The 288,358-nt window shown below is 45.1% G+C and overlaps 4 protein-coding genes across 5 annotated transcripts; 2 read left to right on the top strand and 2 right to left on the bottom strand.

Annotated features, from left to right (window-relative positions):
- Positions 1-144,671: 144,671 nt before the first annotated feature.
- On the bottom strand, positions 144,672-158,887 carry HIF1AN (hypoxia inducible factor 1 subunit alpha inhibitor). 2 transcript variants are annotated; one of them, XM_060125340.1, is made up of 8 exons: positions 158,683-158,887; positions 158,143-158,393; positions 155,385-155,533; positions 152,884-153,029; positions 151,983-152,089; positions 151,496-151,559; positions 151,158-151,268; positions 144,672-150,307 (listed from the first exon to the last, which is right to left on the bottom strand). In XM_060125340.1, the coding sequence occupies exons 1-8, from the start codon at positions 158,857-158,859 to the stop codon at positions 150,263-150,265; spliced, it is 1,050 nt and encodes a 349-aa protein (XP_059981323.1). In that variant the 5' UTR covers positions 158,860-158,887; the 3' UTR covers positions 144,672-150,262. The 2 variants fall into 2 exon arrangements, with proteins under 2 accessions (XP_059981323.1, XP_059981322.1); XM_060125339.1 differs by lacking the exon at positions 151,158-151,268 and having other exon boundaries at positions 158,683-158,872.
- Positions 158,888-160,524: 1,637 nt separating this feature from the next.
- NDUFB8 (NADH:ubiquinone oxidoreductase subunit B8) lies at positions 160,525-165,715 on the top strand. The gene is made up of 5 exons (XM_060126292.1): positions 160,525-160,670; positions 160,935-161,061; positions 162,546-162,645; positions 163,098-163,253; positions 165,532-165,715. Exons 1-5 carry the CDS (start codon positions 160,586-160,588, stop codon positions 165,622-165,624), a joined length of 561 nt encoding a protein of 186 aa, XP_059982275.1. The 5' UTR covers positions 160,525-160,585; the 3' UTR covers positions 165,625-165,715.
- Positions 165,716-171,769: 6,054 nt separating this feature from the next.
- On the top strand, positions 171,770-198,844 carry SEC31B (SEC31 homolog B, COPII coat complex component). Its single transcript, XM_060125768.1, is given in 24 exon segments — positions 171,770-171,833; positions 172,158-172,296; positions 178,218-178,413; positions 178,616-178,711; positions 179,677-179,820; positions 180,177-180,319; positions 181,176-181,275; positions 181,395-181,413; positions 181,416-181,540; positions 182,090-182,221; positions 185,149-185,382; positions 187,536-187,610; positions 187,861-187,964; positions 189,346-189,547; positions 190,261-190,434; positions 190,947-191,108; positions 195,000-195,153; positions 195,156-195,176; positions 195,599-195,907; positions 196,136-196,194; positions 196,485-196,642; positions 196,941-197,046; positions 197,494-197,565; positions 197,794-198,844. Coding segments are annotated over 24 exon segments (3,168 nt in total). The 3' UTR covers positions 197,974-198,844.
- A 4,005-nt stretch (positions 198,845-202,849) lies between these two features.
- On the bottom strand, positions 202,850-288,144 carry WNT8B (Wnt family member 8B). The gene is made up of 6 exons (XM_060125767.1): positions 287,882-288,144; positions 206,344-206,377; positions 205,446-205,584; positions 204,501-204,626; positions 203,606-203,748; positions 202,850-203,395 (listed from the first exon to the last, which is right to left on the bottom strand). Exons 1-6 carry the CDS (start codon positions 288,142-288,144, stop codon positions 202,850-202,852), a joined length of 1,251 nt encoding a protein of 416 aa, XP_059981750.1.
- Between the last annotated feature and the right edge of the window lie 214 nt (positions 288,145-288,358).

Raw genomic sequence — 288,358 nt, 5'->3', positions numbered from 1 at the left:
GAGCAAGGAGCCTCTGAGCATGCCTCCTCTTCCTGTTTGGACCACCAGTTCCCCACATGCAACAAGAAGGCCACCCATCCACACATGTGTGAATGTAAGAACCTGTGCTCCTAAGACAGGCCCATTCAAAAAAACTATAGAGAAGTAATTCCCCATGAAAGAGTAACAATAGCATTTCTTGGCTACCCGACACTATTTCCATACACCGTATCATGAGTCTTACCAGGGGTTCCTAAACACAGCTGCCTGTGGGGCAGAAATGGCTGGGAAGACAGCAGGGAGGGGGGTTCTGGGGCAACTGGAGAGGGCAAAGTTCTCTCTAAAGGATAGGATTGTCATGCAAAAGTGGGGGCCAGTGATGGCTAGTTGTTTGAGTTTTTAAGAGTAATGAGGAATCTTGTTTTTTCTTGGAAATTCATTGTAAACTATCTAAAATTTTTTTTAAAAAGCACGTGACCAGGCAGATGACCAAATGATGGATGTGTAAGGAGAGTCACTGCAGTTTTGTTTGCAGATTAGAAGTAATCTAAATGTCCACTATTAGGAGCCTGGTTAAATGACATATGGTACATCTGTTCAATGGAATACTATGCAGCCTTAACCAAGAATGAAGTGAGTCTTCATATATAGATAAGGAGAGATCTCCAAGGTGAACCAAATAAAAAAGTAAGGCATGGAACAAAGTATAAGTTACCATTTATTGAAAGAAAAAGAGGCACACATATATACATGCACACATTGTTCCTGTAGAGACTAGCTCTGGAGAGATATGCAAAAACTGGAAATAGTAGTTGCCTCAAGGAAGAGGGCAGGGGTGGAAGGAAGACTTATTTTTCCCCGTATACCCTTTGGCATGTTTTCACTTTTTCATTAACTGCATGAGCTATGTATTTACAGTGTAGGCCGAGCAAACCTAGCTAAAGGCCAGCTATGGCTTTTGGGCCACGTATTTATAAACTCTGATCCTCATGGGGTGTCCCTTTGAGGTAGATATTACTGACCCTATTATACAGATGAAGAAGCTGAGGCTTAAAGTTGCACAGCTGGTGAAGTTTATATAACTGGTTAGCAGTGGAGTTTCGATTCTAACCAGGTCCCTCTGGCTCACAGGCCACAACACCACACCACCTCCTCCAAGAAGAGGGGAGGAATGATGATGCCAATAACATCATCGCTGTCAACAACAGTGTTTATTGGGAACCTGTTATATGCCAGGCACTGTGATAAATATTTCATGTCTCATTTAATCCTCACAACAACCTTATGAATTAGACATCATTATTATTCCATTTTGTAGATGAGGAAGCTGAGGTAGCGAGGTTAACTAAGCTCTCAGAGTTACACTGGCCAGAAGTGGTGGAGCTGAGCTCCCTGCCTGGGTATTCTAACTCCAGAGTTCTGTGCTTAACCATCTCAGTGCACAAAGAGAACACTCCATCCTATTTTTGTACCCCGGGTGGGCTCATTCCCAGAAAGCTCTGTCACATCTCCTTGGGGCCTTCCATGAGTGTACACTGACCCCTACAGTGTGGACCTATGGACACATTTGTTTGCTTAAACACATCTGCACAGCCCTGAAGCAGGTGTCCTCGGGGGACAGACTTCCTGTTATCTTCTGTGGTGAGAAGAAATGGATATCTAACTGCTAGCAATGGTCCTTCAGATTCCTTGTGACTTGCCCTTCCCACTTATACCTTGGCACTGCCCCATGCCCAAGAGTGGCTGGAGTTGCCTCTTTTCTCCAGGAAAATGTGTGTCTGGCTCCAGGGCCCAGGCGCTGACAATACCAAGTGATTGTAGAGCACGTTCTCTTTCAAGTCTCTTAACATCCAGTGAGGAAGGCAGGAAAGGGTTACTATTCCCTTTGTGTGGATGAGGAAACTGAGGGTCACACATCACACATACACACACACGTGCACATACTTGTAAGAATGAAAAATATATTGCGGTACAAATTAATCCACTTATTCCATTATCTCATGGCAATGTCTCGAAAGTCCCTGTGCCCATCTGGGAACCATGGGAGGATCATTCCCCAGGGGCCCCAAGCTGGAGTTGGAGGAAGACAGCAAAAGAAGCAGAGAGCTAAGGGAAGAGCCATGTCCTTTGAGCAAGAACTCCCCCCATTGGTGGCTTGAGTTGTATGGCTAAAATTGTGGCCAAGTGTGACCAGCGATCTAGCGTAGCTCTCTGTGCACAAGACCGTGTATATACTCCACTGGCTCTTCAGGCACCGACTTCCCACACAAGTTTCCCTTCCCCCACAGCAACCCTGTCCTACCGAGATTGGTCCAAAGAGCAAGTGAATGGGAAGGTCTGAAGATTCTCAACCTGTCCCCTGAATCTCCTCAGCCACAGGCCTAAATGCATGTGCTAGCTCCACCCACAGTGCATGATAAAGGAAGAAGAAGCAGGCAGGTATTGAAGGAGCATTCCCTCCACCCACCAAGTTGTGTCCATGGTTATGATGGCAAAACACAAGGCTCTGGCAGGATCCAGAATCTTGGAGGGTCCAGGGTAGCCAGAGGCAGCCTTAGATGTGGGTGGCAAATCTGGCGACTGAGAAACTAGGCCTTACCTAGGGCCTCAAGCATTGCCTCCAAGGAATTTATTTAGCAAATACTTATAACATACATGCTACGTACTTAGCACTTTTGTACATACTTTTACAAGCGTGTTAGTTTCCTATTGCTGCTGTAACAAATTACCACAGATTTAGTGGCTTAACACAACACATTTATTAGCTTACATTTCTTGAGTTCAAAGTCTAAAATGGATCAGCAGGCTGTGTTCCTTCTGGAGGCTCTAGGGGAGAAATAGTTTCCCTACCTTTTCCAGTTTCTAGAAGTCACCCACATTCCTTAGCTCATGGCCACATCACTCTGATCTCGCCTTCTGTCCTCACATCTTCTTTGACTGATACTCCTGCTTCCCTCTTATAAGGAACCTTGTGATGACACTGGGCATACTCCTATAATCCAGGATCACCTTCTCATGTCAAGATCCTCAACATGGTCACATCTTCAAAATCTCTTTTGCCATGTAAGGTAACATAATCATAAATTTGGGGGATTAGAATTGGGGGGCAGCCATTATTCTGCCTACCACAGCAAGTATTAACTCATCTAATCCCAATAACAACTCTGTGAAGTAGGTGATATCACTATTACCATTTTGCAGATGGGGAAGCTAAGGCAACTGGAAGTTAAGTTTGCCCAAGGTCGTATACTTAGTACATGACAAAGCCATAATTCAATCCCAAACAGCCTGTCTTCAAAGCCTGTGTTCTTAACCACCACACTACAAGTATTTGGGTGCCGAATAGAAGCAGATGCTCTGTGACATCCACAGACACTTCACATACTCAGACATCTCACATAATGTCTATGTATTTTCATACACATGTAACATACACATGCACATGCCCTTCACATATATGTACTCTGCTCACATACATACACTCTATAGATACTTGAATATACAAAAAATACCTGGACACACACATTCACAGACATCCCCTCTGCTCACATGCACTCATACTGCACACATATACACATGCCCTAAACACATACATGCACATTTATGCATACTATCCCATACAGAGCCTACTTTCTATGCTATTTGCACACACAAACATCCTGTGTTCACAACCACATAATGCCCTGTGATAATATACCTTGCACATGCATGCCCACTGAACCAAGCAAACATATATCTTCTTTAAAACACATCTTGCAAAAAGACACATTATGTGCCTGTGATAGCATACATAACCCATACATGAATACACCATGCACTCACGTATACTCAGCAAATACCTATCCTATCTAGACACATATCTTACCTGCACATAGATTCTATGCATACAAACCCTACACGGAGTCTCACTAGGCATATACACGTATTATGAACACACACACTCTGAACCCCAAAGCTCTATGCTCTGCATACCCTACCTACATACACATTTACGTACCATGCATATATTATCTACAGAGGCCCTGGGTACACACATCCTGCACATGCACACATAGCCCACCCGGAATGTATACATTCACACACACGTACAATCCTTTCTTAATATATTTTATATGCACATCTTGCAGTTACAGAAATGTATGTCCTATTCAGCATGACTAAATCCACAGTGAACTGTCTGCTTTAATTAGCACTTCACACACAAAAATAACCTCACAAGTGTACAGCCCCATCAGACGTTTTGAGGTGCTTCCTTAGGCACTCCCCAACACTTGATGGGGGCTGTTACCCCCATTTTCCTGGGGAGGAGGCTGAGGTTGGGAAAGGGCGGGGCTATCCCAAGGCCGCCCCGCCCCGTCCCGCGGCTGCCGAGGTGTCATCAGCCCCCGGCTCGCATGCATCAGACCCCTGGCTCATACGCCTCAGCCCCCGGCTCGTACGCCTCAGCCCCCGGCTCGTACGCCTCAGCCCCCGGCTCGTACGCCTCAGCCCCAACAGAAAAGTAGTTCCAATACCATGTTTGTTAACTAGGTTATCTAGGCTGTGGAAGATTTTAATGTTGAATTTTATAGCTTTACCACGCTCTGCCGTCCTTGTGAATATTGTAATATTGCATTTTTTACAAGTTACTCTTCTGTTAATGTTCCAGCTAGTAACTTTTATAATCCTCCTCAATGAAATTTTTTTGTATTCTTCCGCACCGTTAACCCCAATGGCGGCGCCTCGGCCCCTGGCAGGAGGCAGATACGAGATGAATTCCTCTTTAATCAGAAATAATAATAATAAAAATACACATGCGGCTCGGCTGCCTCTCACTCCGGCTTCCCTCGCCGCCGCCTCTCAGGGCCGCCCGCCTGTGGGCCCTGCGGCCTAGGCCCGGGGCGGCTCCGACAGGCGGCGCCCGGCTAGGGCAGGACCGGGCTCGCGGCGGTTCGCCCCATCCCAGACCCTCGCCGTTTGGTGTCTCCCTCTCCGACGCTGCTGCTCCGGCTCCCGGAGAACGAGTCTCCACTCTTCAGGCCCCAGCGCACCCTCCCTCTTTTCTATCCCTCTTTCTGTCTGTCCGTCTGGGCCTCTTTGGCTGCTTCTGCCAATCACTGTTTCTGCCTCCTCTGTCTTTACGTCTGCCTCTGTTCTCTATTTCTAAGACGCTCTTCTTCCGTTCTCTGTGCCCTTCTCTGACCCTCTTCTTCCAGTGGTCTAGGTTTCCTCGCAGGCTTTTCTCTTTTCCCCCTCTTTATCCTCTGCATTTCCAGTCTCCACATCCTTCCCTTTTTCTCAGAAGACCAGAAACCATTTGGGTTGGAGAGTGGGGAGATTCGGTGATGGGATGGACCCTGTTTAGTGAAACGGGGCTTTGGACTAGGTTGGGGCTGTGTTGGGATTGGGGGTATGTTTGGAACCACTAGGGAACAGGAATATCAGAGAGGGTTACGGTGTCTGTGGTCATGCAGACAGAAGGGGTCAGCTGGGGGCAGGGAGAGGATGTCCAAGAGTCACGGGAAGGCAAAGTCAGAGGGTCCTAGCTTCTGGGGTCTGGGGAGAGAAGGCAGCTTGCCAAAGAAGCCCTAGCTTAGTGTCAGACATATCTTGCCCTGGGGTCCTCTTCTATCTAATGGGAAAGACACGCCATGGAGGTAGGGGGAAAAATGGGCTGTTTTCTAGAAAGACAAGGCCTGCAGTTTGGGAAGCGTCTCCATAGAGGGGGATTGTGTGTGCATGTTTAGGAGCATGGGGTGAAGGGCCTGTCTTCAGTGATAATAGCACAAGAAAATATTATCCAAGACTACAGCAGACCACATGAATGCCTTCATTCAGTCAGCAAATATTGAGCATCCACTGTGAGCACCTACTGAGGCCCAGTGCTAGACCGAGGGAACACAATAAGTAAAAACACAGTCCTTGGCCTCATGGAACTTACGGGCTACTGGAAGTCACAGATATTAATCAAATAATCGCACAACTTGCAAACTGGCATCACTGCTTCCTGTGGCTTTCGGTGATCCTTTAGAAGCTGGCGGGAGCGAATTGGCCTCAGGGCTTGATAAGAACTCCAGAGCTTCTCATCTTCCTCCTCCTGCTCAAGCTCCCAAGAAGCGGGAGAGACTCCTACTCCCATTTGACAGAGGGCACTACTCCCCTAACTGATATGAGGTGTTTTCAGCTGGTCTTCAAGAAGCCACCCCGTCAGATTTCCCTAGGGACTCCCAGATCGAACCACGAGGTACTCTCCTTCCTTATCATGCAGAGGGGAGCATGGTCCCACACGTGAAAACAGAGATGCCCAACATCTGGAAATAGCCCCAGCGCAGCCGAACATCTGGAGCGCTAATCGCAGGAGCCGCGAGCGGCCCCGGAGGTGGGGTCGGGGAATGGGACTGGAGGTGGGACAGCTCAGCCAGCAGGGCACTCGATGCCCCGCTCCTCGCGCCCCCAATTTGGACCTGGCGGGGAATTCGCCTCAATGCAATACTGAAGGCCGCCCCCTCCCCGCCAGTGCCCCTGCGTCACCAGCGGAGCCCCAGCTCCGCTAGCAAGGGTTAACGGCCTTGCACCCCGTTCCCAGCTCCACCTCGGACCAGGAGCATGCAGGTGAGGGGATATCTTTTAACCACGACCTGGGGGGTAGGGGGAGGGGAAGAGGGACCGGAGGGGGAGGGGTGTGAGCTGGCAAGGCGAAGAGGGGCGGGGGCGCCCCGCGCGCCTGTGCGGAGCGCGGAAGCTGAGAGCGCCGGCGACAGTAAAACATCTGTAATGTGCCATTCGCCGCTGCTCGCTGATTGCTCATGGATTAAAGATTAAAATCTCGGCTTTGGCAGATGGGGAGAGAGAGGAAACTCTTACGAGCACGTTTTGCATCTGCATTTCATTCTGCTCGGTTCCCTGCGCCACGCCTGGTGGCGCCCGCCCTACCCCGCCCACTCCGCTCCCGGGTCCCCAGGGGCGGACCGCCTGGGCCGGACCTCTCGGACCTTCGGTCGTCTTCCCACCCTTCCTGTCGCTCTGAACCCTGGGCAGCTGGCCCCCCTCGTCTCATTCTCATCTGGGATTCTCGCCTCTGATCCAGTGTTGGTTCCCCGGCTCCCACCCAGATTCTAGGCAGGGCAGAATGAACCTCCCTGAAAAGGGGTACGCTCCCTACCACGGGCTGGGGGCACCGCCCACACTCCCACCGTACCTGGCTGCCTACCCCTGGGAGGTAGGCAGGCCGAGGAGGACTGGGGCGTCGGAGGTGGATCCAGTGGTGGTACTCCTGGCCCTTGGAGACGGTGAAAAGTAATTATGAAGAGTAATTGCTCAGCTGGGTGGATGTGTCCTCTCTGTTGTTCACACTGAGCTGCTATGGAGGCTGGGAGTGAGACAGAAGAGACAGGGACGGGAAGACTCTTAGCAGCTCTTAGGGCCGGGAGGGCTACTTCTGGAACAGGATCTGCTTTGGCTTTTGGATAATCCCTGTAAATCAGCCTGGTCCTGGACCACCAAGGATTTGAAACGTGTGCTCATGTGCTGAGGCACCTGGGGCAGATCCACTGACTTCCTCATTTTCCTCTCTCTCCCAGCATGTGTCCCTGGCATTAAACTTTGTTGCGGAGGGAAATCCAGGCAGAGAGAACTAGAGACAAAGGGCTGTCAGAAAGACAGACAGGTATTAGAGAAATAGAAAAAGGAACAAAAGCTGCAGAGTAGGAGGGCAGATGTGAGCACCTGCATCTGGTGGTGGGGGGAGAAGGCTGGGGAGATGGTGGGAGGGGGCCCTGCCTGGGTTCTCAGGCCCCAGCTGGGAGGAGGAGGTTGGTTCAGGGTGAGCAGAAGAAAAGCTGAAGAAGGATGAACGAGAGGAGTGTCGGTGTGGCAGATGTAATTAATTACTGCATATTAAAATGTTTGTTTACAGAGATGAACAGCGGCCGGAGGTCTGATGGTAATTAATTCACAGCATTTTCCAGCCTTCTTTCAGCCCAAACCCCTCCGGGGGCCTGGGGGTGGACCAGGGTGGGTAAGATGCTGGCTGGTTCTTGCCCTCCTGTCCCCAGGGACTGGAGCCCAGATTGCGGATACTGCAGGGAACCTGAGACAGCACCTACACAAGCCCCATCCCACTGCACACAATCGGGGAAGCCCAAGCCAGAGTAAATTTGTGACTAGCGATTTGCTCAAGGCCACAAGCTAGTCAGTGATGGAACCAAGACTGTAGTCCTTGTTTTCTTGCTCCTGGAAATGTGTTCAAGGGACACTGAGGGGATGGTTATCTTGGGCAGAGATTATATAACAGAAAGGGCAGAAAGGGAAATTAGGACCGAAGAAAGGACTTGGGAAGAAGGAGGTAGACTTAGGGCCCATGGTGGAGAGGGGACCAGAGGCCCCCTCATTCTGGAGAGGTTGGGTGGGGCATCATGGATATCAGGAAGCAGCCTCACCCCCTGCCACTGCACTAGCCTGGGCCACGAGGAAGGAGGGAGACGCAGCCAGTATCCTTGGCCTTAGAGTCTGCCACTCCCAGCCTTGTGACCTTTCAGAAATAATGTAACCTCTCTGAGCCTCTGCTTCTTTATAAAATGGACACCTCCCAGGTAGGTTAGTTTGGAGGAGTGCAGTGGCTGTTCGTACTCAAGCAGAGGGATCAGGCAGTGGCACTTACCCCATGTAGCTGCCTCTGCTCCCACCTCCTCTTCATTCACACACGGTCATATTCAACACCAAGACAAGCCATGTTCACAAACATCCTTTAACTCATTCATTCGTTCATCAAGGAATACGGCTGAGGGACTGCTAGGCAGGTGTGTGGGGTAAGGGGAATGCAAGATGCAGTCAGGATCTGCCCTGTTTTGTAGGAGCTCACAGGATTCAAAACCATGAAGAGAGAATCAAAGGTGAAGGCGCAAAAGGACTGTCACCTGAGTGAGGGGTAAAGTCGGGGGATAGGAGTCCCAGGGGGAGCCAGTCTTCAGGAGGGGAGGCTTCCGGGGAATCTGGGCCCCAGGCTAGGTCACAAAGGATGGGTAGGAGTGAGGTGGGGGGAGTAGGAGTGGAGGAGGAGGAAGGCTCTGTGGTGGGGCTGGGCAGGTCATCATTTCATAGGTGGAAGGCAGGAGGGGCCTTGCAGCTCAGCACCAAGAAGTAAGAGCTTAGGGGAGAGGGAGAGGATAGCCTGATGGTGGGGAGAAGGTTGGGCTGAGGTAAGCAGCAAAACAGCTGGAGAAGGATGAATGAGGGCGTTTGAAGTGAAGGAGGCCTTCACTCCCTGAAGGGTCTGAGCTGGAGGAAGGATGTGAGCAGGAGGCCATGACTGGGTGGTGTTCGGCGGGGGCTGTGAGGGGCAGGCCGAGTGTGTGAGTACAGCAGGGCCACAGGTGCTCCTGTGAGCGCCTACCTGTGCGTGAGTGCATTCTTGGGTGTGCGGCCATGACTGCAAGGATATGTTTATACGTGTGTGAATGCATGTGTGAGTGTGTGGGGGTGCCAGCATGTCAGCGTACCCCTGAGTGTCCCTGAGTGTCCATGTGTGAGGAAATGCTGAGAGACTACTTTTGTACATCTGGGCCTGTCTCCCGCAGCCAGCGCCCCTCCCCACATACCCTCAGCCTCTGCAGGGAAAGTGGGAGGAGGGGCAGGATCCCCCAGTGAGGGGTCATTCACCCACAGCCCTTCCCGAGTGCACTAGCCTCCCTCCCTGTGGCTGAATCAGTGCCAGGGCCTGGGATCTGGGACAGAGCTTCCCTCCAACAACCCCTCTGCCCTGGTGTGGCTGTTATACCCCTGGGGGGAGAGTGTCACACATGATATATTTATTGCAAACACACACAGACAAAGACAAAGGAAACTCAGGAGATATAGATAAGGAAAATGAAAGGAAAACCCACCTGTCAATTTACACCCAGGGAGACCCCCCTCTACAAGTTGGTATATTTCTTTCCAGTCTTTATGTGAACATGGCGAAAGCAGAAGTGGGGTCGTACAATGCAAACTGTTCGGCTGCCTGTTTGGCCCCTGCCATGTGCTTCTCCCGGTCCCCCCTGGTCCCCATTCCCCTCACGCCGGGTCTGAGGCCGCATCGAGGGAGACGCTGCTCCTCCTCCCTTTTCCCCACCCCAGGACGCACGGGAGGGCTGGGTGACGACTTGTCTGGCTGGGGTGATGGGCCCGGGGGCACCTGCTGGGCTCCCCGCCGGACAGTGCTGGGCCCGCAGCGGGCGGGTGAGCGAGGCTCAGGGGGAGGAGCCGCGGGAGGGAAGGGAGCGGAGGGAGGCGGGGCCGGGCTGTCGCTTCCCATCAGGCGGAGGATTGTTCCCGACACGCGCAGGCCCCGAGGCGTTTCTGTGTCAGGGAGTTTTGCCGGCGCCGTGACCCATGCGAGGGGGGTCGGGCTGCGCGCGGGGAGCGGCCAAGAGTGACCAGCGCGGCCGGCCGCATCATCACCACCTGGCCGGGTCACTGCTTCCCTCCCCTGCCGGGAGCGCCGTAGAGCGGGGACGGGGCTGGAGGATGGGGAGGGGATGGGTTTCTCAAGTGTCACTGCCCCTCCCTCCCCCTTGGGGAAGGTCGAGTGGGGGAAGCATTTCCCACGTGGAGGGAGAAGCGAGAGAAGTCACCACCCAGGGCCTCGGTTTCTTCCCTTTGGAATGGAGGGAGGTCTTTCCTGGAGTTGAATTAAGGATGTCATATTCCCTGATAAGTGGATGAGGCCACTGGCTAGTGAATGCAGTGCCTGAGGGTGGGCGAGTCCCCCAGAGAGGATCGGGGAGGCTCAGCCAGGCCCAAGTTGGCCCCAGAGCCAGAGCTGCTCAAATAGGACTGGAACCTGGACTCTTAATGGAGTAATACCAGGGACCTGGAAGGCTGGGGGTGGGGTGTCTATGCAAATAAGATGATAATGGAGGTGTGGGTGGCTGAGTTTCCAAAGCAGGGATGGAGGGTGGAGGAGGGGCTGCAGGGAGGGAGGGGCAGGCTCCTGACCTCTTTCCCCCCACTCACTGGTCCCATCTGAAGTCTGGGGCTCCCATCTTCAGCACTTAATGATTTTGACGGGCCCCACCCGCGCACCATCGGGCCCTTTGTGTCTGCCAGACCAATGGCCCCTCTCCTGGGCCCAGCCATCAGTCACCCAGAGCTCCAGCTGTTCCCAGCCTTTGGAGCAACCTCGGCCGTCACCACTACAAATTGGCTCTCAACAGCGCTTGGAGACCCCTTCTCTGCCATTGTCTCAGGACAAATGGTCCTTCCCCTGCACACCGCCCCCCAGGCCCAGCCCAGTCTGCCTGCTGCTTCTGGGAAGGGGAGGGAGAGCCCACGGAGCTATTCCAGGAAGCCTTCCTCCTTCTCTAACCCCACCAATCTAGCCAGGCTGGGCCAGCAGACAGTCCCCATTGCCCAGTTCTGGCCTAGATGCCCTGTGGCCTTTCCTCAGTTGGATCTGGGCTTCATGAGGCCGGGGACTGAAACTCCTCCTTCTGTTTCTCTCACAGCCCCGAGAGCTGGAGAAGTCTGAGTAGGACTTGTTGACTGAGGCTGAAGGGAGGGGTGAAAGGGAAGGGAGGGAAGGACTGGCGGAGGAGGGCATGGGAACTGGGAGCCAGGGTTCCCAGGAGCTACCACAGCCAAACACAGAGCCAAGACAATTACATGCCTATTTTGCTGATTGCATTAAAATCATTAGAATGAGGGATCTGAAAATTGTACATTAAGGAGTAGAATTAGAAAGGGCTTTAGAGACTGGCGCAGGCATCCCCAAAGTGAATCTGCTACCATTAGCTCAAATTGTGTTACACAAACCACATACCATTTCAATGACCTTCTCATGACACCACCCCGAACTCCCTTCCCTTCTTCCTTTCTGTCCCACTTGCAGGATCTCTGCTCAAACTCTTTCTCCTCACTCCTCCCCTTTTGCTTTCTTCCTCTCTCATACGACACCTTGCTCCTCCAGCTGCCCAGGTTGTATTGCATTGTAATGAGTAGATGATACAGTGGGTGGGGTCTTTGGCTTTGGGGGTGAGAGACAGACAGACCAAGACATCCTCTATGGAGCTTGCCCTTAGTCAAAATGCCCATCCTAGCATCTGTCCCAGCGTCTGTGCCAGGGTAGCAGGACAGCTACAATGGCCTGGGGTGGGGCGGGGAGGGGGTGGGCTTGTCTGCTGGTGTCTGTGTGAGAAGTGGCCTGAGTGTCAGAGTCTGGATGAGATTGAGTCTATGGCTGCCTTTGTGAGGGTATCAGTGTGTGTGTGTGTGTGTGTGTGTGTCCTGGCTGTGCCTTAATCCGGTTGGTAGCTAGCCTTCCTCCAATGGAGGGGTGTCAGAGTTCTGGGGAAGGGAGCCAGAGTGCCTCTCTTCTGATCTCATGGAGCAGCCGGCTAGGGGCTGGGCTGCCACCGGCTGGGCTCAGGCCTGGCTAGACTAGGCTGCCATGGGGAGAGTCTGTTGTAGCACTGGTGAATGGGCCTATATGGCTAGGGGAATGGTGGAGAAAGGATGGGGCGTGAGTGGGGGTGGAAAATGGAGTTGCCAGCCTGGAATGAATGGATGGTGGAGTTTCTCTTTTGTAACCGGGAATAATTAAGATAGATGTGCGGATGGATTAGCTGTCCTGCAAGGTCAGGAGCGCATTGCCGGATCACTCTATTATTTCGCTACGCCACAGCTAGCCGACTAACGCCTTTTTCATGATATTTTGAACATCCGCACAGAAAAAAAACCAAGTGAGTGCACGAGAGATACAAATGGATCGTTTGGTGGAGAAATCCGTCTTCGTCACCGCAGCCAGGCTGGGATTAATGCGATTGAAGGCTCCTCCAGGCTCCGCCAGGGAGACGGGCTCGGAAAAGCAAGAGAAATTGGTTTGTACCCCTGGGAGCACGATTGATGGGCCAGGCCCACCCGGCTGGGCTGGGCCACCGCGTTCTCAGGCTGGGCTGGGGGCAGGGAATGGGTCTGGGCCCTTGCCTTGGCCTAGTTGGGGCCCTGCCCTGGAGGATAGGCCTAAACAGGCTGGATCCTACAGGAGTTTGTTCCTACAAGAGGCTGTGGATGTGCTGGTGGGGAAGAGCTCAGGCTCTGATGCCCTAGGTGGGTGGAGAGGCTTTAGGGGAAGGATGGCAATGGGGTAGCCTGATCCCCATTGACACCCCTCTTCCTGGAGTGGCCGGGAAGGCTGCTAAAGTCTTATCAGGACATAGGATCACGGCGGGGTGGGGGGGAGGGTCTCGACAAGGGCAATGTCCATTTACTCTCAGAGCAAATATTTACTGAGCCCGAACCATGCGGCAGGCACTGTGCTAGGTGTGATAAGCACAGCATGGTTCCTGTCCTCAGGGATCTTGTACTCTAACTGAGAAGGGAAACACCGAACAAGTCATGCTGACCAAGTGTGATGGGGTTTGTGACAATGTTTAATCTCCTTGACTAAGAGATTAGGGAGGTTTTCCTCTAGGAGTGATATGAAAGCTGAGTCTTGAAGGATGGGTAGGAGCTACCAAGACAGGGAAGGGAGCAGTATTTTATAGGCAGAAGGGACAGACTGTTTGAAAATCTGGAATTTAGGGGGCTGATGGAGAACACTTCACCTGGCTGATAGAGGAGACAGAACTTACCCTCGCAGAGGTCCAGTGACTTGTCCAAGGTTACACAGCTAGTGAATGGCAGAGCCAGGGCTAGAATGAAAGTCCTTGACCTTCAAGTGACTGCAGATTCCTGCTCTTCTGGTGGAAGAGACAAGGTCTTCCATCTCTGAAAATGGTCCATGTGGGAGCCTCATTTGGGAGGTCCCCATCAGAAGAGGGGAGCAGGGCATACCTGTGTCTCTAGGAGGTACACACGCACCTTCACATAATAGAGTGAAGATGGGCTCGGAGGATGATCAGAAAAAGTCTGGAAAATTTTGTTTTTGTTTTTTTACTTACTAAAGGCATGGGTATGGTAAAAAGATAAACATTATACATGGATATAAGGCGAAAATTATGTCCCTTCTTACCTTTCAATTCCTATATTCTCCTTTCCAGAAGTAACTACTGGTGTCGTTTTTGTGTGTGGAAATATTGTACATACACATTGTAGAAATATTTTCTACATTCACAAATGATAGCAAACTATACACATTGTTCCACATCTTAGTTTTTTTTTTTTTTTTTTTGTGGTACGCGGCCCTCTCACTGTTGTGGCCTCTCCCATGCGGAGCACAGGCTCCGGACGCGCAGGCTCAGCGGCCATGGCTCACGGGCCCAGCCGCTCCATGGCACGCGGGATCTTCCCGGACCGGGGCACGAACCCGTGTCCCCCACATCGGCAGGCGGACTCTCAACCACTGCGCCACCAGGGAAGCCCCACATCTTAGTTTTTTAATTTAACAAATTATTTTAGAGATTATTCCAGAGTAATACATGAAGATCTCCCCTGTTCTTCAGAACAACAGCATAGTGTCCCATTGTGAAGATGTCCTGTTACTTGTTAAACCAGTATTGATGTTCATTTAGTTTGTTACTGGTCTTCTACCACTGTACAAAGTGACTATCCTTCAAGTGGAATTGCTGGATTAAAGGGACAGTGTCAGAGGGAGTTTGGCTTTGGGTTTCAAGGGAGTAAGCTCTGATATAAGAGTAGGAGGAGATGGAGAGGGAGATGGGCTGGGAGGGATGGTGAGAGCACGGGGAGGCTGGAGGCTGGTCTCCGCATCTTGGTTCTGTTTTTACCATTTCTGTGGGATCTTGAGCAGGTTTTTGAACTTGTCTGAACGTTTTTTAAAAAATGAGATTGATTTGTGTGAGGTTTAAACATTTTCCATGATTATGTATGGGAAAAGAATGGACATACTCTATAATAAAAGCAGCAATGATCATGGGGAGTGGTATTTGAAATGTTTTTAGTTTTTTCTTTTATATTTTCTGCATTATCTACATTATCTAAAAGGTCTGCAATGTGCACACATTATTTTCACAATCAGAAAGAAGTCATACAAACTTAGACGCTTGTGGTGGGGCAGGAGGAGGAATGGAGGTGGAAGCCACTGCAGGCTCACATGTTGGGCAAGATTAGTTGGCAGAGTCTGCCAGGGGTGGGTTGAATTTATAGGAAACAGAGTTGGCAAGAAAGCATGTCAAGTGTAGTGACATGAGTGAGCAGAGGCGTGGAGACGAGAAAGCATCTGTGGGAAAAGCAATCCAGTTGAGCAGATTGTACTCGTTTCTTTCATTCATTCCTTTAACATGCATTTACTGAGGCCAGATTCTGGACTGGGCACTCTGCTCTGCTCTTTGGATATGATGGTGATTAGAAACAGAAACAGCCCGAGTCCTTCTGGCGTGGAAATAAGTACAGTGAAGAGCTATGTTACCTTTTTTTTTTTTTTTTAATGAAAAGGTCTGCAAAAGAGCAGACCTTTGCAGCTTCTACTAGAGAGGTTTGGATGCACCAGAGAGGTCAGGGAAGGCTTTGTAGAGGAAATTCCCACTGAATTGTGGATTGGAAGGACAAATAGGTGTCAACTAGGCAAAGAGGGAAGGGAAGAGTGTTCCAGGAAGAGGGAAGAGCAAGAGGTGGGTGGCCCAGGGTTAGCAGGAGGCTGATGAGTATGAGGGACAGGCACAGAGAGCAAGGGAAGGAGCCTGGAGATGCTGGCAGGCCAGGCTGTCCAGGGCCTTCCCAGTTGTGGGAAGAATTTTAGACTTTATGTTGAGGACAATGAGGAGCCATGGAAGGATTTAAACCTACAAGTGAAATGGTCAGGCTTGTGTCTTCAGCAGTCCCTGCTGACTGCAGAGAATGGAGGTCTGTGAATATGAGGAGACCACTCAGAATAGAAGGTGGTAATGTGATGGAGGGGAGTGGTGATGAAGATGGGGGGGAAAGGATGGGACTAACAGAAGAGGAGTGGGAGAAAAGGCTGGAGAGATTGTGTGTGTGTGTGTAGCCTATGGGGTGTGAATGTAAGGCCAAGATGAAAAGTTTAATCGGTTGGCCACCTGGAGTCTTTGATAGTCTTTGATTCATAGAGTGGAGTGCCTACCTTTGCTGGGCCATGCATAACTATTTTTCGCATGCATATCTCATTTAATCCTTGCAAACTACCCAGTGAGGATGGTGCCCTTACTCCCAAGTTATGGATGAAGTTAAGCAATTTGATCTGGGTTACCTGCTACTTAGAGGCAGAGCTGGGCTTTATACCCTGCATTCTGGTTTTCAGAGTGTAACCAACAAGCTACACTGTCGTGGAAGCTTTTTGAGCAAAGGAAGGATGTGATCAGGGTTGTGACTTTGGAATCCGGTGGCAGTGAGTTGGATGGATGGGTTGGGGAGAGAGGCCCAGAGATTAATATTTCAGTTGGGCAGCAGTGAGGTCAGAGAGTCTGAGCCATAGTGGGACCAAAGTAATGGGAAGGAAGGGACGACAACAAAGGCTGCCGTGAATAGAAGGGATTTAAGATAGGTATTAGTTCTCTATTGCTGCTGTAACAATTTATGGCAAACTTAGTGGCTTAAAAAGACAACCATTTTAAGATCTCATAGTTCTATTGGTCAAAGTCTGGGTGGGCTGGATTGGTTTCCTTTTTGGGCTCTGACCAGGCTAGTCAGCTAGTCTGGGTTCTTATCTGGAGGCTCTGGGAAAGAATCTGCTTCCATGCTCATTCATGTTGGCAGAATTCAGTTCCTTGTGGTTGTAGGATTTAGGTTCCTATTTTCTTACTGACTGTTAGCTGGGACTCACTCTTAGCTCCTAAAACACTCACCAGTCCTTGCATGTATCCCCTCCACCTTCAAAGGCAGCAATAGTGCATCGTTCTTGTGCTTTGAATAGCTCTGACTTCCTCTTCTGCCAGTAGCCAGAGAAAGTTCTCTGAGTTTAAAGAGCTCTGTGATTAGATTAGCATCCCCCACACACTTAATCTCCCTTTTGCCCTATAATGTAAACACAGGAGTAACACCAGTGGGTGAAAGTCTTGGGGGCATCTTAAAATTCTGTATAACCATGGGACCACTTGTGTTTATGCGTCTTGGAAAGCTGGGTGAGGCAGAATAGAAGAAGCGGGTGGTGTGGGGACGAGATGGCTCTGAGGTTTGGAAACTAAATAATTGGGAGCATAGTGCTGACAACACTAGGAATGGAAATCAGGAGGAGAGCTGATCTGGGAAGAGCATGAGGTGGACATCTAGGTGGACACACAAGGCAGTTAGAAATTAGGAATTCCCTCTCAGGAGAGTGGTGGTATTAACAATTTTTCACTTTTTATTGAGCTATACCACACATACAATAAAGAAATTAATCCTAGGCTTACAGCTCAGTGAGCTTTTATGTATGCAAATACATGTGCTACCACCACTCAGATCAAGATTTCTAGCCCCTACGAGTTCCCTTGTGTTCCTTCTCAGTCACTATCTCCCCACAGGCAACCACTGTTCTGACATTAATCACCATAGATTCACCCTGCCTGCTCTTGAGCTTCATATTAAGAGAATCGTACGATATATTCCCCCATCAAGTAATTTTCTGGGCGCCTTCTGGGTGCCAGGCACTGTGCCAAGCCCTGGGGATGCAACAGTGACAGGACAAAGTCCCAGCCCTCGTGCAACTTAAATTCTGCTCAGAAGGAAGAGATCGATACTGTGGGAGGCACAGGCTGACCAAGGGGGAGAGTGTGGACAAAGAAGAAAGAGGATGAAGATGAAACAGTGAGAAATGCTGAAAATGGGATGGTGGGAAGGTGGAGTGGTCAGAGGATTGAGAGAAGCCGGAGCATGCAGCAGCACAGAAGCCTGAGAACAAACACTTCAACGGGGAGGGAATGATCCACAGTGTCACATTGCAGCTGAGACGTTAATCAACACATATTTATGGAGCGCCTGCTTCGTACAAGGCTAGGCACGGAGTGGAATAGAGAGTGGCATAAAACTCCCTGTAATGATGATCTCTAACATGTCTATAGAGATAAGGGAAGGCCCTGGCAGGGGAAGAACAGCATAAAATTCAAATACCATGTGAATTTGATCATGTCACTGCTCTGCTTAAAATCTTCCTATGGCTTCCCATTGCCATTGGGATTAAGATCAAAACCTCACTGTGGCCTCTTGGGCCCTTATGGTCTGACCCTATGGACTCCTCTAGCCTCAGCTCTCTCTCCCTGTCACTCTTACTCTCCAGGCATCCTGGCCTTCTTTTCCCCCTTGTTCTGCTCCCTCTTGCCCCAGGGCCTTTGCACACACCGTTTCTTCAGCCTAAAACACTTTTCTCCTTTCTTCTACCCCTAGAAAGACCTTAGTTAACTCTACTCACCATTATTCACATCCCTGCTCGATGGTTGCCTCTTCAGAGAAGCTTTCCCTGGTTTTCCAGTTTAAAATAGTTCCCTGTATTTTGCCCTTCCACAGCTCACTTCATGGAACTTTCTTTCCTAGCACTTATCGTGGTGAGTGATTATATATCTGTGTGATTATTGCATAAATGTTTATCTCTCTCACAAATCGGAGGCCCCTGTGAGAGCAGAGACCTTATCTGCTTATGACTGTCAGTGATTCCCAGAACCTAGCTCAGTGCTGGGCCCATAATGAGGGCTTGATAAGTACTTGCTGAATGAATGAGCTTATGAATTTGAAGTCAGAAGACTGTCTTTAAGCCCTGGCTATGTGACTTCGGATAAGTGACTTTCTTCCCTTCCTCGGGTCTCAGTTTCATCATCCATAAAATGAAGGGATAGACTCTAAAGGCCTCTCCAGCCTTATGTCCTCAGACTAAATGACTCACACTCGTAAAAATGTCACCGGGCTGCTCGCCAACACATTAGCACTGATATTAGTGCTGAGTGAGAAGGTGCAAAACATCAAGTGCTATAGAGTTAGGACAGAGCAGTGTGATCCAGGATGGTCAGAGAAGACTTCCTGGAGGAAGTGGGTAAAAATGAATTAAATAGATGGGGAGAAAAGAGATATTCAAGAACGAGAAGAACAGAAGCATGAAACATGACAGGAGATCATAAGGAGACTTGTCTGGCTGGAGCCTATGGGAGGGATCCAGCTCCTTTAAAATAGGAGAGGCCCCCTGTACTAGTTTCCTATGCTACTTAGTGGCTTAAAACAACACATTTTATTATCTCACAGTTCTGGAGGTCAGAAGTCCAAAATGGGTCTCCCTGGGCTAATGTCAAGGTGTTGACAGAGCTGGTTCCTCCTGGATGCTCTAGGGGAGAGTCTCCTTCCGTGCCTTTTCCAGCTTCTAAAGGCTGTCCTCATTCCTTGGCTCACGCACTTGCCTCCCCTCCCCTTTCTCTCTGACTTTGACCCTGTTGCCTCCCTCTTATGAGGGTCCCTGTGATTACACTGGGCCCACCCAGATAATCCAGGATAATCTCCTGATCGCAAAGCCATTAACATAATCACATCTGTAAAGGCCCTTTTCCCCTGTAAGGTAACGTGTTCACAGGTTCCAGGGATTAGGATGAGGACTCCTTTGAGGGGCCCTTTTCCAGCTTATCACATCCTAGTGGTTATTTGTGTGGTCTGGAGCCAGAGCGCCTCATCTCAAGCCTTGGCTTTGTCACTCATTAGTGGCTTAAGCCCAGGTGATTTATTTAATCCCTCTCTGCCTCATTTTTCTCATTCGTAAAATAAGGAAACAGAAGTACACACCTTATTTGTTTCAGCTATCTATTGCTATATGACAAACCACCCCAGATCTTAGTGGCTATAAACAACAGTGATTTTAAAAAATATTTTTTTCCACGATGGGAGGTTCTTCTTCTCTCCATGGTGCTGGCTGTGTTCACTCTTGCAGCTGCATTCATCTGGAAACTCAGCTGGGATCACAGCATCTAAGTTGGCCTCGCTGACATGTCTGATGGTTGATGCTGGCGGTTGGCTGGAAAGCCTTAGTTCTCCTCCAGGCGGCCTCTCATCCAGCAGGGCCTCCCTCCCTTCACTGGCCTCTCTAGCGGGATAGTTCAGACTTCTTTACACGGTAGCTGACTTCCAAAGAGGTAATTATGGAAGCTGCAAGACTTCTTAAGGCCTAAGCCCAGAGGTCACAAGGTGTCACTTCTGTCAAAGTCTATTGGTCAGATAAATCACATGGCCAGCCCAGATTCAAAGGGAGAGGAAATAGACTCCACCTCTTGTGAAAGTCACATTGTATAAGTCTTGTGAGATGTACTATTGCCATGGTAATTGTGAGGATCCTATGAATTAAAACATGTGAAAGGACTTAAAACAGTGGCTGGTACCTAGTGAGTGCTCAGTATGTCAAAAAAAAGAAGGGCAGAATCTAGTGTTCAGCTGCCTAGATTCAAAACCCAATTCCACAGCTTATGGTTTTGTGACCTTTGGCAAATTATTTAAGCCAAAGGACCCAAGCCTCAGGGTCCTCATCTGTAAATGAGGTCAATGGTAAAACTTACTTTACAGGGCTGATGCAAGGATGAAATGCAGTAGTAAGTGCAAACTCTCAGCTCGGGGCCTAGTGTATAGTTAGTACTCAATAAGCATTCATTTTTGATATTACCAAAGTTCTGTCAAGTACAGTGCCAGGCATTTTCTCATCTTTAAAAAAGTTTAAGCCCATTGTCAACCCTGTGTGGTCCATGTATATACACATATGTATGAGGAAACAGAGGCCCAAAGTACTTCAGAAACTTGGGACTGGGACCTACGTCTTTGTGACTCTTTCCACTTTATTAATGATTTGAAACATTTCTTTTTAGTAGAGTACTTCCCCGCCCCTTTTTCAAACAAACCCAATAGATAAAACTGAGACAGTATTTTACTAGCACCTAATAAGAAGGCTCACATTTTATTTTATTTTTAAAATTTTTATTGATTTTATTTTTATTTATTTTTGGCTGCGTTGGGTCTTTGTTGCTGCACGTGGGCTTTCTCTAGTTGCGTTGAGCGTGGGCTACTCTTCAATGCGGTGCGCGGGCTTCTCATTATGGTGGCTTCTCTTGTTGTGGAGCATGGGCTCTAGAGCGCAAGCTCAGTAGTTGTAGCTCACGGGCTTAGTTGCTCCACGGCACGTGGGATCTTCCCAGACCAGGGCTTGAACCCATGCCCCCTGCATTGGCAGGCGGCTTCTTAACCACTGTGCCACCAGGGAAGCCCCATATTTTAGCCTTTTAATCATCGGGGGAAAACATGTCAATTAGCACACACGTTATCATGAAGGTAAACTCTAATGTGTTAAAATTCAGTTCATAACATTTCTGTGAACATGTGAACTTTTACTGAGGTTTCAAAGAGTATATCTTTGTACAAAACTCACATCAAAACTCTGTGGACCCTCTAAATACCTCAAAGGAATTTAGGGTTCCTTGGATCTCAGATTGGAAACCTCTCCATCAGATGACAGGCATCCTTCCACATGAGGGAGGGGTAGATGGAGCATCTGGGATCTGAGCAATGGGGGTCTCAAGAACCTGGCGAAGGAGCTTTGAGTCGTTTTGTAAGCAATGGTGTATCATTTAATGTCTCATAATCCATTATTTATTGGATTTTTGAGGATTGGTGATCAAGAAGAATAAAAGCAGGGAAAAACAATCACAGCCATTATTTATTAAATGCTTACTGTGTACCATGTACTACACTCTTTCCCTGTTTTATCTCATTGAGTTGTCTCAGGGCTGTACTGTTATCGTTTCTATTTGACAGATGATGAAACTGAAGCTCAGACTGAATAAGTAATTTATCAAGCTAGTAAATAATGGAGCTGGATTGCAAATCTATAAGTCATTGGAACTTTTTTTTATCAGGAGGTCAACAGTGTCCTGGTGAGTGGGAGCTGAGGGGTCAGGGAAGGAAGAAGTGGTGGAAGGCACCCTCCCAGGCCTCCTCTCCTCTTAGGAAGGCATCCTTGTTCACTCTCAGCATCTCCAGGTCTTCCTACTACCACTCCCCACCCACCCCGCAGTATTTAAGACTGACAGCTGAGGCCTAACTGGTCCATTCCTATTGCTCAATCCCTTTTTCAGGGAAAAGTTTGTTTTCTGATCCCTGATGCTGGTTTCCTCAATGGAGATAAACAGCAGGACACTGTTTTTCTCTGTCCTATTAATAAGTCAGATTAAAGAGTCCGTCATATAATCAGCACATCATTTCTTACTGGCCCTTGAATAAGCTCAGAGTCCCATCTGGGAGACGAAACTCTCCCTGACAGTAAGCCAGCTGAAAGACATCCCAAGGCAGCATGTGGGTGGAGAGCCAAATGAGGGGGAATCATAGGAATAATAAAATGTTTCCCCAGGATTTTCTACTTTATAGAACAATTGCAAACCCACTGCTCAGTCACCTCAGGTGACTCTCATAACACTCCTATGACATAGGCCTAATTACCCACATTTGACAGATGGGAAACTGAGGCTCGGAGAGGTGAAGTCACTTGACAAGATCAGATAGCCAATAAGTGACAAAACCAGAATGGAAGGAGTGGCTCATTTGGGAACCTTCCTCTGGTTGAGTCCTGTCTGTGAGCTGTGAACTCTACAGTTTGGAGATGTCCCCCCACCCCACCCCCGCAGGACAATCCTTCTACCCTACTGCCAAGGGTCTAGGCTGGGAGGACAAGGAAGACCCTCAGGCCCCAGGCCTCTTCCCGTGCTCCTCTGCCAAACTCCCAGGTTGATCTCTATGGCTGTTTGAGCCAAAGGTGCCTTCAGAATCCTGGGGCCTCCCTCCTGGTCCCAGGGGCCAGGCTGCACCCCTTGTCCATATCCTGAGATCCTGAGAAAAATCCTTCGCCATTCATCCAGGTCCCCTCCCCACAGGTCAGTGCTCCCCCCGCCGCGGACAGGCTCCTGTGATGATGGATCGCTGGCCCCAACGCACATATTATTATGAAATGGGTTTATTACACTCTAAATCTCTCACTAATGTGCCGCTGTTTAATCCCTTTATCCAATTCTGTCTCTCAGGCTCAGGCTGGCCACAGCTCTCTCCACCCAGGACTAGGTCTGAGTGGTTTATTGGATGATTTCTGACTTGGGGGGGACTAGGGTGGGGGCTGTTTAGAGGAGCGGGGAGGACAGGAATCCATACAGCCCTTGAGGGGAAGAAATCCAAGGGCTCAGTCTGGGGGCTTCTAACCTGGAGCCTTCCTGGCCCTGCTGTCAGTCTGTCTGCCACGTCTTCTCTTCTCCATCTTGGTCTCTCTGACTTGGGCCTCACTCCATCTCTGCCTCTGGGCTCTCATCACTTTCTCACTTCCTCTCTGACTGTCTCTGTCTCTCTGTCTTCTCTTGAAGCCAGACTATGGTTAGGATCATGGTGTCTAGTTCCCTCTGGGGTGAGGAGGGCAGTGATCCCCAGCCTTTCCCATCCCACCTCCAGCCCCCCTTTTCCGGAAGTTCCTTTAATTCTGCTGGGTTTCTGTCCTCTCAAGTCACTTCTTTACCCCAGCTCCACTGACCAGCCACCTTCCTCTTTTAGAATCTGCCCCTGATGTGCCCCTCTGGCTTTCCTCTCGTGACCCCAGCTCCTCCATGTGCCCTGCTCTCAGGCCCACGCCCAAGTCCCCGCTGACACCAGCAGCCTCTGCTTTCTGCTCAGCCACCTCTGCTTCCCCACGATGGTTGACACCTCAGCTCCCGAGGCCTTCCCTTCCCTCCTACTCTCTCTCTGGCCACCTCCTGGATGGCCTTCTCTCCTGCCCTCCATCGCTATCTCTGTCTCTCCCAGTGTCTCTCCCTGAGCAGTCCCTCCCCGCTCTGACACACCAGCCGGTACCGCAGCCAAGGCTTCCTGCTGTCAGCTGGGGAATAGATAAAGATAAATGATATTATGTTAAATTCCACTTAATGACAAATTTTTAATTTTCTGAACATGGTCATTTTCTGGCTAGTGAATCAAGTGGAGGTAGCTAATTACATGAAGATCTGAACAAAAATAACTCCTAATTTTCAAGGATAATGGAAGAGAAATGTTGGAGATTAATGGCACTATTTATCTTTTTTAAATTTCTATCTTTCTCTGTGATAGCCGTGCTCCCCAAGGAAAATATTCATAAAATGAAATTGAAGTCGTAACTTAATAGGTTATTAAAATTTTTGAGTGCATATCACTTTCCTTCCGCAGCACTGTAAATTTAAATTGAAGTTTGCGGCTCCCCGAGTCACCAGCGGAGTTTTTTTTATGACGGCACAATAGAGAGAAACATGCATCTTTGTCAGGAGGTATTTGCTAGTCTAATTTTATGGCAGGCCGGATTATCAGACGGGAATGGCAGCGCCGGGGGAAGCTGACAAGCCCGCAGCCGGCAGCCATGTGTTTCCATTAGCGCCCCGAGCCGTCCGGGGTTTCTCTGGACTCTCATTTTCCACTTCAGTCTTTTATCTTGATTTAAAGTGAGGGCGCCCAATATTCAGGGCCTGTCATTTTTCTCTCTCACACACTCTCACGGCTCTTCCTCACTTCTCCCCTCCCACTTCCTCTGCTCCAGGGCCTGCTCCCTTTCATGTCGGGGGCTCTGCCCCCACTCACCCAGCCTCACCCAACCCTCTGGGCTCCACCCCGGGAGGAAGAGAGAGGAGGCAGGAGAGGCCGCAGGGCAGCCACTGGAGTTAGTCATAAATTTGAGTGAAGCCTTCTCCCCACGGGCCCATCAGAGGAACCCTGGAATCGGGACTGTATGCGTAGGAGATGGGGAGGGGCTCCCTGGCTTGAGCCCATCAGGCCCTCTAATTGAGTGTTAATGGAGTTGCGAGGGGGAGGGGAGCAGCTGTTGGCTCTGGGGACCCGAGGGCAGTGAGGATTATGGCCAGTCTCTCGTCCAGTCCCTGTCTCTGTTCCCACGTCAGACTTTGTTCCGGCTTTGTCTGAGTCTCAGGACCACTGACACAGAGGGAAACTTAAAGAGGCCCAGACCAACCCCCACATCTTAGAGATGGACGAACTGAGGCCCAGACACGGGGAGTGTCTTGTCCAAGGTCTCATGGTTAATTAGTGGCCGAGACAGAACAAAATATTGGATATCACAGATACGTAGATGAACACACTTTCCACTGAACCACACTGCCTCGCCTCCACCTCTTTCTGCTCTGTCGGATGGAAGCCAACATCTTTGTGTCTGTCTCAGCCCCTACCCAACGTTGCCCACCTTGTTATTGGCACCAATGGTCTCCAAAGAGCTGGCCTTGACACCCCCATCGTTTATTCCTGTCCTATCCTCAGCTCCCTCACCATGTCAGTTACTAAGTCCTGCCATCTCTTTCCTATCTGTCTCTTTCTCTCCTCTTCACTGGGGTTCACCCGCCCTATGACATCAGCCCCTCCCTACTCACTCGTCTCCATGTTCTCCTCCCAATCCTGTCCCACAGTGACCTTCCCCAAATACCCCAGATCCCAAAACACTCTCCTGCCCTTGCTCAGAAACCCACCATGTGCCCTCCACCCTGTGCCTACAGGATTGAGTTCCAACTTCCCACTCAAACCTCAGAGCCCTGAGTGACAATGGCGCACCCCACCATTTCCCCTCTGTCACCCTCCTTCTTGCCCGCCATACATTCATGTAGGGTCTACCTGAGTGAGGGTGGCACCTCTGCATCTTTGTTCCTGGTGTCCCCACTAGGAGTGTCCTTTACCCTTCAGTTCTATCCATCATTCATGACCCCCCCTCATGCCACCCCTTTGCTAGGGCTCCCCAGGCCATACCAACCTGCCTTCTTCTCTGGCCTCCTTTAGCCCTCACCATCCAGGCATGCATTTATCTGCTCGCCCACTGCTTGAAAATCACTGTACTTGCTGATTTGGACCCTGCTGGGCCAGGGACCCTAAATTCAGTTCACGTACTTTATGGTCACAAATGCTCGCTGGGTCACACACCCTATCCCATGTGTCCCAAGCACAGCAGCAGAGACCCCCTAGGTAAAACCTCAGACAGGAAGTCCGCCTACATAGCATCATAGCATACTGGAGCTGGAAGGGATATGAGACTTCAGCTCTCTCATTTTATTGATAAGGAAACTGAGGCCCAGCCAGAGGGGTGATGCTCAGGGTTCTGCCAGGAATTAGGAAGGGAGTTGAGACTCACATTCAGATCTCTGGACTCAGGTTTCAGTGTTCTCTCCACCTCACCATTCCTCTTCTAGGGTTCAGGTCATCGCTGTCACTCAGGTGTAAAATGGCAATAGTTCTTTTAATCTCAGAGCCTTGGTTTCTCCACAACGGAGAAAAGCAGTCCTGGACCACGGTCTTCCTCAAAGTGGGGTCTGGGATCACTGGAGAGCCCTGTGGCGACAGCAGGACTTCTCAATGCAGTATCTACTTGCCCCTCCTGCCCTCCCCTGCAACCTAGACTGCTCAGCCCTGCCCCATTCTCCCTGGCCTGGCCACTTGCAAGGACTGTGACCCCTCCTCCCCCTCACTACCGGCCCTCCCCTGGGCTACCCACCATTGTGTCCCATGTCACAGGAATGTTGCGGGCATGTTGCACGCATGTTCGGGCATGTTTCAGGCATGGCCATTTCCACTTGGCTGCCTGTGCCACACAGGTCAGGTGGCGAGTGGCCTGGGCCAGCCCCACGCTGTGTTTAGCAGTGGAGCTGAGTGGACGCGGTGCCTGGTTCCCCAGCCACAGTCTCTCGTTAGAAAGAAATTAAAAGCCACTCAATTTTGGCTAATATCCCTCTGAAGGCCTTTAACTCCACCTGTGACTAACCCATTCATAATCGCTCCGTTTTAGTGGCTCAGGCTGATGTAGCCTCAATTAATTTGGGAGGAGAGATAAACGGCCATTCCTCTTTGTCTCCCATCCCTTCCTCCCTTCCTGCCCTCTCTGTCGTCTCCCCTGACAGCCTCTCTGTGTCTCTGTCTCTCTCTGCCTCTGGTTCAGTTTTTCTTTCTCCCTTTCTCTGTCTCACCTCTTTCTCATCCTGATTGTGTGGGTCTGTTTCTGTCTCTCCAACTCTTTCTGTGTCTCTTTCAAAGTCTGTCTTAGTTTTTGTTCTCTCCCTACTTCCTTCACTTTCACTCTCCCTGCCTCTTTCTCTTTCTTCCTGCATTTCTCTATCTGTCTGGACCTCTGCTCTTTTGTCTCTGTCTCTCCCTCCTGTTTCTTTTGGTCCCCTGCTTTTGGTCACTTTGACCGTGACTCCCTCATCTTTGGAGCTACTTTCTTTGCCCACTGGTGTGTTCATGTTTCTGGTGCTGTTTCTCTGGCTCTCTCTTCCCATCTCTGTCTCTGTTCTTTTTTGTCTCTTTGTCTCAGTCGCTGTGTCTCTGCATCTCCTGTCAACCGTTTTCTGCCCCAGCCCCTCCTGTTTGATCCTTTCTACAGCTTCCCTTCTTTCTCCCTTTCCTCCTTGCTTCCTCTCCTTCCGTTCCTTTTATTCTGCCTCTGTCTCTCCATTTGTCTGTTTTTGCTGTATCCCCCTGGGGTTTTCTCTCTTCCCTTCCTTTTTCTGTCACAGAGATGACTCTTCTCTCGCCCCTCCCCCATGGCTCAAGCACCTTCTCTCCTGGCGCCTCAAACCACCCCCCACCCCAAGCCCACGAGTCCTTTTGTCTTCTTCTCCCCTCTCGATTATTATTAATGATAAAAGCTCAAACATCACATCAGTAATTTCTGAGTGAGTTTTGCAATGAAACTGGGGCCTTCTCAACCCCTCCCGAGTCCCACAAATTTTACTTTTGTAATTTCACGCCTCTGGTTATCACCACACTGCTCCATCCCTCTCTGCCTCTCAGCTCCCCGTGCCCCCCCACCCCCGGAGAGAGCACTTAAACTTGTTTTCATTCCCTTATTCTTTATTTTTTTAATGTCCACTCTCTCCGGAGTCAGTAATGTTCTTCCTCTCTTTCCTCTCCCATTTTCTGTTAATTCTGCGCCATCTGCCTTAGCATCTGTTAAAAATAAAATTTCCCTCACACAATGAGAAGCCTCCCTGCTCCTCCCTCCCCCGTGCAGCCCCCCAGGTTTGGTGCTGGGGCCGTCAGATGCCACTTCCTCTCCTGGGATCTTTCCCCCCTCCCCCCAGTCCCTAGTCTGGTTTTCAGAGGAGAGACACAGCACTGGGCGAGCAGGCAGCAGGGAGGAGGGGGCTGCCCAGGGGGCCTGGAGCTGGAGGGGGCAGCTGCAGAGGGAACTAGAACTGGGGGTTGCAGAGGATGGAACCTGGCTCCACCCACTTGCCTTCAGGTCCTTGCCCAGGCTGGAGCTCTGAGCTGCTGAGGCAGAGCACCTGCACAGGTAGGTGACAACAGGTGGGGAAGAGGTTTGAGGAGTGAGCCTTTTTTCCCCAGGGAAGGAGGTCGCTGATGAATCCATTTGCTCTTTCCCAAAGCTAATGCTGGGGCATGAGGCTGGGATGGGGGTGGGAGTGAATTTAGGAGATGGAAGAACTGCCCCCAAGTCCCAGTGGTTGTCCCCAGCTTGGAATGGATATGGTGCTGGACAAGGTGTCTTCAAGACTGTCTGTCCAGGGGCCCCCTCCCCTTGTGTACTGGAGGACTTTGTCCCTGCTGCCCTGGGCTCTCAGCTGGGAGAAGGGAAAGAAAGGGAGTCAGTTGACCCCCATGCCCTGAAGACTTCAGGAGGCACGAAACTCTTGGGTTGAAGCCAGCTTCCCAGAGGGTTTGGGAAGAGACTCTGTGTGTGTGTTTGTGAGCATGTGTGTGTGTGTGTGCCTGTGAGATTATGGTTCCCTGTCACCACTGATCTGTGTAGGTGTGTCTGAGGAGTGTGTGTATATGAACTGGGTTTTGACTGATTTTCTTTCTGTGTTGTACTATGTCTGGCTACATCTCTCAAGTGTACTGTGTATGTTATAGTGGGTGTATAGCTATACCTCTCCATAGACGGTGTGACTGTGTGTGGTAGTGGGTGTGTTGTAACTCTGTATCTCTGTGTGTATTTGTGTAAATGGTGTCTTGCAAAAAACTATCTTCCTCTGTATGTGATGATGTGTGTAATTGTTCATGTCTTGCTACCTTGGTTTACTTGTATGTGAAAGTGTTACATACTTTGTTTATTGGTATATTTGTACATTACTTTATCTCTCCTGTGATGCTGGGTGTAACTATTTCTCTAGACAATAATCCCTTTTCTCTTGCAATGGGGTGCTCTGTATGTGACCAAAGCCAGGTAGGCACCTGTGTGAGGGTTGCTTTAATTCTGAGTGATGTGAGTGTGGGAGCATCTTTCTGGGGGAGGGTGATCATGTATGACTGTCTCTGGTGACATGTGCATGTGTGTGAGTGTGTGTGTGCGTGCTGTATGCTTCCTTTTACTCATCACCACACAAATGTGTGGACACCTGATGTGGGCTTGGTTGGGCCAGGCAGGTGTGGCAAGGCATGCACGGCTATATTGGTGGGTCCGATGAGATCAACTGAGATAAAAGGTCACAGGTGGGAGACTGAGGCAGCTCAGCAACAAGATGGTGAAAAAGTACAGGCTTTAATACCACAGTCCTGAGTTCTTCAATTCCTAGATCTGCCCCTGATCAGGTCAGTGACATAGCAAGTTACTTAAACACTGAGGCTCAGTTTCCGCATCTGTAAAATGAGGATAATCATATCTACGGCATACAGTTGTGGCCAGGATTAAGGACAAAGGGTGCCAAGCAACTAGCCTGGCACCTAATAGTAATAAAATGGTAGTAGTAGTTGTAGTAATAACAATCAGTTATTAAGTGCTCCTATTAACATATTTAATCCTTTACTCCTCACATCAATTCTAGAAGGGTTTTACTGTTTTAGAGATGAGTAAACTGAGGCACAGAGTATAAATAACAGATCAGACAGCTAGTAAAGGCAGAGTACCTGCTCAGCAAATGATAGCTTTATTTGGATAGTAGGGGTAGTAGGTAGGATGGTAGTAGTAGGATAGTTGCTTCCTGCAACTACTATTGATATTACTCATGTGAATATGGGGGGGGGGGTGCTGCATTAGACCGACAGCACTTCGTTCCTCCTTATAGGGGCCTCCTTCTCAAGTCATCCCCCGCCCCCACCCCCGTCACCCCACAACCCGGCGGAGCTGTTGTCTCCTGGGACTGTTCTGGGGGCTGGACAAAAGAGAGAGTCTGAGGAGGAGGAAATGCCCCACGCTCCTGGCCTCCTCTTCCCAGCCTTGATCGACACCAAAGACTCTGTAATCTCTCTCTGCCCCGAGGGGAGCAGCAGCGTTTGTGAAACAGATTTTTACAAAATGTTTTGACCCTGCTCTCCCCTCCCCTCCGCATCCCTGCCTGGCACCATGTCACCTAATTAAATCAGCCTTCGCGGGCGTCTCCGCTCCCTGCTAATTGTGCCCTGGGCCGGCTTCCGGAGGTCGCTGTCCCCATCCCAGCACAACCCCCCCACCCCGAACTCCCGAGGACGACGGGGGTTGGGGTGGGCGCCTGCTGGGGGCCGTGGGGGGGCAGAGATCTCCTAGGGGCCTCCCCTGGCGATTTCCGTGGTCCTCCCCCTGTGGCTATTCTGCAACCCGGGAGACGGAGTCGTCGGTTCTAGCCCTCACCCGGCCCTGCTTCCTGCTTAAGGACAGGGGCCCAGGTCTGAAATGACCCGGGGCCTCGGGGAGGCCAGCCCGAGCGTAGCCGGGTAATTGTCTCTGCCAGACGCGTTGCCGAAGCAGGCGGCTCGGAAAATCCCGGGGTTCTTTTCCCCTTCAGCGGCTGCGCGGGGCCGGCCGGAAGCCAGGCGGCTTTATTTACAGATCCTCTCGCAAGCGGTAGCAGAGCCTGGGCTGGAAGGGCGCCGGCCGCCGTCACCTCTGTCCAGGGTGCTGATCGCGCAGGGCTGGGTGGGTCTTCTGCGTTTGCCGGGATGATAACAATGACTAAAAATCATTACGAGCGACTTTTATTGAACGATTACCGTGAGCCAGGCACTGATCTAAGCGCTTCCAACTCTGTATAATTTTGATCTAAGCGCTTCCAACTCTGTATAATTTAATACTCACAGCAACCTTAAAAAGAGAGGTTTTCCCATTTCAACGAGGAGAAAACCGAGATTTCCACAGGTTAAAGAGTTGGAATTCGGGATGGTTAGGGGAGAATTTCGCTTTGTCTGCCGTGTCTGATTTCTTCTGTTTTCTTTTTTTCATAACCAAGAATATGTTCATGTAATACTTGTGCATTAAAAATAAGTTTTAAAAACTTGAAAATTTTTTCTTAACATGGGATGTTCTTCTGGACAAATGACTGAGGTTCTTCAAAGAGAAAGGAGAGAGAGAGGAGGGAGGGAGACACAAGAGGGAAGAGATATGGGAACATATGTATATGTATAATTGATTCACTTTGTTATAAAGCAGAAACTAACACACCATTGTAAAGCAATTATACCCCAGTAAAGAAAAAAACAACAAAACAAAACAAAAAAATACATTGTGGGTAGACCTTGTTTGGTTCCTTATATAAACAAAACAAATGTAAAAAAAGATGAAATATTTGAATATGAACTGGGTATTTGATGATTTAGAGAATTATTGCCAATTTTCTTTGATATGATAATGACATTGCAGTTTTTTGGGTTTTTTAAAAACTCTTTCTGGGGAGGGGAGAAAGGAAAAAAAACTCACTAACTTTTAAACTTTTTCTTAAAAAGAGCTGCTGAGTGACGTGTCCAAGGTTACTTAAGAGCCCCTTCTCTCAACCACTCTGACAGCTCACCACCAGCAGATCTGGGCATGTCTACAGCTTGGTGTGTTATATGGACCTGCCTGCAGGTCTGTGTGACCGTCCCTGCTTGGGTTGATATACGTGCTAGTATTGTATCTCTGTGTGTGAGATCTCTGTGTGGCAAATTTTGAGTGCCAACTGTATGCCAGATTTTCTATAATGATATCTTGTAGCACTTTAAACTCAGAACAATCCTGGGAGTGAGGAATTGCTATTCCAGTACTGCAGGTGCAAGAAACTGAGGTAGAGGAAGTAATTTTCCTGTGGTCTTACCGTTAGTAAGGGGTGGAACTGCAACCCAGGTATTTTCACTCCACTCCCTAATGTTCTCGGTAATTGCTTAAACCACAGTTGCCTTATTAGTGTATGTAAGACTTGTGCCTGAGTATGACTTCATCTAGTGGGTGGAAGTAAAGGATTGTGTATGTAGTCACAGCAGGGCTCCTCTTCCTGTGATGTCCTGGGGTGGGAGATACAGGGAATTACAGATCAGTGAGAAAAGAAGGCTGATTTGAAATGAACTAATCAATGGGAATGATCAGGTCCACTAAAGATGTACATGATTTGAAGAATTTACCTGGTGACAAACTAGATCTAAATTTGATTTGGAAGCTGGAATCTTTCTCTCCATAATGATAAAACCATCTTGAGCACCTGCCAAGCCCCAGTCTCCTTATCTATAAAGATATGTAGAAACTATGTATATATAGCACAGCATCTGGGACAGAATAAGAATTCAATAAAGAATGACCTTTGTTATCAAAGGAAGAAGTACAGTATAGTTAATGAAAACCAAACTTGACGTCAGAGCAGGGTATAATCTTGATCTCAAAACCCACTAGCTGGGACTTCCCTGGCGGTCTACTGGTTAAGACTCCCTGCTTCCAGTGCAGGGGGCACAGGTTCGATCCCTGGTTGGGGAACTAAGATCCTGCATGCCTCCTGGCACCCCCCCGCAAAAAACCCACTAGCTGAGTGACCTTGGGCAAGTAACTTAACCTCTCCAGGCCTCACTTCCCTTTTCTGTGATAGGGAGATAATCATACTTAACGAGATTGTAAAAATTAAGTGAGATAATGTATAAAGTGCTTGGCGTAGTGCCTAGCACATAGTAAGTGCCCAAAAAATGGTAGCAGTTATTCCTCTGTGCTAGGTGCTTTACATACATCCTCTCTGAACCCTGTCAGCACTCTGTAAGGTGTTTGATATTCCAATTCAGCCTTCTTTGTATTCCAGATTCATACAAGCTCCATTCACCTGGCTGCCTGCCTCTTCAAGAGCTGTCTGTTTTATTTGAATGTCTCTGAGAGTCAGTGTGGGGGATTGGCATAGGGGGTTGGAAGGGAGACTAACAGGGAGGGGCTTTGGCATAGGAGAAAGAGCACTAGGGTGGGAGTCATGAGATTGGAATTGACACCCTAGATTTGCCATTAACTAACGGTGTGACCTTAGTCAGGTTTTTATTCTCAGAGTCTTAGTTAACCCACCTGTAAAATAAGGTGGGTAGACTGGATGAGCTATGACATTATAAGACTGGTAACTATGTGTTCAGGAGACTTGAATAAGATTAAAAAGTATGACTGTGAATTCTGTGGGACTCTGAGAGTGTATGAAAGGGTAATGTTGGGTGGGGCTGTAGGGTATGGAGTTGTGGTTGCAATAATATAAATGACAATGACTAGGAGGGAATTGTGACTACACTTCCTTAGGACAAAGTATGACAGTGTGAGACTGTAGGAGTGAATATTGGGTGACTGGGTATGTATATGTAAGAGGGTGTGTATAAGCATCAAATTCTATGAATGTATTGTATGCAAGGATGTGTGTGTAATGGTATGAAAATTAATATAGTCAAATTTTGTGAGAATGTGAGCACGGTTGTGAGGGAAGTATATGGGTTGTGGATTATATGTGAATGTGTGAGTGCAGAGGTGATATATGTGAGGGGGGACTGACCATGGGCTGATAAGCAGAGAGGGGTGGAGGAGAGATCTGTGAAGTAGGCACCACGTGCAGGAAGAGGCTGAGCCGCGTCATCCTCCCCCTTTCCTACCCTATGGGGCCCTCTAGAGTGATCTACGGCCGACTCAGACTTACTGATCTGGGATGACCTGTTATTGTTTCCACCACACGGAGCTGGAGACCCACAGGCTTATGCTCCTCAGCTGTGGTGTCAGGGGCACCTTCTGAGGAGAGTCTGGATTAACACTTGAAGTCCCACCATTGGCAAACCCAGTCTAGCCTCCCTCCTACCCTCTCCCTAACAACCTTGGCCAGGAGACCTCAGAGACAATGGTAAGACTGACAATGGGTGAATATCCTTTGGGCCAGAGTGGCTGAAATAGACCTCATCCCTGCACTGAGGTGGCAGGGGAGGATGTGGTAGAGAATTTTCAGGTAGGCTATCAGCTTCTGAGGTAGTGATTATATACAGAACACATACAGGCATACAATCACACTTGTATAGAAGGTTTACCTAGACTTTCATAATCACACACACACACAGAGAAACTGGTCTGAAGAATTAGGGGTTTTGTTGTTGTTTTGCCTTTGAAGAAAGAGACCTTTCACTTAAGCAAATGGTAAAAGACTGATGATACCCTCTTCAGGTAAGAATACAGAGTGGTGGGCTTCCTTGGTGGTGCAGTGGTTGAGAGTCCGCCAGCCAATGCAGGGGACACGGGTTTGTGCCCCGGTCCGGGAGGATCCCACATGCCGCAGAGCGCCTGGGCCCGTGAGCCATGGCCGCTGGGCCTGCGCGTCCGGAGCCTGTGCTCCGCAACGGGAGAGGCCACAACAGTGAGAGGCCCGTGTACCGCAAAAAAAAAAAAAAAAAAAAAAAAATAGAGAGAGAGAGTGGTACAAACTTTTGAGAAGGTAGTTTGACAATGGGTACCCAAATGTAAAATGTGTATTTTTTTCGATCCAATACTTCCATTTCTAAGAACTTACCCTAAGGACTTCCCTGGTGGCGCAGTGGTTAAGAATCCACCAATGCCAATGCAGGGGACACGGGTTCGAGCCCTAGCCTGGGAAGATCTCACATGCCGTGGAGCAGCTAAGCCTGTGCACCACAACTACTGAGCCTGCGCTCCAGAGCCTGCGAGCCACAACTACTGAGCCTGTGTGCCACAACTACTGAGGCTGTGCTCTAGAGCCTGCAAGCCACAACTACTGAAGCCCGCACGCCTAGAGCTGGTGCTCTGCAACAAGAGAAGCCACCACAATGAGAAGCCAGTGCACCACAACGAAGAGTAGCCCCCACTTGCCGCAACTAGAGCAAGCCCGTGCACGGTGACAAAGACCCAACACAGCCAAAAATAAAAACAAATAAATTTATAAAAAAGAACAAAAAGGAAACAAAGACATTTTAAAAAAAAGAATGTACCCTAAGAAGTTAATTGTGCAAGTGTGAAAAGATTTGACCACAAATATATTCATCTCAGTGAGTTTAAAATAGTGCAAAACTAGAAATAACCTAAATGCTTATCAACAGAAGACTGGCTCAATACATTATACAGTGGAATATACTGCAACTATTAGAACAATCAAATAGCTCTATATTCATTGAAACAGAGTGGCATCTATGATATATTTTTATGCAAGAGAAGATTACAGACCAGAACATAGAGTTTGATCCTGTTTTATGTCATATTATGCACCTGTGTCTATATGTTTATTTAGAGGCAGAAAGAGTTGTCTGGTAGAATGGTCACTAAAATAGCAACAGTGGTTGTCTGGCTTATGTGGGCATTCTTTCTTCTCTATAATTTCTGTGTAGGAAGGAAGGGAGGAAGGAAAGGTGAAGAAAGGAAAAAAAGAAAACTGCTTCCACTCAGCACAGAGGGCACAGCAATGAGGGAGGTGCTGATCCCCTTAGGGACTGTCCAGGACTAAACCTCCACATCAAAGGTGTTGGGGCTGGGCTTCCCTGGTGGCGCAGTGGTTGAGAGTCCGCCTGCCAATGCAGGGGACACGGGTTCGTGCCCCGGTCCGGGAAGATCCCACATGCCACGGAGCGGCTAGGCCCGTGAGCCATGGCCACTGAGCCTGCGCATCTGGAGCCTGTGCTCCGCAACGGGAGAGGCCACAACAGTGAGAGGCCCGCGTACCGGGGGAAAAAAAAAAAAGGTGTTGGGGCTGACAGTGTACTTGATGGTGACATCCCAAATGTCCTATATCTACAAACTGTGTCATCTTCCTCCCTCTGCCTGCTCCTTGCTGAGTCTGTGTTCATCTTTTAGAAGCACAGTGAGAAGACGTGGGTCCCCTGGAGAGCACGTGGGCTTGGCAGTAGAGGAAAGGAGATTCTTGGGCAAGGCTGGAGCAGCTGTGGAGACACCCTTTGGGGAGGGGAACCTAGGGCAGCCTCTGTCCTCGGTGCCCCTCCCCATGATAAGGGATCCCTCAATCATTGTTTTTTACTTTCTCGGTCAAAATAATCCCCTTGAAAGTGCCTGAAATCATTCTCCTCTGGGGATGAACTTCTTAGGGCTTTGGGCCTATAAATGATTCTAGTGGCCAAGGATTTCACTGCTCCCATTTGGGGGATCTTTTGCTTGAATACCTGCAGGGCAAGAGACTTGCTCCCACCTAAGATAGGCTTTTTGGTGTCAGGCAGCTCTAATGATTAGAAAATTCTTTCTTAAAGAAATAACCCAAATCTGCCTCCTGGAAGGTGTCTGTCCTTCATCCCCACAAAGGAGCTGTTCTTCAAGGATGGTAAAAGGTAAAGTAGTGTCTGCTGAGAGTCCTGAGGTCAAAGGGAGATGTGAGCTGGGACAGTGCAAGGAAACAAGTGGGAACAAACTCAGCCACTGCCATTGTACCCCGCCCCCGCCAGCTGCCATCATGCCAACTTGTGGACCAACGTGTGGGCTCAGGGATTCTCACTGTGGGAAAAGAGCTAAACAAATGCTAGCAATGTCAGGGAGACAGACATCGTAACAGGGAAAGCAAATGCTGTGAAATTCCACTGAAATCACTTACGAATTAAGGTGACATTGAGCTGCTCACCCTTTGGGCTGGTGGTCACCTCTTGGGCTGATGGCCCATACCAAAAAAACACAGGAGAACTTTATAAGGTATTGAAAAATCCCTTTAAATTTGAGATCTTGTATGAGGGAAGGAGGAATCCCTTATTTGACCTGATTTTACTCCATGAAAATAATACACCAAGGATCAAGTACAAGCCCCTTTTCTGGGCATGTCCAATGGACATGATGCAACCTGACTCCTGGCAACCTTTTGGGCCTCCTCCCTTCCCCACCTCCCCACCTTCCTCAAATGCCACATACCAGAGGGTCATATTCTCCCTCATCTCTGCTCTTCTGAATCTGTGGTGACCTCTGCCTGGAATTCCATGTCCCACCCCCTTGGCTGGTAAACTCCTCTTTTTGCCCAGACCCAGTTCTTGCTGAGCCCTGCAATATCTGTGTTTGACCCCTTCCTGTTGGCCCAGGGCATCTTGGGCTGCTCGGACCTGCCTCTTGCACATTGCTTTGTGGTTGATTGACTTGTAGGTCTTCCTCCTTCACTAGAACTGTGACTTCCCCGAGAGCAGGGTCTACATCATATTTTTTGTACCGCCAGTGCCAACCCAATGCCTGACACCCAGTAGACATGCAGAAAACAGTTGAATGAATGAGGAGCTATTGAAAATGCGGTGCATGACCTTTATCAGAGGCAAATTCAGCCTCTTTTCAAAGTCGGTCTTGGAATGATGGGGTGAGGAGAGAGGCATTCTACCTCATCTAGTGTCAATACTAGAATGGTTGTGTGGCCTTGGGCAACTTACTGGGTCTCTTTGAGCCTTAGTTTCCTTATCAGTGAAGTGGGGATATATAATGGTATTTGCTCCCAAGAGTGTTATGACAAATCAAAGGTAGCAGTTCAGTGTGAGTGCCTGTTACAGCACCTGCCACAGATGAAATGTTATTATTATCGAAATTTTCGTTATTTGTGGTGGCCACAGGGATTATTATCATTATTATGTAGTAGCCCATTTCTCCCACCTGGAAAACTCTGCCCCATCCTTCAAGGCCCCAGATCAAATGCCACCTCCTTTAAGAAACCTTCCCAGATCCTCTCAGGAAGTCAGTCACCGGCTCCCCTCTTGCATGCGCAGCACTTTGTGTATACTTCCATTTGGGCATTCATGGGGCACTGGGATGTTTGTAGAGATCTGTCCCCCTGCTTGATGGTGAACTCCAGGCAGACTGAGGTAGTGTCAGTCCTCCTTTGCCCCCAGCAGGTCTGACACGTGGGAGAAGTTCAAAAATGCTGGGTGAGTTGGAGGAACTTCAGAGCTCCCGAAGACCTGAACATGTGTTGGAAATGAATGAATATGTGGTATTAATGACAACTCAAGGCACGGAGTTGCCACTGCACCACAGATTGGGTCGCAAGGCCTAAAATATATAGTGCAGATGATGCTACAATCTCAATATATTTACAGAATTTTCTTTTTTTAAGCAAGGAGGGAAGAAACTCTGCCTGAGATACCATTACCGTAAAGGAGGAAGGTGGTCCCCTCTGCTTTTTTCTCCCCCCTGCCCCACATGGTCCCCCTCGCCAGGACAGGGCTCTCAGTTTTGCTCCTGCCCTGGCCCAGGCATGCTGTAAGTATGCTTTTGCAGGGGCTAGCCTGAAGCACAACTTCCACTATCAAACTAGCCCACAGGTGTTTATTTACACCAAGTGAGCTTAACAGCTGCAAAATTCGGAGGGTTGGGAGAAATGTGTCCCAAACTCCGAGAGTTGTGATTGAGGTCTTATTTTCCATGCACCTGTGCATCCATTTGTGGCCTTGTGCACAGGTATTTCCTGTGGACACAGCAGGATGTTAATAACTAATGCAGAATAATAACAATACTCCTCACCTGTACTGCGTTTAATGGCCTCTCAGACCATGTTTACATGGCCTCATTGTTTCCACTAATTTTCAGGGAGTGAGGTATGTGGAGCAGATATTATTCCCATTTTACAAGTGGGGAAACTGAGGCCAAGAGGACTTGCAGAGGGCCACCCAGTTACTTAGAGGCAGATCTGAGAGGTGAACTCAGGGCCCAGTATAAACTTGAGCACCCGCACCTGTAGGCGTGTTGCCTGCGCACACCTGGGGGAGCTGTTCAGGACCCGCAGCAGCCGTAAAAGGGTGGAGGCCGAACTGTCTCAAGCCTTGAAATTAGTCCCTTTCTTGGGGGACCTCGTGCCTTAGGCTGGTTTGGCTGCGGGGCGGCTGCGAGAGAGCAGGGAGCTGGAAGGAGGGTCGCGCCGACACGGGGGCGCCTCGCTAGTGCGAGGAAGGCTTGCGCGGCACCATCCACCCACCCTCCCGGCGGGAAGACTGAGGCTCGGGCGGCGGGCGGCCGCCCCCTGGTGGCGGCGGGGCGGGCGGGCAGCGGGGCCCGGCCCAGCCGCAGCGCGTCCTGGCTCCCGGGCCTGGCGGAGGCGCGTCGGCTCTCGCGGCGCCCGCTCCCCCCGCCGCCTCCCCCGCTCCCTCCACTTTGGGGATAATTTAACATGTTTCACACTAACTTTCCCGTAATGGCCGAGGAGCCTTTAGAAATGCAGCCTCCTCGCTTTATCGGCGGCCGCGCTAATGGTTATCTCGCAGCCGTGCCCCCGGCGATCCTGTCAGGAGTAAATAGAAGCTGACACAGTCATTTGCTTAAATCTTCTCCACACTTTTGCCGCATTTCCCTCCAGAGGATACCCCTGAAACAACAATTATTTGAAATGTCACGCGTTTCTGCCCCTGGGCTACCAACAAATGAACATTAAATCTATTAACAGCAAAAAAAATTAAATGTTTACTTTTCCGCGAAGGTGTGAGGGGCCGGAGTCAGGGAGGGGCCGAGAGAGAGGCAGAGACAGGGACAGATACCCGGAGACAGAGACCGAGAAAGGGAGAAACCCAGGCGTGCGGGGGAGAAGAGAAAGCGGGAGGAGCCGGGCGAGGCGGACCAGAGAGGCAGACGGGGACCCAAGGAAGGGGGCGCGGGGGCGCGGGGGCGGGGAGGGAGGGCCAGAAATACAGAGAGCAAGACAAAACAGAGACTGAGACCAAAAAAGACACGTGGAAAGACAGACTCCAAGAGAGAATAAGGAGGGCCAAGGCCGACACCCACAGAATGAGAAATGAGAAAAAGCAGAAAGAAGCATCTCGCTCTCTTAACGCTGCCATCCTCCCAGTTTAAAAAGCAAAATTACAACAGAACCCGCGGGCCTTTCCCAGAGGTGTGCTGGGGTGAGCAGGGTGTGCTCTGGCAACAGCACTTACTCTCTTAGGCCTTACCCTGCAGCCCAGTTTCCTTTCAGCCTCAGCGGGGCTGGCCTGGGCTTGCCGCAGGGGTGGGGTGAAGGGGGTGGCGGTAGGGCTCTGCCATCTACGCCCCTCATCAGTGGTCCAGCAGCAGGGTGGGTGAAAGGTTTGGAGCACCTGCAGCAGGAGAGACTCTTGGGACAGCAGGTGTTGGGTGAAGCAGGTAGGCATCTGGGTCCACTGCTGGGGGCCCATGGCCGTCCTGGCTTACGCTGTGACTCAGTTTCCTGGTCTGTATAATGGGAAGCAGATCCCTGGGCCTCCACTCCACAGGTCACCTGAGTGCCAGATTGTCCTGAGTACAATGGCTCAGTTGACCTCCCATGGGCCTGTGTGACATTTGACAGATTTCATACCTGGTGGTGTAGAAGGAGTTGGGTATGTATGATCTTGTCCTTTGGTTCCCCAAGGTCAGTGTCTCACCATCGGTGAGGTGTCCACAGAGCACCCACCGTGGGGAACAACCCCAGGGAGGGCCAGGAATGTCCCTGATCATTGAGGACCACTTGTTTCTCCACACATTCAACCAGAATCAGGGCTCAGTGAGGGGCCAGTGAGAGGGTCAAGGGCCAAGCAGCTGGGAAGCCAGTGAGGAGGTCCTCAAACAGTTGGAGGCAGCAGTGGGGTTGGGGGGGATGAGGGAGGTGGCGGTGGGTGAAGGGCCAGTGTGAGCTATTTTCACTTCCCAGCTTCCCCTACCCTTGCATCTCCTGGTCCTCTGTGGACTGTGTTCCTGTGACATTTTCAGTTAAAACAAATGCGTCAGGTTTCATTTCAGTGCGAGGCGAGGGCTCTCCGTCCTGGGCCAACGCAGTATGGCCAGACGCCTTTGGATTCTGGTTTCACTGCTCTCCTGGGGACAAGTGTCCAAGCTGAGGCTGCACGCCAGGGCTCTTCGTTAGTGTGTAACTGGGTGTGAACACTAGCTCCATACACATACATCTGCCTGCACCAGTAACTCATATGCAAAGACAGAAGTGAGGCTATGAATTTGCTCTCACACTACTGCTTTAAATTTGCACACTTTTAGCCCATATGAACCCAACTTTGAAATATACATGAAGAGCACATTCATGTGGGTACATGACGCTCACCTTCCATATTCAAACGTAACCTTGCACACTAAGATATACATTCAAGGTGACTCCTTCCCCCTGCCCTTCACCCTGACGATGCCCACCTCCAGGTCACAGAGACTGTGTCCCTTGTCTGAATGTAAAGTCATGTATGTGTGCTTGTGTGTGAGTAGCAAAGAATACGTGCAAGTATTTTTGTGCTTTGAATGTGGACATGTTGCTGCATACAAGGAGACTGTGTGTTTGTCTCTTGGAGTGCTGTGTGCCCGTGTGGTTGTGTGTGACTGAAAGTGTGTGTGGGGAGGTGGGTGCTATTTAAATAAAAAAGAAAGGAAGTGAATCAGGGTCGTTTCCATTTTAATTGTAAAACAGATAAGCACTAAACACTTTGAAAAAGTAAATGACTTGAGAATAATTACTCTCTATTACCCAGCATCCCAGGGGGGCAGTTGGAGGAGCCCAGATGGCTACAAAAATGGGATTTAGCAGAAAATTGAAGACATTATTCACCGTAACACATTATCAATTACCTTCATATCAATTACAATAACCTTACATTAGCGAGGGGCCCCGAGACCCTCAAGCCCTGAGACTGTGGAATCACTGCAGCCCCGTGGGGGAGGGGTTGGGAGGAGGGGTAAGAGGATGGGAGGGAACTGGGAGGGTCTGGCTTCCTTCTCTCTCCTGGAGATGCTGCTGGCTTAGGCCCTCACACCCTGTTCCAGGTCTCCAGTCCCCAGATTTCCCCGGTCCCAGCACCCTGGGCTGGGGGTTGAGTGGAAGATGATGAGTGGGAGCAGGTAGTGAGCTGAGGGGGTGAAGGATTGAGAAGCTGACAGACGGAGATACAGAGGCCAAGAAGTGGAGGTAATGAGAGGCTGAGGGCTGAGGGAAATATAGGGATGGGGGTGTTCTAAATTGGCCCAAGAAATCCGAGAGGCTGAGGAGATAGAAAATCTGAAGGGATAAGGGGGCTAGGGGGCAGAAAAGCCCCTTCTAGAAATCTGCTTTTATTCTGTGGTCACTTCCTAGTCCATCCACCCCCCTCCATCCCCTTCCCACTCCTCCTAAGGACTTAGGGCTTTTCTAGGCTTTCCCTTCTCCCATCTCCCACTCCCTGCCTGCTGCAGTTTCTGCTGGTTCTTTCCTCCCACCCCAAAGTCTCTTAGATGGAGTAAGATGGGGGCTGGGGGTGGGGGCCCTCATGAGAATGAGTTGCACTGAAGGTAAGGAGCCTTAGTCCCTGCAGTAGGAAGCACAGGAGACTAAAGGAAGAACTTCCTAGAGTAGACTCTGAGGCTGAATCCATGCATCCCTCCGCTGTGACCTGGGAACCAGTCGGTGGGGAAAGGAGCCTGAAACCCCCACAAGGGCAGTGTCTAAGACAGAGTTACATTGAAGAGTGCACTGATTCCAGCCCTGACTTCTCCCTGCTCCCCCCACTGGCACACATACCACCCTTCACTGACTTGTGGGGAACCAGCCAAGCCGGTCCTGCCCAATAGGGCAGCCAAAAGCCACACGCGGCCCTTGAGCGCTTGAAATGTGGCTAATTCCACTGGAGATATGCCACAAACGAAAAATGCACACTGATTTTTAAAGAATTAGTATTGAAAAAGAACATAAAATGACTTATTAATACTTTAAAAATATTAGCTACATGTTAAGATGGCATTATTTTAGCTATATTTTAAGTATTTCCTTAAATTCTAACTACTTAAATATTAATTTAAAATTTAATAAAATAGTTACTTAATTTCACCTGTTTCCTTTTATGTTTTTTTAAAATGTAGCCACTAAGAAATTTTAAATTGCATATGCAGCCCACCCACATTTTATTTCTATTGGACAGTGTTGAACTAAAGCTCCTGGGAAGGAACAGGGTTTGGGATGGGGGCAAATTCCTGGTGTCCCTCCCTGGGATTCACTTCAATAGGGTCCTCTTTTTCCTAGAGGGAGGGGTCCCCTAAGGAACAGCCCTTCTGAGATAGAGCTGGGCAGGAATCTTTTCCTTTTCCTTTTTTCTTTTTCTTTTTCCTTTCCTGAAAGCCAGGCCCCTGTATCAACAATTTGGGCCAGGATTCCCAAGGAAACAGAAGCCCATGTAGTCACAGGTTCCCACGTCCACTTTATCCCCTCTCAGTGCCCGTCCTCAACATGCGCACGTATACTTTCTGTCCTCACGTGCTCATTCGTACATTAACACGTTCTCCCACAGGGCACGTATATATCCATCTCTCTCACAGGTGCACACTGCTCACATGCATACTCTCACATTCACACAGACTGTGCAACACGCCTCACACCGTCTGCCCCGTGACAGCCTCATGTGGATGCACATGCATTCACACACCTCGTCCACGTAGACACGTGCGTCCTGTTCCACACACACAGCAGGGCTAGGAGGGCAGGCCTGGGCAAAGTTGTCAGCTTGATTCATAGTGTGTGTGTGTGTGTGTGTGTGTGTGTGTGTCCAGGGGAGTGAGAGCTAATAGTGCCCCCCGCCCCTCAGGCTGGCCCAGAGGACTAATTGCCAGTAATGAGCTAAAAGGAGCTCAGAGCTGGCCTCAGGCACCGGATGAAGATGTTTCCAGAGACCAGCCAGAATCTGTCCTGCTGTTTTGTTGATAGAAAATCCTTCTCCCCCAGCATCCCCTCTCTGTCTCTGTCTCCCCTCCTGTGGCCTCCTTTGGTTCCCACAGCCTCTGAGAAGTCCAGCCATACCCCATCCCTGACTCTCCCATCAGCCTCTCTGACTCCTCCCGAAGGTCCTGCCCCATCAGAGCGTTTGCCCTCTCTCCTGCACTCTTCTCTCCTCCCTAATGGGGGCTTCCCAGGGTATCCACTGAGCAGGAGACAGATTTCCAGAGGCTCCAGAGGCCAGATCTAGGGGTAATGGGAAAGGTTGCAAGGAGGCTGACTGTAACGGAATCTGAGGAAAACCTTTCTGGTAATGAGATCTGCCCAATAGTGGAACAGGACCGTGCTGAGCTCCCCATCACTAAAGTATTCAACAGCACCCACTGAGGATGCCGTAGAGAAGACGGCCCCACTGGAAGGGAAGTTGCACAGAATGACTCATGAGGCCTCTTCCTGGAATTATTATTATAATTACTCATATATTATTAATACAATTATTCACTAGTATTAATTATTATAGCTACCATAGGTCACGCACCTATAAAATGCCAGGTACTTTACAATTTTAGCTATCTCTGTTCATCCTCACAAATGTCTACCTGCAATGTAGACATTATTATCCTCATTTTACAGATGAGTAAACTGAGACTCACAGAGGTCAAGGTAGGTGCCAAAGCCACATGGCCAGTCAGTTAAAGAGCTGGGATTTGAATCCAGTCTGTCTGACTTTCATGCTCATACAATTTCCACTAAAACTCATTCATTCATTCTCTCAACAAACATTCATTCGTCAAATAGAGAGCCTCTGATTTTGCAAGTAAAGAATGAAAGGGACTGAAAAAAAATGAATGAAAGGGACTGGAATCTTTAAACTTAAAGGAATTTGGGGGGTGGTGGGAACCAATGTCTCAGTTTAGAAACAGAAAAAGAAAAATCCTCACAAGAGACTCCCTCCACCATCCCCTAAGTGGCCGTATGTATCTGGTGTGGGCAGGCATATCTGTGTGTATATAAATCCACCCGGGAACACACAAAAAACCTGCAGCCAGAGGGGTCTCGGGGAGAACTGGAGGGCACGATAGCCCAGTGCCATGCTTTGCCAGTCAGAGGGAGGGATCTGGGTCCACAGAAACCCACCCTTCATATTGGCACATCGGTGTACCCCTCACATTGGCACATTGGTGTCATTCAGTGAGGGTTAGGCAGGATTCGAGAGCCCTCTAAGCACATTTCATTCCCTTTTCTCCACACTCACTCCGATATTTGGAACAGGGGGTGGGCAGAAGGGAGGGAAGGAAGGAGAAAAAGGAGGGACAGGCGCTAGGGTGGGACAGGGCAGGGGTGGCACCCAGAGATTTGGAAGCTGTTTAGGATGCAAATATGTGTAAAAGCTTTGCATTGCCTCCCCTGAGAAAGGAGCCTAAAATTGAAGTCTAATTATAATGAATGATTGTTAATGAGTTGTCTAAACATAATAGATGGAAAGAATTAAACACCCAGAAGAAACAGGGTTTCATTAACGCACAATAAACCACAAGTGGGGTGAACAGAGGCCCCCCCTTTGTGGAATACAGCCCCTTTTTCCCCTGTGGATGGGCCTGCCAGCTGGGAGCAAGGCCAGGAACCCACAACTGGGAAGCCTGGTGACCCTGAATGTTGAGGGCACATGTCTACAAGGGTGGGCATTGTCTGGGCCCACATCTGCTTGGGTATACATGGGTGCCTACGTTAGACAGGCACGTCTGCAGCCCTATAGGTGTTTAATCAAAGTAAGTGAGTATGTCTGTTTCTGTGAGTGGACTCTGGTGGTTGGTGGAATGTGAATTCTCAGAAAGGGGCACCCAGGTCAGGAACAGCCTCTGGGCTTTGGTGGTCCTGCTGCAGCCAGCCTCCTGCCCCCCACATCTCTTGGCTCCCAGAGAGGGAAAACATCTGGGAAAGGACACATGCACCCACGTACACATGTGAATAGCTCTGAAGGTCAAAAATCAGCCACACCCATTTGAACTCAGAAGGCCAGAAGGAGGAAGGACATCAGAGATCATCTAGTCCAAGTCAGATGACCTCATACAGATGATGTCCCTGAGGCCCCTGAGGCCCAGAGAGGGAAGGTGACAATTCCGAGGTCACACAGCCCAGAGCTAGATCTCCTCATACTAGTCTAGGGTGCTCTACTTTTCAGAGCAGCCATCTCTCATGAATGTGTGGCTTGGAGCAAGGCCACTCTCACAATAAGATAATGTTCTACATACACACATATCACACACAGGCAACACTGGGACCCAGACTCTTCTGGGTAAGGCATGAATGTTTAGGGGTTCCAAGGAAGGCAACAGGAGCCATGTTTGTGTAGGGAGAGGCTGGGCAATGCCAAGTGGTCCCAGGATGGCACGATGTACAGGAGCACACGTACATATGGGTTATTGGAGGGCAGAGCAGGAGAGCTGGAGAGTGGGCTTTGATTGACATGTTAATGAAGCGCTTTATACTGGTGGTATAACTGCAGAGGCAGGCTGTGAGCGGGCACACACACACACCCACACACAAACATACATACCCTGACACACAAGCAACACCCAGCAGGGCAGAAGCCAGGCTGGGCAACCTCCAGAGTGGTCTCCCTGAAATTAAAAGTATGCCCTTTCTGAACCTCCACCCCCGACTTTCCAGGGTTCTTGTGGGTTTGGTGCAGTCCTGCAGTCATGTTGATTTAGTCAAGGTCATGGGTGGATAGGGAGGTGTGGGAACCAACAGGACCTGGGATCCTTGGTTCTCTGTGCTCAGTGTTGAGGTGACCTTACCCACAGAGGGAGCAAGGACAAGGCTCAGACTGAGCCCAAACACCCAGGCAGACTCTTTGGTGGGGGTGGGGGTGGGGTGGACTTCGGAGTTAAATTCTAGATGGACATGCAGGTTGTCAGCCTATCCTCCACACCCATCCCAAACCGGACAACCTACCCTCCCGCTACCTTCGCCCTTCCTTTGACCCCGCCCCCCTTGGAGCCAACACTGATTGGCTGCCATGTAGGCAATGCCAGCCAACCAGCCCCCGCAGCGCCAAGAAAAGTTAATTTGGAGTTCTGGTCTCTTCCCAGGATGCATTTGGGCGGCCGCCCGTAATGAGATGCATAATTGCGGAGGCCTGCCAACAAAAGCAGGCTGGATTTAATTGAGTCAACGCATAGGCCATTAATAATCTGACGGCAGTCCTCCCCCACCCCCACTCCACTCCCACCCGCCATCATCCAATGCTCTGCAGCCCCCACTGAGCTCACTGGGCTCCCATCCGGGCTGGTCTCCTGTTCAGGGGGAAGCAGGGCTGACCATTCCCCAGCCTGCCCCAGTGCTGCCCCATTCCCCAGTGCTGGAGAGGCTGAAGGGAGAACCCACATTCCCCTAAAATATCTCATAATAAACCTGCCCACCCCTTCTGCATACCTTGGTTTGCACCTGCCTCCCACCAATCCCTTTCCCCAATTCAGTCATTACACAAATATATCCTGAACTCCCATCATGTGCCAGGCACTGGGCTTGGACCTGGGAACACAGCAGCCAACGCAGATATAATCAGCCTCCTGGAGCTTAGTGTCACCATTCTTCTGTCCTCTCACACCCTTTACAAGTTCCTGACCCTCATACTTGTCCCCAGATCCCCACACCCATGCTTGACTCCACACTCCGGCCCTCATACACGTTCCCCACTTGCCTGCCCCCTACACCTGTCCTCACAGCTTTTTCCCATACCTGTTCCTTTTACGTCTTATTCAGACACCTATCCACAATATACCCTTCCCCATAGACCTGTCCCCGGCATCTACCCCCCATACGTGTCCCCAAATCTCCTGCCTGTCCTCATACATGATTTCCGTAGAGAACCCTGTCCACACATACCCTCTCCCACACATCAGCTCCTTTCCTCTCACACCAGTAACTCTGTCATGACTGCTTCTCTGGTGCCCTCTCCTGCCATTTATCCCCCCCATCTCTCCCTTCATCAGTACACCTACGCCCCCAGACCTACAAACTTCATCCAAACTCTCCAAGTGGTCTCATCTCCTAGAGCTGTTCCTGTGTCAGTAAATTGGGGATAATATTAGTAAATGCCTTATGGGGTTGTTAAAATGATTATTTCATGAGATAATCCAGGCAAGGGGCACCCAGAAGCACTCTCCAGTGGTGGTTGTTGACTCTTGCTGGGCGGAGACAATCTGATAAACTCCCCCACAGTGAGCTATGGACTGCCCAAGCTCTTGAGTGACCTCCTAGGATAATCTACTTTTTATAAGATTAGCCTGGAGTGGGCCTGGCCTAACCCCAATCGCTGAAGCGCAAATGGTGGAAATCTAGGCAGTGACCAGCTTTTCATACCTCCCCAGGAAGGTGGGCTTATTGGCATCCTCACCTGTTCCACATACACCTGTTTATCCACAGTTCCCCCAAGGGGAGTGGAAAGACCTAGCATCCCCCAAAGTGGGCATGGGGCTTGTGGGAGGACGGAACGGGGCACTGCTATTCTACCCACTCTCCCCCTTTTAGTAAATCTCTTGTAGGGTGGGAGAGGTCAGTCTGAGGGTGTGGGCGGAGTCTTGGGGGCACTGGGAGGCAAAGTTCCTTATGAAAGGAGAAGAGGGCTCTCCTTCCCATTTATTCCTCAGTTTCCTCTGTAAGGCCAGAGGAGGCAAAAGAAGAAGGGAAAAGAGCCACTACTTGGGGAAGAGGAGGTGGCACAGGGAGAGCTGGATCTAGAACCCCCTATTCTCACCCCTACCCATCAGTTTCCCTGGTGGGGGCCTGCGTCTGGCTGTAGGTGATTAGCAAAGGAAGGTACCTTCTGCCCCCAGCCCCGGTCCTGAACCTCTCCTTTCAAACCAGTCTGTCTGCCCGCCGGCTTCCGGGAGGAGGTGTCTGGGCCGCGCTCTGCTGGGGCCGACTGGCGGGCGCGCGTGCGGGCACGCGACTCCTCGGAGAATCCCCGTCACCGCCGAAATCGCCGAAATTGGCTGCAACTAGTAAAGATGCCAGGAATTTGCACCTTGCTCTGTGACCTAAAGCAAAAATGACATGAACATTGACAAATTTGACAAGGAAATTTGTGCAAAAAACAACTTCTATTTGGCTAGCCAAGCAGCAAATATGCCGGATGATACGCTTTATTAAGCAATCCATTTCTCAGCAATAGCGGCGCCATCTGCAAAGGTTACCGCGCATCAGGCTCGGCACAGAATTTCATCTGCGTCTGCAGTCGGGGCCGCACGCGGACACATTTTTCATGTACATGCGATTCCGGATGCAAATAGAATCCGTGATGAAGGAGGTGACCTTCTGGGCCGAGCCGCGCGCACGCTAAAGTCACGCGCGGGCCCGCGGGGAGCTGGCGGAGCAGGAAAGCTGGAGGCTCGGGGGTGGGGGTGGGCTGAGGGTTGAACGCAGCGGGGGGTGTGGGAGGGGGTCAGGGGGCGGGGGTCCGTGGGGAAGGAATGATAGATTGTAGCGCTTTGGGTCTGGAAGGGATTTTGGAGAGCTTCGGCTCAGTCTTCTCACTTTACAGATGTGGAAACTGAGGCCGAGGACGGGAAGGGGCTTGGCCAAGGTCATACAGCACGGGGTGGTAGGCCTGGAGCTGGGCCCCGGTGCCTTGATTCCCAGTCCAGTGCTGGCACTGAGGGTTCTGGGCATAGTGAGTGAGAGTATGCTTGGGTTCAGTCGGTTTCACCACTGCTAACTGTGTAACCCTGAGCAAATTAATAAAGCTCTCTGTGCCTCAGAGTCCTGTTCTGTACAATGGAGATATGCTCTTATCCACCCCATAGCCTTGTTATGGAGGACTGAGTTAATATGCATAAAGTGCTTGCAACAGTGCCTTTCAGGAAGTAAGCTCTATAAAAATGTTTGGTACATAAATGTGTGTTTCTGCCCTTCCTGGGCGGATGGGAGATAAAGGACAGGCACAGAGGGAAAGCTCCTGTAGAGGCAGAATAGGTGTAGATGGGGAGAAATGGGTGAGCTAGCACTCTTCTCATAATGGGGCCGGGGCAGATACCTCAACCCTCTCAGAGGGAAGTCCCCTGCTCGCTTCTCCCATCCCTTCATCCCCTCTTTCTATCACCCCATTTTCCTGGTCTTCCTTCTCCCCATGCAAAGAAATAAAGTACACCTTCATTTCTCACCCACAGTCCTGTTCAGTTATCCATTTCTGCTTGTGGTCCATTGGGACCCCAGGGTCTCTCTGTCTTGTAGGACCTCCTTTCATACTTGTATCTTCAGTTATGCTCATTCCTCTGGGCTTTCTATTGGGTGAGGGGTCACTTAGGGAGGAGCTGTGCTTCTCACTGATGAAGCTGCTCTATTGAAGTCTGTCTCTCCCACCACGAGTGACCTCACCCCCACACCCTTGGTAACTTAATGCCTCGTCTCTGATTTGAGATAAAGCTCTACCTCCTTCTCTGGTCTACATTTTCACCCCCATTTGTCCTTTTCCTGAAATCCCCTCCTCTCCCCCAAGCCAGGACTAATGTACGATGGCACCTATAGAAAACATCGTGATAAGTTTATTCTCTGGTGCCCACAGCCAACACACATGCTGGACCCCTGGGGAAGGTTCAAGCACCAGGCCTACCCTTTGGAATAGACAAGGTTTACTGTTTACCAGGTCTGATTCTCCTGTGCTCCTGACACTATCTCTCCACCACCACTATGCAGTTTCTGAACACACTCCAGTCTCTCCCCAAGGCCCATGACTATGGGAGAGGTTTGGAGTATGACAGACACAGCCTCAAAGCTAGGCTTCCCAACCTAGCTACACTGTGAGCTTGAGTTAGGCACTTAACCTCTGGAACCTCAATTTTCTCATCTGTAAAATGGGGTATATTAATAACCTTCTCAGGTTGTTGGATGGGTCCTTTGAAATAAAACATTTAAAATCAATCACTAAGTAATAAATGACTTTCTTTCCTCCTCTATTTCCCTTTGGGTCCCCCCACTCTGAGGGGCTTCTCAATCTCTCCCTTTCCACGCCATCCCCCATTTGGGGGTATGTTTCTTCCAAAGGGCCAAGTATTCAACTGAAAGAAAATCCAGTCCTGCCCGAAGTCCTCACATGGGGCTCTGAACCCGGATTACCGGGCAGAAGTCAGAAGCTGTAATGTTTGTTGGTTTGTTTAACCTTTAAAGGACCTACGACGTCCTCAGCTCAGCTCCCTGAGGGCTGTCTGAAGCGGCTCTCATTTACCCCTGCCTCCTAAGTAGCTGCGGGTACAGGTTAGCCCGATGAGGTGGTGGTTTTAGAGCGCCCTGCGTCCCTCCACGTACCCCCAAACCTGGCAGCCAAGAACTGCCATGATAACTGATGGTGGGGCAGGGAACCACCCTAAAACATTCGCAAGGCCGGAGGGGCCCTATCCAGGGCCTTGACTCCCCTCGTCAACTCCTCTTCCCTTCCTCCAGACCCCTCCCCCCCCAACTCCCAGTCCTGGGGGCGCGTCCAGCTCCGGAGGGCCCATGACTGCCCGATTCAGGGGTTCCGAGGGTCGGAGGTCGGCGAGCCCACCTTGCAAGGTTGGCACAGAAGGCGGTGCCCCGTGGTGCAAAACAACCCCGCAGCAACGGGAAGTTTCTGGCCCAGTCTAGATGTCGACGGGGCGGGGCCTGGGGCGAGGGGCGGAGCCATTCCCGGCTCTGCCCGCCCCTCCCTCCACAGCTCCGCCCCGGTCTTCACGGCTCTCGCAGGCCGGCCCGCCCCTTCCCCGGCCCCGGCACGCTACAGTAATCCAGAATGTGTATTTCTGCAGATGATTAAATCAATACAATCCTGACAGGACTTGTTGGAACATGCTTCTTTATTTTGCGCAATTCCTTCCCCGCGTCGGCGGCATTTATCACCCGCTCGGCTGTCAGAGCCGAGATTGTGCGGGGCCAGGGCGGGGTAGGGTGGAGTGGGGTCGCGCTGGGGGGCCCGGCCCTTAGGCTTGCGGAGCAGACCCACGGCCACCCTACACTAACACAAACAAATAAACTTACGGGTCGGACTACGCCCCCACCCACACACTGCCAGCGCTTCTGGTTGGGTCAGTGGGGGCGGGGAACAGGGAGATTTGGGCTGGGGCCAGGAGGCACGAGAGGCCCCCCGAAACAGGGACCGAGGGCCTCAGGCCGCACACACACTCCCCTTTACACACTGAGCCCCTACTCGAGGTCACGGCCCCAACGGACGGTGCTCCCGCGAATCCTCTCACCCTCCTCTGACCTTGGTCCTGGCAGCTGGGGACCCTCGGTGGTGGGATGGGGGAGGGTGGGAATCAGGATCCTTGGCCCTACCTCAGGCCCGGGGAGGCGGGGAGAGAAGGCTGAGCAGGAGAGAAAGGAGGAGGAAGAAGAGGAGGAGAAGGTTGAAGAACCGGAGGATGATGAAAAGGAGGGAGAGGAGGAGGGGAGGGAAGAGGAAGGTTGGAGGGTGAGGAAGAGGAGCAGGGGAGGAGGATGAAGGGAGGAAGACGTGGAGGAGGAGGACAGGGAGGAAGGCTCGGAGGCGGCGGCGGCCGGTGACAGGTGCCTCGGCGGTGGCGGCCCTCGGCAGACGTGATTGCCGCCGTGGCTGCGCGCCGGAGCGTGACTTTACAACTAATCCTGTTTGTAAGTTATTATTTATCTTCAGGAAAGTTTGTCAAACTTGGGCTTTGATTTTTCGCCCTGATTTCCCTCTTGTGGCGCGCTCTCGCACGCGCTCCCATATAATTTATGACTGCCTCTGGTCCTGATGACAGATTATTAAAAGTAGAATTAGTTTTTCGCGCAGAATTTTTCCACTGGGAATTGGGAAGGCAGCGCTCTCCGCGGAAGGTCTCCGGCGAGGTCTCCATTACTAATAGAAGTTTTTTGATGGGGTGAGGAGACTAATGATTTGAATTTACTGTGGCAGCAGTCACGTGGGCGGGAAGGCATCAGCCGAAGAGACAAGAGGTTAACTTTCTCCCTGTGGAGAGGTTTATTGGATTGTTTAGCAGCAGAAGGATAATGTTTTTGTCATAGACTGCTGGTGCCGCGCTGCAGTGCGGTGGCCGCCAGCGCCGGGAGAGAGGAGAGAGGGGGAGAGGGGGAGCCGGGGAGACCGCGAGAGGCGGACAGGCCGACGGACAAACCCGGGAGAGCGAGGGAATTAGAAAGGGACACGCAGAGACACGGAGAAGCAGGGCGAGGCAGGGAAGGACTCGAGAGAGACGGAGACGCAGACTGACAGACAGAAAGACGAGAGCCCCAAGAATAACGACAGAGAGAAGGAGAGGCGGGATGGAGAGAGAGATCAGGGGCAGAAACACAGCGAGACAAGAAGGAAAGAGGGGCGGAGGGGCGCTGCCAGCTCCCGGGGCTGAGAGGGGAGACCCAGGGGAAGGACAGGGTCCCAGGGGGCGTGCGATCCGGACGCCCAGCTCTGCGGGGGTGCTGGGGTGGGGGATGATGGTGACCCGGGGCCAGGCTGCCCTTGCCCGGAGAATCTGTTTGGGTATCTGGAGACGCAGGCCGCGAGGGCGCCCGCAGCCGGGCGGGGGTGGCCCTGGCGGGCCCCGGGGGAGGGGGCGGAGAGGGGGTGGGAGCGCGCGCGGCGGCGGCGGCGGCGCGTTCACCTGGCCGTGCGCTCGGAACTTGTACTCCCAGCATGCCTCGACAACATGGGAACCGGAGGGGAGTCGCTGCGCAGCTGAGAGCCTCGGCTTAATCTTATGCACCATTAAGCACTCAGCAGCAAGCCCGTCCTGTTCATATACATCATCCACGCTTAATAAACATAATGATGACATAAGATGTAATTCTAGATGAATTTTCATTTTATAGGGAAATGGAGAATTCCTGTAGAAGGGAAAAAAAGTAAATTATCTGGGAAGTGCAAAATAAATGATGTTGCTCCCAGAGATGAATAGAGGTGTTAGAGGGAGAGAGGGAGAGAAGGAGAGAAGGAGGGAGGGGAGGGAGGGAGGGGGGAGAGAGAGAGGGAGAGAGAGCAGAGACAGAGAGATAGACTCCTACGGAGAGAGGCAGAGACCTGGACTAAGACAGCCATGCGGGTATGGGGGTGGGGCGGGCTGTTGGACGTGGGGGAGGAACCCGAAGGGATGAAGGCGGCTGAGGTCCGGGTGGGAGCTGTGGGAGGTCGGGGCCGGCGTTGGATGGAGGGGCCGGGGCTGGGGGCGGTAGCGGCCCGGGCCGTGGCGAGGGTGACGGTGACGGACGGGGCCCGGCCGGGCGGCTCATTCATCAAGAGAAGGATCAGGGGCCCGGGGAGTCACTTACGGGCGGAAATTGAATTCTGATGAAAGCGAGGAGAGGCGAGGGCGGGGGGAGCGAGGACCAAGCTCGGGTCCCGAGTTCCCAGACTTGCCAAGGGGAGGGGGAAGGGCCCACAGAGACCTTCCAGATTGAGGTCCACGCCTCCTTCCTGTCTGGAACTCACCAGACCCCCCAGCCCGTATCCCAGGCATCTGGCAGGGATGTCGGCTCTGCCTGGGAAGGTCTGCGGCCTGAGGGTGTATCTAGAAATGTAGCTGGAACTCTCTTCCTGAGGATTTTGACCACAAGGTGCCCCTGACAGGCCAGGGTATGGCTGTGGTGATGGGGGAGGAGGTGGGAGGGTAGCAGGTTCCGTGAGAAAATTAGAGGGAAAGGGGGGCCGGAAGGGTTAGTGGAGATTTGGTGGTGGCTCTTTGATGACAGCCAGGGAGGGGAGGGATGGGTTAAATGGGGGGGGCAGTTATAGAAAGATCAGGAGTGGCTTATGGGGGAAATCAGTGAGAGAGTCTTAGGGCCAAGGGGATACAGTGGAGGGTCTGGTGATAGGCTTGGGGAATCTCTGGTGGGAGGAATGGTGTAGCTAATATAGAAGGCAGGCCCAGGACAGGAGAAGTGGGACTGTCAGCACATTAACGGCAGAGTCTTCCTCTATTAAGAGGGAAAGACCTCACTAATGAAAGTAGCAGCCTGGATAACACTGACAGGGTTCCCAGGAGGCAGGATGCGACACCCCCCCCCCCAACGCCAGCCAGGGCAGCATGGAGGAGAGTCAGTTCCATCCAGAGTCTCCCCAATGGGGTCGGACCTCTCAGGTGGCAGAAAGCCCCTAGCCTCTCCTGCCAAGGGCATGGAGTGGACATTTCCTGCCGCCACAGAGAAAGAAACAGAATAAAGATGGGGACCCTGGAGAACTGGGGCTCGGGCTTAACTCTGCTGGATTGGAATGGAGAGAAGGGCTCCAGACATGAGGTTTACCCCTTGAAACATGTTCCTAAACCCACCCTAATTCTCCTCACCTCCTCTGCAGTCAACTGTTAGCTTATCCACAAAGCCTTTGTGAGGTGCTTCCTACCCTCACTCAGGGGTGTTCAAAGCCTGGCGCCCAAAGAGACTGGAGCCCAGCAGGTCTGATCCCCAGCAGGCAAGGAGAAGGGACAAGAGCTTCATATCACAGAGGGAGAGAAACCATGCTCCAGGAATCACTGGTGCTACGGATGGTAGGCACGGTGAGAACCAGTGTGAAAGTCTTCTCAGAGAAAGTGGCATCAAACCTGGTCTTGATTATCCTTAGGGCTCCACCAGGCAGAAATTGGAATGGGGGTGAGGCTAATGGTGTCATTTGAGGTAGAAAGAAGAAGAGAAGTGTGGAAAAGGGGAAACTGGAGGAGGTTGGGGAAACATCTAGTTTCCCTGTTTGCTTGTATGGGGCTTAGGAGGTGTATTGAGGGGGTGGGGGAGCATCCCTGGGAGGCAAGTCTAGAAGAGCAGGTAAAAGGGGAAGGGAGTGGCCTATCGTGAAGGGTTTGTTTGCCTGATAACAAAAGGAATATGGCTTTTTCTTTGGGCAGTAGGGAGCCATTGATAGTTTCTGAGCTGTAGAAGAAGTCAGAGCTGTGCTTTGGGACTGATTACATGGATAAGAGAATGGATAAGGGCAAAAGAGAAGGTGGGGAGGTCATGACCAGGGTGACACTTTGCCCCTGTGCCTGGATGTCTCACCTCCCCAAGGACATCAAAGAGGTGTGAGAAAAGCAGCCCTCTGCAAGGAGAGCCCCTCACTCTTAATTGATTGATTCCTCTCTCACCCCTCCTGAATTCCTTTCCTTCAGGATTTCACCTCTGAATGATTTTCTCTACCAGACCTTCAGCAAACAACCCGAGTCTCTTCCAGCTATCCCACCAGTGTCCTGCAGCGAGCAGTGTGTTGAGCAGAGGGTGGTGGTCTCAAGGTCTGTGCATAAGAGCATGGTGGTATCATGGTAGTTACTTGACTGATTGGTTCTGTCCCATCCAGGCTACAGGTAAGCTGGAAGAAAGTGGGCAGCAGAAGATGATTAGATTGTGAGTGTGTTATATCCACAAAGACCAAAGACACATAACCTCACACTGGGACATGATGCCACTCAGTCTTTTGCCTCCAGAGCTCAGGCTTTCAGAATTCTAAAGCTTCAAGAGTCCTTAGTGGGGATCCCGGATCCCAGGGGTCACTGGGAGGCCTTGGTGGATGGGACCATCATTTCCTGCCCTCTCCTCAACCCTACTTCACCCCATGCCCAACTCTTCTAGCTAATCCAAGTGAGGGTAATCTGCAATTCTGTCTTAGGCTCCCCACCAAAGTGACCCTCACGCAGGTGCCATTTGGCACTAGGAGGGGGTGGAGCCTTGAGGGGTCTCGTGCCAGCTTACTCAGGAATACCTTTTTTCAAGCCCCATATGGGGAGCTGGAGCTGAAGCTGGAGGAAGGTCAGTCCTGTCGCTGGTCTTCACAGGGCCAGAGGGCGCTGTTGGGTATGGAGCAGAAGGAGGTGATTCCTTTGATCCTGAGGCCCCAGTGCAATCAGCTGTTGAGTAGGTGAGGGGTTAACAACGTACCTCTCAGAAAGCAGTAGGTCCTAGCGATAGAGCTAAGTACACCACTGTGGACAATGGAGAAACTACACAAATACCCACAATCTCCCCCCTCCTCTCTCTCTTTATCCATATTGTCTATGTAACCATTCATCTTAGACACACCCAATATACCCAACACATAAAGCTAGACACGTACACAAATCCACATACATATATAGGCAGGGATGCATACCTAAACACACACATGCCCATGTGTGTGTATGTTGTTACACTGTGTGTTTGTGTGAATCATTGTGTTTCAGTTGTTACAGTGTATGACTGTATGTCATAATTTCACAATACACACGACTGGGTATATAAGTCATATAGGGGTGCATTTACATATGCATGAACAAATGCGTCATGCCCAGTTCCCATACCCTAGGGATTCATTTAAAGAAGGGGGGAGGCAAAGGGGAGCACGAACCTGATGGGGGCAAGTGGGGGTGGGGAACATGGCGGGGGCATCACTTGAAATTGCAAGAACTACAGGGAAGCAATGAGCTGAAAAACCCAGGCCTGGCTCCTCCGGCCCCCCACCTCTCCACAGGCCCTCCCAGAAGGGCCCAATGCTGCCGTCCCCTCACCTCCCTTGGAGCCCGAGTTTTAATTTGGGCGGTGTAATTTTGGTGCGAACGGTTGGGCGCCTTTCGTTGGGAAATTGGGAGGAATGCAAACAAGATTTCACTTCATTAAACAGGGGCAAACAGTAGAGAAATTGCACTTACTTATGGAAATGACTTTTAAACATGCACAGCATTTACTGGCACTGCCTGCGCTGAAATTCTGCGAGGATTATACATGTGAATAATTCACCGTGGGCCAATCACTCTGACCCTAATCCCCAGCAGCCCCCATCCCACCCCATCTAGATTATGGCGCATCCTCCTCCCTCCTCCAGCCCTCCCTCTTTCCCTCCCATTCCTAGTGTTTCCCTTTTGAACCCCTGCTGAGAAAGCGGTTGTCGCACACATTTTAAGAGACACCTCAAACATGGTGACACACAGGTATTGAAATACCTTGAACATGTTCAGATACACAAAGACACAAATGTGCAAACCCACAGGGTGAAACACTCTGATGCCTCAGCATGGCGACACACATACATTTTGACAACTCAAACACATTAATATAGTCAACAGTTGTGACAAACAGACTTTGTAACACCTTAAATATGGCAATACAAATCGTAACAATGTAAACATGATATTCACAGACACCTATTGTAACACTGTAACATAAATACTGATGCATAATTCATACATGGTGACATACAATCATACACTGTGACAACTGAAACACAATGATTCACACAGACACACATTGTAACAACATAAACATTTGATAACACATGCTCAAACATGATGGCATAGAGATTGTGCCAACTCAAACAGACAGATACACACCATGTTGTTAAAATGCAAATACATTGTCACATAAAGATAACCCATGACAACTCAAACTTGGAGTCATACACAGAGACACACTGTGAATATTCAAACCTGGTGAGACCCTCACAACCTGGGGACAGTTAAAAGAAAGGCAACACAATTACACACACCGTATCAACTCAAAACTGATTGCATGCAATGATACAGGGGATACAGTGATACCCCCGATAATCCAAACACATACAATGCAAATACAATGGTATAGTTGTGGTGACAATTTAAACATAACAACTGACACTTAGCCTGCTGAAACATGCTTGCTCACGAGGATACACACTGACAACACACTGGGCCATTCAAACACAGTGAGATAGATTTCGGCACTGATTATATCAGCTTAGACATCATGATGGCTCGGGTGTGATGGCACACACATTTTCACAACTCAAACATGGTAACACACAGAATACATTGTAAGAATTCCAACATGGTGATATTAAGTATTCATTTATTCACCTGTATGAAATAGAGCATAGGGAGACACAGAATGTCACATTCCCAGAATACCACACACATGGAGGCAATGTTGAAATAAAATATCTGGTGCATTGATACAGAAATGATAAACCGAAACAGCAAACACAAACATGTCCTAACCCATGGACATACAAATGAGCCAATGACACATGAATGACAAGGAGAAACACTTTGAGCCATAAGGATACTCATAATAGATACGTAGTAGCATTTATGCACAAGTACACTGCCACTGCCACACCCTCTTTGAAAGATACACCATGACTCCTGACCCGCCCCCCAGACCCACTAAACTCCTGGTCACTATCCAATTAACAGTACAGAGGAACAGACCTCTGGACTCCAAGTATGAGGGGAGGGCTGAAAAAGAGTGTAAACCCAAGACAGGACTTACATGGGAAAGGAAAATAATGAAGGTGTTTTTCCCATACTCTTCAAAAGTACCCTTGAGGATTCATAGTGACAGCTCAGGGGAGGGACACCATATTGTCCTACTCACACAGTCAAGGCCCTGGGCCAGTCTGTGGTGGCCTTAGTGGTAGGTGCAGGCTGTGGAGGAAGTGAGGGTTTGCAGGGAGCTGGCCCACACCTGGCAATGTAACCTCCTGAGACGTCTCTCCATGGTCCTAAACAGCATCCAGAGTTTGGGGAACAGTTTCATGGCCTGGGTGGCTTTTCCCCCTCACGTTGGCCCATCTTTTTATGCTGCAGAATCACATCTATTCAGAGTACCATGATCTTTGTCCTACTCCAGACAACATTGAGGGCAGGGCCAAATAAACATCCGCCAGAATCTGACCGGTAAAGAGGGGCACTGTTTCTGCTAGGAGCTTCCTGGATCACTGAGTTTGCTTCAAGAGTCAGTGAGGCCGTGTCAGCATCAGGGAATGTAACTTGTGTGTTCAGGTGTCAGTGTTAGTATGTGTTTGGCTTTGAGCATAGCATGTGTTGGGATGTGTATACTACTAGGAATCAATATCCCTTGAGCCCAGGTGTGTCCAGGTGACATTTTAAATGTTCTTGTATTGGAGTGCAAACCTGAGTGTTTGGTTTTTTTTTTTAAATTTTTATTGGAGTATAGTTGATTTACAATGTTGAGTTACTTTCTGCTGTACAGCAAAGTGAATCAGTTATCCATATACATATATCCACTCTTTTTTAGATTCTTTTCCCTTACAGGTCCTTGCAGAGTATTAAGTAGAGTTCCCTGTGCTATACAGTAGGTCCTTATTAGTTATCTATTTTGTATATAGTAGTGCGTATATGTCAATCCCAATCTCCCAATTTATCCCTCCCCCCACTTCCCCCCCACCCCGAGTGTTTGTATTTATGTTGTCTTTAGGCAGTTCCCTGGGAATAACTGGGTCCATGTTTAATTGTCACTGGGTATGTTTATATTGTTTTAACAGTATGTGTGTGACTTTGTCATCTCTGCTATAAATGCATGTGTCAATATGAGTGTATCATCATCACGCTAGCATTGTCACAATATGTGCCTGGGACTGATCGGGTCAGCAGGTTCTTATTGTCACATGGTGAATGGTGAAATTTCTTCTGCCAGGTCCTCAAGACCATTAAAAACAAAACAGGTGTCACAACAGGTCACCTTGCCATGGGGGCTGGAGTCCTGTCAGAGGACCACGCTGTATCAGGAGTCTTGGTCCCAAAAGTAGTTAGCACCTTTGGGTCACTCCCATTTCACATAAGGACACACTGAGGACATGTGACCAGCAAGGTCATGCTGAGTGTGGGCAGGGGAGAGGGACTCAAATCCGGAGCCGGAGAGAGGCACAAGGAGAAGGTGGAGGTACCAGACCAGAACAAACATCCCACCCACGATGGCAAGCACCTGGGCTGCAGCTGCTCCGCTGCCCTCTACCACTCTGCCTTCCTGTCTCCCAGTCCCAAGTCCCAGCCCACCCCCATCCTCCCCTCCCCTCAGTCCCAGTCCTAGCCTCCCTCTCCCTGACCCTCCCCACTTTCTCCCTTGCTCTCTCTCTCCAACGGGCACATGTCAGAGAACATTATGTGCACCGCGGATTTGCATAATTCAAGAAGCATCAAATTAAATTTGCATAATTCCTTTGATTACACTTGTTATTAAATGTAAGTGACATTGATTTACAAAATGGCCCAATATAAGGTTAATAGCAAATGTCACCTTCCAACAGGGTGAGTGTGTGTGTGTCTGTGTGTGTGTGTGTGTGTGGCAGGGGCAGGGGGATGGTGTGAGGATGGACCTGAATCCTAGCATCTCTTTTCTGCCAAGCTCAGCCCCTCTCTGCCCCGCAGCTGCCCTAGGCCCCCAGTCTCCCCTCCCCAGGTTCTGAGTCCCAGCATAAGGGGAACAACCGGCCACATAGTCCCCCTTTTCTTTCCCTTTCTTCCAGGACTGGATCCAGTGAAGTCAGGTTGAGGGGCAGATGCTGTAAGTCGAAGGAGAGAGTGTCAAACTTGTAGGTTTAATGGTTAAGGTGGTTAGGGACCAGAAGCTATGAAGTGTGAGGGTGCTTTGGAATTTGCCTCCAAAGACACAGGGTGAGTCCCTAAATGGATGTGGGGTGGCTTCTGGTCTGAGTGGGATGGGGAGACTCAGCAGAGGTTGGGCGGCAGAGCATGAATGGACTACATTCCCAAAGCTCCAGGCACAGGGCACCCCTGGGCAATGAGAAGACCCAGGTTCAAGACCATGAGGACCCAGGAGCCCAGCAGGGAGGGTCCTAGTGAGCAAAGACTGGAGGTGGGGTCAGGGATCCATAGCTTGGTGCCTGAGTCACCATGACATGCCTTTGAGGCTCAGAGAGAAGGGGAGGGATGGAAACTTCATTCAGCCCCTCCTCAGCAAGAGACAACTGACCGGCTTCTTCCTGTAACATCAGAAGTGGGTTTAGGATCCAGAGCAGGACAGGGAGAGAGCCTCCCTTGACAACTGTGAAGGGCAAGGACACAAAGTACACACAGCAGGATTCAGACACCCCACACATTTATATATGCACACCCACACATACAGACATTGCTGTTCCCCCAGGGATACATGTGTGGGTACACGCACAGTAGTGGGCATATGCAGCTACATATGAACGTGGACGGCCAGAAGGCCCAAATATGTTTATGGACTGTGTTACACATTCAGATACATGGATGGCCGGCCACCAAAGCACATGAAAATGGAAACTCACGAAGACACAAAACCATACAGACATATGCACATTCAAACACACGAAAATGAGAACGGGGACACCAAGCTCTCCCACTTCAAGAAGGGCTTCCCCTCACCAGGGCATCTTCCCACAGCCTCCCAGAACCTGGAGGAGGTGGAGAGGAGAGGACTTAGGGGAGCGGTGGGAGGAGGGGCCCCTCTGCCACCACCCTGTAGGGGCACCTGGAGAATCACAGGAGAAGGCCCTCCCAAGAGCCCTGCTGAGCTTCTCTGGAGCTGCCCTCCCCTAAACCCCCTTGCTGAAGGGTCTCTTCTCTCATCCTTAATCTGCCACAGAATGGGTGTGTGTGTCAGGGCGGGGTCAGTGCCTCACCATTCATCCTCTCCCTGGGTGAGAATATCGACAAGGCGGTAACTAATCATTAAACCCACTGGCCCCTTTAAACAAGGAAGGAGAATTATGGGCAGAACCGTGGGGGGCAGGGACCCCTCATGGGCCCTCTGAGGGGGAGGTGGGTTCAGGACTGAGCTCTGAACACACCTGAGAGCCAGACCCCACCATCACAGCCTCTAGCAGAAAGAAACTGGGCGCTCAAACCTGGGGGCAGGGTGTGGAGTAGCATCTGTGCCCAAACCCACAAGATTGCACAACTGAATACAGGCGTACCCTTCACTCAGGTGTGGATGCATGTGCGTGCACGCACATACACACGCACAAGTACCTACAAATGCATGCAGCTGTGGACACCCACAAATATATGCAGAACAGCTCAGAACACAGACGCAGGTCCCCTCCACCCTCGACTCATACCTTCTTGGAGAACAACAATCATAATGGTCAAGGGTGAGAATTCTAGGGGCACGCAGATCTGGGTTCAAATCCTGCTTCTACCATTTCCTACCTGAGTGGCCTTTGGAAACTTACTAAGTCATTCAGAACTCCTACTTCTTCATCTGTTAAGTGAGGATAATGATACTATCTAGCTGTGGAGCTGCCGTATTAAATGAGATAATAAAGTGCCTGGCATACAGTAAGTGCTTAGCTGATCTTAGTTGTTGGTGGTGATGCTGTCATTGTTATTTCCAATCATAATTATTGACTGAGCGCCTCCTATATGCCAGACACTGATTCACGCCTTGGGGATATGGTGATAAACAAGACTGACAGTAGTGGGGCCTCCATGTGGACTAAAGGACTGAGGACCAGGTCCCGTTCCCCTTCCCCCACCAAGGGGCAGGCACAACAGAAACCTCCACCAACAAGGGGTCTCTGGGATCTGAGGGCCTCACATCTGCCTGGGGCATTGTTGCCCACAACCCTCCACCAGCAAAGACGGTTCATCTGACACTAAGAATTACTCTGCCTTTTCCTGAGCCATCTCTTTTCCAGCCCCATGTCTAGTCATCTCCTCACCTGCAGACCCTGAGTCCTGACACGTGCACACCACCCCTTCCCCAGCATGTTTTTTGTTTTTGTTTTGTTTTGCTCTACCTCTCATAGACTGACCGACCAGGCCTACGCAGATGTGAAGAGGGCGAGTGTGTGCGCAGGTGCACCTGCGTAGGTATGCCCAGACCTCTTAAATTCTGCGCCCCGAGTAGGCTCCCCTCGCCTCCTCCCACCCTGACCAGCTGGGGACACTGCCGCTGGTCTCCTAATTAGCAAATCCACAGGCCTCTCAGTATCTCTTCTCTTCGACCTCTGCAGCATTTGGCAACAGCTCCTCCCCTCCTCCCTGAAACGGTCTCCTTTCTTGATTTCCTTGACATTGCACCTCCCTACTTCCCCTCTTCCATCCCTGAAGTTCCTTGGCTGGTCTCCTACCAGCAGATCTGCCACCTCCCATCCCCTAAATGTAATGTAACGGTGCCCCAGGATTCTGCCCTCAAACCTCTTCTCTCCCCTCCCTGCCTTTTCATTAGCTCTATCAATTCCAGCTTGACCTGTAATCTCTCTGGAAATGAGCACCCAGTTGAGATTTCTAACCCCAAACTCTTTCTACCAAATGACAGGTTTGAATTTCCACCTGCCTGTTTTCACATGTATGTCAAATTCACCATGTGCAAAACCGAACGCATTCATTTCTTTGGCAAATATTTCTCGAGGGCTTATGATGCCCAGATGCCGTACTGGGCACTGAGGGAGGACACCCGGTGAAGGACACAGTCCTTGTCCTCCAGGAGCTTAGAGTCTAATGTGCTCTCCTTCTTCTGCTCCCTCGCCTCATCCCTTCATTCTTCCCCTTATAAAGCCTCTGGACGCTCTCTTCTCCCCACTTCCTCTTCCCTCCTCATCCTAACAACTGTCAGGTTCTATAAAATCTTTATCCCCATTGCCACTGGTCCAAAAGATCCTTTCATTTCTTGCTTCCTGAGCAGTCTCCTTGCCACTTGTCTCTCTAGGATGTATTTTGTCCCACTCACCTCTACTAAATTAATCTATCAAAGCACAGCTCTGACCAGGTCTGTTATGGGTTGAACTGTGCTCCCCCCCAAATTGTCCAAATAAGTCCTAACCCCTGATACCTGTGAATATGACCTTATTTGGAAGTAGGGTCTTTGCAGGTGTAATTAAGATGTAAATTAAGATCAGGTCACACTGGAGAATTCCCTGGCAGTTCAGTGGTTAGCACGCGGTGCTTTCTCTGCCCTGGCCTGGGTTCAATCCCTGGTCGGGGAACTAAGATCCTGCAAGCCTCAGGGCAAGGCCAAAAAAAAAAAAGATCAGGTCACACTGGAGTAGAGCGGGCCCTTAATCCAATAGCACTGATGTCCTTATAAGAAGAGGAGAGGAGACTGCTGGGTGAAGACACAGACACAGAGGGAAGACAGCCATGTGAACATGGAGGCAGAGTGATGCTGCCACAAGTCAAGGAACGCCTGGGGCTACCAGAAGCTGGACGAGGCAATGAAGGATCTTCCTCTAGAGGCTTTGGAGCAAGGATAGCCCCGCTGACACCTTGATTTTGGTCTTTGAGCCCTCAGATCTGTAAGAGAATAAATTTCTGTTGTGTTAAGCCACCCGGCTTGTTCCATCTCTCAAGGAAATCGGTGTTACACATGTCAAGGGCATGGGCTTTGGAGTCAAATGGACCTGGCTTTGGATCCAGGCTCTAGGCTAACTAGTCTATGTTCTGAGTCTCAGTTTACTCACCTGTAAAATGGGGATAACATTTCTTACCTCACAGACCTGTGAAGATTAGAAGAACTGATTTATTGTAGTAGACAACTGGTATTGTTGGTTAAGCCCCACTGGGAGTGGTGGTCTCTTCTTTTGGAAACCAACATGAGGTCTCAGAGAGAGTCTCCTGACCCTATCCCACCTCTGGCCAGAGTCACCGGGTCCTAGACTGAACACCAGACCTGCGGGACAAATCTGGGTCCCTCTCTGGGAACCTTCACACTGGAACTGAGTAGAGAGTTGGTCCTTCCTTGCTAGTGGGAGCTGCAGGTGAAACGCCAGAGACAGAGCATCCTGTGTTCATCCAGGTCCCGTTCTGAATGTTCCTGAAGCTCTGTACCAACTCTGCCCTTCCTGCTCTTTGGTTATTTGAACTTTGCTTTGATGACCTAGATGTCCACATCTGTTCCAGTAGATTCCCCTTTGCCTAAACTGGTTCGAATTGGGTTCCCATCACTTGTGATTAAGTGAGCCCTGATTGACACAACATGTAAAGGGTCTGACACATAGTCGGGGCCCAGTAATTGCCAGTTCCCTCCCCCAGAGAAGACACTAGTATAATCCCAAGTCCCAGAGGGGAGCAGAATCTCCGCTTGATTTTCAGATGTTCATGCCTTCTAAGAGGAGAGCCTGGGTGGGCTTGGATGCTCAAAATGTTCCAGGCCTCATGTCACTGTGAAATTCTAAAAAGTTCCTTCATTCCTTTTGATTACTAGCAAAAATAATTTATGAGCAAAAACAAACAAGCTGAACTACAGTTTAAAGACAGAGAGAAACTTATAAAACTAAATATGGGGTTTAACATTAATAAAGAGAAATTTTTCTTAATACTTGAGAAATGGTAAAGGTGAGTAGAAACGGGACCTTTCCAGATGATTCACAGCCTGGGACCACAGGTGGAGGAGAACGGTGTGTGAGTCTCTACCGCCCCCCAGCCTGCACTCTGCAGTGCTGGGCTCCAGGGAAAGCCTGGCTTGACAACACCATGACCCGCAGCAGATCCAGCTTGGACTTAAAATAGAAAATGGCCTTTCCTGGAAACCAAGTATTAAAAATAATTGCTTCTGAAAAAGGGAGTTGCGGGGGGCAATATGGGGGAATTTTTATTTTTTACTCTGCATACTTCTGTATTGTTTACTCCTTTACTTTTGGCATGTATTATGGTGAAATTTAAAAATATTTGGAAAACGCAGAAAGTGACTTGAGTGTGCGTGTGTACACGTGAGGGCTGTGGGTGTGTTTCTGGTTCCACGCGCCCCGTGGAGTCCTCCGTGGGACACTTGCTGAACTGAGAGCCCCCCTCCTTCTGCTCCTTTTCCTGCCGCAGCAGCTCGGAGGGCTCAGGATGTGACATTTAGCTGACTGTGCTGCCTGCCGCCGCAGAGGCCCCGGGACCAAGGAGGGCGGGGCGGCTCCGTCTGCTTCCCATATGGGGACATTGTCTGTCCCTGCCTGAGGGCCACCCCCCTCCTGCCTCACATTGTCCCCTTGCTGTCTCCTGCTGGCCCAAGCCCTGGCCTGCCTCTTCCCTTTTCATTAGCCTCCTAGTGGCAGCCCCGGGCAGGACACAGTGGGCTGGGAAGGGGGCTGGGATTGGGCTTGCTCTTCTCCAGCCTTGGAGCCCCTGGCCAGCTCACCCTGGACTCTTCCCAGCCCAGTGTCTCAGCCTCACGTGCACACACGCGGTGCATGTGGAGGGAGCGCCATGCTGGGCAGGGCCGCTGGCTGCTCCAGTGACTCTGCTGGCCCTGGCTCAGGCCCCAGAGGAGAAGTGGGGAGGGGAAGGCCACAGTTGCCTCCCATCCCCCTTGCAAAATAGCCCCTCACTTTGTGAATCTGGGCCTGATGCGAATGAGGCTGGGGTCCCCTGCAGTTATTCAGGGCTGAGGGCTGCCACTTTAGGGACAAATCTAGGGAGTGGGGTGGTAGGAGGGCATCTGCCACTCTGGCAGTGTTCTGACCCTGCAGGAGGGGCCCACTGGGGCTAATCTAAAGGACAAATTCCCACAAAGCCTCTCTCCAGATATTCAAGGACAGATCATTTAACAGGATACGGTGTCCGGAAGAGACCAAAAGACACGCACCAAATGGCTTCAGCCTCAGCACACTCTCAACCCGAAACCCTCACTGCAACAGGCCAGACTCCTCAGCTACTCTCATCAGATGGTATTCATCCCGCCTCTTCACAGTTCTCTATTCTACTCCTTGTTCAAGGCCTGGGTCCAGCCTCTCCTCTTCCAGACGCTTCCCCCAGCCCACCTTGTTCTCCTGAACTTCCACAGTACTTACCGCTGAGTCCATGCCCACAGTTTCTGATTCAGCAGCTGAAGGGGGCCTGAGAATCTGCATTTCTAACAAGTTTCAAGATAATGCTGATGCTGCAGGCCAGGACCACACTTTGAGAACTACTGCTTTGACCGATTCCTAGGGGTGGGGACCCTTAAGGGGAGATGGGAGGGAGGAAGGAGGGTTGGGGAATCCAATCCAAAGGCAGAGGAAGCCTCCTTAGTTTACATACCTACACACGCACTCCGGGTGTATGTTGCTTAGTGAAAAGAACATGGAATTTCAAGCCAAGAGACCTGGCTTATCTGCCATTCACTGGCTCACTTGCTGCCAGGCTTTGTACAAATCATTGATCTCTTTTAGCCTAAGTTTCCTCATCTGTAAATGGGGTGATAATAATCCTGCCTTAGAGTTTATAGAGAAGATCTATAAGATTATACATGTGACAGTGCTTTGCAAACTCTAGGAGCTAGACGGGTATTAGCTTTTACAAGATTGTGAGATTTATTTCTGTTTATCAAACACACAGTGTTTTACAAATAGTAACTAATTTAACCTTCAGAATAATCCTATAAAGGAGGAACTGTTATTATTATTCCCATCTTATAGATGAGAAAAGCGAAGTTAAGTAACTTGCTCCAAATCATACAGCTAGTAAATGGCAGAGTTTGGATTTGAGCTGTCTGGCTCCTAGCGTACTCCCAGCCACTGCTCTATGCCACCTCCATGTTGGCCTATACTTCTGTCAGCCTGTGCATGTGTGCATTACTCAAGTTTAGAAGAGGTTCTGATTTACTTAAGTGTTGACAAGTGTGTGCAAAGTGTATATAATGTGATGGTATTAGTAATAGTAATTAGTTACTGAACATTTACTCCATGCCAGGCCCTGCACTGTGGCTATCATTGAATCCTCTCAGTCCCACAAGGTAGATCCTATTATTATTCTCATTTTCCTTTTGAAAAATGCTGAATGCTAACTTATCTGAGGTCACACAACTAGAGATGTAAGGAGCAGGTAGGTTTAAATGGATGCCTTCAGAACCTTTGCCCTTAACTCCTATGCAGTACTGAATATGACTGTATGATCAGTGTGCGTATATGTATGTTGGGGTGTGTTTAAATCTATCTCCCTATCTATCTATCTATCTATCCATTCATCCACCCATTCATCCATTCATTTATCCATCCATTCAGCCAGCCAGCCAGCCAGACAGACAGCTAGCCAGCCAATAATCTCTACCTATCTATCATTGGCAGCTGAGTTGTTGCCCTGGGTCAAGTTTTGTGGAAGCCAAGCTGTGGGAGACTGGAGGAGAGGTAAAAGAGGAAACCATGACCTCTTTCAGCTGGCTCAAAAAAGATCGAAGTTCCTGTCATGTGTTCCCTTTAGTTCGGAGTGCCTGTAAGGGACAAAGCCCTGTCCCAGTGTGCAGGGGGAGAGTTCTCAACCAAAAAGATGGATGCATCCTCTTCATCATTCCCACCGACCCAGGCCAGTGACCAGGCACCAGATGGGCACAGAGGGAACTCATCACACTCTTCAGAAGACAAATCGGGAGCTGACCATTTATCCATCAGTGTCAGTGCTCATCCAGAGGACTAGAATTTGTACACTGGAATCCAAACCAGTTCATATCTTCGAGAGTGATTTCCTTCATGATTCTCCTTAGCACTTATTAATTTTTGGGACAGGGTGCTAAATCTGGTTTTAAACAGATAGAAAGCTGATAGGAAGAACCGAGTTAATGCTTCAAGGAAAGTGGGACTGGTGGGCAAAAGAATAAAATGATTTGGGAGACAAGAAGGGAACTGACCAGTATGACTAATAAGTTACTTTGGGGACTGGGGGCCAAATCACCTGGGTGTGATGGGGTAAGTATTATTTTCTATCTTGAAGAAAAATGTGTGATGTTTATACTGTCTCAGAACAAATAGGCCTGTGACTGATGGATAGTTTACCATTCATGTAGCTGGTTTCATGTACTTTTGACAGCTCAATCAGGATTCCAACAGTTATAAAAAATGATTTTCTTCTTGGAAGTTGCAGGAGGGAAGTATGTACCCCTCGCCCCCGCCCTGTGCCCACTCGCACTATACTTCTGAGTGAGGAAAGATGGGATGTTCAGAGCAGCACGGGGAGTGGGAAGAGGCCGTGGGTGCCCCTGAGTCTTCCTGAGTTGGACAGGGGGTGTCTCACTTCTCAAGGGCTGCCTTGGGACTCTTTGGCTGAACTGAGGCCTGGAGGGCCATTCAGGAAGGTCCATGAGCCCTCACTGTCTCTAGGACTGGGATGGGGAGGGGACTGTAGACACGAGGAAGTGGAGATAAGCCCACGAGAAACCGAGGAGAGTCAGACCCAGACAAAGACTGGCCTTGAGGCCGTGTGGAAGATTTGGATTGCGTGTGGATCCACCTGGATCCAACCTATGACCAAGCCCCTGTCTCAGCTGACCTGCTTCCCGGCAAGAAGGGGACCATGACGATGGAGAGAAGGGCTCCATGAGGATGGGGAGAAGGGCTGTGGTCTCCCAGCCTTCAGGCTGTGGTCTCCTGGCTTTCAAGTGGTGGCAGCAAAAATGACAGTGGCCAAAGCAGGAAGATGGAAGGTAGGAGGTCGTATTTTGCCATGTGCCCATGCCCAGGGCCTTTGGGTTTGGGTTCATCCCCTTTAAAACTATTTCAAAATAGAGAAGTCTAGTTGGCACCAAAGATCAGTTAGAGGCTGATGAGATAGTGAAGCTGGAAGCACAGGATGGTCTCAGCCAGGTTTGGAGGTTTTGCCCACACTGGGGCAGGTGACAGGTCTGAGAGCCCCTCAGAGCTAGCACTGCCCACTTACTTGGCACAGACCTGCCACCAGACATGTCGTCAAGCCTCTAGCCTATGACTTTGGTAGGATTAGTGGGATATTCAAGGTGACTTTCACGGAGGCAGCCTCAATATGTGACTCAGCCCCAAGTACACATGGGTCCTCCTGAAGAGTAAGTCTCTTCCCATACTTTTTTCTGTATCACCCCCAACCTGAGCAGGTTCTGGAGTCAGGCCACCTGGGTTCAATCCTTTCCCTTCCACTTACCGGCTACGTGACCTTGGACAAGCTGCTTCTCCTCTCTGTGCCCACTTCCTTCATTTACAAAATGGACATGATTGGCCCGTTCCCAGAGGCTTGCTGAGAGGAGTCCATGAAATAACCTCCTGTACTTGTTTAGGACAGTGCTTGGCACATTGCAAACACCCACTAAGTCATCATTACTTCTCCACCTCCCTCTTTTTCTAATTGCTATCCTATTAATATCAACCATGAGCTAGGCATAATTTAACACGAAATTACCTTATTTATTTATTTATTATTAATTAATTAATTAATTTTTTAGCCATGCCACGTGGCTTGCAGGATCTTAGTTCCCCAACCAGGGATCGAACCTGGGCCATGGCAGTGAGAGTGCCGAGTCCTAACCACTGGACCTTCAGGGTATTCCACCTTTTTTTAAATTTAAATTTTTTTTTTACATAAATTTACTTTAAAATGTATGTCAAGCACTATAGTAGGTGTTGAGGATAAAGTAGTGGGTGCCTATCATGATATTATGCAGCATTTATTGAGCACCTACTCTATGCCGAAGCTCTACTAATTACTCAACATGCATGACCTCATTCACGAAGGTCCTTGCCTTCATGAAGCTAACAGTTTAAAAGCTTTTTTTGTATTATATCTCATGACGTCCTCACAAGAAATCCATGATGCAGATGTGGCCCCAGTTCTACAGAGGAGGAAATTGAGACTGAGAAAGTTCAAGCAGATTGGAGATAATGGGACTTAGATTCAAACCCAGCTCTGTAGCCCAAAGCCCATGCTATTTCCACCACACCACGCCTACATTGCCAAATACTGACAAATTAATTGCCATGCCTATAAAAGGATGGGTCTCATATCCAGGGTATATGCTCCTGTATGTCTGGACACCCGAGCCTGGATGTATCTCTTTGAATGGATACCTTATATTAATAAGTGTAGAGGATGTGTGTGTAGCTGTATTTCTGCATCTTATGCCTGAAGGGAGACTTTTTATGTAACTTTGTGGGGTTGTGCGGCTAAGTGCAGCTGTGGTCTGGTGAAGGGTCAGTGTAACTATGTGAGCAGGGGTGTAGGGGTGTCTGCTTAGATGCCTGTTGGTCTGTGTGGCTATGGTGTGCTCAGATTGTCAGTGGGTTGTATTGGGGTGAAGGGCTCTCCAGACTCTCCCCTTAAAGGAAGGGAGAGAGGTGCTGGGAGCCAGGAGGGGGTGGCCTTCTGGATAGACCCTCCTGGGTGGGGACATCCGCTGGGCCTGGGCCTTGCCTGCTGGCTCCAGTGCCTGGTGCTGGGCTTTAGGCTGAAAGCTGGCCATGCTCATTTCCCCTTAAACACTGCAGATGAAGGTCCCGCAGTGGGCATGGGCGGGAGGGCGCCGTGTCGCTCACGTTACAAATCAATTCATTACCGGCACTTGCAGTCGCCTCCGATCTTCAAGGATCGGGGGTTTGATGAAGAGGTTTCATTTCAAGAAATAAACCTTTTAAATTAACCAAGAGATGAGGGAAATTTCTTTATTTAAAAAATGCTCAGGCCCTGCTGGCTTTGTTTTCTCTCTCTTATTAGCATTGTTATTAATAATCCTACCCTTTCTCTCCTGGGGATGGTTCACCCTGTCGGGGAGGCAGAGCAAGTCACTCAGACTTGGGGGCAGACCCCTGGCCCCAGGCACCTCTGGCCAGGCCTGTCTGCTCCACCAGGTCTCGCAGGTCCAACAGTGGGGACCCACCCAGGCTCCTACGCTCCAGACAGACTCTCAGGCAGGTGGCCACGAACCTGCTGGGTGACCTTGGGCAAGTCACTTGACCTGTCTGTCCTCAACAGCAAGACGAACATAGAATCACCAGTTTCTACAACTGGACCTTAACGATAGGAGTTTAGCCTTTGCATGTTATCAATGAGAAACCAGGCTCAGAGAAGGCAAGTGAGTTATTTAAGGTCACACAGAATCTTCATAGCAGAGATGATTTTGACATCTACCTAATTTCTAGTCTAGTTTCTACTTGGAAACAAGCATTTGGATTTGTGGTCTATAAGTTACAAAGCACCTTGATACACATGATCTCACTGGATGTGTACTAAAAACTTAGCTGTATATTATCATCCCTCTTTTACAGTGAGGGAAATGAGGTGCTCTGGGAATGCACCAGCCAGAGTTTTGACAGGAAACTTATGACATACCCTATTGGGTTATTTGAGAAGAGTTTCATAAAACAACTATTTACAAAGGTATGGAAAAGGATTGGGAAAAGTACAGGTAATGGTGCAGTATCCTGGGGCTGGCAACAGTGGAAAGCCATGACTAACCCAGGTCTAAAAGGAACAAAGATGGAGATGGAGAAATGTGGCCAGAATCAGGAGAGAGAGCTGAGTGGATAGGTGGGGAGAGCTATGGTCTCAGGTGGGGAGATGCAGCCAGCCGCAGCAACCTGGGCGTGAGGGAGCCAAGGAAGGAAATACCCCAACTCCCCTCTCCTCTCCTTCTAGTCAAACCCAAGGGGGCCAGCGGATGCAGACTGTGCAGGCCAGGCTCCCGGGCGCAGAGCAGGGTGGAGGAGGGTGGCAAAGGATCTAGAGGGCAGACAGCCAGGGGGACAGCAACTTGCCAGTAAATGGCAGAGAGAGGATGTGACCTCAGAACTCCCGAGCCTAAGGGTCTCCTAAGTCCAAAGCCATAGTCTTTTCTGTCACCACACTCGGACCCAGTGATACCTGACCCTGCCTCATGGAGTTCTGCACAACTCAAATGCAATGCTGGGTCTGGAGGTGTAGCCTAGTATGAGGGACGGCTGTCCCTCCTGATGGCCACTCCAGGAGGGACCAAATGCTGGCATCGAGCAATGACAGCTAACAGTATCTCACTTCCCAGAGAGCAGGTTTGCATCAGAACAGGGACCTTCCGGAAACCCAAGGCTTTCACCCAGCCGAGTAGCCCGTGGGGTGTCCCTGGGCTCCTTTCACAGGCCCACCCTGCCGACAAAGGTCAGCCCTAAAAGTCTGCACACCACAGAGCTAGCACAGGGATCAGATTGAGCAGATGCCATCCCCCTTCACACAGACAGAGAAAAGTGGGGCCCATAGAGGACACCACCCACTGCTTCCTTTGGGGTTCACTCCCCACTTGATGTAGGATGGGTTGGAGGATCCCAGAGAAACCCAGATTAGAGCCTCTTTTTCCTTGCCATCCCCCCCCAAGGAAAACTAGGCTGACAGATTAAGGTCATGGGGAAACTTGAGAGACAGTGGCACCCAGAAGGGTGTAGAGCTCAGTTCTGGAGGATCCAGGGCCTGGGGACACCAGGGAATCTGAGGTTCTACAACCAGGAAGAAGGAGGGGATGGAAGTTATCAGAGGCGGGGCACAACCAGGCTGTTTAAACTCTATTTTCCAGGTCCCATCCCAACTGGTACTTACAGAGTCATTTCTTAGGGGGGCGGGGTCTGTCTTCCTGTTTAAAACAAGGCTGCCCAAGGCCAGGACTATGTTTTTCATCATCAGACTAGGGGTCTCCGGAAGTGGAGCTTAGCTCATCCTCTGTGTGGCCTCCTAAACTCAGTCCAGGGCTCTGATCTCAGGTGGGAGCATCAGCTCAGCAGACCTCCCCATCAAAGGACCGCAAACCCCAAGGCTCCCTCTCCCTTCCCAGGTGCCCTCCCAGTCTGCCCCCGCTGCAGACTGGGGGAAGGAGGGAGAGGAGGAGAAAAAGGCCTTCCCAGCCTAGGCATAGACCTGCCCAGGTGTGTGGGGGACCAGTTCACCATCTCATTAACGTGGAATTGTTTTTAGGTTAATAATCTTGCGTTAATTTCCCCTTAAAATATTGTCTTTGACCGTTAAATGCTCACACTGTTATAAAAAGAACGTAATAAATGATCTTGAAGCAAATTCTCCTGCCAAATGTCATAATTTATTTGCATAATTAGCTCTTAATTTTAATTCAATATGCAAATCCACGCTTCCTTTTCATTGCAGCCGCCTGTTTCCCAGCCGGGTGGCCATGAATTTACTGTGACACTCTCTCCACGGCTGTCAGAGGCCGGGGTGGGGAGGCAGGTGCCTTCTGGGGCTGGTGCCTGGAGGAGGGGTTCAGACACACAGACTCAGATGGACAGGCCCACAGGTCCCTGCTACTTGAATGCAGGCTCCCAGGATGGACCGGTGTGGACAGTGGGATACCAACATGCAGACTGGCAAGTGCAGAGACCCACCAACACTTTGCTCAGGCAGAGACCCAGAGGTGAAGGTGCAGGAACCCAGACTTATAAGCTGACACATTAAGAAACCCATGGACACCCTAGGCACACTACACAGGCAGAAACGTATGAACACTGACTCCCATGAAGTCCCACGGCCTCCTGGACCCAGACATATGTGCTGACACTCAGACGCATGGGCACATCCAGATATACCTACAGATGTGGATGAACTCACAGATCCAGCCTGCGAGCAGAGGTGCACGGGCACAGAGAGCACTGTTTGGATGGAGAGGTCCCTGGGCCTAGATACAGATGTGCAGAGCCACGCTTGCCAAGACACCCAGAGCTGGGAGACCACATCTATGCATGCATACATATAACAAGACACACCATCCCAGACAGGAACTGGAAAACCCTACAGAAAAGCCAGGATGCTACGTGGACCCCCTGACGCAGGTAGGACTTGGCCTTCAGGTCTCCATAGTAAGCATTCTGAGGCCTTGTAGGGCCTGTGGGAGGAGCAGTGAGCTTAGAGTCAAGGGACCAAGTTCTCGTACCAGCACCACCTCCCACTTGTTGGGAGACCTTGAGCAAGATATATCATCTTTTTTTAATTAAAAAACTTTTTTTCATCTTTTTTTAAAATAAGAGCTTTATCGAGATATAATTCATCTATTTAAATTGTACAAGTCATGGTTTTTAGTATATTCACAGGGTTGTGCAACTATCATCATAAGATGTTTTAGAACAGTTGAATTATACCCCCAAACCCTATACCCACTAGCAGTCAGTCCTCTTTTCCCCCCACACCCTCTCTTCCCCCAACACCCCTTCCCCACCCCCCAGCTCTAAACAACCCCTAATCTACTTTCTTTCTGTGTATAATTGCTTATTCTGGACATTTCCTATAAAGGGAATCATACAACGCATGGCTTTTGGGGACTGGTTTCTTTCACTTAACATAATGTTTTCAGTATTCATTCATGTCGTATCATGAATCCGTACTTCATTCCTTTTTATGGACAAATATTCCACTGTATGGATGTAGTACCACATTTATTTATGCATTCGTCTGTTGGAAATTTGGATCATTTCTACTTTTTGGCTGTTATGAATAATGCTTCTATGAACATTCTTGTATAAGTTTCTGTGTGGACCTATGTTTTCATCTCTCGAGTTTATTCCTAGGAGCGGCACTTCATTGTCTTAGAGTTTGATTTTTGCATCTGTAAAATGAGAGGGTTCACTCTAATGGAAACTCGAAGGCTTATCTTGTTGCATTTGTTTATGATTAACATGGCATTTTCCAGCTGAGGTTATGGTTTTCTCACACAGCCAGACACACACAGCAGCTCAGATACATACACACACACATGTGCGCGCGCGCGCGCACACACACACACACACACACACACACACACACACACACACTCACCAACACGGCCACCCAGACACTTAGCCACAAAGGCACAGGTGCACCCAAATTGACCTAGACCCCCGCAGGAACCTATCCCTGAGTTCAGGGCCTAGAGAATAAGATAGAAATGCAATTGGAGAGACTGTGAGAGCCACAGGGAGGGCCTTTCATGGTGAAAGGAGGGTAAGTCTGAAATTTGGGAGGAAGGAGGTCAGCCAACAAGATGGAGAAAAAAGGCAGAACGAGAGGGTGAAGTGTTAGAGATGGGGAGTTGGGGTCAGGATCTTGTCTAAACACCAGGACACTTGGGTCCCATTTCCCCAGCTGTTTCTGCCTTATCCCATTGACTAGGTTCCCCTTTGTTTCCCTGCTCCCTCACCCTAGAGGAAAACTGACCCCTCCCCACCCTCCAGCCATCCCCCCCCCCTTCTACAAGCTGAGGAGACAAAAGGGATCCTTTTCCAGGATAATTAAGCCTCAAAGACAGCAGCTCCTCCCAGGAAACTGATCGGGTTTGCCCTGAGACAGCCCTTTAGTGTGGGAGGGGAGGAGAATGGAGACAGGGAGAGACAGAGAGATGCCTAGGAGACAAGAAAGTGAACTCAGACACAGCTGACACTGATTCTTGTGGCCATGTACTGCCTGTCACAGAAGTTTGATCTTTAATTTTCCCTCTTAGGAGAGGGGTTTATGAGGTTAGGGGGCTGATTAGCTGTAGACCCTAATACATGGCCTCTCCATGATCACAGAAATCCTGGGTATAGATGAGTGGAAAGTGTCTGAGCGTGTGTGTGTGTACGCGCGCGTCCACGCGCACACACCGTTATTATGGACGTGTGTTGATGTTGTTGCTGTGTACCAGTGTGTGAATGTGTGTCTGTCTCCAGCCCTCATGGGCCCCAAACTCCCACCCATGCCCCCCTGCAGAAGATTCACTGTGCGGCCTCAGCGGAGTTTCTAACCTGGAGTGATCACTTTCCTGATTTGCCACTTTAGTACTCTTGTTAATGAATTTTTAATCTTCTTAATGACATTAAACACGGAAAGTAATTAAGGAAAACAAGTTTGAAACTGCTGACTTCAACCCTTTATTCACAACTATTTAATGTAGAATTAATTTGATTTTGCCCATTATTCAAATGAATGCGCTACCTTCTCCTCGGCCCCAGGCCTGTCCCCTTGCCCCGTCCCCGCATGCCCAGAGACACCCTGTGGCAATCACCCAGTTATCATCTGACCCGAGTGGGCGATGGTTTCTGTGTGACACATCCATGCCGGGAACCCGGGTGTGAGGACTGAGCCAAATTCCTGGAGGGTGAGGGGCAAAGAGTGACCTCTCTAGGTCAGGAGAACTGAAGACGCTCAGGAGGGCTCAAGGAAGACAGAGGGAGGCCTGAAGAGATGATGCTAGAATGGCGAGGACTCCCCTCCATCTCAGATTTCCAACCCTACATGCTCAATCATCAGCCCCCAGGAGCTCGGTGACCTATGCACACAAATGCTTGGATGATGGGGGACCTTCACATTCACATGTATTTGGTATTAGAATATTTAAATCTGTTGACCTCAAGAGAGTCAGGTGTTTGGAGGCTCAGATGCTGAGGTCCCATGAGTTCCAATTTCTGGCCATTTTTCAGATTTTCATTTTCAAAATTTTAGAAAAAGAAGCTCCTCCCCCTAAACCGTAGGCCTGAAGCCACTATTTGGATGGATAAGGCCAAAATGGGCAAGTAATAGCTGTTTGAAACTGGGCTTAAAACTGATCCAGGTCTTAGGAACAGAAACCATGCTCCAGGGCAGAGCCAGCCAGTCCCTGAGCCTGAATGGGTTTGGCCTCTATCTTCCAGAAGGGGTTCTTAACCGGCCTCTGAGCCCTGGGTGAGAAGGAAGAAAGGGTCCAAAGGAGCCCTGGGAGTGCCCCTGGGAGGATCTCAGTGTTCTCACAGTGGGGGGAAGCTGGGAAAAGAGAACAGCTGCAGCCCATCTCCCCCAGCCTCTCGACTCCTGCCCCAAAAGGCCCCCCGACTTCAGCCTTGGGTCCCAGATCTTGCTCTGTGTGAGTGTATATTGTACGTGTGTGAGGGCAAAGACAGGAGGGGTGGGGTAGATATGACCTTAGAAGGCAACAGAGGGGAGTGGGGAAACCTCAGCACATGGCCTCAGGTAGATGTGACCTAAATCCTGGCTCTGCACTTCCGCTTGACTTTGGGCAAGCCCTGACCTCTCCCTTCCTCCACTCTGAAGTGGGGAGACAGATCCCTACCTCGAGGAGTTGTTAGGAAGAATAAGTGGGAATCACAGGTGCAATCCCAGCACATCGCCCAGCCTACAGTGTGATTCTCCATCAATTCCTGGCCCATTCCCCGCCCCCACCGGCCCCACCTGTGGGGAAAAAGGAGACTCCAAGAATGTGCCAGAGAAGGAAAACAGAGGGCTTCTGGGGCTAGAGGCCAAAGAGGGTCTCAGGAAGCCATGGATTTGCCTAGATGTGCTGAGCGTGGCGAGGGAAGCCAGCATTGGAGAGCTTCCTCCCTCTAATCCCTTGAATATCCCCAGAAATATTCCTTGGAGTCATTCCCCTGAATTCTATTCCCAGGAGGGGTTTTCTCTCTTCTTCCCTCCCACTTACCCTTTCTTCTTGTCTCTTTTCTCCAAACAAGCCTCCCCCAAGTGACTTCACTCATCTCAGCTCCTGGAAGAAAACCAGCCCTAACCTTGTACACACCTCCCCGCCCAACTCTGCACTGAGCCATGACTGGGCCTGAGCTGATGCAGTCTCTCTCGCCTCTTCCTCCCATTCCAGGGACTTTATGGGCTGAGACGCTGCCGGCTTGCTCACTTCTCCCTCTCTCCTGCTCCTCTCTCCATCATCCTCGAGGTCTCTTGCCCCTCTTTCTTTCCTCCCCTGCCACGGCCGGCCTTGCTCTGCTCTGTGTCTGTCTCCCCCCACCATCTCACAGCCTCTCTCTTTCTTGAGAGACCATGGATTCTAGAACATTACACCTATCACTGTCCAGCACACACTCTCAGGAAAGGAGAACTGGCAGAGGGCACTGGAAGGACCCCACCTTGAGGGTGCCCCAGGATGGAGACAGTCCTTGAACCCAGCTGTTCAGCTCCAGGAAGCCCAGAGCTGGTGTGACCTGGGTCTCCTGTCTCCCAATTGCTCTGCCCACTTCCCCTCCTTGCTGACATCCTGGGAAGGGCCAGGCGGGTTCTGAAGAAGAGGACCTGATCCCTCCCACACGTACTCACCACCCCAACTCTCTCACTCATAAAACCCTCTCACAAAGACCCACGCTATCATACACACACACGTACTCACATACTGGACAAACTCGCATCTCACTTACACACAGACACAAGTATGCATGGGCACAGACACACACAGATGCAGGCGCACACTCACAGACACACGCAGCGGCCCCCCCCAACTCACACAGATGCATACACGCACATACATACACATGCAGAGATCCCACAGGCGCCCAAAAGCACAGGGCAATGATTAATGTCCCCTCAGAAAAAGAAATTATATCGAATAAATTAAACTACTGTGGCAGCAAATTGAAAAATAAGGATGTAAATGAGGTTTGAATACTTAATATCGAAGACAAGGCGGGAAGGAGAAGGGATGGCTGGGTCCCCTGAGAGGGGAGAGGAGGGTTCCTCCTGCCCCCCAGTTAGACTCTGGCTCCTGTCCAGAGACCTGAGAGCGGGGGACTGGGGTGGCATGGGGGCTTCAGTCGGCACAGGGGACCCTCTCCCTAGCGGTGGTTGCAGAGAAGGTCCCAGACCTCTAGAAAGACTCAGGGAGGGGGGATAGGGAGGAGGTGGGGTGACCACCTGGTAGCACCTCAGAACTCATCCATGACAGGGCCCAGCGTACAAATGGACACTTGCTTTCTGGTCCAACACATACTCCTTTGAAGGCCTGTCCTGCCTTACCTGAGCCCATTGCTCTCCTCCCCGAGACCCTCACCCACCCCAAGATACCCAGATGCATCTGATCACATATGCCTCGCTCAGCCCTCCACAACTGAGCCCCAAAGCTGCGTACGTTCTCAGAACTCACCTGCCTCCTCACCCCCCAAGGTGTCCTAACCCACCCCCCACCCTGCCCACACCACAGACATTCCGCCCACTCACCCACTGAGGCCCCTGTACTCGCCTGGCACAGTCCTACCCACTCCACATACCCCAAACACACACCTGCACACACTACGTGTGCACACACACAAATTCTTTCCTTGGAGCACATCATGACATACCGCTGTCACACACACACACTACCTACAAATCGTCACACACACACACACACACACACACACACACAGCAGGGGTAGCCCCTCACTGGGTCCCAGTTCCTTCAGAAATTATGGGGAGAAGGGGAGACAGGGTTGGAAGTGGCTTCACTTTCTCCCCAAGCTTTAAGCGAGTCCTCCCTACACACACACACACACAAACACACACACACACACACACACAGCAGGCAGGTTCCATCCAGCCCCCATCTCTGCTTCTCTCTGCCTCCATCTCTGGTGCTGTCTCAGTTTCCCTCACTCTTCCTGCCAACTTCTTTTTCCTGGTCGCCTTTGCCTCAGACACCCCAATATTTCCCTGCCCCACTCCTTCCCCTCGGTGGCCGGCCCTGGGCTGCTTCCCCCACCCCCACCCCTTCCTCTCCTCCGCTTCTCTGGCTGTCGTCTCTGTTCATATATATTTAGTATTTATTTACAAGGCTGGGTTTTTTCCCTGGGCGGGAAGCCAGCCGTGCACAGAAATCCTTAAGATGCTATAAAGCTGGTGAGGTATAAAATGGAAAGTGGTTAGTGCGCTGTTTGGAGATATCTCACCGGCGGCCGGGGACCCGCGCCGCCCAGCCGCCCGCTGTAAATCTCCCGGAGTTTAGCGCGCTTGTTTGTATCTGGCCGGGAGGGGAGGGACGCACGCCGGGAGGGGCGGGGGCCGGCGGGGTAGGAGCCCCCCAGCACGGGGACCCTTCTGGAGAGGCTGTCACTCCCTTCTCAAACGAAGGAGGGGTGAAGGGAGGGCTGGGAAGACCCCCCTTTTGGGAAACAGAGGCTCTTCAGCTGTGCCTCTTCTGAAATTAGCCTTGTCCGCAAGGGGGATCCAAAAAAGGAGTGAAAACCCACAGCCCAGAGGTCCCCTACCAGTGCCTGAGATGGGACAGGGACTTTACAATACTCCCCACCCATCTGTGAACCTCTTGCCCCAGAGTCGGCTTAACCTACCCCGCGCCCCAAAGGGCTGGACGGATGGAGAGGGAGTCGATGACCCTGGCACGGAGGTCACTCACGGAGGTGAAGAGTTTAGCGCAGGGAACCACGGTTCTGTCACTGACAAGCTGGGTGATCTCACACAAGTTATTTCAAGCCCTGAGCCCCAGTTTCCTCTTCCTCAATGGAATCATAATAGTTCCTGCTCTTAGGGCCCACGGGAAGACTGAATGAGTCAGTGCAGGTGAAGGATTTCGCACACTGCCTGGTACTTAGTAGGTGCTCAGTAAATGCTGAGAGTGTGTCCATCTGCCCCGCACTTTGTTCATCCACGCATCTAGTTAGTTGCTCATTTTCTCATTTCTTTCGTTGACTATTCACGACATCCATCCACCCATCTATTTAGCAGCTTTAATCTGTGGGGTTCTGGGCTCTGTATTGGAGAATTCTGCAGAAGGCAACAGACCTCCCAGGGGAGCTCCAGTCTGGATAGGGCAGTAAGATCTAAACCAAAAGGATAAAAGAGCCATCTCTGGGGTTTCCCTGGTGGCACGGTGGTTAAGAATCCGCCTGTCAATGCAGGGACACCGGTTCGAGCCCTGTCTGGGAAGATCCCACATGCTGCGGAGCAACACAGCCCGTGTGCCACAACTACTGACCCTGCACTCTAGAGCCTGCGAGTCACAACTGCTGAAGCCCGTGTGCCACAACTACTGAAGCCCGCGTGCCTAGAGCCCGTGCTCCACAACCAGAGAAGCCACTGCAATGAGAAGCCTGCACACCACAACGAAGAGTAGTCCCCACTCTCAGCAACTAGAGAAAACCCGTGTGTAGCAGTGAAGATGCAATGCAGCCAAAAATTAAATAAACGAATTTAAAAGAAAAAAAGAGCCATTTCTGGATTATGTAGCATTTCAGGGTCACTTGGAGAAAAGGGCTCGCCCCACACATCAGTGTGCCCATCCCTGTCCGCAGCCACCGATGGAGCCCTTTGAGTTCCTGTGGCATGAGAGTCACAGGAGGAGTGAAGGAGCAAGTGGACTGTGAACCCCCGGAGGGTAGCTCTCATCCCCCACTCATTCCCCCCCAACCCAGCAGAGCCCAGAGCCCAGCTCTCAGGAGCTGTCAGTAAGTGCCCTTTGATTGATGAGTTGGGAAGGCTGAACTCTGCCACACTCCCCTCTCGCTCTGGAGCAATGACACACCTGTCATACAGCCTGCACACGCATGTCCCAGCTCACCTGGACACATGTCAGGAGGGTTGGGAGTAATGACCGGGAACTCTTAGGTGGTCACCGTCCAGAACAGGAGGCTCAGAAGAGCCAAGTCTGTGTCACACAGCCACGTCCTAGCTTGTTTTGCTGTATTGGTTCATTTGTTCATTCATTCATTCATTTATTCAACAAGTGTTGACTGAGTCCCCTCACCTAGAGGTGAGGAGGACACATATGAATGTTTCTTAGTCCTGGCTCTCAAGAAGTTTATAGTCCAGGAGAGCTGTTGGGCAGACATACTAGTAATAATAGTATCAGGAAAGCTATGATAGGAGCCAGGATAGCCGTAGAGAGAACTAGAAGGTTCACAGGGAAGAGAAAGCACTTCTGGTCATCATGGGGAATAATCATTAAAAATGTAAAAAGAGCAATAATAACAGCTAGCAGGCACCTTGCTAAGCATTTCACAGGGACTATTCAAAATAGATTTACTTGAATCCAGTCTTGCAAAGGATTAGAATATTGATGGGCAGAGATGAGTTGGGGTGTTGGAGGGTGATGCCATTCCAGAAGGAGAGCATCACAGGCAGAGGAAGAGCATAAACCAGTGCACAGAGGTGGGAAATCACTAGGTGGGGGATGTGCAGGGGAACCACTTAGAGTCCAAATATGAGTGTGAAGGAAAGTAATGGGAAGGTTTGGAGAAGGAGTAGGTAGGGGCCAGATCACAAAGGGCCGTGAACATCAGAGTAAGGACTTTGTACTTTATTTAGTAGGCGATGGGGAGCCATTGAAGGTGTTTGAGTAGGGGAGTGACATGATCAGAGCTGGGCTTTAGAAAAGTTAATCTGGCAGTAGTGTATAGAACAATGAGATGCAGAACTTAAAGGCAGACAGCCCCACTCGGAGGAAGATGCCGCACCTGGTGCATGGTAGGTGCTCCGTAACAGTTTATTGGTTGAATTGAAGAGATCCAGGAGAGCTGTGATAAGGGTCTTCCTGGGGCCAGTGGTGATGGTGAGCCAGTATGGGTGCAAAAGATATCAGGAAGTATCTCTGAATTTGTAAGCTGATTGAAGATAGAGATGAGGATGGGGGAGGAGCTAGAGACTCCAAGGTTCCTGTGAGGGTCAATGGGGTGTGTGCGTGACTCCTAACAAAAAAGGGAGTCACAAGTTGTTGTTGACTTTAGGAGAGATGTATGAGTTTTAGGAGAGACATATGCTTTTCAACATATTAGCCCCACACTGCCTGGATTGTGGGCTTGGATCTCAAGAGAAGATTGGAATTAGAGGTCAATGTTTCCATTACTTGCAGGGGGTGGATGAGATCTCCTGAGACAGTGTAGGAGGGAGTGGAGGGCTGGAATTTGAGTTTTACACTGTAGCCATATTGGGGGGAGGATGTAGAAAGCAAAAGAGACAGAGAAGGTATGTTAGAGACATGGGAGAAGCAGGAGAATGCGATGGGCAAGGGGGCAGAGAGATGAGTGAGTTTCCCAGAGTGAGCAGTATTCCAGGGGTTCTCATGGGGCGGGGCCTGGGAATCAGCAGTGGGGTCTGTTGGCCAGGACATTGGACAAGAGTCCATGGGCAACCTTGTGGGGAGAAGCGTTGGTGGAGTGGAGGCTGGAGGATGTTCCTGGGTGCAGGGGATACTCCACGGCATGGCATTCAGGGACACTTTATCACCTATCCATTGGGCAGACCAACCCCCCAGACTTGAGGTTTCCCCAGAGGCTGTCTTTTGTCCTGCATGGAGCAACTGCCAATATGGCCTGGAGAGGAAAGTGGGGCTTGGACTGCTCCCTGACTCAGGATCCCCGAGACCCTCAGGTCTCAGCACACTCAGGGGTTGTTGGGTTCATGCTATTGATTTGGCTTCAAACCTACACCACTGTGCTCTTCTCTCTGATAAAGGTGACCCCCTTGTCCAGTCATCCCCTGGACAGCCTTGGCTATCCTCTTCCTTGCCATTGGAGGTTGCCCTGGTCCATGGCCTGCTACCTCTGTCCTGGGCCATACCCCAAGCACTTGAGCTGGTGATGCCCAGGTCCCCCCAGGAGCTCCAGGACTGTGGGGTACAGGAAGCAGCTGGGGCTCGGTAAAGCAGAGGGGCAGGACCCAGAACCCTGCTTTCCATTTAGGAAGAGCAAGGCATGGGAGGTGGTGTGGACCCCCACCCTCCCGGAGGGGACCTGCAGTCCTAAATGCCCCTGTGCCTTCTCCATATTGTGGGAAAAGCTGCCGCATCCATCACTGTCAGGCGCCGAGTTTGAATAAATTTGAATGCACTGAGCCGTGGGCTGCAGTTTCTATAATATCACTTTCCAGTTTGAATATTTCACTTACTTTTTTTTTTTTTTTGAATTTCTTTTCATCCAACAGTTTCTCCTTTTCATCTACCCCCGTTGCAGCCTGGCTCTGGATACAGAGAGAGGGCAGTGACTTGAGGGAGTCTGAGACAGGAAGAGGCCAGGTCTTTGCCAGCTTTGATACCTCTGTCCTCCCACCTTCCACCCCCCCACCCAGCACATGTGCTCCCTGGACCGGGAGCTCCAACTCCCCTCAAGTGTGATGGGGAAAGGGCAGCCAGAGAATGAGTCACCCTCATACTCCCACCCTTCTGCATCGGCAGACCGAGTGCACCAGGGCCCTGCTTCTTCCCTACAGGGGTCCCCCCAACCAGTCCCTCACCTACTGAACCTCCATCAGACACAACACACACGCGTGCACACACACCATCTGATATATTAATATATACCTAGATGTCAATGGCAGATTGCAATTTCTACCTAGGAAGCTTGCTCCTAAGTCCCTCCAGCCACTGTCCTGCCTTCCCCTATAAATAAGAACCTCCTAATTCTGGATCCCCTCCCCCCTCCCCCATCTCTCTGTATCGCTTCACTCCCCATTCATCAGTGTGGTGCCAACAGCCATGCCTTCTAGATGCAGGCTGCTGGGAGGGAGAAAGGACCAGAGTTCCGGCAATGCACTCCAGAGAACCACCCTCAGTTCCTGGCAACAGGCCCCTTGACTTGCTAGACTGTGGTTGGCGCCACCTCCACTCCTCATCAAGCGCTCAGGGACCAGGGAGAACTGAGGTGCAAGCAGAGAGAGACCATCCAGGAACAAAACGAGTCAGGGTTGCATGCAAAGTTAGGTCCAGATAGAGATGAGGGGTGAGCAGGTTGAGAGGGGTATTCAGGGAGCCCTGAGTCTGTATCTCTCCACAGGGGGTCTGGCCACACTGCCCCTTGGACCATCCATAAGGCGCCCTCACCACAAGGACAATCTCTAGAGGACAGTGACCATCCAGGAGGCTCATAGCGATGCTGCCCATCAGTGAGGACACTCTACCATATGGGGCACACTAACTGGCCGGAGGGAGCATTGAGTACCCCAGCCATCTAAAAAGGACTCACAATGACCATATGTGGATCCCTGACCCTCCAAGGGGTCACCAGCCATCCAGGCCGCATCCCACGGAGACATATTCATAGGGCAGCTTCTCCTCCTCGCTGCCAGAAACAGCACTTACTTTGGATATTAATCATCCCCCAGCAATGCCTACATCTACCACGCGGTAGGTATGTAGGTAGGTAGGTACTGGGGGGAGATAGGCGAGCGGAAGTAGGAGGCAGAAAGCCTCAGTGAATCTGTGACTTTTGAAGGCGACGTACAGCTCCCCACTGTGTGCCTGGTCCTGTGTATTCAAAGTTAGTGGAAAAAGCAGGAGACAGGGAAGAAATGGTCAGAGTTTGGGGAGCTCACGGTGTAGTTCAGGAGATGAAGGTGCCGTCAAGGGCAGTATTTATTTCTACTTTACATTTTGCCATGTTCAAAGAGGGGTTGAGTGGATTTAGGACACACACACACAAACACACACACACACACACGCACACACACACACATACCCCCCCCACACACAAAAACAGTTAAAAAGAGATAGGGAGCCATTTAAAGGCAGGAGAAAGATAAATGGACTGGAGATTCAGTTGGAGCGAGCGTCTGCAGTTCACAAGGCCATCACAGGATGGGGGCTCATGCGGTAACTGTCCACCTCTCAGAGAGCTCAGTCACTGTGGATCAGGTAGTCAGGGAAGGCTTTCTGGAGGAGGCAAAACCAGTCTGGGGACTTGACAGGTGGCTCAAGGTCTAAGCAGGAAGAACAAACAGGAGCAGCGTTCCAGGTGTGGGACTGGAGTAGGAAAATCAGAGAAATGGAGCTGAGCGTGTGGCAAATGCTGCAGTGGGAGTGGTGAATCCGAGGTACGGGTAGCAGGTGGGAGAGATACAGCATGTCCAGGGGACAGTGAAGAGATGAGAGTCCCTGTGGACCATTGATGGAGAGGTGTGGGCACTTAGGAGATACCCCAGACTAGCCTGGCCTCACCCTAGTATTTCCCAATTCTGATATAGGCCCTCAACACCCTCATCCTGCAAACCCCCCTTCTCCCTATGAGCTTAAACTCAGCATCCCAGCAAAGACAGACCTCACCGGGGGAGGAGGAGCCGTAGAAAATAGCCCCTTTCCCCACCCCCAGGAGGAGGCACCTGCCCCTGTGAGAGGGGGGGAGCCCAGCCTCCCCTCCCCCCAGTGTGCCCCGGCTGGGCCTGCAGTTGGAGGGAGCATGGTGTGAAGTGAGAGGCTCTCCTGCCGCACCATGACAGATGATTGACTCGAAACAATATCTAAGGCGATCAGGATAAAGTGCTGGCCATTTCAAGGCTCAGCAGAATTCAGATTCTAATTAGACTTCTCACCACATTCCAAATAAAAATGGTTCCCCTGGTATCCTCTTTGCCTATCAGGTGTCTCTCTCTGATCGCTGGAACAAAATGCATAAAGAAAGTGATTAAAGCCATAACAAAGGCATAAAATTGGAATTATCGCTGCCACCACATCTGGGAGCATGGAGTGTCACCACACCGCCCCCTCCTCCCCAAACCCTCTCACACAGAGAAGTGCTGTCCCACCTCAGCTCCTGGCTGGGCACCCTGCAATGACGGCCATCAGTTGGGTGAGGAGGTGGGGTGAATAGTGGAATTGGGTGGGGGGGTCCGAAGAGCCAGGGACTGGGGATTAGGAGACAAGTAAAGTGGGTGAATGAGGGGCCCAAGGCCTGGGGAAGAAGGGGGTGAGTTGACCAAGGAGTAAGGAGGGTTGGCCCAGACAATGGTTGCTGTCTCTAGTGTCTAGAGATTTACCTGTGGGAGGGGCCTTGGGACTCTTGCCTTGATGACCTCACCACCCTCAGGACTTACAGGGTCATGTGCAAACACAGGCACTCCTCATGTGTCCATCCCTGTTGGGAGACTGCCCCCGCCAACCCATCAACAGACCACAACTCCCCCAGCTGACCCACCACTGGCACCACTGAACCCAGTGTTGGTTTTTAGTCCCCTTTCCCAGCCTACCTCCAACAGGGGGCACCCGCCTACAGAGACTACTAAGGCCCCAGTGGTCCCCAGCATGTGTGTGCACAGCCAGCACGCAATCCAGGGACCTTAGTCCCCTACGCCGCACATTTGCACACAAGCACACACGCGCGCGCACACGCACCATGCCTATAATAATAGCCTCACACAGTGCACAGCATCCTGGGAATACAGCAAAGGCCGCCCATCTCAGTGGGGTGCCCTGGCCAGAGGGGTGTCTCAGGCCTCTCCAGCTGCTGCGCCACCGTCTGCCTCTCACAGCCAGCCCGCTAGCCAGGACTGGGCAGCCTTGCTCCCTGTGCGGCGCGGGTAGGCGGGCGGGAGGTCCGGAGGAGGGTGAAGGAGTGGGAGCGGGGCTCTGAGCAGGGACGATATAAAATTAAAAGGTAAAAAGCAGGAACGCAAATGGAGGGTGCTTTCAGCTTTCACATTATTAATGACTCTTCAAAAAATCGGCGAGTTTTCCAATCTTCTCTGAGAAGCGCTTGAAGGAGCTCACAGATGAAACTGACCTTCAAAATGTTCTTTGGTCTTTAGTTAAGAAATTCGCTCGCCATTATGGCATCATTAGGGAAACAAGGATAAAATTACTCCATGGTTAATGACCTATAGTATCTCCCCACCAAAATTTGTTTCAGATCTAATAAAACTGTGCTTAACACACTCGGATGAGTTATGAGGACTGTTCTGCAGGGTATTAAAATGTGGAAAATAGATTTTCCGAAGCTGGGGGGACTGGACTTTTTGAATCAGATAGCAGAATGGAATTTTCTGGGCAATAAATTCTTCCATGTCTCAATTTCATCTCGCACTCTCTCTCTCCTGCCTGCCTCTGCCCCTCTCTCTCTCCCTCACTCTCTCTCTCTCCCTCACTCTCTCTCTCCCTCTCTGTCTCTCATCTTTTCCTAAAATACTGAAGCAACATAGAAAGCTTTAGAATTTGAAGCCTACATAAACTTTGAGAAAAGCAGAGTGACAAAGGCCATCTGTGTATGACAGTGGGGACCTGTGTGTTTGTGCACACATATATCTGTAGGTCCTGGCTGCCTCACAAGAACGGAGGCAACTCCCTCCATCACCTCACCCAAGTGCTTCTGGACACACGCAAGGCAGGAGGGACACCCTCCATCTCTCTACTGCCAACGAAGCTGGCAGATCTCACCCTCTATGCCAAAATCACAGGACACCCCATGCCAATGACCCTTCCTAGGACCCCCACCCCGACTCAGGGCCTCGACACACACCAATGCCAGGTGTCAGCCTGTAAGAGAACATAGTTCACCCCAAACTTCACGGTGATGGGAGGGTGCGCTGAGCCGGCCTTGGGAAGGGTCAGAGCTGCCCTGTTTTGCACACGTGTGCACATCAGCACATGCTAGTGCTCTTCACGAGGCACACCCAGATGCCCTAGCCAGCCAGGCTGCCGGCAGAGGCCTGAGCCCGGGCCCCAGCACTGGCCGAAGGTTTTCGGGGGCTGGATACTGCCGTGGAGAGAGGTGGCTGGCGAGGTAATGGCATTTTGCTCTCTTTAAACTTTAATCTTTCCTATTAATTCCCTGCAACTGGAGAATGTGTGAGAGTTAATGTTCCGTGAACGTGTTTCGCACTCGGCAGTCTCTTCGAGCTAATTACCTTCAGGTGCTAAATGGAGGGAAATTGCAATCCATTTGGATGTGAAAAAATTTCGCCTTCCCGTCCCCTGTGAGACATCCTTTTTCCTGAGTGCTGCAGAAAGAATGCTCTCTGGGTGGGAGTTTTTTCCTAATGTTTTTTTTCTTCGGCCCTCTCCCCCGCCCCCTTTCTCCAAGAGTCTGAGATCTGCAGGATGACGATAGTTGGAGACAGGAGGAGGCCTGAGCCTCGGCACAAGGTCCAAGTCTGGGGTGGAGGCCAGGTGGGAAAGGACTTACATGCAGGGGAGACACCCGGGCTGAGAATCCGGCCCCCGCCCCTTGGAGGCCCTGGAGTGGAAGTGTATTTACACACTTAATAACATGCTTATTACCAGTGTTTCTCAGCTGCTAGGTTTTGAATACAGATATAATAGAATTTTACAAGCCACATAAAAGCTGTCCTTCTCTTGGACCCTGAACTGGGGTATCTGGTAGGGCAGAAGACAGAGAACGGAGATGAGGAGGGGGCTCGAGGAGGGGGCTCAAGGAGGGAGGGGATGAAAATGGGCCACAGAATTAGATGGGGAGGAAAGAAGAATGGGGTGGGAAAGAGATGGGCTTCCGGATGGGGCTCCATGAGGGTGAGAGTGGGGAGAGATGGGTCAGGACCTCTGGCTCCATCCCAGAGGGTAACTGGAGCGCTGAGGATGAAGGTATGAAGGCCAGGAGAGTCTGTTCTTGAAGCCCGTTAGGTCTCAGTGGAGCACACCCACCTTAGTGAAGCACCCATCCCTCCAGCCCCATCCTTAATCTCTGATCTTGAACCTGAACCTCAACAAAGCCTCACAAAAAGAGACATCTAATTCCACCACCTCCCTCTGCACTGGGTCCAACCCACTAGCCTTTTCAAACCCTATTTCTTAACCTGGGTTGAATCGGGGAGCTGCCCAGATATACTATTTTCTTCTCCCATCCAACAGGGAACAGTCTGGTTTGTTTGCTTGTTTATTTATTTATTTAGGCTGCATTGGGTCTTTGTTGCTGCGCACGGGCTTCTCATTGTGGGGGCTTCTCTTGTTGCAGACCAGGGGCTCTAGGTGCCCAGGCTTAAGTAATTGCAGCACGCGGGCTCAGTAGTTGCGGCACGCGGGCCCTAGAGCATGCGGGCTTCAGTAGTTGTGGCAGGCGGGCTCCGTAGTTGTGGCTCGCGGGCTCTAGAGTGTAGGCTCAGTAGTTGTGGTGCACGGGCTTAGTTGCTCCGCGGCATATGGGATCTTCCTGGACCAGTGCTCGAACCTGTGTCCCCTGCATTGGCAGGCGGATTCTTAAGCACTGTGCCACTAGGGAAGTCCCGGGAACAGTCTGGTTTAAAAACACAAGACAGAGGCTCCCACAGTAAGCAGCACTCCGTTTGAAAGAGGACTAGGGTCCCCATGATGGCCCTGGGTTTCACCCTCCCCTCTAAGTTCTTTCTCTGACCTCATCTGTGCCCTAATTGTGAGGGGACATTCATTCTTTCTGACACTGAAGAGCCTCCTTTGGGAGAATATATTAGGAAAATATTGAAGTGGCTTGGGTTTACTTATTTTTTAAAACTATATTTCAAATATATTTTTTAAAAATCCATGTACCTATCACATAGTTCTAACAACTATCAGCACGTGGCTGGTCTTATTTCTTCTATAACCACTACCCTTTCCCCCAGGATTATTTGAAAACAAATCACAGACATCAAATCAGTTCACCCATAAATATTTCAATATGCATTTCTAAGAGTTAAGGACTCTTTTAATATAACCACAATACTATTATCTCACCTAAATAAAAATTAACTATAATCCCTTACTCTTATCAAGTATCCATTCAGTGTTCAAATTTACCTGATTCAGGTTTTAATCAAGGTCCATGCACTGTGTGTGGTTGATATGGCTCTTAAGTTTCTTTTATTCCATAAGTTGCACTTTCTTTCCTTTTTTTTTCCTAGAAAGTTATTTATTGAAGAAACTGTGGGCCATTTATGCTATGAAATTTCCTTCATTCTGAATTATGCTGATAGCACCCTTATGATATCATTTAACATGTTTCTCTGTCCCTTAAATTGGTAGATTCTAGAGCTGCTTGAGTTCAGGTTTGATTTTTTGGCAAGAATATTTTACAGGTGGTGTGAACTTCCTATCACATCACATCAGGACCACATATTTCTCATCATTTTTCCTTTTATGACATTAAGATTAATCAATGGGTTCAGGAACTGTCAGCCAGATCTATCCATTATAAAGTTCCCCTTCAGCTTTTTCCCTTCTATCAGTTTTTCACTTAATGATTTTAACAGCCATTTACTATCATTGACTAGATCCATTATTTCATTAGGAATTGTATTTGTTTTAAAATTGTTTCTTTTCTTCAGCTTTTTATTTTGAAACATTTTAAACCTACAGAGAAGTTCACTGTTGCAATGAACACTCATATACCCTGACATAGATTAACAATTTGTACCTATTTCCCAGATTTGGTTTATCTCTCCCTTTCTCTTTCTGAAACACTTGTGTGTTCCTTGCTGACATAAATGACACTTCACCCCTAAATACTTCAGCATTCATCTCTTAAGAACAAGAACATTCATCTGTACTGCACAGTGGAATGATCACTTTCAGGAAATTTAATATTTGCTTAAAATACGAGTCCATATTCAAAACTCCTTGATTGTCCCAATAATGTCCCTCATAGCTGCCCTTCTCTCCATCCCAATCCAAGATCTTCTACTGCATTTAGTTATTTTGTCTTTTTAATCTCCTTTATACTGGAATAATTCTCCAACTTTTTTTGTCCTTCATGCATTTGGTAGTTTTGGAAAGTCTGGGCAGCAGAATGTATCTCAATTTGGATCTGATTGTTTCCTTATGATTAAATTCAGGCTAAACATTTTGGGGCAGGAATACCACACAGGTGATGTATCTTTCTCAGTGCATCATATCAGAAGCCACATAATATCAGTTTCTCCCATTATTGGTGATGATAAGTTTGATCATTTTAAAGGTTGCATTATCCAAATTTCTCCATTTTAAACGTACCCTTTGCCCTTCATGAATAATACATTATGGGGGAGCAGGATTTGAGATTGTGTGAATATCCTGTTCTTTAAGCATCTTTTATCCAGTGGCTTTAGCATACATTGATGATCTTCCCTGAATCAGTTATGACTACAGTGGTTACAAAATGGTGAATTTTGTAATTCTGTAATTCCTTCTACCTTTATTAGTTGGCACTTTTCCATAGTGGCATTTATTTTTAATGAGGGAGGCTATAGGAAGTCTTGGTAAGAATGGGGATGCTATGCTGGACAGGACCAGGCATGAGTGTAGTCTCTGGAGATGCCACACCCACAGAAGCAGTGCCACTAACCAAGCAGCCTGAGTACACCTGTGGCCCCAGGGACACCTTCCCACAGGGCCAGGTATCCCTATGGTCTATAGGGACCTCACCCCATACAACTAGATACAGCAAGGTTTCCTGGAAAACTGCCTGCAAGATCAGATATACTTATGATCTCTGAGAATATCACCCTCAGAAACAGGTGAAACCATAGTACATGGAGAATACAGGTAGAATTCAGGATATGTACACCAAAAGTCTACAAGTAACATCACTCCACAGGCTCAAGTATAGCCAGTATCTTCAGAGAACCCCACCCTCTACATGCAGCTCCAGAACGCACAATAACTCATTATGGCTTCTTGCCCTAATTCCCTGCTAGTTCTTTCAACACAGTTTAAATCCTGGAGCAGTTTAGTTGCCTGGGCCAATGTTATACACTTTGGTGTACCTATTGCCTTTGGTGTAATGGAAGACCAGGCTACCTGCTGGGCAGGGAAAACCCAGGTCAGAGCCTTCCAGATACCGCCCCTGGAATGAGACAAGACCTTCCTACTCAATGGATGACAGGCAGACTCAGTACTTGTTCTGGAGTGGGCTGACCTGCCACCATATTGGAGCTCTTAGGCCCATCTACCTTCTCCTTCATGCTGCCATCAATGTGACTTTGTTTGTAAGCATCCCAGTCTCTGGCCCCATCGGTTCAAATTCCCAACTCCCAAGAACAAAAATCTGATTGGCTCACTTTGAGTAAAGTATCTGACCTCGCCTCAATCAACCGTGGCCAAATGTGTCTCCTGGGAATCCACTCCCATGGGTGGGAAGAGTGGTTCCCAAAGATGCTGAGCAGACACTCCAAGAGATACATGTCACAGAAACAAACTCAAAATCTCACCAAAGGATGGGCAGATTAAAAACTCTTCAGAAGAACAACTCCATCATAAAGGTCAAGACCTTTGCCCTAGGGTGTATTGATTAGAGTTGAAAGATGGGACCAAAAAGGCCACATTGCCAAGTCCCATGGACCAATCATACTGTAAAATGTCTGGAGGGACATGATACATAAGCGGAGGTATGTCCAGAAAGTGCAGTTCTGTGTGTCTGTAGATGTCTGGTCAGGATGAGGTTGGAATATCAGATACTGACCCAGTTTCAGGATTCTAGGTCTTCCAGATGGTAAGCCTCACTCACTTTCCTGACTCCTTACTTTGCTGTTACCAGCTCCACAAAAGGACCTATATCAAACCCTCCACTTTGGCCTCAAATCCTAGAGCCCCTTAGGTCCTTTCTACTCACAGAAGTGCGTCTGAGAGAAACATCAAGGGCACATCAGTGGTATTTGATATTTTTGAGCCCCATGGAGGATTCAGTTCTTCCCCAGCCTGGATTGTTACCCTTGCCCACTTAAAAATTTTTTTTAAATATTTTATTTATTTATTTGGCTGTATTGGGTCTTAGTTGCGGCATGCAGGATCTTTCATTGCAGCATGCGGTCTCTTCATTGCAGTGCACGGGCTTTTCTCTAGTTGTGGCGTGCAGGTTTTCTCTTTCTAGTGGTGGCGTGTGGGCTCCCAGGCACGTGGGCTCTGTAGTTTGCGGCACGCGGCCTCTCTCGTTGAGGCGCGCAAGCTCAGTAGTTGTGGCGCACGGACTTAGTTGCCCTGTGGCATGTGGGATCTTAGTTCCCTGACCAGGGATAGAACCTGCGTCCCCTGTATTGGAAGGCAGATTCTTTTTTTTTTCTGATCCTTAGAACTTCTTTTTAAAACATCTTTATTGGAGTATAATTGCTTTACAATGGTGTGTTAGTTTCCGCTTTATAACAAAGTGAATCAGCTATATGTATATATATATCCCCATATCCCCTCCTCTTGTGCCTCCCTCTGACCCTCCCTATCCCACCTGTCTAGGTGGTCACAAAGCACTGAGCTGATCTCCCTGTGCTATGCAGCTGCTTCCCAGTAGCTATGTATTTTGCATTTGGTAGTGTATATGTCAGTGCTACTCTCTCACTTCGTCCCAGCTTACCCTTCCCCCTACCCATCTCCTCAAGTCCATTCTCTACGTCTGCGTCTTTATTCCTATCCTGCCCCTAGGTTCATCAGAACCATTTTTTTTTTAAGATTCCATATATATGTGTTAGCATATGGTATTTGTTTTTCTCTTTCTGACTTACTTCACTCTGTATGACAGACTCTAGGTTCATCTGCCTCACTACAAATAACTCAATTTTGTTTCTTTTTATGGCTGAGTAATATTCCATTGTATATATGTTGGAAGGCAGATTCTTTACCACTGGACCACCAGGGAAGTCCCACCCCTGCCCACTCTTGGGGAATTTTGGTTAGTGTTTTTTTCTCTCAACCTTAGACTTTGCAAAATCCAAATATTAAAAGTTTACAATAAACATATACCTACACCATGCAACAATTATAAGCTGTACCCAGGAAACACAGCATGTTTTTCCCCCGCAGTACCCTGTCATGGTGTACCTTTCCCAGCCCAGCAGGTGCAAGCAAACGCAAATGCAGTCAGAGCTGGAAGCTCCCCACAGACAATAGAGAAGCTTGCCTAGGCTGGACTCAAGCTGCCCAGCCTGCTGATAAGTAAATCTCCTTGTTGAATTGTTCCTTCTCTCAGTAATTAATGTCCCATTTTATCCCCATTAATGCTTTTGTTCTTAAATTTTTGTCTGTTATCAATATTGCTAGCCCAGCTTCCTTTTGGTTAGTATTTACCTAGCATATCTTGTTCCATATCTCCATTTTCAATCTTTCTGTAACTTTATGTTTTAGGCAAGTCTTTTGTGAAAACCTTACACCTGAATTTTTTAAAGAATCCACATTGAAAGTCTTTTTTAGTGGGCAAATTTGATATGTCTACCTTTATTGTGATTAATGTATTTGGACTTACTTCTATCATCTTACTTTGTGTTTTCTATTCTTTCTGCTTTTTCTTTGCTTTTCCTCTTTTGCCTCTTTGCTTTTCCCTCTTTCATGCCTCCTATAGCATGATAAAGTTTTCTTCATTCTGTTTTTTATTTTCTTTTCTACTGGTTTGGAAGTTAAAGGAAAGGAAATACAATTACTCTTAATTTTTAAACATTTTTATATTTTAACATTTTTTACTTAACAAAAGCTAATCTATTTTTCTGTTCTTTTAAACAATAGAAGGATATTAGAATGCAAACCAACCTCTTCCATTTTTTCATGTTATATACTGATTAGTATTTCAGTTCCATCATATTTTAAAAATATATTTCTAAATAGTTATTATTTAGAGTTACCTACATATTTACCAATTTCTTTGCTCACTACTGCTTCTATTAGCCCAATTCTTCCTTTTGGGTTCAATTTCCTTCTCAGTGAAGTCTTTTAAAAATTTCTTCAGTAAGGTCTGTAAATAGTAAACTCTCTTTCATTTGTATCTGAAATTATCTTTATTTCACCCTTTCTGTGTTGAATGATAATTATCTGGGTTATAGTATTCTAAGTTGACAGTTATTTTCCTTCAACTGTAATTATTTATCTTCTGGTTTCTGTTGCTCCTAATGAGAAACCTGAAGCCTATTTATTTATTTTTAATTTTGGCTGTGTTGGGTCTTCATTTCTGTGCAAGGGCTTTCTCTAGTTGTGGCAAGGGGGTCCACTCTTCATCGCGGTGCGCGGGCCTCTCACTATCGCGGCCTCTCTTGTTGTGGAGCACAGGCTCGACGCGCAGGCTCAGTAGTTGTGGCTCACAGGCCTAGTTAGTTGCTCCACGGCATGTGGGATCTTCCCAGACCAGGGCTCGAACCCATGTGTCCTGGATTAGCAGGCAGATTCTCAACCACTCCGCCACCAGGGAAGCCCCTGAAGCCTGTCTAATTGTCATTATTCTGTTAGCTTTTAAGACTTTTGTCTTTGATATTCTGCAGTATCACAACAATGTGTTTTGGGGTAGTTTTTATTTATTCTCCTCAGAAACTCAGTTGTGTTCCTACTCACTGGGAATTTTTACATTCAATACTGGTCAATTCTCCACCGTTGTATCTTCATATATTGCTTCTCTCTCTTTTCTCTTCTTCAGGAATTTCTAATATCTCTATTGGACCTTCTCATTTTATTCCTTATGTCTCAACTCCTTCATATTTTCCATGACTTTAAATGCAGCTCTGTGAGCTGCATTTTGGGTACTTTTGAATTTGTCTTCCAATTCACTAACTCTCTCTTGAGCAGTGTTATCAACTGTTTAAACCCTCCACTGAATTGATTTTATGTAAATATTATTTTATTTCTAGAAGCTCTCTTTGGTTCTTTTCCAACTCTACTTTTCTTTTCCATTATGTCTCATTGTTGCTTTTGAGATTTTGCTCTTCCCTTTTTTGAGGGGACATTTTAAAGTATTTTCCATATTGTTTTGTTACCTATACAGTTATTTAAATTCTTCAATGTATTGTGTTTGTTGATTCTCTTTTTTGCAGTGGTTTATTTCTTCTTGTGGTTTGTAGTTTTTGACTGTGATCTCATCTCCAGCAAAACGTGGGTTCTGTTAAGGAGGCTTACCTGCCCTTGGCCATGGAGGAGGAATCATGTCATGTCAAAGTTTTGTCTCTACTGGGATTCTATGGGTTTTACCATTTATGGACCAGTTTGTTATTTTCTTGAATTGAGTTTCCCACATCTTGTGAGTAGTACAAAATTTGCGTGGCAGATCCATGTTTGGCACAGGCTTGGAGTTCTAATATCTCACAGATGACTCTTATTCTACCCTCAGCCACAGAAAGATGACAAGCTTCTCTACTGAATCCTTATCAGTAAGTGGAGTTTTCTGGTTCCTGTTGCATAGATAAGTAACTCTTCATGGCTCCTAACTTTATGAAGGGAGCTCAGTTTCAGCTCCCCAAATGCAGAGGCTTTGGGCTTGCTCTTCTATCCTCATCACTGTTAAACTCTAGCTCTTATGACATATTACTGGCTCTAAGGACTCTGAAATCCCCCTGGCCACTTTGGCTCTGAGTTTTCTTTCCATTCCTGGCATTTAGGCTCTTCCATTTATTGCTTTACAATGTGGTTATATACTTTTAAGTTGTTTTATTTTATATTTTTAAAGTTTATCATATATATAATTATAAAGTTCCTATTTCTAGTGGGGGACATTTTCCTATATCAGTTCGGTCTGCCACATTGACCTGAAATCCACTTACATTCTTGTGTTTATGATCCAGTCCATCTCTTCCACTAGGTTATAATGTTATATAATATAATAGTATTTACTATTTATATTTTTATACTATTCAAGTAAGTAGCCCAATTCTCTTCACTGAGTAGGTCCTCAGCAAATGTTGTTATTTTTCCTATTGTTATTATTTTTACTATCTCCAACCTCACTGTTCAGGGGTGACAGAAAACCAGGTTCTGCATATGGTACGAGCATTTAAAGTATATAGCCAGTCTGTTCAGCCTTTGGCATTGCTCATCTGAATTTCATTATTCATGAACAACATCTTTCTCAATCACCTTCAAGGACAATTCATCATCTATTAGACCAATGTTTCTCAAAGTGCAGGTTGCAATCCATTAGTAGGTCATGAAATCAATTTAATGAAATAGAATAAAATAGAAAAAAACCCAAGGTGCATCACATATGCAAGTGTAGGAACTGCTTACTGAAACTTTATTTCAGGTGTGTGTGTGTGTGTGTGTGTCTGTGTGTCTGTGTGTCTGTGTGTGTGTGTGTCTGTGTGTCTGTGTGTGTGTGTTCACGCATACACACACCATGCAAAATGGGTATTTTGTGTGGGTAACCATGCAAAGTGTATTTCAGGCTGTAAGTCAGGGTAAAAATGTTTGAGAGTCACTGATTAGACTTTCTTCTGAGCCTCCACCCAACCTACTACCCATTTTTAGCAGGCCCATCTTCAAGAGAAAAGATTAATTGCAGAGCCAGGAAACTCAAGACCTATCTTTTCCATATGAAGTTCTTATGCCCCAGAGAGGAGAGCAGGTCCCACAAAGGCCCACACTGCCCTGAATTGGAAGCCCCACAAGTGGTCAAGAATACCCATTGTGTCCTGTGAATCACAGATATTCTCTGTGCTCCAGGCCCCCGTACTTCACCCTAGTACCCCTATCAAAAGCCTGGACAGGCCTTTCAGCTGATGTTTAGCAGGGCTTTGAGACCCTTAAATGCAGCTTCTCTAGGGTCTTGACCCGAGACAGCTCCTTGAATGTAGCTCTCAAGGCCACCATATAATATCCACCTGGGAGGACAACTGGGCAATTACTCCCCTGCACTCAGCTCCCAGGGAAATGATCAATTGCAGAACTCCCCTACACAGTCTAGAAGGTAGAAGTGTCAGCTGTAAAGACTTTGTTTTGAGCAACAGCATTATTGAGAAAGGCCTCAGCACTTGTTCCTCCTCTGTACCATCTTGAACATCTGCAAATCACAGAAGGATTCAACCCATTTCATATACAATGATCCCTGGCATGAAGGGATTTGAGCCTCATTTAACTTCCACATTCAGCATATCCCAAGGTTCCAAAATAAAAGAGCCAGTTATCGCTCTAAAAATCAGACTGGTATTTGTTGAGCTCCTACTATGTGTCAGACATTTTTACATGCATTATCTCATTTAATCTTTACATCAACCCTATGAGGTTAGTATGATTATCCTCATTTTATAAATGAGTGTAAGAGTTAGAGAGTTTAAGTAACTTGCTAGAGGTCACCTAGCTAGTAAGTGGTTGGTGAGCTGGGACTTGAACCTCAGTTTGGCAGGGTGTTGGCCTGAGCACTTAACCACTACTCAATACAGTGCTCAAATAAAGGGGCCTCCCTGCCAGTAAAGACATAGACTCCAGGACTGACTCATGCAAAGCCAGTGCTTTCTCTGCATGACTGGCCTAAGAAGTGAAATGATCAGAATGTGGATGCCTGCTCCCTGGCTAAGTCACTGTGTGTCCTTAGGTAAGCTACTTACCTCTCTGAGCCTCAGATTCCCCATCTATACTAATAGTTGAACTATCTGCTTCAGAGGGCTGCTGCAAGGAAGACTTAAGATAATGACATGAAGACTTCCCTGGTGGCGCAGTGGTTGGGAGTCCGCCTGCCAGTGTGGGGGACGTGGGTTCGTGCCCCGGTCCGGGAGGATCCCACATGCCGCGGAGCAGCTGGGCCTGCGAGCCATGGCCACTGAGCCTGCGCGTCCGGAGCCTATGCTCCGCAACGGGAGAGGCCACAACAGTGAGAGGCCCGCATACCGCAAAAAAAAAAAAAAAAAAAAGATAATGACATGAAAGTATTTTGTAAAGCATAAAGTGCTATGCCAGTGAAATATCATATTATAAAAAGCCATATAATTAATTAGCTGCATTTCTCCTGTTGGAGTAGGAGCCCCTTCATTGGCTCCAACTGCACTTCAAATAAAATTCAAAATGCCAACTTGACGTGTGAGGCCTGCATGATATGGCCCTTTGTTCACTGTTCCTTTCTCAGTATGTTCCAACTTTACTAGCCCCTCTGTTCCCACCTCAGGGCCTTTGCACATACTGTATTCCCTGTCTAGTACATTTCCCACCTCTAGCTGCAACCTCTACTCTCTACTCCCACTTTGCCTGACTAACGGCTCATCTTGTAAATACCAGATTAATTTCCTTGCCACAGTCTTAACATGACTAGGTAAGGTCACTCTGGAATATATTTACTTTGTATGATAGTGAGGATGGCTGTTGTGTTTTAATATGTGTCTTCTCCATTGGAAGGGATGCTTGATGGGAGCAAGGACCATATATATTTCAGCAAGTCCTGTATCCCCAGCATCTGGCAGAGCACTTGGCACAAAGTAAGGGCTTCACAGACATTTGTTGAACACATTTGAAAAATCAACAAATGTGAGCAGAGACTGCTTTACTCATATTTTATCACATATTAGACGTGCCACAAAGGTTTGTTATGCTCCAGCCCCTTTAGACTGGCATTTCTGAGCATGAGGCCCATAGGATATAAATAGTTGTTGCATAAGAAAAAGGGGTCTGTGGTCAAATAATTTGGGAAACAGAAGGTTAAACAAATATAAACAGGATTTTAACTGTTTTATTTTAACCACAAGACTTCTTAGAGATATGCTTGGGTTCCTCAGAGGCAACAGTGCAAAGCAGAGCCCCAGACGAACCAAGATGCACACATGATGTGAGTGAGAAATAAACTTTCCTTGCCTTAAACCACTGAGACTGGGGGTTGTTATAGCCACACATCCCAGTCTATACTGACTAATACATCTTCCATATACAGTATTTTTTATATTGGAAAATCCTCAGAAATAGAAACCAGAAGGTTTCTGAGAACCTAGGAAGATGAGTCAACTGAGTAGGTGAGTGGCTAGGTGACCTGCACTTGCTCATTCACTAGGGTTGGGACATGAGAGTCATTCTGCCCCACACATGATGAGGGAGACAGAAACATCCTTATACAGCAGATGAAAGTTGACGTGTAGTAGGTTAGACTTTCAAAGTATATGTTAAATAAACAATATTCATTGAGCACCTATTACATGACAAACACTTTTAGGTGCTGGTACCACACCAGTGAACAAGACATATGTTCTCAGGGCTCAGAGCCTAGAGCAAGAGACATATAAATAACAAGTCAATTTCAGAATGGTGTTTTAAGAGCTAAAAAGGCACCCAACACAGAGGAAAGGCACCCAACACAGAGGAAAGGCACCCCGCACAGATGTAGGATTGGAGAAGTTTCTTGGAAGAGGTGACATTTGAGCTGTCATCCATAGGATAATTAAAAGGTATCTAGGTAAGAAAGGAGGGAAGGGCATTCCAGGCAGAAGGAACAACTTTCAGGAGGTGAATAATCTGCTCCAGGCCATGGGAGGGATCCAGCAGGAGACAGTGAGCCACCAGGGAGCACACTGCCTTCAAGGCAGTTGGAGACACCAGACCCAAATATCAGCCAGGAACCTGAGCGAGGAAGAAAACTAGCTTAAACCTCAGCCAGTAGGTGTGCCTTAGGTAACGGGATTTAAGAAGGCAGGGAGAAATGGGCCTGAGGGTGAGAGCAGGGCCTCTTCTAAGGATAAGTCACCCAAGAAGCAGAAGAAATAAGAATGGTTGGGGAGGAGAAAGGCAGAAGGGACTGAAATACAAAGATGAGCCAAACCTTGACTGTTCTTCCTCACTAGGAGACTAGGACCCTGTGGGCCCAGTGGCTTTGAGGTGCAGAGGTATGCAGCTGGCCAAGGGGCAGATGCTCAGAGAGAGCAGCTAAGAAGGAGGCCTGGGGAAGAACTGAGCATCCCCTCCCTACAGCCCAGGTCAGACCATGGTGCCAGCCTGAATCCATCATGCTTGATCCACCCAGGGCTGAGGTGAGAAAATGAAATAAGAAGGTGTTTGGGGGACTTCCCTGGTGGTGCAGTGGCTAAGACCCTGTGCTCCCAATGCAGGAGTCCCAGGTTTGATCCCTGGTCAGGGAACTAGATCCCACGTGCATGCTGCAACTAAGAGTTCGCATGCCACAACTAAGGAGCCCATGAGCCGCAACTAAGGACCCCCTGCTGCAACTGAGGAGCCCTCCTGCTGCAACTAAGGAGCCCACATGCCACAACTAAGGAGTCCTGGAGCTGCAACTAAGCAGCCCGCCTACTGCAACTAAGACCTGGTACAAACAAACAAACAAATAAATAAATAAAAAAGAAGGTGTTTAGCCCATAAGCCAAGTTCAACTTCTAGTATGTTGGGATCATGAGTCCAGGCACTGAGAGTGTAGCTTTGCTGTTTTCCCTTTGTTTTGTAATTAAGATTTAAAAATTCTAGCCAGATTCAATTGAAATAAAAGAAGGCAGAATTGAACTAAAGAGAGGCCAATGGTGATGATGGTCAGAAGTCTAGACTAGATAAAAGAGAGGGGCCCCACATGTCCCAGCACCAGGTGTAGGCTTCCTCCAGCACTCTCAGTGGGCCTCCCCCAACTCCCAACTCCTCTAGGAACAGCCAACCCTCTCCTTGGGAACCCCTCTCACCTCAAGAAACTGCTAAGAATGAGCCAGTTGGTCTTTAAGGGACACTTTCCTGACTGTAAGAAAACGTCTCCCAATTTCCAGCCTTTCCCTGGCCTCTGTATACTTGCCTGCATTCATTCATTCATCCATAAGACAAATACTGGAAATAGGGTAAGTGTAGTGCATGTAGTGCATAAAAGTACAGATTTTGGAATTGGACAGAAACTCAGCTCTACCATCTAATAGCTATGAGAACTTGTGAGAGTTACTGGACTTTGCTGAGCTTTAGCTTCCTTATCTATAAAATGGGGATAATACTTTCTTCAGCTAGTGATTAATTGAGATATGTATAGAAGCACTTAGCATGATACCTGGCACAAAGTAAGCACTTGATAAGTGTTAGTTACTATTACTGATATCAGTAAAATGGAGCTTTAAACAACCGGCACTTACCTGGCTCACTGGCTTAAGTGACACCATCAATTCTTTTTGTAAAACATACTGACTTACACTCATGGTTCATCAAACCTTCATGGCTAGGATGCTGTACACTTGTGCTCCCCCATTTGGTTGAATTGCATACTTACCAAGAGTCATTTGTTTTTAACTCAGCCTGTTTATGCCAGCTGTGCATATTATTCTTATTATATAATTTAACTAGATATTACATAAACCAATAAAATATGAGTGCTAAACTAATGTTGCTGTTTGGAAAGATTCCATAACAGCAAGTTGCTAAAAAATGTTGTTATCAAATTTTGTATTGGTGACACAACTGAAAAAGAAGAGGAAAAATCATTTAAAATCTAAGGTGTTGAATCCAGATTATTTCTCAAATACTTTTAAAGTTTCCAATCCATGTTAAAGAAATCAAAACTGAAAATGGCGGTCAATGCATTCTGGGTGTAGCTCATGCAAGAAAGATGACAGGGGAATGCCAGCTGGCACACCCATACACAAAGAAAAGTCTTGGCCATGCATCTAAAAACTAGAGAGTAAATAGTCTTTTGTTTTAACTTAAAAATAAAACATTTAAGGTATGCAGAGGCAAAGTAAGAAACGGTCTCCGCCTTTAAGAAATGTACAGTCTGGAGTGGGAGACAGAAAAGAAAGTTATTAATCATAGTAGATTGTGATGCAGGTTAATGGAGCAGATGGAAGGGGATACCTAACTTGGGCAACTGTGCAGAGCATTCCTGGAGGGAGTGGCTCCTGAGCTGGCTCTGTCCGCCTTCACATCTGTCCCTCAACTCCTTTCATATCTTCCTCCAACATAAAAACCAGAGACTTGCCCTCCAGCTTTGCCCTATGGTTCCTTTAATTTCAGGTCTCATTATTGACAAAATCTCACTGAGTGTTACAGGGGACATGGCTGCCCTCCCTGGTATTAAGGAAGAGCCCCAAGGATCGTAGAATGACTTAGGGACCTATCATACATGCACTTATTTAGACTTTCTTTGATTCTGTATATGTTTTCAGCTGTGTCCCATATCCCAGGGTAAGGTTTATGAAGGGCTTGTGTAAAGCAGTTGCTGATTTTCTTTGATCATTTTTTAAAATTAAACTTTTTATTTTGAGATAATTCACACGCAGTTATAAGAAACAATACAATACTCTTTACCCAGTTTCACTCAGAGGTAATATCTTACAAAACTATAGCACAATATCCCACAATCAGGATATTGACATTGATAAAGGCAAGGTACAGAACACTTTCATCACCACAAAGATCTCTCATGTTGCTCTTTTTAGCCACACCCACTTTCCTCCAGCCCTCATTCCCTTCTTAACCCCTTGCAACCACTACTCTGTTCTCCTATTTGGTAATTTTGTTATTTCAAAAATATTATATAGGGCTACCCTGGTGGCGCAGTGGTTGAGAATCCGCCTGCTAATACAGGGGACAAGGGTTCCCCTGGTCTGGGAAGATCCCACATGCCGTGAAGCAACTAAGCCCATGCGCCACAACTACTGAGCCCGCGTGCTGCAACTACTGAAGCCCGCACGCCTAGAGCCCGTGCTCCACAACAAGAGAAGCCACCGCAGTGAGAAGCCCGCGCACTGCAACGAAGAGTAGCCCCTGCTCACCGCAACTAGAGAAAGCCTGCGCGCAGCAATGAAGACCCAACGCAGCCAAAAATAAATAAATTAAATAAATAAATTTATTTAAAAAAGAATATTATATAAATGAAATCACACACTATATAACCTTTGGAGATTGGCTTTTATTTTTTTAACTCAGCAAAATTCTCTGGAGAGTCATCCAGATTGTGTTATGTATCAATAGTTCATTCCTTTTTATATTGCTGAGTAGTATTCTATAGTGTGACTGTGCCACAATTTATTTCCCCACAGAAGAACATTCACCTATTGAAGGACATTTAGGTTGTTTCTGATTACTATGAATAAAGCTGCTATGGACAATTGTGTACAGGTTTTATGTAGACATAAATTATCGTTTCTCTAGGATAAATGCCTAGGATTAAAATTGCTGGGTCATATGATAGATAGGATAGATAGACAGATAATTTTAAGGAACTGCCAAACTGTTTTCCAGAGTGACTATACCATACATTCCCACCAGCAATGTATGAGTGACCATTTCTGTGCATCCTTGCCAGCATTTGGTAGTGTCATGTTTTTGTTTTTGTTTTTGAATTTTAAGCCATTTTGAATGGTGTATAATCTCTCACTATGGTTTTGTTTTGCTTTTGTTTTTGCATTACCCTGAATATTTTTCCATGTAATTATTTGCCACATATATATCCTCTTTGGTGAAATGTCTCTCTTCATGTCTTAAGCCCATTTCTATTAGATTGCTTGACTTTTTTTACTGTTGAGATTTTAAGAGTTTCTTATATAGTCTATATACTAATCATTTGTTGGATATATGATTTGCAAATATTTTATCCCCGGCCGTAGTTTGTCCTTTTATTCTCTTAACTGAGCTAAAGTTCTAAATTTTCACAGAGTCCAGTTTATCAATTTTTCCTTATATGGATCATACTTTTGGTGTCCAGTCTAAAAACTCTTTGCCTAGTTCTAGATCCTGACAGGTTTCTCTTATGTTTTTTTCTAAATATTTTTTAACATCTTTATTGGAGTATAATTGCTTTATATTTTACATTTGAATATGTGATTCACTTTGAGTTCACCTTTGTATAAGGTGTGAGACTTAGGTCAAGGTTCTTCTTCTTTTTTTAACCTATGGATATCCACTTGCTCTAGCACCACTTGTTAAAAAGACTATCTTTCCTCCACTGGATTGCTTTTGCACCTTTGTCAAAAATCAGTTGGACATATTTGTGGGGTTTATTTCTGGATTCTTTACTCAGTTTCATTGATCTGTGTCTATACCTCTAAAATACCTCACAATCTTTGTTACTGTAGCTATATAATAAGACTTGAAATTGTTTAGACAGATTCCTCCCACTTTATTCTTCTTTTTCAAAATGGTTTAACTATTCTAGATCCTCTGCCTTTACATACAAATTTTAGAATTTTGGTTATGTTTACCAAAAACATCTTGCTGGGATTTCCATTTATTTATTGGCTGTGTTGGGTCTTTGTTGCTGCGTGCAGGCTTTCTCTAGTTGTGGTGAGTGGGGGCTACTCTTCGTTGCAGTGCACGGGTTTCCCATTGAGGTGGCTTCTCTTGTTGCAGAGCATGGGCTCTAGGCACGGGGGCTTCAGTAGTTGCAGCATGTGGGCTCAGTAGTTGCAGAATGTGGGCCCTAGAGCACGTGGGTTTTGGTAGTTGCACTGTATGGGCTCAGTAGTTGTGGCTTGTGGGCTCTAGAGCACAGGCTCAGTACTTGTGGCGCACAGGCTTAGTTGCTCTGCGGTATGTGGGATCTTCCTGGACCAGGGCTCGAACTCGTGTCCCGTGCATTGGCAGGCGGATTCTTGCCACCAGCGAAGCCCCTGACAGGAGGATTCTTGACCACTGCACCACCAGGGAAGTCCTGGGATTTTCATAATAATTGTATTAAACTTTATATCAATTTGAGGAGAACTGACACCTTTAGTATATTAAGTCTTAGTCTTCCAACTTGTGAATATGACATGCCTCTCCATTTTTCAGAAAGATCTTCTTTGATTTCTTTCATTAGCATTTTGTAGTTTTCAGCATACAAGTTCTGCCCATGTTTTGTTAGATTTACACTTGAGTATTTCACTTTATTTCTGAGCAACTATGAATGATATTTTAAATTTGTGTCCATATGTTCATTGCTAGTATATAAAAATACAATTGAGTTTTGTATATTTATCTTGTATCCTGCAACCTTCCTAAATTCACTCATTAATTCTAGGAGATTAAAAAATGTTTTCTATATTCCTACTTAGGGATTTCTTAAGTAGACATAATGTCTTCCTTTGTCATCTATATAGCTTTTCTTTTCTTCTCTTGCCTTACCATCCTGGCTAGAACTTTAAGCACTATGTTGAATTGGAGTGGGGAGACTGGACATCCTTGCTTTGTTCCTGGTCTTAGGCGGAAAATATTCAGTCTTTCACCATTAAGTATAATGTTAGCTCTAGGACTTTTATGGATGCTCTTTATCAAATTGAGGAAGTTCCCCTCTATTCCTATTTTTCAGGGAGTTTTTATCATAAACAGGTATTGAATTTTGTCAAATGATTTTTCTGCATCAACTAATAGGTCCATGTGATTGTTCTTCTTTAGCCTGTAAATAGGGTAGAATACATTGACTGATTTTTTTTTTTTTTTTCGGTATGAGGGCCTCTCACTTTTGTGGCCTCTCCCGTTGCAGACCACAGGCTCCGGACGTGCAGGCTCTGTGGCCATGGCTCACAGGCCCAGCTGCTCCATGGCATGTGGGATCTTCCTGGACTGGGGCACGAATCCGTATCCCCTGCATTGGCAGGCGGACTCTCAACCACTGTGCCACCAGGGAAGCCCATTGACTGATTTTTAAATACTGAACCAGCCTTTCATGCCTGGAATAAACTCCAATTGGTTATGGCATATAATTCTTTTTATATATTGCTGGATTTGCTTTGCTAGTATTTTGTTGAGGATTTTTGCATATATTCATGAGGGATATTGGTTTGTAGTTTTCTCTTTTTTGGATACTGTCTTTGTCTGGTGATATCCAGGTAATATTAGCTTCATAAAATTAATTGGGAAGTCTTCCTTCCTCTTCTATTTTCTAGAAGAGATTGTGTGGCACTACTTTTCTTCTTTAAACATTTGGTAGAATTCTACAGTAAAACTGTCTGGGCCTGGAGATCTCCTTTATATAAATTTTAAAATTATTAATTCAATTTCCTTAATAGTTAGAATGCTATTAAAATGATCTATTTCATATTGGATGAGTTGTGGTAGTTTGTGTTTTTCAATGTGTGAGAATTGTTCATACTATTCCCTTATCCATTTGATGTCTCCAGGGTCTGTAGTGATATCTCCTGTTCATTCCTGATACTGGTAATTTGTGTCTTCTCTCGTTTTGTTTGTTGGTCTTGCTAAAGGCTTGTCAATTTTATTGACCTTTTCCAAGAACCAGATCTTTGTTTCACTGATTTTTCTCAATTTTACTGTTTTCAATTTCATTGATTTCTGCTCTTGTCTTTATTATTTCCTTCTCTTGCTTGTCTTATGTTTATTTTGCTTTTCTTTCTCTAGATTCTTGAAGTGGGAGCTTGTAATATTGATTTGAGATTTTTACTCTTTTCTAATGCATGACTTTAGTGTATAAATTTTCCTTTCAGCACTGCTTTAGCTGTGGCCGATAAATTTTTTTATATTGTATTTTCATGTTCATTCAGTTCAGTGTATTTTTAAAGTTTCCTTTGAGACTTCCTCTTTGACCAGTGGATTATATACAAGTGTGTTGCTTTGTTTCTAAGTGTTTGAAGAGCTTCTTGTTATCTTTATGTTATCATTCCATTCTTTAAAAATTTCACTTGTGGTCAGTGAACACATCATAAATGATTTCAATTCTTTTAAGTCTGTTGAGGTTTGTTTTATGGCCCAGGATATGGTTTATCTTCGTGTTAAGTCCCACATACATTTGAAAATAATGTGTATTCTGCTGTTGTTGGATAGAGTGTTCTGTAAATGTCAATCAGATTCTGTTGGTTGATGCTTGTGTTGAGTGCTGATTTTCTTCCTAGTTGTTCTATCAGTTATTGAGAGGGGATGTTTATGTTTTCAACCATAACTTTGTATTTGTCTGCTTCTCCTTTTGGTTCTATCAGTTTTTGCCTTAACACATCTTGCAGCTCTATTGCTTGGTGCATACACACTTAGGATTGTACATCTTCTTGATGGATTGACCCTTTTATCACTATATTACATCCCTGTCTCTGTTAATCTTATTTGCTCTGTAGTCTACTTTATCTGATATTAATATGGCATATGGACTGATATACATATGAACTCATGTTTTTTTGATTAATGTTTTTATGATATATCTTTTCCATCCTTCTGCTTTCAATCTGCCTCTATACATAGGAGATACATTTGAAGAGTGGTCCTTGTAGGCAGCATATAATTAGGTCATATTTTTAACCATTCTGCCAATCTGCCTTTTAATTTGTATATTTATACCATTTACATCTAATGCAATTATTGATATATTAGAGCCCAAGTCTGCCTTTTTATTTTCTGTTTTTTTTTTGTTCGTTCTCTCTGTTTTTCTTCTCTGTTTTCATTTCCCTGTCTTTCTGCGGTTCACTTGAGCATTTTTTAGAATTCTGCTCTTATTTTTCCATGACGTTTTTGAGGGTATCTCTTTCCATAGCTTTTTTAAAAAAAATTGTTTCTTTAGGTATTATGTTATAACTGCATAACTTATCACAGTCTACTGGTGTCATCATTTACCAGTTCAAATGAACTGTAGAAACTTTACCTCATTTTACATCCCTTTATCCTCTCATTTATAATATCATTGGCTTAAATATTTCCTTTATGTACATCAAACAGTGTTGTAATTTTTTTTTTTTTTTTTTTTTGTGGTACGCGGGCCTCTCACTGTTGTGGCCTCTTCTGTTGCAGAGCACAGGCTCTGGACGCGCAGGCTCAGTGGCCATGGCTCACGGGCCCAGCCGCTCCACGGCATGTGGGATCTTCCTGGACCGGGGCACGAACCCATGTCCCCTGCATCAGCAGGCGGACTCTCAACCACTGTGCCACCAGGGAAGCCCAGTGTTGTAATTTTGCTTCAACAAACATAATTTAGATAACTCAAGTGGAGAAGGAAAGTCTATTATATCTACCCATATTTTTGCTTAGCATGTTCTTTCTTCCTTCCTGATGTTCCAAAGTTCCGTCTTTTATCAATTCCTTTCTATTTTGAGAATTTTCTTTAGCCATTTTTTTTAGGATAAGTCTGCTAGTGACACATTCTCTTTGTTTTCCTTCATCTGAGAATATATTGATTTCCCCTTCATTTCTAAAGGATATTTTCTTTGGATGTTCTAGGTTGACAGTTATTTTCTTTCAGCACTTGAAAAAAATGTTGTGCCACTTCTTTCTCACCTGTATGGTTTCTGATGAGAAATCCACTGCATTTGAATTGGTTTTCATCTATAGATAAAGTGTCATTTCTCTCTCCTTTCAAGAGTTTTGTCTTTAGTGTTTAAAAGTTTGACTATGATGTGTCTTGGTGTGGGTTTCCTTAGTAGGTTTATCCTGTTTGGAATTCACTCAGCTTCTTGAAACTGTGGGTTTATATCTTTTGCCAAATTTCAGGGAGTTTCTGCCATTTTTGAGTACTTTTCCAGCCCTGTTCTCTTTCTTTTCTCCTTCCGAGACTCCAATGACAAATATGTTAGAACTTTTGTTATAGTCCTGCAGTCTGTTTTCAGTGTTTTTTCTCTGTGTTGTTCAGATTGGGTAATTTCTACTGTTCTATCTTCCAGTTCACTGATTCTTTCCTCTGTTCTCTCCATTCTGCTTTTGAGCCCATCCACTGAGGTCTTTGGTTCTGTTACTGTATTTTTGAGTTCTAAAATTTCCATTTAGTTCTTTATATTTTCTATTTCTTTGTTAAGACTTTCTATACTTTTGCCAAAACTTTCTATTTTTTCATTTGTTTCAAGTGTGTTCATAATTGTCCACTGAGGCATTTTTGTGATGGTTGCTTTAAAATTTTTGTCAAATAATTCAGACATTTTTATCATCTCAGTATTGGCATCTAATGTCTTTTTTTCATTCAGTTTGGGATCTTCCTTGTTCTTGGTATTATGAGTGATTTTTAAAAATTGAAACTTCAACATTTTGGGTATTATAAGACTTGATTTTAGTTAAATCTTCTGTTTTTGCTGGCTTCCTCTGATGGTCCTCTAGCTGAAGAAGGGGGAGAGAACTGCTTTGTAACTGCAAGGTAGAATAGAAGTTCAGGTTCCCCACTTGGCTTCTCTTCTTGTTACTACTGGATGGAGGTGAAAGTTCCAGCTCTCCACTAGGCCTCCTCTGATACCTTCCTGGCTGCAAGGGGGTAGAAGTACTTTGTTACTGTTACCCACATGGCTTTCATTGACACCATGGAGGCATGAAAGTCCTAACTCTACTAAGCCTCCTCTGATACCACCCCAATGTGGAGGGGAAGGGTTGCTTCATTGCTGCTGGGTGTGGATAAAAGTCCAGGCTCCTCATGTGGTCTTCACTGACACTGTGCAATGGGGGTGTGTTACCACTGGCAGGTATGAACATCCAGGCTTCCTTCTTAGCCTTCTCTGACACCATCCTACAGAGGGCTGGGATGCCTCCTTATGGACTGGTGAGAGTAGAAATCTAGGCTTAGCACTTGCCCTTGCTGGCATGGGTGGGAGTGGGGTCACAGGTTTTTCTGTGGCATTTGGCTAGAGTTGAGCAGTTGTCTAAAAGCTGTCTTGCTAGGCTGCCCCTTTCCCAGTTCTTTGACTAGAGAGCAGGCTTTCACTGGAACTTTTTTTTTGATCTGTACTTATTGGTGTTTCTGGGTTGCTAGCCTCTTTAGCTCTAGGTCTGAGATACATGAGGTGAGACAAAAAGAAAACAGGCAACTCACCACTATGTTGTTCCTTGGGTTTCAAGTTCCCTAGCTGCCTTCTTCGCTCCACTTTTCAGAGTTTTCTGATGTTTGCTTTATGTATTATGTCCAGGAGTTTTAGTTGTAATTAATGGAAGAAATTGGGAAAAGTATGTCTACTCTACCTTTCTAGGATAGGAACCTCTTTTTGATCATTTTGATACCCATCAGTTGGCTGAGCCTCTGACATATCAGGCACGGTGTAGTCACTGCAGCGTGGTAAAGATATATAAATTATGGCTCCTATATACCAGGACCTCACCACTTAGTGGAATAGACAGCCATGTCTTGTTTAGTCTGGCACATAGTTAGGAGCATGGTTTGAACTCAGATAGGACTGGGTCTCAATTCCAGCTCTGCCACTTGCAAGTTCTGTGACCCTGGATAGGTGAGTTAACCTCTCTGAACCTCAGTCTCCTCACTTGTAAAATATGGGATAGATTAGGACCAATCTCATAAGCTGTTGCTGGCTTAAGGTAAATGAAATAGTGCATGTAAATCACGTTGCATGGTGTCAGCACATAGTAAGTACTTAGTAAATATTAGTTGGTGTTGTTTTCATTGTTACAAGGCAGGCTGGGCCAAGTGTAATTATTCTCCCTCAGTCTATCCTCTCCAGACAGAGGAGATCTTTTGGCTTACTTTGTGTCCACTGCCTCTCTCTCCTCCTTGATCAACTGTGGGAACCTTTTCAACCTTGTGAAGGGATTGAGATGGATGTTGCACAGGATGAGGAGGGAACATAATGTTTAGTATCTGTTTTCACTCACTCATTCCTTTGTTTCTCTTTTTAAAATTTTGACTCAGCCTCAGTTTCTTAAATATTTATTTATTTATTTATTTGGCTGCACCGGGTCTTAGCTGCGGCATGCGGGCTCTTAGCTGCGGCATGCGGGCTCTTAGTTGCGGCATGTGGGATCTAGTTCCCTGACCATGGATTGAACCCGAGCCCCCTGCATTGGGAGTGTGGAGTCTTAACCACTGGACCACCAGGGAAGTCCCACTCATTCCTTTACTTATTCATGAATTCCTTCAGCAAATCTTTGTTGAACAATAACCCTGTGCTTGGCACCATGCAGGGAGCTTATAATCTAGCAGGATAGGCATCTAAGTAATGATAATATGGGGCAAACTCTAAGTGCCAAGAAGAATACAGTTAGAATACTCTTGAGAGTTCAGAAGAGAGAGAAATCACATTTGGATAGAAGAATCAGGGAGGGATTCATGGAGAAGGGCACATCTGAACTAGACTTCAATAGGTAGACATGGAGGAAGAGCATGAGATGAGCAAGGAAACAGAGAAAGTAAGGTATAAATTATCCTTAGGAAAAAGAAAATAGTATGGTTTGACTAGAACATGGTGTATTTGTAGGGGGTAGAATGAAAGGTGACTGGATAGTATGTTGGGGCTAATATTTGGAAAGATTTCAATATCAGGTGTATCAGTCAGGGTGAGGGTTGACTGCAAGCAGCCAAATTACAGTAGTTTAAACACAGAAGGGTTTATTTTTCTCTAAGTTAAATATAACCTCAGAGTTTGGTGATCTGAGATTGATATGGCAGCTCTACTGCCACCAGGGACCCAGGCTCCTTATATCCTATGCAAGTGCTTCCATCTTTAAAGTTGCCTCATGGTCCAAGACAGCTGCTGGAGCTCCAGCATTCCAGAAATGGAGGAAAAAGTAAGAGAAGACAGGGAATCTGTCCAGCTATCTGCCCTCTTTATGGAACCTTCCAGGAAGTGGCACCCAACAATTTGCATTCACATCTTATTGGTCAGAACTTAGTCACATGACCATTTATTTGCAAGGATATGAAGAAATATAAATTTTAAAACTCTGGGCATATTGCTCTCCTGGATAAGATATGATTTCTATTGCTAAAGGTAAAACGAGAATGAATACCAAGTAGGCAACTGGAAGTCTCTGCAACATCAGAATAAGTAGGGGTTAGACATAATTCATCTGGCAGTGGGAGTCCTGTGGGGGATTATTTAGCCAGAGACTGGCGCAGTTCAAGTTGCTGACTACAAAGATTAGTCTGGGAGTGTGGAGAAAAGACTGTAGTAGAAAGAGACTAGAGGCAGAGAGATCATTTAGGAGGTGATTTCACCAGTCAAGGAGGGAAGTGATGAAGATATGAAATGGAAAGTGAAGGGGACAGAGGGGAGACATACTTCAGGAGTATATCATTAGGGTGGCAGTTGATTGGATGTGAGGGTTAAAATAAGCCACAGATTGATTTCGCAATGGGAAGCTCAGACAATTGACCAATGGATATGGAATTGGATGTGGGGCCATTTCTGGAAAGAGGGAAATCAGAAGAAGAACTTAATTGGGGCCAGGTGATGAGCTTGGTTTGGAACAAGAAAGAGGTTCAGGCAGAACACTTATGTCAGTGGTTCTCAAAGTGTGGTCCCCAGACAAACAGCATCAGCATCATCTGGGAACTTGTTAGAAATGCAAATTCAGACCTAGTGAATCAGAAACTGTGGGGTTGAGGCCTAACAATCTGTTTTAACAAACACATACTGTATTTCTATAAACTAGCAATAAAACAATAGGAATAGAAAATTTTAAAACATACCATTTACAATAGCATCAAAAGTATTACTTAGGGATTAAGCTGACCAAAGATATGCAAGACCTATACTCTGAAAACTACAAAACATTGCTGAGAGATATTAAAGAAAACCCAAATAAATGGAGAAATATTATGTCCATGAATTGGGAGACTCAATATTGTTAAGACGTCAATACTCACTAAACTGATCTATAGACACAACGCAATCTCAAAAATCCCAGCAGGTTTTTTATTTGCAGATATTGACAAATGGATTCTGAAATGTGTATGGAAATACAACAGTCCTAGAATAGCCAAAACAACATGAAAAAGAACAAAGTTGGAAGGCTTACATTACCTGCTTTCAAGACTTATAAAGATACAGCAATACAGAGTGGTACTAGTATAAAGACAGACAAACAGATCAATGGAGCTGAAGAGTCCAGAAATAAACCCACACATAAATGCCTAATTGATTTTTGACAAAAGTACCAAGGCAAATCAATGGGGAAAGGAGAATCTTTTCAACAAATGATGCTGGAATAATTGGATAGCCATATGCCAAAAAAAAAAAAAAAAAAAAATTAACCTTGACCCTTACCTCACACCACATACAAAAATTAACCTGAAAAGGATCATAGACCTAATAAAAGAGCTAAAACCATAAACTTCTATAAGAAAATGTAGGCGAAAACCTTAGTGACTCTTGGTTTCGCAAGGATTTCTTAAATATGTCCAAAAAAGGGCAAATAATTTAAAAAATCAATAAATCAGACTTCATCAAATTAAAAATGTTTGCTCTTCAAAAGATATTGTTTAAAGAATTAAAATGTAAGACATATACTGAGAGAAATTATTTGCAAAATACATATCTAACAAAGCCCGTGTGTTCTAGAATATATAAAGAACACTTACGGCTCAATAGTAAGAAGACAACAATTCAATTTTTTAAATAAGCAAAAGATTTGAACAGACATTTAACCCAAGAAGATAAATGGATAGAAAATAAGCACCTGAATAGCTGCTCAACATCATTAGTTATTAAGGAAATGAACATTAAAACCACAATGGAAAAAAAAAAAAACCACAATGAGATACCACTACGTACCTACTGGAATGATTACGATTAAAAAGACTGATCACACCAGACAATGGTAAAGATGTGGAGCAAGCGGAATTCTCATACCCTGCTGATGTCTGTGTAATATGGTGCAACCAACTTGAAAAACAGTCTGGCAGTTCCTTAAAAAGTTAAACATACTCTTACCATCATGACCCAGCCATTTCACTTCCAAGAGAAATAAAAGTACAAAGTTTTTACACAAATGTTCTCAGCAGTTTTATTTGTAATTGCCCCAAACTGGAAAACCAAATGTCCATAAACTAGTGAATGGAGAAACAAACTGCTATATATTCATACAATGGACTACTACTCAGAAATAAAAAGGAATGTGCTCTTGATACATGCAGCAAAATAATTATGCTGAATGAAATAAGCCAGAAACAAGAAAGAGGTACATATTTTATGATTCTATTTACACAAAACTCTAGAAAATGCAAACTCATCTATAGTGACACAAATAGGTTAATGGTTACCTGGGAATGGGAGTGGAGGTTGAGGAGAGAAAAAAGAGGGATTATAACGAGAAACTAGAAGCTTTTTGGGGATACGGATATGTTCATTATCTCGATTGCAGTGCTGGTTTCATGAGTGTATTCATATGTCAAAACTTATCCAATTGTCCACTTTAGATATGTGCAGTTTATTGCATGTCAAGTATACCTTGTATAAGGCTGTAAAAAATATTTTCAGGCCCTCCCTAGGCCTACTGAATCCGAAACTGTGGGACTAAGCCCAGCAATCTGTGTTTTAACAAACACTCCAGGTGATCCAGATGCACAGCAAAGTCTGAGACCAATGAGTTAGGTGATAAACTTCCAGCAGGTGGTTGAAATAAGGCTCTGGACTGGAGTACAGATTTGAGAGTCACCTGCTTGGAGGTCATAGCTGAAGTTATAGGATGACAGGATTTAGAATGTAAAGAACAGAAAGCAAGAGGTGGGGACTAAAGAAAACCTACCCTCAGGAAATGGGAGGAACAGGTGACAGAAGCAAGGAAGAAGCCCCCTGAGGTTGGGGGAAGAACTAACAGATGCCAAGGAAGCGATATTAAGATAAGGGATGATCAATAATGAGGATACCAATGTGGTATCTTATATTTGCATAAGTGCTATCCAGTTTCCAAATCGTTTTCATGTATGTTAGTGCATTAACCATGCCAGGGATGGGCAGACAGACATCAATAATATTATACCCGGTAGGCAGCACAGTTTAGATTCTACCGAGGTCTGTCCAACTCCAAATCCTGGGCTCTTCTCTGGGCTCTTCCCAGGATTTGGAGTTGGACAGACCTCGGTAGAATCTAGCTCCTTCACTCACTCATGTGACAAGTTTCTTGAATTAAGTCTCCATTGCCCTGTTTTCAAAATGGAGATAATTCTACCCACTAACAGGGTAGAATATTTGTGCTCTGTAAAATACCTGCACCAAATGACTTGCAAAGTTGTTAGTTTCTTTATGGTATCCACCTACACCTCACGGTTCCTCATCTTACAGATAAAGAAATTGAAGTCCAGAGTGGGTGAGTGATGTACCCCAGGTCATAGGACTCCACATTCTTGACTTGAAACCCATGGGACCACTGGACAGGTCCACAGATGGGCCTCAGTGGGTATGGAACTCTTAAAATCATATGCAGACTGGATATGAGTGTGTGATGCGTGTTTTTCCTGGAGCAAGTGTTCATTATTTACATTGGTATCTCCAAGGGATCCAGGATCTAAAAAGGTTAAGAACTTCTGCTCAAAGGTCAGTTGTACTTATTTTTCCTGAAGTGCCTTGATTCATGCCTCCCCATATTCTTAGCCATCCATCTTCCCATCACACACCTTCTTCCAGGACATAGTTTCACTATTTCTCTGCTGACTAACCAGTCTGAAAACCAGGAAACTTGCTTCATGGTCTCACCTCAGATCATTCATTCACGCCACAAGCAACTGCCTATTACCTGCAGGTCCAGGCCACACCATATATCTGGTACAAGGAAGGACCCAAACATGGGAGAGGATCCCAGCTTGAAGGAGCTTATGGTCAGGTAAAGGAGTAGGCAGGAGCAGAGATAACTATGATAGATACAGTCTATGATGGGAAACATGAGAGAAGGGGCACAAGCAAAGGTCATCTGGAAAGACTACATTTGGACTGCCTCAGCGTGGACCTTGGTGAAATTTCTCCATCCATATGTCTGTTCATTCAGAGAAGTACAACCCTCAGCTTCATCTTTATTCTTCAAACCACCACAACTTGCCTTCCACCCACCACTTTGATGAAATGCTTTCCTCCAGGTAAACCACCAGGAACCCCTTGCCCTCTTTTACAGACTCTGCCATTTTTATCTTTGATGCTCTCTCTGTGACACTGAGCTGTGTTGGCTGGTACTCTGGGGGTCTCCTTCCTCCCTTGGCTTTCCTGACAGCAACATCTCCTTTCTCCTGCTTCTCTGGGGTCTCTTCTTTCTCACTCCCAAGCTCCTGTTTATGATGGTATTTGCCACAGTTCCATCCACAGCCCACAACTCTTCCCTTTCCACATACTAACCCCAATGACCTCATCCAGGCCCATGGCTCCCCTGACCAAATTCACACAGACAATCCCCATACCGTTTTTTTTCCATCCAGCCTTTCTCAGAGCTTAGCTCTGAACAACTGACCAGCATCTCCAGCTGGATTCCTTAAGAATCTCAATTTCAACTCATCTACAACAAACTTACCACCCTCCCCATGAATCCATTTGTGTTCCCAGAATCAGTCACCCAACCAGGAACCTGGGAGTCATTGTGAATGCCATCTTTTTTATCACCTCTTTTCATCCAAGCAATCACTAAGTCCTGTGAATTTTACCTTTCAGAAGCTTTTAAACTGGCTTCTCCTTTTCCATCTCTGCTGCCGTTGTCCTAGTTGTGCCCTTACCACATCTTTCTTGAATACCTGCAGTAGCCATCTCACTGCTCTTTCTACTGGTCTCTGCCCATCCCAATCCAGCCTATAATAGCTATAACAACAGTTAATCTTCACCAAGGATTGCTACATGACAATTCTACCCATACTATCTCACTGCATTCTTACAACAACTCCAAGAGGCAGGCACTATCATTAACCCCATTCTACAGATGAGGGAATTGAGGCACAGAGACGTTAGGTCACTTTTTAGTAACACAGCTAATAAGTGGCATGCCAAGATTATTCTAAAATGCAAATTTTAATTATGCTACACACTGTCCTAAAATCCTTAAAGGCTCCCCATCCCCTTAATACAAAAACTCAAATTCTTTAGCACAGTAGTGCAGACCTTCAGATCTGAGCCCTGCCTAACTCTCCTGTGTCAACTTTGCCTCTGGGTTTTAGTACATGCTGTTCCTTTTTTTTTTTTAAATTTATTTATTTTTTAATTTTTTTGATGTGGACCATTTCTAAAGTCTTTATTGAATTTGTTACAATATTGCTTCTGTTTTATGTTTTGTTTTTTTGGCCGTGAGGCATGTGGGATCCTAGCTCCCCGACCAGGTATTAAACCCACACCTCTTGCATTGAAAGGTGAAGTCGTAACCACTGGACTTCCAGGGAAGTCCCCATGCTGTTCTTTCAACCAGAAACTCCCCTTTCCCTACATGTTCCCCTTCCCGACTTTTTTTTTTTTTTTTTTTTTTTGCCTTGTAACCCCTACTCATTCTTCTCAAAGCTCAGGCATTGTCTCATACACAGAAGCCTTACTTCACTGTGAGTGCCCTGCCCTCCCCAGCTCAGGTAGGTGCCTTGGTGGACACTATAATGTGCTGTCCGATTCCCTTCAATGAAGGACTTACCCCAGTTGCTGGGAGTGCTAGCAGACAGTCTTCAGCTTTCAGCTCCCATGGGGGAATGGCCTCAGTTGAAGAGAGCTGCCCAGCCTAAGGTCACACCCATTTCTGGGGCTACTTGCATTCCATGACCCACCAACACAGGGGTATGAAACCTCTGGCCCCAACTTGGGGAAAAACTGAAGGGCCATTCTAGCCTCAGAGTGACCCAAAGGGCTGGGCTCTGCCCAATCCTGATTCCTTCCTCTCCTTCCACAGGTTTTGATCCCAAGAGCTTCCTGATGACACTCTGAGCACTAATCTCTATCTCAGAATCTGCTTCCTGGGGAAGCCCTCAGTACTTATGTCTCCCCAGCTAGGCTCCCTGAGGACTCAGTGATCCAGGGCTAGGGAACTACTGGAGAAAAGCAACAGTCTTGGGCTTCCCTGGTGGCGCAGTGGTTGAGGGTCCGCCTGCCAATGCAGGGGACACGGATTTGTGCCCCGGTCTGGGAAGATCCCACATACCATGGAGCAGCTGGGCCCGTGAGCCATGGCCACTGAGCTTGCACGTCCGGAGCCTGTGCTCCGCAACGGGAGAGGCCACAACAGTGAGAGGCCCGCATACCGCAAAAAAAAAAAAAAAGCAACAGTCTTCATGAGCCCCAGCCCGAGGGGTGCAGCTCTTTAAACGCAGGGCAATAAGTGACAAAACCCTCTCTCTCCATTGATCCACGTGGTCATGGCTTCTTAACCAGATAATTCATCTCCAGGTAGCCCTGGACTTCCTGACCCCAGGCAAGTCATTAATTTGGTGACTCTTACTGTCCTCCAGTACTCACCTGACCTTCATCCCCTGGAAACCCCCAAACCATAGTGTGAGGCCAGAGCATGGATTTCAGAAGGCAGAGGGTGGGGATGTATGGCAGTGAGGTTGCACTCCCCCGTCACACACTATAACCACTCTGAAAACAAGTTACTCATACTCCAACCGCTCTCAGTCAAGGTAATGTGGACCCCCAAAGTACCAGCACCCTGAGACCTCATATCCTTGAATTGCTAATTCCAAATCCTAAACTCTTGATCCTCAAATTAAAGAAACGGCCCAGTGTCTTGGAAAAGGCACAGCTTTGGAATCAACTAAATCTGAGTTCAACTCCTGAATCTTCCGTGTCTTGGTTGTGAGGCCTCTCGCAAGTCACTTCAGCTACCTAAACCCTCATTTCCTTGTTCGTTAAACACATGTGGTGACAATCCCATCTCACAAGGTTTTTTTGTTTGTTTTAATTGAGACACCGCATGTAAGACACTCAGCACACAGGGGCTGCTCAGTAGTTTACAGTTCTCCTCCTCTATACTTGAGAATTCTGAATCCCTAGAGTCAGAAGCAGAATAAAATGAGAAGCAGAACTCTCACTGTTATAGTACCATGTGTCAGGGACTGTTCTAAGCACCTACTCATACCAAATCAATCCTGTCAACAATCCTGTGAGGCAGGTACCATTATTAATCTCATCTTGCAGGTGAGGAAATGTGGAACAGAGAAGTTAAGTAATTTGCCTGAGGTCACACAGCTAGGAAGAGGTGGAGGCAGAATTACAACCCAGGCAGTCTGGCTCCAGATCTACACACCCTGGGGGTGTGGAATGAGCTCACATAGTAGGCTCTCAAGGAAGCTTGTTGACGTTGAGAAGGAAGAGGAGGAGGAAGGGCAGTGGAGGGGAGGAGGAAGGAAAGGTCACTGTCTGGGCAGATAATGAGGAAGGCTGAGGGAACAGGTCAAGGGCCATAACCCAAAAATCATATCAGGGCCTGTCTGGCAAGAGTGGGACCAAGAATATGAAAGGTCTTGGGGATGGGCCATCCATGAGCCTGGAGGAGCCTGGACTTTGACCAGAGCAGGGTAGAAAGCACAAGACATGGTGGTGAAACGTCTAGATGATGTTGTCAACATTTGTAGTTGGAGGTCAGTGTGCGTGTATACAAGGGTGTATTTGGTGCCTGTGGTCTGAGCTGGAGCCTCTTTCAGGGGGCGATCAGGGAAGGTTTCCTCAAATAGGTGACATCTGAGTGTGGCTTTAAAAGATGTGGAATGTGGTTGGTGGAGAAGCAGGAAACTGTGGGCCTGTCAAGGAAGGTGGCCAGTCCTGAAGGGCTTATGGGGGGTGGGAGTGAGGGTGTTGGAAGGGGTAGGTTGGGGCCCGTTGTGAAGAGCTCTGAATGCCATGCTGAATCGTCTTGGTCAATGGAGTACTTGCTCAGAGTAATGCTTCAGAAAAAATAATTAGGCAGCAGGAGATGAAGGACAAAGATGAGGAAAAGGAATACCCTGGGGACCACCCACCCCCTGCATCCCTGTGAAGTCATCTCTCCCCTCCCCGGTACTCTGACAGACTGGTTATCCTGGGAGAAAGGAGAAGCGGGCCGCCACAGAGTCATCAATCCCCTGTGTCTTCTGTTCTTGGAAAGTGCCTGCTCCACTTGCTGTAGCCAAAGTGGGCACTGGACCCCGAGAGTGCAGGTGGGTGTGGTGTGGAAAGAGGGCAGAGTTAGAGGAGAGAGAGATGGAATGCATGGCAGATAGTGGCTCCTTTATGATTATTTCTTGATCTACTGACTAAGAGAAACACAGAGACACCCAAAGAGAGATACACATAAGGGGAAGAAGAAAAACAGAAGATGCCTCCAATAGAGGGACTTACCTTCTTTCCCATTTGTCTCCCACAGCACCCGGTAGCACCTTGTACGCCACAGGAGCTCAAGAATTATTTGTTGAAATAAGAGACTCAAAGGATATTCAGAAAGTGGCCAATGACTGAGATGGACACAAAAGGTGGAGAGAACTGAGGTTTGGATTGAGGAGCTTGGTGGACCTCCCTTCCCTTGTTGTGTCTATATTTGCCACCGTTTCCTTGCCCCTTAACAAAAAAGCAAGTCCTGAGTCTGCTCCCTTCCCTCAAGCCTTCAAAGTGAACATATCTCAGAGGAAGACTTCAAAGGCCTAACCCCAGGTTCTTGGAATCTCTGGCAGGGAGCAGGGAGGAAGAGAGGAGTGGCGGTCAGGAAAAGAACCCTAGGCCAGGACTTAGCTGCTGCCTGGGGCTGCCGAGGGTCGGGTGGGAGTAAAGGGAGGTTCTCTGCCTTCCATGGTTCCCATGCTCCTTCACTGTCCCCAATCCAAGCCTTGCTCAGAGGCAGCCTCTGTCACACAGGTAACATGCCTTCTCATGAGAGGCAGAGAGTCAGCTGTGAGTATGGGGACACTTAAAGACAGAAGCAAGTAAGGCACAGGAAGAAAGCAGAGGGGGAGGACATGGGAAAAAGGGAAGAAGACAGGAAAAGAGGGAGAGAGGGAGAGAAAGAGAGACAGAGGGGAGAGGGAAGAGATGGGAGAGAAGGTCAGGGGAGAGGGAGGGAGGGAGGGGATGGAGAGACAGAGAGAATTTTTCCCCAAAATGAACATTACATAGTTAATAGAAGTAAGTAGTCATCTAACAGGTGATAAACATAAACACTGGGGTCAGAGTCTGATTGTCTTCCCAACTGTCTGCTGCCCAGTTTGTCTGTTTATCTCTCTGTCCATCTCTATCTATCCATCCATTCAGTTACCCATTTCTTTTTGCTTTTAAATTTGTCTAACTAGCCAGATATCTACATGTCCTAGGTTTGACTACCTGTCTGTCTTTGTCCATCTGCCTATTTGTTTTTCTACCTGTTTTTGATCTGTCTGCCAATTTGTCAGTTGATTTGGGTAGCATTAGGATGCTTTTGGCTGCAAGTGACAGATGATCCTACCAAAAGTGGCTTAGGTACAGAAATGGAACAAAAAATTTCACAATTTGTATGGAAACACAAAAGACCCCGAATAGCCAAAGCAACCTTGAGAACGAAAAATGGAGCTGGAGGAATCAAGCGCCCTGACTTTAGACTATACTACAAAGCTACAGTAATCAAGACAGTATGGTACTGGCACAAAAACAGAAATATAGATCAACGGAACAGGATAGAAAGCCCAGAGATAAACCCATGCACATATGGTCACCTTATCTTTGATAAAGGAGGCAAGAATATACAGTGGAGAAAAGACAGCCTCTTCAATAAGTGGTGCTGGGGAAACTGGACAGGTACATGTAAAAGTATGAGATTAGAACACTCCCTAATGCCATACACAAAAATAAGCTTAAAATGGATTAAAGACCTAAATGTAAGGCCAGAAACTATCAAACTGTTAGAGGAAAACATAGGCAGAATACTCTATGACATAAATCACAGCAGGATCCTTTTGGATCCACCTCCTAGAGAAATGGAAATAAAAACAAAAATAAACAAATGGGACCTAATGAAACTTCAAAGCTTTTGCACAGCAAAGGAAACCATAAAGAAGACCAAAAGACAACCCTCAGAATGGGAGAAAATATTTGCAGATGAAGCAAATGACAAAGGTTTAATCTCCAAAATTTACAAGCAGCTCATGCAGCTCAATATCAAAAAAACAAACAACCCAATCCAAAAATGGGCAGAAGACCTAAATAGACATTTCTCCAAAGAAGATATACAGATTGCCAACAAACGCATGAAAGGATGCTCAACATCACTAATCATTAGAGAAATGCAAATCAAAACTACAGTGAGGTGTCACCTCACACCGGTCAGAATGGCCATCATCAAAAAATCTACAGACAATAAATGCTGGAGAGGGTGTGGAGAAAAGGGAACCCTCTTGCACTGTTGGTGGGAATGTAAATTGATACAGCCACTATGGAGAACAGTATGGAGGTTCCTTAAAAAACTAAAAATAGAACTACCATATGACCCAGCAATCCCACTACTGAGCATATACCCCGAGAAAACCATAATTCGAAGAGTCATGTACAATGTTCACTGCAGCTCTATTTACAATAGCCAGGACATGGAAGAAATCTAAGTGTCCATCAACAGATGAATGGATAAAGATGTGGCACATATACACAATGGAATATTACTCAGCCATAAAAAGAAACGAAATTGAGTTATTTGTAGTAAGGTGGATGGACCTAGAGACTGTCATACAGAGTGAAGTCAGAAAGAGAAAAACAAATACCGTATGCTAACACATATATATGGAATCTAAGAAAAAAAAAGGTTCTGAAGAACAGAGGGGCAGGACAGGAATAATGACGCAGATGTAGAGAATGGACTTGAGGACACAGGGAGGGGGAAGGGTAAGCTGGGACGAACTAAGAGAGTGGCATGGACATATATACACTACCAAATGTAAAACAGATAGCTAGTGGGAGGCAGCCGCATAACAGGGAGATCAGCTCGGTGCTTTGTGTCTACCTAGAGGGGTGGGATAGGAAAGGTGGGAGGGAGACGCAAGAGGGAGGAGATATTGGGGATATATTTATACGTATAGCTGATTCACTTTGTTATATAGCAGAAACTAACACACCATTGTAAAGCAATTATACTCCAATAAAGATGTTAAAAAAAAAAGAATATTGGGACAAATCAAGGTCATGTGCCTCTTGATATAATGCACTGAGAGGAACACAGCATCATTCCTGCCAAAATATGCATAACATGAGGAAACATCAGATAAACCCCAATTGAGAGATACTCCTAAAAAAAACCCTATTCTGTATTCTTGAAGATTATGTAGGACATGAAAGACAAAGAAAGACTGAAGACCTGTTCCAGATGGAAGGCAACTACAGAAACATGACAATTAAATGCAATTGTGACTCTGGAGGGGATTCTGAACCAGAAGGGGAAAAAAGGTATCAAGGATATTATAGTACCAATGGGCGAGGTTTGAATGGATCTGTGGATTACATGGTAGAATTAGATCTATGTTAATTTTCTGATCTACATGATTGCATATGACTATGTAAGACAGCATCCTTATTTTTTTTAGGAAATACACATTGAAGTATTTAAACTGGAAAAAAAAAGTGGCTTAGGTGGTAAGAAAAATATTATCTCACATAACAAGAAGTTTGGGGACAGAGAGATTCCTAAATTGGTCAATGTGGCCCAGGGGCATCATTTGGCACCCAGATTTTCACAGCTGTCCTCTACCATCCCTGGCACGTCAGGTTTTAACTCAGAGGAACCTCAGGGTTTCAAAAAGGCTGCAGCAACTCAGCACATTACATCTTCACGTAGGAAAGTCCAAAATCCAGAAGGAGAGAAGAGGGCACATCTCTTCCATCGGTCCTTTTATAAGTTTGAGGTAAAATTTCCCCAAAGTCTCCTTAAGAGACTTCCTCCCACATTTCAGTGGTCAGAATTGTACCACATATCCACTTGTAAATCAATCTCCAGCGAGGGGAATGGAATTACCAGGATTTCCCTGGACCAACTAAGATTCACCTCTGGGGCAAGGGAGAGGTTCAACCTTCCCCAAAGCACTTGGTCTCCAAACACCAAACAAAAGAATGGGTTCCGCTAGCAAGAAGGGAGGACAGAATGTGGGGCATGGCTATTGGGTAGGCCTATTCTACATGCTGAGCTATACATCCATCTTCTCTGTGCAATCAGCTGTCCATCTAGCTGTCTATCAATTGGTCTGCCTGTCTGTTGGTCTGTCAGTCACTCCTGGAGACTGTCTGCCTACATGACTATCCATGTCAGTCTGTGTGTCTATCTGTACACCAATTTATTTGTGTCTCTATTTGTCTTTTGGTCTATCTATAAATAAATCTATTAATGAGTTTGTGTGTTTACTCAATATGTCTGTCTGTCCATCCATCTTGAACTTCTGTCCACTTCTGCCCGTCTCTTCCTCACCTATCCCATATTTTTTTAATGGATAGCTCATTTCTTTTTTTTTTTTTTTTTTTTTTTTTTTACCACAGGATAGTCTGAAATAACTCTTGAAACTCATCACTCTGGACAAAGCACTGACCAGAGGGCCCACATCTCCTAACAAGAGAGACAGCAGCAGGGAGAGACTGCCAGAGTTCCCACCCCACCATCTCATGCTGCACCATCTCCCCTCTTCCCAGGTCCTGCCCAGAGGCTGGGCTGCTCATGGTCTCTACCTGTGACGATCAGGCCCTCCGTAAGCTATCTGAGCTCCCAGAGTGACTTTGTTCATTCATTTGTTCTTGAACGAATATTTACTGAGTACCTACTATGTGCCAGGCCCTTTCTTAGGTGATGGAGATACAGAGAGGATACATGGTTCCTGCCCCTATGGGATTTACAGGCTATGCATAGACACAGCCACACATAGTCACACTTACACAGGCTTATACACCACAATGGATGCTCCCATGTGTGTGCACACACAGGTTCTCAAATATACATTTAAAGACCCACACAGCCACATCCGGGCCTTGCCAGTCTCTGCAAACATCTGTTGAGCCTAATATGTATGTGGCACTTAAGTTAGTCCTGTACAAAAGCACATCTTACACACACACACACACACACACACACACACACACACACATACACACAGTTATATATTTTACTGCCCTGGGACCCTGATAGTAGGGTGCAGGGAAGTGGCACAGGATTCTTACTTCTGTCCCCACATCTAGGCTTGACTCCCGTCATGACCTTGAGTAATTACTTTTTTTTTTTTTTTTTTTTTTGCGGTACGCGGGCCTCTCGCTGTTGTGGCCTCTCCCATTGCGCGCAGGCTCACCGGCCAAGGCTCACGGGCCCAGCCGCTCCGCGGCATGTGGGATCTTCCTGGACCAGGGCACGAACCCACGTCCGCTGCATCGGCAGACGGACTCTCAACCACTGCGCCACCAGGGAAGCCCGAGTAATTACTTCTCGACCATACAGTATCCCCTTGTACAAAAGGGGCAATGCCTGGCCCAGGGATGATCAACCCCCTCTCATTTCCTTGAACTACTCTACTCATGTTCCTTTATAGCATAAAAGTTGCTTCTGACCTGTCACTGGGAACATGTCTCTTTCTTTCCTCCCCTCTCTGCCTGTTTCTCTCCATGTCTCCGCAGGGTCTCCCCCAACAGTGCTCCTGCTTTTGTGTTTCCCATCAGAGTGTGATTGTGTCTGGGTCTCTGTCTTTGTGTGGTGTTTGAGTATTAGGACAGAGTGTTTGAATTCATGTCTATGTTTGAGCTGCTGTGTATTCCTATGTGTGTCTGCCGTGGGTCTCTGTGTGTTTTTATCGAAGAGTGTGTGTATGCATACACACACACAGGCGCGTGCGCGCAAGCACATGCTCGGCTCCCCTAATATGCTGAATGGGCCATTACGCCTCTTGTATGTGGGGCTGGGGGTGGATGGGGAGGGGGAACAGAGGGAGGCAGCAGGATTCTGTAAGAACATTAAATCCCAAATAAAGTAGAAAATATTTTTTAAAATCACCGACTTCCCGTTTTCTCCGAAATGGAGTGAAACGAGGCTGGTCCCGAGGCAGGGGCTCCGCGGGGCCAGCCACTGGAAAGGGGCAGCGCTTTATTTTTTATTTTTGTAATAAGAGGAACTGAATTAGAAAAAACGGGGAAGGAAGAGCAGAGTCAGATTGTTAAAGGATTCAATGAGCTGTGGCCAATGTATTCGAAAGGTGCTTAAGGCAGCAGAGCCGCTCACCAAACACACACTCACACGCACGCACGCATGCACACACAGTGTCATACACAGCTACACCAAGGCACCACATACTGCCATCACACTCACATGACCGAGACAAAGGCACATTCAACCACACTGGCATTGGGACACACACCCAGAGAAACACAGACACACAAACCCATCCCCACACATCCCCCACACGGCCAGTATACGCTCCAAGATGCACGCGTGCATCTCAGGTGCCAGGGCAACTAACTCAGATACACCCTGAGACACAAAATCATCTACTGCAAACAGATATACGCAATGACGCAGACACCCAAAGACAAAAACACACATTCACAGTCACACACAGACACTCCACTCCCTACACTTGGATCCACACAGATATTTTCGTATATTTTATGACAACTACCAAATTCACTTCCAACACCTGTATACTCACTCGCACAACAAACTTATTGCAAATAAAGTTCACACTTACTATGATGCTTGTTCTCCCACCGATGCACCCACTATGGCTGATACACAAAGACGCTCAGGCCTCCGGACACACCCACACCTTCACACACAGTCACCCAACACACCCCATGTGTAGTTATTAACGATACCAAACGTTTATAGGGAGATTTACAGTTGAAAATGTATTTTGGTCTACTTAAGCCCCATAATCATCCTGTGAAACAGATACCCTTATCCTTACTTTAGAGATGAAGCAACAGAGCTCAGGGAGGTTAAATGACCCGCCCAACACCACACACCAGCAACAGGCCAAGCCAGGACGAGAGCCCCCTGTTTAAAAATTTAAATTGCCAACTGCAGAGAGCTGAACAAACACATAGGGTCTTGGTCTTTCACACGTTCTCATGAACACAGCCCCACGCTCATTTACATAGGCAGGTTCAATTTCACACACACACCCCACCCTTGCCTGGCCTGACAGTAACCTGCATGTGCTGTGCCCACATTCTCACACACAGTCACCCCCTTCTACCTCCCTTTCTCGTTTTCTGTTTCTCCAGCTGCTTCCTAATCCTGCCACCCCTGGATAGCCTGAGCTAAGGTAAGTTTTCAGGGGACAGGGATGGGGCATGAGCCAGGCTCTTCCTCTCAGCTACACCTATGACCGCATTCCTCCCACCCCACCAAAAGCAACCCCACCTCGTGGCTGCCCCAGCCCCCTCCCCCAGGGCCTGGGAAAGGTGAGCTCCAGCTTCCCTCGCCCTACTCCTCCCACACACTCTAACCAAGGGGACATTAAAAAGTGCTGACAGGGCAGGGGAGAGGCCACCTGCCTGCTCGCCAGTCGGGCCACTTTCATCTCAGCTGCCTCCTGCTGCAGCCGCCACCGCCCTGGCCTTCCCTCCCCCGGGTCCCTCTTTATTAATCTGGCCCGTCTGGCCAGCCCAGACCCGCCTAGTCGCCCCCATCACCCCTTTCCCCTCCAGCGCCAGCGGGGGCGGCTCCAGCTCCCCAACATCCCAGGGCCGCGCCAGGTAGAGGCTCTATTCCCTGCATCGATCATCCCAGGGGCCACGGAGAGTGCCTCCAACAGTCCGGGGAAGCTCATTCTCCTCCAGATTTACAGCAGGAGATGGGGGTCTCCCGTGCCCCCCACTGACACACAGACACATCACACACCGAGCCTCACCTGTACAGGACATGCGTGCCACACACTGACAGTCCTATATTCACACTGCACAACAACACACCCACACCCACAACCTCAGGCACACCCACTGTTGTTACACTGAGTTACACATAACACCCACAATGACAGTCACACACAAGGACCCCAAGGGGAGACATACAACAACAGCCATATGATAACACAGCCACCCGTGGTAACCATCATTTAGAGCACACGGTCAACACAATCACACACAAGCACCCACACATGACACAACATCACACACTAGGACATGCTCTCACCCAGCTTGTTGTTGCCCATAATGATAATCAAATGGTACCTGGCTCTTAGTGGCACTCAATAACTTAACATTTATTGAATGAATAAATGATACAGTCGCAGTATATTCACACACTACACTGCACACATATACCTTAGAGCCAAAATGCATATGCCATAAAGAGTGGAAACAAGCCCTGCTAAGAACACCCCAAGCAGCATGTGATTGATGTCAGAAAAGCAGACAGAAGGTGATGGAATGAAAGCAACCCAGCTGGGACAGGGTTGGGGACAAGGCATTCAGTTACCTTTTGGAACTGGAGACATCTTTCTGAAACACAAATCTAATTCCAGAATAAAGCCCCAGCGCTCCTCAACAGTCTGCACAGCCCCATCTTGTACACACCTGCTGCATGCCTGCCCAGCCATGGTTCTACTCCCTATGCTCCAGCCATACTGGCCTCCTCTCATTCCTCATCCCACTCTGCTCCCTCCTGCCGCAGGGCTTTGCATATGCTGCTCCCTCCACCTGCAACACTTTTCTCTCCTCTGTTCTCCCAGTTTACCTTTAGCTCTTGGCTCCAGGTCACTTCCTAACTAGGTTAAATCCCTCATGCTATAGACCAAATGTTTGTGCCTGCCCCCATTCTTGTGTTGAAACCTAATCCCCAATGTGATAGTATTTGGAGGTGGGGCCTTTGGGAGGCGATTAGTGCCCTTATGAGAGGGACTCCAGTGAGCTCCCTTGTCTCTTCTGCCCTGTGAGGACCCAGTGAGAAGATGGTGATCTATGAACAAGGAAGCAGGTCCTCACCAGATACTAAATCTGCTGGTGCCTTGATCTTGGACTCACCAGCCTCTGAAACTATGAGAAATAAATTTCTGTTGTTTACAAGCTACTCAGTCTATGTGTTTTGTTCTAACAGCCCAAAAGGACTGACATCCCACTTATAAGCCCACCTTATCAAACCGTTGATCTCTCCTTTATGGCACTTTTCACAGATGCAGTTTTTCTGTCCCCACCACTAGACTGAAGGCCGTATGAGGGCAGTGTCTGCTTTTGCTTCCACCAACTCACAGGACTGCTACCTAACAGTCCTGAGGGCCTACTCTGTACATATCGCATAGTAGGTGCTCAATAAACATCTAAATGAATGAATGACAATGACGAGGTACACAAAAGAACACTAGAGGGACAGCTTGGCTAGAAGTTAACAAGTCCTAGAATGCCAGAACTGGGAGGGATATCGGGAAACCCTGAGTTTTTGCCCTTGCTGTGTGACTCTGGGCAAGTCTCTTCATATCTCTGGGCCTCATTTTCCTCACCTGTAAATGAAGGCATCAGAATGTATTCTGTGGAGCTCTAGGGGCTCAGGAGCATCCAAGCTGCTGTGGGCAAGGATGGGAGCAAAGGAGAGCAAGCTTCAGCCACAGCACTTCTGCTTTTATCTGTGTGTGTGTGTGTGTGTGTTCAGAATTGAAGGTTCTAAAGTTTAAAATATTCTTTGAAATCCCTGAACTAGGTGATCTCTACTTGTCTTCTGGAATATTACAATGCAACAGAAGCAGAATAGTTCCAAAACAGTAAGATGCCAGAGCACGTGCTACTTTTTATCTGCAAAGTTATCTAAGTGGGCCCTCAAAATCGACAGAGGAAAGGAGCAATAAGAATTGAATGAGCCCAATTGGAGGAGGATTCCTCGAGGAGAGGAGTTTTCAACATCCTCTGCTGATTCCTAACTCTGGTGACAGACTCAAAGAGACCAGGGAGCTGGTGGGGGAGGGATCAGGGAACCACTTCCCAGAAGGGACTGTGATCAAAGCAACAGACTAAAAAAGGTAAGTCCTGCCTGAATATGAGTAGGAGAAGACAATGGGTGGGTGGGGTAGTGGGGGAGAAGGGCACAGGGTCCACAAGCTTTCTGAAAAGCCCATATGCACTGAGGATGGCAAACAGGAAAAAACTCTATAGTCAAGTCACCTTACAGGAACTGAACTTTATCCTGGGAAAGGGAAGGCTGAGGGCACAGGAGTTGAGAATCACTGAGTATGGAGGGCAGGGTAGGAAAGCCAGATAAATCAGGATAGTTACAGGACACGGGCTATCTGTTTTTCTCTGTGTTCCTTGAGGGAGGCAGAGGAAACAACAGCCTAAACTGGGGGTTAAGAAGGCGGGTGGGGCAGAGAAAGGCCAGAGAATGAAGCCTGGAGAAATCTACTACTTTGTACCTAAGGTGGGGATGGTTCCTTGGGAACCTCTTACCTAAGTGAAGAACTTCTTCTCCTACTCCATCCCTTCCATCAGCCTCAATGTTTCCTCTCTCTCATATACACCCTTTTCAACCTGCTTTGGGAACCTCAATTGTCTCCCTCTTTCCTTGAACTCCCAAGTTTCTCCAACCCACAAGCCACCTTCACCCACTGCCTCCTTCCTGCAGTGGCTCCCCTGCCTGTCTCTGGCTTCCACCCTGCTGCTGTCCTGGAGTCACTTGTTCTGGAAGCAGCCAACCCCTAGGCCTATTCTCTGGGGTACCTGGCGCTGGTGATGCTCTTCTGGAAGCTCTCTGCCCTCTCCTAGTTCTCCAACCTCTCTGATTCTCTCCCAGCAACTCTTCTTATCTACAGAAGGGGCCCAGGCTCAGTCTGAAGGTTTTCAGTGCTTTCCCCTCCACACTCTCTCCCATGACCAACTTATCTACAAGCAAGACTTCAAATTCAACTAGCAACCCCATAGGAAAGACCCTCAAAGGGGCCCCCTTTTATATGTGTATTGAGTGTACTCAATAGATTTGGATTAATGACTCCCAAATCGGTACTTCAGTTCAACTTCCAACTGGCATCCCCAATTCCTCACCAGATATCTCCTCCCAGATTCCCCATCACTACATTAAATTCACTGTGATCACCTTGAGTTCCAAACCAGCCCACATCTCCCAGAATTTCCTCTCAGGTCATGTGCCTGCTAGATCAGGCCCAGCCCACTCTCAATTCATGAATCTTCACACTGGGAGTTTCCCTTCAAATGTCCCTTAGTATTGCCGCTTATCTGCACATTTTAACCCCAAACCCAGTCCAACTCATGTGCCTTTCCTCCAGGGTTTGGTCCAGATTGTCCCCCTCACCCAGTGTCTTCCCTGACTGCATGAGTGGTCTTCCTAAATATGCCATGCCCTCATCCAGAACCCCACAGGTCTCCATTTCTCTGCTCAGTGTCCAGAGCTCTCAGTTTGACCTTCTGGGATGTGCTCCCAGCCTCCTCTGCAGCCCTAAGCCTGCTCTTCCCTCCAGGAACACTTGCCTCCAACAGAGTCTAATTCTTCCCAGCCAGACAGGTCTTCAAGCTCCTCCCGACATTTGCTCAAGCTGCTCCAATCTCTGGGATTGCTACTCTTCTGAGGAGTTAAATCCCAAGCATCCTTTCTAGCTGAGTTTCTCCTGCACATTATCAACTGGGACATGACTGACCACTGTTACCACTCCTGGCTCCTGCCCACCAAAAACCAGTAGCTCCTGCCGGCCACATCAACAAAAATATCCCTGGTTGAGAACCACTGGTTGTATACTGTTCTCTCACCTTCCTCCCAACTACTTGATCGTCTCTAAATTACCAGTATGTTCCAAGACCTTCTTTCAACTTCCTCAAAGTCCTTAGCTTCTGGCTAGAGGCTATGAGGATCAATGAGAAATAATAATAATAATAAGGGCAGCATCCCCTAAGTAAAACTTTCTATGTACTAGACACTGTTTTAGGTCCTTTACATATATTTACTTAATCCTCACAAAAATCTATGAGCTAGCATTACTGTTATCCCCACTGTTCAGATGAGGAAAGTGAGGAAGAAATTAAGTAATTTTTTCAAGGTCACTTACCTAGTAAGTAGTGATAAAAAGGCATAGCAGAAAGCATACGCTTTGGAAACAGAAAAAACATTCAAATACTTAACTCTGACACCAACTGGCTGTGTGACCTCGGCTAAGTTACTTCCCCTCTCTGAACCTTGATCTCATATGTAAAATAATAATAGCAGCTACCTAATTCACGGACGGTCCTGTGAGGATCAAATCAGTTAATCTAAAACAGTGTTTGGCACAAAGCAATGCTCCCTTTCTGCATCTCCTTATGTTCTTTTCTCCACTCAAATCCTACCTCAGATACCTAAAAAGAGTAACAATGATAATCCTTCACAGTTAAACTCAGGCTCTTGGCCCCCCACTGCATGGCCCTGCACTGTTCAATCAAGCCTTCCCAGGCCTGCTCTGGCAGCTGTTCCTCTCTTCCCCAGCAAGGCCCCTCCCTGCCTTCGTAGTGTTCTGGCCTCTAGGCTCCTGAAACTGTTGTAACCTGGTCGCACCATGGCTTGCTTGCCCCATCCTGCTCCCAGAAGCAGAGCGTCAGACCTGACCCAAGAGAAACCCAAGCCCGGATCTTCTGCTTCCCAGGTCTGCTGGGCAAATGTCAGATGTCCAGACCACTCCTTTGATTCCACCGCTTCCTCTGTATCCCTCCAGCCCAGTCCCACCCTGGCCACCCTTACTTGAAGGAGCCTACTTTAGGAGGTCAAAGTCTGGGTCCAACCAGAGCTCTACGACTTCACCCCTTTCTTCTCATCTGCGGCTTTGACCTCTTCTAGACCCTGGCTCCCTTCCCTTACTTTCCTGTCTATAACTTGGCTCTTCCCAGTGTCTGCTCAATCTCTTCTTCTCCAACAGCTCCTTCTCCCCTGTCCTCTGTCCACAGATTTGCTCCTCTCCTCCAGGCTAACAAAGCTTTGCTGTGGCTTCTTTTTCAAACTATAACCCATCTCCAGCCCTCTGTGTATTTCTCAAAGGATAACCTACAATGGTCTACACTTGCTGCCTCATTTCTTCTCCACCAACTCACTCTTTAACCCCTACCATTCTGCTGACCTCTTAATCACCAACTCTAATGACCTTCACTGGGTCCTCACCCCCGCCTCCTATACCAAACAACTCTTCAGAATTCAAGCTGGTGACTGCCCCTCCTGTGTTCTCTCCATCTCAATGACCTCCACTCTCTGGGTTCCACTCCTGCTTACTTGGGAAGTGCTTCTCTGGATGTATGTTCACACTTGTCCCTGGAACCCTCTTCTCTCCTGTCTCCTGGGTGCTCTCATTTGCTCAAGCCTCAACCCTCACCGTCCCTACTGTGAGCCCAACCCTGAGCTTCTTTCCTCTGTCTTCCACCTCACCCCTCCCACCACAGCCACACCCCTCTCTCCTCACTTACTCTGCCCTGACAGTGGTCCCAGCCCTCTAATGAAGCTGGTCTCTCTACTGTCCTCCAAACCTCAGATGGATTCAGGCCTCTATAGCTTTGCTCCCCTGCAGACAGATGAAGATGCCTCACCCTCTCATTCCAGTGTTTTTTGTTTCCTTCATTTTCATAAAATCATAGTCAGAACAAAAGTAACTAAAAATAATTCTACCCATTTTAAGGTGCAGCTCCAGCTGCCCTGCTCTAGGGAGCCTTCCGTAGGTGCTCACCTAGCTCTGACCTCCTAGGTGTTTACTGGCAGAACCCACAAACCCCTACCTGACTCTACTGAGTCTCCCTTTTCCCTAGGTAATGTATGAGTCTTGTCATCCACACCAGTCTCTGGGATCCCCAAAGGCTTAGCAAAGCAGGGTGTCCTCACAAGGTCCTCCCCAGAACCAAACTGAGGGAGACTGCATCAGATGGCACCTAAATTCTCTTCCAATTCCAGTTTTCAAGGATTTGAAATTTGAGGATTCTTTCTAGAATGTTCCTCCGGGAAGATCTTCAGAGTTTCTGGAAGGTGTTTTCAGTTAGCAGACATCCACATGCTCATGCTCATGAGCTGACAAGAGTGCCAGCTTTTGGAGAGTTGAGCCCCAAGAGAAACCAGGCAGGTCAAACATTATTTTGTATGTGAAGGTAGGGGAGAGGAATCCTGGAAACTGACTCCCTCTCCTCAAGTCAGTGAGGAAATCCAGAAAAGGACTTTTTAAAATCTCAGTGCATAAGCTTGCCTTCCCCTCCCCATTCACACACACACACACTCTCTCTCTCTCTCTCTCTCACACACACACACACACACACACACACACACACACACACACACACACACACACACACACACACACACACACACACACACTCTTCACCTATACCCTCTGGGACCAGGAAAGTTCCCCCAGAAGCTTAAGGAGCATCCCCCTCCCCTCTTACACCAAAAAAGAGAATAGTCAGAAGCATGGGCTCAATGTCTCACCACAAAACACAAAGCATGGCTGCCCCCGTGGGGCTTCACTGAGCATCGCAGTCTCCACCACTTCATCTTCATGGCCCCATCATGATATAACAAACCTTCATCTCCAGCCCCTCAAGAAGATGCCAGTGTACTCCAACCCATCCTCTCAGCTCCTTCCCCTCCCAGTACACTCTGCCCCTATTTCCTTCAACAACACATTACACTCAGCACTCCAATGCACCAACATACCCCCATCACCCCACCAGTATCCCCATCCCTGGTGCCAGCATCCCAATTCCTTTATGGCCCTCAGTACATCCAACCTCCCCAAGTCTCAAAACATCCATCCTGGGCTTAAATATTGTGTCCCCATCTCCAGACCCATCGTCCTCCTCCAAACATCTTGGCTACAGTTATCTGGAGAACAAGCCTGTGTACTCTTGATCGCCACACTGTCCTTCATGTGTGCTCTGAGAAACAGAACTGATGCATACTAGGTAGTCTTGTATGTCCTAGGTCAGTTTCTCAAAATGTGGTCAGAGGGCCATGGACATCAGAATCACCTGGGGAGCTGGTTAAAAAAGATTCCTGAGCTCCATCCAGAACTACTGAATGACTGGTGGTGGAGCCACAAATCTGCACTTTCTACAAGCTCCTCTGGTGATTCCTGTTATCAGTTCAGAATCATTGCCCTAGATGACTCTTTCAATCCTAACAACTCTATGAACTTGGCAGTGTTATTCTACTTCAAACAGTTAAGGAACCCAAGACAAACAGAACTTAGTTTAGGTAAACTGGTGACAGTCATTCAGCCAGCCAGGGGCAGGGGATTCGGGTTGGTCCATGACCCCACAGAAATGGAGCTCTCGGTGCCAGGGAACCCTCCTGCCATAGGAGCAGCCCTCTGCACCCTGGGCTCCGTGCCAGGGCAGACAAGAGGCCACGTGCACAGTAGCTCAGGCAGGAATGCTTGGCTGTAATAGGAGACACACCTGAATTCCATGTGTGTTTGTGCTGTGAGTCTCCTTGCCACCCAGGAGTCCCAGGCCAGCCGCACCTAAGCCGAGTGGCCCCGTGGGCTCCCTGCAGTGGGGAGTGTGAGAAGTGCAGCCGCAGCCTAGCCGTCCACTGGGCTCCTGCTGTTGACTCAGGATCCCCACATGGAGTGAGGGCGCCACGCTCTGACCAAAGTGGGGACTACGTGTCCTGGGGGAGGGCGCTGGGGAGGTGGTGCTTGAGGTCCAAATTTGCAGATTCCTTCCTACCACACTGCCCCATTTTTCTACCCACTCCCACACTGATCCCCATCCTAGACCCCTTCTCGGTAACCCCTAATCGCCCGACTTCAGGAAATCCTGGGATGAAATTCACAGGTCAATGCCTCTGGGTACCCACAGGAAGTGAGAAGTAGGTCCCCCTATTTTCTCCCAAGTACCAGAAGAGTGCTCCAGATACAACTGTCTTTGCCTGGGGTCACTCCTGCCCTTCATCCCAGAACCTCAGCACCATAGAATTTCTGGAAAGTTTCTGGCAGTATTCCGGCCTAATGCCATGCTGGCTGCTTGTCCAAAATATTTTCTCATTTGTCACTGACCTCCTTAAAAAAAAACGGACCTCAGAATGGACCCAGTATTCCAGAGGTGGCCTGACCATCTCAGAAAGCAGTGGGGTTAGTACCTCCCTTGATCTGGCTGCTCCTTTTCGGTTAATGCAGTTTGTGATTGTATTAGAGGTTTTAGCAGTCGCATCACACAGGTGACTCATATTGAGCTTGCAGTCAACTAAACCCCCAGGTCTTTTCTTCATGAACCGCTGTCAAGCTTGGCCCACCCCGCCACCGGGTATTTATGTCATTGATTTTGTTTTAACCTAAGTGCAGGACTCTACATTTATCCCTGTTAAATTTAATCTTGTTGGTTCCAGCCCAGTGTTCTAGCCTGTTGAAATCGTTCTGAATCCTGACTCTTTCATGCAAAGTATTAGCTGCCCCTCCCACCTCGATCACCTGCAAACTTGATGAGCCTGCTGCCTCAGTCAGTTCTCAATAAAAATGTCAGACAAGACACAGGCCCAGACTGAGCCCTAAAACATACTACTGGAGACTTTCCTCTAGTATAGGCTGACATGGATCCATTAATCAACTCTCACTGGGCCTGGTTTTCACCAAGCTTCATGACCATTTGGTTCAGATGTTTCTACTGTGTCTACAGATACTGTGAGAGGCTGTTAGCTGCACTGCTGGAAATTTCTCCTGCCCCAGGCTGTGGCCCCAACACCATGGCCATGCACCTTTCTACTCTCCAAACCTCCAGCATCATTTACTTAACCCTCACTCTAGGGGATTACAGACTTCCAACAGTGCCCACTCCTACATCTCTTGAGGTGTTAAGATGTTTCTGAGCTTCAGAATCTCCCTGGGAGTCACCAACTATTGCTATTTCCTATCCTATCACCCTATGCCTCCTCTGAGGCCTTATTCTCACACTTGAATTCTCTCTCCGGCTGCCTTGTCCTCTGCCTACAACTATGCTCAGTTGCCTCCCTCACCTAAAAAGCCTTCTACTGGTTGCCTCCTTAAACTGTGATTGGCTTCTGCCTCCATGCTTCTCTTGAAAATGCAAACACTTCCAACCTCACCTCCCATGTCTCCTGAATCTTCAACAATCTTCCATCCCTCAGCTGAGTAACCACACTGCCCAGAGAGTGAGCAGTGATGGTGGAGATGGGGTTGGGATTTGGGAGTCTGAGTCAGAAGATTCAAAACCAAGCCTGACAGACCAGGTATAATCAGGTACAGGAGCTTCATAAAGCAGAGCCTGGGAGCCCTCACACACCAGAGTGAGGCTGTGGTCAAATTACGAAGGGAAGCAGGAAGTTCACAGGAACTGAGACATGAGGTCAGAGCCCAGGCAAACTGTCTGGGCAAGAGAATCTCTGGAACCAGTGTGGTTATAGACAAGAGCAGCAAACACAGAAGTCTGAGCCTGGGAATGTCTTGCATATTTCCTCTAGTGGCTGAAACCAGCCCTGGGGCCAGGTGGCTGGGAAAAGACAGCCTGGACAGAGGGGATGATGAGAATAGAGAGGAGGGCAGGGAGTTTTCCTGAGCCCTTCCCCTAGCTATCAATCTGCTGTTAGGAACCTCAGAAAACCTCTAGTTCAGGGGTCACGTGCAAAAATGTGGGCCAGACAGGTCACAGAGGTGAGATAAACCAGGTATTAGGTACCAAAATGAAGAGTGGTGACTGTGGCAAATGGGAAGGACATGCCCAAAGGGGTGGCAGCTACTCAGCTCTGGCCAACTGCTGTCCTATGGGAAATGGGATCTTACTGTTGCCAGATCTTCTAATTTTCCAGAGAAGCCAAAAGCTTTTGTTTTTATTTAGTTTTTATTTTTTTGGCTGCGTTGGGTCTTCGTTGCTGCATGCAGGCTTTCTCTAGTTGCGGCGAGCAGGGGCTACTCTTCGTTTCAGTGCGCGGGCTTCTCATTGCGGTGACTTCTCGTTACGGAGCACGGGCTCTAGGCACGCGGGCTCAGGAGCTGTGGCACACGGGCTCAGGAGTTGTGGCTCGCGGGCTCTAGAGCACAGGCTCAGTAGTTGTGGCGCATGGGCTTAGTTGCTCTGCAACATGTGGGATCTTCCCGGGCCAGGGCTTGAACCTGTGTCCCCTGCACTGGCAGGCCGATTCTTAACCACTGCACCACCAGGGAAGCCCCAAGCTTTTGTTTTTAAAGTTTATCATATATGTTGCCAACCAATTTTAAAAAGTTTCAAAAACCATGCCTGTACCTATGATTTGACCCATGGTGGCCATCTTTTTTTTTTTTTTTTGGCGGTACGCGGGCCTCTCACTGTTGTGGCCTCTCCCGTTGCGGAGCACAGGCTCTGGACGCGCAGGCTCAGCGGCCATGGCTCACGGGCCCAGATGCTCCGCAGCATGTGGGATCATCCCGGACTGGGGCACGAACCTGTGTCCCCTGCATCGGCAGGCGGACTCTCAACCACTGCGCCACCAGGGAAGCCCCATGGTGGCCATCTTAACTGCTGCCAGTGCCTGGAGAGCGACTGCTACCTAGAGAGGATGAGTGACTGGGTCTGTGGTAATACTATATGCAGAGTTTCCCCGGGAGGTGTTTGATATCCATGAGGGATACTTTTGTGTGTAGAAATAACTATCCAGAAATTACTTCGGCTTTAAGAATTATATTCAGTTTTCGAAGTTACATATTCAAAATCCTAGTTCTTGTCTAAGCTGTTAAGTTCAGCTTACAAACCTTATTATTTTGTTTATAAAACAAAGGAGTAATGTGTGGTTAATATATTTTATTTCTTAAGTACTTCATTTACCTGACTAAAACAAACTTTCCCAAGTAATTATTATATCGCCAATAGATTACGTTAATACAGCAAATCTCAAATCATTTTAAATGTTCCAAAACAATATAGAGACTTGGAGAGATTTTGACTTAAAATTCAAGTCTAAATAAATTATTCAACACTCTTTACTTGGTATTACAAGGTAAACCTATCAAACTAAAAGGCAAATTCTCCTCCGTATGTTAAGGATTTAAAAACAAACTGCATAGATTCCTTATAGCAAATATAGTAGTGCTGCAGGTTCCATGTTCTTAAACATGCCTATCCTTCATTCTAAGTTCTCCAGAGTTAAAAGATGCTTACCTATCAAGGAAACAATTGATGCTGCACATATATTTTGGAGGTTGCCTTCTCAGATGGTTGAGATGGTAAAACAACCAGAAACATTGATTGGGCTACTGACTGGATTCTAAGAAGGGACCCATAAATTCCTATTTGTTGTCTCTGAAAGCCCTATCATAGGGCCTCCATTACCTAAGACCTAAGAAGGTGGTCACCAGCTCATATCCCTGAGTTTGATGCGCTTCAATACCCAACTGCATTTTCTCAGACACCTTGAATCCCACCTAGGCTGTCAGATACCTTGATTAGGTTATGCATTTCCTTGGCTCTGAAAACACTTAAAAAGTCTTTCCATCTTGAAGATTTCTGCTTTCTTTTTACATTCTTCCTTTCTGGGAGGACCACAACTCTCAGAGGTGTTAAGATCACAGCTGGCTGAATGCAGGACTTCTCTCACAACTTTGGTTTGTAGTCACAATTCCTAAGGTTCCCCTGGCGGGACTCTGATCTCATCCATAGCTCATTGTCCTGTCCTCCACTCCACACAACCCCTAGACTGGCTTTTCCCTCTAGCACTCGGCACCCACCTTCTTTCTTCAAACTCACCTCTCAACATCACGTGTTCTTCACTCACCCCCACACCAACTAGATGACCAAAGGACCCCTACTCCAGCTCCAACATAGTCGAGTCCTGCCGCCTTCTCCCATGATTCTTCCTCACTCACATTCACACTCCTTAGGACAACGAATCTCACCCTAAACAAGAAGGGAATTCTGATATTACTTGTTCACACTAAGGCGTGGACAACTGAGTCCCTTTTAAACTGAGTAAACTAGCTGCTTCCTAAAGGGAAAAGAAATGAAAGAAAGGGGACTAATATTTATTGGGCACTTACTAGGGAGGCACTAGGCACTGAGATGTTTCACTTGAGCTGTCTCATTCATTCCCAATAGCCACTTGAAGGGGCCTGTTAAGAAAGCAAAGTTCAGAGACGATAAGTAATCTGACCATCTCAACGTTGGCAATGGTGAAAACAAGATTCAAACCTAATCCATGGGACTCCAAAACTTATGCCCTTTCTCAGCACACTACTTTTCCTTCTTAAACCAAAACAAAAACCTGACCAAATATTGGCACAGTGAAAGACAGCGTTTGGTGAGAAATGCTGCTTTACTGTTTCCTGCTGGAAATGTGGGAGGCTCTTATCTGTGAACTCCTGCAATTCTATGACCCACCCACTCCAGGAAAGCTCTCCTAAACCACCACCCAACAAGTATTATATAGCGCTCAATTTAGACAGCATTTTCACGTATGTTGTCCCTTCAGCCCTGTAAGGGAGGTGGTGATAGTACTGACCACTTTTAAAGATGAGGGGCCTGAAGCATAGAGACAAATGTGCCCAAAGTCACCCAGCCTGAAAAAAGGACATCTAAGATTCACATAGGGGTTCATGGCCCCTGAACCTTGTGTCCTTTCCACTTAGACACACCATGTCCCCCACAGACACCCTCCTGCCCTATTTCCTTCATTCTGGGGATCTGATGGTAAACCAGAGCCTATGTCTCTGCTTCTGCTCCTTAAGACACCATCCTAGCAAGACCACCTTTGTCCCCATATCTGCCTTTCACAGACTTTCAGTCTCTTCCACAACCTGGTGATCTCTTCCATTTTGCTTCCCCACCCCAAGTCATCTCTTCTGTGATTCCACTTCAAGTGTCATTATCTTGAGTCAGAGTAGGATCAAAAAAGCCCAGCTCTTCAAGCACTAACTAGACCCTCGGTCTTCATAATAAACCGTTTCCTGAGTGCCCATACTGAATTGAGTGTTTTTAAAACATCATTACAAACGCTCATAACAATATTGCAAGCCATGCGCTATTTTCCACCCCTCACAGCTGAAGTGGCGGAGGCACAGACTTAGCTTAAGAGGTTATAGTTAGGAAGTGGCCAATAGGGATTCAAACCCAGGAGTCACATCCGATGTCTCCATTCTTGTCAAAACATCACATAAACCCTTGTAAGAACAATGACTATACTGACTGTAAAATGGGTGGGGCTTTGTTCACAGTCAAAAGCTCACTATTCAAAAACTTGGAGGGAAACGTCACAAGCCTGGGGCCCTGCTGCCTCTAGACTATTGTGTGGCCTCTGTGCCCATCTCCTTGTCTCCTGTGTCCCTGCCTGCTGTGCCTCCTTCACACCTGTTGTGCCACCAGCTCACACACACTTCCAGTGCTTCTTATTCCTGTGGCGACAGCAGGTCTGATGTCTTCTATTTTCACTAACAGTGTTTCAGGTATTTTTAATATTATAAAAAAGAAAATTTAGATCATTCCTCAGCGATGGCAGCATAGTAGATTAGAGTCCTTGTGAGCTGGAGGTCACCGAGAAGGGGTAGGGGTAGGGAATGGTAACATGAGCAAGAAATTTATGCTCGTATCTCTGCTCATGACCTGACAACTAGACTTGCTCTGGGAGCAGACACAGGACCTTTGTCAGAAAGCTACATGGACGAGAAGTAAAGGCTTTAAAAGAGACAAGGCTGGGGCCATTAGAAGCCAATGACAATCAAGCTTCTGCTATGGAACAGTCACCCTGCTGTGCCTTTCTTTACATACCTTATTCCACATAACCCTGACAAGGTAGATAATGTTATCCTCATACATATGAAGTTGAATTTCAGGTAGTTTGTCATTTGCCCAAGGTCACACAGGATGACAGATCTAGGATTCAAAGCCAAATATGCAAAGTCCTCATTTTCAACCACTACCCTATATTGCACCATACACTATACATTCAAGAGCTTGGATATGGAGATAAGAAGCAGAGCTTCCCTGAAGGGCAGGATTGACCTCAATGACCAAGTAAGTCTTAAGCAAACTGAATAAAACACAGCAACATTTTCTGGGGCCAGAGGGAAGGCTTCCAAGGCCCAGAGCAAAAGAAACCTAGAAGTGGAGAGGTGACTGTAAAGTGACTACAGAATGGCCTGAAGCCCAGAGACGGCTTGGCACCAGCTAGAGATCTTCTACATCCATGGGGCTGGAGACCAGGGTCAGACCCAAGAGGGTATGAGTGGCTAGAGGGGCACTGCAGAGAGGCGTGGCTCATAGTGGGGAGGAGGGGAGTGGCTGAGAGTGGGGGAAGAATGTAAGAGATCAGCCGGATATCAGTGTGGAAGAGGCTGAGAATTCCAGGCAGCCAGAGTACATCTTGGGCTGATGTCTAAGTAACTGGATCCAGCGTCGCTTCCAAGTAGGGCGGCAGGGTGAAACTCCAGAGGCCAGAATGAAGTCTTTTGCAAAGCAGTCAGGGAAAGGGTTACAACTGAGCAAGTCCAATCCATCTGCACTCCAGGACAAACCTGGGCTGACAATCAAAATGATTTTCAAATGTTTCTGTAGCTAACCAAAGGGTTTTCTTCTTTTGGGGGTCCACTGTCTGGCTCATTCCTACAAGTGATTCTTAAAACCCTTAAACATGGAGGAATAGAGTGTTTGCTTTGGGACTGGGAGAAGCCAGAGAAGAAACATGCCTTTTACTCCTCCCCAATCCCTGGTTATCTTCCAGGTATCACCTTAGACTATGTGACTTCTTGCAAGAAGCCTATTGTGAACAAAGGAGCTTGTCAGGTGCTTCTCCTCTGCAGACCTGTAACTGCCTGCTTGACGCCCCCCGATGAACTGAGAGCACATGGGTAGAGACTAGAACTGGGCCTGAAACAAATGCTCCAGGGGCTCCACAGATGGTAGCTATTAAGACTCCAGTCTTATATTTTTCTGAATTCTCTTCGGACTGCCCCTCTGTGCTAAAATAACCTTAACACATACGTAACTTAAATACATGGAAGAGCATGCAATAAAATTGAAACAAGCGGGCCTGATCTGACTGCTGTGGTGTTTCATGGTATGAGGTTGGCAACAGCTTCTCCAGGTGTAATGGGAACTCACCCAGCTGCCCTCACCCCTCACACAGCGTAAGGAGACCGCACACCTGACAGCTTCTCATGCCGGCCCTGGGCCGATGAGAGCGGTAAAGTCTGGCTGACCAAGTAGAAGGCATCAGGCTCTTCCCTGTTTCGCTCCCTCTAGGGTGGATTTAGATACCAAGGCTCTTCTGTCTGTCCCCATCTCAATATGAGTTTCTCCAGCATAATTTCCTTATTCTTCCTTATGCTCTTCTTGAGAGGGAAGGAATCACTGAAATCAAGTTTCTGAATAAGTCACAAAATAAATGTAACAACCACTACCACAGCCATTTATTAAGTGCTTGCCAGGCACTGTGGTAAAGCTTTACAAACATTGTTTCAATCAGTCCATCAGCCCTGAGGTAGATATTTTCAACACCCACCTTCCCCTACACACATACCATTATAGTTGAGGAAACTTGAGGCTCAGAGAGGTCAAGTCAATCAACAAGGTCAAGCCCAGCTGATTAAGTAGCAAAGCTAGAAATCTGAACAAAATACATCTAACTCCCAAACCCATGTTTTTATACACTATACTAGATTGTTAGGTTGTTTCTCATTGGAAGTTAAAGGACACATGCTCCTTCCCAAAATATCACCTAAAGACTAGATTTCAGGTGGGGAAGAAGGCAAGGCCCAGTTGTTTTTAAACTTCTTTAATCAGCTATTGTACTAAACACCTGGAGAAGTGAAGTGACAGTCTGGGTATATAAGCTGACCACTGGGTCCCCGTCTCCTGCTACCCCAGCTTCCAGGGCGTTTCTCATCGAAGACCTCCACTCCTGACACGTGACTACTCAATATGCTATTTCCCTTCCAGCAAACACTGAAACTAAGAAGTCAGCCAAATTTGGTGACTAAGAGCATCACCAAAGACACCTGAGAGAAATCAGCAGACATTCCCAAAACACCCACTATCCCTGAACTGCTGGACCCTAAGGCACAGAGATGCATGTATGTGGAAACACAAACTTCAGTTCTTCCCTCCAGGCTTGCCAGGCCCAGTTCCACTCCTGGGGAGTCTCCTGCTCAATCTCCCCTCACTGGTTCTCCACTGTCCATGATTCTCTAGGTTCCCTCCTCTCACCCATCTCCGGAGGCCTCACTAACCACAGACCCCTGGTCCTAAAGGTTGCCAGTGTCCGAGGCTTTGTCCCCCAGAAATGCACCAAAAGTGCTCAGCAGGGCTCCGCTGAAGATTCTAAGTTCTATGAAGATTAAACAGAACTGGCTGAAGACTAGCAGAAAGGGCTCCCAGAGTGAGAAAAGCTAAACCAGGACGTACAGAAGTGACAAAGGAATGGCAAGAGAACAGAGCAGACACAGAACAAATGGACTAACCGTGTGTGAACAGAATTATTGCAGATCAGAAATGGAAGATCCTAGAGAAAGTCAATCCAAACACCTGCAGCCAGGGAGCTTCTGAGAAAGCAACTGTTTAGGAAAAAGGACCTTGGTGAGGGGCTGCTGAAGAGCCTAGGCAGGGAGAGTATAAGTAGGAGAAACTGGGGGGACAATGGAAAAGGAAGCTGGAACAGCTCTTTAGAGCAGGCAATTTGAGAGGATACCAGAGAAGTAGGCAGGGACTGGGGGGGGGGGCCAAGAACTGGAGGTTCCGGAAAAAGGGAAGATGACATGGGCAGAAAGGCCAGGGCCTCTGGAAGCCCATGAGTTCTTAGGAGCATCCCAGTATCCACCCTGTTTGGGTAAAACTGGTCCCTGAGGGCCACTCTCTGCAGCCCTACTAAACCCTGCATTGGAGTTTGAAGGGTAGACAAACCAGAGGTAGGAAAGTTACCAAGGAGAGAGACACAGCCCTACCCATGGGAAGCTCACATTCTGACAAGACAACCAACCACCACCATCACCCCTGCCTCCAATCCTTGATGAAGCCACTGATCTAAGGAACCCACCAACATATAAGCCACAAAACTGAGAAACAAATAACTGGTGCAAATCCTGTCCGTGGTGTTTAAAGAGACAAGAGAGAGATGAGGTGACACAGAGACCTGAGAAGATCCAAGTTGGGACTCTCCACACCTTAACACTCAGCCTGTTAGTTCATCTCATCACCTGCTCACACATCTGGGCAGGGATCTCAGTGCCTTCCACGTAACTACAGCTGCAATGACGTGCGAGGGGGGAGGAACAGAATCAACCTTGCTGGGAGCCTAGGATGAAGAGTCCTCCCTGGGGAGCCCAGGGGCTGGGAGGAGCCTGGAGGTTGAGGTTTGCTCTCTACTGATCTTCCTCCTCTCTCAACAGTCTCTAACCTTGTCCTCATAGGGTGTACCACACATGGCTTCATAACCTCTGGGTGTTTCATGCAGTTTCCTCTCCAACTAAGCAGAGGCTCCTGGAGGATAAAAGAGCAGGTTTTCTCCACACCCTGCAGTGCCGTAATGTAACAAATGCATGTCACAGGTGGGGTATCTAGAGTGTCGATTACAAAAACATTTTCCACAAACAGCATACACATGTCAAAACCATTCTATTTGCTATTCTTTGCCCTATCACTTGCATTTGACACTCTTTGTTGGCTCATGCCTCTAGATGTCTGTTCCTGTATCCACCTCAGCCTGGGGACTGGGCCCACCTAGACTTTGCTAAGAAAATAACAGCTCAGCTTATGGTGGGAACAATGAAAGGGTATGTGGCCCAAGAGTCTCTGGGGGGGCAGAGGGAGGGTCTCCTCATTTTGGGTTGGCCCACTAAGGATTCTTCCCGTCTCCTAACAGATTCAGATTAATGATCGCTCATTCCTAATTGTCAAATTTCTTTTCCTTCATCCTGTGTCTAATCACCAGTGACAGAAACCATTACGCAAATGAGAGCAGACGACTTCCCCCAACTGTTCGCATTGGTAAAAACCTTGTAATTTAGAGCTCTGATTTGTAGGGGAAGCTGGTCTCCCCCAGGCATCCTGGGCATCTGCTCAACTGATGCCCAGAACAGCCCCTCCTCCACCCCCCAAACTTCAACCCCCCAACAAATATTTGACTTTACAAAAGAGTAGTTTCCTCTGTACCTGCTGGTGTAAAAATAGGATCTTGCAACATGGCTGACCCTCATACAGGCCCAAACCCCCATCTTCCCCTCATGTATCTGCCTTCACACTGCCAGCCAGGATAAGAGTAAGCAACAGAGCAGAAACGTTCTACTCTGCTACGAGTAGAATTTGAGCCTGAACAGCCCTAACCTAGGTATGCGAAGGGAAGAGCCTCAATCTCTTCACTGGGGCAAACGGAGGCAGCAGAACATGAATCAAAGTTCTTAGTGAATATCTAGATCTTCAATTCTACAGATGCAGAAGCATGCTGGGAAAAGTTATGGGACCTATTCAAGGACACACAAGTAACCAAGGGGATCTAGAACTCAGTTTCCCTGTAACTTCTTCCAGAACTCTTAACTCATAATATGGCTTCCTGGCAGTTTTCCCAAGAAGTCTTTAGCTGGAGCCCAGAAGAGCTTTCACCCTGAGCTGTATCTTCTGTATCCTTTTGGGCTAAGCCTGTCTGTACCAGACACTGCCTGCTGCCTGTAGTCCAAAGGAGGTACAGTAGGAGAATCAATGCAGTTTGGTGGAAAAGAACAGCAGGGGGTTTGCAGCCAAACAGTACTAGGTTTGAATCCTGATTGCCACTAACTGCTTATTCTTGAACTGTAAAATGAGAATACCTACCTTGCACTAAAAGCACCAGGCACACATTAGGTGTCTAATAATCAGGGATCACTATTGGACATGAATCCAGAGACATTACCCAAGGATCAGGACCCAACCTGTGAAGGTCCCTCCCCCTCATGCAGACCTGGGTCGGCACAGCACCCAGAGAGGAGCAGCTGAGAGACCACACCTCCCTGCTGCACATCACCCACACCTTTAAGGAATGAGCCAGGGATGCAGCAGAGCTGCTGAGAAGGAAAATAATGTGCTGTACTTCAAAGTGTCTTTGTGGTCAATTTATCTTCTGTCTGCCTTGTTTTCTTTGCTGCGTTCCTCTTTCCCAAAAGAGATGGAGGGATGGAGATCACTGCAATCACATTTTCCAGCACTGGCTATATTTGAAAGAACTACACTTGAGAAGGTACCATGTTTGAACACCCACACTGCATCAGAGAACCCCAGAATGGGGTACTAAAAATAAACACCCCTCCCCAAAATACACACAAGTGCGCTCATGCACACACACACATATGCATCCTCTCAGTCCATCAGTGCACTGTAACTGTAAACTGAGCTCTGGGGGTGAGAGCCATAGCTCGGACACTGGAAGTAAACCTTTGGCAAAAAAAAAAAAAAAAAAAAGGAAAAAATGAACCTAGAGACTTCCAACTCCTTTTTCCTTCCAGAGAGAAGGGGCGTGGAGATGGGAGTGGAGGTGAGCAGACGCAGGGCCATCACACTGCCCAATCCCAGGGGCTCCACTTCCATTATACAGGTGTGAATGATGGCCCTTCGAGTTGTGCAGTGCACAGCTGCCCAGCTGTAAGCTGCAGCCCTGAGAGGGGTTCCCATGAAAAGCTATGAACAGAAAAGGAAATTCCTCTCCATGCTCCACCAGTTGCCCTAACTTCTGAGGGTGTTTGTGGAACATTACAGTGGGGGTCTGGCAGAGGCGCTGGCTTTAAGAGGCAAGGCTACATTTTTGCCCTTGCCATGAGGTGGATGACATGTGGTGAGTTAGCTGCCTAGGCTTGACCCCATTTTGTCTCCTGAGCCAAGAAGCTCTCCAGACACAGAGGACGGGGCCTGGGCAGGGAGGGTCGGTCATAGGACCTGGAGGCTCTAGCCAGTCGGCCTCAGGCAGGTTGCAGCGAGGCCTGACCAACATCCAATGGCTAAAAATGAGTTTAAAAGCTTTAGACCAGGTCAGGCAGCACTGCCTTGGGGCTCCCGCTGTATGTCCCACTGGACAAGGTTAAGCGGTAGAAACTTGGTAAGCAGAGAGGCAGGCCAGTGTGGACACACATGCACGCACACAGGCACAAACATCCACACACACATCCACACAGAGGCTTGCATCCCTAGAACCTAGAGAAGTCATTGCTAGGATGACTCCTCTGGCACCCAGGACAGAGAACAAGAGCTGGTGCTGAAAGAAAGAAGCTGTATGTGTCTGTAATTTGTAAGTTATGCACAATCCTTGGTTCCTGTGTCCCAAGGCTCTTTTCTGTGTATGGCTTGAGCTTGAAGGTTCAAGTTGGAACCCTGTCTAATTTACTCTCCTAGGAAGCTATTTAGGCTCTCAAAGGCAACCCTCCCCACTCTCCCTCTCCCCATTAGAGTCTCAGTAGCCATTCCCAACAGCCTAGAGCCTCTCTGTGAAAACTGGGAGGGGGCAGACTGACCTCACAGTTAGGATAGCTGTGGCCCTGTTGCCCAGATGCAATGGGCGTCCAAGAACATCTCCTCTCTCTCAGGCTGAGGCACTGAGATTGCAGGAGACAGAGCGGAGAGCCAGAGGTGGCATCCTGACCCAGAAGGAGGGAGCAAGGAACAAGTACATACACGCATGTGCAGGCATACACATGCACACACATCCCAAGGTTGACAGACTAACACACGACATGATGACAACCAGAAGCTGGGGACTCCACACACTGAATGCAGGACTTTAGGGGGCAGAGAGGGAAGGTGCTGGGGCACAGAGGCAAGGGTAAGAAGTCCCTCCGAATGGGAGTGGAGCGCCAACCACCCTGCCTTGCCCCAAACACCTGCCTCCAGGGCCATGGCAAGAGTCCAGTCCATTAAGTGCAGCGTGCAATACTAGCGTTTGGAGTCTCCTGTCCTCATCAATGAAGCGGTGTGGACGGGCTAGCAGTCACCTGGCAGGAGGCCTCGACTCCTGGCAGGCTAGTTGTATCGGCCCTTGATCATTGTGTTCAACAAGGGCCCCACCTGTGAAAAGACATGAGGAGCCAGTCAGAACTGCCTGTCCCCTAGCCCTGGAGCCAGATGAGGTGTGTCTGGAGACATCGATGTCCAGCCAAGGGCAAGGACAAGGCTTCCATTCAATCTTGTAAACCCTCTAACCAACTCTCTTCCTAGCGGTCAACCCAGTATCCTGGAGCATGGCCCTCTCCTCTGGGTCCATCTTGCATTACCTTCCCTCTCACAATACCCTACATTTGTAAGCAGAACCAAACTGACAGACAGAAGATCAGAGGAGCTAATAATCCCAGACACCCCGAGTGTTTACGTGCATGTTTTGTAAATGTGACTTAAGAATCTTAAGTGATTCTATATCCTGAAAAGATCATTTGTAATTGGGGCTAGTGCGATCTCCCAAGCCCACAGGTGCTCTGAATGCTGAGGCTATCCACAGGACAGAGGTAAGAACATTACAAATACAAACCTCCCCCATTTACCCAACGGGCCACTGGCACACCTGCATGGGAAGCAGGTCTCAACATTACCTAGAGCAGTCTTGGCACGGCTGGGAGCGTGAGTAGATGCTTTACCGCTCGCTTCCCATTCCAAAAGCATCCCCTCGGGGGTCCCCAGCTGGCACACAAGCCCCATGCGGAACATTACTACTAGCATGGAACAGATTATAATTGATCCGCCAGTCAAGCCCAGCTCTCATCAGAAAACAAGGATTTTCTGAACATACCCATAACCTCTATGAACAAACAGGACAACAGATACTGAAACAGAAGAGCTACAGAGACTGTGACATCTATCCTGACTTTCCCTGGTCACTCTGCCCACTGAGTCACAGGAGTGCCACCTTGGGGCAGCCACATACCTCTTGTGGGTTCCCCAAGGCCTCTCCAAGCATCTTCTCAATGTTTCTCATTATGGCCACTTTCTGATGGGCTTTGAGAGGATATTCAATTCTCTTAGGGGTGGGGGCCCCCTGCAAAGGAAGCAGCAGCTCAGGAAATGTCTTTAGCAGGCTTCAGTGTCACCCACTGTTCTTCGCACCATCCTCCCTTAAGAAACCCAGTTCAACCCCACCCTCTCCAGCTCCCCCAAAGATCTAGGAATCACTTCCAGAGATAGCCAACCTCCCCACCCTGCCCCTAAATAATTTATTACACCTACCTCACCCCACTCCCATCTAGGAAAAAAAACCATATTCACCTTATACCAGAAGTTCACAGTGATGGTAATCCCCCCATTTAGTAATGACTCTATGTGATGCCACCTGCAAGAAAATAAACAGGCTCCTGTTTGCCACCAATACTTCTCAGAAGGAGGGATCCTCTGAAACTACGTAGAGTCCTGCTAAGGGATATAATGAAGACAGTATCTTCACACTCATCCTATCAAACACACCCTGAGGCTAGAGGCAGTGGTGTTCACCCTTCAAATACCCAAGAGTCAAGAACAGTTTCTCTAGCCTCAAGCCTCTGGGATCTCTTTGGACTTGAGGAACTGTCATCTTGTCTAGAAACAGCATTGCCATTTCCCCCATGTTCAGTATGCTCATCATCTGGATATGCCAACCTTCCTGTATATCACGTAAGTCCAATCCTGCCACAACTCAAAAGAAGAGACATGGATAAGGCTTTCCAGGGAATGGCAAAGAACGCTCCCTAAAAGCCCCCAGTCCTAGCCCCATCCTCACCAGTACATTGGGATGTAAAGAACATCACCAGGGCCAACCACTGTTTCGTAACCAACCACGTTCTGGAAATTGGGGAACCTCTCGTAGTCAGGATTGTCAAAGTCCACCTGAGAGGTTCAAGAGAAAAAAAAAAATCAGTCAATCACCAAATTTTTATCAGTAACTTTGGTAGTCAAGAAAGATGCCTTAAAAAAGTCTTTAGAATTTATATCCAGCAGAAGACACAACACACATTAAACATACACAAACTCTCTCAGAGAATGACCTAAGAAGATGGGCATTGTTGAAGGTTAAATGATAAAGAATACTAGGCCTCAGTGCTCCTGAGGTCAGAAGCCAATCATCACAGTTTAAAGGTCAGAAAACCTACTCATGGCCTGCAGATCTGAGGAATTAGGACTCATCCTTCACCCAAACCTTCAGAAATTTTTCCCCAAATACATATTCTAACCAACAAAGATTTCTACACGAGGTAGCTAAGCGGTTTTCTCAAGAAAGGAGAGGCGCTCTCTGGTTGGCCACAAAGTCAACCACACACCTCACTGAGATCCAGAAGAGACATTAAGTGACATATCTCAATTCTATTCACCCCTTTTTTTTTAATCAAAAAGAAGTAGCATCCGTGACAAAAGTAAACAATTATTAAATCCAATGGAGACATATACATTTTGTTCCATGAACTTATAATTCAAACAGAATAACCAGAGTCCACCAGCATCAGTGATGGGGTCCGCCCTAAATATCTGGGGACCACCACAGGGACCTGGAATATATAAACTACATTGTGAAACTGTCCTCTGAGTTTGTCCAAACCTGGCATACCTCCACAGAGAAGGGGAAAGACATGGCAGCCTTGGATCTCAAAGGAGTTCTACACCCTCCTCAGACCACATGAGCTCACCTGGCTCTGTCTGTCACATGGATGATGAACAGGATATGGGTAGAGGCACTCAAACTGATCCGGAGGGAACAAAATGCATCGCTTGTAGCCTTTTATCTGAGCAAAGAAGTTCTGTTGCTCATCATAGTGAGCAGGTGTCACATTTCCTGTAGGAAGACAGACATTTTCTTATTCAGAGGAGTAACTCCACTGCACAGGGTGGAACACAGGCCCCAGTGCTGGAGAGAAACCCAGCCTGCCCTCTCAGCAAAGGGTTCCAAATCAAAATTTCAGGCAAGATCAGGGAGACTGTAATTACAACTCTCAGCCAATTAGGTGCTACACTTTTAATGGGTGATAAGTCTAGTAGCAAACATCACTGGCTAAGAGTTCACCATCAATTAACAAAGTAGACTTTCTTAAATGATGACTGCTGCCCTTATTGGAAGCAACTGCACATCAAAGTGATACAAGTATGGCAAAATAATATACTCTGCACAGGTACACCCCACTTTTCAAAAGTTAGCTTTACATCATTTTGCTTTTACGAAAGACCTACATTTGTACCTGTTTTTGCTAACCGAAAGAAATCCAAAGAGGATTTTCATTTTTATGAAAAAAAAAAAGCAAAAATATCATTCAGTGTTTGTTTTGCAGCGAGTCATCACAGAGGCAGCAAGCACAAGCAGTTAGAGTGGCACTGCCAATCTCCTCCCCTGGAAACTACACTCAGAATCTCAGCATCAAGCCAGCATCTCAGTATCAAGCCACCATAGCTCTGAACTGTGTCTGTGAGCATCTGTGCTTTATCTCGATTTACTTTGTGCATCCATTAGCAAGATGTGTCCTAAAGTAATTGCTTCTTTGTTTTACATCATCTTGGCTTATACAAGGTTTCACAGGAATGCTCTGCTTTTAGACAGCTGAGGGGAACCTGTACTTGTACTCTTCTTGACTATGGCACGAATTCGAGGGCAGCAAAAAAACGAGAGTTAGAACAACTGAACTGACTGGTATCAGCAATGCATGCATGATCTTCTTTGATGGAGTTAATCAGTCATTTTAAGTTGTACGAATATGTACTTGCTTTGGGTAGCTCTTTTGGAGCTCAAAGATTCTCAACCTCTGCTCCCACTTCATCACACCTGTGGGATTGCAAAACTTCTTTAGATCAACACTGGAGCTGCTGATTCTCATTAAGGGAAGCATATCAGATTCCTGAAGAGAGTTGTATACTTTGAATAAGGCAAATTATTTAAAATGCCATCCTGAATTAGTTCTGCCCTAGCGTATGTATGCTCCATCTACTCTTTGTAAGTGGGGCTGCATCTGATGTTTATCCTTTGCACAATCCTTGAGAGATCAAGGGACCTCTGTAGGGAATGGAGTTTAGAAAACATTCCCCAGGTCTGCCTGGGTGAGCCAAGACAGCTGCTTTCCTAAGTGCAGAGATCCATATGCACCCTCAGAGGAGACTTGCTCTTTCATCTCTACCTGAGGGATCTGTTTCCCTGCTCTCTACACCACAGGATAGGAAGGCAACATAAAAATTCAGTCAAGTAAACAAGAACTTGCTCCTGGCAGGTCAACCAAGAGTTGGTTTCAAAGGGTCAGGTTAAGGGTCAATTCATAAGTTGTACTGCTGGAAACTTTTATTAACACTGGCAGCAAAGGACCCAAATCTGAAGAAAGGACAATCAAAGGGGAAGAAGAGACTTCAGAGCCTAGTGGTGAATGACAATGAGTAATTACTCTCCTTCCTTGTTCAACCCAATTTATTCATCATTTACTAAGTACCTACTATGGGCCTGGCACTGAGCAAGTGACAGAAATAAAAATAAGAATAAAAAAGAAAAAAAATTTAAAAAAAAAACGAATAAGACAATGACCCTGGCTGGTAAGTAGCTCTCTTTCTCCTGATTGGAGTTTAAAGGTTCCTTTTTATTTAAAAAAAAAAAGTATTAATGTATTTGCTTATGTACATGTAAAATCCACTAGCAGGATACACAAGCAACTAATAACATATGGTGCCTCCAGGGAGGGAAGGATACTGAGAGGCTGAGAAATAGAAATGGAAGAGAGATTTATCACTACATACCTATTTACACCTTTTGAATTTAACCCCATTAATGTGTTATCTGTTCAAAAGATAAGGTTCAATTTACATTGGAAAAACGTTTCCCTCTTCTACTGGGACAAAAGTCTTCTGAATATAGACAGATCCAATAGAAAACAGCAGAATTTTAGAGATCCCTAATATCTAAACATATATACTCACACAGCAACTGAGGAAGGGAATAGGGAACTTTCTTTTTAGAGTACCTGACATAACGTACGTTATCTCATTTAATCTTCATAGTTAATTATAAGATATTACTGTGTTCATTTTACAAACGAGGAGACTGAGACTTAAGAAAGTTACGTGACTTGTTGAAAGTCATGGAGCAAACAAGTGGTGGGGAAAGGTTTAGAAATCACTTCATAAGACCCCAAGCCATGCTGCTTTCTGAAAGATTTCTTACCTTCCATGCCAATAAGCAGCAGGTTAGAGGTCAGCTGCCCCCAGCCACGCTTTCCCTGTTGCTTATTAATCCAGTTCCAGTTAAAACCCAAGAAGTCCATGACAATCTTCCTGCCCACAGTGTCATTGAGTGTTTGCTGCAGATACAACCTATGTTCCCCAAGAAGAAAATCCCATTAGTGCATGTACACACTGTCCCTGGCATGGCCTCTCATACCTGGAAATCCAAACCCAAGCCCATACCAACATCTCCCACAAAGAACAGCTGCAGTCATGGGACTCTCACAGAACTGAATCCTTACCTATCCTTCTCTGAGCTCTGTTCAACACCAAATTTTATATTTTAGAGAAGTGATTCTTAACTTTTTCTGGGTCACAGTATGACTCCTTTTAGAATCCAAGAAAAAAAAAGAATCCAGGCAAGGATCCCCATAAAAATGCACACACTGAACTTTAATATAATTTCATAGATTTCCTCGAAGCCTACCCACAGACCCTAGAATGATGACTCAGCCTTGTTCCAGAAACTCTCGGGGCGCGAGACATCCCCTTTGGCCCTTGATGGCCATTTCGGCAGCTCGTATTATTGTTCACCAAGAACTAGTTCCCTCCCTGTGAGAGAGATTCTTCCACACCTCCTTGAAGCAAGGCTTGCTTATATAACTTGCTTTGGCCAATGAGATGTCCACAGAAGTGACTGGTACTACTTCCAAACTGTAATTTTAAGAACCAGTACACACTACCACATCACTTTCCCTCTGCCACAGCAATTGCAAAGCTTCCAATGGCAACTGATGGAGCAATCTGTGTCCCAAAGTGCAAAAGATGATGTAAGTAGAGTATCCAGGTGACCTGAGATGGACATGTAGCATGAGTGAAAAATAAACCTTTGTTGCTTCAAGTCGCTGAGCCCTGGACTGAAGCCTAGTTTATTTTAACTGATTCAGACACCTATCTGTAGCAGCCATCTATAGCTGAAGAAAAATACCTCACTAAGCTTTCCACAGACCGAGGGCCCCTGACATGCCTGAGGAAGGTAAGAAGTTACTTAATAGATATGAAAAGCCAAACACACTCGATCAAGTCCCGAAAGAAACATTATTTAGGGGGCAAACGTGAAGAAAAAGAAGTAATGGTCCTGAGAGCATTACTTCAAAAGCTCAAAGGTATCCCAGTGCCTGGAATCACAATGTTTAAGGCAACATTAATTAAAAATCTTGATAAATTGGAAACAGCTACCTGTTTGGGGACATGGAAACCTCAAGACTCCAATGCAACCTTGGAATGTTCCCCAGAGATTATGATGTACACATGTTCATACAAATATTTCTCAAGTAACTCTGAAAGAGTCAGGAACACTCCCCAAACAGGAATCTAAGCAATTCCTGTGAAACCTTAACAGTAAATCCTCAAAAGAGCTCAAAGAGGATCCTAACACCCTTCACCCTAGAATCATAACAAGCTGTACAATTATACAATAGAGTTGGTTGGTGCTAAAGTCAGCTGATAGGGCAAATCTTGCAAATAGTAAAAAATTTTCCTTAAATCACCCATAAAGTACAGACTACACCCATAGTTCAGACTTAGGCAAAATGCTCTCACTACAGGAAGCAAGAAACTTAAAGTGACTGAGGAACCAGAGGACTCGTGTCTTATCTCACGCTCGTTCCATGCATATGTTCAATCAATAGCTTTACACTCCACAAGCATCATTTAAATCAATCTCTCTTCTCAACATTAGGTGTATGTGTGTGCACACGCGCGCATGCACTGTGGTAAATCTGAGGACATCATGCGTGAGATGATTCAACTGAACCAGTCTCTATAAGACATAAAGAACAAATCAACCATAGTTCAGATTCTGGAAACTCTTCCGGTCAAAGTTCCATCATTATGACAATAGCTAAGAGTCAAAAGCCAAAAAAAAAATTTAAAAGTATGTTTCAAATCCTTTCACTCTGCCACATACTACTAACAGAGTCAAGAAGAGAACTGAGGCTGGAGAGTGAAGAAAAGCCCAGGGTTGGGCACCAAATGTGAGACGGAGATAGTCATTCACCATCAAGTACTCAATGACAGCAATTCCCCAGAGGCAACGTTATTCTGTGGGACTGAATGTTGTCTGGAACCTATCTAAGAGGCTCTCTACCTAAGGTAGAGAGAAAGAGTCACTCCCGTGTGTGTGTATATCTTGTGTTTGCTATCATCAATTCAATGCAACACATCAATATTCTCCCCACCCTCACCTATACAACTTTTTAGCCTGCACTGCCCCCATTCAAATATTTTAGGACAAAGTCTGCAAACCCATAATCTTAGGAAATCTACTAACACATATTTTAAATTGGCCTCTTGCAGCATTTTAAAAAATATGAATTAGCTGCCAACATTTAAAACTCAAAAAGATTTTAAATAAAAATGCTGATTTCTGGTTTCTCTTGAAAAAAATCAGACTATCTGGCAACCCTGGGGCTGCACTCCAAAATGGAAACAAGAGTCAAGTAATGACTTCGCACCCTGGATAAGGAATATGCCTTCAGCTTCATCATAGCTTTCACCCAAACAACTTCACTCACTTCATTCACCTACCTGACTCTGCTAGGCAAGTGTGACTCTCACTTTATGAAGACAACAAACTTGAGAATCACAGTTCAAGTCTAGTCATTCCATCATCCCTCAAGCTAGAAAACTCATCCTCAGATAAGGAAAGGAAAATAGATGCCCTAGATCCAACGGAAAACCACGACCTGGGAATTTACCTCTCTTCACCTCCTCGCTCCTGTATATCCTGCAGTTTCTCAACAAACTCATGGAATTTCATTTCTTCCCTATTGGACCTCGGCTTAAAGTTCTGGAAATTAGCCATCTTCTTCTCATCATAGTACAAAAACTTGTGGGTGCTGGCACTATACACAGAGAAGTCTCCATTGCCAATATTTTCTTGCAGGTATTCAAGGTCCCATTTTAGGGCAGGATACACAAGATTTGTGTCGGTCAGCACCACAGGCTCCTAAGTGGAAAAAACAAATGAAGTCGTCCCAAGGAGCTAATGGGTTCTTGTCCCAAGATTCCAATACTTCCCAACTTCAAAATTACTTCTCCTGTTAACCAGCACGAACCTCGCAAGTCCCATTTTTCCTCGCTTCCCTCTCCATCTCCCCTTAGGCCCTAGTCCACACCACAGCCTAGTCCACAACCCCTCCCTTCCATCACCACTCGCCTTTGACCTCTCCTCCCAATCTGGTCCCTTCCCCCATCCCCCACCCCCACCCCCTCTTCGACGCGGCCCCGCCCCCCACCTCATTCTCGATGAGCTCCTCCGCCCGGGGGTCGCTCTGACTCAGACGCGGGATGGGCCGGGTCGGGAAGGTATAACTGCGCAGTTGGGACTCATCCCAGGCGGGGCCGGGGGCTTCAGCCTCTTCCCGGGGTTCTCCAGAGCCCGAGGCCGCAGCCTCAGCCGCAGTCGCCGCCATCTCCGCCGCTAGGGACGGCCCCACCGGAAGCGGAAGCTCTGCCTATTCCGGGGAAAACACAACGGAAACCATAGAGCTAGGCTGCGAGAGAGAGCGTTCCAGACACTAAGAACGCGGGGCCGAGCCCTGGGCGAGCGTCTCCTAATGGTAACCTATAGCTCTACACCCTACGCTCCGCCCCCGAAGACCCGGGACTAGACTTTAGTCCCACTGAATAGGGGTGATCATCGGGTTAACCAATTCACAAATTATTGCTGCCTCAGTGTACCCAGGCCTACACAACAGGCAAAGAAGGAGGTAAGTTTAGTGGGGCATTAAATTTTACACTGATGGATGGGGAGAGACGCAAACTTGACCCACCTAAGGAAGTCAGAAGGAAAAGCAACTGTCCGATAGATAGACGTTGGGTAAAGATTGCTCCGAAAGCCTCGGCAAAAGATATATGGCAACTTGAATTCTTTCGAAATCAAAGACGGTTTTCTTTTGCTTGGCACCATTTGATTTTTCTGCCTGTGTCACCATCTTACCTTCTTAAAGGCATTTTTGTCTATCTTGACCGAATTAGATCAGTGTTTGCTATTGATTGAACGCAGATGTCGTCCAACCATTCTGAACATCCATTCGATTTTCATTTACAAGAGGGCAAGTTGCTGTAAAGTAGTTCTCCCCAAATTCATATACTGAATAGTATATATCAGTTTTTATTGCTCTGATATATATTTGGTAATGTCTATAATAATGGATTCTACTCCAAAACAGTGATCACCCTAAAACTTCCTGGAAATATGTGTATATTTGTACTGTAAATTATTCAAATCATACTTGTGTAGATAAAATGAACACATATTCATATGCGAACAATAATGCCCCCCCCCAATTCTTTTGTTAGGCTAGTGTTCGCTAATTGTGGTTCGGCTTCAAATGTATTTATCCAAGTCCTAGTAAATCTGAGCGAATTCTAGCAAATCTGAGGTGGGTTCAGATGATAGGATTGGTTTTACATTTGTTGGGTTGAGGTGACTGGGACATTCGGATGTAAACACGAGACCGAAACTGAAGAACCAGTTTGGGGGAATTCCCTGGTGGTCCAGTGCTTGGGACTCAGCGCTTTCACCGCCAAGGGCGCGGATTCAATCCCTGGTCGAGGAACTGGGATCCCGCAAGCCGCGCGGCCAAAATAAAACAACAAAAAAAGAACCAGTTCGGGGCCAATTTGTGTGTTGCACCGTGCATCTAACTGAAGGAGATAACTAATTTGGAAAACAAAACAAGAACAAACAAGACCAAGGGCTGAATTTGAAGAATGTTCACGTTTGGGGATGGAAGGAGGAACTGCCAGTGAAGGAGAGGAAAAAGGCAAGCAGTCAGAAAAGAGATTGACAGGCTCCTTTTACTTGTACCGGTCCTGGGGTAGGTGGGTCAGCTGTCCACCTGAGATGCTCAGGTTCTGAGTGCCCGTTATCCCTGGATGCGTCAAGTCAGCTGAGGTAGAAAAGGGACATAACGATCTGAAATGTCAAAGCAGTGACCTGCTTGTTTTTCTCTCCTTCCCGCTTTCCCTCTCTGCCTCTATCCAACCGCTCATCGTCCCTCTGATTCCTAGCACCGTTTAAGCCCCGCCCTTATTGAACCTTTAAGACTTTTCTCCCTTGTCACGTTTGGCCCGGCTCGGCCGCCGTGACAAGGTCTTTGCGCATGTGCGGGGTGAAACGAGACGAAGGTGAAGATGGCGGCAGCCAGGGCGGGGGTCCTGGGAGTCCGATGGCTGCAAAGGGCATCCCGAAACATGGTGCCGATGGGTGCACGGACAGGTCCGCGAGAACGGGCGAGGCCTCAGTGTGGGAGAGGGGTGCCTGAGGTTTGGTATGTCGGACGGAGGGTGGGTATTGTGGATACCGCGGCGGGCGAGTCCGGGCAAGGGCAGAGGTGGAGTTGGTGTATTCAGAAAAACAGGTGGAGGGTCTGTTCGTCCCTCGAAGCCTCGGGCTCCGGTGTCTGCAGCCACCGCAGCTTGAAGCCTTCAGAGTGGAAAGAGGAATGGGGTCGCTTCTGACGTGCCCTCATCTGCTCTCCAGCCTCCCACATTACCAAGGACATGCTCCCGGGACCCTATCCCAGGACCCCAGAAGAACGGGCTGCCGCAGCCAAGAAGTATAATATGCGGGTGGAAGACTACGAGCCGTACCCAGATGATGGCATGGGGTGAGATAGGGTCTGCTCGCGCCTGGGTAGTGATGGGAGAAGTTCGGCTGGGTTGGGTAGCTCAACTCTGACCCTTTTCCCCGAACCTTTTCGTGACCCCTCAGAGTCAACGGTGTGGGCGCTTTTCTCCGTGGAGGGAGGTGGGAGGGGATGGGTGAGCAGCTGCAGCCGAGAGGACTTCAATTTTTTCCTTGGCTCAGGCTGTTTCCTCAAATGAAGAAGCTGAGGTTTTAATAGCTCCTTTGAGGACCCCTGAATAGCAAGAACCTTCTTTGGTTCCATCCAGAGCGCAAGGTTTCATTTAGATTGAGCATCTGCTGGGCTCAGGTGCGGTCATCCAGGCACGTGACCAGGCTGGAGCTGGATTCCTGTCAAGAGAACCGTACTTGTAGATGGAGTACTCTATATCATGTATATCTCTCTTTTAAGAAATGTTTTGCTGTTAGCACTGTGGAAGTCGTAGTAATCTTAAAGCAGATTAAATAGCCAACTCCCTTAACTCCAGTTGATGGTTTTGCCCCCGCACCCCCGTAACATCCCTGTGGTTAATTGTCTGAGTTGATTACCATCACCCTCATTTTCTGTCCTAGCATCACTCTTTCAGCCGTGGTTTCAGCAGCTCCTATTCGTCTTGTTGTTTTCCAATCACTTTCTGTGACACATGTCTAGGTGTCATCATTTCCTATGTCTTTTATTGTGTTGTGGACAAGAGCAGTCTCGGTAGCAGTCTGTATAAGTTGAACCTGGTTTTGTTGGGGAAAAATCCAGCTTATCATGAAGACCCATGAGGTGTTTGAGACTTGGAGTTGTATGTCAACTCTGTGGTTGAGAAACACAGTTGCTATGAAAAGTGCTTTTCTAATCTGTACCCTTTTGTTTTTATTCCAGTTAACTGGGCGATCTTAGGTTCAGACTCTAAACTTCAGTTTCTGTTTCTGTCTAATGGGGGAAACAGCGATTGATTGTTAAATTCCCTTCCAGCACTAACATTGTAACATTGCATGACTTTTCTTCTTTCTGTTGAAAGAAGATAAGAAAAGCTTACATATGTTAAAATGTTTCAGAGTTTGACATAAATTTTTAATGAAAATTTGTGGACTTCCTTGGTTATTCTGTGCTTAGTGAGTAAAAATTGAGATTTTTTTTCACTTATCAAATAACATTTCATTTTATTAATGATAAATTTGGTATTGGAAGGCATTCAGGAAAATGGATCTCTTTTATACCATTTGTAGGAATGTAAACTGGCACAGTCTTTTGGGGGGAAATTTGGGATATTTACCAGTGGCCCTTTAACTCAGCATTTCTCAATATGTACACCTCAGGGAAAAAAATTGAGATCTTGATTTGAAGGTCAGTTCCCCTGTCCTTAGGGGAGGCAGTTATCTCTGTCACTTGGTTTTTCATCTCTGAGATGAGGAGACTGTGAATTGTCTGAGTGAGGCTGCTCAGAGCCCTGTCCAGAAGTTCTTGCTGTCTCTCAGGTATGGTGACTATCCAAAGCTCCCTGACCGCTCACAGCAGGAGAGGGATCCATGGTATGACTGGGACCACCCAGAGCTGCGATTGAACTGGGGTGAACCGGTGAGAGAACCATATCCCATTTCACCTTCCTTCCTTTTCCCTATGTCTTCTGTAGCTCAAATGGCACTTTTCTGCCCAAGCAACACTAAAGTTTTTCTGCCCAAGGAAGCGAGGTCCAGCAATCTGAGATCTGATGTTCCCTGTGTGATGTGTGGAATGGGATGTCTGGGAGTAATCAAAGCTCTGTATTGTAAGAGTCAAAGCTCTGTATTGTAAGAGTTGTGAACTTCTATGATTGAGCTGTCTCTGGTCAGCAGAACCTAGACATAAGCCAGCATCCAGTCTTGTGGGCCACAGTATCTCAGATGTGGCTCTCAGAATATTGCCCAGGGCAGTAGAATGCCTTTGCAGTAGAATGCCTTTCAAGCCTTCTATAAGGCTCTAATCACTCTGGACTGCATGCCTTTTGCAGGAAGAGCAGTATGTGACAGTGATCTGCCTTTTTGTCTCAGATGCACTGGGACCTAGACATGTATATCAGGAACCGTGTGGACACGTCCCCCACTCCTGTTTCTTGGAATCTCATGTGTAAGCACCTCTTCGGCTTCGTGGCCTTCATGCTGTTCATGTTTTGGGTGGGGGAGACTTACCCCACCTACCAGCCTGTGGTGAGTATCTGAGAAGTGCTCCCTCAGCCACACTTACTTAGCCTTGTTTCCTGAGGGAATAAAGTCTCTGGAGTAGGGATCCAGCCAATACCAAGCTTGACTTCCTGGTAAGGCCTATAGAGGGTCTTACCCACTGGCCTGGTACAAGTACCAGAGCATTGCTCCTGCCTGCATCTTGGATCAGTCTGAGTGAGAAGAAACTGTAGGACTAGGTGAGGAATGAGAATGGAGAAGCCAGCTAGTCTTTAGAGTTGCCATTTTGGGAACTGTACTTAACAATAATATTTCAGCAAGTGATCTTTTAAGGTAGAGTCAAGGAATCTCGAGTTGAAAGCTTATCCTTTGTCGGTGTGAAGGGCACTTCCTGTAGGGTACTGGAAGCAATTAAATGTTTACTGCAAGCATGGACAGTTAGATTTTAGAGAATGTAAAGGACTTAGAAAATATACTATCTGTAGAGAACAGACTTGTGGTTGCTAAGGGGTGTAGGGGAGGTATGGATTGGGAGTTTGGGATTAGCAGATGCAAACTAGTATAAATAGAATGGATAAACAACAAGGTCCTACTGTACAGCACAGGGAACTATATTCAGTATCCTGTGATAAACCATAATTGAAAACAATATGAAAAAGAATGTATATATATGTATAACTGAATCACTTTGCTGTACAGCAGAAATTAACAAACAATGTAAATCAACTCTACGTAAATAAATTTAAAAAAAGAAAGAAAATATACTGTCTAGCTTTAAGGACATTTAATTTGCATAAGGAGAAAATTTAGATACATGACATGAGCAACATTGGAACATATATATAGGAATTTGGCACAGTTTTTGTGTATATGTGTGTGTAGTGAATGTGTATGCTGGGGGTATCAGGTGCTGTTAAGGAGAAGAATTATGCTAGATGCTAAAATATATATATTTTAGATGGTGGGGAGAAGTTGAAGAGAACATTTGGGGCAAGAGAAAATAGAATAAAGGAAGAGGACAGTGAGTTAGCTGGAGTGGAATAGGCTTATAAATAGTTCCTAGATAACCAGCTGCATTGGTTACCTGGAGAGCTACTAAAAATTCAGATTCCTGAGCTCTACTGCCTGGAGAGCCTAATTCAGTAATTCCAGAATGGGGTTCTAGAATCAATATTTAACAAGGTCCCAGGTAATCCTGATGTCCTGGGAAATCAGTTGTCGAAGCTATGTTAAAAAAAAATATGGTGAAGTGAGTTTGATCAGTTAGGTTGCATGGCTGAGGGATCTGGACTTGGTGGTATAGTAATGCACTAATTCAGTAAATATTTATGAAGCCCCTATCATGCACCAGGTACAGAAGGTGCTATGGGTTGGGGGTACAGGGATGACTTGGTCTGCCTCTAGGCAGCAGGGAGCCATGTTGGGTTTCTGAACAGAAGAATGCCATAATGAAGCCTAGGTTTTTAGGAAGATTAATTTGGGAGTAGTCTACAGGATAGATTGTGAGGAAAGGAACTGAAAGCAGGAGGCTGCCGTGTTTGCAGTTGGCTGCACAGTGCTACCTGTGCTGAGATAATCAATGTCCTAACGGTAGCGTGTGTGTCTGTGTGCACTGACACAAGCCTTCCTACCAAGCCCCCAGGGGCCCCAGGCTGGAGAGTGCACATAGGGCTGGTGTGAGCGCTAAATTCACTTCAGGAGAGCAAGAAACACAGTGTGGCTCTTCCATTTTTCAGTTCTGTAAGCACATCACCCTTTTCTCCTCCCCTTGAGCTGTGTTCTCTGACAGCTGTTTGTTGGTAAAGCCAGCAGCCCCTAAAGCACGTCCAAGCCGTGTCTCCTCTGTGCTTTCCCCCACTGTTGCTCCTGCACGCCTCATTTGCTAGGCCACTTTAGTGGTGGAACCATTAGAGGCTGAGTGACTTAAAGGAGATTGAGTCTGTCTCGACCCCGAGAGAGAGTGGGATGGATGGATGCATCGTCTCATTTAGAAAGCTCTCCCTCACACTCTCCCTTTCTCCCTCTCTTTCTCCTTTCTCCCTCTCCCTCCCTCTCTCTCTCACTCTCACTCACACACACACACAAACAGTGTAGGCACCACTTCTCTTACAATCTAGGCTTTCTCTCTGCCTTGGGCTGAGCGGGGAAGAGGAGTGCTGTCCCTGCTGTTCTAGCCCAGCTGGGTCTGACCAAAGGCTACCGTGTACCCATTTACTGTGTGTGATTCTTCACTCAGAGTGGGGTGTAGCCAGGTATTGGATACATAGATATATGTTGTTCTTGCTGACCTGTGTTTTCTTCTTAGGGACCAAAGCAGTATCCTTACAATAATCTGTACCTGGAACGAGGTGGCGATCCCAACAAAGAACCTGAGCCGGTGGTTCACTATGAGATCTGAGGAGGCTTCGTGGGCTTTGTGCCCCCTAACTGACTCCCTCAATCCTAGAGATTTTACCTTAATGAAATCGCTAATAAAACTTAGTACTGTGGTATCTGTGCCTCATTTCCCCAGGAATAGCCATTGCTTAAGCACAAGAAAATGTTGATTTGCTAATTTCACTGGGAAAAGTAGTTGAGGGTTCCAGTTGTACAGCAGGTGGTAAGGGTAGCTCCTTTCCCCATCTACAGGGTTGTGGAAGAAGGAAGATATGTTCCTGACTTCACAAGTTGGAACAAGGTTTATTTCCCATAAAAAACCTTTTTAATAATAAGTGGTTAGCTAAAAAACAATACTCTAACATGTGTCAAGTATATTATAGGATAAATAGGTGTTTTGGGACTGGCCTAGGGCTGTGATTGCCTCTAATCTTATATCTCTTATAAGAATATGTATTTGGGACTTCCTTGGTGGCGCAGTGGTTAAGAATCTGCCTGCCAATGCACGCACAGGACACGGGTTTGAGCCCTTGTCCGGGAAGATCCCACATACCACGGAGCAACTAAGCCTGTGCGCCACAACTACTGAGCCTGCACTCTAGAGCCTGTGAGCCACAACTACTGAGACCGTGTGTCACAACTACGGAAGCCCATGCACCTAGAGTCCGTGCTCTGCAACAAGAGAAGCCACCGTGATGAGAAGCCTGCACACCACAACGAAGAGTAGCCCCCGCTCGCCGCAACTAGAGAAAGCCCGCGTGCAGCAACGAAGACCCAGCGCAGCCAAAAATAATTAATTTTTTAAAAAGTATGTATTTATTAAAAACACAACATTGTAAATCAACTATACTTCAATTAAAAAAAAGAAAGAATATGTATTTATTCCAAAGCAACTTCTGAATCCTAGACTCTTATAAATTGATAAATTGACATTACTTATGTTTATTAATTAGAGGATAGTCATTGACTTATTACTGAACCTATACATGGCTTTCACTACCTTAATGATTCATCCAAGCTCCTATAATAGCCTTAGAAAGAGAAAAACCATGTTTCTGAGGGTCTGTTTCTTTTTTTTTTAAATGAAGTGTTTTTTTTTAATTAATTAATTTATTTTTGGCTTGTTGGGTCTTTGTTGCTGTGCGGACTTTCTCTAGTTCTGGTGAGTGGGGGCTACTCTTTGTTGCGGTGCGTGGGCTTCTCATTGTGGTGGCTTCTGTTGCTGAGCATGGGCTCTAGGCATGCAGGCTTCGGTAGTTGTGGCACGTGGGCTCAGTAGTTGTGGCTTGCGGGCTCTAGAGTGCAGGCTCAGTAGTTATGGCACACAGGCTTAGTTGCTCTGCAGCATGTGAGAGCTTCCTGGACCAGGGCTGAAACCTGTGTCCCTTGCATTGGCAGGCTGATTCTTAACCACTGGGCCACCAGGGAGGCCCTGAGGGTCTATTTCAATGTATCTGTTTAAAAGAGAACCAATTTATGTTCTTTTCTTCCCTTTAGGGACATTTTCTTAATTTACAATGATATTGCCTGAAAACCTGTCTCATAAAAAAGCATACATTCAACGTGATCTGTAGAAGCAAGTCCATTCATGCTAGATAAGGGGTCCTTTAGTGGTATTCAGGCAGTGAAAGACCTTTATGATATCAGGGAGTGGGTACTTCTACTGAAATGCCTCTCTTTGAAGGTCTCCACTGATTTTTTTTTTTTTTTTTTTTGCGGTACGCGTTCCTCTCACTGCTGCGGCCTCTCCTGTTGTGGAGCACAGGCTCCGGACGCGCAGGCCCAGCGGCCATGGCTCACGGGCCCAGCCGCTCCGCGGCACGTGGGATCCCCCTGGACCGGGGCACGAACCCGCGTCCCCTGCATCGACAGGCGGATTCCCAACCACTGCGCCACCAGGGAAGCCCCTCCACTGCTTTTTATGTTTTCATTCTCTGTCCTTTAGAGCATTTGATAATCATTTAACAAACGTCTGTCTGCCTAATATATATCAGACACTGATAGGTCCTGGGGATATAAAGTTGAACAAGAAAATAATTGCCTTCAAAAAGTTACCTAGAAGAGAAGACTGGCATTTGAAAAAGGAGGTGAAAAGAATTTCAAAGTGTCTGAGTTGAGAGAAGGGTGCACTTTTTTACTTTACTTTTTTGTTTGTTTGTTTTAATCATGTCCTACTTGAAACTGTGACCTTATGCCTTTGGTTCAGATTTCTTTCAGAGCACTCCAGTGACACCTCGGCCTCATTCCCTACTTCGAGGTGTTGCCTGAAGTTCAGTTTTCAACCCTGTTTCTCATCCACTGTTGTGCTAAGAAGTTCAAGAAATACTTAGTACGTAGAGTGGGCAGGCACCACCAATGCCCTAAATTCTTTTCTGTCCTGAGTTCAAAACTCCCATGTCCACGTGAAAAGGAAATCTAGAGCTGTGTCACAATGACTTGGGGCCATGTCATAAGTCATAAGATAACCAGCTCACCATCTTTGGGGGTATATCAGGCTGGAATATGGTGGTAGAATTCATGCATTAAATTAAAAATTTAAATCAAATAACTTAGGTCTAAGATCTTTAGCTGCCTACAGAACATTTTATTTGGAAATGCCATAATTCCCTCAATCAATATAAAAAATATATATGATCACTCCACCTCCAACTTTTTATCAGTCACAAGAGCCTGTCCAGCTTTCTTTTACAATCATTGCCACTATGTTAATCCAGGCTTTCATCACCTGGTACCTGGATTGTTCTCTTAGTCTAATTTGATTCCCTGCCTCCAGCTCTGTTCTCTCTGCATGGTGATCCATATTGCTAGTCTGATGTAATCTTATTGCATATCTGCCCATAATTTTCAGTAACCCCCAATTACCTGCAGAGTTGAATTGGTATTCCACAATCTGAATCCAGCCCACTCCCCCAGCTGTAGTCCCTTTCATTCATGGTATGGGAAACACCAGGGCGCTATTAGCCGGTTGGGCCCCTTCCTCCTCGCTGGGAGTCCACCTATCTTCTTGAAGCCCCAACGTATGACACCTGTCTCGTCCCTGAAACCTTCCAGAAAGCCCCTGGTACCTTGCCCCCCGCCCATCTATAGCTTTTAATTAGTTCAACCACCGGTTGGGGGCACCAGTTGTTGCTGGGCTGCAGAAAGTCACTCACCGCTCTTTATGGCCTAGATTGCTTTTTACCTTTTCAACTAAGTGGATTCCACTGCGAGCCCGTGGAGCTAGGTCCGGGTCTTCTCCGCTTCAATAAGTAAGTAATGAGTTATTTTCCCTTTTCAGAGGCTGCCCGCGGAGCCTGACTCAAATTGAATAGACCAGAACTTACTGGTCGCGGGATCTGACCCACTGCGCAATCACAGGACAGGTGAGGGAGGCCCGATTAAAAGCTATAATCCTATTAGGGAACGTTCTCCGTGGGTCAGCGGGGTGCTGGGCCCCGCGCCTGGCGGCGCGTGTGGGAGGTGGGGCCTGCGGGCCAGGACTACTTTTGGCCCTCCGCAGCCGCCTTCCACAGCGCCCCGCTGAGCTCCGAAGCCCTGAGAGAAGACCGGCTCCGGCTCCGGCTCCGGCTCCTGCTACGCCGCGCCAGACCCCTGGCCTGGGCTCTCCGCGCAGGTTGGTTTTCCCCGCCTGTACGGGGCCGCTGAGAGGGGAGGCTGTGCCGGGGACCCCGAGCGCCGCCCCTCTCTCGGGAGGGTGCCGGGGCGCGCTCGCCCTCCGCTGGCACTCCGGCCCGCCCCGCTCCCGGGGCTCCTGCCGGTGTGCCTCTCAGGGGACCCTACGACGCCTGCCCTGCTCCCGGCCGCACTCGGCTCGTTCTCCCTGCCGCGCCTGGGTGCCTCAGCCCGAAGACGGCCTCTCTCCAGCGCTGCCCTGGCGCCTCCCCCATAAGCCCTGGGCCCTGACCTGGCCTGGGCCCAGTGTCGGCAACGGGTCTCTGCGTCTGGCCTGGGCGGGAAGGCCTGTCAGTGCTGACGCCGGCGCGCCGCGGGGGAGGCCGACCATCCTCCGGAGGAACTGGACAGCCAGGGGTAGCTGGCGTCCTCTTTCACTGCACGAGCGTGTCCAGCTCTTGGTTGAGTGGTCATAGCTCTCCCACTTTTAACGCCCCCGGCCCCCGGCATCCTGACCGCAGCGGGGACCTTTTTTGTGAACAGATGTCTTTGAACAAAGTGGATTAAAAGCCGATATTCTCAATTTGTAGGCTGGGGTTTAAACACTTCATGGAGTTTAGTTTAGACTGGTATAATGGTTAAAAGCACTGGGCTCTGGAGGCTGTTGGGGTGCACAGCTTGGTCTAGCCAGTTTTCTTCTCTGTAAAATGCGGATAGTATCAGTACTGACCGCCCAGAACCATTGTGAGAATTAAATGAGATATGCATGTCAAGTGCACACGGCTAATTGCAGCTCCCGCTTAAGAGACCTTTCTCCAGAAACGTGAAAATGGTATTGACCAGCAGGTGGCACTGGTGACCGTGTAGTATGATGTACAATTTTGTCCGAATATTCCTCAAGTGTTTAGAGGTCCCCGGGAAATCTCGGCTGAGTTGGCAGCCTTAAACTTTCTTCAAGCTGGAGAGTGCATTTGATATTATTAAGTAATAAAACTTTTGTTTTGGTAGGTCAAGACTAACCTGGCTGTGGCTTGCTCAAGCAGGTCACAGTGGGTCCCAAGTTTACTCCATCAAGTTCAGTGTTAACTTTTTTTAACTTCCCTGCCGCTTTAGCCTGTTGGGATGGCACCTTGAGTATGTGTTAGAATTGGTTTGGAAACTACCAAGTTAAAATAGATGTCTGCATTCATTCATAAAGTATTATCGAGCACTTACTACGTGTCAGACATTGTTCTGACGCTAGTTATAACATGGAGAACAAAGCAGACACAGTGCTAGCTCTCACGGAGTTTACTTATTAGTGGACAATGTAGATGTAAATAAATATATAATTATAGATTGCTAAGAAGAAAAAAAGGAGTCTGTTTTTGATTGGGTGGATGACCTCATTGAGGTAAGAAGCTGAGCCCTGAAAGATGTGATAAGGAACCAGTCATGCAGAGAACGAAACAAAAAGCCATCAAAGTATAGCAAACAGAATTTACAAAGCTCTAAAGTGGGGAAACGCCAGGAAATGAAAAAAGGCTAATGCAGCTGTAGCACAATAAGTAAGGGGGAGAGTAGGAAGAGATGAAGTTGAAGTGGTAAGCTAGAGCCCTTGAGCAGGGATCAAAGGGGTTCGCATTTTATTCTGAGTGTGATAGAAGCCACTGAAAAATTTTAAGTGTGGAATGCCAAAATCCAATTTTTGATTAAAAAGTTTACTCCTGCTGCTATGCAGAGAATGAATTGGGTGACAGGGATGAGTAGCAGGGAGAAGACCAGTAATCTAGGTGATAGATGATAGTATCTTCAAATAGAGCAGTGGTGAAATGGAGAAGAATAGACAGATTAAGGTATATTTTGGAGGCAAAATTTGGAAGACTTAATGATGGATTAGAAGGGAATAAGGGCGAAGGAGGGATCTACGGTGATTTTCAGGTTTGGGGGTTAAGCAGTTGTCTGGGTGGTGGTACCATTTGCTGAAATGAAGAAAACTGAAGGAAGAACAGATGGGTGGACGAGATGGTGGAATAGAGAATTCCAATTTAAACAGACTAAGTTTTAGGTATCTTTACTATATCCAAGTAGAAATATTTGATTAGCAGTTGTATATAAGAACTTGTAGCTCAGAGGAGAGATTTGTATTGCCCATATAAATTTGGGAGTCATCGACATATGGATGATGTTTAAAACCAAGGGATTGGATAGGGTCACTGAGAGATTATTTGGTTTGATGGTTATCATCACCCTCGGGCCTGTGGCAACTAGTGTATTTGAATATCTTTTAGGGTTTAAAGCATTAGATTTCAGTAACTGGGAAAATGAACTGTCATTACAGATCTGCAGACGGTCATGTATTTGTTACCCTGTGTTGAACTGTCATTACAGATCTGCAGACGGTCATGTATTTGTTACCCTGTGTTGCCCCAAAATGCCCCATTCTTTGGTGGTGAGAGAGAAACAAGCTCTCATGTCCACAGGTGTTCCCCTTGATCTGGCCCTTAAGCTTGCTGGTTTCTATTTTCAGTAGGCTGAGGAAAAGGGTCACTTTTCTGCCACCTACAGGACAGACCATGAAGCTGAAGGAACTTGAGTGGCCAGCTGTCCCAGTGTGGAGCCCAGCTAGCCACTACTGTGGATAAGGATCCACTGAGTACATAGGTTGAAGGGAAACATAGTATCCAGGGCTCTTTATTGTGCTTCAGAGAAAGCTTTAGAGTCGTGGAAATCTGGGGTTGGCTAGCAGCATATGCAAAGGGATATTAGGAGTTTCTGGTACCTGGGGGCAACCTTGGACTCTGGCTTAAGGCTAAGCACCTCATGCATTCTTGTTTTCTTTGGAGCTACCATTTGAAAAAGGGTATATCCAGTCCTCTCCTGTTCCTCCTCTTCTCTACTGCTTAACCATTTATACCCCAAATCCGTGCATATATTGTTGCTCATATGCTGCCTCTTCCTGACTTTTCTTGTGCCTAGGAACATCTGCCCAGCAGCTAGATGCCTCCTTTAGTACAGATGGCACATTGGAAATCTTTGAGGTTGATTTCAGGGACCCCTCTCTGGACTTGAAATGCAAGGGAGTCCTTTCTCCCTCCAGCAGGTACTATGTCTGAACTTTTGATGGGTATGCAGGGCAGATCCTGATGTAGACCCTGATGGGGAATCCCGGGAGTGGTATGTGCTTCTCAGGGCTCATGAGGAGACAAGTGAGGGGAGAATGGTCTTTTAGTAGGAGAGAAGTTAATCTGGGTTTATTTTGCAAGAGGATTTTGAAAACTCCTACTCCAACCTTTGTGGTCAGCAGCAGCAGCGTCATGCAGAATCATGTGATAGAGACGCCTCACAGAAGCCTGGACCCACAAGTACCTGATCTGTCTCTGAACGCAGAGGAATTGGCTCCTTCCTCCCTTGGCTCTTGTGAACATAACAGCCTTACACAGTATTTCCTTGTCTGCCAGTGGGAGGCGAAAGAATGATCCTCTCCTCATTGCTGTGAGGCACCGATTGGGCACTCATGGATTTCATGGCTCTGGCAGGCTTACAGGGTTGGGTACTAGCATTCACCAAGCACATGTATACATTCCAGGCACTATGCTAGGGGCTCTGTATAATATCTTATTCATTCCTCAAAATGAGCCTAACCAAAAAATACCATTATTCCCATTTTACATAGGAGAGAACCAAAACTCTGAGAAGCTAGGATTTAAGTCTAGGCCTGTCTTACTCCAAAACCTACCTTCTTTCTATTATTCAGCTGTTCTTTTACAGGTTGTGTAAAGATGAGGCTTACAGTCTGAATCAATGATCTCTAAATTTTTGTACAATCAGGAAAAATGTGAATATTCACTGTACTCAAGTATATATTTAGTATAAATAATATACATGTATTACTGTACTACTTTTTAATATTAAAAATATAAATCTTTTTCTTACAGCCCAGAAGATTATCTTGCCCATCCACTTTAGAGATTGCTGGTCTAGAATGCAACTCTCCATCTTCTTGTGCATTTTTTGGTCCATCTGAGTGATTAGATTAAGATATTTAGACAGAAGTACCCTCTTCTTTCTTTTCATGGTTTAACCTAATAATGAAAGTTAGTTTTTGTTCTCCTTTTCTTGAGCTCCTATATCACTTTGTTACAGTATCCCTTATTTTGCAGTTTTTAACATTTCTTTGTATTTCCAGTACCTTTACCTTTTGAAGAGCAGGCCTTGGCGGGTTTACCAGTAATGATGAGATATTCTTAGCCTCTAAGCAAGCATTTCAGAAAGGGCTGCTGAAAGGGGTGAGCTAATTTAATAATGTTTATACTTCTGAAGATAAGAAAGGGGGCAGTGAGCACAAGGACTCTTTTCTTTGACCAGCCAAGCAGCAGCTTCAGCATAGTAGTGGCTCCTTAGGGCTAGGAGTTCCTAAGAAAGTGGCAATGTAATTGCTTAAGAAACCTTGAAACTGAATCCTGAGATCCATGTAGGCAGAGATTTTTGTCTGTTTTATTCACTGCTGTATCTTTAGCTTCTAGAACAGTGCCTGTCATTAGGTGGTTAAAAAATATCTGTGGAATAAATGAGTGATATTAGAACCTTCTGGATTACCAAACGGAGCATTCATGTCCACCAGTTCAGTTAGTTATAGTTAGTCTTCAGTTAGTCTTAGTGCCTTAAGAGCTTTTCAAGGGTAACAATCTGTTTGGCAGCCAACTAGGTTGAAGGGACACTTTTTGAAATGTTGGTACTGTATTCAGGAATCATGAAGCATCACCTCACACCCTGCTCTACCCTGCAGGAATTTGGGGACTATAACCAAAACAAATAGTACAGTTAGCTTCCTTTTTCCACCTCTATAATTGTGTCTAAAGATTGAGTCTTATTCTCAAAGACCTAAGGGATTACTTTTGACACAGTTCGGTTGGGGCCTTTCTTAAGAAATCATCTTAGACCCTCCAGGGTTTAAGACACCCACTTCTTTCCGTTCTAGCCTGGGTTAGGTCACTTACTCAAAAGTCAGCATCACAGACAGATGACCAAGATGATCAGGGTAGACGAAGGGCAGCCCATCCTTTGCTTTATGCTTTCCTCTTTTCTGTATCATCTTCTGCTTGGTTTAATGGAAAGCACAGTTGTGTTGGGTTGCTACCTTGGCTAAAACTATGTGACTTTGGGCAAATTGAATTCCATCAGTGATCTTAGGTTTCCTCACTTATATGTAAAGAAGAGGTTGTACAAGATGACTTCTAAGAATCTACTGAACTCCAAATTTAAGTCTTATCTTCAATCTCTCCTTCCCTTTTTCTAGTTTAGTCTCCTTCCTTTTTTCCTTTTTTTTAAACAAATGCCTCTCTGTATCTCTTTATTATTAACTAAACATACTCTTCAAAGTCTTCCCCCTTCCATTGCCTGCCCTTTTTACCAGACCCATGCCTCAACCACATTTGAATCCTGAAGATCCCCTTATCCTCAACCCGTGATGTATCAGAGAAATATTATCTATTTAGAAATACCTGACTGAAAGAGAAATGTTCTGAAACACTGGTATGGGTGTAGATAAGGGACAGCCTTAAGCTATAAATAGAGTGAAGAGGGTGTGTGAATTAATGCCACTGGATGCAATCAGAATCAATATGGATTAGCATGTGCACTGAAGCAAGTGATGTTTGGTTTGTTAGATGAATCTCACTCAAGAAGAAAGCTATCTGGGAGAATAATACATTGTTTATGTATTGACTTTTGAGTTGAGGACGTAGCTGCTGTGGCTGAGTGAGTTCAGGGGCCAGTGGGTGATTTGCTGCACTCTACCTCTGTCTACACTGAGGTTCTAGATCTCTGAGTGGCCACTGTAACCTATGTCTGACCCATCCTCTAGGAACATGGAGAAAGTAGGTGATCTATCTTCCAATACCTTTATCTCAGTTCTAGCTATTTGGGGAGCACTGTGACCCCTCTTTAGGTGCCTTTGTAAGGGACAACACTAAGCAGTAAAAGATCGTTTTGGTACTACTCCTAATTTTCTTGTTTCTAAGACTTGCCTTCTCTCTAGAGACATTAAGATCACAGAGGAGAGAGCATGGGCTTTGTTGTTGGACAAACTTTGGTTCAAATCCCAGCTTTGCCATCTACTGTCCTATCAGACACATTATTTAACTTCTCTGACTCTGTTTTCTCTACTGTAAATTTGAGTAACATAGTTGGCATATAGTAGCCTGGTGCATACTAGGCATTCAGAAAAGTAGTTCTCCTCTCAGACAGCCATCGCTCCACCCCAGTGTGTTTATTCTCCAGCTTGGAGCACTGCCCTCATCTCTCTGACTTTTAAGGAAACTTGGATTTCCTCAGTTATTTTGGCCAGGATGTGGACAAACTCATTTTCACTTTAATCCACTAACATGAGGTTGGGATTTTTCATAAGGAACTTCACTAAGCAAATAAAATCAAAATCCCAAACAAAGAAGTACAGAAATCATGGGAGCAAGAATTTATACAGCACATATTCCTAATCATAAGGTAGCTGAAGCTTGGCCTCAGATGAGCTTAGCTGGTGCGACGTTCTGATCTCACAGGTCTCAGTTTATTCTCTCCAGCCTTGTTTTTCTCTTTTTGCCAGGAGCATAGCCATGAGTTGATTGTTGGGGCTGGTTCTATCTTTATGCATTCAACTTCTTCCCATTGTTCTATGCTGGTGTGCAGTCTGATGTATCTAGTACAGAGGTTCCTAACCCTGGCAGCTTGTTAGAATCACTTGGGGGGCTCTTATTAGAAATGTAGATTCTGAGGGCCTGTCTCTGGAAATTCTGCTTCACAAGGTCTGGGTGGGAATCAGGAACCTGTATTTTCTTTAGGTGCCACCCCTCATTCTGTGATGCCATATGGTCTCCATCATTGCCATCATTATCCTGAGAAGCTCTTTAGCAGAGAATTCCACGTGTATTCTCATGTTTTCAAAGTTCCCACCTTCCTATACAAACTCGTCTCCCTATACCTTCTACTTAAATCTCTTAGTTCCTATTTGCAGGCCAAAGGCCATCTTTTTTGTTTTATAACTTCTTATTTTTAAAATATTCAAACACAGAAAAGTTGTACAATAGTACAATGAACAATCATATACCTTCATTTAGACTCATCAGTTGTTAATGTTTTGTCACATTTGCTCACATGCTTGTGTGCTCTCTTTGTTTACACACACACGCGCGCACGCACACACACACACACACACACACACACACATATGACTGTCCATTTGCAGGGCAGAGATGATTGATCAAGTCTCCTTCCTTGCTTGACTCGTCCCAGGTGTTCCCCCTCTCCCAGGTGTTGTCTTTCACAGCTATTCCGGCTCCAGTTTCACCCTTACTAGTAAAGTGTTAACAATAGGAATGTACTTTCTGCATGCTTACACAAAGAAAAATCATTTTGTCACACCCCGTATTCTGCATTTCAGCCACTCTAAAGTAACTGGGCCCTCTTCTCCGACCCTTTGGTGACTCCCATGTGGTCTCAGGTACCTTTTACTCTGATTTTATATATCATGTGCTCTGACCATACCACGGTCACTGCATTCCCATGTGAGTTTCCATGGCCATATCTACCTCTGCTTCCTGTGTGACCTATTAGAGGCTTCTCTGGCTAACCTATTGACTTGCCCTCTGCCCATGCTGAGCTCTAGCCCCTGGATGACATGGCAGCCTCTGGAGCCAGCATGGAACACATTCTTCTGTCCTGTTAAGGTCAGCGCAACCTTAGAAAATATAGCCTTTCTGACAGTAGCTTTAGACCCACCGTTTGTTCAGCTCTGCTGTTTTTGTTCAGATGCTGACCTGGTCTGAACTAGTGCTCAGCTCTTCACTTTTGACAGGTTGGCTCTGCTCTAATGACTGGCCAAACAGGTTCCTGCCTGGTCACCCCATTCAATTTCTTTGCTGATTGTTCCTAGGGTGTGGGAACATTTAATTTCAGTTAGAGATCTTACGACATCATTCAATGTGAAATCTGGCTTCTCGGAAGGCTGCAGAAATATCCTTGTCTAGTAGGATAGCCAAGTGAAATGGAGGACAGACCACCTGTGAGCCTTTGGGGATTTCACATGCCTTCCCTAGGGGCTTTGCAGGGGACCCATACTTGTGTGCAGGGAGCCCAGGGTCCATCTCTTTCTTGTGTGAAAGATGCTCAGAAAGCCAGAAAAGTGTCCCCCAAACGGTGCATTTATTCTTTGTGCCTCTGTGTCTCTAGGGCTGGCCCACTGAATCCACATGGTAGTTCCAGTGGACTAGACACATGGGAGAGGCATGGGATGGGAAAGTCCTTAGATCTTTTCTCACTTCCAGTTTAAGAGGGAAGAGGGGACAGCAACTGTTGGCCTAAGGAACCTGCTTCTATTCAGGTATAGAAGAGTTTGGATCTTGCTCTAAATAGAAGACAATATTTTATGATGGTTAAGAGCTCAGGCTTTGGCATAAGATGGGCCTAACTTTGAACCTTGACTCTGTTACTTCCTAGATGTCAAATGGGAGTAAAATTACTAACTGTATATACAGAAGTTTCACAACTTCTCTGGGCCTCGTTTCCTCAATTGAAAATGGAGTTAATACCTCATGGGGTTGTTGATCAGCTAAAACATGTAAAGCACTTAAAACGTACTAGTGCCTAGTACGTAGGAAGTTATCAAAATAAGTGTTAGTTGTTATTTGAGTTGGGAGGATTAAGAAGTAATTTATTTGAAGTGTTTATCACTGGGTTTATATTAAACCCAATAATGTTAACAAAAACATAAAAAGCACCCCTCCCCCAGCTCCGTGGCAGTGGCCTCCTGGCTTCTAGTGTAACATAGATGGAACATTTTTTCAGCCAAAGGGCAGGAGGACCAGGCAGAGGAGACCTCTGTTCTGTGTCTGGGAAATGAGGGAGACAGGCAGGCCCTGACCAAGGGTGGGGATGCCTGCGTAATGTCAGAGGCTGGCAAAGATGCCCATTCTCTACTTACTGACGTGGACCTGAGTTGGTGCTGATGCCAGTTCCTCCTCTTTGTAGGTTTCACAAGCTGATCTGGGGGAGCTTTGGCAACGGGCTTCTGGAAGGCTCCGGGGTTATTGCAGGCGGCAGGGATGATGGCATGCTTACTCTATACAATGTGACCCACATCCTGTCTTCGGGAAAGGAGCCTGTGATTACCCAGATGCAGAAGCACACGGGGGCTGTCAGAGCCCTTGACTTTAATCCGTTCCAGGTACTACATTTCAGTTAATCAGACACGGCTGACAGATCTGAAGGGAAGTGTTTGCTTGTGACCTGTGGTCTCTAACTCTGAGCCCTTCCCAGGTTGTTGTGGGGGTGGCTTTGGAAGCCCCGCATGTGGGTCTCCTTCCCCCTTTTCTGCTCTCATCTCTTCCTGGGAAGGCGTGTCTCCAAAGGCCTGTTCCTTCATACAGGGCAACCTCCTGGCCTCAGGGGCCAATGATTCAGAAATCTTCATTTGGGATTTGAATAACCTGAGTGTGCCAATGACCCCAGGATCCAAGTCACAGGTGAGGAGCCTTCTGGTGCTGCTGCTTAAGAGTGTGCACCTGATTTTCCCAGGGAGCGTTGGATTATGGAGGCAGCCAGTCCACAGGAGATTTCCGTCTTCACCACTGGAGGGCACTAAAGCTCCACAGACTAACGTGCTGCCTACCAGCCAGATAATAGAGAGTTGGAGTCGGGTGGGGACGGGTTGGGGGTGGCTTGTGGTCATTAACTGACCCAGGGGTTTCTGGAAGGCAAATGAAGAAGGGTGAGGGGAGTAAAAGACATTGAGAGAAGGCGTGAACGTACTGTTTATCGTAGTATAGCTTAGGCAAGCTTGGGCCCTGAGCTTAGCTGACCAGGGGCAAGAGTAGGACACCCAGATACACCCTTGTCCTTTTTGTGGGAGGATCAGCGTTGTCTTTGTATCTGGTTCCCCCATGTGGCTGGGGGACTCGTGTGTCTCTGTCTCTGAGTGTACCTAGCTTGTCAGTCTGTAACTGGGCCCATCTTTTTCTTCCTCGCTTTTGTTTCTTATGCTTACAGTATCGTGAGGTAAGTTCAGTATGAATTTGATAGCACCTTGTGTCCTAAAAGTATCAATGGCTTTTCTCTCTGCTTCATTCTCTCTGGGGGTCTTGGGGGTCTATATTTCCCTCCCTCCCTCCCTCACCTTTTTCCTCTCCCTCTCTCTCTTGTCAGAGACGAGAGGGCTGTTTTAAAATCTTGACTCTATCCTCTCAGGAGCACTTTGGGATAGGAGTTAAACCCAAGTGTATCTGTCCTTCTCTCAGCTTCTACACCAGTTTCCTAAAGCATCCTCTCTGGAAAACTCCCCTCCCAGCTTCCCGAGACTGGCTTGGTTTGGATAGCCCCATGTCTACTTTTGGCCTTTCTCTGGGTGGTTGGGAGCAGTGGAAGAGCAGCTGTCTCTTGGTCCAGGGGTGACAGGTTGTCCTCAACCTGCCCCCCACACATCCTGCCTCAGCAGCCCCCAGAAGACATCAAGGCACTCTCTTGGAACCGTCAGGTTCAACACATTCTGCCTTCTGCTCACCCCAGCGGCAAGGCAGTCGTGTGGGATCTCAGGAAGAATGAACCTATCATCAAAGTCAGTGATCACAGCAACAGGGTGAGTTGAATACAGGCAGAATATAGGCTCGGGCTCTGCTGTCTCTCTCAGGCCTAGTGTTGGAGCTGCTCTCCCCCAGGCGAGGGTTCTGCTTTCGGCTGTTACACCTGTGAATTCAGCCTCAGCAGATTTCCATTTGAGAGTGAAAGCTTAGGGAAGCTGAACTGAGCTGATCTGGAGGCTTCTGGTGCTCCTTGCTATGGTCATCACTCATTCCCCGATAGCTGTGGTGTTCCCAGTCACATAGGAGAGACACAAAGCCTACCCTCAGAGAGGTCCCATTTCAGCTGGACAAAAAAGGTTCATAACCAGAAGAGTCAGGTTACATGGCCCATTGGGGTCTGCTTTGTTCACAGATGCACTGCTCAGGCCTGGCCTGGCACCCAGACATGGCCACCCAGTTGGTGCTATGTTCAGAAGATGATCGTCTTCCAGTAATTCATCTGTGGGACTTGTGCTTTGCCTCCTCACCCCTGAAGGTGCTGGAGAGTCACAGCAGGCAGCATCTCAAACCCCATCCACATCCTTGTTGGAGGGCGGGGGCATAAATGACCTGAGTAGAAGGCAATGCATGCCTCACTTTGGCTACCAGACATTCTCCCTGGCTTCAAAGCTATCCCAGTGAACACATAGTTACCCAGTTCTAGTTCCAGGTCCAATCAAGAGGAGTTCCTTTAGACCCAGAGGTTATGGAAAAGAGCCTGAGTTTCCATCTAACTTCCAGAGATGGGAGTGGGGATAGGGTCATGAGAAATACTGGAGCCAATGTTTAGTCCCCCTGGGAGAGTCCCCAAGCTCTGATCTGAGGACAGTACTCACTTCTTTAGGTGATTAGGTTGCCTCCTTCAAGAGTTCTTAATAAGGGAACCTTGGCTCCTGTCTTTTCTGTGAACAGGCCTGCCTCTGAAGCTGTAGCTCTTGGGCCTACAGCAGAGAAAACAGCCCCATAGTCTGTTCTTTCTAACTCAAGGGCCATGCCCCTTGGGGACTTTTGAGCATTAGGTCCTCACTACCCTCCTGGGCTAAAAGCACCCATAGGGATGGGTGCTTGCCTGATTCATGTTGATTCATAATTCCTACCCTACAATCAGGGAAGAGAAGCAGGCCATCCTTCAGTGACCTGCAGGAGGCAGAGTGGTATAGTGCATAGTGCACAGGCTCTGGGATTTGACTTGGGTTCTGGCTGCTTGACTGCTGAAAGTTCCTTAATTTCCTCCAAAGCCTCATTTTCCTCATTTGTAAAACGAAGTCAGACTGCTCATTTTGGGGGGATGAGATTTATCCAAGATACATAAGGCACCCTGCTCACAGTAGGCATTCAGCAAACGTTAGTTCCTCTTTCCTTTCCTTTTTAGGGGGATCCTGTCAGTGTCATGGAGTCAGGCTGACGCTGAGCTATTGCTCAGTAGTGCCAAGGACAACCAGATCTTGTGCTGGAAACTGGAGAGCAGCGAGGTAGGCTGGCCCTTCTGTGGGCATGCTGGGATGGTAGGGGAGTCCCGGCTGCACCTGTGTGTTCTGGGTTTCCTTACCTAAGTCAAGGTTTCCTTAATGGTTGTGTTCCCTCATATTAGGTGGTGTATAAGCTACCCACACTGATGCGCAGTGGTGCCCTTGGGACCCTCCAGTGTTCTCTGCTGCCTCCTTCGACGGCTGGATCAGTTTATACTCTGTGATGGGTAGGAGCTGGGAAGTCCAGCAGATGAGACAGGCTGACAAGGTTTGAAGGGCTTGGTGGAGAATGCTGGAGGGAAGGGACTGTCTCTGTTTGGCGGGAGAGGGAAGGACATAAGCCTGGGAAGAAGTGGGGACTATTGGAGACTTGGGAGACCAGAGCCCTGGGTTTGGGAAGGCTGAACCTTTGCTCCAGTGTCCATCTTCCCGGAAGGATGTCAGTTCCTGCCCAATATAAAGGAGGCCTTTACCTTGACTCTTGCTCTTGGATGTTCCCAGCGGTATTTCGGGGAAATTGGACCTCCATGCTAGGACCCTTCACTATTTTGGAAGTATGAACTGTCTTTCCTCCCTGCCTCCTATAGATCGGTTTTTGTGCCACACTCCACTGTAGACATTGGATGCAGTAGGCTTTCCAAGAGCCTTATTGCATGGGAGTCCCATCCTCACTACCAGTCCCCTGGAATATGAGAGCCCTGCCTTTGTGGGCCAAATTGGGTGTCTCAAGGATCCCTCCCAAAATGGAGATTGTAGGTAGAGTTCCTGGCTAAGCCACCACTCCACACTGGTGATGCAGGTGTCCTTTTGCCCTCAGATCTCTTCTTCCTTTAGCAAAGTTCAGCATCTCCCACCATTGCAGGTGCCAGAGCAAGTGGCCCAAGCACCGTTGATATCTCCCCGAAAAAAACCCGAATGGATGAGAAGACCAGCAGGTGTCTCATTTGCTGTAAGTGTAGTGTGTGTGTGTGAAGTCTACTGTGGGCCCAGCATGGAGCTGTGTTCTGTAAGAGGTTTATTCTCACTGCCTGTGTCTGAGATCAGGTCCCACTTTACTGCTCAAGCAGACAGTTGCTGTAGCTTCCCTCTCTGCCCCTTCACCCTGCTTGCTGTGCTAGTCCTGTCTAAAAGGAATTGATTGCTTTAGAGCTCTCGTTTATGGAGAACTGCCTGAGATTCCATCTGATTTTTCTCCACATCTACATACCTGGACTGGTAGTGAGTCCAGGCATAGTTAGAATACAAAAAGAACAGGATGAATACAAAGCAGGAAAGGAAAAAAATATGTAGATTTCATCCTCTCCCTCCTCTGCTCAAAACCTTTGACCCCCCCGCCATTGCCTTATGGACTCAAGGCCAAATGTACACAGCCCCATTTACCTCCAGTTTTTTTGGGGGGGGTGGGAGCACTGCCCTAAACATCAAGTTTATTGTGCTGTTCTCACATTCCAAACCCAAACCCCACCTCTCCCAGTGGGGGACAGCAGAGGGAAGGATTTTCACAGTACCTGCAGACCTCCCCATCAACATTCCCCTCTTAACCCTCAGTCCATCTATCTGTGGTCCACTGAGACACAGCTAGGACAAGGGCCGAGGAGAAATGGGAATCTCTCCTTGGGACAACAGGAGCAAGAGGCTGGAGAACTTGATACCCACCACCTCCCATGCCCCAGGAGAACAGAGGTCAGCAAACCGTCCATGCCATCCAGCCCAGTGGAGTGGGGGAGAGGAAGATGACGGTGACTCCAGCACAGCCGGGCTTGCTGCTTAGGCACCAGAGGTGTAGGGAAGAGGCTGGGGCAGCAATACAGGAAAGGCTTTCTCTGCAGATCCAAGAGAGGAAACTATCTTTGAAGCCAGAAAGAAAAGACCTTGGGATACTTTCCTCTTCCCCCAGGTCCTTTGTAGCAGCGGGCAGCTTCTTCACACTGTCTGTTCAGGAGGCCACTTAGTGGCTGGGGGGATGGGCCTTGTGGAACAGTTACAGGACAGGACACTGGAAGTCTTTGAAGGTGTTGTGGGGTGTGGCCACAGGCTCCTAGCTGGAGGACCCCACCTCTGGGGATGTCAGGTAGGAAGTGAACTGCTCTGGCTTCAGCTGAATTTGATGATAGTTCTTGTAGATTGTTTCCATGAGAGTCTTTCTCATGCTGTAGGATGACCAAGGCTGGGGCTCCAGGACCAGGATGCCCCTAGGATGTAGGTGCCAGTAGATCTGGCAAAACATGCACTTCAGCCCCTCGTCTGTGCAGTTGAAACGCACCCACCTGTTGAGGCCGAGGCAGAGCACCACGTCTTATGTGAGCGTTTGGGCCTGCACCAGCTCATCTCGATCCAGGGCAAAGTTACCTGCCCTGGAGAATTCTCTGCTGAACTAAAAAAAAAAAAAAAAAAGGCACTAAAACAGGCGATGTTGTCCAACTTCCACTTGCCCCAAAATGGCCAAGTCCTGCTCCAGTTTTTATTCCCACCTTATTCTCATGTGTTCGCTCTACTCCAGTTATATATGTCTACTTTCTGTTCTATGAATAACTCAACTCTGCTGCCTCCACCTGTACCTTACCCTTCAGCTTCTCTCCTGAACATTGAATCCTACTGCAGCCTTGCTTAAGTACCACCCTCCTCCATGGTGCCCGTCTTTAGCCCCATCAGAGGTGAAGAACTCTGAGGTCAAGGGGCCTGAATTCTTATCATAGCTCTGTCTCTTACCAGCTGGGTAACCTTGGACAAGTCACTTAACTCAGGACTTCAGTGTTCTTATCTGTAAAACAGGGATAGTAGGACCTGCTGAGCTTCTATTTGTGAACTGACATGAAACTCAAATAAGAATATATGTAAGCACTTTGTAAAACTGTCGAGTATTATACAAATCAAAAGTTAAGATGGTTCTGTTTAGCACAATCTGTAATGTAGATTTTGTGCTGTAAGAGTGGAGAAGAATTCTGGCTGGGAACATTCATTAAGGAGGGGGTAGTAGTGAATGGTTGGGGACTAGAGCAGTAGTTGTCAAGCATGGCTGCAGTTGGAATAACCTGAAGAACTTAAAAAAAATACTGATGCCCAGTACCACCCCCAGAGCTTCTGATGTTTTTGTCTGGGGTACAGCCTGGTGACTTTGGATAGCTCCCCAGGTGGTTTTAATGTGCAGCCAAGGTGAAGAACTGCTGGAGTAAAGGAACTTTCCTGGGCTCTGCTTTTGTTCCAGGTGCTTTATATAAAGTACCTCATTTGGTGAGAAGGATTCTCAGGTGGGGTTGTTGTGGTGGTTGAAGGCACAGAAGCAGGAATGAACTGGGCACTTTGGAGATGCGGCGTGATCACATGAATGAACAGAGAGAGAGGTGCCGGAGACGCAGGTCTGGCCCTGATTTTGAAAGATTTTGTGCACTCTAGGCAGAGGAGCTTAAGCTCTCTCTGGGGCCTTGTGAAACCAGTACAGGCTCCTGAATGGCAGCAGGGATAGGGTTGTAGTCTAAGGCTTGGAATGGAGGAGGAAGAGACCAGTGCTAGCACTGGGCGTGGGAGACATTGAACAAGAAGAGGGAAGGAAGACTTTGTTGTTGCTCAGCTATTGTGGGTAAAAAGACTGTGATAATTCCAAGGAGTTTAGTCCAGGTGACTGGGAGAAAGGTGGTACCAGGACAGGTGAGGAAAAGATGAGTACCATGTACTGAAGTTTTAAGTTGATGGTGCTGAAAGTGCAGGAGTGGTTTTGGGGTGGGGGTACATTCACTACTGAATTCCTGATCCTATTCTACCCCCAGGAGTTCTCTTATTATTGCTTTCCTATCCTAGGGTCGACCAATAGATAGCCTTCCCTATGATCCTGACTTGGTGTTAATTTTTGCCTTCACCCTTCTTGTTTTTCCTCAGCAGTTTGGGGGGAAGCTGGTTACCTTTGGCCTCCTCAGCACCCCTGCCCATCAGGTGCCACAGCCTTGCCTCCGCCTAGTCTTCATCAGTCAGGTCACCACAGAACCTGAATTCCTCATGCTGCGGTCAGCTGAGCTGCAGAAGGGCCTGGGATCAGGAAATCTCCTGAATTACTGTCAGAACAAGATCCAGCAAGCATCACTGCAAAGCGAAAAGATGCTCTGGCAGTTCTTGAAAGTAGGAAGCCTGAAGGCTGGCTGCTCAGAAGTGTTTCTCCAAAGCCGGGCACCCCAGCCTCTGTCAACAACCACCACGTGGCCCAGATTACAGAGGCCCTAACCTCGCTGGGATTTTTCCTACACGGCACCCACCCCGGGCACAAAGTCTTCACCCTTTACCCAAGGCTCAGAGACCATTCATGGCTGTAGGGAAACTGAGGAGTACAAGCAGCATTTGCCTTTTTCCTACTGTTGCTGATGTCCTGGCTACTTTACCAGAGCCAGGATGAAGGCTTTCACAGTGCCATGCCACAGGGCAGTTAAGGTGATGGGAATGGAGAAGAAAGAAAGGGAAAGGAAGGGAAGAGGATCAGCTGGAAGGCTTTGAGTTGTTTCAGGTAACCCAAGGCAAGTCATTGTGGTGGGACTCAGGGCTCAAGTCCCACTCTACTCTGGAGGCATGGTTTCAGTTGCAGCGTCAGTTTAATTTCAGGTTGCTTATGACACCATGATGAGTGATTTATGTGTCAAAGGAAGTGAGCATGTGAGAGGAGAGAGCTGAAGAAAGAAAGAAATCACTGGACAGGCAGTGAGAGGATTAGTCATATCTTTGGGATTATAGAGTAGAATGCAAAAAGAAGGACAGGGACTGTCCTGGGGGGTCTGAGAAGAACTTGGAGTCTGTGCTTCAGATATACTAGAACTTTTTGCTTTGTTTTGTTTTTGCGGTACGCGGGCCTCTCACTGTTGTGGCCTTTCCCGTTGCGGAGCACAGGTTCCAGATGCACAGGCTCAGCGGCCATGGCTCACGGGCCCAGCCACTCCGCGGCATGTGGGATCTTCCCGGACCGGGGCACGAACCCGCGTCCCCTGCATCGGCAGGCGGACTCTCAACCACTGTGCCACCAGGGAAGCCCTATACTAGAACTTTATGAAGGTCGACACCAGGAATCTTAGGAGAAAAGGATCTGAGGAAGATCATCAACCGTAGAATGAAGCTAGAAAGAGATGTGGGAAGAAAATAGTAAGAAATAATGCTATTGTTATAAGCAGGATACAGGTAGTAGCTCCAGGAATGGTGGGGTGGGAAAGAGTAGAGGGAATAATTGGGAGTTCAGCCTTTAGTCTGCTGAACAAAGGAGGCATTGGTGCCCATAGGACAGAGGGGAGTCTGATTTAAAAGCTACGCAAGAGCTGTTCATGATGATGGTCCTGAAGCTGGGTATGGATGAACATTTCCAGGAGAAGAAGATAGAAGAAGAAGGGGGCCCTGAGAGACTATGAGAAAGATCATAGTAAGAATTCATGGTTCAGTGTGGGATAAATGAAGGGCCCAGACCAGCTAACCCATTAGGGTAGGGCTTCAGGAAGCCCTGGCCCTTAGTATCTGGAACACTGAATAAGCTGACTTCGTTTACTATATCCATGCAACTTCCACTTAGGAGTCTTCTCACCTAGCCGTTTAGACTCATAAGACTACTGAAGGCTCACTTGGCATCAGTCTCCTCAGAAGGATAGGGGACAGGAACCACAGCTTGTCAGCAGGGCAGCATCAGGGAGCATCAGGTGGTTCTCTTCTGTGGGAGTCCTTGTTACAGTCCATGAGGCAGCTTAGAGTTCTCTCCTTCAGCTCCCCAGGTGCAAGAAGATGAGATATACATCAGGCTGGTGTGCTAGCTGCCCTGGCTTGGAAGCTCCAGGCCCACAAGAGCTAATATCTCTTGTACAAACTCCAAAAGGGTCCCTGCAAGGGATCTGTTTAGTACAGGAGTCCTTGCTATCAGGGAAGCCCATAGCATGGTGTCCACATCAATTATTTATAGTTTACATAGTTCTGGTCCAGATGCAATTTACCAGTCACAAGCTGTGTTGCCTAGAAACATAGCTGACATTTTACTCTTATCAGGTTACCAGGGCAATAGATCTAGGAAGTCAACTGAAGGTCCTGTTCTCGTTGCAGAAGGGGGAAAGGGTTTGTTAACACATCTGCCCACACCCCAACAGGAATCAAGTCTGGGGAGAAATAGGGAGAGATGGTGTTGGCCTCAGTGAGCACTTCTGGTCGTACAGAGAACTACATTTGAGGGTGCACTGGCACAGATGTCCAACTGGTGCAGGAGAGCGTCTTTCACATTCATTTAATGGAGACTTCTATGTTCTGTGGCTCCTTAGGTGGCCTTAGAGAAGGACTCCAGAATGAAATTCCTAAAACTATTAGGATACAATAAAGATGAACTTCAGAAGAAGGTAAGCTGCTTTCACATCAGAAACCTGCTTGATGCAGAAAAGAGAATCCTGCCAGTGGAAACCGTCTCAGAATACCTCTTCCATTAATACATATACGAGCATTTTACCTCCTGAAGGTAGTCTCTTTCCCAGGAAAATACCTCAAGGATCTTAGCGAGTCCAGTTGGTGGGGTAGGGAGGTGGGAAGAAAGCATAATGCTTATTTGACCTCATGCTGGGAAGAGTGGTACTCATAAGTCTCTCCCTCCAGGTGGCCACATGGTTGAAGAGTGATTTGGGGCTGGGTGAGAGCCCTCGGCCCAAGGGAGTTGACCTCAACAGTAACAGACAACAGGCCTTTTGCATTCAGGTGCGGTAGGAGCACAGCCAGCCTAACCTAGGGTAGCACAGAAGATCTGCCTTTAGGGTATCTTCCCCTTCCTAGCCCTAAGCTTTGCTCTCAGTAAGTGCTCAGCTTCTGTGGAAGTCTTCAAACTCCTCATTCATTTAAAACCAGAGTGAGACACAGAGACCTAAGCTTTTAGGCTAGGGGTAGAGTTGTGTTTTAACCATGAAGTAGAGCACTTCCCAAACCATACCTGGTTATTCTTTAACTTTACCCATTAAGCGCCAACTCTTTTTTTTTTAATTGAAATATAGTTGATTTACAATGTTGTGTTAATTTCTGCTGTATAGCAAAGTGATTCATATATACATACATTCTTTTTTATATTCTTCCCCAGTATGGTTTTTTACAGGATACTGAATATAGTTCCCTGTGCTATACAGTAGGACCTTGTTGTTTATCCATTCTATATGTACTAGTTTGCATCAGCTAATCCCAAACTCCCACTCCATCCCTCCCCCACCCCCTCCTCCTTGGCAACCACAAGTCTGTTCTCTATGTCTGTGAGTCTGTTTCTGTTTTGTATTGATAGATAAGTTCATTTGTGTCATATTTTAGATTCCACATATAAGTGATATCATATGGTATTTGTCTTTCTCTTTCTGACTTCACTTAGTATGATCATTTCTAGGTCCATCCATGTTACTGCAAATGGCATTATTTCATTTTTTATGGCTGAGTAGTATTCCACTGTATATCTGTACCACATCTTCTTTATCCATTCATCTGTGGGTGGACATTTAGGTTGTTTCCACGTCTTGGCTATTGTGAGTAGTGCTGCTGGGAACGTAGGGGTGCATGCATCTTTTTGAATTATAGTTTTGTCTGAGTATATGCCCAGGAGTGGAATTGCTGGATCATATGGCAACTCTATTTTTAGTTTTTTGAGGAACCTCCATACTGTTTTCCACAGTGGCTGCACCGGCTTACATTCCCACCAACAATGTAGGAGGGTTCCTTTTTCTCCACACCCTCTCCAGCATTTGTTATTTGTAGACTTTTTCTTAAAATAAATTTATTTATTTTATTTATTTATTTGTGGCTGTGTTGGGTCTTTGTTGCAGTGCACGGGCTTTCTCTAGTTGCAGCGAGCGGGGACTACTCCCACACTGAGGGAGGAGACAGAGGAGTGGCCTGAGCTCTGGGAGGTCAAGCCATGTTGTCAGGGACTAGAGTGCATCCCTCTACGTTTAGTAGAGGGCATTTATGGCCCTCTTTTACTTTTTCTTGTCACATCTCAGTGCAAGAGCTTTGCCCTTCACTGCAGAGCAGGATTAACCTCACTGTTGTCTTAAAGCCACTGAGGCTACTTGTTCCATAGCTCATGGTCCTCCACCTGTTTTCAAACAGGAGGAGGAGGAGCACAGGGAATCTGTGCCATTTAAGAAGTTTCTGTCTCTCTACAGACATGCTGGGAACTCACATGGAGCAGGAGGGTGGCAGGGCACTAACTTCTGAAGCCAGACTCTGTTACGTGTGCTCAGGAAGTGTGGAGTGGCTGGTGGAGTGCTGGGCAAAATGCCCCCGGGCTTCATCCCCCATGGCTCTACAGGTACCCCTTCTCTGCAGGGCCCTGATCCCCCACATCAGGCCTTTAGGAGGGGCTAGCAGTGGAGATTGCAGGGACATCAGAGGTGAGTCTTTTGAGTAACCAGGCTGGAATCAGGGTATTAGGGAAGAGATTAGGGCCCCTAAAGTCTGGGACCTTTTCCATGGGTAAGCTATCATCTTCCTTCTTTCTCAGTCAAGGGAGACTGAGCAGCAGCTGCTTAGATATTAACCGTCGTAATTTTTTCCCACTTCAGGTTTGGGTGTATAAGTTTACATGATATTTGAGTAATTGTGAGCTTGGGCCTTCTATTAGCTTCTGTGAAAAGTCCTGTATCTAAATTGTACCAGATACTCTGTGGGTACCCAGAGAAGGTGGGGGTCGCAGACTCATGCGGAGACAAAGTCACACATGAAATAAGAGTATAACAGAATCTGAAGTTGATGATGTATTAGCATAAAAGATAAAAAATCCAAAAAGAAGAGGCAGAAATGTATGAGAGTGTAAGACTCAAACGGCTTGGGAAGTGAAGCCAAGTGGCCCTTCTCTGACTGTCATATCTCTTATATATCTTATATCATCACCCGCTACCTGCGCCTGGCTATGGCCAGGTGCCCTCATACCCATAGCAGGGAAGACCTTGGTTGAGCTGCCTGGGCTTGGAGAGCAGGATGTGCTTTGAAGAGGGCTGACTGCCCTTATCCTTGTCCCTATAGGACCTGATGGAGAAGGTGATGGTCCCTAATAGGAGCTTGAAGCTACTGCGGGGTGCTGATGGGGTGAGCCCAGGCCCTGCCACAACCTACAGAATCGCTCAGTATGCCAACCTCCTGGCAGCCCAGGGCAGCCTGGTCACTGCCATGAGCTACCTACCCAGTGACAGTGCTCAGGTGAGTGGGGGCATGTGGAGAGAGCATACCATTTCATTCAGTCATCTAACACTGACTGAGCACTTCGATGTTCCAGGCACTATGCTAAATGCTGAAGCTCCCAGGATAAATAAGATCTAGTCCCTCAGGAGGTTCACAGTCTCTTGGGGGAAAATCAGATGTCAGTAATTTATCCTGCTATAACAGAAGCTTATACTAAGCACTGTGGGACTTCACAGGCAAGGGGCTGGCTTTGTCTGGAGAAGTCAAAGAAGGCTTCCCAGTGGTTAAAACATTTGAGCTGGACCTTCAAAGAGAAATAGCTTACCAGAAGATGTCAGGCATTCTAGGCAGAAAGAACAGCAAGAAGGAAGGCTTGGCAGGAATTAGAGACCTTTTGAGTCCTCTAAGGTGGCTGAAATGTAGAGGGTCGGCTGAAGTTTGAATGCTATGTGGGGCCAGGCTTGTAAGAGGGGTTGTTTGCTTGTTTTAACTTTACTTAACACAGTTCTTCATGATTATAACTTTTATAGCCACCAATTCAGCAGCTGAGAGATTGGCTTTTTCATGCCCAGGGTTCTGGTGTCTTGGGCCAGCAGTCTCCCCCTTTCCCCTTTCCCCGGGTTATTGTGGGAGCTGCTCCCCACTCTCAAGAGACATCATCTCCCAGACTGGGATTCCAGTCTTCTCACCAAGTAAGATCTTGCTTGTTCATTCATTCAAAAATACCTGTTAAGTGTCTACCAAGTGCCAGGCATGATTTTATAATATATTTATAATATAATATATTTATAATATATTAGTGAAAAAAATGATGAAAATTCCTGTCTTCATAAAGTGTAGATTCAGTTATTTTTCTAACAACTATTTATTGAACAACTACTAGGCACTTAGAACAGAAAGGTACACAAACCATGATCCTCGCCCTTAATTAGCTCATAGTCTAGTCTAGGAAAGACAGGTAAAAATTAACTACAGTAAAATTCATAAATACCATGATTGGAATATGATTAAAGATTAAAGAGCCATGAGATCACACAGAAGAAAGCAATTTACTGGGGGTGGGGGAAGTTCAGGGAATGTTTTAGAACGAGTATGATGTTTGATCTGAGTCTTGAAGGTTAAAAGTTATTTAGGCAAAGGAAGAGGTAAGGAAGGCTATTTCAAGCAGAGGGAATGGCATCTACAAAGGCAGTGAAGGGAAAGTAAGCAGAGCCCATTTGAGGAATGACTAACATTTTAATGGGGCTACAAAACAGGTGTTTGTGGCAGTGGACTGAGTTAGATGAAGCTGGGGTAACAAGTGGTAGTTAGATCAGGAGAGACCTGGCATTCTGTGTTCAAGAGTTTAGACTTGAGGGACTTCCCTGGTGGCGCAGTGGTTAAGAATCCTCCTGCCAATGCAGGTGACACGGGTTCAAGCCCTGGTCTGGGAAGATCCTACATGCCACAGAGCAACTAAGCCCGTGCGCCACAACTACTGAGCCCACGTGCCACAACTGCTGAAGCCCACGCACCTAGAGCGCGTGCTCCGCAACAAGAGAAGCCACTGCAGTGAGAAGCCCATGCACTGCAATGAAGAGTAGCCCCCGGGCTCTCCGCAACTAGAGAAAGCCGGCAGCGCAGCAACGAAGACCTGACACAGCCATTAATTAATTAATTAATTAAAGAAAGAGTTTAGACTTGACCCTGAAGGCAGGCAGGAGCTATTGAATGGTCTTATGCAGGGGAAGGACTAGCTATGTGTCTAGGAAGGGCAAGGCTAGAGGTGGTTAGGAAGCTATAGCAAGAGATAGTGAGGGAATGAAAGACCTGAAACTAGAGAGTGAGGTTGGATTTGAGATATTTAGTAGGTAGAATTGACAGAAACTGGTGATGGTTAAGAGGAGTGTGCTAAATGGGGGGACTGACCACAGTGCCCAGATGGATAGGATGCTGTTAATTTATGAGACCAGGAGGCTACCAGAGGGGAATAAAATCCAGGGAGATTGTAGATAAAGGTATCAGGTAGAAAAGTTCTGATGATTCATCCTGTCCCACCTTTAATTCCCACCCTAATTTTCTTTCCTCCCTCACCTTCCCCCTCCCTCCTCCTCCTCCTCCTTCCCTACTTGCTGGCTCTCTCTCCCTCCCTCCCCTCTCCCTTTCCTCTCACACTCTCTTTTCTATAATTACAGATTCACAGGAAGATACAATGAAATGTATTGGGAAGTCTCATGCATCCCAAGCCCACCACATCCCATGCCAGTGTCCCACACAACCACAATACAATATCAAGGCTGAGATATTGACATTAGTATAATCCACAGATTCAGATTTCACTGGTTTTACATGTATTCATTTGTGTGTATGGTGTGGGTAACCATGTAAGAATTTTACTTTTCATCTTTTTAACAGAGTCCTTCACAGAGCAAAATAATTTAATTTTATAAGGGCCAGTTTATGAAGTTTTCCTTCTTTGGATCATGCTTTTCATGTCAAGTCTAAGAGCTCTTAGCCTAGTCCAAGATCCCCCAAATTTACTACTGTGTTTTTTCTAGAAGTTTCATAGTTTTATGTTTTACATTTAAGTCCATGTTCCACTTTGAGTTAATTTTTGTGCAAGTGTGAAGTTTGGGTCAGGTTTCTTTTTTTTTTTTGCCAATGGATGTCCAGAATCATTTATTGAAAAGGCTGTTCCTCTTCCATTGAATTGATTTTGCTCCTTTGTCAAAAATTAGTCAGACATATTCGTATGGACTTATTTCTCAGTTCCCTGTTCTGTTCCACTGATCTGTGTGTCTGTCCTTCTGCCAGTATCACTCTGTCTTGATTACTACCTCTATATCAGTAAGTCTTGACATGGGGAATAGTAATTCCTCCTACTTTATTTTTCTGTTTCAAAATTGCTTTGGATATTCTAGGACCGTGTTCTTTTCAAATAAATTTTAGAGTAAGTTTGCCTGTATCTAAAAAGAAACTTGCAGAAATGGACAGGAATTGCATTAAAACTATAGATTAATGTAGGGATAGTTGACATCTTTACTATATTGAGTCTTCCCGTACATGAACATGGTATGTCTCTCCAATACTGTCTCCATCAACACTTTATAATTTTCATCATACAGCTCCTGACATGTTTTGTTCATTTCAAACATAAGTATTTAATTTTCTCTTGAGCAATTTGAAATCAAATGGTATTGCATTTTTAATTTAGGTTTCCACTTGTTTATTGTCAGTGTATAGAAATGTAATTGGTTTTTATGTGTTAATCTTGTATCACGTGACTTTTCAGTGCTCATAAATGAGATTCCTGAACTCATTTATTTGCTTTAGGAGTGTGTTGTGGATTCCTTGGGAATTTCTATGTTGATAGTTATGTCATCTGTGAATAGAGACAGTTTTATTTCTTTTTTTCCAAATTGTATGCCTTTAATTTCTCTTGCGTTATTGTAGTACTAAAATAAGAATGGTGAGTGTGAACACCCTAACCTTGTTTCCAGTCTTAGAGGGAAAACATTCAGTCTTTCACCACTAAATATGATGGTAGCTCTAGGTTTTTTGTAGATGCTCTTTATGAGGCTAAGGAAGTTTTTCCATCTATTCCTGGGGTACTGAATCATGAATCAGTGTTGAACTTTGTCAGATGTTTTTTCTGCATCATTTTATATGATCAAATGATTTTCCTTCTTCAACCTGTTGATATGGTGGATTACGTTGATTGATTTTTAAATATATCATGATATACATTGCATGACCTGGGGTAAATCTCATTTGGTTGTGGTATATTATTTTTATATACATTGTTGGATTTGATTTGCTAAAATTTTGCTGAGGATTTTTGTGTCTAAGTTTATGAGAAATATTGGTCTGTAGTTTTATTTTGTAGTGTTGGTATCAGGGTAGTACTGACCTCATAAAGTGAGTTAGGAAATGTTCCTTCTTCTATATTCTGGAAGAGATTATGTAAACTTTGTGTTAATTCTCTGAATGTTTGGCAAAATTCTCCAGTGAAACTATCTAGGCCTCGAGACTTTGGTCGGGGGGGAGCTTTTTAATTACAAATTTAATTCCTTTATTAGTTATAGAAATATTCAGGTTTTCTATTTAATTTTGGCTGAGTTTTGGTAGTTTGTGGTTCTTGAGGAATTGGTCTGTTTTTTCTAAGTTGTCAAGTTTATGAATGTAAAGTTATTTGTAGTATTCCTTATTATCTCTTTAATGGCTGCAGGGTCTGTTGTAATGTTCCCTGCTTCATCCTTGATCTTGATGAATTGTGTCTTCTCTCTTTATCTTTGTCAGTCTTTATAAAGGTTTATCAGTTTTGTTGATTTTTTTTTTTTTTTTTTTTTTGTGGTACAGGCTCAGCGGCCATGGCTCACGGGCCTAGCCGCTCCGCGGCAATGTGGGATCTTCCCAGACTGGGGCACGAACCCGTGTCCCCTGCATCGGCAGGTGGACTCTCAACCACTGTGCCACCAGGGAAGCCCTTGTTGGTTTTTTTTAAGGATTAGTATTTTGTTTCATTTTCTTTGTTGTTTTTCTGTTTTCAGTTACTTACCTTTCTTTTCCTTTCCAAGTGCTGACCCTTTTTTCTCTTCCATCAGGTTCCATCTCCATCTCTAAGGCCAAGGATTTTTACACCTCCGTCATCACTTGTGATGCCCTTGACACCTTCCCGTCCTAGCCCTTATCAGGGCTCCAGAATGCAGAATACAAGTGACTACAGGCCATCTGGGTTCCAGGAAGCCCAGTCTTTGCCTGTGGTCCCTGGGTAAGGCCTGGTGAGTGATTGAGTGGAGACCTGTCTAGGCAGAGCACAGAGGAAAACATCTGGCATGGCCAGAATGGATTTGGGAGGCAGTATGTCTATCTAGTGAGAGGAGCTTAGAGTTTGAAGTCTGAATTCTCAGTACTGTCAGTGACTGGCTTTGTACCTGTGGGCAATATACCTAGCCACTTTGTTTCTTTTGAAAATTGAGAGTGGTTGTTATGTTGGTCATTTCAACCCCACAGGATTGTTCTGAGGGTCAAATAAGGAATATAGTTAAAAGTACTTTGTAAATGGTAGATCTCCACACACATGTATTAGTTATTTATTATTATTATAGTTTTTTAAATTGCTGCTTTATTCCTCTCTGATGTGCCCTGAGTCTCTCCCAAATTGAAATTTGGTGGCAAATGACCTGTTTCTATCCCATTTCAGCTTTATCTCAGCCGCGGCTGTCAGGAGGGCAAAGGGTGCAAGCTCCTAACCCCGTGGGATTCCCTGGAACATGGCCTCTTCCTGGTCCACCCACGGCACCCCCAGACATTATGCAGGCTGGTTCTGCCTCCCTGCCTGAGACTCCTCGACGGCTCCCTCTGCTTCCTGTGAGAGCACCAGGCTTCAACCCTATGAGCTCCCAGCCGCCAGCCCCTCCTGTCACCTTCTCTGCAGCACACCCTCCAGGAGGGCCAGGTGCTCCATGCGCCGATACCTTCCCAACCACTGGCATCTTGACTCCTCAGCCAGGTCAGTCTTCTCCCATGGCCTCCCTCTCCTCCCCTCCCCACTACCACCTTGGGAGTCTCTTTCCTCAAGCCAATGAACTGGGGTTGGAGAATGTCAACTCAGAGTGTGGCTGGTCTGTGGAGGGAGGTGTGGCAGACTCCAACTAAAATAATTTTCCTGGTCTTCAGACCAAAAATTACAGTGTTTTTGATCATGCCCCCAAAATACCTCTATATTTATACTATTCAGGACCTCAAGATTCCTTGGAAAATGCTCCAGTGCCCAGGGGAAACCTCCAGAGGAAAGAGGTCAACACATCTCCCCCCCCACTCAACCCCTTATACATTCACCGACGACCCACACTCTAGTTCCGTACAGAAAGCAGCCTGGTCCTTCCCGTTCTGCTTTCCCCACTCACTCTTCTCCCCTCAGCTCCCTCCTCTTTCCTTCTTATACACATTCACCATCTTCTCACTTCCAGGTTCCCCACGCACTATTCTGTGCCCTCGTTCATTCATAATTTCTGCCACTCCCTCAAAGTAGGGCCGAAGGAGTCTTTCAGCTTAGACTCACGTACCTTTCTTTTCTCTCTCTTTAGTTGCCAGAGACATTCATGCCCCCAGCACCAATTACTGCTCCAGTTATGTGCCTCACCCCTGAGCCACGAGGGGTCCTTTCCTCACAGCCTGCTGTCCCCAGTGTGAGTCATGCTCCCCCTGGAGCCCCAGGAGAACTTAGCCTGTAGGTGACAGGAATGATGTGTTTCCCTCCTCTTGGAAACCTTCTTTTCTTGGGTATAGAAAAGCAGGGAGCACGGTAGATGGCTTCATTCCTCAAGTTGGAGGCAGACTCTGGGCTGAAGGAGATGGGGTGGGGGGCAGATACCAAGTGTCTCTACCGCAGACGAGGGAGGATGCCCCTCCTCAGCTCTGCTCTGCTCTAGTGGGAGCAGTGTGACCCCCAAGTCACTGAGGACTAGTCCTGAGGGGAGCCATGAGCAGGACAGCTTGCCTCTCTCTCCTGTGTCCGTGCTCCCTCCTCAGCAACTTCAGCGGCCACCTGCGAAGATGGACAGGAAGGAGCTGCCCCCTGAACATCAGTCCTTGAATATCAGCTTTGAGGCGCTTCTGCAGCGCTGCTCCCTGTCTGCCACTGACATAGTGAGTCTGAACCTTCCCCATGATGCTCCCCTCCTACCCTAGCTGGTCCCAGGACCCCTTAGCTGTAGACCAGTTCCTTGTGTGACTCTTCTTACTGTATGCTGCCTGTAACTTATACTTGTTTGATGTCCATGTGGAGTTGGGGAGGACTTGTCTGGTCTGGAGGTTATCTCCTTGGCAGCAAGACCAAACAGCACTGAGACTTAGCGCTTGGAAAGGCCGCAGGGAGTACTGCAAGGAGGGTGAGACCAGGAGTGAGGAGACCTGCCATTCATTCCTGGCTGCGTCAGCTTGAGCGAGTCACTTGGCCTCTTCAGGTCTCCTTTTTGTCCTCCGTGAAATGAAAGAGCATTAAGCCATTCTAGCTCTAAGGTACCGTGATTCTTTATGGTTCTGTGTAGTGTTAGGCATAGTAGCTGGAATCAGAATCCATTTCCCTCCCTGCAGAAGACAAAACGGAAGCTGGATGAAGCAGCCCAGCGTCTAGAATGTCTATATGAGAAGCTCTGCGAAGAGACAGTAAGTACAGGCAGTGGTGCTCCTCTGCCTCCCACTCTTCCACCTTCACCCATGGCCAGAGGGTGCCCAGTGTCCCTTCCTATGGGCCTCACCGACCCTGGGTTCCTTACAGAGTATAGACATCTTGCCTGGACTGGGCTCTAGAACTTAAGTCCTCTCTTCTCCCTTCCATGCCTCCAGGGTAGGGGCGGGGTTGGGCTTACTGACTGCGCGCTAATCCTTCCACAGCTCTCGCCTCCTGTCCTGGCTGGGCTCCACGAGGTTGCCCAATGTGTGGACGCAGGACGCTTTGAGCGGGGCCTCGCTGTGCATGCTCAGGTGGTGAGCTGCAGCAGCTTCAGCGAGGTCTCCAGTTTCATGCCTGTCCTGAAGTCCGTCCTCACCATCGCTTATAAGCTACACATCTAGACCAGGCAGCTCCTCTTGCCAGGAGGCCACTTCTACTTTACTTAACTCCTTCCTGCAGGAAAGGGGAATTTCGGAACAGATTCCGTTTGTTTTTCCTAGCCCTCTTCCCTTGCTGCCAGGTATATGATGCTGTAGGCTTGGCTCCAAACAGGCAGAGTGCCTGCTCTCCACCCCTTTATGCGTGGCCCTCTGGGATCTGCTCAGGGCTCTCTCAGCCTGTTCTTCTTCACCTTCCCTAAAACTGTACTCCAACAGGGCCTGGTGCAGTGTGTCTTCTCCCCCAGGGATATTCTAAGTGGCTTCTGAGAGGGTGAGCAGGATCGTTACTTCCAAGTCTACCTCGACTGTACCCATCTTGTGGGTCTTTTGTCTTTCCCCTTCTGTGGGTTATGAGCCTGACTTTACCTTTTCCTTGCCTCTGACTTCATATTTCCAGGTTCATACTTCTCTGAGCCACAGAGGCTGGGGTAGAGTTGACTGCCGTTCACCCTTTGAACAAGTCATACACGTGAGGGATGGGTGCTGAGCACAACGAAGAGAAGGAACTCAGACCCTTTTCAGAAGGGACCTCTCAACTGCCAGCATTGTTAAGGGTGGGCTAGGTGAGGTGGAGGGTGGATGGGATACCTTTTGCTGAGAGCTGTCTTAGGCTATGGGATAGGAGCAGAGGGACCACTACCTGTGTGGAGTGGCCCCTGACTCAGCCTGCCTGATCCCTGGCCCAAGGCCTAGACCACTCATTCTGTGATTAGAAGCCATATTAATGAAAGAGTCTTCTAGCACTGTTCTTCAAGGCTTGGAGGCCCTCTTCCCCCAGCCCCACACTTCTCAGGGCTGCCTTCTCTGGCTGCGCTTTCATCATTGGACTCTGCATTTGAAGCACTGATGTAGTTTATGTGCAATAAAGCTGCTTTAGTTTGGTTTCCTCTGTCATCTCCCAATTATTATCTCCTCTAGGTCCTATTTTGCTCTTATCTGTCTTCCCAGTCCTTTTTGTTCTTGTTCCCTATACGCTAATAAGGCAGGGGAGAGGCTTGGGGACAGATAGGAAGTCAGGAGAGTTGAAGAAAGGAGGTGGCACTGAATTAGGCTCTCCTTGCAGCATTTATGGTCACTCTGCTGTGTGTGTGTGTGTGTGTGTGTGTGTGTGTGTGTGTGTCTCCATCCGTGCCTGACATTCAGCTCCAGGGTTTTCCCCACACCACTTCAGGGCTGAGCTCAGCTACACAAAAGGGGCTGGGTGTGAAGCCAGGGGTACGATCTCTAATCCTGTTGTAGATCGCATCATGTCTGCAGGCTAGATGTGTGTGTTTGGGAGGAAAGGATTGTTAGGCAGTATTTGTTTGTAAAGCCACTTGCTCTTCAGATAATACTTGCACTAACTTCTATTGATGAAGCAGTGTGAGCCCCAGCAAAGTCCTTTCCCAAAGTGTCTTTGAAGCCAAGAGCCCATTGAAGGGAAGAAAGGCCGGGAGAGGGGATTAGTTTGTTCAGCAGCTGTGAATTTCAGTGGGAGGTTGATGAACTCTGAAGTCTTTGTTTAAATTAAAGGTGGGGAGAAAAAAGCCGCTGCTGGAGCGAGAGCCTCACTTGGGGCCCTGAACTAACACAAGGAGAAGTCTGAGCTGCGGGGAGCTGTGTACTGACTGCGAAGACTTTTCCCAAACACTTTTCGGGAAAGGTGTTATGAGAAGAGAAGGGGGCGGAGTGGGGGATTAGCATGTGAAATGAAGTTTTCATTGACTCCGTGGGGGTAGAAGGCTATTTTAATGGCATTTTGTTCTCTTATTTTCTCTTCTTGAGCTCTTTAGAGATATTGTTTTGCTAAGGCAGGCTTTCTTCCCCCTTCTTTCCAGTCTGCGGATTGCCTCTATGGGAGCCAACATAAATATTTCTCCTCCAGGAATGCGGGTTAATTAAAAGGAAATGAATGACTGGAAGCATCCAATCCAGACCCACAATAGGCGAGTGCCCTGGCCTGCCCTTCCCTCCCACCACCACCAGCAACGCCAGCGCTGAGCACGACCCTGTCTCTGTCTTTGCCCTAACCTGCTGCTAAGGCCAGTTGAGGCTGCGATTCTTTTCAAGAAAAGAAAGCCCTGCCTGTGTGTAGGCTCACAGGCTAGGGACAGGAAGGAGACAGTGTTTTGTCCCCTCCACTCAGCATCCTTGTCACTTCTCAGGACCTCCCTCTGCTTCTGTCCCCTGGCTGAGACAGATGGACTCCTAAAGAGCACACAAGAGGAGGGAAGGGGCCTGGGTTCCAGGACTCACCCCACGGTACCTTACTAGTTGGTGGAACAAGCCACACATCTTTCTCAGCATCAGTTTAAATCTGTAGAACAGAAGGTTTCACTAGCTGACCTCGAAGGTGTCTTCCCAAGCAACCGGTCTGGTTGTCCACATTTATAAAGGGGAACACAGCACTGGTGATTGATTGTAAGAGAGAACCTACACTCCATGAATGCAGAAGGTCAGTGTGTTGTTCACCACTGTATTTCCACTCTGGTGTTCATTGAATGAATAAATGAATGAATAGATAACGCAAGAGGGGGGAAAAAAGCAATCCAGATCTAAGGTAGCTCAGTATTGTTTTCTTTATAGATGCAAATGAATGTGGTATCAATCATCCATTTGGGAATACAAAACAACGTATGAAGGAACTTTCTGGCAGCATGACATGTTTCAAGTACTGACCTGGAGTTATCAAATGTGGAGCACAATAGTTCTCCTACTTGTATGCTGAGAGACCTCCTGGAGAATGTCGCTTTCCTTTACAACATTGTACTTTTATATTTTCTAGCTGCCTTGCCAGATTTTCTTACTGTACACTATCAAGTAATTCTGCCAAGTGAGACAGCCAAGTTAGTACATGCTGCTGCTTCATTAGGGGCGAAGCGTGAGTTGGGAGATTCAAGAGGCCCAGATCAAAGCTGAGGGAAGGAGCAAAAGGCCTTTTGCTGATGGAACTGGAAATGAAGCACTAGGAGACCCTGAAGGGAAGCATGTCCCCAGTAAGGAGGGAAGGGGAACCTCTCTCCTCAGTAAGTGTTAGTGGGACCAGAAGATGTGTAGGGATGAGGCCAGCGATTTGAGGTCTGACCTGGCCATTGAGTCAATTTGGAATATGGGAGCCTTTCCACTGTCACTGGTCAGCCTTTAGAGCCTCCACCCATTTTACCCACTTGGAGCCACGCCTCCTCTGTGCTTTCTCCTGCTCTACAAGAGGTGAGATGAAGTTGTCTAGCATTTGACCAGTTCTGCTCCGGAAGGGCTGCAGGGCTACCTGGTGCCTATGACCCAGGACCAGCCTAGGGGAAGGGGGATGACTGGCAAGCTCCTTGGGCTGCAGAGGGTCTGTCAGGGATTAGTTCTTCCCTTCCCAGAGCCCTGTTTCACCAAGTCCCTCTTGTACTACTGCTTTCTGAGAAGAGAACCAGCAGACTCAAGCACAACCAGCAGCAAGGGCTTAGCTACTGAGTGAATGTATCAGTGGAAGATTTATGGGGCTGATTTACTAATCCTTGGCAGATTAACCTCTGTCAGGTCAGGATAACTACTTAGGCCATCAGGGAAGTGAGGCTCACAGGAGGATAGTATCCTGGCAAGGTGGGAGGGAGGAGAGGACCTAGAGGTTATATCTTATACACGCTCTTCCCCATATCCCCAAGAATAAGTTCAATACCTGAAAAAAAGGCACATGTCACAGTGACTGCAATAAATTAAGGTTCAAGGTGCTGAACTTCCTATTAACAGTTTCATTACAGGAAGTTTATGTATTGAAGGAAAGTATCCAATGCCTGAATCCTGCCTGTTTGAGAACCAGGTTAGTGAAAAGGAAGGGTCCCAGCTTCTCCTTCCTCATGACCTGTCTTCAGAGGTGCAAACCGGGGTCTGAATGGGAAATTAGCTTTATTTATCTCAGTCTTGGCTCAGGGGAATAAGATCCTTTGGGGAAAGAGAAGAGGTAAAGTTGGTTGCTAGGAGGCTATAGGTTAGGAGCAGGGAGGAGGTTACTTTAAAGGGTAGGAAATGACAGGCAGTCTGCCCTTACATCATTCCTAGATGTCGTGGGTATGTGTCTGGAGCACCTTGGGTGATTGTCTAGGAAGGTCATTGCCCCACTGGCAAAGTCCATTAGAGACATGGTATCACAAGGATGAGTGGCACCCTTGGTTTTCAGCAAGTCAGCATTCTAGGGTTCCCATTTCCTCTATCTTCAACCCTTGCCTCTAGGAACCAACCTCCAAAGACATGCTTTTTCCTGGGTCAGTTTCCTCAGTATCCCTTCAGGGAAGGAAGGAAGGAAAAGGGGGAGAGAAAGCAGAGATTCCTGGGGAGTCTATGCCAGCAGTTAGGGAATCAGAAGCACAGGAGGGCCTCTGCAGAAGGAAGATGTGGCTATGGCAGAGAGCTGGCGGCAGAAAATTGAGGGGGAGGGGGTGGGGATAGGGGGAGGGGGGAAGACGGGTGAAAGAAAAAAGCCGTGTTTTCCCTGGGCCCTGCCTATCTCGGAAGGGCTCTTCCAGTTCCTAAGCTCTCCACAGGCTAGGCCAGGCATTAGGGCAGCTGGGACCGGGAGGAGGAACGCCTATTCTCTTCCTACTCCAAGGAAGATCAATAGCTCAGAATCTCAGAACAGAGGTTTCTCAGACCTAAGTGGTGAGCAGACGATGCAGACAGCGCGAGGAGAGAGCAGAGGAATTGTGGAAACAGGTTGGGAAGCGGCAAGCGCAGGAGAGATTGCGGCGTCTCTCTCCCTCTCGGGATCCCTGGCCTTGGTAGTGTGGGGTCCCTATTCCCTAGATTCCTCTACTGCTGGGGTCTCTAAAAGAAGCAAGGACAAATTGGGAAAGGAGAGTGGGGAAGGGGACCCTTAGGGTTTTCTCCCGGGTTTGTGCGCCGCGCCCCCCCGCGGCCGGTCCGCGCGACTGCAGAAGTACTTGGTGACCCGGCGGCGGCACTGCTCGCAGCGGACCGCGCAGCACCAGTGGAACTTGCAGTTGCAGCTGGACACGGTCTCGGCGCGGCGCTCCTCCACCGCTAGCCCACAATCCCCGCAGAGCCGACGGCAGCTTCGGCGCTCCCAGCGGCCCAGGGCCCGGCCGCGCCGCAGGCACTCTCTGCCTTCGGTGCCCAGCAGTCCTAGCGTTTTGTTCTCCAGGCAGTAGTCTGGGGAGTCCTCCAGGTGCACCAGCTCCCTCGTGGAGATGGAGCGAAAGGTGTCTGCGATGGCGCCGCGGCCCGCCGCGCTGTTGCCAGCACCCTGCAGCAGGTCCACCTTGAGAGCTGCGTGGTACTTCTCTTTCAGGTGCGCGCCCACCTCTCGGAACTCAGGCAGCTGCAGCCAGCAGGTCTGCGTGGTGCAGCTGCCAGACACGCCGTGGCACTTACACGTGCGTTTCATGGTGCCCTTCACCGCCTGGGAAGAGAGCTAGGAGTGAGCGGGCCAGGGATTAAGCGCCTGGGGAGTGTCACCCTCTGGCGGATTGTGAGGATTCTAGCTAGTCTACGTGCCAGCCGCCTCGATGCCGCACTTTCCCAATCTGATGGATGAATTGAAGAGCCGTCCGCACCTAGGGCTGGTAGTGGATGGAGCCAGCTGCCTGACCCCCGGAGCTGCAGGACTCACCTTGCGGCCAGCCTCGTTGTTGTGCAGGTTCATGGCTGCCCGAGCATCCTGTCCTGTCTCCAGGGCATCGACGAACTGCTTGGATATTGCCTCTCCGAAGCCCACGTTGTCGCTGCAGCCTCCCCACAGCCAGCCTTGGCCCCCTGGAAAAAAGGCAGTGGGAAGAAAGGACGGCCTGGAGCCTCCTGGGCTGCTGGTTCTAAGTGGGTTTGGGGGATCTGAGGTGGGGAAGGGTTCAGGTGGGGCGAGTGCCCTGTCTCCAAATTAGTTTCACCCTAGATTTGTTTTTGCCACCTTTGTGCTCCTACTTCCAGCTTCAGCCAATCCCGTGTCCCAGGACGTAAGTATCTGCCAAGTGAGGCAGGTGCCTGCTCACCCCGTTACTATGCTTCTGGCCTTTGGGCAGAGTATGCAGACCTCCGCCAGCAACTGACATCTGGAAGGGACATGATGGTGCAAAAAAGGTGAGGAAAGCACAGCATCGAGGGGGAGAGAGAAGGGCAATTTAGATAATACGGACAGCAGTTGGCAGTGGAGCTGCAGGGCAGAGGGTTGGAAAGGATAGTGGAGGTAAACAGTGGAAAGGAGACAGGGATAAGCAGCATGGAAGGGCATTCCCCCTATGTTTGAGACAGTAATAGGAATGATTCTGAAGGCAGAGTTCTTCCTTTATCATTATTGTGTTTAAATTAAGGAAACCACCCAGAGAAGGGTCCCCAGCTACGTTTAGCCTAGTTTGTCACTGTAGGGTTTGGGCTCAAACTGGTTCGCCCTAATTTTCCTCAGATTTAGAAGAATACAACTCTTGTTCACCCCACCAAGTACCCACCAAGCTTTTCACTACATAAGTGAACTTCATTGGGCTGCCCTACCCACCCTCAAGATCACTACTCACCCAGTTGCCCATTGCGGGAGTCATCACAGCCACAGTTGTCAAAATCCCCAAGGCTGCAGTTTCTAGTCAGAGTGTACATAACCCCGGCAGAACTGATAGCATGTACAAATGCTGTCTCCCGATTAGCTGACAGGAACCAAAAATTGAGTGAGTTAGAGGGAGGAGTTACAGCCCAAAGACATACCTTTAATACCATCATTATACCCGCCTCTCCCTGTTCCGTTCTATTTCCCCACCTTTATAATGTACCTTACTCTCTTCCAGGGTCTGCTCTAGCCCTGGTCTCAGCCCTGCTCTTCTTCCTTCCCATCTTTTCAGGTCACACATTTTATGACTGAGTGGCTAGATTATTTGATATGGGTGAGATTTAGGTGGGAAAGAGCCCAAGAAAGAAATGGGGGAGAATCTGAATGTCAGGTTGTAAAGAACCCATCCCCACTTCCTCCTGGAACATTGAAGTCTGAGAGGCAGGTGCTAGTCCTGGAAAGAACCACTGATTGGCAGCTCTTCCACTTCCTTGCATGGCCGCTTTTTATCTTCTCCATGGGAATCCGGGCTCCAAGTCAGTTCCCACTTGCCCTGTACCTCTCTGCTAAGCCTGCTGAAGGAAGGGGCTAAGAGGCATGAAGATTTACGACCCCTACCTACCTTATTTATATTTTGAGGAAGCCTTTAGCCAGCCGGGAGACTGAGGGTGGTATAGGATTGGGGGTGAGGCAAGGTCCATTTGTTGAGCAGTGAGGGTGTTGGGGAAGGAAAAAAGCTCTATAGGTAGGAAAGAGGAGCTGAAGAAGGAACAGAGAAGATGCTGGAGAGGGAGATGACCTGAGAGCAGAGACCAGCTGAGGAACAAGGGTGTAGAGGAGGCAGGGGGCCATCCCTGGAGAGTGGGGCTCTAACCTGTGGCCAGGGGGTCCAGGGAGCTGTGGCCGAGGCTTTCCTTACCACTGCGAAGACCGCCATGGCTGGACAGCTGCAGGGCTCTCTCAGGGCAGTTCCAGCGGTCCCAGGCAAACTGGTATTTGCATTCTTCAATACCACTCTGGGCACCAGCTGCCACGCTGCTGGAGTAGATCAAGTAAGCCTGCAGGGACGCAGGGGTCAAACTTCAGACTCACAGCAACTGAACTTGGGAGGCATTTGCCCTAAAGTGGCCAAGCACCTCTTTTCCTGTGCACTCCCATCCCTCCAAAATCATGACAGAGTAAGCACTTTAAATATGCTTTTAACATCACAAATAACATCACAAATAAACTTAGGTAGAAACCTAAGCCTCAGCGAGGTGATGTAAAACAGTGTGCCCAAGGTCCCACCACTAGCAAATGTCTGAAGTAGGAATGAAAATCAGTTTCATTAGACTCTAGACCTCACTGCCTCTATTCATTATACTATTCTGTCACTCCAAAATGAGCCTCAATTACATAATTCATGAATTTTCAGCCATTTTCATCCTACCACTAGCTTAGAAGAGAACATTTTGTAAGCTGGAAATGTCCTTAGAGATCATGTAGTACAATGCCAGCACTTGAAAGATGGAAGACAGCCTCCCACCCTGCGCTGAGGAGGATGGGTGACTGTAGCCTGACACTGCGAAAGAAAACTTCTCTGGCTCTGGAAATTCTGGCCATAAATTCAGAGTCAGTATTCCTGAGTTCTTGTCCTGGCTCTGACACTAGTTTGCTGTGCGGTTTGGGGTGTGTCCATAACCATTTTTGTGCTACAGTTTTTCTGCCTATGATATATACAGCATAATAAAAGATATAATAAAAGATATTGATATGTGTAGTCTTCAGTCAAGAAGCTGAGTGAAATCCAAATAAATCGAAGGAATTTTTTTTCTTACCTTTGGACCAGTCATCAGGAAATTGTTCACTGACCTGGAAGAGAGAAAAACCACAGAACATAATAGAGATACACCAATTCATTGCTGCTGCCAAGAGTTGTGAGAATTACTTCAGCAAATATGCAGGCACACCTCAGAGATATTACTGGTTTGGTTTCAGACCACTGCAGTAAAGTGAGTATCACAATAAAGCCAGTCACGTGAATGTTTTGGTTTCCCAGTGCATATAAAAGTTACGTTTACACTATACTGTAGTCTGTTAAGTATGCAATAGGATCATGTCTAAAAAAATACAATGTAAGTGCCTTAATTAAAAAATACTTTGTTATTAAAAGTGTTAATCGTCACCTGAGCCTTCAGCGAGTCGTAATCTCTTTGCTGACAGAGGGTTTTGCATCGATGTTATGCTGCTGACTGACCAGGGAGGTGGTTGCTGAAGGTTGGGGTGGCTGTGGCGATTTCTTAAACTAAGAGTAAATTTTGCCGAATTGATTGGCTCTTCCTTTCATGAATGATTCCTCTGTAGTACGCAATGCTGTTTAATAGCATTTTGCCCACAGTAGAACTTCCTTCAAAACTGGAGCCGATCCTCTCAAACAGTGCCACTGCTTTATCAACTAATTTATGTAATAGTCTAAGTCCTTTGTTGTCATATCAACAATACTTACAGCCTCTTTACTATGGGTAGATTTCATCTCAAGAAACCACTTTCTTTGCTCATCCATAAGAAGCAACTTCTCATCCATTCAAGTTTTATCATGAGATTACAGCAATTCAGTCACATCTTCAGCCTCCACTTCTAATGCTAGTTCTCTTGCTCTTTCCACCACATCTGCAGTTACTTCCTCCACTGAAGTCTTGAACTCTACAAAGTCATCCATGAAGATTGGAATCAAGTTCTTCCAAACCACTGTTAATGTTGATCTTTTGACCTCTTCCCATGAATCATGAATGTTCTTAATAATCTAGAATGGTGAGTCCTTTTTGGAAGGTTCTCAATTAACTTTGCACAGATCCATCAGAGGAATCTATCTATGGCAACTATAGCCTTATAAGATGTATTTCTTAAATAATAAGACTTGAAAGTGAAAATTACTCCTTGATTTATGGGCTGCAGAATGGATGTTATGTTAGCAGACATGAAAACAACATTAATCTCACTGAACATCTCCATCAGAGCTCTCAGGTAACCAGGTGCATTGTCAATGAGCAGTCATATTTTGAAAGGAATCTTTTTTTTTCCCTGAGCAGTAGGTCTCAACAGTGGGCTTAAAATATTCATTAAACCACATTGTAAACAGACGTGCTGTCATACGGGCTTTGTTATTCCATTTATAGAGCACAGGCAGAGGAGATTTAGCATAATTCTTAAGGGCCCTAGGATTTTCAAAATGGTAAATGAACATTTGCTCCAATCTAAAGTCACTAGCTGACTTAGTCCCTAAAAGAGAGTCAGCCTGTCCTTTGAAGCCAGGCATTGACTTCTCCTCTCTAGGTATGAAAGTCCTAGATGGCATCTTCTTCCAGTAGAAGGCTGTTTCATCTACATTGAAAATCCGTTGTTTAGTTTCGCCTCCTTCATTAATTATCTTGGCCAGATCTGGAATCTGGATAACTTGCTGCAGCTTTTATATCAGCATTTGCTGTTTCCCCTTGCATTTTTATGTTATGGAGATGGCTTCTTTCCTTAAGCCTCATGAACCAACCTCTGCTAGCTTCAAACTTTTCTGCAGCTTTCTCACCTCTCTCAGGCTTCATAGAATTGAAGAGTTAAGGCCTTGCTCTGGGTTAGGCTTTGGCTTAAGGGAACATTGTGGTTGGTTTGATTTTCTATCCAGACCACTAAAACTTTCTCCGTATCAGCAATAAGGCTGTTTCACTTATCATTCTTGTGTTCGCTGGAGTAGCACTTTAAATTTCCTTCAAGAACTTTTCCTTTGCATTCACAATGCAGCTAACTGTTTGGGGAAGAGGGCTAGCTTCCGGCCTGTCTTGGCTTTTGACATGCTTTCCTCACTAAGCTTAATAATTTCTTGCTTTTGATTGAAAGTAAGTGACTCTTGTTTTCATTTGAACACTTAGAGATCATGGTGGGGTTATTAATTGGCCTAATTCCAATATTGTTGTGTCTCAGAGAATAGGGAGGCCCAAGGAGAGGGAGAGAGATGGGAATGGCTGGTGGGTGGAGCAGTCAGAACCCACACATTTATTAAGTTTGCCATCTTATATGGGCATTGTTTGTGGTGCCCCCAAATAATTACAATAGTAACATCAATTTCTTTTTTTTGGCCACGCTGCACAGCTTGCAGGATCTTAGGTCCCCGACCAGGGATTGAACCCAGGCCCATGGCATTGAAAGCAATGAGTCCTAGTCACTGGACCGCTAGGGAATTCCCACATCAAAGATCACCATGACAAATATAAAAGTAATGAAAAAGTTTGAAATATTGCAAGAATTAGCAAAATGTGACACAGAAACACTAAGTGAGCAACTGCAGTTGGAAAAATGGCACCAATAGATTTGCTCAATCCAGGGTTGTCATAAACCTTCAATTTGTAAAAAATATAAGATCTGTGAAGCACAATAAAGCAAGTCTGTAATTGAGAGGAAGAAAGGGAAAGTGGTTTTTCCAAGGAAAAATTTTGCATAAGGAATCTACTTAATTTAGTTTAAAAAAAAAAAGAACATGTACAAAAGGAGCTAGTATTATGCTTTGCTTGGATTTTTTAAATTTCAAATACCAAAAATGTTGGGAGTAATGTTTGATCGTTATTTTGCCATGGAGTGGGAAGAGAGCTAGCATTAACTTGCTACTGTCTACCAGACACTCTACTCTCAGTATTTTACATGTTGATGTTGTTAAATCCTTACTATCTTGGGCATTGTTATCCCTAGTTTTCAAATAGGGAATCTGAGACTCAAAAAAGTTAAATATATTGTTCAAGCTCACCCAGTTAATTAGTGATTGAAGCAAGATCTGAATCCAGGTCCATCTGACTTCACAGGACTCTGAGAAGGATAGTTCTCTAATCAGAAAGAGGTAAACAGTGGAATAACTTTCTAGGGATTGAGTCATAATTAAATTCAAAAAATAAATAATCTGACTCTGGAAAATAGTTTGGCTGTTCCTTTCAAAACTAAAAATGGACTTGCCACACTACTTAGCAGTTCCACTGTTGGGCATTTATCCCAGAGAAATGAAGACTTATTTTTACTCAGGAACTTGTATTCAGATGCTCATAGCAACTTTATTCAGAATAACCAAAAATTGGAAACTACCCAGATGTCCTTCAAAGGGTGACTGGTTAAAAAAACTGTGGTACATCCATACCATGGAGTGCTACTCAGCAACAAAAAGGTATGAACTGTTGATACACACAAACACTTGGATGAACCTCAAGGAAATTAAACTGAGTGATCAAAGCCAATCTCAAAAGGATACATACTGCATGATTTCATTTATGTAGCAATGGTTAAATATGTAATTATGGAGCTAAAGACTAGATTAATGGTTACCAGGGGTTAGGGATAGGGGATGGATACCACTATAAAGTGATAACACCAGACAGTCTTGCGGTTATGGTAAAGTGTCTTGATTGTGGTATGGTTTTGCAAAGGTATACATGTGGCAAAATTGCATCGAGCTGTACACATACATACATATATACATACACACACACAAATAAGTGTATGTGAAACTGGTTGAAGTCTGAATAAGCTTCATGGATATTGTACTATAGCTGTAAGATGTTAACACTGGGGGAGGCTGGGGAAAGGGTGTGTGGGACTTCCCTGCGTGTTTCTTTGCAACCTTCTGCAAATCTATAATTATACAAAAATTAAAAATATACATACAGGGGCTTCCCTGGTGGCGCAGCGGTTGAGAGTCTGCCTGCCGATGCAGGGGACATGGGTTCGTGCCCCGGTCTGGGAGGGTCCCACATGCCGCGGAGCGGCTAGGCCCGTGAGCCATGGCCTCTGAGCCTGCGCGTCCGGAGCCTGTGCTCCGCAACGGGAGAGGCCACAAAAGTGAGAGGCCCGCGTACCGAAAAAAAAAAAAAAAAAAAAATATATATATATATATATATATATATATATACATACATACATATGTAATCTAGAGTGCCGGAGATTTGGCAAATGGACTTCAGTATAGGCATTTGAAAATTAATCCAAATATATTACCTATTATCTTTCTTTTTCCATTATAATGGGAGAAAGTAACATGGGAATCGTTATGTATTATTCCATGAAAATTGGTGTAACCTGCATTTCCAAAGGCCAGTAAGATGCTGGCCATCACAGAAAGTGGGTTGGAAATGAAAAAGGCTAAGAAAGTTCAGTTTCTCATCAGAGGCCAAAATAGCTTGACTGGCATCATACAGAACACACACAACACCTAAAATACGGGTAGTTTTTGACAAACAGTATCAATAAACTGAGATGCTGCCATATGAGAGAAGATGGAAAAGGTTCAGAAAGAAATGTAACAGACTTTTAGAAAATCATAAAAGACTACAGAGTCTAGCAAAACCAAGGCCTACTTTTTGATGCTTGGCAAGCAAAATTAAAGCAGCAGTAAATAAAAAGAAGCAGTACTCTCTTGGGGACAGTAGTACCAGCAAAGCATAAAAATAAATTCAAAATGATGTGAATGAACTCATAATTGCCAAAGCCATTATGGGTTTGGAGATAAATTTCTGATCCTTAAAGACTAGTGTCAGACAAGTCAGCCAGTTCCTGTGCCTCAGATAAAGAAGCCTGAGCTTGCTGTGTCTCAGAACGGCAATCTTTATGTGAGGGATAACTTTTGAAGACTTTCATACGTTACCAGGCCAGACAGAGGCTAGTTCCCATTCCACAAGACAGACAGACAGTATCAGGAAAGAAAACAAAGCAACAAAATGAAGACTGGGTGGCAGCCAAAGGAGAAAGCTTAACGGTGAGCCTGGGTCAAGAGACTTCCTTTGAGAGGACACTGAGTTGAAGTCACAGAGAGTGATGAGCAGAGATGCTAGAAGATTCTTCTTTCCTCGAAGATCCTACAGTATGTAGAGATTTGTATGATATGCTGGTATAGCCTAGTTGATTAATCAATGAGATGTAATTGAGCACTTGCCATATGACACAACTGTAGGCCTTATTTGGACAATATTCCCATAAGTTGACTTGCGTTGTTAACCCCCGAGGTATTTGCAGATATATTTGAACCACATGGCAGGGGTTACTTGTATCCAGTATGAAGAAAAGACTCCAGTATGTCCTTGCACTCCGCACCAAAGGAGGAGGGTCTTGTTCTTGATTAATGAGATGATGGCAAGGTGTCCTTTTGAGGAGTAAAATAGAATATGGATTACAGAAAGCATAGTGAATGTGTAATGTGAGGAGAGCAAAAGAGGAAAGAATTTAAACGTTTGTATGGGTGCCACCTAGGGACAGTAATATGATTAAAGGAAAGATGCTAACAAACAGTGGAAGATAGAGACAGCTCTACAGAACATGGTCCAAGCAGCATACTACTAGACGAAGGTGCAAGCTTCCCATTCCCTATACGTACAATTGCTGATGACACTACACAGGTTGGGTGTCAGTCAAAGGGTTTATGTCTTTCTGGACCCTCCCAACTCTTAGACCTTTTGTTAAACTCCAGACTTGCATATCCAACTATATTCCTTTTTTTTAAAGAACTAGGGTTTGAGTCCTAATTTTTTTTTTTGGCCATGCTGCACCGCACGGCTTGCAGGATCTCAGTTCCCTGAGCAGGGACTGAACCAGGGTCCCCTGCAGTGGAAGCACTGAGTCCTAACCACTGGACCACCAGGGAATTCCCCCAACTGTATTCTTGACATCTCCACTTCAATCTTTAATAGACAGCTCAAACTTAACACGTCCAAAACTGAACTCTTGATCTTCGCTGCCACCATTTCAAACCTGCTCCTCCCATTGTCTTCCCTATCTAAGGAATGGACAGTTCTTTCTTCCATTGGCCGGACAAAAATCTTGGAGTCATCTTTGACCTTTCTTTCTCTCACATCCTGTATTCAGTCTGTCATCAACTCCTGCCAGCTCCAGCTCAAATTATATCCAGACTCTAACAGGTTCCCAATACCTTCACTGCTGTCACCCTGGTCCAAGCTGTCATTATCTCATGCCTAGATTATCATTAAGGCCTGCAAACTGATCCCCTTGCTTCCAGCCTTATTCTCCCATAATCTATGCTCAAAAATGATTGGTCCCTTTAAAAAGTGATCCACTTAAACTATAAATCAAATTTTGCCACTGTCTGCTCAAAATCCTCTAGTGGTTTTTTATCTCACGTAGAGTGATAGCCAAATTCTTATTGTGGATTATAAGATCCTATACAATCTGACACCCAGTTAGGCCTCTGGCCTAATCTCCTACTACTCTCCCCTCACTTACTCTGCTCCAGCCACACTGGTCCCCTTGTTGTTCCTCCAACACACCAGGCACTCTCCAGCCTCTGGGCCATTACACTTGCTGTCTTTTCTGCCTGGAATGCGTTTTACTCAGATAGCCACACAGCTTGTTGCTTCACCTGCACTGGCCTTTTAATCAAATGTGTCATTCTCCCTGAGGTTTTCCTGGATCATCTATTTAAAAATTGAAACTTCCCCCACCCCTTTCTCTGCTCCATTTTTCTCCACAGCACTTTTCATCATCTGAACACTAGGTTTTACATCTTTATTTGTATGTTCTCCTTCCACTAGACTGTAAAGCTTCATTAGGCAGGTTTTTTTTTTTTTTTGGTCTGTTTTGTTCACCAGTTATTATCAGTGCCTTGAACAGTGCCTGAGGATAGTAAGCATTTAATAAGTATTTGTTGAATGAAAGAACAAAGGAACTCACATTTAGGGGTGGGAGCAGGAAGAAGTATCATCTGAGGAAACTCAGAAGGAACAGCAATCTAGAGAGATGGGGGAAAGGAGAGAATCCTTCATTCGTGCCCAAGGTCTTACCACCATGATTATGCAATATCTCCCAAATCTTTACCTTAACCCTGACTTCTATCTTGAGATCCAGAGCTACATTTCCAAATGAATGCTAGACTTCTCTCCTGGGAATGTATCAAATTGGGAGGACAGTATGTTTATTTTTTTTTAATTTTAACTATTTAATATTAAAACACACACTTTTCAAATAACTCCAATGCCTATTCCAAAATATTAACAATGATAATATGATATGAACACTTACGGGATATGGTTAAAACTTGTGTTTTTTCTTACAAGGGAAGCACACAGCTATTAGAAAGCACTCTCAATAACAGTATAATCCTCAAAGGTTGGGGTGGGGTGGGCAATTGGTGCAAGAGACAAGAAAATAGTAGATTATCTGTGAAAAAGTCTTCCTGGAGATTATAATTAGCCTCCCTCCCCACTCTCATGCTGGTTGAAAATCACTGTTATATTGAGAGAAAAACTCTCCTTTTTTTTTAAGAATTAAAAAAAAATTTACTGTGTGTTATTTTGAAATCAGCACAGTGAACCTAAGAAAAATAGGTAACGTAATCAAAAAGATAAAAGCAAAAGTTAAAGAATTAGAAAACAGAAAAACAGTAGTTTTATAGAGCTGTCTTTGAAAGATAATAAAACAGCAAATCTCTAGCTAGAGTCACCAAGAAAAAGAGAAACACAAATACATACAATTAAGTTGATTCATGCAAAGAAAATACTATAAAAGGTTTCAAGGGACTTCCCTGGTGGTGCAGAGGTTAAGAATCTGCCTGCCAGTGCAGGGGACACAGGTTCGAGCCCTGGTCTGGGAAGATCCCACATGCCACAGAGCAACTAAGCCCGTGCGTCACAACTACTGAGCCTGCGCTCTAGAGCCTGCAAGCCACAACTACTGAGCCTGCATGCCACAACTACTGAAGCCTGCGTGCCTAGAGCCCATGCTCCACAACAAGAGAAGCCCCCGCAACGAGAAGCCCGTGCACTGCAACCAAGAGTAGCTCCCGCTCGCCGCAACTAGAGAAAGCCCGCGCACAGCAATGAAGACCCAATGCAGCCAAAAATAAATAAATAAATATATTAAGAAGAAAATAGATTTCAATATATCCTATTTTCTTTAAAAATTTTTAAAACTACAGATGATTTTCTAGGAAACTATTACTAAATTTGCCTTATTATGAGGCAGAAAACCTGAGAGAGGAAGTTCTAGAGCCAGAGGGTCGGTGTCCCAGCTCTGCCACTACTAGCTGTGTGACCCTGGGAAGAGACTAGTCTGTGCTTAGTCACCTCAACCATAACTAATGTGGGGATGGTGTGGTAACCTCAGAGAGTTGTTGAGAGGGTCAGATGAGATAATACTTGTATAGGACAAATGACAAACTGGGGGAAATGCTTACAATATATGACACATGAAGAGCTCTTACATATTAATAAGAACAAAACAAACACAGAACTTTAAAAAAAATAAAGGACACAAACAACACAAATCCCAAAAGAAATAAAAATGGCCAGTAAACAATGGAGGAGAGTATGTTTAAAAGTTAACTCATCTTCCGTGCCAAACTAGCCACTTCTCCTGACTTTACTAGTTTTTTTTCCCCAGTCTCTCTCAATCCATTCTCAACATCCAATCAGTTATTACAACCTGTGTGTATTTTACCTTTTTTTTTTTTGCGGTACGTGGGCCTCTCACTGCTGTGGCCTCTCCCGTTGTGGAGCACAGGCTGCGGACGCGCAGGCTCAGTGGCCATAGCTCACGGACCCAGCCGCTCCGCGGCATGTGGGATCTTCCCGGACCAGGGCATGAACCTGTGTCCCCTGCATCGGCAGGCGGACTCTCAACCACTGCGCCACCTGGGAAGCCCTATTTTACCTTTATAATATTTTTCACATACCAGTTCCCTCTTTTCTTTCTCGCTACCTCGGTGACTCTCATTGTCGCAGCCTTAGTTGTGGCCTCCGACCTAGACCACTGTAGAAGCTCCACTAATAAGACTTCTCTACATAACATTTTTTATCCCATTTAATTCAATGTAGAGTCTGTAGCTAGATCAATCTTCTGAAAGCCTGATTCCGATGTCATCCTACTCAAGAATCTTTTGTAGTTCTCCAACTCTGGACACTCAAGGCCCTCCATAATCTGACCGTACATACCTTTCCAACCTCATTTCCCATTAAATATCCCTACTTGTCCAGTCCTCTAGTCAAGCTGAACCAGTTACTATTCGTGGAAGTCCATGCATTCATGCCTCTATACCTTTGCTCATGCTGTTCTGTTAAATCTTACCTATTCTTAGTATTTTCAACCAATAGTGCTGAGACAACTGGATATCCACATACAAAAGAATGAGGTTGGATCTCTACCTCATACCATATAAAAATTAACTAAAAATGGATTATAGACCTAAATGTAAGAGCTAAAACTATAAAACTCTTAGAAGAAAATACAGGTGTAATTTTTCATGACCTGGAGTCAGGCAATATTTTTTTAGATATACCAAAAGTACACATAACCAAAGAAAACAGATAAATTGGACTGAATCAAAATTAAAATCTTTTATGCTTCAAAAGACACAGTCAGGAAAGTAAAACGACAACCCACAGAACGGGAGAAAATGTTTACAAGTCATATATCTGGTTAGACACTTGTATCCAGAACATATAAAGAGCACTTACAACTAAAGAGTAAAAAGGCAAATAACCCAATTTGAAAACAGACAAAGGATCTGGATAGACATTTCTCCAAAGAAGATATACAAATGGCCACTAAGTACATGATAAGATGCTCAACATTGTTAGTCATCATGGAAATACAAATAAAAAACACAACAAGAATTCTCACCCACTAAACTAAAATTAAAAAGACTATAACAAGTGTTGTCAAGGATGTGGAGAAATCAGAACCTTCATACATTGCTGGTGGGATTAAAAAATGGTGCAGCTACTTGGAGAATAGGCTGGCAATTCCTCAAAAGGTTAAACAAGGAGTTACCATATGACCCAGCTATTCCACTCCTAGGTATTTACTCAAGAGAATTAAAAACATGTGTCCAACAAAAACTTGTACATGAGTGTTCATAGCAACATTATTCATGATAGCCAAAAAGTAAAAACAACCCAAATGTCTATCAAATGATGAATAGATGAATAAATTGTGGTCTATTCATACAATGGAATATTATTCAGCTGTAAAAAGTAATGAAGTACTGACAAATGCTACAACATGGATGAATCTTGAAAATATCATTCTAAGTGAAAGAAGCCAGACACAAAAGGCCATAAATTATATGATTCCATTTATACAAAGTGTCCAGAACAAGCAATTCCATAGAAACTGCAAGAAGATTAGCAGTTGCCAGGGACTGAGGGATGGAAGAATGGGACGTGACTGCTAATGGATAAGGGGTTTCTTTTTAGGGTGATGAAAATGTTCTAAAATTGATTGTGGTGAGGGTTGCACAAATTTGTGAATATACTGAAACCCATTGATTTGTACACTTTAAGAGGGTAAATTTTATAATTTATGAATTATATCTCTATAAATATGTTAAACACCTTACTTATTCTTAAATTAGTATCTAGCTCAAAAGCCACAGTCAGAATTTTTCAAGACTCACAGCATCATTTTTCTGCCTCACATAAAGGTTTTCCTTTATTCCCTTATAATCAACTATAAATGGAGCCTGCCTTAATTATCATTGTATCCCTTCCAGCTCCTAACATAGTTCCTTGAACATAGCAAGTACTCTATAAAAGCAAATTAAAGGGGTTTGAAAAAATAATCGAAGGGTCATCAGAATCAACAGAAAATTCTAGGATTAAAGGGACTGAAAAAGGATTTGGGGGACTATGAGAACGAAGTCTGTGGCAAGCCTGTGTTCCCACTAATTTTCTAGCATTGTGAGCAGATGAGCCTGCTACATTCACAGAAGGTTATTCCACAAGAGCAACAGACAATGAACACTGAGCAGATGTATACAGAGGTTGATGTTATAATCAAAACTTTTACCAAAGTCAATCTGACACGCTTAATGCTATATGTAATTGTTATTGTGCTTCATAGTAATTAGGCATAAGTAGTAAGCAATTTACATAAATAACTGTAGTTAGTTTTGCTTTTACACTGCCAAATAAAAATTTTATAATTGTTTCCTCTCCTTTGGTTAGTTTTCCAGTGTATATACTGGTAACATATAAAATTTAATTTCTATCACAAAAATAACAGTTAACGTTTATCAAGTATGTAAGGAACTCTCTGAGTGCTTTACCTGTAACATCGTTTTCAATTTTTATAACAACCCCATGAGGTAGGTACTGGACTACTTATTGAGTGTTTATTCTGTGAACACAAAATACTATTTTTACTGCTTTACATGTTTTAAACTCACATAATTATTACAACAATTATATGAGGTAGAAACTAGTATGTATTCCATTTTACAGACACAGAAACTGAAACATAGAGTGGTTAGCCAGCGTCACACAGCTAGTTAAATGGTAAAGACAAGGTTGGAACCTAGTCAGTCTGGTTCTGGAGCATGTACTCCCTTACTGCTGTGCTTTTCTGTAACCCATATATCTCTTGCTCATATTCCCACATATTAATCCAGGACTCCTGATCCCAAAAAGTTCTTGATAAGTATTTCCTGGAGGTCTCAGGGATGTTTTGCACACAGTCAGAAAAATCTCAGTTAACTATCACATTGTCTCTCCTGCTTTTCTATTATTCCATTGCTCCAGCTCTTCCTTCTGCTTCATGCCTACCAGGCACCCATATCTGCCAGGCTCGGCTTTATCTACCACCACATCCCCTGGGCACATTTTGGGGGTACTGTTGCTGCTCACGTTGGGTTCAACGCATAAAAAAGTAGGGACAAACAAATGTACCACACTAATGCAAGATGTTAATAATGGGGGGAATCTGTGCAGGGGAGAAGGGGAGGGGATATATGGGAACTCTGTACTTTCTGCTCTAGTTTTCTATAAACCTAAAACTTCTCCTTTAAAAAGTCTATTTTTTTTTAATGTAGGGGCAAATGTCTTTTAACCACTTTTAGAGTTTTACTTTTCCACTTGAGTATCAAAACTGCCATTTGTGTATAAGTTCTTACAGGGTTTTAGCAAAATAGTTCTTTTGTTTTTGCTTATAACAACCCCTGGGAAAGAGACTCCTAGTCACCCTCCAACCTCCTTCATTGAACTGAAACTGAGGGGCTTGCTAACAAATTCCAGTGACAAGCTTTATAGCTGGATCTTCTCAATTCCCTTCCTTTAGAGAGAATCCTCTCCTGGGAAAACTCCATAGTCACTCATTTAGATAAACCTCTGGGGCCTGAGCCTTACCAATTTTCCTGATCTGCCTATATATGCTGGATCCAAGTGGTGGACCCAGCCTGGAGCCCCTTCAAAAGGTGGCCCTTTCAAAGGGTGCCATCCTTGCAAGGAAATGAGCAATTTTAAAAAGTATTAACTAGAGACTCTGTAGTGTTCTGTTCATACCCTTCTTGGGATCGGCTTTCAGGGACCTCATGCAAAAAGTGTCTTTGCCCACCCAAGAGCAGTGTGCTTAGTCTTGACACCCTGGCCATTATTGATTCACCTACCCTGGACCTCTTCCACTCCTATAATGACTCTGAAGAATAAGCACCAGTGAACTTTCTGATTTTAGGGAAGACTCTTTATTACCTTGGAAGCTGACAGTTCCAGTGGCTCAAAAGCAAACACATGGAGACTAGGGTCTGACCAAATAAGCAGGATAATTTCTCAGTAAGACTCTGACTGAAGCTCTAGCCCTGCCCCTGTCCCCAGATGCCTGAAGAGGGTTACTTTGGTGTCAGCATCTCCCCAGTGGAGGAGAGTGTAAGCAACAACCACACTCCACCAATCCCCTTTAACTGTCAGGTGGCCATAGTGCCTGGCCTGGACAGGACTGGATTCTTTCCCTACCTCCTGTCTCCTACCATCTGTCTTGCTTTGGCATTCTTTTAGAGGTGTTCCATTAGTCTAGGACAGTGAAGTGCAGACTTGGAGTATGTAAAACTGGTGAAGTCTGAATGAGCTTTATGGATATTGTACTACAGTTGTAAGATGTTAACACTGGGGGAGGCTGGGGAAAGGGTGCATAGGACTTCCCTGCACATTTCTTTGCAAGCTTCTGCAAATCTACAATTATGTAAAAATAAGAATGTAACATACATACGTGTATACATAATCTGGAGTGCCGGAGATTTGGAGAATGGACTTCATTACAGGCATTTGAAAAACAATCCAGATGTATTATTTGTAGAGCGTGTGAGAATCTTCTGGGGTTTATTAAACATGAAGGCCCCCAGCTCCAGAGACTCTTGTTGGGTGGTGGTGATGGGGGAGTGGGTCAGAATCTACATGTACACGTTCCCGAGACGGCTGTATTGCAGATGATCCTGAGAGTCCGCTTTGAGAAGCACTGGTCAGTGAGAGAACAGGGAGGTGCCTACAAGCATCTGATACCTGGGTATAATTTGAGGGCCTGGGAGACTCAAATTATTGCCTCAATCTTCTGGAAAATGGCTGCTCCAACTGCAACAGTAACAAACAGGTGGACATTCTCTTCTGTTGTGCCTGGATGGAGCACCTTCTGGTTTCGGTAGTTCCCAAAGCTCTCACTGGTCACCGCCTTGAGGTGCTGAGTCTCTGATTGCACTGAGTGTTAAAACCGTGGATCTCATTCCTTCCCTGCCGTTTTTTCTTGGTATTGGTGTTTTCCTGGTGATTACAGCTGCCTTGTTTATGCCCACCTTCCGCATTCCAAGGCTAAACTATCTGGGGGGAATGGAATATGCTCACAAGGATTCTGAATCTTTATCTAGGGGCCCTCTGTCCTCTAAGAAACAAGCTAGCTACTTTCACTCATGGAAGTCTTTAATGCCATGACTATGATTTTATATTCTTGGACGACCTCCACACTCTTGCCTTCAACCTTGAAGTGAGTCTTTACTCATTTTTTGGCCTATGCTTTTTCCTACAAGCTTCTAATGCTATTTCATTCTTCTCCCAAGTTAATTTACCAACAGTAAGAATTTGAGAGAACAATCAGATCTCTCTCTCTCTTTCTCTTTTTCCATCAGTCATCCTGAGCTCTCACAGTAATGTTTCACCCGTCTGGGCTGGTTGGCCAAAGTGTGTCCTTTTGCTTGTCTTTACTACCTTTTGCCACGACTTCTCTAATATCAACATTAACAAGTTCCTTCCCCTTCCTTTTAAGTCCTTGCTATTCTCTACATTACTAAGTATCTTTTCAACACTTGTTAAGCAGCCATCCACACATACAGATGCATTAGTAGTTTTGAGGTTGTGGGTAACCGCTAAAGCAGAGCCCTGTGGACTTTCTGTCATTTCCCCATTGCTTCTCTGCTCTAGGGACCTTCTAAACTTGCAGCACCTCAGTGGCTGTAATCTGGCCATAATCTAACCACAATTCAAAATTCTTTGATCTAGGGCACAAACACCCACACCTTTCAACATTACATATCTTTTCTTGTGGCGTATATGGCCTCCTGAATTGCCTATTCCATACTCAACCTGATCGCCAGCAAAACATTTTCCCAGGGATCTGGGACAGGAGGGGAGGGACTTTAGATCAACCCAAATACAAATGCCACAGCTTCTCTTTTAGCTCTTGGAAAGTCTCCAAGTTTCTTTTGTTTGTTCGTCTTTTCTTACCTAACATTTGTTATCCATAGATCCATACACTCAAATTTTTAAAGCTCTCTTCACCTGATACCATTTGAAGAAATTTACTTTATTTTACCCCCTTAGGAAGTTCTAGAAAATTACAAGTTCCCATTCTCTGTTAGCTATGTCTCATTGTGGACAAGCGGTTGCAGCCATTATCCAATTAGTTGTACCCATTTCTCCCTATTTGCGGGCTTTCTCCAAACTAGGGTAGCCCATGAGGCAGTCTGTAGCACATCACTTTGTACCGTGAGTGGTGCAGCCGCCCTGGTGAGGACACATGCCTGGTTCTGTATAGTTCCATGGCACAGGACCGGAAGCACCCAGCACTATGCTATCTGCAGGGTTGCTTCTCCTTTTGCATGACCAGGACGTTGTTACTGGGCTAAGTTTGTGCGCATGATTCCCTCTCCCCTCAGTATGAGAGTTCCCTCCCAGGAAAGAACTCAGTCTCACGCAGAAAGCCTTGCAGGCCATCCTCACTAGTTTCCCAAGTGTGCCCAGATACATTTGAATCCCAGTGGTTGATATGGCTTTGATTTAAGTTAGGATTCCCTTTTTCCCTTCTGCACATATGTTTTTAAAAAGCAAAGTTTCTAAATATAATTATAATTCTCCAGAATTTGGTGTTTTCCTCTCAATGCCAAGGACTTTCATCTCAATGCCCTCTCATCCCCTCCTTTCTTCTGCCTCCTTTCACTTTCCCCACAAGTCTTTGAATAACAGGTTTGGTTTCTCCCTGCCCTTTGAGGTCCATAGAAAGTGTTTGGGTCATGAAGCTCTAGTTGGCCTACTTCAGGAGAGACCATCGGTTTATAATAACTTTGGGTGATGGCCCAGGGAAAAGAAGAAGTGGTTGTAAATGAACGTAGATACAGATTTCCATCTGGTGATTTGGCACAGAGAGAGTACAGGGGAAAGGTTAAGGGGAGGGTCCAGAGTAGGGGAGCTGCTAGAAGATGCCCCAGTGAAACAACTTTCTCTTAGAATGAATGTCTGAAGGCCAGGTTTTTCACCTCATAGAGCTCATGAGGTGCACTGGGCCGGGGAAAGCCCAGAGACAGCTCTTTCTGAGCAAACTTCATCGTGACTCTAGCCTCTACAACATCAGTCCCACAGAGCACACACGCACCAGCCCACACACAGAAACGTACGTACATACACAATTACGTATATAGAAGGTGAGCTTTACTAGTGACTGTGACATAATATCTCATTGGTCCAAACACTTTCACTACCTTTGCTGACAATACCTGAGGATATTTAAGCTAGAAATAATTGACTGTACAATTAGAGTTAAGTTTAAAATGCAGCTTTTTCTAAGAGTGACCAGCATGACTAATTCTTATCCACTGTAAAGTAGAAATAATTGAAATCAGGCTCTTTCCTATTTAGTTATGGGGAGGGATTAGGAAGTAGAAGGCACAAGATAGCTGAAGTCTTGAAGGGAAGAGAAGGATTCAGAATTTCAAAGGCAAGTTTCTTCCTACTTAAAAATTTGTATTTCAGTAGATTGAATAGAACAGAGGCCAGATTACGGTGAGTAAACAGTTATGAAATGAAAGTAGCTAGTATAGATTCATTGATGGAGTACGGATATGAAAGGAAAGAGAGAAAGAAATGTTGCAGTGAAGATTGGGGCCAAGTGAAGGTTTTTTTCAAGATATGTATAAAAGGAAAAATTAACAAATGTGTAGTTTTGGCCATATCCCCATATCTATTTCATGGATTTAAACTCCCTCTCTTTTTTCAAGGGGAATTCAGCCCTATAAATAATTCTCAAACTGTTTTATATAAATGTGAATTTTCTATATTATAATGCAGTGCCCTAAAATATTAGGGAAAAAAAAGTCTTGTAAACCACTTGGCAAGGAGAAAAGGAAGGAAGGAAGGAAGAAAGAAAGAAAAAGTAAGGAAGAAAGAAAAGTTAAACAGATGCCTCAGTTTTAGCAGTTGTCCTTAATATTTATATTAAAATCCCACAGTATCTCAGATCTAGCCCTTGCCAACTAAGTAGTGGCAAAGATAATATAATAGCCCAAAGACAACTGTGTATCATGGGTCTCTGCAAAACAATCTCAGGTTTCTTCCCAAGCAAATCACAGATTTTCAAGGGATAATCTTTTCCCTTGAAACTGAAAAGTCATTTGTATTTCAGGATATTTTATAGAGTGATAGGCTCTCTTTCCTTGTCCTCATTTCCTTCCTTCTTTATGTATTGTAGCAAACTCTGCTGAGAAACACTGAGATACAAAAAAGCACTTCAGCATTCAGCATGTAAATGAGGACTGTAGCTGGGAATAAGCTGTACTCATTCTCCATTCTGTGGTCTCTAAGCGAAAGCTGCTAAGGTACAGCTCAAACCACTGTTCCCAGAAAGCCTGGGATTGCAGGAACCTCTTCCAGGATTGTTATAAAGGCAAAGAATTCTGTTTTGTTTCATGATCTTGTAACGTTGGTCCCTGTAGTGCAGCCTTTAGAAAATATTCATGTTCTCAGTTGCATTGGTGGATCAGTCAATCAGTTTATATCAGGATCAAGAAGGGAGGTATGCCTGGTAACTATAAAAATTATCCTACAACACAACTAGGTGACCAGTTCAAGGCAGGAAAATTGACAGGCGTTGGCACTTTGGTACCATTTTCATTACTTAATGGAACAAAATCCAAATGGATGGTAAAATTTTCTTTCCTCAATCTGACCCATTTATCAATTTCTGTTGCCTTTGCTAACCAGCCACAGCTCAAATAGAAATAAATTCAAATATTTTTTGAATAAATTTTCTCTTTTTACTCATTTGTTTTCTTGATTTTTCCCCCAAGGGCAGTCATATCTGTATGATGTTCCCCAAGATTCACTCAAGATCTCTCAGACACAAGATTTCTTTTCCTATCATTCTTTTTCCTATTTTGAACCATGGTAGTATTTGGAAGATTTAAACAAAGAGAAATATATGCAGTTGACAATGTTACAAGAAAGTATAGATGAAGCAAGAGGAGCTTGCAGTTGATAACTGTTGAAGCTGAGCTATGGGGGTTCATTATATATGCTGTTCCCGGCTTTGTAAGAAAATTAAAATGTTCATAATATAAAGTTAAACAACAGAGTGAATAATCCAAACAGAACCAATCATCTATGCAGTCTAGGCTCTACCAGATGCCTTGGATTCACATGAAGAAATGCCAGACATGATAAAATGGTGCACTATCCCTATTTATTATCTTGGGTAGTATGGAAAGGAACCTTCAAAGTCTGATATGGAGAGCCTGAGTAAAGCAAAAGGACTGTGATTTATGGTAGCAAGAGAGAATTACAGTCTTGAATGAAGGGGAATTTTTCCTCATGCAGGATGTTTTAAGCTTAAACATAAGAATTTCATCTATGGAGTTGCATAGAAAGATTCAACTATTGGCTCACTTACAGGGTCGTATTGAAACTACTGGCACATAGCCTCGTACTGTGCTGGTACTGCAGGATGCTGAAGTTGGAAAAACATCCTATTAAGAAGAGTGAGTTTGAACTGGTCAGATAAAGGTAAGTTTAAATGATACCCCTATGGTCTGATTTCTCTTGGCCTGGAGAAAACTCTGACCTTAGAAGCATACAGTGAAATGATATGATCAATAACAAGAGCCGACAATAAAGATTGAGAAAAACAAACCATAAAAGTTTGGCTTATAATAAGGCTAGAGAGTCTGTCCAAAGTGGATGGTAGTTTCTTTCAAGAGGCCCTCCGAGTGTAGGTATATTTCAAATGGGAGGCAGTGGGAAACGTTATTTATGTGAACCAAGCTCAGAGTTCCCCCAACTGTTAACCCAGCATGATCTTTTACCTAGGAAGAAAAATCTGCTTTCTTAAAAATGAGGGTTTATCCTAAGAAAAATTGTACTGACCTCTCTCTCTAAGCCCTATGAATTCTCTTCTGCCTTTCTGATGGAAATAAGGAAGAGGTTTTCTTTCTGTTCGGGGTTTTTTTTTTTTTTTTTTTGAAGATCAACACTATACATTTATTCTACACATCTCCCCATCATGTGCTTGAATTAGGGATATTGGGAAATTTGTTTTTACCATTGGCTAGTTACTTTGATAATCAAAAGGCGAAAGAGCTCTAAAGATTCCAAGTGTTTATTTAAAAGCTGTTAGGAAATGAAATGAAATTAAAAATGATGAAATGAAGGACACCCACAATAATTCTTGAACTCCTGGAAATCCTAACAGATGCTGCAAATATAGGTCTTTATTCTTAGGAAAATATAGTCAGAGCTAGCTTCCTTATGCTATACATAAACTTTTAACATCAGAGGCAGTACAGATAGTACAGAAGTTTTTGAACTGATCTCCAAACAAACATAAACCCACTATGTTGAAAAGAACAAGTAATTTGAGGTTTAGGGCAAAAGCCAGTACTTCACACATCTAATCCAAATCAAAGAGACTGCAGATAGTTTTTGGTGGGATGAAAGGAGTGAAATAAAAATAAATTCTATGGGTAAATAAATGTAAGAGACAATTTAAATAAGCTAACAAAAGAAATACATTAAAAAATAAAAATACTAGCCAGGTACAAGCTTTTGTTTCTCAATGCCAGACTTCTGCATCTTTGTCAGACAAAACTGTTAGTATCATTAAAAACTCCCAGAAGAATTGGAGTTCCAGACAGAGAAAGAAGTCCGGCCACAGAATGAAGGAGCATGGTCCAGTATTCTGGCTACTGAGCTACAAATCATGGGCAGAGGAAACAAACCAGAGTCTTGTCTGACACAGGATAGTTTAGTGGCTCAGTGTAGCAAGTGGTGTAGAGTCAAATTCCTGTCTCACTACTGACAAGCTGTGTGTCTTTGGCCAAGTTACATAGTGAACGCTCACTAAATGTTGGTTCACAAATCCTGAGTATAGATTGTGTCCCAGGATATGGGGCAGAGCCAAAGCTAATCATAACTTACCCTTTCTCAGGAGTCTATAGCTATATAGCAGTAAGAACTTCAGTAAACCAGGCAACTTTCTACTTTTAAGCTACAAAATGTGAAAAAGGGGAGCAGAGAACAGAGGTAGCTAATTTAACCTGGGAAGACTTCCTGGAGGAGGGACTACCTGAACTAAGTCTTTAAGGATGAGCAGATGGCAAAGTTCTGGTGGAATCTTTGGACTCTTTTAGCCAAAAAACCATTTCACCCAAATGTGAGCAAATAAAATCCTTTGCAAATGTCCTGATTTATAATAATAATAATAATAAAATCAGCCAGCAGATTAAGAGAATTTGATCATATCAATTGGATAAAAAAAGAAAAGAATAAATGGAGCCCAGGAAAAAGGGATTTTATTAATAGTCCCAGAGAGAATTAGCATTACCCAATATAGAGCAGCATTAAACCAATTGTCCCAGCTGGGAAAAAGAAAAAAAAAAAAAGTAAATCCTTTCCATGGAAGAGAGAGGATTTGGAACGAAACTCCTTTTCTTCTAGCCTTTTAAAAAATACTCCCATTTTTCTCTATATAATATCACAAGAAGGAGATCTTTCTTTGTGTCATATTATCATCTACGCACACAGAAATGAAGATGCACCACGGAGCGTCCTCCTCATCGTTTATACAAACTGGTTTTGTAAGAAAAGCTGTAATGAAGTGTCTCCTCCCAGACCTCACAGCCTTTGTAAATGATAATAATAATTATTGTATTAATATTATTATCTATGGCAAGAGATATAGAGACACTGAAAGGAAAAATGCAGGGCTCCACTACTGAGAAATCAATGACAAAATGGGAATTAAATTTCAGTGATCATGTCTCAAGCCCTTAGAGGGACTTCCTACAGTGCAGCTGCCAACCTAATCTACCTCCGAGTTACTCCACGAATACCAAGCCTTTTTTTACGGACTATAAACTTTTTTTTATTGAGAAGGGAAGCGATTAGGTATGTGAATCTTTTATATTGGCATATTATTTTCCTAATTTCAAAGCAGTTTCACACACCTTCCTTTTTATTTCCCCAACTTTGCAGATTCCCAACCTCTATGAGGATGAGAATCCCTTTTTAATCTGACAAAGTTTAGTGGATTCTCACCTGTTCTTTTTTTATCTGTCAGTGGGAAGAACTCAACAAAAACTTAATATAAAAACAAATTACCATGAATTCAATAATTTTTAAATGAGTGTGTATTTTATTGTTCATAATATATGTGAAAAATAGTTTCACATATATGCAGACAATAATAAACTATAGATGATGCTTGGTGAGAACATGGACTCAACGCCCCCCCCAACCACACACACATGGTAATTGAAGTGCTTGCTAATCAGGGGTTCTGCATGTCATTATCAGATGAAATTTCAAGAACCATAGAAAGGTTACCCTAAAAATGTACCTGGAGAGAACCAAGGAATTATGTATATCAAAAGCTGCCTTAAAACCCAGAGATTTCAGATAAATTCTTGCTCTACTGCAGAAAAGAGAATGACCCTATTTAACTCCTTTGGAAAGAAGGAGAGGCAGTGATCTCTGTTAAAGAATGAGGACAGAGCCAGCGTTAACCTCTATGTCCCAGTGCATCTTTCTGATTTGGTGATTGAGTGGAGCAGAGAGAGAGAGAAATGGATAGAACTGAGCAAGACCCAGTATCATTGTGAGACATCATTGGGAGTAAAATAAAGGTAAGAGTTAAGGAAAAACATGTTCTAGGCCTGTTCATGCCGGATAAGAAAGTATATTGGAAGTGAAAAGTCAAATTGGTTTATCTCTGGCCACCATTACAACTGTCTCCATCTGCTTGACTGTATCATGCATTCATGCGTTCCCATTCTCTCTCTCGTTTTTTGTTGTTGTTGTTGTTTGTTTGGTTTGTTGGAGCCATTAGGATTAAGAAAAACAAATTCAAAGGAAAGATTTTTCCCAAGTTACTAAAGGAAATTATCCTCAGAAGTATCCCAACAAGAAGAAACTGTGGAGAATGCTTCCCCCCCACCAACTCCCACCCAATTATCTTGTACTGAGATACCTAGTAAAACTGCATGTTGTAGGTGAATGTCATCTTTATTCTCTCCTTTTCAAGCCCAGGAATTTCTGTTGATGGACTCTTTTAGACAGTAATTTCAGGAAAGCCTACAATTGAACAGCCAAGCAGAAATTGTGGTTCTATATTTGTTAAATGCTTTTGAGGTCCTCACATAAAAGGTTGATAATGAAGTATTAAGAGAAACTCTGAAAGGCTGCGGTTGGTCAAATTTCTCTGCATGGCACAAAGGGGAGGATGACCTTATGCAAAACCCTGATAGTTCCATTATAAGAATAACCAAGATTTAATGTGAAGTTTAAAAATCACTTTCAAATGCTACCCAAACCAGACTCTTGGCAAAGTATAAATGTTTCATTCAAATTGGGGCTTATAGGGAAAAAGCAATTAAAATCTAATTGCATTATACAGGAGATTTGTACATTTTCTCCTCAAAGTCAGGCAAGGAGAGAAGGGGTTCTTAAACCCTGTTTTTAAATTAGAACTTTCTTTCACATCTCTTTTTTTCTTGTCTCCTTTTGAATCCAGACACTTGAATTTGGACAGACAAGCAACCCAGCCACCTTTCAGTGTGGCTGTGTCAGTATCGGAATGAAATGAACATGACCCCCTCCAGCAGGGAAGGAACACACAGTAAAGGTATTTTTTATAGAACAATTCTTCACACTGCCCTGGTGACTGGGGAAAGGAGTCTCGTGTTTCTCTTTTGCTGATACTGAATCAGCTGAAGAATACCATGAACGTCAGTAGAAATGCTCTGAAATAGTCTGCTCTCCCTTTTGTCTTTTTGTTCTCATGAAGGAGAGAGAAGACAGATTTTTTTTAACATGAAATATTTAATTAAAATGCCAATTAAAAATTGACCAGTTATTCGGTGGTTCAGTTTATAATCAGCGATGTTGCAAATTATTGCGTTAACTTGCAAACTGTATTAATTTGGCATACTTCTGTTCGACTGTCTAATAAAGATGGCTATACTCACTAAAGATAAGAATACATTCTTAACTAGCATAGGAAGCTGATTTCAGCAAAGAAATTCCTCTTCTTGTTTTCTCAATAGTTAATGTAGCAATTGGATTTATATCTTGGTTACACAGATGGGCAAAATTAGAACTGATAGAGAAACTGAGTTTATATCTTAACTGGAGAGAAATTCCAAACACCTTAGCAACATGCATCTCCCAGGTCTTACCTCTGTATGTTATTGCATACTTATTAACATTTCCATATATAGACCCTTATACGGTTTCCAAGAGCTAAATGAAAATGATGATAATATCATCTATCATTTGTACAATGGTTTATAGCTTACAAAGCACTTTCACACACATTTTCTCAGCAATTTAGAAATTTGTGTAAATGGAATAAATTAAATACATTTGTAGAGAAGTTTAGATTTCTAAAACAGTTTATTTCAAACACGTTTATTAACCCACTAGCAACTCGGTAGCTCTAGCAAATTTTTAGTCTCTAGGAAGTGTCAATATGGGCAGTTACTTAGAATATTCTGAAAAAAATTAAAGTCAGAAAGTGCAAAATAAGATCCAATTGAATTTTGTCTCCAGCCTTCACCTCAAGGATCAGATTCAGCAGACCGTAGAACTTGCTTTGAACCACCTTCTTCTTCTCCACAATGCGGACATCAGGATTTGGTAAAAAGGGGTACTGTCCATTTCCCCCAAAAAGACTTCGAATATTTGTGGTCCAGCAACTTATAAAAGTAAGAACCCCTCCCCCCATCTGATCATCCATTCCTTTATTACCTGGGGTCCTAAAGATTTACTAAAACAGGCCATAAATTTAGGAAGAGCCCTACTCCACGGAACAATTTTTTTCCTAGGAGAGATCCCAAGGCTTCCAACAGTTCTGGAAATGAAAATAAGCTCTCTCCAATAGATTACATACATTTACCTATTCCCAGTTCCAGGTAAGAGTCCAGGTTACTTACCAGGTGTGGCTGAGTTGGAGGACACAGGTGAAAAGAAAGATGCACACAGAAGGCTTCGGAAGCAACATAATCCTCTGGAGTGACAAGGATAGAAAATTCTAAAAACTTGGGAGACAGAGAGGTAAGATGGGAAAGTATTCTCCTCAGTGGTAGTGGGGTGGAATTCTCCTCAAGCCCCAACTTCCTTGGTGTGTAAGCGATCCCAAACAGAGTTAAGGGGAGGTGAAATGGAGCTGCCAAACTTCCAAAGAAGAGATTATCTACTTAATTAAAGTTTTTTTCCCCCCTCTAAGTCCTTCAGCCAATCAGAACTCAAGTGCCAGAGAAAGATTGAGTCGATCAAAAGAACACTCCAGGATCCTCCCAGACAAATGCAGAAGAAGGGGACGAGGAAAAGGGGACAAAGAGAGGAACACGGAGAAAGAGGACAAAGAAAGAAGGTGGGGGGAGGAAGAAAGGGACATAGCAAATCCCCTCCACATAATCACTGCATGGAGTCTCTCTCCTCCCTCCCGCCTCTGCCCTCACCCCCACCCCCAGCCTCCCTCACCCATGCACACTCACCACAGACACAGACACACCGAGAGGAAAGCCTGGTCCCCAAGGGGATTTAGAAGGGACTGTGCTTTCCCGGTTGTCCTTTGTAGGGCTTTGAGGCTTAATTTGCATTCAGGGTAGCTTTCTTCAGAGAAAAATATACCGTGTACTGGGTGAACCTCAGCCCTCTAATCTGAGAATGCAGGGATATGGCCCAACCATCTCCAGTATTCTTTAAGTTAGAAAGAAGCTTAGGAAACTTTAGGGAGGCTGATGGTTTCTTCCTTTCAACTTTTCCATTGAACGCTTACTTGTTGAACACCTATTACATTCTCAACCCTACACTAGACATTGTGGACATTTTTTAAAATGAAAACAGGATTTCTGCCCTAGAGACATTTACAACCTAGTAAGGTGATAATACAAGAATGTAATTTAGTAAGATATTAAATTGCTACAAACTGACTATAAATCATGTAGGCTTATTTGGGGAAGCTTTTCTGAAGAAGGTAGAATTTCAGCTTCGAAGAAGGGATGAAATTTCAATAGGCAGCCACCTCCCTATGGTGAAGCCAGGAGGGTGCCCAAGTTTCTTGCTCTCACATCTTGGAGCTGCTGTCCCTTCTGTTCTGCTAAGAAGGAAGGGTCACCTGAGTCACAATGCAGGAACCCAAAGGGCCCCCAACATACTTCCACATGGTCACATCTGCTTTAGCATCTGCATCACCTTTCCTCAGGGCTCCCCAGAGACAATGGTCTGTCTTCATTTCCTTCCTTTTATCTTTATTTCTCTTGCTTCAGAACCCTCTCTGGCCAGATCTACACTGGCAAAGGGAACTGGAAAACAAAGAATTATTAGATTAATTCATTACTGGATTATTCAGGCCAGAAGATTTAGGGCTCTTGACTTGAATATTTTGACCGTTAACCTTATTGTCCATTTTGAATCTTCCAGATCTTTATTTGAGATTCCTAAGTGTGAGATGAGCTCAGTCAGTTTTGACCCCCATACAAACAACTTTAGGTCCTTTACTCACTCTTTGTTTTTCCTCAGCTTTGAGGTGTAATTAACAAATGAAAATTGTATATATTTAAGGTGTCCAATGTGACGGTTTGATATATGTCTCTATTGTGAAATGATTACCACAATTAAGTTAATTCATACATTCATCACCTCACATGGTAACGGTGTGTGTGTGTGTGTGTGTGTGTGTGTATGGTGAGAACACTTAAGATCTACTCTCTTAGCAAATTTCAAGTGTCCAATACAGTATTGTTAATTAGAGTCAACATGCTGTACATTAGAATTTGTTCATCTTATAACTGAAACTTTGTACCCTTTGCAGGTCCTTCTCTCTTTTGTCATTCAGAAAGGGAGCTGCAGAGTCTATTTAAGACCCAGAGTCAAGTCCTAGGAAACCAAGGCATGATGACTCATGAATTTCAATCTTGACTTCTTCCCTGAGATGAGGACAGGGTTCTCTCCATTTACTTGCCTAGGGAATTCTGAGGGGATGGAAAACTTGTAGGAGGTAGAGCAGACTTGGGTGATTTTTCTGTGAAAAGGGAGAGCTAATTTAAAACAAGTTTCTTGATGCACTTTCCCATGCCCTCAGAATTTTTTCCCACAAAGGAAAGATCTAATACCCTCATTGTTTTGTATAAGGTTAATGTCTTCTCATTGTGAAAACTTAAACATGACAGAAATATATGAAGTAGAGAGCTCACGTCCCCTTGGTGACCCACCTTCTTCTCCCCACTCCAGGAGAACAACTAAGTTTTGGATGGTCTTTTGAACTATATGAATATAAATATGTATATTAACATTTTTCACAAAAATGAGATTATATAAATTATATTTTGCAAGTTGCTTTTCTCATTTAATAATACGTTGTACTGCTTTCTATGTTAGGGCCTAAAGATCTCTCTCTTCTTTTAAGAGTGTGATAGTATAAATTATCAGATGTATAAATTGTCAGCACTTTGCTGAATATTTGGGTTGTTTTCAGTCTAGCAAAGGAATTAGAAACTTTTAAATTTATTTCAATTTGGAGTTAAGTATTGCTGTTTTAATCACTTTGATACTGGAGAATAGATTTATCTCAATGTCTGAGGTACAAAGGATTATACATAAAGTTATGATTTCCACAGTACTTTTGTGTTTGTTCTTAAATTATTGATAATCTTTTTCCAGTTGAAATATTATTGCCATACAACATTGTGTAAGTTTAAGGTATACAATGTGTTGATTTGATACATTGCAATATGGTTGCCATTGTAGTGTTAGTTAACACTTTTCTCATGTCACATAATTATTATTTCTTTTTTATTGTGAGAACAGATCTTGGTCTCTTAGCAACTTTGAAGTTTATATAACCTTCTTAATCTCCTCCCATCTTCTCCAAATCCTAGGTCGGGAGTTTCCTCTTAGTTTCCTCAAATCAAGGGTCCCATGTAAAAATGAGCTACATTTACCTTATTCCTCTAAAAATGAACTGTATTACATTATTGAATAACTTTCAATTTATAGATCTTTGAAAATAAGATGCTCTTAGGTTTCCTGGAATTTTATACCAGCATCTAATATATCAAAGCATTTTATAACCAGATTTCTTAACCTTCTTCTATCCTAGTTTATCTTCTGAAGATGTTTGCTTGATAGTATTCTTTTAGACCTAAAAATGTAGAAATTAAGGCACAGGGCAGAAAGGCAATGTACTGAATATTCTAAATGATACCACCTTTAAAAATGACTGCTATTAATGTCCTGACATTCTGCTGTATTGTTTAATCCCTGTTTAAGACTTTGACAGTGGCATATTTGCTTTGGGTAAGACCCTGCATTATGGTGAGAGAGGAGGCTGTTACTACATTTATAGTCTTCCGGGAGAAACAGACTAGCAAATGCTCAAAAGTGCTTAAGGGAGAGATAGGCATGGAATGCTGTGGAAGCATAGAGGCCGTCTACCTAAAGGAACAGGGGAGAGAGGCTGAAAGGCTTCCTAGAGCGTACAAAGACTTGGTTGAGTCTTAAAACAGTGAATAAGAGTTAATCAATAGTGACTGAGGGTTCCATGTAGATGGAATAACAGAAGGTATTACAGATCTGTGAAGCAAGAGGGTACATTTGGGGAACTGTAATTAGTCCATTGTGGCTGGATTGAATGTGACATGAAGATAGAAGGAAGGCCAGAGAAATTCGGTAGGACGCAGATGAAGAAGGACCTTGTGCTAAGAGTTTGGATTTTATCATGAAGGCAATTGGAACCAATCAAAGGGGGTTAAGCGGATGTGTGATATAAAATGTGTATATCAGAGAGATTATTTGGGGGCAGTGATGAAAGATGGCTTTGATGAGACTAGAGGCAGAGACAATTTAGGGCCAGTTACAGAAATCCAGGTGAGAAGAGACAAGGGCTGAACTATTGTAGTGAATAAAAGAGGATGGAATTATATCACTATTAATATAACAGAGGCTGCTATGATTGCATAATTGTTTGGTACTTCATACTCATTAAGTATTCAAGATTCATTTGTTAATATTTAATCTATTCTTCTCCATAGTATTTTTTAAAAATCTACTATTAAAGTTGATCTGCAGACAATTCATATTTAGGTAAAAGCATCTTTTTAGACTTAACCAGTCATCCAAAAAAAAAAAAAGCACTCTATAAGCAAAATAAAAATACTAATAGAAATAGAAATATTTTCAACATAGATCTTAAAAAGTAAGTTTCATACATATGTAAAGAGCTATAATGAGCCATTAGGATGAAAAAAAAAGCCCTATTTAAAATTGGCTAATTCATATGATTAGACTCTTCAAAAACACAGAAGTAAAAATATCCAAAAAGCAGATTAAAATATTGAGCTTTCTTGATTATAAGAGAAAAGACAGATAAAAACGAGAGATCGCCTTCATTTATCACATTGTCAAAGGTTAAAAAAAATTGAGACCTAGTATTGACAAAGGGATTGTGTTTTATCAAATGGTCATTTATATACTGCTGGTAGGAGTGTGAATTAATCCAATGCTTTGGAAAGCAATTTGATAATATGAATTTAAAACTTTAATCATATTAATACACTTGACCCAATAATTCCCCCTTTAGGAATTTATCATAAGGAAGTAATCAGATGATGTTTATCAGGATATATCTACAAGGATATTTATTGAATTATTATAAATAATAGTTTTAGTAGAAACCTTTTGGACTGTCTACCTAGGTCATAGTGACTGATTTTATGGATTGTCTTACTTCCAACGGAGGGGCCTCCAGCGGTGATTTTGTACCACGTGGCAGCCTTCCTCCACCTCCACCACAGTGATCATAACTAAGCTGGTACGCACCCCAGCTGAGCCAGTCAGGTTTCCTTCCCTGGGAATTTAGACGACAGAGAGAATGACAGAGAGGAGATAGTACCTCTGTCAAATTGCACTTCTCAGTGTCTCCTGAATAGTCCGTGTATTCTTTTTTCAAAAGGAGAAGAATGCTGAGAGCAGAAAGGAGAAGCATGGGATAGCAAAATGCTTTCTAAAGTAGATGACTTAGGGAATCTGTACTGTAATAGCTTGTAGACACATCACTCCAATCTCTGCCTCTGTCCTCCTATGGTGCTCTCCCTATGTGTCTGTGTCTCTTTTCCTCTTCTTATAAGGACACCAGCCATTAGATTAAGAGCCCACTCTACCCCAGTATGACCTCATCTTAACTAACTACATCGGCAATGACCTTATTTCCAAATAGGGTCACATTCTGAGGTACTGGGGGTTATGACTTCAAAATATCTTTTAGGGATCACAGTTGAGCCTATGACACATGACTCCAACAAACCTTGAACTCTTATTCAGATGTTGTATAATCTCATATTTAACTCTCTGTACTCTTTCACTTAGGTGGTCAAATCCCACACATCAGATGTTGGAAAGTTCTGTGATTCTAGAGCCTGCATTTTTCATAATGAGCCCTTTCTCATTGTGCCATTATTTTTACTTTGAGAACTCTTTTATTTATTTGCAAGAGGGATAGATGCTTGGCTGATGGAGGGAGAGTGGAGTTGATGACTTGTCTGTTGTGTAAATAGACTTTTAATTAATAAGCATCACATCCCACTTATTCCCTCTGTTGTACCTGGCGTTTCCCAGCTAAAAGCTTCTCCGGTATTCTGAGGAACTGATTAGTGCCCTCGGCTGTATCACTCACCATGTTCTCTGGGCAGTAGCTTCCTCTTACTGGCTTCATTCATTACCCTTCCTTTATCCATTCTCTAACTTCCAAATATTGGTTGAAATCTTTCATTTGCTTATGGGCTCCCTCATTATTTTCACCATCTTAAGTTTTATTTATGTGGATGTTATTTCTCTGTCATCATTTTTTTTTTTCTGTCATCATTTTAACGGGAGGTGGTTCCAATAGGGAATGGGGAAAACTGTGTGTTCATAGCCATCTAAAAATGTGTATATACGTACTTAGTTTTTTGATAGATATTACCAAATTAGTTTTCCTTTTATATTTCTCAATTCTTTTTCTTAGTTCTTGCATTGAAACTTGAATATAATGTTGTTAGTGGTCATCCTTATCTTATCCTATTTAGGTGGAAATGCTAATATTTCATCATTAAATATGATTTTTATTGTAGATTAGTATCCTTTGTGAGACTGAGAAATTTTCTTAATATTTCTGCTGAGTTTTTAAAAATCTGTGTTGGGTTTTGACCTTATTCAGTTATCTTAGTATCTGTTGAGCTGATGGAGCTTCCTCCTTTAATATGTTAAGGTAGTGAATTATATTAACATAGTTCCTAATTCAGAATCATTCATGGATTCCTGGGATGAACGTTTCTTGCTCAAGATGTATTGCTGGATTGATTTGCTAACATGTCATTTCAGATATTTCATCTGTGAGCATAAGTAAATTTGGCCTACCCTCCCCCCTTTTTTTTAGATACCAAATGCCATCCTAGTTTGGTGTTGGTAGCAGGATTATGCTAGATTTTTGGAACAAACTGGAGGAGTTTCGTCCTTTTCTAAATGCTGATACAAATTATATAGCATAAAAATGATCATTTCTTTGAGATTTGTTAGGACTCAGACAAAATTATCTGAATCAGATGCTGTTGTTTTGAGGAGTAGAACTTTTCCATTTCTTTTGTAAATATCAGTCTCTTCAGGTTTTCTACATATTCTTGAGTCATTTAAAAGTATTTAAAATATTATAAAATATATCATTCAGAACTAAAACATAACAAATATATGTATCCATCCTACCTCCATCAAATCCAAACCTTTTTTTACTTGCTTAATTTTTTAAAAAGAAATAAAGGATTAGAGATGTATTTGAAATCCCTAACGTTCTTCCTCCCAATTCTATTCCTTTCATTCTCTCCCCACACATATCATTATTCTGAATTTGGTGCTTATAATTCCCATGCATGTTTTATACTTTACATACATATGTATTCTTAAATAACATATAGCATTGTTTTGAATGTTTTCAAAATTTATACAAATACAATTATATGCCATGTATTGTTCTGTATCTTCCTTGTTTTCCTCGTCTTTAGTTTTAACCTAGTTTCTTCATTTAAACCACCGTGTAACATTTCTTTCATGAATGTACCAAATTTTTTTTATCCATTCTTTCCTGGTGAATATTTAGGAATTTTTTACACAGATATTCATGTCTCCTGGAACTCCTGGCACAGATATTCATGTCTCCTGGAACTCCTGTATCAGAGTTTCTATAAAATATGTAACTATAAATGTAATTGTTGGTACCCCAAAAAAGTGCTCTTCAACTTTGCCAGATTCTGCCAAAAATTCTTCCACAGTATTTATACAAATTTATATTCCCTTAAGCAATATGAGGTTTCTTGTTTCTTCACATCTTTATCCACATTTGGTATTTTCACATTTTTTTCTTTTTTTTATTGAATAGAAGATTCTTTAGAGTCTATAAAGGTTATTTTCACATTTTTAATTTTTTCAATCTAGTGAATGTGAAATGGTATCACATTTTAATTTGCATTTTATTGATCACCAGTTATTCAGATTGTTATTCTATGAGTTGCTTCTTCCCATCATTTATTTTCTATTTCATTTTGGCTTTTATCTTTACTAATTTCATCTACTTTAATTGGATTTATTTAATAAATTTATTTATTTGTTTTTTAATTAATTAATTAATTATTTTTGGCTGTGTTGGGTCTTTGTTGCTGCGCATGGGCTTTCTTCAGTTGCGGTGAGTGGGGGCTGCTCTTCAGTGTGGTGCGCGGGCTTCTCATTGCAGTGGCTTCTCTTGTTGCGGAGCACGGGCTCTAGGTGCACGGGCTTCAGTAGTTGTGGCACACGGGCTCAGTAGCTGTGGCTCGCGGGCTCTAGAGCGCAGGCTCAGTAGTTGTGGTGCACGGGCTTAGCTGCTCCACAGCATGTAGGATCTTCCTGGACCAGGGCTCGAACCCATGTGCCCTGCACTGGCAGGCGGATTCTTAACCACTGTGCCACCCAATGCAGCCAAAAATAAATAAATTTATTTATTTAAAAAAAATTGTTAGTCTTTAATTTTATTGCATTGTGATTAGGATAAATCATTACTTTTTGAAACTCCTTGGGATTTTCTTTCAATATATATGACTATTTCATTTGTGTTTGAAAAGTAGGTATAAGTCTTACATGTACTATTATATCAGCTTTTTAAAATTGCTTTTAGATATTAATTAATTTGAAAATAAATTTTATAAATATACATTAAAAATAAAGAAACAAGATACACTGCACACCTATGTAGCTTAATACAAGTAATAGAATAATTCTATTATGTTTGAAATATACTTTATACCTCATCCCAATCGCATCTCCTTTACTCCCCCTTCAGAAATAAATAATATCTTGAATTTTTTTCTTTAGCATGCCTTTGCCATTCACATGTTTTATTCCTAAACAATGTTGGTTTTGTGTTTTTGGACTTACACTAGTGAAATCATACTGTATATATTCTTCTGCAGTTTGCTTTCTTTTCACTTAACATTACATTCCTGAGATTATCCATGCAGCTATGCATAGCTGTAATGAATTTATTTGCACTGTGATAGAGTATTTAATTGTATAAATAGTTTATAATTTATCCATGTTACTGTTGATAGTATTTGGATTGTGTCAGATCTTTTGCTAGTCCATAACAGTGGTGCTGTGAATGTTCTTATACATGTCTTTTGGTACACGTGCACAGCGGTTTCTTTAGAATATATACCTAAAGTGGAATTCCATGATCATAGGGTTAGTGCATCTTTCACTTTCCAAGATGATGTTAAATTGTTTTCCAAAACAATTATAATAATTTACACTCCAACTAACATTTTATACTCTACTGGGCTCTTTATGATGTGTACTTTCAAGTCTTCACCTATTTTTTCTATTGGATTATTTGTCTTTCCTCTTTTAATGAAATATATAAATTCTTTATATATATTGGACTTTAAACTTTTTTCAATTATATGCATAGCAATACCTTCTCCAAGTTTGTGGTATGTTTACTTCTCTTTCTTTATAGTAGCTTTTGATTAATAGAAATTCTTAATTATAATTAATAAAATATAACTTAGTATTATTACTGATAGTAATTTATTCATATTACTATTATCATCATCACTAATGGCTTGTGCCTTTTATATCTTATTTAAGAACTTCTTCCCTAACCCTAGGTGGTAAAGATAGTCTTTTATATGTGTTGAATTTAACAAATAAGTAAATATATGTGAAGCTCATAGAACAGTACCTGTCATATTAAAGTGTTCCATAAATTAGCTATATTAATATTATCAATTTTATCTTATTTTGTCAATTCTTAGATGCACATTTTTCACATTTTTGCATCTGTGGTAGGCTGAATAGTGCTCCCCCCACTCCCCAGCAAAGATATACAGGTCCTAACCTGGAACTAAGGTTACTTTGCAAATGTGATTAAATTAAGGATTTTGAGATGGTGAGATTACCCTGGGTTATCTGGGTGGGCCCTAAATTAGCAAGTATCTTTATAAGAGAGAGGCAGAGGGAGGTTTGACTGCAGTGACAGAAGGGAGAAGGCAATGTGACAATGGAAGTAGAGAGAAATTTGAAAATGCTATGCTGTTGGCTTTGAAGATGAAGGGAAAGGCCACGAGCTAAGGAATACAGCTCTAGAAGATGGAAAAGGCAAGGAAATGTGTTCTCCCCTAGAACCTCTGGAGGGAACATGGCCCTGACCATGCTTTGGTTTTGGCCCGTTGAAACTGATTTCAGACTTCTAGCCTCCAGAAATATAAGAGGATAAATGCATGTTGTTTTAAGCACCATGTTTGTGGTAATTTGTTACAGCAGCCATAGGAAATTAATACAGCCGTATAATTGACAGATTTTATAATCCCTGCCAGCCAGGCCACAAGTCATGATATAGTTATTACCTTTGAATACAGGGTCTTGGTTGTTATTCCTGATCTCATTACTGGACAGCTGCAATCCTTTGACATTTCCAACAATAGACTATTTAAGAACTATATGGAAAATGACTATAAATCCTGGGTATTGTCTGAAATATTCTGTTGACTCTTTCTTATAACTCAAGGAAATATTAACATCAAAATTTGCAAAATGGATGCCAGTGGCTTGGGAGATATACTGATAACATGGACTACTCTTTAAGAAATGCTTTGATCACCTTTGTTCCTGATGGCAGTGTGATAGGGTTGGAGGTCAAGGATGAAGCCAAAAACTCTTTGTAAGATTCAGGCTCTGAATATGAAAACATTTTAGGAATATTTTAATCAGCTTATTTCTCTCAAATTTTCTTCCTTATGCATGAACATGAAATCTGCGTTTAAGTAAGTTTATAATAGTATAAGATTAAAAACGCTAATTAGTAAGAAAACATTGTCCTATAGTTTAATTAGCATGTTTTTCCTGTCTTAAGGTAGTGGTGCATCATAGAATTGTTGGCATCTGAGATTCTCTGAAATTTAGTGGTGTTGTTGTTATTATTAATAACTTGTACCTTTTATGTCTTGTTTAAGGAATTCTTTCCTACCCATAGGTTATAAAGATAATCTCTGGGACTTCCCTGGTGGCGCAGTGGTTAAGAATCCGCCTGCCAATGCAGGGGACACGGGTTCAGTCCCTGATCCGGGAAGATCCCACATGCCGCGGAGCAACTAAGCCTGTGAGCCACAACTACTGAGCCCACGTGCCGCATCTACTGAAGCCCACATGCTCTAGAGCCCATGCTCCACAACAAGAGAAGTCACCACAGTGAGAAGCCCATGCACCACAACAAAGGTTAGCCCCTGTTCGTCACAACTAGAGAAAGCCTGCGCACCGCAACGAAGACCCAACACAGCCAAAAAACAATAAAATAAAAATTTTTTAATCATTAAAAAATAATCTCTGATATTGTGTTCTAAAAATATTATAGTTTGCCCTTTATATTTAGATTCTGAATTCACTAAGAATTGATTTTTGTAAGGTAGGGGTCCAATTTAGTTACTTTTCATATGGATAACAAAGTACCATTTATCAGAAAAAGCTATCCTTTCTTCACTGTTCCTTTTTACCAGCTCTATTGTAGGTCAAGTTTTCATTTATTCATGGGTCTGTTTCTGGGCTATTTTATTTCATTGGCTACATTTTTTATCTCTACGTTAGTAAGATTCATTTTAATTATTAGGGATTTATAATAATTATTTATATTTTGTATGGCAAGTCCTCCCATCTAGTTCTTCAGAATCACCTTGTCAATTTTCCCCTCTTCCCAAAACACTTTTAGGATTTTGATTGGAATTTATCAGATCTACAGATTAATTTGGGGAGAACTGGCATCTTCACAGCACTGAGTCCATGACTGTGATACAGCCCTCCATTTATTCAGTTATTCTATAATGTTACTCAGTGAAGTTTAATAATATTCTCCTCCAAGGTCTTAGATGTATTTTGCTAAATTTATTCCTAAGTACTTCATATTTTTCATGCTACTGTGAGATCATTTTTTAAATTGCATTTTTTAACATTGTTGCTGACGTGTAAAAATTCAACTGATTTTTCTACATTGGCTTTGTATCCAGAAACATAAGATTATTCACCTTAATTCTAATATTTTGTGGTATATTCTTTTGCCTTTTCTATGTTAACACATCATATGATCTGAAAATAGTGACTGTTTCTTCCTTCTGTTTCTTGTTTTTCTGTGTCAGCTAAGACCTCTAGTTCCATATCGAATAGAAGTGATGATAGTGGCAACCTTACTCTTGTTCATAAAATTGGAGGGAATACTTTGAATGCTTCACCATAAAATAAGATTTTTTAAAATTAATTATTTATTTTTGGCTGCGTTGGGTCTTCATTGCTTCTTAAGTTTTGTGGGGCTTTTTTAACATCTTTATTGGAGTATAATTGCTTTACCATGGTGTGTTAGTTTCTGCTTTATAACAAAGTGAATCAGCTATACATATATCCCCATATCTCTTCCCTCTTGTGTCTCCCTCCCTCCCACCCTCCCTATCCCACCCCTCTAGGTGGTCACAAAGCACCGAGCTGATCTCCCTGTGCTATGGGGCTGCTTCCCACTAGCTATCTGTTTTACATTTGGTAGTATTTGTAAGTCCATGCCACACTCTCACTTCCTCCCAGCTTACCCTTCCCCCTCCCCATGTCCTCAAGTCCATTCTCTACGTCTGTGTCTTTATTCCTGTCCTGCCCCTAGGTTCTTCATAACCTTTTTTTTTTTTTTTTAGATTCCATATATATGTGTTAGCATATCGTATTTGTTTTTCTCTTTCTGACTTACTTCACTCTGTATGACAGACTCTAGGTCCATCCACCTCACTACAAATAACTCACTTTCGTTTCTTTTTATGGCTGAGTAATATTCCACTGTATATATGTGCCACATCTTCTCCATCCATTCATCTCTTGATGGACGCTTAGGTTGCTCCCATGTCCTGGCTATTGTAAGTAGAGCTGCAATGAACATTGTGGTACATGACTCTTTTTGAATTATGGTTTTTCAGGGTATATGCCCGGTAGTGAGATTGCTGGGTCGTATGGTAGTTCTATTTTTAGTTTTTTAAGGAACCTCCATACTGTTCTCCATAGGGGCTGTATCAATTTACATTCCCACCAACAGTGCAAGAGGGTTCCCTTTTCTCCACACCCTCTCCAGCATTTATTGTTTGTAGATTTTTTGATGATGGCCATTCTGACTGGTGTGAGGTGATACCTCATTGTAGTTTTGATTTGCATTTCTCTAATGATTAGTGATGTTGAGCATTCTTTTATGTGTTTATTGGCAATCTGTATATCTTCTTTGGAGAAATATCCACTTAGATCGTCTGCCCACTTTTGGATTGGGTTGTTTGTGGGTTTTTTTGATATTGAACTGCATGAGCTGCTTGTAAATTTTGGAAATTAATCCTTTGTCAGTTGCTTCATTTGCAAATATTTTCTCCCATTCTGAGGGTTGTCTTTTCGTCTTGTTTATGGTTTCCTTTGCTGTGCAAAAGCTTTTAAGTTTCATTAGGTCCCATTTGTTTATTTTTGTTTTTATTTCCATTTCTCTAGGAGGTGGGTCAAAAAGGATCTTGCTGTGATTTATGTCATAGAGTGTTCTGCCTATGTTTTCCTTTAAGAGTTTTATAATGTCTGGCCTTACATTTAGGTCTTTAATCCATTTTCAGTTTATTTTTGTGTATGGTGTTAGGGAGTGTTCTAAGTTCATTCTTTTACATGTAGCTGTCCAGTTTTCCCAGCACCATTTATTGAAGAGGCTGTCATTTCTCCATTGTATATTCTTGCCTCCTTTATCAAAAATAAAGTGACCATATATGCATGGGTTTATCTCTGGGCCTTCTATCCTGTTCCATTGATCTATATTTCTGTTTTTGTGCTGGTACCATACTGCCTTGATTACTGTAGCTTTGTAGTATAGTGTGAAGTCCAGGAGTCTGATTCCTCCAGCTCTGTATTTCTTTCTCAAGATGGCTTTGGCTATTCGGGGTCTTTTGTGTTTCCATACAAATTGTGAAATATTTTGTTCTAGTTCTGTGAAAAATGTCATTGGTATTTTGATAGGGAATGCATTGAATCTGTAGTTTGCTTTGGGTAGTATAGTCATTTTCACAATGTTGATTCTTCCAATCCAAGACATGGTATATCTCCCTGTCTGTATCATCTTTAATTTCTTTCATCAGTGTCTTACAGTTTTCTGCATACAGGTCTTTTGTCTCCTTAGGTAGGTTTATTCCTAGGTATTTTATTCTTTTTGTTACAATGGTAAATGGGAGTGTTTCCTTAATTTCTCTTTCAGATTTTTCATCATTAGTGTATAGGAATGCAAGAGCTTTCTGTGCATTAATTTTGTATCCTGCTACTTTACCAAATTGATTGATTAGCTCTAGTAGTTTTCTGGTAGCATCTTTAGGGTTCTCTATGTATAGTATCATGTCATCTGTAAACAGTGACAGCTTCACTTCTTCTTTTCTGATTTGGATTCCTTTTATTTCTTTTTCTTCTCTGATTGCTGTGGCTAAAACTTCCAAAACTATGTTGAATAATAGTGGTGAGAGTGGAAAACCTTGTGTTGTTCCTGATCTTAGAGGAAATGGTTTCAGTTTTTCACCATTGAGAATGATGTTGGCTGTGGGTTTGTCTTATAGGATGGAATGTCCTATAAATGTCAATTAAGTCCATCTTGTTTAATGTATCATTTAAAGCTTGTGCTTCCTTATTTATTTTCATTTTGGATGATCTGTTCATTGGTGAAAGTGGGGTGTTAAAGTCCCCTACTATGACTGTGTTACTGTCGATTTCTCCTTTTATGGCTGTTTGCATTTGCCTTATGTATTGAGGTGCTCCTATGTTGGGTGCATAAATATTTACAATTGTTATGTCTTCTTCTTGGATTGATCCCTTGATCATTATGTAGTGAGTGTCCTTCTTTGTCTCTTGTAATAGTCTTTATTTTAAAGTCTATTTTGTCTGATATGAGAATTGCTACTCCAGCTTTCTTTTGATTTCCATTTGCATGGAATATCTTTTTCCATCCCCTCACTTTCAGTCTGTATGTGTCCCTAGGTCTGAAGTGGGTCTCTTGTAGACAGCATATATACAGGTCTTGTTTTTGTATCCATTCAACCAGTCTATGTCTTTTAGTTGGAGCATTTAATCCATTTACATTTAAGGTAGTTATTGATATGTATGTTCCTGTTACCATTTTCTTGATTGTTTTGGGTTTGTTATTGTAGGTCTTTTCCTTCTCTTGTGTTTCCTGTGTTGTGAAGTTCCTTTAGTATTTGTTGTAAAGCTGGTTTGGTGGTGCTGAATTCTCTTAGCTTTTGCTTGTCTGCAAAGGTTTTAACTTCTCCGTCGAGTCTGAATGAGATCCTTTCTGGGTAGAGTAATCTTGGTTGTAGGTTTTTCCCTTTCATCACTTTAAATATGTCCTGGCACTCCCTTCTGGCTTGCAGAGCTTCTGCTGAAAGATCAGCTGTTACTTATCGGGATTCCCTTGTATGTTATTTGTTGTTTTTCCCTTGCTGCTTTTAATATTTTTTCTTTGTATTTAATTTTTGATAGTTTGATTAATATGTGTCTTGGCGTGTTTCTCCTTGAATTTATCCTGTATGGGACTCTCTGCGCTACCTGGACTTGACTGACTACTTCTTTTCCCATATTAGGGAAGTTTTCAACTATAATCTCTTCAAATATTTTCTCAGTCCTTTTTTTTTTTTTTTTGCAGTACGCAGGCCTCTCCCATTGTGGAGCACAGGCTCTGGACGCACAGGCTCAGCGGCCATGGCTCACGGGCCCAGCTGCTCCGCGGCATGTGGTATCCTCCCGGACCGGGGCACAAACCCACGTGCCCTGCATCAGCAGGTGGACTCTCAACTACTGCGCCACCAGGGAAGCCCCCTTTTCTTTTTCTCTTCTTCTTCTTGGACCCCTATAATTTGAATGTTGGTGCATTTAATGTTGTCCCATAGGTCTGTAAGACTGTCCTCAATTCTTTTCATTCTTTTTTCTTTATTCTGCTCTGCAGTAGTTATTTCCACTATTTTATCTTCTGGTCACTTATCCGTTCTTCTGCCTCAGTTATTCTGCTATTGATTCCTTCTAGAGAATTTTAAACTTCATTTATTGTGTTGTTCATCATTGTTTGTTTGCTCTTTAGTTCTTCTAGGTCCTTGTTAAATGTTTCTTGTATTTTCTCCATTCTATTTCCAAGATTTTGGATCATCTTTACTATCATTATTCTAAATTCGTTTTCAGGTAGACTGCCTATTTCCTCTTCATTTGTTTGGTCTGGTGGGTTTTTACCTTGCTCCTTCATCTGCTGTGTGTTTCTCTGTCTTCTCATTTTGCTTCACTTACCGTGTTTGGGGTCTCCTTTTTGCAGGCTGCAGGTTTGTAGTTCCCATTGTTTATGGTGTCTGCCCCCAGTGGCTAAGGTTGTTTCAGTGGGTGTGTAGGCTTCCTGGTGGAGGAGACTGGTGCCTGTGTGCTGGTGGATGAGGCTGGATCTTGTCTTTCTGGTGGGCAGGACCACGTCTAGTGGTGTGTTTTGGGGTGTCTGTGACCTTATTATGATTTTAGGCAGCCTCTCTGCTAATGGGTGGGGTTGTGTTCTTGTCTTGCTAGTTGTTTGGCATGGGGTGTCCAGCACTGTAGCTTGCTGGTCTTTGAGTGGAGCTGGGTCTTAGCGTTGAGATGAAGATCTTTGGGAGAGCTTTTGCCGTTTGATATTATGTGGAGCCAGGAGGTCTCTGGTGGACCAATGTCCTGAACTCGGCTCTCCCACCTCAGAGGCACAGGCCTGACACCTGGCTGGAGCACCAAGACCCTGTCAGCCACATGGCTCAGAAGAAAAGGGAGAAAGAAAGAAAAGAAAGAAAGAAAGAAAGGAAGGAAGGAAGGAAGGAAGGAAGAAGGAAGGAAGGAAGGGAGGAAGGAGAGAGAGAGAGAGAAGAAAGAAAGAAAGAAAAAAGTTACTAAAATAATTATTAAAAATAGAAAAATTTTAAAGTAATAAAAAAGACAAAAGAAGAAAGAAAGAAGAGAGCAACAAAACCAAAAAACAAATCCACCACTGATAACAAGTGCTAAAAACTATACTAAAAAAAAAACCCAATAGACAGAACCCTAGGACAAATGGTAAAAGCAAAGCTATACAGACAAAATCACACAAAGAAGCATAAACATACACACTCACAAAAAGAGAAAAAGGAAAAATATATATATATATAAAGAAAGGAGGAAGAGAGCAACTAAATCAATAAACCAATCTACCAATGATAATAAACTCTAAATACTAAACGAAGATAAACCTAAAGCCAGGAACAAATTAGATGCAGGAAGCAAACCCCAAGTCTACAGCTGCTCCCAGAGTCCACCATCTCAATTTTGGGATGATTCGCTGTCTATTCAGGTATTCCAGAGATGCAGGGTACATCAAGTTGATTGTGGAGCTTTAATCCGCTGCCCCTGAGGCTGCTGGGAGAAATTTCCCTTTCTCGTCTTTGTTCGCACAGCTCCTGGGGTTCACAAGAAAGCTTTGGATTTGGCCCTGCCTCTGCGTGCGTGTAGGTCACCTGAGGGTGTCTGTTCTTCGCTCAGACAGGACAGGGTTAAAGGAGCCGCTGATTCGGGGGCTCTGGCTCACTCAGGCCGGGGAGGGGGCGGGGAGGGAGGGGCACGGAGTGCGGGGCGGGCCTGCAGCGGCAGAGGCCGGCGTGACGTTGCACCAGCCTGAGGCGCCGTGTGTTCTTCCGCGGAAGTTGTCCCTGGATCACGGGACCCTGGCAGTGGCGGGCTGCACAGGCTCCCAGGAGGGGAGGTGAGGGCAGTGACCTGTGCTTGCACAGGCTTCTTGGTGGCTGCAGCAGCAGCCTTAGCGTCTCATGCCCGTCTCTGGGGTCTGCGCTGATAGCCGCGGCTCGTGCCTATATCTGGAGCTCGTTTAAGCGGTGCTCTGAATTCCCTCTCCTCACGCACCCGGAAACAGTGGTCTCTTGCCTCTTCGGCAGCTCCAGACTTTTTCCGGACTCCCTCTCGGCTAGCTGTGGCGCACTAGCCCCCTTCACGCTGTGTTCACGCAGCAAACCCCAGTCCTCTCCCTGGGGTCTGACCTCCGAAGCCCAAGCCTCAGCTCCCAGCCCCTGCCCATCCCGGCGGCTGAGCAGACAAGCCTCTCGGGCTGGTGAGTGCTCGGCACCGATCCTCTGTGAGGGAATCTCTCCACTTGCCCTCTGCACCCCTGTTGCTTCGCTCTCCTCCGTGGCTCTGAAGCTTCCCTCCCCTCTCCCCGCCCAGCCACCGTCTCCGCCAGTGAAGGGGCTTCCTAGTGTGTGGTAACTTTTCTTCCTTCACAGCTCCCTCCCAGAGGTGCAGGTCCCGTCCCTAATCTTTTTTTTTTTTTTTGCGGTATGCGGGCCTCTCACTGCTGTGGCCTCACAGGCTCCGGACGCGCAGGCTCAGCGGCCATGGCTCACGGGCCCAGCCGCTCTGCGGCATGTGGGATCTTCCCGGACCGGGGCACGAACCCGTGTCCCCTGCATCAGCAGGCGGACTCTCAACCACTGCGCCACCAGGGAAACTCCCGTCCCTAATCTTTTGTCTCTGTTTTTCCTTTTTTCTTTTGCCCAACCCAGGTACATGGGGAGTTTCTTGCCTTTTGGGAGGTCTGAGGTCTTCTGCCAGCGTTCAGTAGGTGTTCTGTAGGAGCTGTTCCACATGTAGATGTATTTCTGATGCGTTTGTGGGGAGGAAGGTGATCTCCACGTCTTACTCCTCTGCCATCTTGAAGGTCTGTAACTTCCTAAGTTGTATGACATTTTGTTCTCATTCTTGGATCACTTGCTCTGGGGGAAGCCAACTGCCCTGCTGGGGGCACACTCAGCACCCCTATTGTGATCATCTTCTTTTCAAAATCATTTAATGTTATAAATTTCCTTTCAGGTACTGCTTTAGCTGTGTCACATGTGTGGTGTATTTATGTCACTCAGTTCTACATATTTTTGAATTCTAGAGAATATATACTTTGTAATGTTGGGTATCTTCTAGGTATGTCCATTAGATTAAATTGTGAATTACGTTGTTCAGAATTGTTAAAACTTTTTGATGAATTGATCTTCTTTATCTTAAGTAATGCTTTTTTGCTTTCAAGTTTATTTGTCAGATATTAATATAGTTGTTGTTAGTGTTGGCCTGGTATTTTTTCCATCTTTTTACTTCAAAACTTTCTGTGTCCTTATGATTTATGTCTCTCTTGTAAAAACTCATATAGATAAATTTACTTTTAATCAATCTATCTTTGCTTTAACTGGGATTGTTTAATCCATTTACTATGATTACCGACATATTTGAATTTCCTTCTATGTGATTTTTATCTGTTCCACCTTCCCCACATGTATCTTTTTCTATCTTTTCTTGCCTCTTTTGAAGGGATTGAATATTTTTTCATTCCTTATTTCCCTGTAGTAACTTAGAAATCATACACTTTCTCTATTCTTTTAGTGTTTACCCTTGAAATTTTATTATACATATTCAACTTTTCAAAGTCCCAAGGTAATCAGTGTAAACCACACCTGCCAATAAAAGACTGTAGAAGGGCTTCCCTGGTGGCGCAGTGGTTGAGAGTCCACCTGCCGATGCAGGGTACACGGGTTTGTGCCCCGGTCTGGGAAGATCCCACATGCCGCGGAGCGGCTGGGCCTGTGAGCCATGGCCACTGAGCCTGCGCGTCTGGAGCCTGTGCTCCGCAACGGGAGAGGCCACAACAGTGAGAGGCCCGTGTACTGCAAAAAAAAAAAAAAGAAAGAAAAGACTGTAGAAAACTTTGACTCCAATTATCTTCCTTCCAATTTATATGCTATTATTTTCATGCACTTTAATTCTGTCTTGTTTTATTTAAACCCCATAAGACATTGTCATTATTATTTAATCTAGTTATTGTTTTTTTAGAATCACCCACGTATTTACCACTTTCTTTGCTAATTATTTTATCTGTGGTCTCAAAAAACATCATTTTCCTTCTACCTGCATTACAACCTTTAGAATTCCTGTAGTGTGTTGGCAAACTCAGTTTTTGTTTGAAATATTTTTGTTTCATTCTTGTTTTTGAAAGATAGCTTTACTAAATATATATTCTAGGTTTATAATTACTTTATTTGAGCATATAAATATATTATTGTTTTCTGGCTTCCATTGTTCCTTCTGAAATGTCAGCTGTAAATCTAATAATCTTTCTTTTGAAAGTAGTGACTTTCTGTCTGCTTTTAAGACAGTCTTTTTGTCTTGGGTGTTCTGCAGCTACACTGTACTGTTTCTAAAGGTGGGTTTCTTTTCTCTTTTTTTTTTTTGGCCACACTACTTGCAGAATCTTAGGTCCATGACCAGAGATCAGCAGTGAAGGTGCAGTGTCCTAACCACTGGACCACCAGGGAATTCCTAAAGGTGGGTTTCTTTTTTAAAAAATTTATTTTATTGACATATACAGCAAAGTGATTTAGTTATACATATTTATGCATTCTTTTTCATATGCTTTTATATTATGGTTTATCACAGGATATTGAATATAGTTCCCTGTGCTATAGAATAGGACCTTGTTTATCCATTCTCTATAAGATAGTTTGCATCTGCTAATCCCAGACTCTCAATCCATCACTCCCCTCCCCCTCCCTTGGCAACCACACATCTGTTCTCTATGTCTGTGAGTCTGTTTCTGTTTTGCAGATAAGTTCATTTGTGTCGTATTTTAGATTCCACAAATAAGTGATATTTATCTTTCTCTTTCTGACTTACTTCACTCAGTATGATAATCTCTAGGTCCATCTATGTTGTTGCAAATGACATTATTTCATTCTTTTTTATGGCTGAGTAGTACTCTATTATGTATGTGTGTGTGTGTGTGTGTGTGTGTATACACACACATATATATATATATACACTACATCTTCTTTATCCATTTATCTGTCAATGGACATTTAGCTTGCTTCCATGTCTTGGCTACTGTAAATAACTATGCCACATTCTTGAATATCGTCTAGTTTAAAGGTTCCTCAGTTTTGTTTACTTTTTCCCCATCTCAACTTTGAAGAGCTTTACCCCCAAAGCTCACTTTAGTCTTAATAACTTCTCACTAAACTGTGCTTTCACTGTTATCCATTCAACCTTCTTCTGGGTTGTTGGAATTCTAGACCTTGTGCCTGTAACATGCTTTGTGTGGAGTTTAAGCTAAACCACAGATGAGCCAGTCAAGTTTAGGAGCTTTTCTAGGATCTGTGTCCTTTAGCTATTTCACTTCTCATTTGAACTTACAGATTCTTGAAAAGTCCAAGGATTTTCACAAAAGTCTCTTATAAAAACACATGTAGAACCTATCAAAAAAGAGATTAAGAAAGAGGTGGGGGTGACATGAGGACTGCTCTTTTTAAGGCAGGTACTTATAAGTTGAGTTTTTCTTATGTAGGCATTATTTCAAGCAGTAGTGTTTGTGTCCAATATTGGGCTCACAGATGAAGCCTGAGACAGAGAATTTGACAAGGACAAAAGAGAACAACAATGTTAGAAAATGTGAAGAGTAAAACTAGTGTTAAGAGGGCCTAATAATAAATTTATTCCTGACTATAAAAAGACAGTTTAATGATTCCATTGAGGACCAAATGGGAAAAGACAGCAATTGCTTTAGAAAGGATTTAGTCTGGATATTAGGAAGACCGTTCCTAATATTGATATTGATATTGATATTGATGCTGGAATTCATTTTCAGAAAAATGGTGAGATCTTCTCTGGAGATATTTAAAGAGAGTACAATCTGGTCTCTTTTCAAACTGCTTGAAGGTGGTTCATTCATTCATTCAACATATATATAATGAGTGGCTGTGTTGTTCTAGATGCTATTCTATGCACAAGGGATACAGCTCTCAAAAAGTAGGAGTGAACTCTTTGTCATAGGACTTACATTACAGAGGTGGTGATGGTGGGGGAGATGGATAATGAATAAATGACAAAGCAATTTCAGATGATACGTGCTATAAAGCAAGATAATTAATAAGAAATGACTAGAGACCTACTTTAGATCAGGTGGTGATGGAAGGCATTTCTGAAGAGGGGATGTATGAAATGAGACATGAAAGACAGGAAAGAGGCATCTCGCATGGATCCACGGAGGAGCAGTCCAGTGAATGGAACAGTAGATGCAAAGGTCCAGAGGTAGGAACAAGTTGGGCAGGTTTATGGAACAAAAAGAAGACCTGTAAGGCTGAAGCATAGTAAGCAAAGATGGGGAGAATAGTTGGAGATAAGGTCAAAGAGGTAGAATAAACTAAATCAGGAAGAGCCTTCAAGATATTTGGATTTGATTCTAAGAGAAATGGGAAGCCGTAGGAAGGTTTTAAGCAGGGGAGTATTGTGATATGGTTTATATTATTGAAAAATGTATTCTGGCTGTTGTGTGAAGAATGCATTAGAAGAATGATAGAATAGAAGCAGGGAAAACCATTTAGGAAACTGCTGTGGAGGTCCACGTGGAAGACGATGGTGGCTTGGCCAATGATGTTAGCAGCAGGTGTAAAGAAAAGTAGACAGATCCAAAGATTTTTTCCAATACATTGGTTCTATGATTTTCAGAGGAAATTAATTTTTTATTTCAAAAAGAAAAATAATGTAGGCATGCAAGAAACACAAAAGTTTAACTTTTAGTGCCTATGATTTCACAATGGCTTGTACACTTAACATTGTTTGCGGATGGGAAAGACATTCTTTAAAACGAGAGCACTGATGAAATCAGTGTCATACTGGTGTTATGGAATGATCTCGATGGAGATGCATTCTCTGCTTTGTACATTGACAAAGACCCTTTTCTTCTTCTCAGTCCTCTGCAGTCATAGCTTATTAGTGATAAGGCTGGAAAGATAATTTATGGCACATCATGCAGAACCTTGTATGATAGGCTAAGGACACCATAGTTTATTTTGTAGGGGGAGTCATGGAAGATTTTTCTGAACAGAGGAATACGTATGATTAAAAACTTTTATTAAAAATGTTAATTTGGTAGGCTTCTCTGGTAGCGCAGTGGTTGAGAGTCTGCCTGCCGATGCAGGGGACACGGGTTCGTGCCCCGGTTCGGGAAGGTCCCACATGCCGTGGAGCGGCTAGGCCCATGAGCCATGGCCGCTGAGCCTGCGCGTCCGGAGCCTGTGCTCCGCAACGGGAGAGGCCACAACAGGGAGAGGCCCGCGTACCGCAAAAAAAAAAAGTTAATTTGGTAAATAATGGATCAAAGCGGAGAGATCCTGGAGATAAGAGAATCACTTACAAAACTCTTGCAATTACCCAGGAAAGAAGTAATAAGGCTTGGGCTTCCCTGGTGGCGCGGTGGTTAAGAATCTGCCTGCCAATGAAGGGGACACGGTTCGAGCCGTGGTCCGGGAAGATCCCACATGCTGCGGAGCAACTAAGCCCGAGCGCCACAGCTACTGAGCCTGCGCTCTAGAGCCTGTGAGCCATAACTACTGAGCTCACGAGCCACAGCTACTGAGCCCGTGTGCCACAACTACTGAAGCCCACGTGCCTAGAGCCCGTGCTCCGCAACAAGAGAAGCCACCGCAATGAGAAGCCCGCGCACTGCAATGAAGAGTAGCCCCTGCTCACCTCAACTAGAGAAAGACCGCGCGCAGCAACCAAAACCCAACGCAGCCATAAATAAATAAAAAAATAAATAAAGCTTTACTTTAGACTAAGATAGAGATAGAGGTGGGAAAGGAAGGAACTGATGAGATGAGAAACATTTTGGAGGCTGACTTACAGCCTTCAACACAAGTTACAAATGGAACTGATTGGAATTAGTAAGTGGAAGAGAAGTAGGCAAAGGTTGTTTCTGAGATTTTGAATCGGATGACTAGGATGCTGTTAAGAGAAAGTGGAGTACAGAAAAGGAGATGGTTTGGGGCAAGAAGAAATAATAATTCACAATGATGAGAATTTACTTAACATTTCTGAACTGTATGCTTAAAATGGTTAAGATGATAAATTTTATGTTATGTATCTTTTTACCCCAATTTTTATGAAAAAAGAGGAAACAAAATAAAGGAAAGAGTAATAAAGGCAAGCTATTCTGTGTCAGCAACAGCAGTCTGCCAAAGGACAGTCTGGAGAGACAGAGAAGAATGCCTTAGTTTGGTGAATTATAGGGCAAGTCCAGGTGACCGATGGGGATTATTCAGCTTAAGTCCTGCAAGAGTGAAACATGGTATCTAATGACCATATCAGCCTGTCCAAAAGCCAGCCCTCCAAGAAACCCTCTGGGGTTTTATTTTGCTCTGGACTTCTGAAGAAATATGTTTCATATTTTTAAAAAAATAAGCACCAAGCAATACACAAAGCTGTCCTTACTCAAGTGATCATACCTCTGCCAATGTGCTAGAGGAAGAGTGATGAAATGACACCTCACCTATGGCTTTAAATGGCTTCTTGCCTAGCCACTGCCTGTATTGTTTAGCTACCCAGGTTTTTTGAGCACCAGCCTGGATGGCTCCCTGTGAGGGTATTTTTTTGGTGTGTTTCCCACTAGTCATGGTTATCCCTTCCTTATCTGTCATTCCCTAGTCTCTCTCTCTTTTCTTTTTTTTTGTAATTCAGCCATATTGAGGTATAATTGACAAATAAAATTGTAAGATATTTAAAATGTACATCTTGATGATTTGACATACATATGAAAGGCTTCCTCGAATTCGTTAATTAACACATCCATCACCTCACATAGTCATCTTTTTTGTGTGTGGGAGTACACTTAAGTTCTACTCTTAGCAAATTTCAATTATACAAGGCAGTGTTATCAACTTCTACCCCTCCCCAGCTTCCTATCACATTTTATAAGCAACCGCTGATCTTTCTATCACTATAGATTAGTTTTCATTTTCTAGAATTTTATATAGATGGAATCGTATACAGGATGTACTCTTTCTCTCTGTGTTATTTTATTCAGTATAATGTTTTTGAGGTTCTTCCAAGTTGTTCATTAATCAACAGTTCATTTCTCTTTTTTTTGCTGAGTAGTATTCCATTGTATGAATATACCACATTTTGTTTACCCATTTACCTGTAGATGGTCATAAGGATTGTTTCCAGTTCTTAGTTTTTACAAAGAAAGCTGCTGTTAACATTTAATACAAGTCTTTGTGTGCACATGTACTTTCATTTATTTGGGGTAAATACTTAGAAATGGAATGACTGGTTCACATGGTAGGTGCAGCTTAACATTTTAAGAAACTGACAAACTTTTCCAAAGTGGTTATATCATCTTACATTTCTACCAGCAGTGACCATTTTACATTTCTTCCAGCTACCTGGGGACACTGACAACACCAAATGCTGGTGAAGGTGTAGAGCAGCAGGAACTCTCATTCATTACTAGTAGGGATGCAAAATGGTACAGTTACATTGAAAGACAAATGGGCAGTTTCTTACAAAACTAAACATACTCTTACCATATGATCCAGCAACCCAAAGGAACTGAAAACTATGTCCACACAAAAACCTGCATACAAATGTTTATAGCAGCTTTATTCATAACTGCCAAAACTTGGAAGCAACCAAGATGTCCTTCAATAGGTGAATGGATAAATAACTGTGTTACATCCAGACAATGGAATATTTTTCAGCTTTAAAAAGAAATGCACAATCAAGCCATAAAAAGGCATGGAGGAACCTTAAATGCATATTACTAAGTAAAAGAAGCCAATCTGAAAAGGTTACATGCTGTATGCTTCCAACTATATGACATTCTGGAAAAGGCGAAACTATGGAGACTAAAATCAGTGGTTGCCAGGGATTGGAAGGGAGAGATGAATAGGTGGAACACAGAGGCTTTTTAGGGCTGTGAAATTACTCTGTATGATACTATAATGATGAATACATATCATTATACATTTATCCAAACCCATAGAAACCCTGGAGTGAACCCTAATGTAAACTGTTGAGTTTGGGTGATTATGATGTGTCAATGTAGATTCATTTATGTAGATTCATCTCCGATCTGATGGGAGATGTTGATAATAGGAGAGCCTATGCACATGTGGGGACAGGGGCATATGGGAAATCTCTGTACCTTCCTTGTAATTTTGTTGTGAACATAAACCTGCTCTTAAAAAAATATTTTAAAAAATCACTTAAAAAAAGTTAGAAGACAGCCTATTCTTAGAAGTAGAAGTAGGTATTAGAAGTAGATATGGGCAGAGGTGGATTTCCCATAAGACTAAATTAGAGCCCCTTGAACTGCCATATGTTTTTGTAAAATTTATAAAAATAAGACATTTTTGTATTCTTCTTCTTAGATGGCTCCCCAAATTGTATAAGCTATAGGACACAGAAAATCTAGATCAGTCCAAGATATAGGGGATGGGATCCTTTATCCTGAGTGTTCTTTTTTGAAACTAGCTAAACCATACCTTTCCTGGGAAAGGGGAACTTAGGTTCTAATCAGTGAAAAACTTCAAGATCATTGAATGAACTTGTAAGCCTTCTTAGTTTAAGATAAACTAAAAAAGTTTAAAATTTTTAAACATTTATATTCCCAATATAGTTGGGATCTCTCCCAACTATGACAATATAAAGCTATCATCTGTATGTTGGATGTTCTTAGTTTGTCTTTAATATTTGTCACTTTCTGGGAATTCCCTGGTGGTCTAGTGGTTAGGACTCTGCATTCTCACTGCCAAGTGCCCTGGTTCGATCCCTGGTTGGGGAACTAAAGTCCCACAAGCTGCGCAGGGCGGCCAAAAAAATATATATGTTTGTCACTTTCTCTTTGATATTTTGTATTTCTTTTTGGTTTTTAAAATTTCCCTCTTTTTCACCTTCTATTTCTCTTAAGGTGTTATCTGTTATGTTTGTTCACTCTGGTGTTCCTGGTTGTTCAGTCTTTGTTTCTGAATTTTTTTCTTTTATTTCTAATTCTTTCATAAGTTCTGTCACTTTATTTCTGAGTATTTCTATTTCTGATTTCTACTATTCTTTTATGTCTTGTATCATTTAAGAATGTTTTTTGGTTTGTTTTGAAGCAGAATATAATAGCTTTAATGTGTTCTGGTGTGCTTTCATTTTCATTGTCTGTAAAAATGTTATCTGCTTCTCATTCTCCTTATAATAACTTTTATTGGATTTAATCTTTAAAAAAAATTTTTTATAATAATAACTCACCTTTATTGAGTGCTTTCTATTCAATATATGCCAGACATTGTCCTAAATGCTTTATCTTTTTTAAACATTTATTTATTTATTTATTTATTTTTGGCTGCGTTGTGTCTTTGTTGCAGTGCCTGGGCTTTTTCTAGTTGCAGCGAGTGGGAGCTACTCTTCGTTGCGGTGCGTGGGCTTCTCATTGTGGTGGCTTCTCTCGTTGTGGATCACGGGCTCTAGGCGTGGGGGCTTCAGTAGTTGTGGCACTCAGGCTCAGTAGCTGTGGCACGTGGGCTCTAGAGCACAGGCTCAGTAGTTGTGGTGCATAGGCTTAGTTGCTCCACAGCATGTGGGATCTTCCCGCACCAGGGCTTGAACTGGTGTCCCCTGCATTGGCAGGTGGATTCTTAACCACTGTGCCACCAGGGAAGCCCTACTGGATTTAATCTTGATACTTTTCTGTTACTTATTTTTATGGGATGTTGGTTTTCCTGAAGTTTTACAAGATAAGTGTGTAGTGTTTCAAAATATGGTGTCTTACTTTCTGCAACTTCCTGACATTGTTCCCTTCCCCCACTTGATCTGACCTTCTCTTTCCCTGGCTCTGTAGATCACCATTACCAGGTGGATAGTTCTCTCAGGAAGGAGACAAACTGCTTCTGGTTGCTTTGAAAATAAACATTTAAGTGGTGTTAAGGTCCATCAAAAAATAACTGATGGCAGGTATTTGTCTGCAGTTTGAGAGGTCTTGGCACTCAGGACCACTGGGTGAAGACCTCCTCCGTGAACTCTAGGCCACTTTGCTCTAAGAAAATTCTCTTCGAGGGAATAGTCTAGGCTAGAGTCACCCTCTGAGCTGGGCTCTCTCAATACTGTTTTTCCTTTTCTCCAACTGGGTATGAGATTTAGTCTCAGGCAAAGAAGAAGGAGACTGTTGAGTTCCACTCATGAGACTGTATCATGGCACAGTAAAAAGGATGTTCACAAAGTGAGGCTCTGGGCCCAGCTCCACCACTACTCCAGCGATAATGAGCAAGTCATTTCACCTTTCTGTGCTCAGAGAATTCTCAGACAAATTTCATTTGCCTAGCAAATTGGTTCCAAATGCTTTGGAACTTAATTATAAAAAAGAAAAGAAGATAGGTAGGGCATGCACCTTCCAGTTCCATTTTGTAAGCATTACACCGTTTTTATCCGACACCCTGTCCCTTCTTATATGTGCATGATCTGCTTGGCTTCTGAAAGCTTTTGAGTTTGATACCCTGGGACTGGGTAATTGTTCCCCCAGTTTTATTGAGGTATAATTGACATATAACATTGTATACGTTTAAGGTGTACAACATGATGATTTGATACACGTATATATTGCAAAAGGATTACCACAGTAAGTTTAGTTAATATTCATCACCTGGGACTAAGTTATTTCTAAGGCCATGTTTTTCAAAGTGTGATCTAAGGGTTAAAGTGAAGATGCCTGGGCTCCACACCAGGTCTACTTAATCAGAATCGCGAGAAGTAGCCTAGGAAACTGTGCTTTTAATATGTGCTCCGGAGGATTCACTCGCTTACCAAACTTGAAAACTCCTGTTAAGGTAAGTTCCAACTGTATCATTCTAACACTAATGATGGGGGGATTAAGGACTGCTAAATATATTTATTTTATCTACCTGCTATGATTCAGAGGCAGGAAGGACACTTTCCGTATTTACTTTTTTAACTGGTTATTGGAGGCAAGGATGAGCAGTTTTCCTCAAAACAGGGCATTAGGACATGAAAAAAAACCATATAGAGAGTCCTTAGATTACGCAGGTGCTCTAGAGATCAAGGTAGTGGGCTACTACTACTACTATTAATAGATACCATTTATTAATCATCATGTGCCAGGCAGGGTGTAAGGACACTAAATCACCTCATTTGAGTCTTCTATAGCCTTCAGAGGCAGGTATGACTATCTCCTGTTATAAATAAAGGTTCAGAAAGGTTAGGTAATTTTTTTAATGTCCCATAATTGATGAGTTGTTGCTTAGATTCGAACTCAGTTCTGCATGATACCAAAGTTAGACAGATCACCCCTCTTCCCTAACTGGGATGATCAGTAAGTACATGGAAGGGAGACAATGCAGTCTCATACTACGGAATTACAAATCTGTTGGGTCATCAAGTCTTTGCCCATACTGGGCGGGAGGAAACACCGAATAGAGGTCTGTTTAGTAAGCTCCTCACGGAGATAGATGGGCTTAGTCAGTCAGTTGTGCTCTTATTTCCTAGAGAACTCACTGCCACAGAATAGATTCTCAATACATTCATTGTTTTTCTGTTTGTTTGTTTGTTTTGGGCTGCATTGGGTCTTCATTGCTCCATGCCAGCTTTCTCTAGCTGCATCCAGGGGGGCTACTCTTCATTGTGGTGTGCCGGCTTCTCATTGCGTTGGCTTCTTTTGTTGTGGAGCATGGGCTCTAAGCATGCGGGCTTCAGTAGTTGTGGCTTGTGGGCTCAGTAGTTGTGGCGCACAGGCTTAGTTGCTCCGCGGCATGTAGGATCTTCCTGGACCAGGGCTTGAACCCATGTCCCCTGCATTGGCAGGCAGATTCTTAGCCACTGCGCCACCAGGGAAGTCCCCACGTTCATTGTTATTGAACTGAGAAATGAAAGCTGTGCTTGCTGCAAGGACTGATTCCTCTTAAAATATTGTTTTACTTTCCAAATCTTGCATAAATGATCTTTGGGAGAGCTTTTAAAAAAGGCAGGTGGGGACTTCCCTGGTGGTGAGGTGGTTAAGAATCCACCTGCCAATGCAGGGGACACAGGTTTGAGCCCTGGTCCGGGAAGATCCCACATGCTGCGGAGCAACTAAATCCGTGCACCACAACTACTGAGCCTGTGCTCTAGAGCCATGAAGCCAGCGTGGCCTAGAGCCCTGCTGCGCAACAAGATAAGCCACTGCATTGAGAAGCCTGCGCACAAGACCCAGTGCAACCAAAAATTAAATTAATAAATAAATAGATAGATAAATAAATTAAAAGACAGGTGACTGGGCCCCTCCCCAAAGGTATGAATCAGAGTTTCTTGGGCTAGAATCTGGGATCTACACCTTTAAAAAAGCTTCCCTGGTGATTCTGTTGGTCAGGCAGGTTTGGGAACTATTGGATTAAATTTTCCAAAATGAATTACTTGGGCTAGGGGATACGTTTCCTAATTGAAATGGGTCTGATTTGAGTTGCCAGGCAAGCCCTCTCTGGCAGAAAGAGCCAGCTTTCTTCCTTAGCCTCTAACTCCTCGTAATTCCCTTGTACTTCCCACCCTATACCTTCTCCCCGCCTCCACCCTGTCTTTCCCACCCAAAGCTGGCTGAAAAACGAGTTTAGAACAGCAGCGCCGCGTTGTGGAGAGAAACAGTATAGTGCTACAAAAAGCACAGGACGCAGTCCTCATAGATTACTGGGGCTGCAGTTGCCATTTTGTCCTGCAGAGGGCACAACTTCCTTACGTTTTCTTAGCTGAGGAAGTTTCTTTTCCTTACCCACGTGGGTGATCTCAGTAAACATCCCCTATAACAAGGCACGGGGTGGAACATCGCGCTAGATCAGAAACCAAAAACCTCCCCGCTGTGAAACTAGAATAAACTGGGATGACTAAGTACGTAGGCATGCACAAAGCCTTCTGCTAAGTTAAATGCCAGTCTCTGTGACGGTCTTGGTCAGGGTGAGACTATGGGTGGTCCCCATTCCCCAGTAAATATGTGACTTTATTTTAAAAATGTCTATCTCGGGTAGTACCTGGTGTAAGATATGTCTTGGAAAGATTTATATTTTATATGGTACACATAAGTCAGGCATTAATTAATAGATCAGCCTCTTATATAGTGATATTTCTCCCCAAGGACACATTGGTTTATTTTGGTGGAGCAGGTTGGGGTACCATAGTGTTGTTCGAATTATGCATCTTTTGATCGAATCCTACCTGATGAAGTCTCTCTCTGTCTCTGTCTCTCTGTCTCTCTCTCACACATGCACTCCCATTTTTCTGGTATTTGTCCCTGCACACATTTTTCAGTGGCCTAATCATCTTTAGTGATCCAGCTAACTTAATACAGCTGGAAAGAAGATGTATGAAAGTTTACATAAATCCATAGTCTACCTGGTTACATTCTCTTCTTGTTTTCTAATAGCTGCATGTAGGCTCCAAAGTTGGGAGGTAGAACTGGGAAGGACCCACGTCCCTGCAAATTTATGTAAGATTTCCTGGCAGGTGATGGCATGGCTTTGTTTCTCTGCTTTGAGACATCGAACTGCTTGGTTTTCTGAACTTTACAGTTACACTGTTAGCCGGATCACAAGGTTTAGTGTCCTGGTTTCCTCGTGGTTTTACTTGCTCTGATATGTTTGCTGTCTCCCTAACTAGACTGTAAGCCCTTTGGCTGCAGGCTCCAAGCCTAGATCTCTTTTATCCCTCAGACACTCACACTGTTGGATGTGCACTACCTGCTCAATACAAATGTTTGGGCTGACTGAATAATGAGGAAAGGTGTTTTAAAAGAGTGAAGTGTAAAGGAGAGCCAGGAAAGAGAAAGAGAGAAATAATAATGTTTCTAAAAGACTGTTTTAACTGACCAGTGGAAGGAAGTACAGTTAAGAAGAGGAAAAGCACGGCAGAGAAGGTCTAATCAAAGGCAACATGAAGGGAGGAAATTAGAGTGTAGTTTTTTCAAAAAGTGGAAAGGCTATTGTGGACGGTAATAACTTCTGAGGAGATATTCATGGTCCATACAGGAAGAAATAAGATTTCTTCACTGACTGAAAACCGAAATGAATGGTACAAAAGGTATCCTGTGAAAGAAAGTTATATTTTTGGAATGAGTCCCAATTGGTGAATGAGTCTACAGATTTAAAACAATAGACCAAGCTTCAAATTCTTCCTGAATGTTACAATCAAATATTGAAGAACAAAACCATTTTTTATTATTTATTTATTTATTTTTTGGATGTGGACCATTTTTAAAGTCTTTATTGAATTTGTTACAATATTGCTTCTGTTTCATGTTTTGGTTTCTTGGCCGTGAGGCATGTGGGATCTTAGCTCCCCGACCAAACCCTCATCCCCTGCACTGGAAGGCAAAGTCTTAACCACTGGACCACCAGGGAAGTCCCCAAAACCATTTTAAAATCTGGCTTTATTCTTCTGTAGAACTGAGCCAGTTTAAGTGTCCACTAAGATTTCAGAGAGTTCTGGTTTCGCGTTAGCTCCTTAGATACAGTGAATTGAGGAGGACAGCCTAGCCTTTCTGATGCTCAGTCTCATCAGTGAGGTGCGTGTTCCAGAGACCCTTATTTAGCATATTTTAATGCTTAGAGAGATTTAGAATTTAGAAAGGATTAAGATTTACTGAAATAAAAACATACTTGGGGGCTTCCCTGGTGGCACAGTGGTTGAGAGTCTGCCTGCAGATGCACGGGACACGGGTTCGTGCCCCGGTCCGGGAGGATCCCACATGCTGCGGAGCGGCTGGGCCAGTGAGCCATGGCCACTGAGCCTGCGCGTCCGGAGCCTGTGCTCCGCAACGGGAGAGGCCATAGCAGTAAGAGGCCCGTGTACCGCAGAAAAACCCAAAAAAACAAAACAAAGCATACTTGGAAAATAGATTTTTTTTCTTATTTTTACTTGCTTTATAGTTGCACATATACCTGACAGAATACATCTGGAGTGTTGTAAAGCAAATTCGGAATTTTATCACTTCACTCATATCTATTTCTCTCTCTCTCTCTCTCTCTCTCTCTCTCTCTTTTGTGCACGTGAGCGCTCTTTTTTTTTTTTATAGTGGAGGAGAGCAGGAGTACATATTCTTTCCTCCTACCCAGGCCATTGACAAGAGACTCCCTTATTCCTGCCTCTTTAATAAACATGTTCTCAAACCCCAGCCTCTGCCTCTTTAAGTGTCTTCTAGGCTTGCTTCTAGTCTCCTTAAAATGCCCTGCTCTCAAATATATGGACACCAAGGGGGGAAAGTGGCGGGGGGTGGGGAATGAATTGGGAGATTGGGATTGACATGTATACACTAATATGTATAAAACAGATAACTAATAAGAACCTGCTGTATAAAATAAATAAATTAAATTAAATTTTAAAAAATTGCCCTGCTCTCCTGAGCACCTACCACTTTAAATGTCTTCTGTCTGCTGAGCTGTCTGCTCTATCTTGGGCACCTGTCCTTTAAGTGTCTAACCTATCCTGGGCCTTGGCCCCTTAATTTAAAAAAACAAACAAAAAAAACCCCCCAGAATTTTATCACTTCACTCTTGTCTATTTCTTATTTAAATAATTGTTTTTTCTGTCTCTGAAGTGATTGTTTCAGTGGTAGCATCTCATATTACTTGAAGGAGAAATAATCCATTGATTTTAGTGATATAAATGTGAAATGGTTGGGATCTGGATCAGTGATTTGGTCATGGTTGTAAAGAAGAATAAATAAGTCTGCAAACTGTAAACTGTTGGAATAGCGCATACTGGTTAATTGGGTTTCTGATTAACTATGGGTTAATGAGAAGACACTTGTTTGAAATCTCTCTAAATTGACTTGGTGCCTTTTCCTGCTTTAATAAGTAGTCTAATGAACATAATTAAATCTTCTCTTTCTGATTCAGCCTCCTGCAATGCCTCAGGATCATTACTCTGAACATAATATATAATTCTATACCATACTGTAGTGACAGAAGGTTTAGGAGTTTAAAATGGCCCTGGACATTTCTGCGCCTTTGAAAAATAAGTCTCTGTGATCTGTGCATTTCACTGTATGTAAATTTACCTTAATTAAGTAAATGCCTGTTACATATTGTAGAATAATAGACTATTCGCTCCAGAAGAGACTTTTGAGATTATGAAATTCAATGCCATTATTTAATAGATGAGAAAACTAAGACCCAGAAAATAACGAGGATTAGTATAGCGAGACAACGAACGATGTCTCCTGATTGCAAATCCAGAGGCCCTTTGACTCTACCATGCTGCGACCTTCAAATGGCTTGGGATTTTTGTCATTTGTCTCCCTTCCCCCATAAAAAGTGGAGTCCATTCTCAAAACTGGCTATTTGGGGGTTTTGGTCAAATGAATATAAGCTCCACTAAAATGTAAGCTCCCTAGGGGAGCCTGTTTTGTTCACTGACGTCTCTTCAACACCTAGAACAGTGCCTGCCCCTTGGAAGGCCCTATATAAATGTTTTTTGAATGAAAGAATGAAATGAAAGTGGAATATGTGTTCTATACAAGATAACTTGATCTCAAGCTCATAGGCTACCTCTAGCTCTGTGTTAATCTACTCAGCATTTATTAAGACTGACAGTATACAGATTACAGGTTTCAATCATTGGAGTTCATATGAACTTCGGGTTCATAATTAGAAAAGGAAAGTAAATGGATAAATATGAAATAACTGTGGTGAAACATCATGAACTTTTGTCTCATTTTGACGGGGTATCTCAGTTTCAAACCCCACGTGTTTGAAGTGAGAAGCCCAGATGTTAAACTGTAAAAACCCTCTTCAGATGGTCAAATGGATCAACAAAAGAGAAGATGTCACAACTCAGCTTTGCCAAGCTGTTTGTTAAATATGAATTCTAATTCTGTTTAATATTTAAACGTCTCTTCAAACAAGGCAAACAGAGCCATCAAAACTATGGAGAACACAAAATTCTTGGACACTGTACCCTGTGCTTATTATCAGATATGCCCTTTGACTCTCAAAATTTGTGGGTATGTTTAAATCATCCGATAAGTGCTTCAGTATTAAGAAATACCTCAGAAACAAACTCAAGAATGAATGAATTGCAAAACCCCTCTATTTAAGGACTAGTTTAAAATTTAACAGTGTAAACATTTAAGGTTACATGCATTCACAGGTAGATTTAGACTTGGAGTCATGGTTTCAATAATACAAAATCAGAAGAGGGTACTTATCTACAAAACGAGATCCAGGTGTTATCACTTTATATTCCTGAAAATGCTTTTAGGTCTCCAGAATTCTTTGAATTTTTTTTTTCTTGAATCACCGCTAAACCATAAGTTCCTCGAAGTGGACAATCATGTCTAATTCCCACTTGTATCTGCAGTGCTTGGCACAGTGGTGGAAAATAAAAGGAAATTAAGTATTTGTTGAATGAATGAATTTTAGGGACAGAGTTAAGGGGCCTCTTGTAAATTATAAGGATACATGGAAACGTTAATAGGAAAATGTTTATGGTATCCAGGAGCATTTAACCAGAGTAAAGAGATGGGTAAAGATTAAGGGAAACGCAGACTTGTCTTTTCAGACTGATCTCGAGTATTTGTGAGCTTGCCTCTAAGCCCCTTAATCCTCATTATCACGAATATCCATTTCGAGAGCTTTGTGAGAAACACATACACACAAAAACATCTTTGCTGTTACGCAAGTACATTGAAAGGACAGCTTTCCTATAACTTCCTTATTTCTAATTTTGCCTAATTTCTGAACTACCGTGCCTATTAATAAAGAATCTTACACGTGCCATAGAGGTACTGCTTTCTGGGTAGAAATTTGACTTTCTATACTCTCTGCACTCGGATTTCTTTTCAAATCAAGATTAACCTCTCTGGAGCAAGAAGTTATATGGTAGAAGAGATTACAAGGTGGTGAAAATGATTGGGCATAGGGAATGCAGGGAAGAGGAGACTCTTTCTGACCCTTAAACTAGGAATGTGCAGCCTTTTGGAAGCAAAAAAACTGAGAACTGGCTACCCAGGCAAAGTCGATGGAATGTGCTTCCTCCTCAGAGAAGTGCTGTTAGGACCCAGCATCCCGTGGGGGTCAGCCTGAGACCTCAGGGGTCAGGGCTGTTGAGAGGGTCTGGTTTTCTGTACTTAAGGCTTGGAAAGTCATTGTTCATGCCAACTTTTCCTAATCTTATAATTCTAGAAATGTCAAGATCAGGGACAGCATCTGTACTTTATCTTTCCATTTTTCTAGTCAGAGATGGGGCTGAACGTGTAAACCTCCAGTAGTAAATGGCACCTTCGGTTAATGCTTAATTTATTAACCTTAGAAAAGGAAGTGTCCCCTTGTATTTTTATCATTGACTTTAAGGGTTTAAACATTTCACACAAATGTTTTTATTAGTTCTTCCCAACATCCTTATAACTAGATAAGGAGCACAGATAATGCTACACAACAAATCAAATTCCTGAACCACAAAAAGAGGTTAGCTGACTCTTAATCCCAACTTCTCAGCAAAGGGAGGTTTTGTTGTTGTTTTTAAACGATCTTTGCTCTCTTCACTGGTGAGCTTCTTTGCAGAGGAGAAGCTGAGAAGCTTAGAGAAATGTCCTGAAATATCTCAACAGAGCTTTATCTTCTTGCTATTTGAGTGAGGACCTTAACAAAATCTCTCTATGAGAGGTGGAGTTCCATCAGTTAAACTCTGATAGTAAATCCTTTGACCTTTTTGAAGGTGAGGATTAGGGCTGACCTAAGGCAAAATGATGAAATAATCAAAGTTATCTACCTTTCTCTCCTCCCACTTATAGGCACCTACCCTAGAGTTTCCTTCTCAGCCCCACCCTCCCTGTTATCTCTTCATCAGGACCTGATGACAGTCAGACTCTATTGCTCCTCCCTTTTTTGAAATTCAAGTTCTTCATTTTTATCCTCTCTGAAATCTAAACTGATTTTAAAGATGACAATGAATTAATCTGATAAATGAATGAATGAGCTGCTTCCATTTGCTAAATCCATTTTCTCTTTCCACTTTCACCTTAATTCACTCTGGCTCTTTTGCCCACCACTGAATTGAAGCTGGTTATCAGTTACCTTCATTGTTTGAGTTCCTAGATGCATTGGACATGTTGACCCCTCCTTCTTTCTTAAAATTCTTCTCTTAAACTTCAGACTGCAATTTCTGCTGGTTTTCCTCCTACGTAGAACAGTCTGGCCATTCCTCAGTCTCCTTTGTCGACTGCTACTCCTCTGCACGATCCTTAAATATTACTTCTTCAGAGTGCTCTCCTAGGGTCTCTTTTCTTATTCTAAGCTTCTAGTTTGGCTGTCTCAAATACTCCATGACTTTGACCATCTTTTCTATGCTCATGAATCCCACGTCTGTCCAGCCCCTCTCTCTCTCCTGAGCTTTAGATGTGTATTTCCAATTGCTTCCAGAGCACTTCCCCTGGGATGTTTCACAGGGACCTGCAACTCAACATGGTCAAAATTCAGCCTCCACATTTCTTCTTCCTCCTCCGTGTCCCTAGCTCAGTGACTGATGCCACCATAAACCCATTTGCTTATAACACAAAATATAATTAAAAAAAATTTTTTTTGCGGTACACGGGCCTCTCACTGTTGTGGCCTCTCCTGTCAAGGAGCACAGGCTCCGGACGTGCAGGTTCAGCGGCTATAGCCATGGCTCACGGGCCCAGCTGCTCCGCAGCATGTGGGATCTTCCCGGTCCGGGGCATGAACCCGTGTCCCCTGCTTTGGCAGGCGGACTCTCAACCACTGCGCCACCAGGGAAGCCCACCCAAAATATAATTTAACAAACATATAGTTTTTAAACACTGTTATGTGTCACATACTATGCTAGAACATGTACACAGGGATAAGGTGTTGGATAAGATTGGTCCCTGTCCTTGAGTTGCTTATAATCCAGTAGGGAAGGCAAACATTAAATAAATAATTGCACAGATACCTAATTCATCATAATTGTTACAAGCACTACCAAGGAAAAGATAAGGAATCATCTTTGACTCTTTCTCCTTCCTACACCTATCAATCTTTCTATCCTATCAGTTCTAACTCCTAAGTATCTCTTCAGTTTGTCCCCTTTTCTCTAGTGTGCTGCCATCAATAGCTCTCCCTTGAACTGAAATAGCTTTCTAACAGATTTCCTGTGTCTACCCTTGTGCCTGTGGTCTATTCACCACTCTATATCCATAGTGATCTCGTACAAATGCACATCGGCATGTCACTTCCCTGTTTAAAACCCTTCAGTGGAATAAGATTGTTTATATAAAAAAGGTAATAAAGTTGATAAGTTAATAGAGGTGAAAACATAATCTGGGGTTATTGAGCAAAATGCTGCAAGTGGTTCAGAGAGGGAGGGAGATTTGACTTCCCATTATAAACTCGTCTGTACCATTTCATCTGCTTTATGTACATGTGTTACTTTAATAAAAATAAATAAGTGGTGACCATGATGTAATGTATAGCAATATCAAATCACTATGTTGTGCACCAGGAACTAATATAGTGTTATAGGTCAGTTATACTTCAAAAACAAACAAACTCATAGGAAAAGAGATCAGATTTGTAGTTACCAGAGGTGGGGTGGGGAGGAGAGAGGGAACTGGATGAAGGTGGTCAAAAGGTACAAACTTCCAGTAATAAGGGAAATAAGTACTAGGGATATAGTATACAACATGATTGATATAATTAACATTGCTGTTTGTTACATATGAAAGTCTTTAAGAGTAAATCCTAAGAATTCTCATCACAAGGAAAAAATTTTTCTTTTTCTTTAATTTTTATCTATATGAGATGATGGATGTTCACCAAACTTATTGTGGTAATCATTTTGTGATGTATGTAAGTCAGATCATCATGCTGTGCACCTTAAACGTACACAGTGCTATGTGTCAATTACATCTCAATATAACTGGAAGGAAAAAAATAAAGGCAATAGTTCTCTGTAAAAAAAAAGAAAAAATATTGAAAGTTAGTATACTTGGACCAAGGCGAGAGGAGCGTGTATCCTAAGCCCCAGGTTTTAGGGGCCCCTTTGATCTTCTTTCAATAGGTGGAGGCATCCATGAGACCAAAGGGCTGTGTCCACCCTGAATCTGTGTTCACCTCCTTCTAGACTAGGCTCTGGGGACTTGGAACCCCAGTAGTTCTTGCCCATGTGGCCTCAAGTCCCCTTCCGGAGCCCATGTGGGCCTCTTCCCTGGGTCTACTCTCCAAGGGTGGACTGCACCACCTGTGCACACGTTGCCAGACCCCAGGGGTGGCTGTTTGAAGGGTATGTGACTGGAACTGAAATGTGGAAGTTAGAGAGTTATCCTGGAAGAGGGCGAGGACCCTCCCAGAGCGGGGGAAGTGTGGGGAAGTGTGTAGAGGCTGGGGGCTGGGAGCCGGCTCTTCTTGGTGTGGAACTCTGTGGCATTTGGGAATTCTAAATCCAAATCTAGCCTTCTAGAACATGAAGGCATATGTGTCAAGGCAAAAGGAAAGACGACCTCTTTATCCTCTTTTACTTAACAGTTTGTTGGCTTCATTTATAAATTCTAAATATTTGAGCGCGGTATGTGGGCCTTTGTTCTCTTGCCATAGCTCTGCAAATGTTAGGGGCAAACCTGTTGAAAATCCTCCTGATAACCTTTGTTTCTCCCTTACTACTACAAAGAAAAGAAAAGAAAAGAAAGAAATTAGGAAAGTGTTGGGCTTCACTGGTGGCGCAGTGGTTAAGAATCTGCCTGCCAGTGCAGGGGACACAGGTTTAAGCCCTGGTCCGGGAAGATCCCACATGCCGCGGAGCAACTGGGCCTGTGCACCACAACTACTGAGCCTGCGCTCTGGAGCCCGTGAGCCACAACTATTGAGCCAACATGCCACAACTACTGAGGCCCACGCGCCTAGAGCCCGTGCTCCACAACAAGAGAAGCCACTGCAATGAGAAGCCCGCGCACCGCAACGAAGAGTAGCCCCTGCTCTCCGCAACTAGAGAGAGCCCTTGCGCAGCAACGAAGACCCAACACAGCCAAAAATAAATAAATATATCTATTAAAAAAAAAGAAATTAGGAAAGTGTGGTTCTAAAGCCCTCCGGACATGCCTGTGCCTTTCCACATAATATTTAAAACTGCTTGTAAATGTTTCATAAGCCACGTTGCCACAGATGTAACTCAGCTATGGGAAACCCAGCATGTGCCAGGCAGCCACTTTAGAGATCCCGAAGGTCAGTGACAGGAGATGACACGACCCTGTCAGGCCAGCCCCAGCTCCCTTCAGCATCTCAGGATGAGCGTGTTCCTGTCTTAACTCCGTTCAGATTGAACCCAGCTGCGCTTTATGTATGTGACCTTCCATATGGTTTACCTCGTTCTTGTTACCCAAGCAAAGACATCGTGTTCACTTTACTGAACATTCATATTTTCAAACTGGCCCAAGTTTGTAGTTTTGTAAAAAATTTGAATTTGAAACTACTCTGATTCTCTCTCTCCTTTCCTTCCTTCCTTCTTGAAGACACGGCACATAGACATTTGTTCCCCAAAAAAGAAAGTTATTGTGAATTTCTTTTGTCCCGAAAGTAAATAAGCTTTTCATTGGGAAGAAAGCAGACCAGCTTATGGACCCAGAGTCCAGGACTTCTCATCGCATTTCTAAGAGGGTCCCATCATGTGCTCTTCAGCAAATACTGTAGCTTCTTCATGCCTCTTTTTCTTCATCTCTAGTTACACAGAGCTGAGGCTTCTGTCCTACTGCCCAAAGGAAGTGGCTATCTGCATAAACTGAATAAGGACAGAAAAGTACAAAATGTCATGTGAATATGTTTTATTCATGAGAAACAGTATGAAAGCAGGGTACAGTGATGAAAGAACTATTGGTCACAGAGGGTATTTTTTTTCCAGCCACACCCACGTACTGACAACAATCTCAGCCAGTTGTGTTTTCTCTGATTACAAAGAGGTAACAGAAGAAAATTCTGGCTGCACCAGAGTCCCACTTCACATAAAAGGGACATTTTTGGAGGCAAGACTCATGGATAGCAAGACTAAGGGGTAGTCACAAGGACAAAGGTTCCTTCCAGTTCTAAAATTCTAGAATTTTAAATTTTTTGAGAGTTTGAGAGTAGGAATGTTCAGCTGAATAGAACTACTCCACTTTTCAGTGTTAGTGTCAAAATTCTGGCATCGCCTGGCCTGTCTGAGGTTGAATTTATCTTAATCTGGGATTAGGTCAGTTGACCTCGCAGGATTAGAAATACAGGATTTCAAAAATTTTATTAGCTTTGCTGGATGAATCCAAAAGATAGGAACGTATACCTTTTACTGGCATCCAAAAGAGCTTGACCAACACCTTTTCCTTTTATTGAATCACTCACTAAATTACCAGACTGATGGGAAAGGAGTATAGATTTCCAAATCCAAGGATAATTGAAGGTAAGCCCTTCAGTGGTAGACCAAGAACAGGGCTGTGAAGGGTCTGGAGTCTATTTCTTCCCAGACAGAGGGTGGAGTGGGATGAATATATTAGACAGGGACAGAGAAGTGCATGTCTCACAAAATGGAAAGGAAGAACTACTGACAGAAGAAGCAGGGGCAGCTCCTGTTCATTCCTGCCCTAAGCCATCTTTCTGCCCTTGGCCAGCATCACTGAATGTTAGAGCCTACAACTGGCTGGAGATACTCACCATCCTTATAAAGCCGCTTATTGAATAAAATGTTGTGAAGAGGTCCACTTTCTTCATACAAGGCTAGTAACTGATGGAAGTTTCATACTCACTTTGAAGTTTGGAAACATACAGTAAGTCCCCCACATATGAACAGGTTCCTTCCGAGAGCGCATTCATTACGTCCCATTTGTTCATACGTCCAGCAGATTTAGCCTAGCTACCCAACTAACACAATCGGTTATATAGTACTGTGCTGTAATAGGTTTATAATACTTTTCACACAAATAATACATAAAAAACAAACACAAAAACATTTTAAATCTTACAGTACAGTACCTTGAAAAGTACAGTAGTACAGTACAACAGCTGGCATACAGGAGCACCACGTTCACATCTTTGAAAGTTTGCAACTTGAAGGTTTGTATGTAGGGAACTTACTGTATTGTATATCTTGTGTACTGGTCCTCCATCACCAGAGTGAGATGAGTGAATTCCTGTGTGTTTCCTCCTGATTCCTGTGGTAACTAAATCACTGCCAAAATAGCTTTTTCTGTGAAATGTTTAAAGAAGATAAAAATATTACAGTTGTTATTGCAAATGTCTTCATGAAAAGAATCTTTTTTTCTTAGAATCTCCCACGTTGGTCCTAAGGCTAGATGCAAATGGAATTTCCTTCATGAAGGAAAGCTAAGGATTCTCACTATGATATGCGAGTACTTACTTACCTCTTGTCTTCCTTAATGAAAGATCATCATTTCCCATTGCAGTTCTCTGTAAGGGCCCCTAAGGTAACCTATTGTTGGTAGATTTTGACTCCAAACCCAGCTTCTATTGATATGTCCAAGTGACCAGTGTAGCTGAGATGGCAGCAAAGAATCTATGGGGTATCTTTGGTATCTGCTCTATCTCTTTGCCAACCTAAAATCTGGGAAGGTTGCAGGTTAGTTTTTAACACAAAGGATTTACAAGCCAATATGGAAATATTCTCACCTAAGTTTATGAAACTTTCTGATTTCTTCTATATAGATTGTGTCATTAAATAGGTATGTACAAAAAGCTATGAAAATTTTTTCATATAGGTCTGTTAGTTAATAGCTAGTATGTGTTTCTCACAAAATCCTGGAACAGAATCAAACTCCCATTTTCAATATGGGGTGGGAGCTCAGATTGGAAAACAAAGAGGAAGACATTATACAGAGAGTATAAAGCCACTAGCTTCCAAGTCCTGAATTGCTTCGACCTCATTTCCCCATTGCTATACCAAAGAAATGTGCAAATATTTTTCATTCTGCTGATGGGCACAGTGATAATGAACTAATGTTGGCAAGATCTTTTGAAATGAGAATATAAAGTTTATTAAAGAAGCAAGAAACAAGACTAGAGAAAGCCCTTTTGATTGGCCAGATTTTATAATGTTACATAACATGTTTTTTGCACCAAAGGAATAGGGCAGCTGACTTTAAAAAGGATTTTTTAAACTCTTCCTTTTACTTTGATAATAGCGAAAACCAGTTTGATTTAGCAATTACTTAAACTGTTTGAAAATTCAGGCATCTGAGAGCCAAATGATGTAGTCCCTACTGCTTTGTTTTAATCTTTCATTCAGCAACATTTACTGAATTTACAGTGTATGTCAGCACTCTTCCAGACTGGGTGGGAGACAGAAAGATGTCTAAGAGGGGAACACCTTCCACAAATGAATTTATAATTTAGTAGAGGAGGTAAGGTATACATACACAAATATCCAGCATAAGACAATGCAATGCAGGCTGTAAGAAAAGTGCAAAGTACTTTCCTGGGGTGATTGGGACATTTTGTGGTGAGTTGGCCTTGGAGCTGGTCATGAGTAGGACAAGATCTTCCAGAGTGAAAACACGGTCAGAGTACCTCCTCTGTGAAGGCTTTGCTGACCCTCTCCCCACTCCCCTTCCCTTCCCTGCCCCAAATGGAGGTAGATTTGTGTGCTACTTCTGCCTTATTGCATACTGTAATTTATATAGACTTTCATTGTAACAATTATAGTCTAATTGCTGTTTGCAAGTGTTGTCCCTCCAGGAAATTATAAAGTCCTTTAGGACAGGAACCATGTCTCTTCATGTTTGTTTTCCTAACATATAGCAGGGTATAGTGTATGTATCTACTGACAGTGTATCTACTCAATAAATATTGAGGGAGAAAGGAAATACATTACACAATACATTCAGGGATCAGCGTGTGCTGGAATTTGGCTGGAATCAAAGATTCATGAAGGAGAACAGTGAGAATTAAAGCTCCAAGACTAGGTTGGAAAGTAGGTCTGAAACTATCAAGTGTTGGTGGTAAATGGAACAGTGGAAACTCTTCTATGCCGCTGGTGAGACTGTAAATTGGTACAACCATTTGGGGGAAGAGTTTATTAACATCTAATAAAGTCAAAGATGCTCATATCTTGTGACCCAGAAATTCCAATTCTAGAGTAAGTCTTGCTCATGTTTACAAGGAGACAGATGTAGAATATCCATAGCAAAAAGTTGGAAACAAACTCAGTGTCCATCAGCAGGAGAATGGATGAATAACTACAGATTTATCAATAATGAGTAATGAATAGCTATAATAATTATATCTACGTTATATATATTCATATTAGTCATAGCTGATGTATAATAAAAAATAACTACAGATATATCAACATGGGTGAATATCATGCTGGTGTTTCACCTGTTGATACTCATAACAGCCTGAGGAGACAACCTCCTCGAGTTATAGTTAAGAATGTTTTATGAAACACTGGAGCTCTACCACCCGCACTTCTGGGTGTCTAGCTTGCATACATACTGACTTCTGCAGATTTTGGCTTCTCAGCCTCCATCATCATGTGAAGCAATTCCTTATAGTAAACCTACGCATCTGTTGATCAGTCAATAGGTCAGTAGATGGGTAGATAAAGATCCTGTTGGTTCTTTCTCTGGAGAACACATACTAGTATACCTACTAAATAAAATGGGTTTTTATTTTCTTCTTAATTTGCTCACATTTCAAAAACTCTTCAATTCAGTTTCCTTATTTGAAATTAGGGCTAGAAACTTATGTCTCATCAGGCTGTTGTGAGTATCAACAGGTGAAGCACCAGCATAGTGCTGGGCACATAAGTGCTCACTTAAAGTTAGTACTTTTGATTGTGACCCTTGCTAAAAGAATATTGCTTGGTCAATTGATCATGAAGCCAGCCTGCAAAAATGTGGGTTGGGCCTTGAGTGGGTGGGTGAGTGGGAATGGTAGGGTCAAACCAGCTTACCTCAATATACTCCAGAGTAAATCTGAAGTCCAACGTAAGTTCAATATTTTCTCCCTGCCAAGAAAATGTGGGCTGTGTCATTCTTTTATCATCAAAGATATCATGATCATCACATGATTTTTACTGTACTTTTATTTTACTAACCTTAGAAGCTTATGGGTACTAACTTCCAGGAAGAAAATGAGGTCCAGCGATTTACCATTATTCCCACATACAAATGGAGAAATTGAAATTCGGGAATTGTGTCTTACCCAAACGAGTATGACAAGTCAGCCCCTAAGTTCAAATATCTCTCCAGACATATAGGCAGCTAGTGAGGTCAGGTTCTCTGTAGAGTTAAATGCCAGGTGAAGTGAGGGTGCCAAATAAAGAGAAGACATTGGTCTCCCTTCAAGCTAAGGATAAATAGAAGCTAAAACTTGTGGAAAATATGTAGAAACCCATCCTATGAGGAATATATATATTTATGATTCCAATTCCTTCAAGTCTTTGCTCAAATTTTACTTTCTCAATAACACCTACCTTGGTCATTCTATTAAATACTGCAATCTACCCCCCTGCCCATTACTTCTGATTCTCCATTTCCTGCTGCACTTTCTTTTAAATTGAAGTATAGTTGATTTACAATATTGTGTTAGTTCAGGTGTACAGCAAAGTGATTCAGGTATATATATATATATTTGAAAAAGAGGATATATTATATATATCCTCTTTTTCAAATTTTTTTCCATTATAGGTTATTACAAGGTGTTGAATATAGTTCCCTGTGCTATACAGTAGGTCCTGGTTGTTTATCTATTTTATATATAGTAGTGTGTATCTGTTAATCCCATTCTCCTAATTTATCCCTCTTCCCGTTTCCCCTTTGGTAACCATAAGTTTGTTTTCTATGTCTGTGAGTCTGCTTTTGCTTTGTAAATAAGTTCATTTGTATCATTTTTTTAGATTCCTATATATGTTATATCATATATTTGTCTTTCTCTGCCTGACTTACTTCACTTAAGTATGATAATCTCTAGGGCCATCCATGTTGCTGCAAATGGCATTATTTCATTCTTTTTTATGGCTGAGTAATAGTCCATTGTATGTATATACCACATCTTCTTTATCCATTCATCTGTCAATGGACACTTAGGTTGCTTCCATGTCTTGGCTACTGCAAATAGTGCTCTTATGAACATTGGGGAGCATGTATCTTTTTGAATTAGAGTTTTTGTCTTTTCCGGATATATACCCAGGGATTGCTGGATCATATAGTAACTCTATTTTTAGTTTCTTAAGGACCCTCCATACTGTTTTCATAGTGGCTGTACCAGTTTACATTCCCACCAACAGTGTAGGAGGGTTCCCTTTTCTGCATACCCTCCCCTCCTGCCATACTTTCTACCTTACCTATATAATACCTATTATATAATCTATGTATTTAGGTTTATTTTTTATTATCTCTCCCTACGGACACACACAAACACACACACACACACGCACACACACAAATGTAAATTCCGTAAGTGCAAGGACATTCTGTTTTGTTCACTGATGTATCCCAAGTGCTTAAAGGGTACCTAACACATATGAGGCACTCCATGAATGTGTGTGGGATAAACAGGTTCTGAGAGACTACAGGAAAGTTTCAAGATAAGGAAGACATTTTGAACACATGCATTTGCTCTCTCCCTAAACCCTAGTAAACGAATGGTAAAGAGATTTTTTTAAAGAGGCATAATCCCACAAGGACAAAAAGAATGGGGGACGAGACAACAGTAAGACTTTGGAAGCTGGAAAACAGATGAATGAATGATGATTGTCTTAGTAGAACCTGGAAAGCTAAAGCTTAAGCCGGCAGTGGGGATAGCCAAGAAGCAATGTGATTTACAGTGAAGAGAAGCCACAAAGGTTCCAGATTTGCTGGTACCAGCTTCCTCTGCAAGTGTGTGTGTGTGTGTGTGTGTGTGTGTGTGTGTGTGTGTGTGTGTGTGTGTGGTGAGGGGTGAAATTATGGCTGAGAACAGGATAGTTGTTCCGTTGTGAGGAGATCCCCCCAACTCGAGACATAACACTGGAGGTTCATTCATTGGACAGGGTAAAATCAGGGGTCTCTTGACTGGGAAACACCAGATTCAGTTAAAGGCAGAATTATTATGTCAGTCTGGGTCCATCCAGGAGACAGAAACTACACAGTATTATACCAAAAAATGGGAGCTCAGTAGAATATTTACATACTGAAGGTCAGACTCCTCAGTCCCTTTCCTCTTTCATCTTCTAAACGCTGGCAGCCAGGCTGAACTATTCAGGCAGGAGATTGAAGGAAGCTTCTTTGCAGACTCTGACAGCCTAAAAGGAAAAACCTATGATATTGCAAATGACTCAAAGAAATAATCCATTTGGGAACACAGAGATCTGCTTGCATCATTGAATGTGCTCAACGCATGCTTAGAGACTCTGATTGGCTTTTTGGTGCCCTACTACCATACATGAACAGATAGCTAAGGATCATCAGTTATCTGTGGAAACATATCTGCCCTAACAAATAACAGGAAAAAGAAAAAACTTGGAGGACAAGAGACTGTTCAAGGAGAAGGAAAATATTTCCTCAAACTATCAATATTCTCAAAGGAATAAGAGAAAATATTGCATCCATGGAACAAGACAAGAGGCAATAAAAAGGAAAATTCCAAAAGAACTTTTGGAAATTAAAGTATGATAGCAGATCTTAAAAACAATCGGGGCTTCCCTGGTGGCGCAGTGGTTGAGAGTCCACCTGCTGATGCAGGGGACACGGGTTCGTGCCCCGGTCCGGGATGATCCCACATGCCGCGGAGCGGCTGGGCCCGTGAGCCATGGCCGCTGAGCCTGTGCGTCCGGAACCTGTGCTCTGCAACGGGAGAGGCCACAACAGTGAGAGGCCCGTGTACCGTAAAAAAAACAAACAAACAAAAAAAAACAATAGAAGGTTGTAGGGTGCAGTTGAAGAAAACTCCTAGAAAATCAAGCGAAAGAAAAAGACATGTAAAATAAAAGAGAAATTTTTTAAAAATAGAGGATCAATTCTGGAGATTCTATAGTGAGAGAAAGAATAAAGAAAATGGATGGGGAGGAATAATTAATCCAAAAAAGTTTGTCAGAATGGAATGACATTTCTAGATTGAAAGAGTCCACCAAATGTCCTTAATGCTGGATGAAAACAGATCCATACCAATTTCATATCATGAAATTTTGGAAAACTGAGGACAAAGAGACTATCTTTTTTTTTTGAATTTTTGAATTTTATTTTTTTATACAGCAAGTTCTTATTAGTTATCTGTTTCATACATATTAGTGTATATATGTCAATCCCAATCTCCCAATTCATCACACCACCACCACCACCCCCCGCCACTTCCCCCCTTGGTGAGGACAAAGAGACTATCTTAAGAACACTCTTTTTCATGAGACTGACAGAGAATGGAGTTCTTCAGAATAAGGAGAAGCTAAGGAAGAGGAACACAGAGGATCCAGGAGCAGGGAGTCAAACCTAGGAGAGAAGAAAAGGGAATTTCTAGAACAATGCTGAAGAGAATTCCCAGGACAAGAGCTCTGCAGCAACTTAGAGAGCAGCCAGTCCAGGTTGGAGCAAGTGAGAGCAAGTGGAGCAAGTGGCTCCAGGGGAGATTTCTTCAAGAAGAAGAAATTGATAGAATACCTAATATGACCAAATGCATTGAGAAGAGATATAGACGATTGGTGGGGAGGTTAGGTTGAATTAATGATTGAATACATAGAAAACTAAGTGAAAAAAAGATAATCATTAGGTCCAGAGAAAACAAAAAGTTGTGTAAGAAAGAAATCATGGATATATGACATGGCTAATGTGTGAGCAATATTTACGTAGTCATAGCAATATAAACTCTGAATATTGAAATAACCAAAAATTACAACACAGCTGTTTGGGGAGGACAGGGAAAGTGAAACCTACTCACACCTATGTGAATAAGTCAGAACGTGGTGGTGGTGGTGATGATCAAGAAAGTGAGATTCTCATCTTCCATGGAGGGAAGTCAATAAATAACGAATACGAAATCTAAAAATCAACAGGTAGCCACATAAGCATGTCATTTAGAGATACAGAGGTAAATGCCAAAAGAGTCGCTATAAAGAGTTGAAAATGGTTACCTCTGAGGAGCAGAAAATGGTGAGAGGTGGATGGCCTACTGTTATTTTCAAAACAGGCCTTATAAAACTATTTGACTCTTTAAACTATGTACATGTATAACTTAGGTATAAAATAAAAACAAAATTCAAAGAAACTGCAAGAGACTTTTCAAGTGAAAAGAGCCCATTGGGACATTCCCCACCCCTCCAATCTATTACCACAGCACTGTCTTATCTCATATCTCGCCAGCCTCTCCCCAACACCACCACTGCCTCAACAAACCAGGTACTAAGAAGAAAGGCAGACACTGGTTGAGTCTGGGATCTGCCCTGCCAGGATCTTGTCAGGAGCCCTGGGTCATCTTTAGTCCATTATCAGATAACTTCTCCCTAGACAGTTTAAAGGCTTTCTACTGAAGTGAAGTTACAAATATCAAAACTCAGATGGCCTCTCCTAATGTTTTCCTCTTCCTTACGTTTCACTGACTATCTTGATTCCAAAACCCTCGATTCTAAATGCACCTTCTACTCCTTCTTTCTTTAGATTCTCCTTCTTTAGAGACAGGGATGGCCTCAGGGTCCATCTGCTTTTGGTTGATACTCACACTTGCCCAGTCATTAACACTTGTGTAACAGACTATTTCTGCTACCCTTTCACCTCATTGTGTTGCCTTCACCAGTGATAAAGGGCAGAGGTATACTATTAGCTATGGTTACTTTTTGTAGAGAACATTACCCTTAACTTACCAAATTCTAGAATATTTTTTCTTTCTTTTTCACTGGCTATTCTACTGGCTCTGATTCTAAGGCTGGTCTGTGACATAAATAACAGAACTGTTTGGAGGACACAGTTAAGTGACCCTGGTAGATCAGGTGAGCTAATCTGTTCATTGCGTGGTACTCCGGGGAGACGAATGTCTCATTTTAGATTAGTTCAAAACAAAACAAAACAAAACATTTCATGCTGTCCTTGGCTCTGGCCTAGACAACCCTCTTATCCATGTTAGAGAAGGCATACTTATCCTGTTTTCAATTAAACAAAGCTAGAAGAGATGAAGAATGAATTGGGGATTCAGAAAACTCTCAATAGGTTGCAAAGTTAAGATTAATAAATAAATGAAATTTACCATGCTTATGTTCAAAATATTAACTTCACAAACAGCATGTGCAAGATTTAGCTTAACAGTTCATGTGAAAAATGCTACGAGTCTTGACTAATAACAAGTTTAGCGAGTTGACAGCAGAAAGCGGCTGGGGGTGACTGCCAAAACAGTAACTGTTTCTCTTTCTACCTCCCTGAGAGCATAGGCAGGATTGTTTATGTTATATTAATCAATTCACCAATAAATATTTATTGAGGATCTACTAGGTGTCTAGTATGAGGAAAGTGCTGTGATAGAGAACGAGAGGAAGAAAGTAACAATCTTTTAGCAGGTTGACAGACAACATATACTTAGGAAATTATAGCAGTAATGATAACTTACATTTGAATAATGCTTTAATTTATCATGTTCAATCATTTTTTGACTTATGGCTGCCCTGTGAGGTGGTAAGTCAAATACAGTCACCATTTTAAAGATAAGAAATTGAGGCTCAATGAAGTAAATCGCTGATGCTCAAACATTTTGCTCTCAGGACCCCTTTACACTTTTAAAATTATCAAGGTATTGGGTTGGCCAAAAAGTCGTTCGAGTTTTGGTGTGAGATGTTAATGAAAAACCCGAACGACCTTTTTGTCCAACCCAATACTTCAGAGCATATTCAGAGATTAAACCAAAATGGATCAAAGACCTAAATGTAAGAGAACTGTAAAACTCTTAAAAGAAAACAGTGTAAATCTTTGTGACCTTGGATCAGGCAGTGATTTCTTAGATATGACATCAAAAGCAGAAGCAACAAAAGAAAAAAATTAATTGGATTTCATTAAAATTTTAAAGATACTCTCAAGAAAGTGAAAAGACAACCCACAGAATGAGAGAAATACAGTTGACCCCTGAACAACATAGGTTTGAATTGCAAGGGTCCACTTTTACACGGATTTTTTTTTTCTCAATAAATATGTAGTTGGCCAACCACAGTCAGTTGGTTGAATCCACAGATGCAGAACCTGCAGATATGAAACCTGCAGTTACTGAGGGATTACTATATTTGCAAATTATGTATCTGATGAGGGACTACTATCCAGAATATATAAAAACTGTTATAATTCAACAATTAAAAGTAATAATAATCCAGTTTTTAAATGGGCAAAGGATTTAAATAGACATTTCTCTGAAGGAGATGTGCAAATGGCCAATAAGCACATGAAAAGATACTCAGCATCATTAGATTAGGAAAATGCTAATCAAAATCATACTGAGATACTTCACGCTCACTAGAATTGCTCTAATGAAAGAGGCAGATAACAAAGTGCTGGATGCAGAGAAATCGGAACCCTCGTACACTGCTGCTGGGAATGTAGAACGGTGCTGCTGCTTTGCAAAACTGTTAGGCAGTTTCTTGAAGATTAAACGTAGATTTACCATGTGACCCGACAATTCTCCTAGATATACATCCAAGAGAATTGGAAACATATGTGCACATAGAAACTTATACATGAATATTCATAGCAGTGTTATTCATGATAACTGAAAAACTAGAAACAACCCAAATATCCATCAACTGATGAATGGATAAACAAAAATGTGATATATCTATCTAATAGAATATTATTCAGCAATAAAAAATTGAAGTACTGATATATGCTACAACATGAATGAACCTTGAAAACATTATGTCAAATGAAAGAAGCCTGTCACAAATGACTGCATATTGTATGATTCTGTTTATATGAAATATCCAAAATAGGAAAATCTCTAGAGATAGAAAGTAAAATAGAGAGTGGTTGCCTAGGACTAGTGTTGGATGGGTGGAGGGGTGCTGGTCACGGGGGGATATGAGGAATGACTACTAGTGAGTAGTCACTTTTTTTTTGAGGTATAGTTGATTTTCAATATTATATTAGCACAACGTAGTGCTTCAAAACTTTTGTAGATTTCACTCCATTTGTTGTTATTATGAAATATTGTCTATATTCCCTGTGTTGTACAGTATATTCTTGTAGCTTATTCATTTTATACATAGTAGTTTGTACCTCTTAGCAGGTAGGGGGTTCTTTTTGGGGCAATGCAAATTTTCGAAAATTGATTGTGATGATGGTTGCACAACTATGTGAATATACTAAAAACCATTGAACTATGTACTTTAAATGGGTGAATATTATGATATGTGAATTATACCTCAATAAAGCTTTTATTAAAAAAATTGAGGACCCAGAAGAGTATTTGTTTATTTGGATTTTACATAGTAAATCCACATAACCTATTAATAACCTATAATATAGTAACCTATTACATGTTAACATAAACAAATAACATAACAAATTTTTATGAAAAAAATAACAATTTTCCAGACTTCCCTGGTGATGCAGTGGTTAAGAATCTGCCTGCCAATGCAGGGGACACAGGTTCAAGCCCGGGTCTGGGAAGATCCCACATGCCACGGAGCAACTAAGCCCGTGCATCACAACTACTGAGCCTGCGCTCTAGAGCCCATGTGCCACAGCTGCTGAAGCCCGCACACCTTGAGTCCGTGCTCCGCAACAAGAGAAGCCACCGCAATGAGAAGCCAGCGCACCACAATGAAGAGTAGCCCCCTCTCGCCGCAAGTAGAGATAGACCATGGGCAGCAACGAAGACCCAACACAGCCAAAAAAAAAAAAAGAAAATTTTCCAAAACAAAGAAAATACCTAGTGAGAGTAGAGTTATTGTTTTACATTTTTATCAATCTCTTTAATGTCTGACTTAATAGACGATAGCTGGATTCTCATATTGGTTGTTTGGCTGAGGTATATGAAGAAAGTTCTAATCTCATACAGATATAGTTGGAAAAAAGTAAAGTATTTTAATAGCCTTTTTAAAATTTAATTTAATTTTTTTTATACAGCAGGTTCTTATGAGTTATCTGTTTTATACATTTTAGTGTATATATGTCAGTTCCAATCTCTCAATTCATCATACCACCACCACCACTCCCCCCTCTTTTCCCCCTAGGTGTCCATACGTTTGTTCCCTACAACTGTGTCTCTATTTCTGCCTTGCAAACCAATTCATCTGTACCATTTTTCTAGATTCCACATATATGTGTTTATATACGACATTTGCTTTTCTCTTTCTGACTTACTTCACTCTGTATGACAGTCTCTAGGTCCATCCACATCTCTGCAAATGACCGATCCTTTTTATGGCTGAGTAATATTCCATGTATATATGTATATATGTATCACCTCTTCTTTATCCATTCGTCTGTCAATGGCATTTAGGTTGCTTCCATTACCTGGCTATTGTAAATAGTGCTGCAATGAACACTGGGGTGCATGTGTCTTTTTCTCATTTTTTGTTTTAGGATTTTTCATATGTTGACATTCATTTTTTTTTAACATTTTTATTGGAGTATAATTGCTTTACAATATTGTGTTAGTTTCTGCTGTATAACAAAGTGAATCAGCTTAGGCTTCCATGGTGTCACAGTGGTTATGAATCCGCTTGCCAATGCAGGGGACACAGGTTTGAGCCCTGGTCCGGGAAGATCCCACATGCCACAGAGCAACTAAGCCCATGTGCCACAACTACTGAGCCTGCGCTCTAGAGCTCGCAAGCTACAACTACTGAGCCCACGTGCCACAACTACTGAGCCTGTGCACCTAGAGCCCGTGCTCTGCAACAAGAGAAGCCACTGCAATGAGGAGCCCGCGCACCACAAGGAAGAGTAGCCCCCACTCGCCACAACTAGAGAAAGCCTGAACGCAGCAAGAAGACCAAACACAACCAAAAAGAAATAAATAAAATAAATTTATTTTAAAAATATTTTTAAAAACAAGTGAATCAGCTATATGTATACATACTTCCCCACACCCCCTCCCTCTTGTGCCTCCCTCCCACCCTCCCTATCCCACCCCTCTAGGTGGTCACAAAGCACTGAACTGATCTCCCTGTGCTATGCAGCTGCTTCCCACTAGCTATCTATTTTACATTTGTTAGTGTATATATGTCAGTGCTACTCTCTCACATCATCCCAGCTTACCCTTCCCCCTCTCCGTGTCCTCAGGTCCATTCTCTACGTCTGCATCTTTATTCCTGTCCTGCCCCTAATTCATGAGAACCATTTTTTTTTTAAGATTCCATATATATGTGTTAGCATACAGTTTTGTTTTTCTCTTTCTGACTTACTTCACTCTGTATGACAGACTCTAGGTCCATCCACCTCACTACAGATAACTCAATTTCATTTCATTATATGGCTGAGTAATATTCCATTGTATATATGTACCACATCTTCTTTATCCATTCATCTGTTGATAGACACTTTGTAAATAGTGCTGCAGTGAACATTGTGGTACATGACTCTTTTTGAATTATGGTTTTCTTGGGGTATATGCCCAGTAGTGGGATTGCTGGTTCATATGGTAATTCTATTTTTAGTTTTTTAAGGAACCTTCATACTGTTCTCCATACTGGCTATATCAATTTACATTCCCACCAACAGTGCACGAGGGTTCCCTTTTCACCACACCCTCTCCAGCATTTGTTGTTTGTAGATTTTCTGATGATGCCCATTCTAACCAGTGTGAGGTGATACCTCATTGTAGTTTTGTTTTTTGTGTTTTTTTTTTGTTTTTTTTTTTTGTGGTACGCAGGCCTCTCACTGTTGTGGCCTCTCCCGTTGCGGAGCACAGGCTCCGGACGCGCAGGCCCAGCAGCCATGGCTCACGGGCCCAGCCACTCCGCGGCATGTGGGATCTTCCCGGACCGGGGCACGAACCCGTGTCCTCTGCAATGGCAGGCGGACTCTCAACCACTGCGCCACCAGGGAAGCCCCTCATTGTAGTTTTGATTTGCATTTCTCCAATAATGAGTGACGTTGAGCAGCTTTTCATGTGCTTCTTGGCCATCTGTATGTCTTCTTTGGAGAAATGTCTATTTAGGTCTTCTGCCCATTTTTTATTTCGTTTTTTTTTTTAATATTGAGCTGCATGAGCTGTTTTTATATTTTGGAGATTAATCCTTTGTCCGTTGATCTGTTTGCAAGTATTTTCTCCCATTCTGAGGGTTGTCTTTTCGTCTTGTATATAGTTTCCTTTGCTGTGCAAAAGTTTTTAAGTTGCATTAGGTCCCATTTGTTTATTTTTGTTTTTATTTCCATTACTCTAGGAGGTGGGTCAAAAAAGATCTTGCTATGATTTATGTCAAAGAGTGTTCTTCCTATGTTTTCCTTTAAGAGTTTTATAATGTCTGGCCTTACATTTAGGTCTTTAATACATTTTGAGTTTATTTTTGTGTATGGTGTTAGGGAGTGTTCTAAGTTCATTCTTTTACATGTACCTGTCCAGTTTTCCCAGCACCACTTATTGAAGAGACTGTCTCTTCTCCAGTGTATATCCTTGCCTCCTTTGTCATAGATTAGTTGACCATAGGTGCGTGGGTTTATCTCTGGGCTTTCTATCCTCTTCCATTGATCTGTATTTCTGTCTTTGTGCCAGTACCATATTGTCTTGGTTACTGTAGCTTTGTATTATAGTCTGAAGTCAGGGAGTCTGATTCCTCCAGTTCCATTTTTTCCGCTTAAGATTGCTTTGGCTATTTGGGGTCCTTTATTTCCATACAAATTTTAAGGTTATTTGTTCTAGTTCTATAAAAAATGCCATTGGTAATTTGATAGGGATTGCATTGAATCCGTAGATTGCTTTGGGTGGTATAGTCCTTTTCATAATGTTGATTCTTGCAATCCAAGACATGGTATATCTCTCCATCTGTTGGTATCATCTTTAATTTCTTTCATCAGTGTCTTATAGTTTTCTATATACAGGTCTTTTGTCTCCTTAGGTAGGTTTATTCCTAGGTATTGTATTCTTTTGGTTGCAATGGTAAATGGGAGTGTTTCCTTAATTTCTCTTTCAGATTTTTCATCATTAGTGTATAGGAATGCAAGAGCTTTCTGTGCATTAATTTTGTATCCTGCAACTTTACCAAATTCATTGATTAGCTCTAGTAGTTTTCTGGTGGCATCTTTAGGATTCTCTATGTATAGTATCATGTCATCTGCAAACAGTGACAGTTTTACTTCTTCTTTTCCAATTTGTATTCCTTTTATTTCTTTTTCTTCTCTGATTGCCAAGGCTAGGACTTCCAAAACTATGCTGAATAATAGCGGTGAGAGTGGACATCCTTGTCTTGTTCCTGATCTTAGAGGAAATGCTTTCAAGTTTTCACCATTGAGAATGATGTTTGCTGTGGGTTTGTCATATATGGCCTTTATTATGTTGAGGTAGGTTGCCTCTCTGCCCACTTTCTGGAGAGTTTTTATCATAAATGGGTGTTGAATTTTGTCAAAAGCTTTTTCTGCATCTATTGCAATGATCATATGGTTTTTATTCTTCGATTTGTTAATATGGTGTATCACATTGATTGACTTGCATATATTGAAGAATCCTTGCATCCCTGGGATGAATCCCACTTGATCATGGTGTATGCTCCTTTTAATGTGTTGTTGGATTCTGTTTGCTAGTATTTTGATGAGGATTTTTGCATCTATATTCATCAGTGATATTGGTCTGTAATTTTCTTTTTTTGGAGTATCTTTGTCAGGTTTTGGTATCAGGGTGATGGTGGCCTCATAGAATGAATTTGGGAGTGTTCCTTCCTCCACAATTGTTTGGAAGAGTTTGAGAAGGATGGGTGTTAGCTCTTCTCTAAATATTTGATAGAATTCACCTGTGAAGCCATCTGGTCCTGGACTTTTGTTTGTTGGAAGATTTTTAATTACAGTTTCAATTTCATTACTTGTGATTGGTCTGTTCATATTTTCTATTTCTTCCTGGTTCAGTCTTGGAAGGTTATAGCTAAGAATTTGTCCCTTTCTTCCATGTTGTCCATTTTATTGGCATAGAGTTGCTTTTAGTAGTCTCTTGTGATGCTTTGTATTTCTGCAGTGTCCATTGTAACTTCTCCTTTTTCATTTCTAATTTTATTGATTTGAGTTCTCTCCCTCTTTTTCTTGATGAGTCTGGCTAAAGTTTTATCAATTTTGTTTTTCTTCTTAGAGAATCAGCTTTTAGTTTTATTGATCTTTGCTATTGTTTCCTTTGTTTCTATTTCATTTATTTCTGCTCTCGTCTTTATGATTTCTTTCCTTCTACTAACTTTGAGTTTTGTTTGTTTTTCTTTCTCTAGTTCCTTTAGGTATAAATTTAGATTGTTTATTTGAGATGTTTCTTGTTTCTTGAGGTAGGATGCTATTGTTATAAACTTCCCTCTTAGAACTGCTTTTGCTGCATCCCATAGGTTTTGGGTCATCATGGTTTCATTGTCATTTGTCTCTAGGTATTTTTTGATTTCCTCTTTTTTTTTTTTTTTTTTTTTGCGGTATGTGGGCCTCTCACTGTTGTGGCCTCTCCCGTTGCGGAGCCCAGGCTCCGGACACGCAGGCTCAGCGGCCATGGCTCACAGGCCCAGCTGCTCCGCGGCATGTGGGATTTTCCCGGACCGGGGCACAAACCCGTGTCCCCTGCATCAGGAGGCGTACTCTCAACCACTGCACCACCAGGGAAGCCCTGATTTCCTCTTTGATTTCTCCAGTGATCTCTTGGTTATTTAGTAATGTATTGTTTAGCCTCCATGTGTTTGTGTTTTTTACATTTTTTTCCCTGTAATTTATTGCTAATCTTATAGTGTTGTTGTCAGAAAATATGCTTGATATGATTTCAATTTTTCTTAAATTTTCCGAGGCTTGATTTGTGACCCAAGATGTTTTCTATCCTGGAGAATATTCCACGTGCACTTGAAAAGAAAGTGTAATCTGCTGTTTTTGGATGGAATGTCCTATAAATATCAATTAAATCTATCTGGTCTATTGTGTCATTTAAAGCTTGTGTTTTCCTTATTAATTTTCTGTCTGGATGATCTGTCCGTTGGTGTAAGTGAGGTGTAAGTCCCCCACTATTACTGTGTTACTGTTGATTTCCTCCTTTTTGTTGTTTGTTATTTTTTGGTTTTTTGAAGATGCAAACATTGTTTTTAATGTAATAATAGTAATAATTAAATTACGTACCTGTGACTTCTTGTAAGAAATGCAAACACAGTTGATTACTTCCAGAAATGCTTATTGAAACAGCCAGTGGGGTCTGTCCTTCATAGTTCCTTGTGTTTGTGTCTGCTCCATAATTATATAACATCCATGCACAAAGCACATCATCCCTAAGGGCAGACAAACGTAAAGGAGTCTGTCCATCTTCTAAGCAACGCAAGTTTGTGTCTGCTCCTCTCTGAAGGAACATACGGCAATAAGAGTGATTGCTTTTTATCACAGCATAAACCCTTCTGAATGTTGATGTTGGCATTGTGGTCCAGGAGTCTTTTCACACAGCTTGACATCTCTTGGGTAATGGTGAGCTGAAGTGGCCTTGTACCTTTATCATTGAGCTGGTCGACCTCAGCCTTGAACTCCAGTAGGAGTGTCCAGATTCCGGTGTCAGTGAGCTCTTTCTTAACCTTTAGTGCATTTTCAGAGGCAGCAACAAAATACAGCAGCAGAAATGTCATCACATGAATTAGATGCTTAAACTTCAATCTAACAGATTCTCTTTATGTAGGATACTGGTCAGAGGCTCTCTGCTGCTTCTCTGGTGGGTGGGTAGCCCCGTTTCTGCTCTCTCGCTTCCCCTAGCCACCTCAAACCTGTCTTCTCAGCTGCTGCGTCTCTTACTTCTTTCAGCCTCCTCCTCCACACTCACCAACTTCTCGATTGAAGAAACAG

This window comes from Lagenorhynchus albirostris, chromosome 16 (genome assembly GCF_949774975.1).
Source record: "Lagenorhynchus albirostris chromosome 16, mLagAlb1.1, whole genome shotgun sequence".
Taxonomy (NCBI): Eukaryota; Metazoa; Chordata; class Mammalia; order Artiodactyla; family Delphinidae; genus Lagenorhynchus; species Lagenorhynchus albirostris.
The sequence above is the reverse complement of the archived record's forward strand: the minus strand, read 5'-3'. Positions and strand labels throughout refer to the sequence as shown.

Bases quoted from the DNA above. Each gene is read 5' to 3' on its own strand.
- NDUFB8 (XM_060126292.1), top strand. From the start codon at position 160,586: ATGGCGGCAGCCAGGGCGGGGGTCCTGGGAGTCCGATGGCTGCAAAGG. The intron at 161,062-162,545 runs GTGAGATAGGGT...GCTGTCTCTCAG, and splicing joins TACCCAGATGATGGCATGGG to GTATGGTGACTATCCAAAGC. The intron at 162,646-163,097 runs GTGAGAGAACCA...TTTTTGTCTCAG, and splicing joins GATTGAACTGGGGTGAACCG to ATGCACTGGGACCTAGACAT.
- WNT8B (XM_060125767.1), bottom strand. From the start codon at position 288,144: ATGACATTTCTGCTGCTGTATTTTGTTGCTGCCTCTGAAAATGCACTA. The intron at 204,627-205,445 runs GTAAGGAAAGCC...GGTTCCTGTCAG, and splicing joins CCATGGCGGTCTTCGCAGTG to CTAATCGGGAGACAGCATTT. The intron at 203,749-204,500 runs GTGAGTAGTGAT...CCTTTTTTCCAG, and splicing joins CTCCCGCAATGGGCAACTGG to GGGGCCAAGGCTGGCTGTGG.
- HIF1AN (XM_060125340.1), bottom strand. From the start codon at position 158,859: ATGGCGGCGACTGCGGCTGAGGCTGCGGCCTCGGGCTCTGGAGAACCC. The intron at 151,560-151,982 runs GTGAGGATGGGG...ATTTTCTTGCAG, and splicing joins CTTTACATCCCAATGTACTG to GTGGCATCACATAGAGTCAT. The intron at 151,269-151,495 runs GTGAATATGGTT...CTTCCTTTGCAG, and splicing joins CTGTGAACTTCTGGTATAAG to GGGGCCCCCACCCCTAAGAG.